The 241,334-nt window shown below is 42.4% G+C and overlaps 11 protein-coding genes, 2 long non-coding RNA genes and 2 other non-coding genes across 24 annotated transcripts; 8 read left to right on the plus strand and 7 right to left on the minus strand.

Annotated features, from left to right (window-relative positions):
• Nucleotides 1-16,197: 16,197 nt before the first annotated feature.
• Nucleotides 16,198-23,997, minus strand: SOD2 (superoxide dismutase 2). The gene is made up of 5 exons (XM_069010695.1): nt 23,893-23,997; nt 22,534-22,736; nt 18,839-18,955; nt 18,056-18,235; nt 16,198-16,718 (listed from the first exon to the last, which is right to left on the minus strand). The coding sequence occupies exons 1-5, from the start codon at nt 23,919-23,921 to the stop codon at nt 16,573-16,575; spliced, it is 675 nt and encodes a 224-aa protein (XP_068866796.1). The 5' UTR covers nt 23,922-23,997; the 3' UTR covers nt 16,198-16,572.
• Nucleotides 23,998-27,044: 3,047 nt separating this feature from the next.
• WTAP (WT1 associated protein) lies at nt 27,045-61,979 on the minus strand. The gene is made up of 8 exons (XM_069010697.1): nt 61,808-61,979; nt 57,694-57,731; nt 57,555-57,610; nt 43,297-43,355; nt 41,463-41,590; nt 34,980-35,158; nt 30,072-30,226; nt 27,045-28,270 (listed from the first exon to the last, which is right to left on the minus strand). Exons 2-8 carry the CDS (start codon nt 57,721-57,723, stop codon nt 27,687-27,689), a joined length of 1,191 nt encoding a protein of 396 aa, XP_068866798.1. The 5' UTR covers nt 57,724-57,731; nt 61,808-61,979; the 3' UTR covers nt 27,045-27,686.
• LOC138108276 (uncharacterized) lies at nt 43,495-47,931 on the plus strand. The gene has a single exon (XM_069010696.1). The coding sequence runs from the start codon at nt 46,264-46,266 to the stop codon at nt 47,842-47,844; it is 1,581 nt and encodes a 526-aa protein (XP_068866797.1). The 5' UTR covers nt 43,495-46,263; the 3' UTR covers nt 47,845-47,931.
• A 7,462-nt stretch (nt 61,980-69,441) lies between the features above and the next one.
• Nucleotides 69,442-78,135, plus strand: ACAT2 (acetyl-CoA acetyltransferase 2). The gene is made up of 9 exons (XM_069010699.1): nt 69,442-69,609; nt 69,708-69,842; nt 71,014-71,195; nt 72,032-72,149; nt 72,918-73,061; nt 74,113-74,235; nt 74,909-75,063; nt 77,211-77,321; nt 77,887-78,135. Exons 1-9 carry the CDS (start codon nt 69,561-69,563, stop codon nt 78,052-78,054), a joined length of 1,185 nt encoding a protein of 394 aa, XP_068866800.1. The 5' UTR covers nt 69,442-69,560; the 3' UTR covers nt 78,055-78,135.
• Nucleotides 78,136-78,304: 169 nt separating this feature from the next.
• On the minus strand, nt 78,305-87,007 carry TCP1 (t-complex 1). Its single transcript, XM_069010698.1, has 12 exons — nt 86,829-87,007; nt 85,187-85,272; nt 84,299-84,427; nt 83,822-83,919; nt 83,388-83,498; nt 82,526-82,707; nt 81,813-81,939; nt 81,305-81,480; nt 80,453-80,576; nt 79,342-79,534; nt 78,862-79,025; nt 78,305-78,609 (listed from the first exon to the last, which is right to left on the minus strand). Exons 1-12 carry the CDS (start codon nt 86,899-86,901, stop codon nt 78,393-78,395), a joined length of 1,680 nt encoding a protein of 559 aa, XP_068866799.1. The 5' UTR covers nt 86,902-87,007; the 3' UTR covers nt 78,305-78,392.
• On the minus strand, nt 85,869-86,004 carry LOC138108870 (small nucleolar RNA SNORA29). The gene has a single exon (XR_011150091.1). It is a non-coding gene; the product is annotated as a small nucleolar RNA SNORA29 (small nucleolar RNA).
• Nucleotides 87,008-87,574: 567 nt separating the features above from the next.
• On the plus strand, nt 87,575-87,734 carry LOC138108871 (small nucleolar RNA SNORA29). The gene has a single exon (XR_011150092.1). It is a non-coding gene; the product is annotated as a small nucleolar RNA SNORA29 (small nucleolar RNA).
• Nucleotides 87,735-88,256: 522 nt separating this feature from the next.
• Nucleotides 88,257-91,305, plus strand: MRPL18 (mitochondrial ribosomal protein L18). Its single transcript, XM_069010705.1, has 4 exons — nt 88,257-88,542; nt 88,993-89,173; nt 90,600-90,834; nt 91,098-91,305. The coding sequence occupies exons 1-4, from the start codon at nt 88,272-88,274 to the stop codon at nt 91,167-91,169; spliced, it is 759 nt and encodes a 252-aa protein (XP_068866806.1). The 5' UTR covers nt 88,257-88,271; the 3' UTR covers nt 91,170-91,305.
• A 94-nt stretch (nt 91,306-91,399) lies between these two features.
• On the plus strand, nt 91,400-104,470 carry PNLDC1 (PARN like ribonuclease domain containing exonuclease 1). Of its 4 annotated transcripts, none has more exons than XM_069010700.1 (19): nt 91,400-92,426; nt 92,936-92,993; nt 93,115-93,188; nt 94,128-94,161; nt 94,286-94,409; nt 95,026-95,114; nt 95,397-95,503; nt 96,856-96,935; nt 97,908-98,045; nt 98,644-98,713; nt 98,966-99,051; nt 99,273-99,328; nt 101,009-101,076; nt 101,895-101,948; nt 102,164-102,206; nt 102,735-102,834; nt 103,285-103,460; nt 103,627-103,725; nt 104,295-104,470. In XM_069010700.1, exons 1-19 carry the CDS (start codon nt 92,351-92,353, stop codon nt 104,359-104,361), a joined length of 1,599 nt encoding a protein of 532 aa, XP_068866801.1. In that variant the 5' UTR covers nt 91,400-92,350; the 3' UTR covers nt 104,362-104,470. The 4 variants fall into 4 exon arrangements, with proteins under 4 accessions (XP_068866801.1, XP_068866803.1, XP_068866804.1 ...); XM_069010702.1 differs by having other exon boundaries at nt 101,012-101,076; XM_069010703.1 differs by having other exon boundaries at nt 94,340-94,409.
• Nucleotides 104,471-108,130: 3,660 nt separating this feature from the next.
• LOC138107280 (uncharacterized) lies at nt 108,131-112,750 on the minus strand. Its single transcript, XR_011149372.1, has 3 exons — nt 112,515-112,750; nt 109,910-109,947; nt 108,131-108,853 (listed from the first exon to the last, which is right to left on the minus strand). It is a non-coding gene; the product is annotated as an uncharacterized lncRNA (long non-coding RNA).
• Nucleotides 112,751-113,518: 768 nt separating this feature from the next.
• Nucleotides 113,519-120,307, minus strand: LOC138107281 (uncharacterized). The gene is made up of 3 exons (XR_011149373.1): nt 120,250-120,307; nt 116,474-116,652; nt 113,519-114,968 (listed from the first exon to the last, which is right to left on the minus strand). It is a non-coding gene; the product is annotated as an uncharacterized lncRNA (long non-coding RNA).
• A 2,451-nt stretch (nt 120,308-122,758) lies between these two features.
• MAS1 (MAS1 proto-oncogene, G protein-coupled receptor) lies at nt 122,759-127,997 on the plus strand. Of its 6 annotated transcripts, XM_069008556.1 has the most exons (4): nt 122,759-122,824; nt 122,994-123,050; nt 124,530-124,926; nt 126,663-127,997. In XM_069008556.1, the coding sequence occupies exon 4, from the start codon at nt 126,700-126,702 to the stop codon at nt 127,687-127,689; it is 990 nt and encodes a 329-aa protein (XP_068864657.1). In that variant the 5' UTR covers nt 122,759-122,824; nt 122,994-123,050; nt 124,530-124,926; nt 126,663-126,699; the 3' UTR covers nt 127,690-127,997. The 6 variants fall into 6 exon arrangements, with proteins under 6 accessions (XP_068864657.1, XP_068864663.1, XP_068864660.1 ...); XM_069008562.1 differs by lacking the exon at nt 124,530-124,926; XM_069008559.1 differs by lacking the exons at nt 122,759-122,824; nt 122,994-123,050 and having other exon boundaries at nt 124,378-124,926.
• Nucleotides 127,998-140,258: 12,261 nt separating this feature from the next.
• IGF2R (insulin like growth factor 2 receptor) lies at nt 140,259-197,848 on the plus strand. Its single transcript, XM_069010706.1, has 48 exons — nt 140,259-140,376; nt 148,161-148,294; nt 153,558-153,682; nt 155,350-155,448; nt 155,848-155,977; nt 156,978-157,098; nt 159,084-159,201; nt 160,715-160,877; nt 161,033-161,213; nt 161,952-162,055; nt 162,443-162,607; nt 163,288-163,428; nt 163,781-163,927; nt 164,828-164,959; nt 165,343-165,490; nt 166,881-167,058; nt 167,635-167,750; nt 168,134-168,296; nt 168,908-169,087; nt 170,105-170,206; nt 171,050-171,151; nt 171,823-171,997; nt 173,295-173,462; nt 174,015-174,158; nt 175,412-175,590; nt 175,955-176,042; nt 177,522-177,746; nt 178,108-178,238; nt 178,927-179,024; nt 179,833-179,969; nt 180,568-180,758; nt 181,301-181,427; nt 181,792-181,914; nt 182,916-183,178; nt 184,799-185,011; nt 185,946-186,095; nt 187,130-187,291; nt 187,796-187,997; nt 188,408-188,554; nt 188,686-188,920; nt 189,896-190,032; nt 191,032-191,146; nt 192,504-192,650; nt 193,118-193,302; nt 193,683-193,869; nt 194,902-195,066; nt 195,681-195,750; nt 196,165-197,848. The coding sequence occupies exons 1-48, from the start codon at nt 140,273-140,275 to the stop codon at nt 196,564-196,566; spliced, it is 7,419 nt and encodes a 2,472-aa protein (XP_068866807.1). The 5' UTR covers nt 140,259-140,272; the 3' UTR covers nt 196,567-197,848.
• A 2,313-nt stretch (nt 197,849-200,161) lies between these two features.
• On the plus strand, nt 200,162-209,441 carry LOC138108283 (solute carrier family 22 member 2-like). Its single transcript, XM_069010707.1, has 11 exons — nt 200,162-200,716; nt 202,043-202,146; nt 202,750-202,904; nt 205,007-205,175; nt 206,154-206,268; nt 206,376-206,482; nt 206,598-206,812; nt 207,068-207,176; nt 207,554-207,666; nt 208,698-208,797; nt 209,291-209,441. The coding sequence occupies exons 1-11, from the start codon at nt 200,306-200,308 to the stop codon at nt 209,355-209,357; spliced, it is 1,665 nt and encodes a 554-aa protein (XP_068866808.1). The 5' UTR covers nt 200,162-200,305; the 3' UTR covers nt 209,358-209,441.
• Nucleotides 209,442-211,973: 2,532 nt separating this feature from the next.
• LOC138108284 (solute carrier family 22 member 2-like) lies at nt 211,974-225,259 on the minus strand. 2 transcript variants are annotated; one of them, XM_069010708.1, is made up of 12 exons: nt 224,660-225,256; nt 223,073-223,176; nt 220,222-220,376; nt 219,261-219,429; nt 218,322-218,436; nt 217,764-217,870; nt 217,378-217,592; nt 215,840-215,948; nt 215,044-215,156; nt 213,969-214,068; nt 212,947-213,009; nt 211,974-212,270 (listed from the first exon to the last, which is right to left on the minus strand). In XM_069010708.1, exons 1-12 carry the CDS (start codon nt 225,068-225,070, stop codon nt 212,240-212,242), a joined length of 1,692 nt encoding a protein of 563 aa, XP_068866809.1. In that variant the 5' UTR covers nt 225,071-225,256; the 3' UTR covers nt 211,974-212,239. The 2 variants fall into 2 exon arrangements, with proteins under 2 accessions (XP_068866809.1, XP_068866810.1); XM_069010709.1 differs by lacking the exons at nt 211,974-212,270; nt 212,947-213,009 and having other exon boundaries at nt 213,975-214,046; nt 224,660-225,259.
• Between the last annotated feature and the right edge of the window lie 16,075 nt (nt 225,260-241,334).

The raw sequence follows: 241,334 nt of genomic DNA on the forward strand, positions 1-241,334 counted from the left end.
AGTGTTAATTAATCCCTGGTATTTTGCATGGACATCAGGCCTTTCTTGCAGTTCCTTGGAGAGGCTCTCTTCAGCACCATGAAACCACAGCTGCAGCTGTGAACAAATTTTTGAGAGAGTATATAGAGGTGATACAATACTAGGGTCTAGCATGTCACTCTGCATGCCACAGGGTTCCAGCAAACCCCTCTCTGGTTGCTGGGGGTTGAAATACTGCAGCATTGACACTCAGCATTCGTGCCTCAGATTTGAGGAGGTGGAGAGATACCTTTTCCCTGGGAAGGCTGCTTGGAGTAATAGAATGCCTTCGAGGCATCCAGTCCCCATATGGGATGAGCACTTTGTTCCACTGCAGTCAGGAGAGCAAACCTAACTTGGATTTTGGACTGGTTTAGAATACAAGTATAAATAGGAATTATACCCAACACATACTTCACTCCTTGCAGTGACAGAATGTGCTTAAAATTGTTCTTTCCATTTGTTGGTCCCTGCTTCCAGTAAAATGATTCAGCCTTGCACACCATTCAGAACTTGAACCTTGCAGGGGTTATTTTACGTGCACAGGCTTGCAGAGATGAGAAACTCTTCTGGCCATAAGGCCATACTTGATGTTTAAAACAAAGTCATATGGAAAATATATTGCAAAGAACCATATTAGGAATCTTGAAGCTTCCAAAATGCAGTATTTAAAGCAGCTGGCTTCTACTGAAGGACAGTACAGAAGAAGTTGGTAAAGATTCATTGTATCCTAAACAAATCTCCAAACAGAAGACAACACCCTTCATAATCCCAGTCTGATGTTAACCAGGTTCCTAACACTACACGCAGTATATACCCTAAGGCCAAAGCAACCAGCTTTACCAGGTCAGTATGTTCAAGCTGCCCTTGTACTCAAGAAAAGAAAGCATTGAAAGCCTCCCGGGCTCATCACAAAGAGCAGGACTGTGCCAATCCGCATCATCAAAGGAGTGGAGCAACAGCACAGTTTTTGTTGGCACCACTTTGTGTAACTCACTGCTCAGTGCGTGCTGCTGCAGAGCACGAGCACAGCCTCTGTGGGCAGGCTGCTGGGGAGCCTGCTGGTGCCGAGGGATGGTGCTTTTGCCCATTGGCAAAACTGGGGTAGATCCATCCATGCCCTTGTCACCTGCAGGTGGGACGGCTGCCTTGGACTCCCCCGGGCTGCAGCTCAGAGCAGTGGGGGCAGAAGCCGGCAGAGGCACAGCCGTGTCCGTGCCCCGGGCACAGGGAGAGGGGAGCAAAGCCTGGAAGTCCCTTTCCCACAGGCTGGGTTTCCGGGAGTAGTGCGGTCCCCATACAGTGGCTCCTGCCAGCACCGCTGTTTTCTCTCTGGGGTTCTCTTGGCTTCATCCTGTGCAGCTGTGCTCTCCATATCAGAAGGGACTTTTCACAGAAAAGTGAAATTAGCAAAAATAAAGATAGTTGAATGCATTTTGTTTCACCAGAGAGACTGTTTGTGGTTAGCAAATAGACATGAAATGTTATAACATAATTTCTAACAGTACCCTATAGAGATGACTTGTCCGTTAAACATGAAATAAAACTGGCAGGAAACCACCATATTGACTTAATAAAGCATAACATTAACTGACACCAAAAAGTTAAGAAGCAGAAAACTTTACAACCTCAGTTATTTGAAAAATACAGAGGTAGCCCAGCAATTAAATCGAAAGTGATCATTAGGGTAATTTGCAGTATTCAGATCACTGCAATTAAATGTGATGCCATGAATGCATGGGGTTGGAATTTCTTTGACTCTATTATTCTCCTGACAACTCCTGATCAAAAGAATATTAAAATACTAACTGCCAGTTGAAAACCATACACTGTTTGGCAATATTCATTTAGAGAGATTTCTAGCTGAGCCAATTAAGGCTTCAGAGTTTATGGAGCATATATCTTCCCAGTGCATAATGGTACATACATTCTTGACATGCTCTGTGGCTCAAACTGGGTAACTAGAGGTACTGTCTGTGTCTAAGTGAGGCCCTGGAAGCAGGTATTATTAATCCTTTCTGGTTTTTAACAGGGATTTTGCAAGAACATCTGTGCACAAAAAAGGTGAAAAAGATAGGAAGCTGCTAAGCTGGAAGATAGTTTCTGGTTCATACCTATGTTTCTGTAGTGCGTTCACCCTGGTCCTGACTTAACCCCTTGTGCCATGGGGCCCAGAAGAGCCTCACAGTCTCTGCTGTTCTGCCTGTCCTGAGTAGCTTTGTGGAAAATCACAGGATGCTCAAATGGCTGGTGAGGTGGGATCAGTGTGAAAACCCAGAGAGATGAACATCACTTGTTCATGCTGTGAGCAAGCCCTTGTGGCAGTGCAGCTGTTATTATTTTAATTGCAATACCACAGTTCCAATTCCTGACTGTTTGTTTTGGGAATCCAGGGTACCAGATCATCTTCTGATGACTGTCAGCAAAGGCCTGGTATAACTTTACCTTGCATGATGTCAAAGCATGGCATAAGGGCCTATCCCCGAACTGGATGGGCCCTGACCCTATTCCTCTCTATTCTCCTCACTGTCTGAGGTGTCCCCTTTTTATCATATCTCATCTAATAGCACAGCTAGTAATTTGTTCACTTTTAGATGTACAGCTTCCCTGAGAGAGTCAGCAATTACCCCATTTCTCACTAAAGACAAGCACAGCCCATGTTGGGGTGTCAGGGTTGATTCCAGCTGCCTCTTTGCCAGGTTGACACAATACTTCAAACACCCCTGGTGTGCAACAAGAAATCCAGCTACTGTAAACATTTTCCCAGTACCTAGACAGCCACAGAAAGAGAGAAAGGTGGGAGTTTTTTGGTAGTGGTGTGTGTTTAAAAAGTGTCTAGTACCATGGATTATTGCAAGTATCTCAGTCTCCTGAGTGGTAAGATATTATAAGGAAATTAATTAGGAGAACAAAGTAATTATATGGAGTAAATGTATAAGAGCAGTTGATTCAGCCTTCCTCCTTAAACTCTAGAGTTGTGGTGCCATTTGTCTAAAGATAGAAGACTTCAAATGCCAACATGCAAAGTTTTAATACGCTTTTACCCTAAGGCTAAACTGAAGAAAAATTGGCTGCACTTTCCTGGAGTTAAAAGGTCACATTAATCGTGCTGCCACTTATGTTCAAGAACCAGCAATTTAACTGCTCCTAACTGGCTTGGTTTGGCCCTCCTGAAACTGGAGATGGGCTGTGGTTTTTATGCAATCTTATCTGCTAGAAGTGACTAATATTAGAATAACACAGGACTACAATCTTGGCATTCTGGAAAGCTGGTGAGATCCTATTCCCAAATTCTCCTCCTTAAATGCCTCTGGTAATTTCAGCAGTGTTTGTGTTATACTATGATTTATATGTATAGGTCCCAGATAAGTTAACCACGAAGGAAAAGATAATTGACAAATTCTCCACTACTCTTCTGAGTTGTTTTTTCCCCTCCTGGGATCAAAATTTCTTTAGAAAAAAGATGATTATTCTCTCCCCGCAGCTATAAATTCCTCAGCCAGCTCCTCTGTTACCACGCAGTCTGCTGGGCATATTCCAGAATTATTTCTGAAGTTTTCTCAAACTTCCATATAAGTCCAAAAATTCCATAGTCCTGCTCCGTGCCAGCATGACAGTCGACCCTTACTGCTTGGTATAAGTTCTTGAAACGCTCAGTTCCACTGCGGCTGAGCAGCCAGTTAAATTAAGGACACAAAATCCGCATAGTGCTTTGGGAAAGTGCTGCCACAATAATCACAACCATCTCTCCAGAAGCTTCAGTTCTTTGCAGCAAACCAATCTGCCCTAGGAACCACAGGGGCAGAAAGCACCCAGCCATCACCACATGGTCTAACACTGTTCACCACCAGAGGAAGAGGTGTTGGGGAGCAGTTATAAAAAAGAGGGGGGAAACCCCCCCAATATCTGTGCAAAAATACGTGAATGGTACTAAACAAAATAATGCTCCTCTATTGGAGGCAAATAAATCACTCCCAGGCTACAAGTCAAGCGTGACTTGAAGCACTTTATGAAAATAGGTGCAGCATCCTCAGCATGGTGGTGTCCACAGTGAGGGCTTCCTACCAGAGCCTGGTGTCCCAGGCATGGTGTGGCTCCCATGCCTACCATGGAAGTGCAAGGCCAGTGTCTGCTCATGGCCTGTGCATCCCTGTTCCCTGCTAAAAGAGCAAGTTAGCCAACAATAACAGTGTTTGTTTTGTTGCCATCTCAGTAGACGCTCTAATAGAGCTAATAGGAAAAAGAAACCTCACCAGAGAAGGGAAAGGTCAGAAGGCTAATAAAACAAATGTAGCTATTGTGTGATCACTTGGCAATTCATAAGGGAGTGTAATTTTCCCTTTTTTTTTCCTCAGCAGCATAAAAGTCTTCTAATGAATCCAAAATGAAATTTCAGCTTTCATGTAAAGTTTGTTACTGACAATCATGCCATTGCCGAATTAGGAATATTAGAAATTTAGGTTTACACTTATTAGATTCCCCCTCATTTCATCTCTCTGGGTTTTTCTGAGGTTTTCTTTCAATCAGCTTTGGCTATCAAAGAGAAGTAGTGTCATACATGAGAAAATGTTGGCCAAAAGGTAATTTTACATCAAGAGGCCTGTATTGTTCTTGAAGGGCATGGCTGGCCAACTGTTGCCCTTTTATAACATTGCCCATCTAGGTAATTCATGGTTGGTTGCTCTTTAAGCTAGTGAGTGTTCCTCTGTTTGTAATCAAATACCTGCTGAAGTGTTTGGCTGTTCTAGGGCTTTGAGTCAACAAAACATAGTTTGAGAAATGGTTTTCTTCCAAGCACACTCCTCTCCAGCTCTATGTTCATGCCATGGCACTGCTGGATTCAGAGACCGCCATTCCTGACTGTTTAAGTATACATACACACCTGTATCCTGTGTGCCTGGCAGTCACAAGGGACACACACAGCTGGAATTTGATCCTCATTGCAGTAGCAAAATCACTACAGTGCCATGGATAAGGGATTTAAATGCAGGTGCTGCTCCTTCTCTAGGAAAGATGACCCTGTGTTCCCCTGCCTTCCAGCAAGAGTCAGGGCTCTGAAGCAGCAAGAACAGCCTGGGGCTGTGGATGACTGGGCACCTCGGGAAGACCTAACTGGTACCCCAGGTAGGGCACACAACCAACACAATAAATCCTCCTGCGCTGCCAGCCTTTTGCTCTCCTCATACTCTGTGGAGAGGGACAGACGAGACTCCAAAGCAAGGCAGCTGTTGTAAGGGATCTGAACACAGGGCATGGTATTAGAAATAGCACAGCACAAACTCAGGGAGAAAGTAGCCTGAAGGGCTACAAAATAAGTTGCATGGCCTCACTTAAGGAGGTTTGTTCCCAGGAACCACAACAGGAGGCCACCTGCCACAATGAAACTCTCTCAGATCTGCAGAAGGATGCACTCAGGCTGGCCCTCTTCCCTGCTATGGACTCCTACAGAGCCATCAGCTGAATCAGCAACATCTGCAACTCCCCTAACAGCCCAAAGACATGGCCTAGTTTAATAACCTACCAAACACAGGAGAAGGCTACACCCTGACTTCTTATATGGCAGGCTAATGCAAGTGAACACCCAAGCAAGCCCTGTGCCCTAGGGTGGAAGAAGGGCAGTATTTTGGTGTCATACAATTCCCTTCCCAGCATACTGGAGAAGAAACTCACTGTACAAGAGAGGAAAACACATCTGTCATGCCAGCCATCCCTCTACAGCAGTTCTTTTTCCTAGGCAACGTTTGTTACTTTAAAGGGTCCACTCCGTGGCTTTTCACTTCAATCATTACTGAAGTTATGCCAAGATCACAAAAAAACTACTTTTGTAGTTTTGTCTGGTATATATGCTTCATGGGTAACAATATATCCTGCCTCAACTTAACTTTACTTCTTTTCTCTATGAAAACAACAGCCTGAGATTCTCCACAAAGTTAATGGGATGCTGTGATAAATTAGTTTTTCCTGAAAGTTTCCTATCCTATTCTGTGGAAAAAAATAAATTGTATTACATCAGTGCAATTGAGAGGGAGATTAGTTATTGCTGTCTCTAAAGCAAGAGATCATAATTTCTTTTTGAGGCTCTCTCGTATCACACAGAATTGGTTGGCTTTGGAAAACCTGGTTATTCCATACATTTTAGTGCAGAGGCTCAGACTAGCCACAGACATCCTACTCTACTGGGTTACACACATTAGAAAGAGGAAGGCAAGGATTTGATCAAAGCTTTCAGCTTCTGCAAGGAGAGAGGACTCAACTTCTCATCAAAGAGAAAGAAAGAGTAAAGCAGATTATGTGGGAAATGAGAAAGGAAAAAGATATTAAATTTACAGGCTTTAAAATACAAAGAGACACTGTGATCATCCATTTTCTACAAATTCCTGTGTAAGCCAGACCACAATATGATTGATTACCTCCAAATAAATAGGTGTTAGTTCCTCTACAGCTGTAATTACAGGTGTTTTCAGGAAAAAACCCATTTACTTGTATGCTAATATAGCAGTATTTTACCAGCATCACCCATTCACATTTCAGGAATATATTCCTATACGCTGTTCCAGATGCTGGATGTGAACTTGTGCAAAAATCCTCAGATATGGTCAATACATTCACTAGGGAACCTGAGAAGAATATGGGATTTCCCAAACCTCCTTGTAAGAGAACACATATTGCTATTCAAACTACTGTCTCAGATTTTTCTGCAAGCTCTCATTATTACAGCAATATTTATGACCACGCCTCAGGGGAGCAAGCAGACAGCCTCATCCATCCCCCACACAGTCAGCAGTTCCCGGACCCTACTTACACAGTGGGTTCTTTTAAGACTAATTTTATCTCAGGCCAAGGGTTCAGGCAATGACCTTCTAGACACCACCCCAGCCCCAGAAATAATTGCTCGGACTGTTATGCCACATTAAATTTCATAACCTTAATCTGCTACGTGGTACTGAAAGAAGAGTGAGCAAGGACTCTATCAGTTCCCAATGAAAAAATACAAAACACTTCTCAAGATACTCAGGCCTTCTCCAAATACATACAAATCTCATGTGTTTTCAGAAAGCAGCAGCATTTTTCTGGTCTCTGTTGCTTATGTTCCTTCTGAAATGTATTGATGTCCTATCTCTTGAGGAAATTGCAATTGAAATTTCCTGTAGAACTTGTTAAGAATGAAAGTTTTATGTGCAGAGGTTGCAGGACAAGACCAGCAGGCACAACCTCAAGGACTTCTGCAGAGCTCTGGAGACATGTTGAGACTTGCCTGATAGATAGATCTCTGAAATGCAGCAGGCTTTTTACTCCATGACACTCTTGGCTGTGAACACCACATGTGAACAATTTAACATAAATCAGAGATAAATGTATTTGTTCACAATTTAGACCTCTACATTATTGACGTTTGAGAGAGCACAAGAAGCAGATGGGCTTACCATTGCCTGTTCTGTCTTTTGCCACATGGCAAAGTGATATAAAATGGATTTTTTTGTTTCTGTGGAAATAAATACCATCTTCTGCTGGAAGTGCTCTTCCTGTGCCTTTGTAGATCATGGCTTAACATACAGCTGTCTGATGGATTCATCCAGCTGCCTGCTCTGCATGACTCATGAGGATCTGGACTGTGCAACTGCTGCCACTCAGGAAAGGTGGATGTTTGAACCTGGAATGGCAACACATCAGCTACAAGCAGCTACAGGCTCTTCTGGAAGCATTTCCTTTGGTGATAAGGAGCAGCTTACCTCTAAGAGAGCAGAGGGTCCATACATACATTAATGCTGCCTAGTTTCATGTTAGTCCAACTTGAGAGTGAAAACAATGCAGCAATAGGATATTGTCTGGTCTAACTCTCTGTTATTTGACATATTTTTCTTAAAGATTACTGCTAACGAGGCTGAAGCATGCTTGACAATCCTTGACTGCAACCTGAGAACTTGACAGATGACGGCAGTGGAGGTGATGGGTTGTTTTGAGTGGATGGTGGTGATACTACTAACTTCTGTGGGCAGCTTTTAGTCTTCACCAAAAATATCCTGCAACAGATAACCAACTAACTGGCTTTCTACAAGCAACCTTTTTTTTTGGTTTTGTTGTTTTCCAGTTATATTCTTTTTCTGATTCCTTCATTTGGGCTTTTTTTTCAGAAAACTTTTACAAATTTCTCACCATTGTCAAGAACAGTATGCAAATTAGCATGAAAGACAAAAACAGAGCCTTTCTCCTCTCCCTGTCTCTTCCACTGCATTTATTTTTCTGGTCAAGGTGAATGACAAAACCTGATTGTTTCTCCAACAGAAGGTGAGGTTATATGGCTTCAAAAAAGAAAATTATTATCCCAGTTTTCTGACTGTAATCTTTTTTCTTTCCTTGAAAAAAACCCCAAACTATAAAAAAAATAGTGCGGGGACTTTCCAATAATTCTCTCCCTTTGATCTGCAGTCTTACAGGTAGTTCTTTCATCTTTTTCATGTTGCTGGTTCCTACTTTGTGCTAAATTTAATTTTGCACTATATTTAATTTTGCTCTTGTTAACATAACCCAAATGTCACTGCCAACTGCCACCAAGACAGTCATTCTGACTAGAGATGAACAAATTCATTGTGAATTCCTTTGGAAAAAAGACATTCCACAGCCTGAATATCTGTGGAAGATGGAGCCTAAATTTGATCATGACGAAAATCAGTAAATCAGCGTTCTTGTTTAGCTGCTGTTACATGTTCTCTGACTCAGTCAACAAATTTGTTTCATTCCTGTTCCCCTTTCAAGCCAATAGAAAATAGTTTCATGCAACTGAAAAATGCTTTGGGCAAGACTGGGAGAAGCAAATAACTTACTTACTGAATATGAGGTGTTGACTGATTGAAAATGTCTCGCCAATTCATCTGAAGTCACCAAATGCTTGGAGCTGGAAAGAGGATGTGGGGCTCAGTTAGTGGAACGAGATCATGCTGAGGGCAGACAGCTCCCCTTGAGCAGTCAGGATACTGCCCATGGTATTTTTTTGATATCCAGACTCTCCTTATTAGGGGAGTACCTTGGGCACTGGTCTGGAGGGAGTCACCTTTGCCTGATTACCTCAACTAATGAGAATTTCAGTCATTTTGGCTGCAGGAACTCAAAATACATCACCTCTGAAATGCTCCTGCCATGGCAGACAGGGTACACCAGTGGGAGATACAGGTTCAAGTCCGTGTCAGCACAGGAAGAATTCCATGCTGCTCTCCTGAATTTTGGAGTGTCCGAAGTGTCCACACAGACAGCAGAGGCAACACTGCAGCACCCATGTCCTCCTTCTTTGCACAAACTGCACTGTTATCCTTTTCACTGAACCGTTTTCATTCATCCAGAAATAAATCAAAGAGGCAAGACACAAGGTCTCATTTCCTTGTGTGTGTGTGTGGCATGTAAGGAAAGCAAAGCGTATTTTTCCTGAATTTCAGTTCAGAGGCTAACAGGAAGCATTCGCTTTTATGACATTCATAGTGCAGGACAGATGTTTCACCTCTACAATATATCTGGGTAACTGCAAGCACAGTTCCAGCACAAGCAAGAGCTTTTTAAGGCCAAGGCTTTAGTGATGAAACACTTTAGACATATGCTGCCACTCGGATTACCCTGGCAACACTTCCATGTAAACGAAGTCTAATGGTGGACATCTTCTGTCCTTCCAACACGTTGTCAGATCACACTCTGCCACAAGGGATGAGTTCCTCTGCAGCACTCAGTCGTAGCGGGGAATCAAAGCATGGAAACCACATGAGCAGAGATTACACAGCCTCTCAAGTCTGGCAGCCAGATGCTGGCTTGCAAGAGTGAGTGTAACCAGATGGTTTTTCTGCCATTTTTTTTCTCCAAACATTCAGAAGAGGTTAACTGAATGACACACATAGAGATAAATTCATTATCATATTTGCATATTTAGACACATACACATATTAGCCCCTTCAAAACTGTAATCCCTAAGGATTACAGGCAGGGCTAAGATTTTCAGATGTCAGGTCCAGCTCAGACTCTGCAAGAAGCTCCAAGTGAGTAACAGCCAGACTAGGACTTCTCCATATTGCTGCCCTGATGTCAGGATCAGCCCAAGGGGGCAGTCCACAGAATCCCTTTACAGCCGACTTAAAAAACATGCTTCCTGGATGCAGTACCTGGGGACAGCTCATCAGCTGGCCATGGACATCTTTGCTCTTTTCTACCCATGAAGAACTGCCCTACAGTGAACAGCTTGGGATTTGGAATAAAAAAATACAGCAGCAAGATCACTGCACTGCTGTGCAAAATACTGGCTGCTGATGCAAAAGGCTCAGGCAAAGGAAAGAGAGCTTGGATGGGATAGTCCTATATCCCAACGTGATCTAGCTGCTTGGATACTTCTCTGAGGCCACAGAAACATGCTACTTTCTAATGTAGCTGACATCAGAGCCTGCTGGAGAGAAATCTGGGCAGGTCAGCTCAGAATCAGTAGGTGCAGATGTTACTCTCAAAGACCAGTTTCAAGGCTGAGCCCTCATCACTAGCCCACACCTCTGTCCATTCCACAGTGCCTGTGCCAGACAGCCACATCTGGAACAAAAACATTTAGTTCCATTTAATATCCTGCGCTTTCTTGTATACAAGGCATGGGTTTGCCACTCACACACTCCATGTGCACTGCACGGTCTCACACCAGATGGAGGGAATGCATTTAGGACAGCAAGGAATATCAGCAGATGGACAACAACCAACACTTAACTGCTACGACTTACATTCTAGATAAAATAAAATCCAGGAACAACTCTAATTTCCAGCTAGATAATACAGAAAAGAGCAATTCTGGCTCTGAGCTGCTTTTAACTGAGCTGGATCTCATGAAGGCGAGCAAAAACTCCCACCAGAGCTTTTGACCCTCAGACAGGCTAATTCCTGTTGATTGCTCCCATTTTATTTAGTTATGCAAACAAGCACCAAGCCCTACACTTAAGCTTTTATAAATAATATCCCTTCATCCCCAAAAAAACAGCTGAGAGTTTTAGGTTTTTGACCCTTATTCTTTCATAAGAATAATAAATAAGCAGAAATTAATGAATACATTTCCTTGTAAATACCAGTACAACTTATTGCAATTAAACCCAAGGAGAGGTGGAGGAGCCCAGATGGAAGAAAAAGTTAAAGTCCTTCTGACACAAGTTCCTCTCAGTGACTTGGGAAACGAACTCAAACACTCAAGGGAGCCAAGAGTCAAGCTCTTCTCCTGGCAGGCTGGCCAAGCTTGTGTGCATCTTTTATGGAAGGAAGAAATCGAAGACAGCTTGATGATGCATTCTTTGAAAGACTGCATTTCTCCTCCTCCCTACAGCCTCTTAACACAATTCTGCTAGAGGGAGAAGAGTGGCTGGAAATATCCCAGTGAAGCATTTAGTCAGAAGACAGATACATAGAGAGACAGAGAGCCTTCTTAAACAATACCTTTATGAGCCCAAAAGGTTTTGTTTGAAACAGCTCTGTGTGAATGACCTTTGGAGAAGCCTGAGGCTTGACGCCCACAAGAGCTGCCTTCACAGACAAGACACCAGACTTCCCTGACAGCTGTAGGGCCTGGGGAGCTCCTGGATTCCTGGAAACACTGACAAGTTGTCAATTGTATCCAGTTTTGACCACAGCCAAAGTTCAAAATTCCTGAAAACTGGAAGCCCTTGCTTTTAGCTACCTCAGGTCTGAATTTCTAGAGGCAAAACAAGGGTTGCAACATCACCATTTCCTGTCAAGTTCAAATATTGAAATAGTGCAAATTAGTCCTTCTCAGAATTGTGAGACTACCTTCAAATCATGACACTTAAATGAACAGATGTTCTTTTCTCTTGCCTTCTGATTTGCAGACCTCTGATGTGTCAGTGATATTTTTGGTAGTAACTGAGTAAAAACTTCCAATCTTCTCTTTTAAAAACAAGGCAAAACTGAAATTCCTGTGCAGTAATCTTCTGATACTGTGAGTGTTGCAAAGGTTATGGATAAAAGTAACTGAATTACCACGTTGCTTGCTTCTAGATCTGACCTTTTAGAGCTACAGTCCTAGTGCCAGTAGCATAAAGGACAAGCCCTTAAGATGCAGGCACTATGGAGCAGCTGGTGAGAAGCAACACAGCTGCAAGGAACAGAACTGCAGAGCTCACTCCAAAGGAAGTGGGCTCAGTAAGGGACCTCAGGAGAGGTAGGGAGAAGCCAGGGAAGTATAGACTTGGTTCCCTCTCAGAAAGAAGGTGATGAGAACAAGAAAGGACTAAGGAAACGTAGTCTAACTGAAGACAGACCTGGACTTTGCAAAGTTTTTACCTTTCCTACCGGAGCAAAACGCCCTCACAGAAAGTCAGATTCTGAAAGCCCCTGTCTGCAAATACCAAGTGCAATGACCAGCAACTTTTACATATTTCCGCAGAGGTCCACAGAAATTAATACTTTCAGAACACTGTAATTTTTTTCTTCAAATTTATATGCAACAGGAGCCCACAACTATGGGGACTGCTGGTCACTTCACAAAGCCCTAATGTCAAGACTGCCCAAGTGCTGTGCTGTAGGGAGTTCTCTGAGCTCCAGGGATTTGCCATAAATCCAGACATGCTTTTAAAACACTGTTACGGGACATATATCAAAGCTGCTTCAGTGGTGTCACAAGGCTGTGTGGGTCCACCACCAGCTCTGGCAGGTCCAGCAGCAGGTTTACCAATTTGTGCTAATTGGTCTATCCATCTCTTTAGGTGAGAAGATCCAGTGAAAAGCTGCTGCAGCAGCAGCCCTATAAAGCAGCACAGTTGTAACTGCAAAGCTCCATGCCTCAGGTTGTGTACTCCCTGCAGACTTGGCTTAATTACAGCAGTGTGACAGACTTCATCCCCTGCAGTTAAATCTGTGGTCTCTGGACTTGAAAGACCATTCAGGATGTCATGCACAGTGTGTCCCTACACAGACACGCTAAGAGCCTGATGAGGCAGATGGGAACCCTAGGAGCATCTTCGCTGTAGTTAGGACTACCTCCCTCTAGGCTCTGCCTGCCTGGCTCTAGTCACAGTAAATTCTTTATTTGACTGTATGTATTACCATAAACCACCTTCTCCACAGCAGCATTGTCTCCTCCCCACATACTGTTCACTGACGAGGGTCACCTTGATTATTTAGAAAGTGGAAATCCAAAGAGATCCCCTCCTGAGCAGTGAGAACGCCCAGCCAGGTTCGTAACCTGACTCTCGGAAATGCAACTTGGAAGCCCGAAGACAGCAGAGTAAGACAGACGGACACTCCCACCTAGTGGGGAAGGCACAGCTCTGGGTCTCCGGGACAGGAGCTGCTTCAGCTCTGCAGACTCACACACTCCTACCACAGAGCCTCTTGCTTTTTGAATCAACAAGAGTAATAGCAGCTATGACAAAACCTGAGAGTATGACTTTTAATTATTAAGCAGAAGAAAAAGGCAGGTTAAGCCTACCAAGTTACCAGTATTTTTATCTCCTCAGTATTAGACATGACTGCAAACACAACTCCTTCAGTTTATAGTAGCGTAATGATTAACTTCGGCAAGGTCAATGCAACAGGCATGTAAAATATTAGCAGAATGGCACAGTGGCATTTTAAACCTACTTTGCTACACTAGAGAGAACTAAAGTCTTGAATGCAAACTAAAGACAAGTTAAGTCCTCAGTAAATAAAGAGGCTTTAATGTCTATGAGAGCATACCAGCTCACAAGCTGAGTCAACTGTCCATATTTTCTGGAGACAGTTTAGGGGTTTACTACTTTGGGGGGGTTTTAATACATGCTGTAGATAAGGGTAAAATAAAAGTTTGGGAGTTGGAAATTAGAAGCTGGAGTGCAAAAGCATCTTCAATCTATTTCCATTTCTGCATGCTCAGTAAAGACACCCACAGACCCCTCCTGCTTCCGAGCAGGATGTAGGTGCCATCCTGAGGGCTCACTGCGGCTGTCATGGGGGGCAACAGAAAGGCTGCAAGAGCTCAGTTTGGCTGACCTCGAATTACTCCAATCTGTTCTGGTACAGAACAAGATATGCACACTGTGATTCACATTAGCCTTCAAATGTCTTTTTACAGGCCAGCAAAAAGTCACAAACATGCACTTGCATTTCCCAGCAGCGTATTGCCCTTTTGGACCCAACTGCACGTTTTTGAAAAACACTTTGGCCACCAAAACCTGTAATGTGCAAACCAAAGTCTCTGTGTGCAGCAGCTTTGCCACCTGCAAGTATTTATTATGGGATCACCCTGATGCACCCTGTTCTTTCAGGCCATGACACACTATCATTTCCCAGGTTTTGGGTTAGGTACTGTACTTTGTTTCCCTCTCGAAAATTATTCCAAGTTTTTATTTGAACATACTGTGGCCTACACACAAATTAACTGTTGTCTACAAACACAGCATCTTCATCAGCGACATGGCTAAGCCCTGGGGACTGTCAGGATGCAATTTTGCAACTCTTCTGTTTGGTCCAGGTCAAAGACCAATCCAGCACTGAAATTTGCAAACTCATTGCTCCTGTCATGCAGCTCAAGTCTACAAATAATTCCATGCTCATTGATGATACTCTGCACAGTTCAGGTTGGGGTTGACTTTACACATAAAGCTATTTTTACCACTAGGGTTAGGAAGCTCTAGGTAGAACAAACAGTTAACTTCATGTTTGAGTAATGGCTTTCAGATTTGTCCAGACAGGGCATTTGAGATCAGCTGTAAGGCTTTCCCTTCCTATTTCTCAATTCATGTAGGGAGACAGACCTGGCCACCACCACAGCAACCACTGTAACACCAAGTGCTAGTTCTCAGCAGCAATTCCAAGTTTACTGCCTAACATGGATTAGTAAGATGTTTATGCACTTTCACTGCCCAGTCAACATCTTTGCTAGCAGACTTGCTAAATTACAGGCACATACTCCAGCTCATAGTGCCACAAGAACCACTTCCTCCAGATTTCACAGCAGTATGGAATTAAGAGAGTTTAACGAAGCCCTTACTTCAAATGAACCACATAAGAAACCTTTGTCCTTTACAGCTGTCCACCAGGACAAGCATTAACTAATTTTCACTGCTTCACTGTCCCTAGTATTTACCTTCAACAGTAAGTAAGCTCTCATCTTCCTATCTCAGACATTCTCGTTTGTTTACAGCCAAGGACTTTCCACATTCAGACTGACACAGGACACAAGGTAGCAGGACTGACTCACCAGCTGACTGGAAGCAGGAGAGGAGCTGAACTTTTTCTTAACCTGATGCACAGCAGAAACTGAGCCTTACCAGCATGTGCTGGGTTTCACACTCCTGCCCTTAGAGCCTCAGCAAGTGCTGGCTATGCTTGAGGAGCTCTCCACGGTTTAAAGCCTCACCACCTGGAGCCAGCTCAGGCTTCCTCAACAGCTTAAGCACTCCTTTGCAGAGCACCAGTCTACAGGCGTACTTAGCTCCTGTTCCTCTGGAGTGTGCAGTACCAGGATGTCTGGCATACACATTACAGCACTCGCTAACAGAGCCCTGCCTCAGCAGTCACTCATTATGAGGAGCACTCCACCAGTTTGTTTTTCAATCTCTGCTATGTGGTACTTCACTGTATGTAATAAGGAACAGAAAAAACTCCAGTTTCCTTCACCTTCAAGCAGACACTGTGGGAAGTACAACATGCCAACCACTTTTTTCAAGACCACGGGCATGCTCTGTTACACCATGCACGTTAATTCATCCCTGCTTCAAGCATCAAGTTTCATTTGCTACTACTGCTTCAGGAACACGGCTGTGCAGAGACAACTCGTACTTGATTCCTCCACGGAATCAGTCTCTTTAGTTAAAGGACGTTCTAAGACATACCTGAACAGCTAGTATGAAATAAGTGTCACATGCTGTCACTGAGGCCCTATACGAACAATCTGCCTGAGCCAGTACTGTAATCTCTTGCCCAAGCTAATGCTTCCAACACTCGTGCATCAGTGTGACACACAAAGATCTCACTTAAGAGATGCAGGAAGGGGTAGGGATGACTGAAGACAGTCAATTCAGACAGGCACAGCAACACCTATTTCCCCTTTATCTTTTCAACCTTTATGAAAGCTCTGCAGCATGTAATACAACAAATTACAAAAGGCATTTTTCTCTTCCAATTGTTTTAAAATCAAGTAACTAGACCAGATATTACTAAAAATAAGTCTCTTGCAGACAGTTATAGAAGATTCTTCTTTTGAGTTTTATTTGTTTATAGCAACAGTAGTACATATCTCCACTTAGGTATTTTAGTGCAACAAGGAAATCCATTATCTTATTAAGCTTCAGCAAGGTGACCTATGTTTCTATATGCAATGAACAGATTAAAGTGTCTCCCTTTGTTGCACAACAGTTTAAAGCTTCAGAACTCTTAAGTAAATACCTCTCACAGAATTAAACAAGCAGACCCCTTGCTTGATTATGAAATGCTTTGTTGGATGAGTGAAGTGCTTACTGCAGTAGAACAATTCATTTGTAAGCCACAGGCACTACTACAAGAGTGGTATCAGAGTAGAACTGGTGACATTTTAGTAGTCTGTGCAAGAATTCCACTCTACTTTTTGCAATTTGCATATCTTGAAGATACATTCTCCCAGTTGATCACATTCCAGATGGCTTTCAAATAATCAGGTCGAACATTTTTATACTGAAGATAATAAGCATGTTCCCATACGTCAATGCCTAGCAAAGGAATGAGACCTGTGAAAAAAGAGGATGAATTTTTTAAATGCATGAAAACACACTTTACATGTAAAGTTTTATATTACATCCCCAAGTTGTTCCCAGTTTCTGAGTCTTACTCTGCAGGAAGACAAAGAGCTCTGCAGCACACGGGTCCTTATTGCAATATTTAACAAAACTGTGCTCACACACGCACACTCTGCATAAACTCAAAGAGCTGATTTGGGTAAACACATGTATAAATACTCTGGAACTGCCCTGAAGACATAACCAAAGCCAGATGAAGTAATTTTTGAAAGGTTTGTATCTTTCGCACAGTTATGCAAGCACTTTCATGAAAAATTACATTATAAAGGTTTCTTGCTATGCCAGCTCGCTTCCAATACTTTAATTACAGGCTATTCATTAAGTGCCTAATTACCTCCTTGCTTTTGTGCTAAAATACCCTTGTTACTGAACTTTTAATGGTAAATTTTCACAGGAGGGAGGGTGAAACTTACCCCCATTATGCTCTATGTCCCTATACTAAATCTGTAATTTCTTTTCCCCCTACTGATAGGCAATACACAAACTGCTGAAAATACATGCAATTCCTTGCCATTCTCTATGAATTCTGTGGAACATGTTTTAAAGGTATCTGCAAAATGATTTGGGCGAACGGACATTGCAGGCAGATTCTCACTGGCCATGACCTCTTCTCTCTGTAAAGGATGTCCAGCCTGCCATCACCACTTCCATGGTCTCTCTAAGGAAGTAAGAATATCTTGGATAGAGATTATTGCCAGTGCTGTACTGCTTGCCCACTGTTACATTTAATCACATCCTAGACTAGTTTGGTTGACACTCATTACTCTTTGTCAATATAAAGGAAGCATATTATAAGGCTCCATTTTAAACCCAGCCATTGGAACAGGAGTTACTATGTTCATCTTCCCCTTTCCTGCTGTCTGGCCTTCACTGACAGTGCTGTGAACAGCTCCTCTGCCAGAGAAAAAAAAATCCGAAGGCAAGAGGCTTAATTTAATCGTGCTTGATATGTGCAAGTTATTCCAGCTACTCAAAAATCCAAGGAAGCCGAATCTAAAATATTGGCCAAGTAAAAAGCACTTTCACAATATGGCCCATCTATTTTCCCTTGGACTAGAAAGACACCTAATCCTACTGCTCTTCAGAGTTTTTAAGTCCTGCTTTACAAATGCTGCTCTAAAAACTGCGTTTTCACTTCTGCTAGGAGAGACATTTGGTTTCCGGATCTATTATCGATCAATTTCTTCTCAGCATTGTCCATAAACCACTTTTCAGATCTCATACACTTGCCTATCAAACCTACAGAACCAGAAGGGAAGAAACCTGACCTGTTGTTCCTTGCAAAGGGTCTTGATTTGCACAAGCTGCTATCTGTAGGCGCCCCTGCTCCTTGTTATAGCCAAGCCAGCCCCAGCCTGATCCTTGAACACCGACTGATACAGCTGTCAGCTTCTCCTTGAAGTTTGCAAAGGAACCAAAGTCACGCTTGATGGCTTCCATCAGCTCTCCTTTAACAGAAGAAAAGCACAAAAAGACCACAGCCATATAAACCTCCATCAAAACCTCTGAAGTTTATCACAACAGCTTCTGTGAGATCTGTACTATAGGGCCTTTACCTTTAATTGCAGGTCACTTGTAGGTAATCAGTACTCTATTCTCCCCAAGGGGATTCTTTCCTTTAGGCTTTAACTGCTAAACTATCCCTATCCAAACTGGAGCAAAACTCCAGCCACTAGGCTGGGTGGGTCTGCAGCACATTTCTTCCCTTTCTGTGAACCTAATACACAGAGCAATTTAATTAGCACAGCTTTGTACAACTATTTTCTCTTATGAAGATGGAAAGGATATATATAGCACCAGCCAGGCATTTTGCAGTGTATACATAATCAGCTCTAGAAATTTAAAATACTTTGTACAGGACTTGCTTTTTATACTCTTGGCTTACATCCAAAACCCCCTCAAATACCTCGGAATGTTGGTAACTGTCACACAGAAAGGTGAACTAACTCTGAAAAATAAAGGTTCTCTAGACTTTTTCAAAGTGAGAAAAGATCATCAATTCTACCTGTTAATTAAAACTGATGCAATAAACCACTGTAACACGTACTAACCTTTAGGCTCCCCGCCTCCATTAGGAGAAAGGTTTGTCCAGAAGATGGTGTGATTGATATGACCCCCGCCATTGAACTTCAGTGCAGGCTGAAGTGACACCTGAGCTGTAACATCACCTAAGGATGCAGAAGATAAGAATACATAAATAAAAACATTATCACCACCACAACAGGCAGTAAGTTTCTACTAGGCCTCCACTGATCTCCAAAATCTTTCTACAAGCATATAACTTATCAATGGAAAACATAAGGTTTGTACTGTTACCCATATTTTAGACAGTCACAGACAAACTATAATAAAGATTTATTATCTTCAACCTTTTCTTATGCTGTAATAAGTGATCTGCAATATTGCAACTATTGGGCAGCCCATACTACATACATAAGACCTACTGCCATTCTACAGCAGAATGAAACAATGAGCACAGCCAGAACTCTTTTAACGACCCAGCACTTATAAATTCTTCAGTATCATCACTACAAGGCAACAATATTACTCACCCGTTAGCTCACTGATTTGCAAACTAAGAATTTTTAAACTTCTTAAAACAATTTACAGGGCAAACAGCTTGTGCTTGAGAAAGTCAGTGAGTACAGTGAGCACATGCACAAACAAAATGTTGTTCTTCTTCCTATCTTTTGTTTCATTTGGGGTTTTTTTGGAGGGAGATACTTTCGGAAAAGTGACCCAAATAATTTTACTCCACAACAGAATCCTGCATCTGAAATCAAGATTGAACAGCTCTGTACTTCCTCTCTCTCCACAAAACGCTGTATTCCTTGAAGAATTCACTGATGCCTTGTGTCTCTGAACAGTGCTGCACCACTTCAATACAAATGTTGTCATTATTTTTTTGGCTTTTAAAAGCATTGAAGCATTTCAAAGTTTTTTAAGGCTTTTTCCACCACTGCAATACATTCTTTAGTAAGGAATCAGTGGGGGCAGCTGTTTCCTCCACTCTCAGGACTGAGTGGTAAATTTTCCGAGTCACCTCAACAACACAGACATGAAGACAAGCCTCAGACCAGTAGCACAACTCAAAGCAGTAGTGTATCTGTTACTACGGTTTTAATTCAGGATTCCATGTTCTCAGCATTTCCTCACAACCTTCACAGATGGCTACAGCACTGAAACAAAGCATCCAATGCAGTCTGTAAAAACATTATTTGCTGGATTTAGGTATCAGGTTAAGGATAACAAGTCTCTCACAGCCACTCAGATGGCATCTTCGGGACATTTTCCCTGAATTTTGCATGGCTTAATGACACTTGCAAGTTCATCCAGAGTATACAACATATAGCAAGCCAGAAACTAAAAATTAACTCAGAATGTCTTTAATGTGTTCATCACTCTTTATTCCACCATCTTTTAGAAGAGCCCACTCCTCAGGACTACTAGGAACCAGACATGGCATTTGACCATTGTCCTTGTAAAACAGTATTTGTGCTGCTGAACTTTGCATTGGGGGAAAAAAAAACCACAAACAACTGAAAAGGGGTCACTTGCCCTTAAGTTACAGCAAAAGTATATTGGAATTTATTGGTATAGAGTCCATGGACAATTCAGTAAACCAGAAGAAGCTCAGAGGTGCTTGAGAGCAGTCAGCTCGGTTTCTCAGTCTAAGTCACGTAAGAGTACAATCACAGGTCACATCATGGCCAAAGAAGAGCAGGGAAAACTATGGAAGGAACAAGTTTTCACTGAAAATAAGTTTCAAGTTAATATCCTTCAATTAGCAAATCTGATACATTTTGATGGGCCAGTAGTCAGGACCAGTTGATGCTGAAACAAAGTCCTGCGCTGTCACAGAAGTGCACATGTATTTTCAAATGAACTGACAACATAAGCCAACAGGATGGCTTTTATTTCAGCTTTCTACGCAGATACAGATAGGTGGAGAACACGTTAAAGATAATCTGAAGAGAATACTTTACTTTCTGTAGCTGAACATGAGACATTGACAAGGTTCTGCTGTCTGGAAAAGAGACAGTGATCCGATGGTATATAATCCAACACTGATACACAGCCCAGAAAGATTTTTGCCTGTGCTCAGTTTTAAGTATGAAAAAATAACAACAATATCGACAGAATGAGGTAACAGTCCAGACTTTGCCCTGGTCTTAGAACATTTTCTAATCAGAGTCAAAATACTGCACACAGTATACTGGGGTACCAGTTGGGAAAAAACCAACCAAAGAAACTGCACAGTCATGAATATCCCGAGTAATTCTTTGTCTGCTTTGGTGTGCACGACCACAACCAATACATAACCCATTAGGAAAATAATCTCTGCAGAATCCTTAAGGAAAAATTAATCTCTACCTCTACGTAAAACATTCTAACAGCAAGTGATGAGATGCTATCAAAAGCTACGATTTTTTAAAAATAAAGGATCCACAACGCTGCAAATGCTTCTGATAACCAGAAATTCTGCCTCCACTAGTGGCTGAAGCCTTGGTCATTAAACAGCATCAGTAACAGCAGCAGGAGACACACTGCTTTCTTACAGTTCAGGTTCCATCCCCAGTTGTATTTGCACTAATTACATCTCCAGAATACAACTTTCCTGGATCTGCCACTGGCAGGGCAAGGCAGCAGTCAGTCTTGATCATTTGACTCTTAATCGAATCTCATTAGTTCATTAATTCAGACTGTACAAGTTATTTTTAGGCTTACTTAGGTACTTGAAAATCCACATTCTCTATTCAAATACACTGGCAATTAATTGTCAAGAGATACATGGTTCAGGTTTACTCAGATTTTGGCAATTCTCACTTTCCCCCAAGCCCAAGCAGATAAATTCCACTGTGAAGCTACCTGGCAAGCAGAGAAAACTGAGTCTATACAGTAGTAATTTATCTGAGGTAAACTGATACCTTTTAAGAAGATCAACACAACAGCAAAAAAACCCAGAAAATATTTCACCTTCTTAAAAAGATATACACATTATTTCACACACTTTCATCAGTTCAACTGAAATACTCAAAATTTAGAAAAAATGCGTCTTGTGTTTTAGGGTAGCTCTGCTACAACTGCAAAGTTTCACAGAAGGAAGCATATATCCAGTTTTGAGATTGTAACCAAAAATTCCATGATCACTTGCTGCATATTTTAGTGTCTCACATGGGCTTGTGACCTACATGACTCCTAAATCTGACCCAGTGACATAACTGGCACCCAAATTCCAGTCTCTCCACTGCTTGCTGTATACATTAACTGCACGTTTGTTTTACCTCCACTTGTAGGCAACTGAGATTATGTACCAAGAGTAAGCGGAGCATCTGATGTGAAAACTATCAAGGCCCACAAATTTCACTTTATCTAACTTTGCTATTAACCTTTTACTGCAAAGTACTTGTTCAGCAAAATGACTGCAATTTCCTACTGATTCAAGTCTTTGTTTGGTTCAAGTTACTAATGCAATATCGACTAAATCCACAACAATCAATAAATCTTCCTCTAGTTTTACAGTACTATAGAGAATAGAATTCATGCTTTTTACTCACATTTGATTTCCAATTATCAGCACCACTGAAGCTACAATGAAAGATTTTCTCCTAACAATACTGCAGTGGCATAATCCAAAACTTTTATAAGAAAATATTTCCCTCTTTTTTTTTTTCCTTTTGTAGTTCTCCTGCATCATCTATGCCAATAAGCTTCCATCTCACCTGTTGACTGTGGATATACAAACCTTTTGCCAGTGCCTCTTTGTATTTCTCCTCAGCAACGTTCAGGTTGTTCACATAGGTAGCATGATGCTTGCTGTGGTGCAGCTGCATGATCTCTGCATTAATATGAGGTTCCAGAGCAGCATAGTCATATGGCAAGTCAGGAAGAGTGTGCTTCTGCCTAGACACCAAGCACCCAAAGGGTGCTACCAACTTAGCACTGCTTCTGAAAGAGCAAAAAAGAAAACCAGAAGGAAGTAGTCTTATTCAGTAAAACTTGTGCTTTGCCAGTGAAATAGACTGAAACCACTACTGTTATGATCAGCTACTTTAAGTACCTGGGGTGATCTCCTAGCCAAAGAAATCCAATTTCCATTTCTCAAGAGCTCAAAGCAAGCATACTCTGCAGCTTGACTGCAAAGATGAATTCACGAAAAGGTCACAAATACAGGGCTTTGCAGAGTGATGCTGCTGCTTCTCAAACCGAGCTCCCAGGCCACTGCAAAGACTCGTGCACCCTCCCAAGCATGCAGGTGAGGGAAAAGCAGGGACAGCAATGAAAAGCCAGTAGTAACTTGAATGACATTCAAAGCTTCACCTAATCTTTACTGATTAAAAATAGAAGCAAAGACAATTGCCGAAGTGTCCTTTCCTCGCTATCCAAAAGGTCCCTATACTGGGAAATAAAAAGCATAAAAAAACTGCAGTCACCGGGTTCCCAGGACTGAATCTCTCCAGCATTTACAGGGACATATTTCCCTGTCCCCACAGCGGGCACCGGAAAACGACACGGGGCGTCACGGTCGCGATGCCCGGCACAGACACCACGCAGGTTGTGTCATCCTTCTCCATTTTAACACCTCGTGCTTGTAACGCGACATGACAAGGGCGACGACGAGAAGACAATCGCCGGCCCGGCAGGACGGTCACCTCTGAGGCCCGCCGCCGTATCGCTGGTGACCTTGACATAAGCCAGGGACACACAGCGAGCAACGCCCCCGGGACCCTGAAGAGAGGCCGAGTGTGGCGACCCCGGCCAGCAAAGACGAGAGGGTCTGGCAGCACCGTGTCAGGCGACCAGAGCTCCTCGGCGGAGGGCGCGGGCAGAACCTGGGAGCGCTCAAGGACGACCAGCAGCAGCCCCCGCGCGGGCCGGGGCCGACCCGGGGAGGCAGCCGGCAGCAGCGCGACCTCCGTGCGCCCGAAATGGCGGGGGGCAGACACCGAGGGGCGAGAAGACGACCCTCTCGCCGCCTCCTCCCCCGTTTCTGCCCTCCCGTCCCCGGGTCGGCGGCGGCCCGGGCGAGGGCTGTGCGGCCGCCGCCTCCCGGCGCGGGGCTCTGCCCAGCCCCGCGCTGCCCCCGGCGCGGCGCGGCTCTCACCTGCCCGCAGCGGCAAAGCGGCGCAACATGGCGGCAACTGCAGCCGGGCGCGACTCTCACGGCGCAGCCGCGGCCCGCCCGCCCTCCGCCCCGGCCGCGGGGGCTGAGCTCGACTGAGCCGCAGGTGACGCACCCCGCGGTCCCCCCCTTCCTTCGAATTTGTGCAAATACCATTTCTTAGCAGTGGGGGTAGCACGTCGTTACGACCAGAATCGCTCAGACAGTCGTTATCTTAAAACTCAGGCCATCAGTAGTTCCAGCCGAGGCGATAAAGTGCCGCCCGGTGCTTCTGCCACCGTGAGGATACGGCAGCACAGCACAGTTCGGCTTTGAAAACCTGCCTCGCAAACACACTGTTCTGGGGCAGTTTGGTGACGGCACCGGCACCACTAACACTACTGTTTCAGCTTTTTTGTCTACGACTTACTTCTGTTGGTTAACTTCTGTTCTTTTACCCCCTTTTTTTTGCATCTTTTTTCCCCAACACCTGCTTTTCTCCTGGTAGCAATTCAGGCCTCTGGTGCTCATGAAAATGCTTCACCCAATTACCTTAACCCACTCAGCTAAATCGGTACTTAGAGCAAGTGAGTCCAAAGATATATTAAAACTGGCTCTCCAGTGAGGTCAGGGAGGAGAAGCTCATCCCTCCGAGGTAGGAGGCACTTCGCAGACAAGATAAACATTAGGTAAAATTTAAATTGTATGGAATTCATCTCTACAACCACAAAACCTTCGATTTTTATATTTTGTCTTTTTAAATAAATACATATAGTCTTAAGATCTTACAGCACTCACATTTACCGGACTACAAAAACTCAAATTTACAAAATTGAATGGGGGCTAAGCATGAACAATTTTGTTGAGAATAAATAACCTCATCTTGCCAGTTGCCAAGAAATCCATCTGGAAAGACCCACACAGGGAATCCCAGCCCAGTGGAAGGCACAGTGGTTTCATCCCTCACTTCTAGAGGCAACACAGAAAAGGGCAATAATTCAGTTTCTCTGAGCAGCCAGCGGTGCTCGTGCGGGAATCTGAGCAGTGAAAATACCTGCTTTATCAGTAGCTACAATATAAGGCAAATTGTCCAAAATCAGCAAGTTGTTTCTTCCTCCCTGAATACTGAAAATACATACAGCAAGATATAGGCACTATCTAATTTTTTAAAGAGGAATATGTTGTATTTATTGGATCAATAAAATGGCATCTTTTGTTAAAATGAACCAACTACATTCAGGATTATTAAGTGTCATAATACAGGCACCAAGAGCCAGGCAAAATCATTAATATTTCAGGCTTTTGCATATGTACTATTCCACTGCAGTTCACTAATGCTTGTAAGCAAGTGTTCCATGAAAGCAAGTCAATTATGTAATTATATTATTCATTTTATTATTAACTGACAGTTGCTGGTTTGCTTTCATTTTGGAAAAAAAAAAAAAAATCATCACACAAATAAAGCACCCGAGCCTGCTTATTTAGAAGATACCTTCTAAGCAGAGGATGACAAGGGGAATGGCTTTTTTTTTTTTTTCCCAACAACTTGAAGTCTCATGGTATAATTTGTATTTTTTTTTTTTTTTTTTTTTTTTTTTTTTAACTATTTAAAAACATGCCAAGTCTTGAGAAAATAAAAACCTCATGTAAAGATGATTTTAAAGTCATGAATGTCTGGTAGTACCTGACAGATTTAAGTAAAAAGCCATCACCACCTGAGAGCTATGCCTTTTTTTAAGGACCACGGATTTCCTCACAAGGCTTTGCACCATATGATCACATAAAGCCTCATTACTGTGTTATGAGCATTTGAAGCTTCTTAAAAATACTGCATTTTACCACGTACAGGACCGAGGATGTACACAGACACATGCTACATAAGCAAGCAATATGATACTAAGATCAAATAAAAATCACCATCAGGGACTTCTGGGATCTAAAAATTCCTTTGGGTGCCAGATGCCAGTACCATTTTGTACAGGTATTTGTCACTGCCCTTTCATGCATTCAACTGCTATTTTTCAGGCAGTAAGGCCTGAAGCAACATGTGAAAAGCAACAAGGTATCACCAATGGAATTTACACTTTGAATCTTAGTGATTTGACCACTGTGAATCTTAGTCATCTTAGAACACTGATGTGAACCCAATGAAAACAGCAGTGGTGCTAGCCATGGACTAGCCTGTTTTTAATACAGACAACAGTAGCTGGTAGCATTTTAATTCCATCCATTTGTCTTTGACAGTATTACTGCAGACACTAATTTATGCCACTTAAAAACGCTACCAGAGAAGCCCTTCTATAATCTAAGAATTTACTGTAACTGTAAATTTAAACAAAGTCAAGTATGCTCCAGAACTTTGCAGAAATACTGCTTTCAAACAAGTCTCTTTCCACCGTGAATTGCAAAGCAGTAAGCTATTTTTGATTATTTTAGTGGCTACATATGCATTTATTTTATTAGTCATCTGGTAATTACAAGATTCACAGGTAGAAAAATGTTGAAATTGGACTTAAGTCCACCCTAAAGTACACCACTAAGTACTTTTGTCTTACCTTTCAACAGTGCTTTTTCATCTTCTTGCTCATTTGCTACCATCACTAAACTAGTAGACAAAAAATAAACACCAGAAATCCAGGTTCTGAAATTCATAGCTCATTGCTACTGCACAATAAAAGTATGTTTAATTAAAGGAAATTTTTCATTCTCTGCACGTTAAGAAATCAGTTTCCTCAGGCAGGCATTTAGAAACAAAGTTGTATCCAGTTTAGAAGGCTGAATTGCCAATCCCTTATGTTTTTGTAGTTTAAATTTGTGCATTTACCTGTTAGGTACTTCCAGCTTTTCGGTTTGGCTTGTTTTGGGGTTTTGTAATTGTTAATGAAACCAGGTTCAAACTCTAAGGTTTATTTTTATTAAGTTCTCCTTTCCACCTCCTCCCACCTCCATTTTCTGTCAGTAACAACAAAACCTGTGCAATAAGCACCATGAGGCTGTCCTGAAATTAGTACTAGTATACACCTATAACTTCAAGTGTTTGGCATATGCTGTATCAGATAGGATTGACACAGAAACAAATTCAATTCAAAAGCAAGTACTACAAATACACTGCATACAAATAAGCCATGTAAAGCCAATGCAGAACAATGAAGAAATTACATTATTAAAAGTTTTTATTTAGGTTTGGTCAGTACAGGTAAGATAATATTGGAGTCACAGAGCAATATGCATCAACAGGATACAACAGTTCTTAAAAACTGAGTAACTATGCACACAATTCATAAACATTCGGTCACCTAAGGAGAAAATGCACAGATGTATGGTGGGAAAAACTGTAATTAACACTGAAACTACTAGAGGACTCCCTCAGTAAGTCCATCTTTTTAGTGATAAAACTACTGTACTGGGCAAACTTGGCAGTCATAAACCCACAGCTATTATGACAAATCTTGAAGGTGGTGTTAAGTATAACAGTATGAGTAAGAATGCCCTTACACAGCACAGGTTCTAGATATACACAGATTTGTACAGACATCATTTATGTTATACTTTATGGAAATAATTTCCATTTCAACTTCACATTAACTCATATAAAAATAACTTGAGCTACACAAACGTCCTTTTAGCAACATTCAACGTAATTAACTGTTAAAATTTCCAAAGTGGCAGAGGTATTGAAGCAAAAAGAAACCCACAAAAAGGCAAAATTGTGACAAGTATGCACTAATTTAAACGGCTTCTGGACAGTATCCTCTCCCAATTTCAATGACACTGTATAAAAATTTTGCAGAAAAATGTTACAAAACTGAACCCTGCACATTTACACTGGAGTCCAAACCATTCTGGACATGACGAGAACCCACAGTTCTGTTACCTTTCATGCTCACTGTTTTCTCCTCTTGAGGATCATGATTGGAGTCTGTGTCATTTGAGTGGTGAGTGAGAGAGTTTTCACTGCCAGTGGGAGAGTCTACACTTTCATACCCAGTACTGAGCTGGTTTATGTAGCTACCACTTCCTCTACCAGTTCTATCTTCAGAGTGGTTGGACAGCTTATTACCATTCCCTGGAGAAGCTGGGAAGTCATCTTCTGTGCCGCTACCCTCCCTATAAAATCCAGGCCCAGACGTCCGCTGATGGGAGGAGCTGCCATTGCTTGGTCCGTTTGCCAGGCGGCTGCAGTCTTTGCCCACAGCCTCTCCCTGCTCTGTGGGCTCAGAGGATGGAGTCCTGCTGGTACCTGGGTTGGAGGCCTGGGACTGCTGCTGCTGGTACTGTGCCAACTGCTGGCGAGTCTCCTTCAATTGCTGCTGAAGAACTAGAATGGTACTCTGCATACCCTCTACCTCCTCATCAAGCTGGATGATGAAGTCATTCAATTCTATGTAAAGAAAACACATTTGTTGCAAACACTTAGTAGCCCATATATAGCTTGAATCTCAGACAAGAAATTAAAATCCCGTAACTCAATGTTTTATGCTGAAATTTTTCAGTGAACTATTTCTCAGCCATCAGGTATGCACTGGTTTTGGTACTCTGCCTCTGAAGGAGAAAACGCTTAAAAACTGTGGTATCTACCTGTTTTCTATATTGCTATTCAAAATATGTGAGAAAAATTTAATTGCTGGGCAAGAATGGAAGGTATTTAGAAAAAAAGCTCAACTACAATAATTAATATTTTCCAAGTAAATCCTAATGTGTCTTTTGCTCAAGTATAAATCTCTAGCAGAAATACTGTAAAAGTGACCATGAACCACATCCATACGTAACACATCTGAGTTACTATCAAACCCTATTCAGTAGCCAAAAAAAAGGTATTATTTTTTTTATCATATTTTGAGGAGGTTTCAATTCTTACTGTACTTAATCCTTTAAATCCTTCAAGAGAGGACACGAAAAGACCTTACCAACAAGAGTGTTAACGACCTTCACAGGGTGTTTTAATATTTATGTATCAGAAAAAGGTTTTTACAATTAGGACTGCATTCTGGAACAAAACAAATTTGATCTCAAAACAGTATAAGAAACACTGACTCAGTCTTCAACTGCACCATCAGTATGACAGAGCAAATAAAATGCAAACTGCTTAATATTGTAAAAATAAAAAAAGTGTTCTTGCTGCTATGGAAAACAATCATTAGGAAAACTGTTATCGCAGGAATATTGTTATCTTGATTCATATATGGGGAAGAAGCAATTCAGTGCTGGAAATTACTACATAAAAGCAGCAGTCTCTAAAGAATGTCTACACTTGCTTCAATTACGTACTTGGTGAATTCTGCTGAAGAGCATTACCAAAACAGTAGTTACTATTCCCACAAAATGACATTATACAGTCATCTACCTTGAGAGTTCTAGCTATTTTATACTGTTACTTTCTCAAAGAGATGAAAATATGATCTATCCTTAAAAATGCAGGACATGTCAGATGTGATGCCATATCAAGCTTCTGGTATCTTACAAACTTCACATGTAAAACAAACAAAAAGATATTCAGGTCTATGTGATGTCTAGATAGGTTATATCCCCAAACTTCAGATAACCTACCCTAACATTGTATGAATAGCCACTGACATTACACAGAATTTGAGACTGAAGACTTTTAAACTTGCATTTTCCCCTCCATTTGAATTATGCAAGAGGTCAGAGTTTTTAGACCAATTCAATTTAGGTTTAGAGTGTCACAAAATTCAGACTGTAAACATGAGACATTTTCATTCATCTGAGTTACCAAAGGAAAAAAAAAACCCAACAGTTTTTCATATTCTTAGGCGTTGTTAAAAGTTGCCAATTTTTTAAAATAAACTCCAAATGAGTCAGAGTTAACAAGAAGCTTTCTGTTCTCAGTGCATGCCTAGGCTTTATGTAATGTTAACAGCCTTCATCTTGCCAATTCACCAGTAATGCTTGGAGTCTAAACATTCCCTATTAAATAGCAAGACTTACAGTACAAAAATCTTGATTTCAAACACCACATTACTGGAGCTGCGAATCCCACCAGCTCCCCCAAAGTTAAGGATTCTATTTGTTTAACTAAGACTACCGGTTAATACTGTTGTCATATTTTCCTCAATATTACCCTTTCATACTGGCAAAGATGGTTTTGTATTATGTGTATCATCACAAAATTAAACTTGCAGAAGTGCAAGGCAATTTCTATTTTTGTTAAAAAAATCCCTTACCATCCTGACTGCTTTTAAGTTCCTCACTATATTTCTTCTGTAAAGCCAATTCTGCCTCAAGCTGTGCAATACGTCCTTGGGACAGCTGCCTTCCAAGCTCTTGATTCTCCTGGATAAGCATTCGACACTTCGCCATTAACTTTTTCCCTGTTTGGCTGCAAAGGAAAGAGCCATCTATCACAAAACAAATACAAAACCTTCAGTTATCTTCCTCAATCACAATTACAGACAAAAAGGAGATGCAATTTCTGCATGTCACAATTCAAGGAACATTATGCCTCAACATAATTGTCATAGCAGAAAGTCTCCCTATAGTTACCACATGCTGTTCCATCGCCAGTTGATCTTCAGTCGCTGTCCCACAAAGTGGAAGGCAAGTTTTGTTACTGAAAATATGAATAAGCATATTGTACTTTTTCTGATACCAACATCTGGATTATCAGTATGCACAACCTTGCATGTACTAATTCTTAAAGGAGTTAAATATTTGATTAAAGATGTGCTTTGCAATTCAAAAGATCAAGGACTGCACAGCAAATTAGAAGCGAAATCATTCCCCATTTGCTGTATTAGTGAAATATAATGATTGAATTTGAATGAAGAAAAGGAAGTTGCTTGGGGGAAATAATAAATCTCATGTTCATTTTTCATACTGACATCCATTTTTCTTTAAGAGGTTTAAACATTCATTTGAATGCTGTCCAGGTACTCTTGTTTAAAAAATGAGATGTCTGTTTTTCAACTCCACTTATATGTTTGACAGTCACATGCAGTGTCTGCTTCATGATTTCTATGGTCAGCATTTCTTAAGTACATCTTGTATGGTGAGGAGGAATGAAAATGTAGCTAAACGCTGGAAGGACATCAAGGAAGGGATATATTATCTATCTACTTTCCTTTAAAATTACGTATTTCAGATCACAAGTAATGATCATTAGGCTGTTCAGTTTCTGGAGGAAATGTGGAACAGGTAGGAAAACTTACTTTGAACTGATAGGATTTTCTTTACTAAATTGGTAACATTACACATCTTTAATCTTCATGATAAAAATCTCATTGTAAAGCATTATAGGAAGTAGTATGCAAATTAATATATAGGCAATACAGCTGACTCCACAAAAGAAAAATTGAAGTCCTCTAGGACTCTTAGTCTGCCAAGTCAGGATAGCATCCCCAAACAGTTCTCCTTTTAATAGGCTCAGCACCACAATGAAGCAGTCATCTTTTCTATAGAAGTGTAAGCTCTGCCAAAACCCCCAAACTTGAACAGTTTTATTGTGAATTCAATAGCAAGACTTGCATTACTTTTCAAGACCAAGACGGTCATTTAATTTTTTGTATGCTTTTAAACAAGTGACAAATACTGGAAAAAAAAAATTGAGGATTAAAAAAGTAGAACAGGACATTTCTGCTACAATCACAGCCACAGTTCTCTCCTGCAACCAAAATACCCAACCAGAAGAATCTAAACCAGCAATTTCCTTAACTACCTTCTGAGCACTCAAGCCTTAGACAACTTTTAAGTTCTGCCAACTCTGCCCCATTTAACATTTTTCAACTGACTTTCCCAAATCTTTCAGATGGGCTGCTCCAGAAGGAATCTGGCTGTGTAAAGTCCTGGAGGCCTGAAACTCTGCTAAAGGCAGCAGCCTGTTTTCTTTCTTGATGTGATGTCCAATGCCAGGTCCTTGAAGTTTAAATTGTGCTGACCTAATACAGTCCAAGTCGCACATTTAAGATGCAAGTTTCCTTAGAGATGTTCATTCTGTGTAAAGCAGGATCACTTTGGAGATAACCAATGTGACAGATCCCAAAAGTTATTAGGCAGACATGATTTTTAGCCATTTGCAAATTCCTGTTACTGTATTCATCATCACTACAAGTAGAAAAAGTTTACAATGCTTAAGTCATTTAATGCTTTTCTCTTCACAAACCAACATCAATTGCAGAATCAGCAAGTACCAGTTACCTTGGAATTGGGACAATTTTAGAATCCCATTAATATCTTCAAGTTAATTCCTGCCAAAATGTAAAATATTTATTACCTGTATAGAAATTTGCATAGTTACCTATAATGCTATTTCTTCCCATCAAAAATTTTCCAGATGTTCTGAGCTAGTAAGAGTAACCCTTACACTTTACAAAAAAGACAACACATTCAAGAACATCAAATCCAATAACTATTAAAATAATTCCTATTAACTGTAAAACTAAGTTCAGCATTGTTTTCACAAATCCTCTTGAACATACAGGCAACAAAACCTGTAAGAATGTAAGTGGTTAAATTTCAGAAGACTAGAGTTTGTTGTACTAGGCTTACTGCAAAATGACATTTTAACTAATTTTTATTCCAAGTTTATACTCTGCTTAATGATGGTTAAAATGGCTTAGCATAGCCATTCCTTTGATTACATGCCCTTTTATTTCCCCCTCCAGACATCAGCAATGTTTATGCTGCACAGCCTTATCTACATTAAGGTGCAGAACTAACTCTGCTTAGGGCTGCAGTTAACTTGTTATCCACCCCAAGAACTTCAGTTTAGGATGTGAATAGGACCACTGACTCTTTCAAAAACTAAGCCAGATGCCACGAAATGAGTAGTTGCATACAAGGATGGGCAATTAATGCTATTAAGAAGGGGGGTGCAAGATGCAAAGAATGAGAAAAAACTACAAATATTTTACATGAGCCAATTTCTTTACCTTTCAAGAAATAAAAACCAGTAAAATCTTAACCCAGTTAACAAAGACAGCCTCAATTATTTACCAGGCAATAACTCTAACTTTCTATATTCCAGCCACTGCATGTATGAATTATGCACATTCACACCACTGACTTAAAATTATATGATGCAAATTATGTACGATGCTACAGAAATAACGTTTTGACACTTGAGTTTGAAAGGAAGTCAGTCGCAAGTTACTTGTCTCTCCTCGGTTGCACACACATTTAGAGCCTGAGGACTTTAGAAAACAACCAACCTGTATCTAAACGTATTAAATAATTTTCTCAACTCCAAGTTAGAAACAAGCAATCTGCATGGCATGTCTCTTTCAACACATAGTGAGCTTTACAAATGGCTTGGTAACACATTGACAATTTATTAATGTAAGTCTTACCTCTGTTTTGATGCTAGATCATTAAAATCTTAGATACTGCTATAGCAAAATCATTCCGGATGTATCACTTTTAAAAAGGTAAAATTTTTCTGTGGATTTTTCTTTTGCTGTTAAGTCATTACTCATGCAAAAAAAAATAAACCTGCATAAGTATACTACTCTTTGATCCCATATTAATCATCTGAAGCACAAACAGTTAAAGATACTTCCAAGTCAAAATTATGTAATGGCATCTTAATAAAAGTCATCAAAACAGTTAGAATACATCACCTTCTGTGACAGCTGAATGTGTCTTTTTCAATTTAAAAATTAATTTTTTAGGGTCAGACTGAGTCATAAAACGTTGCCCAACTGTTTTGAAAAAATCAAAACCTCAGATTACTAAATAGAACTCTATTTGCTACGGGAAAAAACAAACACACAAATGCTACACCAAATCTACATTTTGCTTTACAGACCTCAGACGTGCACTCCCAACTGTCCCAGATTGCTACTCTTACAAGTAACTTGGGACAACAGAACAGAGGCATCAATAGAGTAGCAAAAACTCCTTCACTGATTCCACCAACAAAAACGCATGCATTTAAGGCTTTTTTGGTTTGTTAAAATACTGACTTTGTTTTCAGCGAACGAGACAATGCAGAAATGACAACCTGTTCAGTTCTCGTTCATCCCAGGAGTTTCACAATACAACAGTATAACCAGAAGTGTTCCTTGAACTATATATTACAACTATTTCAAGGCACATTTTATAAAGAAGCACAATACAAAAAAATCCAGGCATACAACGGAATAAAAAACACCCCACCAACACTGAAGACAGTTGCCATCATGTGCCTTCTGTATTGAGCATTTGAGATCAGTTCTTAGTATGAAGATCGAAAAATTCCCCTTTCTGCATGAAAACATGCAGTGAAATTCTTATCACAACCAGTTTTTCTTATACATGCTAGTTGTGATCAAATATATATTGCTTCAAACAATTTTAAACCTGCTTTTAGATGGAACGTACATTTTCGTACAGTCCTAATTTTGAGGCGTCCACAGTATTACCAACCATCCAGAAAACAGTTCATTATTTAGCAACAGTGACTTAAGGCTGCATCAAGTGCTAGAGAGCCCAAAGGCTAGACAGTCAAATGTGTACACTACCACTGTTGTGATACCAAATAGCACTCTCGTGGCTATTCAAAACTGGTTAGCAAGTAAACTCTTTAATGCAAAATTCACCTCATCAAGTTTTGACCCAGCAGTTCAGTGAACAAGCAGGAAGTCCACAGTCTTATTGGCAAAACTGACTTACAGTGTCTCTAAGTCACTAGGCTCAAGGTTAAGAGCGAAGCATATTCCACTTCTACATTTTACGGGAATTTTACATGTTCAATTCATGATTTATAAGCTCTAGGTTCTCTCTCCTCCAAACTGTCTGTAGACACAGTGTGCCACAGACTTAAGACTTCTGTTTCTCCCTCTATTTTCTTCAAATAGAACAATTTTGCAAATGTCTACATGTTCTAGAAAAGATTTTTTTTTCGAAGATGGCCATTTCTTCAGAATAGTCCGACGCTGTCAGGCCTCTGAAGCAAAGGGGGAGAAAAAAGCTGAAACACAAGGTTCATCTGGTAAGTTTTACATTAAGCATTACAAGCTGGACAGTATAAGAATGTGGCTTTTGCCTCAAAACGTCTGAGTCTTGGTGTGGAAACGAGTACTTGGCTGTCCCACCATAGCATTCTCGTAGTGGGACTGTCAGGGAAGTCTTGACTGGGGAGTATTTGTTTTGTTTACCTATCAGGCGTAAATTTCCAGGCACTCAGTTCATTTTGGGCTTGTTCCAGTTTGTCTTTAGTCTGTTCCAGTTCACCTTTCATTTTTAGGAAAAACAAGTTGATGGCTGGGTCCACCATTGTTGATCGCAGTTGGGCAACACTAGGCTGCTGAACTTGCTTGAGGTACTGAATCTGATTCTGCATAAAATAAGAAAAAAAGGCTGTTATTAATACAATATTAAAGAAAAATTGTAAGTAATTTTGATACAAATAAGAATAGTCACTCCAAAGTTAACATCAAGATAGCTTGCCTTCTTTCACACTGTAACCCCAAAAACACAGGACAAAAATCACTTGTGCACACCTTGCACCCCTGTTCATGTGCATGCTCACCCAAGCCCCCATCCTACCACCTGCCATGCTTAACCTTTCAAGGCAGATTCCTCTCCAGATCCCAGATCATTTTCTGCATGTCAATTTACATTTGTCAGAACAGTATCTAGAGCATTAGAATGCTCCCTTTCTTTTGTATCTTCCTGCACTCTTTTTGGGGAACAAAGAGCATATGGAAAGAATTATCTGCTTAAAACAGACAGTTAATTCCCACTTAAGTTCAGCGTAAGTTATTAATGAACATTACAGCTAAAACTGACAAGAAATATTTACAAACAAGTAATAAAAAGGTTTTTATAAACTTCTAAGGTCTTCTGCAACTGCAATAGTCACTTATGATGCAAAATCGTGTATTTTATAAACAACAAAATTTAGAAATATTGACAGCATTTAAAAGATTTTATTCTCTTTCAATAACCACAAGCCAAAGGAGTTACAATTTTATGTATTTAGAACCCAGACACTTGCAATAATCAAAATTTCAGAAGTAATAACTGAGAGGTTTTCTTTTAAATATAGTATTTATTAGTCAAAACTTGAATGTCTATAAATGGGATTAACTTTAGGTTTCTTAAATTCTCATCCCATCACAACAGACATTATCTTGAATTGTACTAGGCATACATGTTTAGAACCCTGCTAATCACCAATATCGCACCAGCCTGCACAGAATGTGTTAACTCCTAAATTCAATTTATTATGCTCCCCGTATCATACGCATTTCTTCATCCGTAAGAGGTGAACGGAGTTACCTGACATTAAAAGACATTAACTGACAGTCAGGAGGTTTGCTTCCTGGGCAGACAGTCATGCAACCAGACTTGAGAGCAACAGAGTTTCACTGACAAACCCTAAAGGGAAAGAGTCTCCCTGCACTCTTTGCTTTTACATGGGCCAACAGCATGGCCAGAAGCACTGACAGCTTAACTATGTTCCTGTACATGCAGTTACTCTGTTACGGAGTCTTTACATGACAGTGATGAAGAGAAAGTACAGAAGCCCTACATACCTTCAGTGTGCAGCAGCAACCTCAGTTACTTCTAAATTGAGTATAATGTGTTTTAATTTATATATTGTTAAGCAGCAAAAATTCCTGGACTTTATTTCAAGTAAATGGTTTCAAAGGTACTGGAAGAACTGAAATAATTCCTTTGACACGTTAATTTGGTATTATTGAAATAAAAATACTTAGCTACTTAAAAAACCTAAAATCATCATACTTTAGACTTTAAATAGACAAACTTTTATGTATCCAGAAAGAAATATAAAGGGAATAAAGGACTGCATATAAATATTTTCAAGAAATAAAGCACTCAAGAACCCACATACAAGCATTACCTAGAAACAAGAAGTCCAGATTAAGGTTATGCTAACATTTCTTGGAGGGCATTTTACCCCATGGGTCCTTTGCCTCACTGAATGCGCAATACGCTGCTCACCAAATAAAGATCAATTTTATTCATTGTTACTGATGTATATTTTCTAGCCACTCAACTTTTTGATTCTTCTGCTGCTGAAGTATTTCAGCAACCTGTCAATTCTTTGTGATGGCTACAGCTAATACAGTGAAATGGACAACTTCACTGGCAATATATTTCAGAAATATAATCACGATACAGCAACACTGTTCTCAATCCATTTTTAAACAGGCATCACAAGGTGGGGGGGGAGGGGAGGATAATGCCATGTTCCTTGTCTTACTAAGGCCCAGATTTCTCCCTCTTCCACTTTAGATCTAAAAGCTGTAACAGATTCCTTGAATCACTAGTACATAGAATTGCTGCCACTGCTCCTCAGTCATGCCAGAAACGCATTTAAACACTCCAGGGGACCTAACCAATGCTGTGCAATCCCAATCTCATTAGGATCTCTCCAGCTCACACTCCTGAGACCAGCAGATGGCACCTGCACAGGACTTCAGCTCAACCATCATTCCTAAAGCAGTCATGTAGAACAAATTTACTTAAGCTTAACAACCCTTGCTCATTCCATCCCCAAACTTAAAAGACCATTATTTCCCTCCACTTTTTCCAATTCCAATTTTCTCAATCCCTTCACAAGTGCTTTCTCCAGCTTTAACTCCATCTGTAAGGCTTTTCATCCATGAAGACCTAGCAACCTCCTCCCAATATGACCTTTTCCCAAAGCAAGCCCAAATGTCTTCCCTTTTCTGCCTATTTCCTGATTATGTTTGTCTTCCTGCTTAGCCAGTCCAAACCTCACATTTTTGCTCCCTCTAACCACTTTCTGGTATGAGTCACCTCCCACTGATATTCCAGGTGGTAAGGGCTAGGGAGCAGGAGAGTTTGCTCAGGAGTCAGGACCAACTTCAGGCTACAGCTGAACCTACAGGAATAGTCATGTCCAATGCCAGACCCCAGGGAATGCCCACTCCAGTACCTGAAACACCTACTGACTTCATATTCCCAAACATGAAAGCACACACAAGGTGGTATTTTTCAAAAGCCCATCAGATGGACAAGCAGGGCTAATTTTCATGAACAGAATAAAAACCTTGATATCAGCTTTCTCTCTGTTCCAACCCAAGGCAGGACAGCACTGAAAGCAGTCCATCTGGAGGACATCAGGCTGTGTGAAGTTTTATTTGTGTGGATTTTTATCTCTTTTTTTTAAGACAGACAGTAACATTTTCAATCCCCTAGTTCCCACATTCCTGGAAATAGTTGCAAGCTTTCAGCTGAAATCATCCGAAGATAGCTACAAGAAACAGACTCTAAACACGTAGAATTTACAAAACAGATCACAGGTGCCTGAGAAACAACGTAAGCAATTTAAGTGAGAACAACTGTATATCCTTCTTATAAAGAAGGAGTAGGAAGGAATAAAATGCACAACTCAGAAGAGAAGAAGCACAACAGAGCAGTAACCTAAACCACAAGAGTAATGACTATCTCGTGCTACAGTCCAATTGCACCCACAGAAAGTTCCACTCATTGTTATCTGTTTCATAAAAAACATATTTGAGCAACAAGTATTTCCAAATGTCTATCCACTTATTGACTTACAGTAACTGTGCAGTAGCCTGGGAGGGGGTTAAGGCCTTTCCCTGAATTAGCATTAACTTTATCACCACCTCTGCCAGAAATAAAGCTTTATGTAGAAACCATAGCCAATACCTTGCCCACACTTCCCTAAGAGCAGCAACCTCTTTTAGGTGGTTGTTCCTGCTGGAGGAAAGTAGCTCAAGGCTACTGCTGACAACAGGGCACACAAGACATTAAACACCTGAACTTCAAGGTAGCCCTCAGTCACCCTAAAACTGTGGAGTAACTTTGCAGCACCTGTCACAGACTTTTACTAAGCTGATGGCTCTGAAGAAATCCATATATTCTCCTGCTAGACTCAGCACAGAGCACAAGAGACAATGGAGCTATGCACTCCACTCCCATCTTGTTTCTTCAAGAACAGCACTGATACAGAATAAGGGCAATGATTCTGCTACTGCTACTCCAACATGCACACCTACACTTTCAAGATGACAACTGGCGATTTTCATAAGCTGAAAACACAACAAAAAAGCTACTATTTTTAAAAAGGGTGAAAATTAAAACACCAAGATAGAGCTCATCACACCTTATTTTAAAACAGAGCAGGTGTATTTTAACAAGTAAGGTGTTCTACACAAGTAATCAGAAAACTCAGTCTTTGCCAACTACTAGCAGTTGAATATGGTATGATATTAAGTTCTTAACCATTTAAATTTGATAGCAAGTTTGTAAGAATAAGATGTCCCAAAAATACATCTGTAGTTTTCATGAAACTAAACACCATAGATGCTCAGTCTTTCTAATTAAAATGTGACAGGAAACACTGAAGGCTTACATACAAGTGTTACTGGTATATTTTACGTGTAATATGGATTATAAAAAATTGTTAACTCTAATAAAAATATGAAAAAACTATTTTATGGGTTAAAATTAGGCATGTCAAACAACAGCCCATGGTAAATAGTTTTTATTAAATGATTTAGCAACCTATAGCTTAGCTTTGCATCTTATCCAATGTAATGTATTTTTCTACTGTTACTGTAGCGGAAAAAATACTCTAGCAATACGAAGCCAAGTAGTCCTTTAGACCTTCTTGAATCTATGTGCATTTTTAAACTTGAAAATACTTAACGGTGACAATTTCTCCGTTATAGCTTTTACACCTCTTCTTCAAGGATGCATCTTCCTATCTCCATATACTATGGAGATTACAACCTTGGTGTTATTCTTGTGTCAAGAGCAGGAAAGTATGAGCCACCCGAGTGTGTGGGCCTATGTCTGTTTTTTGTTTCTTTTTGGTACCCTTTTTTCTTTTTTAAAGTATACTGAAAATAAACGCTCTTCAGAAATTCTTCTACACAGATGTTCTGAAAAGAGTATGCAGCTATAAACATCTAACAAAGTGCAGTCAAAAACCCCTATAGTCTTCATACTGTCAAACTCAAAACATTAAATACTTAAAAGTTTATAACTTCAAGGGATGAAGAAAGGTAAATATCATACACACAAATTTGGTTTTGGTGAAAAACATACATTTCTTTTTATTTATTTTTAGTATTTATTGATTTAGCTATATGCTCAGGGAGGTGATCCTTCCACTCCACTTGGAACTGGTGAGATATGTGGAGTACTGGGTCCAGATCTGGACTCCCCAGTACAAGAGAGATGCAGACATTTCAGGGTGAGTCCAATGAAGGGCTGTGAAGATGATTAAGGGGCTGGAGCATGTGACACACAAGCAGAGACTGAGAGTGTTAGGGCTGCTCAACCTGGAGAAGAGAAGGCTCTGGGGATGTCATCAATGTGCATAAATACCTGACAGGGAGTAAAGGAGGCAAAGCCAGTGGCGCTCACTTGAAAGCACAGGTGATAGGCACAAACTGAAATACAGCAAGTTCCACTTAAACATAAGGAAACACATTCTGCTGTGCCAGTGGTTCAGCACTGGCACAGGTCTCCAAAGAATTCTGGAGTGTTCATTTTAGGAGATGCTTAAAAGCCAATAGTGCACAGCCCTGAGTAACCAGGTCCAACTAACCCTGTTGTGAACAGGCAGGCTGGACTAAAACTCCAAGTCTCTTCCAACCTCAGTGATTCTGGGCTTCATTTTTTTGCCACTGCAAAGCAAGCTTAATCCCCTCTTTTTTCTTTTTTTCCCCCCTGTTTAAAGCACTACTTACTGTGAACTAAAGTGATCTTATGGTCTTAAGAGCAATGAAAGCACTGTATACAGAGTTCAGTCACACTACTATACCTGACAGCTCAGAAAACCTTCAGGCAAAAAAGAAAGGAAGACTTAAAAAAGCAAAGGAAAGTTACAATACTAGTTATTAGTTTTGCACTGAGCTTGTATTTTTCTTAAGAGACACTCTAAAGAGTGTATTACTGAAACTAGCAATAAGCTTTTTACAATCCTCTCAGAAACTGCCAGGTTCAAGGAGAATGAAAATTATGTTAAGGTAATCCAAAAATGAGATAGCTTCAAGAAACCAAGGCTAAACACAAATGAAAAAGTCACAGAACATGGCCAGAAATAAAGGAGAGAGAAACAAATATCAACAAAAAATGTATTTAGAACATTAGAAATTAAGCAGAGCTGCCAAATTTCAAAAGAACTTTGAACAAGTCAGTAGCAACTTCACCTATCCAGCCAAGCAGAGGCTTACAAATACCTTGTTATCCAAAGGCAATATAAATATCAGCCTAAAACCCCCTAAATGAAACCAAATAAACTCAATCATATCCTTAAATTTTAATTTCTTCCTGACTCTAATGATACTCAGAAATAACATTTTTGTAGATATGCACAGTAGATAAATGCTAAAGGAGAGTAAGCACGGCACATGCAAGAATTAGCTTGAAGTAAAAGCCCTTCCAACCACAAATGTGCTGAAAATCAACATAAATAACTAAGATTAGAAAACCCCCACACTCTAAGAAGTGATCTTTACTAACTCGATGAAAGCTAAAGTACCCTGCCATTTCTTTAAACACAGAAAATGTGATGCTGTAGATCCACAAAAAACATAGCACATAGTACTGGCTCAAAAGCTGATACTCCTGCAACAGGAATATCACACTCATCCTTTCTAAATACTTACAGTACACTCTTGCATCTCCTGTTCCTTAGTTGCCAGCCTCATTACCAGAATGTTTTCTCTTCGGGCAGACTCTTGCTGTTGCTGTTTCAACTTCTCTTCAGATTCTCTCAACCCCGTCACATCATTAGCTAATACAAGCAACAACACAAAAAGCATGTTTTATAGTACCCTCTCAAAGAAGTTTTTAAAAGACAGCTAAAAGAATCTGAAGACCAAATTCATAAACAGAAGTCATAAACAGCTATGCTTTTTGCAGTCATGTTCATAACTAGCATAAACAAAAAACCAATACAACATTAAGTATCACAAAAACTTGACAACAGGTGGCTTTAAATCCATATTCCTGGTCCTTCTCTAAGACTTACTAGAATTTTGAAGATGCTTCCATGTTTGTATAGGAAATAACTTTTAAACTGCTAGCTTAACCAACTGTTATTACAATCTGCAGTCTGAAACCTGGGAAGGTGGAACTGCCCAGGTATGTGTAAGAAAAGTTGAGGCCAGGGTGTGGGAGGAGGAAAGTCTGTACTCTGGCAAAAACCAATCTGCAATCTGTAAAACAGTGCTGTTTATGGAAATCCTCAAACTGGTCTCAACACTCCATGAGCAAACAGCAAGACATTCAAGAACATTCTCTCACAGCTAGACTTCTGATCCATGAACATTTATGAAAACTTATATATGAAATATGAGAGAAGGCAGCACATTTCCAAATTACTCAAAAACATATGCAAGCAACCCAATACTAACTGTATATATTCACTCTGTTACTTGTCATGTATAAAACAATGAAAAATTTGAATAATTTAGATTTTCATTTTTTTCCAATTCCTTGAGAATAATCAGCTGCAAATATAACCTGAACATCACAAATTGCTTCAGGACAATGATTTCTAAATAATTCTTCGCAGATAATTCATTAACACTGACTACTATGGCCTGTGTTGTTTCCAAAATCAAGAAACTGGGAATGTTGAAACAACTTATTTATCTATGTTTAGACAGTCTGAAATGTGAATGGAATCACCTGCTTCTATTTGCTGTATTTCAGTCTCTCCAAAAATCAAAACACCATGAGACAGGACTACAAGGATGTAACAACAGCAAAAGAGAGGGTATCCATCCAGACTGACAAAAAAACACCCTTCAAACTCAGTGGTACTACAACTTTAAGTATTTAGACTGAAGAGGTGAGTGGAAAACAGGAAAACACTCCATCTCTAGCTGCCAACAAAGCTTTTAAAAGTGACTTAGGACTGGCTGTTCAGTCACTCCCAAAATGTATTCATATTTTCTCACTTCAGAGTAGGATGTTTTTCCCATATTATCTTCCAAAATACCAAGTTTTAATGACCATGTAAGAATGACAATCAGATCAAATATTACTTGCGGACACATTTTAGACATTTACTTCTAAACACTATTTCCCCTCCAAGTCTTACAATCCTGTAAGACTACTAAAGGCACAGACATTCTTGGGAGTATTTTGGTAGATAAAGTTTCCTTTTCTAACAGTAAAGTTCTGAAAATACACCTATTTATGGGGTTATGCTTTGAAGCTTTTCCCTGCCCAGCAGTATGAGTCCTACAGATGCAAAAATAAGACTTTTTAGATGGTGTGATAAATTTGCAACTGGAAAAGAAGTTGATAAGAAAGCTGGGAGAGGCTGAAAACCTACAGTAGAAAAAACAGGGGCTATTTTCCTGACAAGTAACTGACATAATACATTATTATCTCTTATTTCTAGCACTTTTAGAAAGCACAGATACTACTTGATCACTCTGTTTTATACATTCAGATAACTTGCATCATTTTGAAACCCAGCTAACTTACAATTAAGGTCTGTGTACTTGCCCTCCAGAGCTTGCACATATGCTTCATACTGTTTCCACCTGTTGCAGATGTAAAAAGAAAAAACAAGAATTTTCTGAAGCTCAGTTTATAAAATCAAGGCATCTCATTCCTAAGCTTTCAGAGTACACACTGATAATATAATCAGAAAATGTCAAGAGAGAATTACACAATTGCACAGAAGACAATTCTAGTTTTAAAAAAGGGGCTTTTAATCGTGGAAATAGTTAAATCTACTTTGTATCTCAAAAGAATAAAACAGTAGCTGTGCATTACAACACTTAAAACTCACATCTTAAAAATTAGTAATTTAGACAAACACTGGGATCAAACACTAATTACTTTGTTATTTTTGTAAAGTACCCTATATATATCCTATTCTCATAGCAGAACAATTCAAACAAAATTCTGTAATAAAGTGTGATACAAATACAACATTAAGTATGTTACCAAGTGAACAAGACAAGCAAAACTGTATTATAACACTAGAAATGGTAGTCTAGGTTAGGCAGTTGTATCAGCTCATTTAGGTTAAGACCATTCTCTGATTATATTCATCATCCATAAGCCGAACAGTTTAATAACTCTTTGAAAGCATGTTATTTAGGCAATTCATCTGCAGTCAAAAAACATCACTTAAAAACAGCACTTCATACAAACCATCAAATCAGTAGCAAATAAAGTCTGCCATAAAGTTTAGCATGGAATGCTTTATGAAAAAAGTTCACAGCATGGTGTTTTGGGATTTTTAAGTAGTACTCTGCACTTAACTATGTGTGCTCCTCTTGATGGTACAACTGCACATTATAAAGCAAATTCATCTACTAACTTACCACTACAGAAGAAGGTGTCTGTTCCCTCCTCCCCATCACCTTCTCTCCCTGACACGTATTTTATGCCAGACTCATCATAACTGCTCTATTTTAAGTCTCTAACCTACACCACTACCTCAACTGAAACTGTAAAATCTACCTCTAGGTAATTTTGACCATTTAGTGAATTCAAAAAGCTCATTAAAGGGTCTGAAAAGCATCAGAGATCTGTAACAGAAAGCAAGATCACACCACTGGGAAAAGGAAGCATGTGGTATCTTCCTTCAAGCAACAACAAAATTTTACATTTCTTCAGCTGAACATGAAAACAGCATGAATGAACTCTCAAGCTCTGTAAGAGAGAAGTATTCCTACTTAACCCTTAAATTAATCTCTCTGCTCTAAGAAGTTTCACCATTTGACCATTAAAAGTTCTGTTTGTTCGGGAGATTTCAATCTCCCAAAAGTAAAACTGAAATGGTCTACTAAACAGCAAACCTAGTAAGAAATAACCTAGTTTTAAATTAAAAAATTATATGCAATAAAACAATTGGTCTTCAAATACACAGGACTACTTGACTTTTAAGTTACACCTCCACAGCCCAAAACCAGTAATTCTACCAAAATTGTGACACCCCCACACTCCTGTAACATACAGAGCAAGGAAATGACAACCTGAAACACAAGTTAGGTAGACATGACAGACCTCTACCTGAAAAAAAAAGAACCCCCCAAATAACCACCCACAAACAAATCATGAAGCCTACGGTGGCCAAGAATGCTGGAGATAACACCTCTAAGTTACCTCTCAACAACTGCTAGTATTTAGGCAAGAACTAAACTCCTGGAAAAGAAAACCTAGATGGCACTAGGCCATGTCATGGATTTGAAGTCATATGCCCACCAACTCTTCCAGAAAACGTTAACTACTCAGATGTGGCATTTTGTCAAAAACCTGGTGAAGACTCTTGCAGTTCAAGCAACTTGTATCGGGTCTGGCTGAGTGTAAGAGACGGTCCAAAGATCCCTCATCTGCCTCACGATCATCGCCGAGAACAGAGACTGAGCACAGGAGTCCTGGCCCTGCTGAGGTGGGATGTCTGCCGAGTGTTGCCTAGGGGTGTGCCCGCTGGGAACTGGTACGCATTCCTGAGGAAAATTAGTGCAGGTCGCAATGGACTGCGCCGTTCTTGCTGCCCAGGCGGGAAGGACTGCGCCGAAGCGGAAAGGAACGACCTGCCCTGCACACCTGTCCTGCACACCGGTCTTGTGCGTCTGTCCTGTACCTGTTTCCCAAAGCAACAGACTCCACAACAATGGCTGTAAATTTCCCAACCTCTTGGCCAGTTGCCCCTCGCTTCTGAAAAGGACTATAAAGGGACTCTCTGAAATAACCAAGTCGGAGAGATCTCCCCCACGGAAAGAAGACGAATCTATTGGCGGAAGACCACGAGGACTTCGTCTCATCCGTTGGTAGCTATTGCCCCCCCCCCTCTTTTTCTTCCTCCCTACTTTGTCTCTCTCTCTCTCTCCCTTTCTCTCTTCTATTGCATTACTGTGTTGTGGGCACTTAATAAAGGTGCACTGTTTTGATTTAAACTGAAATTTCTTGTGTCCTTTTTACACTCTGAGATCTATAAACGAACCATCACGACCCCCGCTTGCATTAGCGGATCGTGACATTAAACTGGCGTCACGGACAGGATCTGACAGACAGAAGGGGTTGCAAGGTTGTGTGTAGTCTGTAATAGGGGAAGGACGTTTCACTCCAGCCGCACCTAGCCCGACACCCCAAAAGGGGTGAGCGGTGTCTAGAAAGCAAGGGGGGTGACTCGAATTTCCCGCAAACTGCACACGCCTGGGTGAAAAGCACCCCATACTCAGTTGAGGGCTCTGTCTTCAGATTTTTTGCAAAGGATCTCTTAGTGTAAAAGGAGGAACTGTGTTTTTTGGTGTATGAATTTGGACTGCTTGGTGTAGTGAAGAGACAACCATAAGTAACTTAAGGAGTACCTCCCAAGCAGATTTGGTCTCTTCACCCACCCAGGGAAGTGAAGGGAGACACAGCGAAGCTGTGTGTGTGTCGCAGTGTGTAATTAACTTTACCTCCTTGTGGTGGTTTTGATCCTGTCATAAAATGACTGAAAACCCCAGTGCAAAAGTTAAAGCTGCGTTTTATGCTCTGCTAGCAAAACATAATGCCCGGCCCTCTCCGGGAGGGGAAGAATGGGCTCAAAATAACTGGTTTAATTTAGATTATGTGACTGATAGAGTATATTCTTTACAACATGAGACTAGATTTAAATTTGGCCGAAATAAAACCATAATCTGCTCTGTTTTAGGGGCATGCCTTGCGGCAGCCATAGATCATCGCTTAAAGCGATGTACTGAAGAGAAAGCGATCATAGATTCCCTTCAAAGCCTAGTGGAAATTTTACAAAAACAATTAGATGAAGAAAAAAATAAAAATCACTTGCTAGAGGCTGCTTTAAAAGAGGAATATTTTAGAAATTCGAAAAATGCTGACTCACCAAAAGAGACAGAGGAAAAGGAAACTCCTCACATTGACCAAATATACCCCCAAAAAGAACTAATACTAGTAAAAAATTGTGGAGAAAACTGCTGCCCTCGTGTGAGACCTCTGATTAAAACTGAATATAATTATATCAATGATGAAGATTTTGAACCGCATATCACCACTAAACAAATACCATACAGTGCTGTTGAATTAGCTAGATTAAAAAAGGAGTATGGGCGGCTTCCCCACGAATCTGAGACAGAATATGTCTTCCGAGTGTCTCTCACCGGAGGAGACCAAATTCAATTAACTGAACAGGAGGCCAGTGGATACTGGGGACATGGAGTTTTCTTGACAACAGGAGACAAACGTGGCACGTGGTCCCTGACTCAGCGTGCAGCCTTCTGGGCCGGGGGACTTAATCCTTTAGAAAGGGGAGACCCTTTAGCTATAATTGGTACCCCCGAGCAACTCCTAGAAAGTGTCCACAAAGCTGCCTGTTTGCAAATGATCCATGAAAGAAAATTAACTCCTGGATATGAATCCCCCATGCAATTACCTGTTAAACCTGCACTGATGACCCCTTTAATTCGAGGCCTTCCAGAATCACTCAAACCTACAGCAATTGCCCTTCAAAAAACCATAGCGGCTGTAGGTCCCGTAGAAAGGCTAGATAGATTCCTTGGAAACCCAAGCGACCAAACTGGATCTACCGATCCTGGGTTTACTCCCTATTCAACCCCCTCTCAGCCGCCAGGTTCACAATCGAATTCACCTGCGGGTGATCGCAAAGTTTGGACATGGAGTGAAGTTGCAAAAGATCTGATTGATTACAGTAGAAAATATGGACCTATAAAAATTCCAGAAGAAAAATTAGACAAAACAAAAGGTGTCAGGTACATTCGGGCTCCTCATGGCGAAAAGCCAGAGAATGTAAAACAGATCTCTAACCGTCAGCATTGGTGGTTATTAGGCATCAAAAAGGGGGTCCCCAGAGATGTGATGGATGGCTTACCCCTTGATAAATTGAGTAAGGTAGTGTCTAACTGGCACTGCCGAAAACCCGTTCTACCAAATCCATCAGTTCAACCCAGTGCACCCCTCCTCCCTCAGAATCTGGGCAGTGAGTCAGACCAACCACTCCCTCAAAGTCTGTGCAGTGAGCCAAAACAACCTCTCCCTCAAAACCAGGGAAACTAGACCCTCCGTCTCTTGTCAGTGAGCGAAGAGATGGAGCATGGGTATACCTGAGAAGGCTCACTAAAAATAAAAAGGGAGATATAATGATCACAGCTATTACAGGCCCTAAACGGGCACCTGTAACTTTTCTAATTGACACTGGGGCACAAATTTCTGCGCTGACAAAGAAAGATGCCCAGAGATGTGGAATTGTCCCAACAAAGAACCGATATTGTGTTTTAAATGCCTTAGGAACGACAGAATCTATGAATGTAGCCCTAGTTAAGCTCATTTTACCTGGGGAAGAAAATCAACTCTCTATTAATATGGTGATTGGAGATATCCCAACCAATCTATTAGGGATGAATGCCCTCGTTGGGAGGCAGTGGGAGGACTCAGAGGGTCTCCTGTGGTCTTTTGGCACACCACGTTTTAACATCAGACTGCTCGAAGCCGCACCCTCCCTACCATTCAGCAAAGTAACTAATGTGAAACAATACCCCCTCCCCCTGGGTGCCAAAGAGGGCATCAAGCCAGTGATACAGGAGCTGCGAGAACAAGGAGTAATAGTTAATACTCATTCTCCTTTCAATTCTCCGGTGTGGCCAGTGCGAAAGCCTAATGGGAAGTGGAGGCTGACAATTGATTTTCGCAGGCTAAATGCCAACACAGACCCTCTCACAGCAGCTGTCCCAAATCTAGCAGAATTGATAACACTAATTCAAGAAAAAGCTCATTCAATTATGGCAACTATAGATGTCAAAGACATGTTTTTTATGATACCTTTACAGCCAGAAGACATGGACCGTTTTGCTTTCACATGGGAAGGACAGCAATACACTTTCACTAGGCTTCCCCAAGGGTACAAACATTCCCCCACCCTGGCTCATCACGCTTTAGCCCAGGAGTTAGAAAAAATACCCAAAGCTGACAATGTGACTGTTTATCAATACATTGATGATATCCTTGTGGGAGGAGATGAAATAGAAGAAGTGAGAGATACCCAACAAAGAATAATCTCCCACTTAGAAAGCCTTGATTTGCAAATTCCCTCAGAAAAAATCCAAAATCCTTCACATGAAGTGAAATTTTTGGGAATTTGGTGGAAAGGAGGTATGACATGTATCCCACCTGATACCCTAACCTCTTTAGATCAGATTAAAATGCCTGAATCCAAAAAAGATCTCCAACATGCTTTAGGATTATTAGTGTTCTGGAGAAAACACATCCCAGATTTTTCCATAATTGCCAGACCTCTTTATAACTTGTTAAGAAAAGGGATAAAATGGGAATGGAGTGCTTCTCAAGAAGAAGCATTGCAATTGTTGATTTTTGAAGCAACAGCTCACCAAGCCCTGGGCCCTATTCACCCTACAGATCCTTTCCAGGTGGAATGGGGATTTGCCTCTTCAGGGCTGTCAGTACACATATGGCAGCGGGGTCCTGAGGGTCCAACGAGGCCTGTAGGTTTTTACTCTCGTGGCTTTAAAGATGCTGAAAAAAGGTACACTACCTGGGAAAAAGGATTATTTGTGGTTAGCTTAGCTCTCATAGAAGTGGAGAAGATTGCACGACAACAACCAATTGTTTTGAGAGGCCCTTTCAAAGTTATTAAGGCAGTCTCTACTGGGACCCCCCCACCTGACGGGGTGGCCCAGAGGGCCTCAGTAAGGAAGTGGTATGCTCAGATTGAACATTATTGTAGCATCTTCTCAGTAACTGAAGGAGCTGTAAAAAATCTGGCAATCCAAGAGACTGAAAACTTGAGTAGCAGTCAGGACAAACCTGCCTCAGCCATCAAAGTAGCCCCTCCTTTTTCCCCCGAACAGTCAGCAAATTCTTGGTTTACAGATGCTTCTGCCAAGCGAGAAGGAAAGGTGTGGAAATACAAGGCTGTAGCCCTGCACACCTCCTCAGGTGAACGAATTATCACAGAGGGGGAAGGCAGCGCCCAAGTTGGCGAGCTGATAGCTGTTTGGAGTGTTTTCCAACATGAGGCACAGAATACTTCTCCTGTCTGTATCTACACCGATTCCTATGCTGTGTTTAAGGGATGTACTGAGTGGCTTCCTTTTTGGCAGCAAAATGACTGGGAAGTTAACAGAATCCCAGTATGGCAAAAGGAAAAGTGGCAAGAAATTCTAAATATTGCAAGTCAAGGGAATTTTGCCGTGGGGTGGGTAGCCTCTCACCAGACAGATGGAAATGCAGCAGGAGAGTGGAACAATAAAGCTGATGAATTAGCAAGACTAAGTCCTTTGAAAAAGGATCAGATTACAGAAGACTGGGAGCACTTATTAGAATGGTTGCATGTAAAAAGACAACACACAGGTGCAAAAGATTTGTACAAAGAAGCCCTTGCTCGTGGGTGGCCTGTTACCAGAGAAATGTGTAAAACATGCATATCAGCTTGTGAACAATGCCGCAAACGGCTGGAAAGACACCCTTTGGAAGATGACCCTCTGCATTTAAGAAAGGGTAAAGGCTTATGGGATGCGTGGCAGGTAGATTATATTGGCCCCTTTAAAAAGTCAGGAGGTAAACACTTTGTACTGGTAGGAGTAGAGATTATATCTGGGTTAGTCCAGGCCGATGCCTTTAAAAGAGCTACAGGAGATAACACTGTCAAAGCATTGCAAGGATGGTTTGGAACTTTCCCAAAACCACAAGAAATTCAATCTGACAATGGGTCTCACTTTACTGCCAAAGTTGTACAGGACTGGGCAAAAAGTGAAGGCATTAAATGGACTTTTCACACCCCTTACTACCCTCAAGCTAACGGCATTGTAGAAAGGACCAATGGTCTCCTGAAACGACTTCTGAAACCACAGGAGGGAAACTGGGATGTTCGGCTATGGGAAGCTGTGAAAGGTGTGAATGATAGATGGGGGGTAAACGGGTGTCCTAAAATCACTGCCTTTTGCCCAACAGCTCCAAGTATAATTCCTTCATTACAGGGACCTAATGATCCTAAGAATCCTGCACACTACCCTGGACAACCTGTTTTGGTAGACCTCCCTACTGTAGGAGAAGTACCATTAGTGCTGAAAAGCCCTCTAAATAAATATGCATGGGTAGCCTCTGATGCCCTAGGGAGAGAGCATCGGATACATACACGCTGGATAATTCCATCATTCTAATTTTTTCTGCCTTTAGTGGCAGACTCTGTTTGTGTTTGCTTTTCACAGAAGAACTCCGAGGGACATAAAAGACCACATAAACCATGATAAAACTGGTGATACTTTTCTGCATCCTACCACAACACCATGGCCAAAAAGCAGCTGAGTGGCCATGGTCTGGTACTACCATTAGGTACACTAGTGCTCTAAGATCCCATCCTAGAGATCGTCGCCCAAACCCAGACACTGCAGTACTGCACGACTCTAAGGTATACCATTCAAATGAATGGGGATGGGACTCAAAAGATTGGACTACAACCCTAAATGGAACAATTGGTGAGAAAATTGAGGTAAGATGCAGAAAAGTAGAAGGACCTTTCTCCGGGAAAGCTTCCACCATTACAATCACCGGGAATTTTCTAAAACCAAATGGGAAAAGTGACCTGCACCCCAACATTACGGCCGAACTCTGCCCTACAACAGAGTGGGCGTGTAACACACAAACCCTCTTCATCCTGTGTTGTCGTCAGAAGAATGTCGGTAACTACAGCCTAGACCCCAGTACCAACAATGTCCAAATCACGAAGCTTTGCAAAAATGAACCAACTGACTGCTGGTATAACTTTACTCTAACTAAATCAGCCTATGTAACATGCAATTGGCAAAATAACCAGACAGATCAGCCAGGTTTGAAAGGTTTAACTTATAAATTCAAAATAAATGCTGTAGCAAAGCCCATACTAAGTGTAGTAATTACGTACCATGGTATAAGTACCTCCCTCGTACTAGATGACAAGAACAACGTTTTTCCTCCCTTTATGGTAACCCAAGGTGATGATGTTTCAATACGATGTAGACTAATTGGTAGATCTTTTACTAAACCTATACACAGTTATAGCATTGGACCTCATGACCGCGTTTTGTTTTGTGAAATTCAAAACCAAGATTGTTGGCTAAACTTAACTGATGTGCAATTTTCCCATAAAGTCATGTGTGGTAAAAACGATACAAAACACTGGGGAAAACTCAATGTCAATGTTGTAATACCTACCACCCAACCACCGGTTATGCTGAGCCCAAGAATTTTTAAAGTTGGACCATATACAATCAGGAAAACAGGCCAACAACAAATACTATTTAATCCAGCATGGTCTCTTAAACAAGTCAAATTGCTCATGCAAAACAATGTCTCAGAAGTTCAGCCAGCTTGTTCACCCTTTCTGCAAACTTCCTTCGAGGGGTGGACAACCTGGTTGCGAAAGCGAAACCCTTCTAAGAAACGAACGCAAAGAGACATAACCGGTGTCATGGGAACAGGATTGGGAATCTTAAATAGTATTGATTCAGAAGTATTAATGAATAAATTAATTGCCACAACTACAGATTTGACTAAAATACAACAACCACTGCAGTCATCCCTATTAGCCTTGGGAAGCCATCAGTGGTTGTTATCAAACATATTACCAAATTGGGAAAAGGTAAATGTGAATGACCACAAATTGATAATTGACGCACTCGATGCTACACAAAATAACATTTCTTTAGCTCTCAGCTGCATCCAGGCTCAATTATGGATGCAGTCAGTTGCTGCCTCAATTATAAGAGAAGGCGAAGAAGGCACTTTTCCTACTGAAATTCGGAAAATAATCTGGGACAGTGCCACTGATTTTGAAAGAGAATTCCAATCCTGGTGGAACTTAGTAAACTTTACCTACGATCCCCTCACAAACACAGCCACAGCCTTTGTACTGACTATACGTAATGCTTCAGTGCATCTGATATTCCCTGTCATTGCATTAGGGCTGAACCATGATGGAGCTGTTCTCTATCCTTTCGAGCATAGAGAATGGGCCCGTCAAATTGGTGAGAAGTGGCAAACCGTTAATTTAGAAACTTGTATTGTCCAAGAACAACAAGGGTTCATCTGTGAAAGTAATGCAATTAGAGCTCAAGACATTTGTTTAGATACAGAACAAAATATCTGTCATTTTGAAATTCATCCTAACGAGACTCCTGAAACAGTGCTTGTCTATATAGGTAATGGATGTGCATGCTTAAGAACTGCTTGTGATGAAGTATTTGTAGAAAATTTAGTAGTAGATACAAAAAATCATTCAAATTTTTGTGTTTGTAACTTTACTAAAATCATAGGATGTGATTTTTCATATTTAGCCCCAGTTACTTCTTATCATCTTTTACAGTCCAATTACACACTGATCCACCAATTATTGCCTACCCCCATTGGGATGAACCTTACTTTGGTAAAGCAATTGTTGCTTCACCAAGATTTAATTGAAATTTTGGAAAAGATCAAGAAAAATGGACAGAAAACCTTAGTAACTGTTCATCACAATGTGAAAGAAATACATCGTGTTCTAGAAAGGGTAAAGAAAGATGTTGAACACAGGTGGTGGGATACTCTTTTTGGGTGGTCACCTACTGCTACAGGTGTCCTGAACAAATTGTGTCATCCCATCATTGTTCTCTTGATTTTGGTTTTGATTGGTTTTGCTTTATCAGCAGTCTTATACATCATGAATTGGAGAATGATGAAACGGCTAACACAGCTTACATCTATAATAGATGTCCACAATTTAGCCAATACCCCATCCGCTGTAGACACACCCAAGGTTATTGACATGAGACAAACTACACGAGTATTAAAATAAGATGTGATAAAAAATTAGAGGTATTTTAATTAAAAAATTATATGTGTATTCTGATTTAAAATTATTCATTTCCTTCTCTTTTGTTTCCTTCTTTTTCTTTTCTTCTCTTTCCCTTCCTCTCTTATGTTCTCTACCCCTTTTCCGGGATATGCTACCAACATTGACGAGTCCTGAAGACTTCACAACGACACTACAAAATCGTGCAGATAGAGCTCTCCTGACGACAATCGTGAGTCACGGGGTGGTGTAAGAGACGGTCCAAAGATCCCTCATCTGCCTCACGATCATCGCCGAGAACAGAGACTGAGCACAGGAGTCCTGGCCCTGCTGAGGTGGGATGTCTGCCGAGTGTTGCCTAGGGGTGTGCCCGCTGGGAACTGGTACGCATTCCTGAGGAAAATTAGTGCAGGTCGCAATGGACTGCGCCGTTCTTGCTGCCCAGGCGGGAAGGACTGCGCCGAAGCGGAAAGGAACGACCTGCCCTGCACACCTGTCCTGCACACCGGTCTTGTGCGTCTGTCCTGTACCTGTTTCCCAAAGCAACAGACTCCACAACAATGGCTGTAAATTTCCCAACCTCTTGGCCAGTTGCCCCTCGCTTCTGAAAAGGACTATAAAGGGACTCTCTGAAATAACCAAGTCGGAGAGATCTCCCCCACGGAAAGAAGACGAATCTATTGGCGGAAGACCACGAGGACTTCGTCTCATCCGTTGGTAGCTATTGCCCCCCCCCCTCTTTTTCTTCCTCCCTACTTTGTCTCTCTCTCTCTCTCCCTTTCTCTCTTCTATTGCATTACTGTGTTGTGGGCACTTAATAAAGGTGCACTGTTTTGATTTAAACTGAAATTTCTTGTGTCCTTTTTACACTCTGAGATCTATAAACGAACCATCACGACCCCCGCTTGCATTAGCGGATCGTGACACTGAGATGGAGTTAATTTTCCCCAGAGCAGCCTTCACTGTGCTGTGCTTTGCACTAGTAGCTGGAATGGTGTTGGTAACACATCAGTGTTTCACCCACTGCTAGGAAGTGCTCACACTTCATCAAGGCACATTCTCCAACATTCCCCCCTCACCAGTAGGCTGGGAATTAGCAAGATCTTGGGAGGGAACACAGCTAGACCCTTGACCTCCTTGTCCCAAATTATGCCTTCCAGTACACCTGTAGAAGACTAAGGCTCATCAGTGAATCTGAGTGGGGGAAGAATGACAAAGGCTAAAAGCCAGCTTTTTTTCTCCCATCAGTTTGCTTTCCACTCAATATGGTAGTTTCTGTCCATAATCTGATGGTTCAAAATTAATAACCTGAAGAGCTTCACTGAAGTGCTACTTGGAAAGACACTCAAGAACACAGACAGCAGAACTGGGAGGACACTCCTGAATCTGTTCTACATTCAAGGGATCACAGTCTCACAAGAACTGGAAGGTAACTGAGCAGCATTATGTCAGTTACTTAATTCCCTTCGTTCTCTAACAATATTAAGCAGACTTTATAAAGGTAATTTGAAGCTATGAAGTCCTAAATACTTTTTCTTGAAGCACCCATTTTTTATGCTGCGTTTTGGGGTTCACAGCAAACGACAAGTAGTTGGGAGTTGAGACACACACTGCACTCAGGCCATTGCAAAAAGGACTGGCTCTAGTCCCTGTGGACTGAAGTTCACGAAAAGCACCATATTTCCTCAGAAATGTTTGTGCCTATCTGAGTGCTTCAGTGTTTTACCAGCTAAACAATCAGGTCAATACTGATCAGATTTTTAGCTATGATCCACAGAGTATTTTTTTACTGCGTTCCTGGCTCTTCTTTCTCTCAGAAGCTCCTACAGTCAAGGTAAGTAACTACTGCATTAAAGAGGGGAAAGATTAAAATGAGTCCACAGCCATGAGACAAGCAGAAACTCAAGGTCAGATCTAAAGTCTCTGTGTTGGGTCCTACCCATGTTCAGTCAACAAAAGTTAAAATGAGCAGAACTAAATTATGTACTTCATAGAAAAGAACAGTAAAATTGGGACTCATGGCACAGAAACTGACCAAAAAAAAAAGATAATCTTCTCTACATATGTATTTCATCACTGCAATTGTACAGCAATGGTGACTTACTACCAAAAAGGCCAAAAGGTGATGACACACATCCATCTTAAAAAGCATTTGCCTCACCAAAGCATGGACCAGAAAAATACATTCCAAGTCTCAAGACAATCTAGCGATCAACACATGCTTTCCTAAGTCTCAAAGCAGTAGAAATGACATTGATTAAAATACATGTGTAATAATAGTATTTTATTCCAGCCTACAGATGAAGCCAGCAGTTAGTGTAATAATTGCTAGTTTTATGTGAAATCACAATTAGAGGTGAACTTACTAGAGATACATAATTCACCCCCCCCCCATACAAAAAAACCCCCAGTGTTTGAAAGACTGATCAATGCAAACTAATGAAATGGACAAGATCAAAACAGAATTTAAATTTCAATTTCTGGGTATATTGAACAGTCATTCTCCTTAAATTCATCAAGTGCCCTTTTTGAAAACATGTTAGTTTTTCCACACACTAAGAAGATGATTCAATAGCAACACTGCTGTCGTTAGCAAATTCCCTTCTGCCTCCTTGTTAACACAGGTGAGCTGCTGACATACTTTACCTCCTTGGGTGTATTCCATCACATTCTCTCTTGAATATATGTTGGAAATTCATCTCTTCTACAGCATCAACTAATCATTGCAGTTACAGAAACTGATTACAACTGGCAGCCTTTTTGTGTTTTCACACTATCAGTCAAAGAGCAAGTGGCACAGAATCTATGCTCTGGTACCTTTCACATGAATATTACTGCAGGAAGTAACAGCACGGCTTTGAAGACTTAGGAGTTTACTACTGCCAGAGAATCCTGAGGACAGAAATTTCTATAAAAAGGATCACAAGGCCAAAACCACTTATCAAAGAAGCATTTTTTTCTTACTGTTTAAATAAATTCTTCTTTACTACCCAAAAGATTGGATACTCAGAGGAAGACAGAAACCAGTTTAAGCATGTAGAGCCAGACTGTGTTTACTCCCTGGAAAAAACTGTCACCCCAAAAGTAGCTGGCAGGATAGTTTACCCAGAAGGGAGAGTAGCTGATCACCATGTACATTAAGTGTTGCATATGTAACCCTGTGTTTCTACACAATTTAGTCTTTGTTCTATGAAACAGCGAAATTTACCTTGAGACCCTCATAATGCTAATAACTCAGTGTACAAAAAGCCAAGAAATAATGTTTACCAAAATGCACAGACTACTCCAGCAGATGAAGAGATGCCCCACAGATGGTTAGTTTGGATAGCTACTGGTTTACAAATCAGAAAGTTCAGGCATAGAGAGACAAGCAGCTTGGGACAGTTTCTTTAAGCAGGTGGTCTGTGCAACAGGATTCCCTATCACTGTTTTTGTGGTGACATTTAAGCTTTCTAAAACGTGAAAAAGATGGCCAGGCTCTTCCTTATGAAAGTTCTAGGTGATGGAAACTCATTTTAACATTTTTCTGTTAATATCTGAACATGCTGAGAAGACAATTGAATGGACTGAGAAAGTCCATTCCAGTATGCAAAACATACTGGAAAAGTAGAGTTGACATTTTTCTGATGTTTAAAATAACTTGTGATCTAGCAAGGAATCTAAGCAATCATATCTTCTGTAGCTACAAGTAAGAAAAAAATCCCACTCCTACTCATGTTTTACAAAATGCTACTAAGGATTTTGCCTCTTGGGAAAAAGTGTTCTCCTCCAAACCGCAAATAAAAATACTTGAGGCAAGAGAACAACTTTACAAAAGAAATGTATCCTAAAACATGTAAAAGTTTTTCAGAACAGGATGCTAAAAGACAATAGAAGAGTAAATTCACACATCTTCCACTGGAAGTTCACTAAAATGTTGAGAAGGAAAAAACACTTCTTACGTTACCTTAGGATAAGCTCATCTCTAGGTAAAACCTTAAAATCTGCTTCACTAAGGCGAACCTATGAAGCAAGAACAAAAGCATAACTTATCAAGCTGTCATGATTACCTGGAAGGGTGAAGTCACAAGTAATTTTACACATACCTTCTTTGGGAGAGGTTCTTCATTCGTCATTGTGAACTCTGAAGGAAGAGGAAAAAGAAAAAGGAATTTTATTTAGTGTAGTTTCTAGTGTGCATGGAACACTGAAACAGAAACTTGTACTTCTAGCCTAAATTTTTTTAATTTGCAATATTACACCACTAGAATATTGATCCCACACAATGCAGCAGCAGACTACAAAACAACAAGTTTGCTCCTGTAATCTAGATATAGTCAGACACATTTTTTCTGAAAGTTAATTAAAACTTTCTATTTATGTCTAAAAAGCCAATCAGTAATCAATTCTTCCTATTTAACTAATCAAAACCTCCCAACTTTGTATCAAACTGACATGTAGCATAGGTCTACATCTACATAACATTGTATTTTACACAGCAGAGGATAATCAGGGTCTGAGGAAGACGATTTATACTACTACTCCTCCTCTTTGGAATAAGAGAGTAATTTGTGAACGTTACATGTTCTTGCAAGTACTTGTATGCTAAGATTCTAATAAGCAGGAAGTATTGTTATTTTAAAACCCATGTAAATATTTTCAGGAAAAGATGCAAAATAAATGGCTTAGACAGACCATCAAACTGAATTCTTCTAGTGCATACAGAGCACAACAGGACTGCATTCTGCTAGGTTAAATATCCACGCTGCCTTGAGTTACATGCCGCCTTATCTCAAAAAGCAATACACAGTATTTTCTAGAACTATGATTATGTAAAATACACTGACTTCATGTAAAATACACTGACTTCATGTAAAATACACTGACTTCAAAAATCTTACAGGCATTCAAGTAATAATGAATGCAAGGTTTCCTAGAGGCATGCATCTTTGCAATATGCTTTCCAGTGGAAAAGTTGCACATAATTTTAACAGCTGACAAGCACATAAAGCTGCACATGTAGCAGGGAAAGGATGTGTCAACTCCTTGGTTGTGAACACTTAGCTTCAAAGAAACAATGCTCTTAAGCAGGAGGTATTTTATTTTCTCAATGATTTTTATGGATTACCTTAGTATTTTCAGAAACTCAATGAACTAGTTTAACTTTTCCAAATCCTAACTGTTGGTCAGTAAGACGAGCAAATACATTCCAGTGAAGTAGAGCCTTTTCCATCTACACTAACTGACTCCACTGACAACTACACAGCACCCTACCAAACAAGGTCCTGGTTAACAACAAACAAAACAACCAACACTCACACTCCCTTCCTATAATAAATGCTGACATTAGAACCCACAGAAAGAAAACATTCAGTAGAAGCATCTCACTAATGAATGGCAGCTTCCTGTTGCTAGGTTTAGTAACGCAGGCACATAAATGCTTCCCTAAACTAGGAGGTCCCCCCCCCCCACTCCCACCCCCTTCCCTCCCACTCACAAGAAGTTACTCAAGCATTTTACTTGAACTTCTGCATGCAGCTCATTATTTGAGACTGTTTTACCAAAAACATACCTTAAATGTAAAATACAAATTTAACAGACTACTGACACAAATTGCCAATGCCCAACTCAGCCATCCAGAGTAACTTGAGAGTACAGAGGGAATGCTTGTGACCCCTGTATTTAGGTTGCCACCTCTCCCACAGTAATTTTCCTAAAGATTTGTAGAAATTTTAACTCCTTTGGAGTTTGGAAGTAGTCTTGAAGATCTCAGCTAGTGTTAAGTTTCTTATAGAGAGAAACATGCTCTTCAGATATCCCACACAACTACAGCTAGCACTGATTAAATGGTGCACACATCATATCAAGTCATTACTTGTGTGTTCCTCAAAAGTACCAGAAGCACACAAATACCAAAAAATGTGAATTTGCCCAAAGACTTAGCTTGTAAATCCTGCTGCAGCATACAGCAATTACAAACATATGACAGCTGTCATAATCATGACTACAAGAAATCAAAAGGTTGACGTTTTATCCAAAGGTAGTCAACCTTGCATCTCCAGACATGACACCAAAATTCCAGCACCAGACCAGGCTACTCTAACCTCTACACCCAGCACATCACCACTTACAAAACCATCTTTTGCTTTCAGATGAGAACACAAAAGTGAAGGCTGAAGTTATGGGCCACTGCATTAGAAGTTACTGTCTTACTGCCACCTGTTATTATGTGCCGTGATAGAACCACACACTAAAAAATAAACACACACTAGTGAAAAATGTTCTGTAGGTTATTCTGGAAAAGTTAGGTCGCTAGTATCTACAGATAAACACTTAGTACTCTTTCCACACATATGAATTTCAACTCACTACTGCCGTGCAAAAGCCTTTTGGGAACCTGGAGTAACTTACCAGAAGCTTAGACATTTACTACTGCTGTATCCTGCTATCGTTGTGCTCCATGTTTCTCAGAAACATTAGCAGCGCCAGGCTGGCTACAGCAACTGTCACGGTGATTTGCCTTAGCTTTCAGTTAACGAACAGGTGAATCTGTACGCTACAGACCACAACAGTGCAAATGAAATGTTCATTCTTTGAATTTAATACAGTAACTTCTCAAGCACTGTGCATCACACGGCTCTCCTCTAAAAGAGATCATCTCTCTCCTCCCTATATCAGAAATATCTTGCAAGAACATGATGAAGTTTTACTTTCCACAATAAAAAGAATCAACGTAACCAACATTCCTGCATAACTGACTGGAATTAACACGATTATATTTTGTGATTTATATTATGAACAGCTTAACTGTACTATCCTAACTAAGCACTTTCATGATTTTGCAGAGACAGTGGCTGCCACACACCACTCCTTCTGCATTTCTGCTCCTGGCAACAAGCAACAGAAAACCATACTCCATACTTAGAGCAACACTGTCACAGGCACTGAAAGAATTTTTATGAAATCTCAGTGTTTTAGGCTTTTATGGCAGTTTTAATTAAAAGAGATGTGAAATGGGGAAAGCGCATTAATTTTAGTAACTCAGGTATAAGCCCGCACACCTTTTCCTACAAGGTTTATAAAACACAGGATTTAAAAACTTCTTAAAAAACATCAGTGAACAAAAAAACTTAAATAATATCAGGTATGAGGCCTTACTAGTTATGCCCGAACGGAGTCATTTTAATGGTAAGAAAAAATAGTTTCATGGGGAAAACCCCAGCATGGGCTCCCAGCTCCCAAAGCACGTATGTGTGTGCATATATATTCACACACGTATAATTTACACAATCACAGAATCGTTAGGGTTGGAAGGGATCTGTGGGGATTACACAGTCCAACACCACCCCCTCTGCCAAGGCAAGATCACCTAGAGCAGGTGACGCAGGAACGTGTCCAGGTGGGTGCTGATTGTCTCCGGAGAGGGAGAATCCAAGACCTCCCCGGGCAGCCTGTTCCAGTGCCCTGCCACCCTCAACGTAAAGAAGTTCTTCCCCATGTTGAGGTGAAACTTCTTGTGTTTTAATCTATGGTCACTGCCCCTCGTCCTGTCACTGGGTACCACTGAAAAGAGTCTGGCACCATTCACCTGGCACCCATCTTTAAGATATTTGTATGTATTGATGAGACCCCCTCTCAGTCTTCTCTTTTCTAGAGAAAACAGGCCCAGCTACCGCAGTCTCTCTTCACAACACAAATGTTCCAGACCCTAAATCGTCTTTGTGGCCCTCCCCTAAACCCCCTCCAGCAGCTCCTTGTCTTTCTTGTACAGAGGAGCCTTTTGATGTCTAAAAAGAAAAGCTTCACAGCACCACCGTAACTGGTCAGCCCTCACACTCTCCTCAGCAACCGCGGGGGTGCCGCCCCCCCCCCCCCCCCTCCCGCGGGGCGCAGCCGCAGGTGTTTGACAGACCCAGCTGCTGTGGCCGCCCCCCAGCCCAAGCAGTGCCCGCCCCGCCGCCCTCGCTCCTCTCCAACAAGGGAAGCGACAAGCGCGGCTCCCGGAGGCGCGCCAGCAGCCCAAGGCAGGGGGAAGAAGATCCCGGTCGCGCAGCCAGGCCAGGCTTCGGGGCCTCGCACAAAATGGCTCTAAGTGCTTCCGCTCCTCCCCCCCGCGCCCGAGGTGAGGGATGGAAGCGCCGCTGGGGTTCGGCACCCCGAGACCGCGAGCTGCCCGGTCCGTACGTCCCGCCGGGGCGGAGCGCTCGCACGGCCACTCACCTCCCGCCCGCGGCGCGGAGGCCCCGCGCCCCTCGCACGCCGCTCGCCTGGGCCGCACTCCTCCTCACATCGAGCGGGGGCGAAACGCCGCCACCTCCGCGCCTGCCGCCACCAGCTCCGCGGGCGCCGCTGCTGCCGCCGCTGCCACCAGCTCCGCGGCCGAGACCGCCGCGCCCCCCCCCCCCCCGCCCGAGCTCCCCCGCGCGCCGCTCCCGCCCGCTCTTTATTTGCGGGTTCTCTGCGCTACAAAATGGCGCCCAGGGAGGAAATGAGCGCCCGCCCCGCCCCGCGGGCGATGGCTGCGCGCGCACGCAGCGCGGGGCGGCGGCAGGAGGCGCCGCAGCGGTGCCGGTCGCGGTGCGGGTACCTTGGGCTGTTTGTGGGGCGGCTGCCGCGGGGAGTCGTCGCTCTCCCCGCCGGGAAGTGGCGGCTCCTGCGGTTTATTAGAGCGCCGATTTAAAGACCGTGGGTCAAACGGGCCGCGCAGGGTCCGTATCCCTGGGGTGCCGCGCGGCCTCCTGCCGGCGGGGGGCGCTGCTGTCCGGCCGGAAGGGGCGAGTGGCGTCTGTCTCCCGCCAAACCGGCTGAGGGGAGCGGGAGCCCGGCGCCTCCTGGGAAAAGCGTTTGGCGCCTTCCCGGAAGGCTGGCGGAGAAGATGGGATATCTGGGAAGGAAAAGTGCGCGCAGCAGTAAATAAAGTGCAAGATGGGTGCCGGGCTTCTCGGCGTGGCTGTCGGAGCTGCCTGCCCCCCGGCCGCCGCTCGGCGGCGTCGGTGCGAGCCAGTATCGTCAGTGGCTAATGAAAGATAAAGGACTTAAATTTCAGCTGCCTCCAAAGAAACGAAACATCCGTTTCCTCGTTTGGGAATAAAACCTAATAAAGTACAGTTTGCCTTTCATTGCAGTCTAGCACTGAGCTGGTGCTTAAATAAAGTTCATCTTTCTTAATATCCGTAAGCTTCACATTCTGCAAGCTGTGCTATTGGGTAAATGCTTCTGCCTTTTGCCGGCAACGTCGTAAAGTTGCTGCAGGCTAAAATAATCTGTCAGCTGGGTTGCACAGATGAAACTGATTGTCACTATGTCAGTGCTGAAGGTGCTCCAGAAATCTCTCCTGACTGTTACTGGTAGGAGAAAGAATATAATCACTACAGAAGAGAACCCAATGCACGTGGTCCCATATCCACATGTATGCGTATACATGAATACACAGATTTTTTCGGTGAGAACTTAAAACGTTTCAAAACCACGCTACAAGTGATTTGATGTGGCTACCCAAGGTAGGGTGGTAAGGTGACCACAAGGAGAAAGGACCTGAATAAATTCCTTTGAAGTCTTACCTCATTTAAAAGTGAAAAGAGATACACTGTGATTATTGTACACTGTTTCCTGCTTCTGCTTTTCTTGCAGGTATTTGTTTTAAGCATTCAAGATACCAATTAACAGATGAAGCCATCGCTGGATATGGCAGCATGAGAGATGCACTGAAATATTAGAGTAGGCCTTAATAAGAACATTAATGTAGCAAATTGACTTGATTTCCTCGTGTGCAAATGTAAACATTACAGTACTAAAAATGCATATAAACCAAGCAGGATAAGAAATTGAAACTTTTTCTACATAAAAGAGATTCAGAGGTACACTCAGGGCTGCTTCTATTCTGTGTATAACATACCTAACATTTTCTATCAGTGGTGATTTAAACTCAAGATCTCCCAGTATTTTGTCTAGAGTTTGGCTACTTTTTGTTATGTTCAGAAGCCAGACCTCCTTTGTGTCTTCTTAGTAGTACAGATAAAGGGTCTAGCTCAGATACACTCTAAGGTGTGGGATGGTAAACCTTCCACCATTGTTTGTGTTCATGAGCACGTAGAAAGTATTCCTGCATTTTTTACCCCTTGTCAGCACCTAGTTATTTTTAATTTATCTCTACAAGTGTAGATTACATTTGTGGGAAATATGCTAGCTGAGCAAGAGGCAGGCAGCCAGGGACATGTAGAGATAAGTGGAATCATCCTGCAGAGCTTAATATTCTGGGATGTCTTCCTTCAGTATTTTCAAATTAGTAAGTGTATTATCAGGTTACACCTATAATTTTTGTTTAGGGAAATAAGGGCAAATTTGGTAACCAGTCCTCTGGTACCTTTGGGAAGAGGACATTTAACTGAAATACTCTTTTGTTCTGTTTGTTCATCACATTACACAGTGAGAACTAACCTGGGACTTTCTAATGCTGCTGGAACAAATGTGGACACCCACCTTGGGTTGTATTTAGAGTGTGGTAACTGGAGTAAATTAGCTTTTCAAGTAATAGGTGGTATCATAACCCCCAGCAGCAGCTTCGGTCCTTGCATGAGAGGGCACATCATGATCTGTCCAACACAAAAGCCAAACTCATATATTGATTCACCTATAATGATAAAATGGGATAGGAACCAGATTATGAATGTGTGGGCAGGACAGCTCACCACTGGATTTTAGGTTCCTTGAATGATGGTGTGTTACTCATTAACTTAATTATCCATTAACTGGATGGCTCCTCCTTGGTTTTACCTCCTCAGTTCTGGGTTTCTATTCCACCACTTGGTTTCACATGGAAGCCCTCTGGACCAACATAAGTACCATAATGTTTCCCAGCTCTGAGGGATGCTATTTGTCCCCAGGGAAGGCAGGCTCTGAGGGAAAACGCTTCCTACTGTAAAACACTCATAAAAATAATTAGTCTGCAGGTCAGGAAAGCGAGGAATTAGGGGGAAAATGAGATAAAGCCTTTCTCAAAAGTAAAAAGAAAAAATGCTTGGAGTACCGTATGTACATTTCTTGGCATTTTAAAGGACCTTGAAATATCAGGAACTAAAGAAAGGCCAGTCGGCTCCTGCAAAGGCTGTCCTTTACTTGCAAGGACAGGAAATGGAGCAAGGCAAACCCATGGTATATCTGCAGCAGAGAATGAGCTCTCAGGTGCACTGGAAAAGGCTGCTGCAGCCTACAGGTGTGGGAGAAAGATAAAATCTATGGATTGCTGCTCTGAGAGGAAAGTGATACAGAGAGGTCCATCAGGTAACTGCTTGTTAAAGATCTGGGCAGCAGAAAGCCCAACTTTGACATCAGTGAACTCTCTCTCTTTTAGAGAAGCTTCCTAAATACTAGGCTGCAGACTTAGTGCTGTCTTTATATCCCCTTAAAATATGCTTTTATGGCTCTTAGTGGAATTATCGTATATTTTCTTACATCTTTATAACAAGAAGTAACTGAACTTCTTCAGAAAGCTTTTACAAGGATTATTTTTAATTACCAGTAAATTTTAACAGTTTATATATGTGTGCGTGTATATCTATATATCTATATATCTATATATCTATATATCTATATATCTATATATCTATATATCTATATACCTATATATCTATATATCTATATCTATATCTAAACTCCTGGAAAGCATATAAAGTCAGCTGTATGATAATGTACAGCTACACAGACCCAATTTGATTTGCAGCTCTTGTCTCTGAGATGGCAGCACTTGCAGTGATCCCACACCCCTATGAATCTGTGTGTGCCTCAGAGTGGTCAGGTGTTTTTTCCTGTTAGGGACTGACCATGCCAGTGAGTGAACTCCAGAGCTTGTCCTGAAGACCTCCCCTGACTAATAATCCATCCAGATACAATTACAACCAAATGGTGACTCAAGTTAAATTAGTTTTGGGGATACTTGATAAATACTGCAAGCTTGCATTTGGAGTACAGCTGTGCACATAGTTGCTAAGGATATAAGCCCATGTATTTACTACACTTTTTTTTAAACCATAGAAAGGCTGAGATAGTTTTAATAGTGCAAAAGTTTTCCTGTCTGAGGGGAAGACAACATTTTTTAATTAAACACCAGTTACATTATGAATATTCTCTTACAAAGATGGATTCAAGGGAGACACAGATTGCTCTTTACACAGCCAAGGACATTTTATTGCCTTGATTTTTTCAAGGACCCTGTCAGTCAGGTTGGAGATTGAGAAATTTTAGAAAATGTTGCTCTTGTCCTCACTGGAAAAACTGTGTCCTTTGAAATATGCCTTATGTGCTGAACCTACCCATGGACAACTGAATGTCAGTCCACTGCTAAGAAAACCTGGAAGAAGAATGAATTGTCTTTCCACACACAAAAAAAGGCCTGAAGGTGCTAAAGGTGTCCAGGAAGCCTGAGTGCCCTAAGCAGATATTAGTACCAATATTTGTGTATAAGACTTTATAGACTGGAGAATTTGCTATTGCAGGAAAGTTGTGAAATCTATTTTTAAAAAAAATTAGAATAATCTCATATTAAGATTTATGAATTCAAAGTAATTGGGTTTTGTTTGGGGGTTTTTTCCTTTAAGAGGTGCAGCTTCGTTTTTATTACATTCACATTCCCAACAAACCTGTTTTTGCAAATATTCATTGACCAAGTGTCAGATTTAAGGAAAAAAAAGCAAGGGCTTCAAATTTTGATAACAATAGTGATCTTTTTAAAGGTCAGATTTAGAAAAAAGTTATTTAGCAGGAGAGTAAATCAGTGAACACTGAAATCCTCTTTTTGTCTATTTCTAATAAAACTGAGACACCATTAGCAAATGAAAATGCAAAAATCTTCACACCTTGAGTATTTCATGGAACGCACATGTCCATTTGATTGTGTTCATAGCAAAGTAGTAAATAAACTTTGTGCAACTGATAGCAAGTAAGCTTTCTGTTCTGAATTGATGACTTCATTTCCCAGAGTTTAGATTTCTAAGAAATGGCAAAATGTACCAGCGTAGGGCAGTAGTTTGCTACTGAGTATTATGCTGCTCATTAACTACATTGAATTTAAAAGCACAGCTGCCTACTCCCATTCAGTATGGTTTTTTCTGCATTTAAATAACTTAACTTTGATCTGTACCTTGCATGTTTCATAATTATTTGCCTTTGAGCAATTGCTACATTATTTTGCTACGTTACATGCCCCTTTTATCCATTTGGATCTCAATCCTGGACACCATCCAAGCAGAGTTAAATAGAATACTACAAACCTGATAGACATATCAAGAGAAAATTAATATCTGTGTGTTTTGGGTGCCCCACCATCACAGCCTGGTTTGTCACTAATGTTGAGCTGCAAAACAGTTCTGCTGATTAGGGCTGAGAGCAAAGGTGCTCACTGAGGTGAGCTGGCCTGAAGTCCCTAAGGTTGCTTCTTTGAACTTTTTCCATCTGCTAGTGAAGTGTGGGGAGGGAAGGGGCTGAAATCTTGCTTTATGTTCAATTCAATATTTGTGGTGATATTTGTCAAGTTTTAAATACAAGAGAATCCTGTTCATAAGGTGTACTTCAGGTGTACTGTCAGTTGTGGACTTTGAACACCTGCTGACATTTAATCTGAGCTCATCTCACATTATTGACTTTGTGTTTACATCGATGACCTTAAGTTGTAATCAGTCAAATGTTACATTAAGAATGACATATTGGTATATGGTACAGTTGATAAACAAGATTATTGGTGCTGCCCTCGTATGTCTGTGTTATTCACTCTCTACTGAATTTTGAAAAGGTGCAGGGACTACATTCAGTCATAAAAGGCTGCTCAGGAACCATACAATATTTTTCTAAAACAATCACTGTATTGCTTAAAATCCTATATTCCTGAGTTTTGCTTGTATGTTAGTTCTACTGGTTGCTCACTGATAGCCTTTTGAAAAGACACAAAACATGTTTTTCCCCTCCAGATTTAATCGGAGGTTTTTGTCAGTGTTATCAACTGCTCTGAGTGCACAGCATCATTAGAGAAAAGCAGTGGTGCATGCATGTTGCCAATTAATGCATTCTTTAATGCATCTCCTTAAGAGACTGGTACATCAATCCACCTAAGCATTTGGCTGCCTGCAGGGTTTTCCAGAGATTTCCTTTCCTGAAGATATCTGAGGGGATTGTTCTCTTGCTGAAAGTTGGAAACCACAAAGTAACTGAAGAAATCTTATGACACATGGTTTCCTGCTTTGGCCTTATCCTTCACAAAGACCAAAAAGGAGGAATGTATTTTGAGTGTTGGAGTCCTGCAGCATGGTTTAACAGAGTTATTGGTGAAATCTAGGCCAACACTCTTGCTCACCATAGCAGAAGCAGGATTTTTTCCCTATCTAGTAATGCTGTAGCTTTTAAAATTTTAAAGCAAGAATAGAGGCTGATAGGAGTCAGAAGAATCCGACTTAGGTATTATAGTGCTCCTGTTGCTCATTGTGCCCACACAGAAGGTTCAGATGCATTTTGTGGATGCAGATTCAATACTGCCAAATTCAGATTAGCCAACATGCAGGATGTGACCACAGGCGTACCAGTACATTCACTGCATATATAACCACATTTATGTTCGTTGGTGTTTGTCATCACATACTGTGTGCTTTTCTAGGATTTAATTTGTACTTCTGTTCTCCCTGCGAAATCCTACGGAATTTTACTACCTGGATAGAAAAAAAAAAGTCTCCCAACTTTGTAGCTAAGGTAGGAGCAACAGCACATTTTCCAACCATCTTCTTGGCCTTCAGATGCAAATTCAATGCAGTGCTTTGGCTGGCATGTCCCTTAGGCCAGGTATCTGAATGAGGAAGGAAGGAGTAAGGACCGAAGTTCTAGGCTTGCGACTAGAAGTTCTAGGCTCGCTAGACTGTGCGATAGACCAGTTATTTCAGCCCGTGTAATTTTTTTTTTAACTGTTGTTAGTTGCTCTGACTTACTTTCTTGGTTCCTCCCCTTATTCTGTCCCGTCTTCCTCCAGATATCTTAATATTGCTGCTCCCCACCTCGCATCTCTAGGCTTCCCACCTACATTTCCCCGCAGAGAAACATTCCTGCCTGCCTGCCCTGCTGTGGATTGAGGCCACAGGCTGTAGCCTCCTCTCCTTCCAGCTCCCTGGCTGCCAGGAACTCCTGCGGCCAGCGCCGCGTCTTTCCCGGCTACCTCGCCTTTCCCCTTGCAGCGTCGCTTCCCCTGGAAGCAGCCTGGGAACAGCCCCCTGCTTGCCTCTTTGGGCAGGTCAGACAGGAACAGCTTTTGGGCCAGCGGCGAAGCACTACCCATGCTAACATAAATATATTATATATATGTCAGGCTTCTGCTAAAATTGAGAAAAAGAAATAAAAAGGCCGAGTTGGGTGTTAGTAATCTCTAGGCATCAGTTGCTGAGCAGATCAAACTACCGATCGGCAGTTTTGTATCTTTTAATTCAAATTATTATTCTTTCTTCCTGCTCACGCAGATCCTATGAAATAAAAAAACTGTCCTTAAAGCCACAATATGACAAGAGAGCGCTTGACCCGCACGCTTTATTTTGTAAATAAGCAGACGGAGCCGGCAACCGGCGGTGCGCAGGCACCGGGTGTGCGAGCGGGGGCACAGGGAAGAGACCGACCCCGGCAGCCTCGGCCTGGCCGGCGGAGCCGCTCCTCCCTCCGCCCCCGGCTGGGAAGGGGCTGGGAAGGAGCCGGCCAAGGCCACCCTCGCCCCATCGATCGCCCCAGAGGGCGGCCCGGCCACGCCACCGCCGGGCCGGCCTCCTCGCTGTCCTCAGGTGTCCGGCTACGAATCCCCTGCTCGTGCTCCGTCCACCCGCCCCGCCCGGGGCGGGTGAGGGGCGGGACCGGCGCCGACTCCGCTTTCTCCCCGGCCGCGGCCGCCGCTCCGCTTTCGCCGCCTCCGCTCCGCTCCGCTCCGCTCCGTTCCGCTCCCACGGCCGCTGCTGCCGCCATGAGCGCGGACCCCGTCGTCTTCGTGTCCGCCGCCAGGACCGCCGTGGGTGAGAGGCAGCGGCGGGCGCGCCGGATGGCGGATGCTGCCGCCGGGGCCGGGCGGTGTCCGGGTGCTGAGCGCTCTCCCTCTGTGTTCCCCTCCCAGGGTCCTTCAACGGCGGGCTGTCCTCGCTCCCCGCGCACGAGCTGGGCGCCGCCGCCATCCGGGAGGTGCTGCGCCGGGCCGGGCTGGCCCCCGAGGAGGTGTCGGAGGTGATCCTGGGGCAGGTCCTCACCGCAGGTACGGGCCGGCGGCGGGACCCCTCCGCCCGTGGCCGGGCTCACCCTCTCCGGGGTTGTCCCACTGAAACAGCTCAGGTTTCACCTTCCAGGGACCTTATCCCTCGCCATTGGGAACGCGGTGCCTTAACAAAGGACTTGAGAGGCATCGTGGCTGCTTCTCCATACGCTCTGGGTGACTGAAAGGATGGGTTTTTGGAAAGGATCTTGTGGGGGTAGTTCGGTTTTTTTTTAAATCCCTGAAGTTGCCGACAGTGTATGTGTGAATGTCAGTTTCTTTTCTTTGTTACAACATCCTTCTCACCTTGGTCATCTCAGCTCCTAAATTTAACATCCTGAATAATGGTAACACTGAGATTTTAAGAGCTAGGCCTGCATTTGTGTTTATCTGCAGGACCGACCTGCAAGATCTATGATGCCACTTGTTTGGAGACAAATATTTTGATTTAATGAAAATGTAGCTGGCAGGGAATTGTTTGTTTTGAACTTGCTCCTGCTTTTTCTAGGGTAATGTTTAATCAGCGTAGTCATAGGCAGGTTTGTATTTTAAATGTGGAGGAAGGAAATACATATTTTTATCTTAAAGATGATTCAGATTCCTCTATATTTTTAGCTTGCGGAATGATGTGCTCTCCTTGTCCTTTTCTTTGTGTACAAAGAGCTTTGGCCTGGGGAGATGCAGATGAAGAGTGTTTTCTTTGAATATAGTGATCCTATTATCTCCATCAGGATCACAACAAAGACTGGAAGCTTTCAGGTCCACCTGTGCATAGTTGTGCTTTTGGTTTCCATATGAACTTTCAGGGAAAGTTAACTGCTGGTGATGTACAGAAGATGTCAAAAAGAAACTCTTCAGCAAGAAGCAATTTAAATGATTTCTCATCTTACGCATACAACAGGCTAGGGCTGATCTGAAGTAGTGTTTCATCTGACCTGGCATCAAAAGCAGAGTTGCAGATATAAAACTAGCAGTAGCTGGTATCAGTTGATCAGCAATATAAATGAAAGAGGTTTCTGTTTATAGATTATTGCTGGGCACTTCTCTACCCACCAGCTGAAAGCAGGAGCAAGCTCTAATTTTTGGTGGAATTGGGGTGTTGTTGTGAACAGTGAAAAGGCAGACATTTGTTTTTTAAGAATAGACAAAAGAAAAATGCTGTCTGTTCCCACAGGTGCTGGCCAGAACCCCGTCCGGCAGGCCAGTGTGGCTGCGGGAATCCCATACTCTGTGCCTGCCTGGAGCTGCCAGATGATCTGCGGGTCGGGCTTGAAGGCAGTGTGCCTGGCTGCTCAGTCCATACTGATGGGAGACTCCAGCATCGTGGTTGCGGGAGGCATGGAAAGCATGAGCAAGGTAAAGCATAGGATCATAGTCACATTGCACTAAGGTACTGGGAGCAAAGAGCCCGATGTTGAAACCCTGTGCTTCCAGGCTGGCGCCTGGGGGCCAATCGAAAGGGTTGCTGTGCTTACGAATGAATTTACACAAACAGCAGTTGACTTCAGTAGTGTGCTTTTAAAAAAAGGAAAAGACCTCATACTGTAGCTGCTGAAAAGGTGCACTGCAAACACACACTGCATTTAAAATTCCATTTTCATTTCCATCCAGCTCTGTTGTGGTGAATGATTTGCCTGTGACAGCTGGCAGTAGACAGGATTTTTGTATTGCAAGAAGCCCAGAGAAGGAATAACTGAAAATGTTATTGTTCACCAAGCAATTAGAGCCTGGAAAGAAAGCAAAGCAGTTTTATTTCAAGGTGTTCATCCCAAGGCTGTATTCAGGAATGGGTCTGAGATGGTCTGATGCCCAAGAAACAGATGGCCTCTTCTGCCCGGGCTCAGCTGCCTGTGCAGAGAGTGATGTTGACATTCCGTGGCAGCAGAGTGCAATTGGGAACTACCTGGAGCAGGCTAGTAGGATGGAGAGCCACAGCCCCAGGAATGATAGATTTGGTCTGTGGAGAGGAAACAACACTTGCAGTGTGGTGATCTGCTGCCAGGGGAATGCAGAGGCCAAATGGCACACCAGCTGGCAGGCTCTGGAGGGACAGGCAGAGCAGGCAGCTGGAGAGACTGCCAGGATTTGGGATGGGTACCTCCAGCCAGCAGGCAGGGATCTCTTCAATGGTCTGGCTGAATTGTGTACTGGAGATGTAAACATCTGACTCCTTTCAAAATACCCTCTTGCAGGCTCCTCATGTCATTCACATGCGAGCTGGGGTGAGAATGGGAGAGGCTTCCTTGCAGGACACTATAATCCTTGATGGCCTTACAGATGCTTTTTATCAGTACCATATGGGCATAACAGGTAAGTGGTGACAGTCCATAAAATGAGATGGTCAACTGAAAGAGTTCGCTGACAGGAAATTTCAGAAATCTAAAGTTACAAATAATGTGTTTCAAGCTCTCCTTATGTTGTAGTCATGAAAAAGAAAGAAAGAAGTACATAATATTGAAAGGCATTGAAGGCATTTTCCATTGTTTGTAAAGCTACTGTTTTGGGTTTTTCTTCTGTCTGAACTAATCTGTCTGCATCTCTTCTACATCTGAGAAATTTAATTTCAGAAAAAAAGAATAAACAGAATAATCCCTGTATGTAACTGGAGCATTCAGCAGCACAGATTCCCAGTGGGGGGGGAGTTACGTAAAGTGTCCTGTTGATATGCATGGGTCTGCAACTTCAGGTTATTGCACCCTGCTTGGGATGGTCAGCCAACTGCTTTTCCAGACCCTGCTTATGAGACAGAGTGACTTCAGAACTGTTAGCTTTTCTGAAGTGGCTGTAGAGAAATCTGAGCATAGTAATTCAGAGAAGCAATAAACTAGAAAAGCTTGTTGTATTTGATTTAATTTGATATATCATCTGGGAGGAGATTCCACACAGAAATTTTAAACCTCAAGTGAAAATGTAGTAGAGAATCATGAGTAAACAAAATGAGGAAATCTGAATGAAAACCATTCAGCATACTGAGCTGCTTGCTACAGCAAACATTAATGACTACATTTGTGCTTACAATTTTGCAACTTAAAATTTTGGCATTTCCTGATGGCAGTTGGCATTTTGTTCCTGTTTCAGCTGAAAATGTGGCCAATCAGTGGCAAGTCAGCAGAGGGGAACAAGACCAACTTGCTGTACAGTCACAAAACAGGGCAGAAGCAGCACAGAAAGCTGGCTATTTTACAAAAGAAATTGTTCCTGTTCTTGTACCTTCTAAAAAAGGTAAGTGTGAGTGGATGATGGGAGCTGACTTTAGGGAAAAAAATCTGTTTTCTGCTATGTCTCCTGTAATCAGTGGATGGTTTCCCACTTACACAGACTTTTTGTAAGCATGTAGCCTGTTGCTCTCTTTTTCAGCTTTCAGTAGTTATATTTTAAATAAGAGAGAAGCAACTCAAATGTGGAATATCTCAGTGTAGTTTTCTGCAAATACTACCACTGTGTTTTACTGGAGATAGAATAACAACCTAGATAAAGCACTGACTTAACATAGGCTTGGATATGGTACCAAAATCAGTAATTTTCATTTTGTTAAGACTCCTGCTGCACCAAACTTAAAACAGTCATGTTGATCTGGCAAGCCTTGCCCACCTAGTAAAATACACAGTGACAATAATTAGGGTTACTAGTTAATTATGTAGTCAGGTTACATATATTGGGTATGTTTCTCTTTAGGTGAGGGATATAAACAGACCTATTAAGATGCTTGAGCCAAAGGTCTGTTTCTAGAGCAGGGGAGTCCCCCAGCTCCTTGTGAGTTTGATGCAAAGACTAAATTTTCAAAAAAGCAGTCAAGAATCAGTTGTTCAATATTTCCATTGAATAGACCCTGCAGAAAAAGTCCTGGCATTAGGCAGGCTGCAAACTAGTGGAGGGATTTCATGATACCCATTTAGATGATAATATTTAATGACACTTGACAGCTCTTTGTTGCGAGATTACCAGAAGTATCGTTTGAAATACAACCTCCTGTGGAAAGAGAAGCTATTGGGTTAGGAAAAGCAAGAACAATACTGACTTTTGCACAACTAGACAGTATTTTAGCTGCTAGTGTTTGTCTTAGAAAACCTGAGCTGTCTGCCCTGCTAGAAGGAGCTGGAGGGTTACAGCAGTTAACTGCCTTGAGTTGGAAGCTGTCTCCAACATAAGAATGCCTTGTTGGTTGAAAGGAATATGGTGCATGCTCCTACTCAGCCTGTTGTTTTTGCTGTCATTCTGTTTGAGGTGTGTGTGTGATTAGACCCTCCTGTGAGCATAATGCTCTGTTTTGCAGGTCCTGTAGAAATTAAAACAGATGAACACCCTCGACATGGGAGCAACTTGGAAACAATGGCAAAGTTAAAGCCCTGTTTCCTAACAGATGGAACTGGGACAGTAACAGCAGCTAATGCTTCAGGTTGGTCCGTGTGGCTTCAATGAAATAGAAAAGAACAGTAGGTGCTTATGGCTCAAGGCAGGGTCTCTGTGAGAGGTGTGGCTGCTGTGTGTTTACTGCTTTGCAGGAAATGGAAACGTGTTTGACTACGTAGGTAGAACTCCATTTTAGATGTGGTGGAGGATTTCTTTTGTTTCCTTGTTTTCTATGAAACAATACAAGAGTTTGGACAATAACAGCAATATTTGATAGGCTGGAAAGAATATTTCCTTTTAAAACTAAGAGTTTCTGATACTGCAGATCTGGAGAATGGAAGACTTAATGATTCATGTTTGGAAATGTTACTCCTGTGGGACTGCCACAAGCAGCTTTTAAACATCTTCCTTTGTCTTTATGCTGCCCCTCCCAAAACCTGCCTAATAAATCTGATGTACTTCTTTTTCAGATTGTACTTTGATTCTTCCACCTGCTCATTTCCAAATAGAATCAACAATGTGTCACATTTACAGCAATATAGTTTGAAGTGTTTGTGGCAGAGAACAGACTTGGCTGATATGAACAATACTGACCTAAACCAGTAAATGATTTGTGATTTTTGTTCTGTCTAGATTGTGATCTTATGCAAGCAGGAGAAAGTGGTACAGTAAAAGCCAAAAGCCCAACAAATACATACAAATTGTTTGTTATTCCACAGGTTTAAATGATGGAGCTGCAGCTGTTCTTCTAATGAAGAAATCGGAAGCTGCTAGGAGAGGTCTTATGCCTTTGGCTCGGATTGTATCTTGGGCTCAGACAGGCATAGATCCATCTATTATGGGAGTAGGACCCATTTCAGCAATAAGGAATGCTGTAAGTAATCACTCATCTATGCATCTATTATGTTAAAACTCTTGCTTGTAATTGCTTTTTGTTTTCTAGCCATGTCTTGGTTTCACTCTGTTCTGAAGAAAACTTAGTAGGAAAAAAGTAAACTATTTGAAAAAAAATACTCAAAATGGTGTAGTATATAAGATTTGGAATCCTAGTGCTACTAGGGCAGTACTTACTTGTTGGAAAAAGAAAACCCAAATGTATAGGTGTATGAATGGACTTCAGAGCATAAACTAGTCAGGTTTGTGGAAGGGTACCTAGATAACCTAGGAGGCTGAAGATCAGATTTCAGGGATGCATATAATTAACCAAATTATGGGATAATTTGGTCCTGCTGTGATACGGTTCTGATGCTGTGTCTGCCCAGGTTAATTTTCAGATCATTGCCTGATTGTATTTGCAATAGTACAACACTGAGGGAAGGGCCACTGAGTGCCATCTGCATTACCAAATGGGATGGTGCCCTTTGTGTTTCAGTTTGGCCTGCAAAAAGCTTGGAGTTTACAAATTGGATTCCTCTCAGGTGTAACTGAACAGGAAGGTGCATTCCAAAACTGTATCTATCATGCTCAGACCATTACTGCACCCACCGATGTACTCAGTGCTCAATCCACAGGACAAGGTTCTCAATGCCCCAGTGAGCATCCCTGCTGGTACCACACTGCTTGCTAATACAGATGTAGCCCATGGCAGCCCCAGCTGATTATTTGCTAAAGCTTAGCTATGAAATTGAGCATGAGAAGAGCTCTTGTACAGCTAAGAACAGATTTGCTTTAATGTTCCTTATTTTTTTTAATACTGTGTAAAAGGCCTTATTTTGTTCACCTCTGAAATGTCCTGGCAGTGTGGAGCTCTGATTTGAACTCACCAAGTTCTGTGGCCTTTGACAAGAAAATCAGAACTGTAATGCTAAAGCTTTTTCTTATCAGATTTCAAACTGTTAGTTAAAATGAAAGGTGCAGTAACTGCATATACAATACAGAATTTTAGTTTAAACTGTGGAACAGGCAAGCTGTGCCTATAACTGTATAGATACTATGAAAAAGGGCACACTACTCCTTCATAGAGCATGGTCCTAGTAACACCAAGTTCAGGGCTTTGATCCCATATATATGGGCCTTTCACTTAGGAGTTGGACTTGATGATCCTCATGAGTCCCTTCCAGCTCAGAATATTCTGTGATTCTGTGATTAAACTTTGTAATGGGTGTTATCACATGTTCACACCCTCCATATATTATGCTTATCACCTCAAAACTTTAGAGTAGCACTTTATAGTGAGAGAATGAGTATGTTATAGGTTGAGTGTTACAATAACATAGTATATATCTTAAGCTTTTTCCAGAAGAATGGGATACTCCATACGGTCTTTATCTAGTAGAAAATGGCTCTCCTCCTTGACTGTAGCCTCAGAGGTGCACCAGTCTGGCTAGCCTATGTTGTGAAATGTCATTATGATTATTCTGCTGATAAAGTATTGCTGTTAGAAACAAAGTGAGTGGAAGTAAAACTGTACATATGTGAAACATGCCTAAGCCTGTACCAGAGTAGGCAATTGCATCACAAGTTTCTCAAGTGAAAACATGAGCCAAACCATCTTCCAAAATAGTCACCTATGAGAAGCTTGAAGTGGCAACTTTCACTGTAAAGGCAGGAGAGACTGGACAAATTAGATGTGGCACTGATCACTAATGGTTGACACCTCACTGTTTCCAGTGTAAAAGTCTCTAATAAGTAGAGACTCCCTAATGGAGTCAGACTATGTCCTAAAAAAATTGCTTTCAATCTGTTAAAGCCTGCTTTTGAATCCAGTGCTTGTTCTAGTAAGGGCACCACATACAGTTGGATTTTCACAATTGCACCACCACCACTACACGTGTAAAATTAGTCAAGATTTTTATGAGCAGCCAGCATTATTACAGCACATTGTACTGACTTGTCTGACACTGAAGTTTTGTCTGTAGTCTTCAAGGATTCTCTCATCAACACTGACTATAAAAACTGTTTTCCTTCAAATTTTTTGAAGTGGTAGCTTCAAATCACCCAATTTACATCTTAGGAGAAGCTTCTTCTGGTGCTAAGGAAGACCTAAAAGATAATAAGGTCCTATTTGTATTGTTTTCTCAGATTGACAAAGCTGGCTGGACTCTGGAACAAGTTGACCTGTTTGAAATTAATGAAGCCTTTGCATCACTCTCTGTTGCAATAGCAAAAGAACTGAAAGTAAATCCAGAAAAGGTAATGATTTGTAGGCTGCCATTTATTTGTAGGCTGGCATTAGTCTACCTCTTGTAACTCAAACTTAGCCCATTCTGTGCATCTGGATTGTAAGGGTGAGCACAGCTCTCTTGCATAAGCAAATAGGGTGGGAGCCCCAGCAGGCATTTTCTCACACTGCTCTGTCTGCTGGCTTTGCTAGCAGTTTCCCAGCTGAACAAGTTCTAACGTGTTTGCAGTGGATTTTTATGCAAATCTAGGCAACTGCTCAAGCATACTTAATTCAGAATTTGAAATTGCTGCTTCAAGTATATTTGCCACAGTATTCTTTTAGTGATGGCAAAAAGCATGGGTATTATTCTCCCCTCCCTAAATTTACCTGTTATCTTCAGAGTGAAGACAAAAGAAATACTGGTTATTACCAGCTGTTGCACTCATATGCACTTTCTTGTATGGAATGGTGTTTGTGGTTTCAAGCTCACACATAGTCAAGGGCTAGATCCCAGTGAAGTCATTTATGCTGAAAGTCAGCTAAGCTAGTTAAATGTTTTGACTGTCTATATTGGCTTTTTTTTTTCTGTTTTAGGTCAATATACAAGGTGGAGCTATTGCTCTTGGCCACCCTCTGGGCGCCTCTGGTTGTCGCATCCTTGTAACTCTTCTCTATGCACTGGAACGAACTGGTGGAAAACGTGGTGTTGCTGCTCTCTGTATAGGAGGAGGAATGGGAATAGCCATGTGCGTTGAAAGATAAATGTGAGGAAATGAATGAACAGCTAGTGTTAACTAGCTTTGAAACATTTTACTAATAAATGAATAAACTTCTAATAACAGAGCTCACTTTTTTTTTGTTTTGCCTAAAATTAAGTAAGTTTACACCATTACTTCTTGACAAAGAGGTTAGTGGTAATTGGAGGCACTCTAGTTGTTAACACACACTAGAGCTTAAATTCTCACTGCAAGGACCAAACTTGCTTTCAAAAATTAGTTTGTTCACAAGAAAATAGCAGCAACATTCAACCACTTGTTTTATTAACATTTTAGTTATAAGAGTGGGAAGTGTAAGTGAAACAAACATAAATAAAGCCTAAGTTATTCTTCAAGTGCTCCAGACTGAACTGCATCCTCATAGCACCCTCCTCTCTCTTCTTTAGTTTCAGGGTGCAGTTTGATAAGGTCATCAATTCGGAGAATAGTAATTGCAGCTTCTGTTGCAAACTTGAGGCTCTTGGTTTTGACCATGGTTGGTTCAAAGACACCAGCTTGCTTGTTATCACGAGGTTTTCCATTGATCAAGTCAAGACCAATCCTGCAAAGAAGGAATGCTGTCAGATGGAGAGGGAGAAACAGCAGAAATACAGCTGGGAGTATGCTGTGTAACTCCTGCTTCGTTACAGCAATACATACATACAACTGAAGGGCAGGGGCAAAGGAGTTCACTGAAAACATACATTCTTTTTTTACTATGCAAATCATGGTTCAGTGAACTGGGAGAACGATCTTCCATCTAGGTCACCAGCCCACATCTCTTTTACTAGCCTTCTAACAGGCAGATACTTGCCATTTCAGATTTTTGCGATCTGGGTTAACTTGAGCCTCGTTGTGGAATGCTCTCAACTTCGCAACAAGATCTGTGGCATCCTGAGCAGCATTTACTGCCAGTGTATTTGGAATTACTAAGAGGGATCTTGCAAATTCTGCTATTGCAAGTTGTTCACGTGATCCCTAGAAAGAGGAAAAAAATTTTAAACCAATAGTTACAACTGGAGAGGAAAAAAATACAGCCATGATCAAGAACAGCGCTAACCGGTAGGGGTTTTCACATGCAAAACCTGTGTTTCAGTCAAAGAACCATAGAGTCCAATTATCAGAGAAAGAATTAACTCATATCCTCCATTTTAAAGAACCATCTTAGATTCTATAAGATGATTAGGTTTTCATGAGCCACAGAAATTACTTCTAATAGATGAAAATAAAAGCTTGGAGATTAATTGTGCAAATCTAACGCATACACACCACTGATTCTCTGTGCAAGACTTACCATGCTGGTTGCATAATTTTCAAGATATATTGAAAGTGCTGCCTCTACAGCACCACCACCTGGGACAACAGACTTGGATTCCAAAACCCTTTTGACAACACAGAGAGCATCATGTATAGATCGTTCCATTTCGTCACACATGAAGTCATTGGCTCCTCGTAAGATAATTGATGCTGAAGTACGAGCCTTTGTACTAAGGATAAAAGGAATCAGAAGTCAGCTGTGTTGAACGGAATCTAAATTAAAATTATTCTTGGTAAATTTTTTCTTCTAAAGCCGAGTTCAGTTGAGCCTCATTCTTTCAACATTTATAAGAAAATCTTAACATTGTTATGCCCCCTTGCAGGATATGTACATTGTAACTTAGTAAGTCACTACTTTAATTTCTAACATGCAAGAACCTTGAAGTCTTTTAAAGAAAGTTACCTGTATGATGATGTTTTCCCATCAAAGAGGGGAAAGTGTACTTAGGTATTAAGAAAGACCCCTTTTGCACAGCCCTCAAAAAAGCTAATGACTGCCAACGTAATAAACCAGGCTGTCACCAGGTACCTGACACACAAGTGCCATGGGCAGAGCATTTCATTCACACACAAATGACACTACAGGAACATGAACACCCAGAAGGGATATTGAAGCAGTGGAAAAGTTATTATCCAAAGTATGTTCTCATGAAATGAACTGATACTCAAGTCTTCAGATACCAGACAGCAGTGACACCAGCACAAGTGAACACTGTCTTTCAAAACAAGTGGAAAGATTTAGGTCGCACCTCTTTATTCAGATGAAATTAATTAAGACGGTACCTATTTCCCTTCACTGTCTCTAAAGGGAAGCCAGTTTAGAAACATTTGCTTATAAACAAAAATTTAAGTAAATCTGTCTAGCAATCTGATTGTCTCATATGCTGGTTGACAAAGAGTGTCCAGCTCCAGCACAAGAGATCAAATACTGATACTCTCACCTCTAATTTGCACTGGATTTGTGTACCCTTTCCCATGTGTGTAACTATTCCAACCACTTAGATAGCATGAAGTAAATAAGTGGAATTTTATCTCAAACTTAGCAGAGAACACAGACAAAACTTGAGTATTTGTAGAAGGATCCTTACTTCTTGATTAAAATCAGCTCATCGTCGCAGATTCTCTCTTGAATCACCTCTTCTGCCTGTCCCAGCATTAATGCCTCAAAACTCTCCTCACCTTCAAGGTTTGCAAGGGTTGAACATATGGTTGCTTTAACAAAGAAACAACAAAGTGAAGTTAACATTCAATTTCTGCACATCGTCCTTTGCTCACTACCAAGAATAGGCGTACAGGATGAAAAACAGAAATAAAAGCTGTTTTAAGTAGATTTTTCTTAAACAGCACTTCTAGTTCTCAGGCAGCAATTCAGTATTTCAGTTTATAACTGATAAACTGGCTGCTTCTTTTGTTAACTTTTACAGCGCTTCCTCTTCCATGGCCAGTACAAGTTCCCATGCTTTACCACAATGAAAATATTTTCTTCCAAATTTAAGAACTGACAGATAAAAATCTGTACAGGACCAGATTTTTTTTGAAGTATGCATTTAGTGATTTAGGAGTTCTTCATTCATCTTGAACTATGTAAACAATGTACTTAACTGTCTAAACAGAGGCTTATGAATGCATGCATAATAAAAACTTCTAAATAAATATAGATTATGGCTCCCATTTCCACAAGAGGCCAGTCTTGACAGTGCAAGGCAGCTTCTTCTCCCTCCCCTGTAAATCTTCAGCAATCAAGTCTTACAGTAGTCATCTACTTTGACAAAGGTCACTTAAAATAGCAACAGTAAAGCTAAAAAGAAGTGGCTCAGCTTTACTCATCCTGACCTTGAATGTTAAGAAGCCATATTTTAAAAATCAGTAACAAATACCCTCACAACAGCTTCTACTTCGAAGAATAAATTTATAAACCAGTTATTCTTACACAGACATACCTCCCGATGCCTTAGCAATCCGCTTAAGGTCCTTTTTTACTACTCTTCGTACTGCCATAGCTCCAGCATCAACAAAGTATTTCAGACACATATCATCAATGCCTCCAGTGGTGAGAATAACATTGGCACCAGTGGCCAGAATCTTCTGGATTCTTTCTTTGGTAATATCTGACTCTCTGCAAAGATTAATGTCAAAGTTATAAAAAGGTATCCAAAAGTATACCATCACATCCTGTCAGCCCACTTCCTGAAACCTTAATGCAGAGCTCTGCAAGAATGGACCACTGCACAAACATACTTGCATCTCTTGAAAACTGACTTAATACTAGTTCTGCCTCCAGAAGTGAAGACTTCTTCCATTAGTATTTGGTATTGCTGGGAAATGCTAACATTCAAAACATTTTTTACCTCTTGCACTCAGCCAAATCTACATCGAGCCATCTCAACTGACGAGACCAAATCAAGCCTGTGAAACCCCACTGCCTCAGTTATTCAAGCTTCCACACACCTCTGCCTTATCTGGTCCAGCTTCTCAGGGTCTGAGATAACAACCTGAACACCAAGCTTCATTTTTGCTTTCTGCAGGCTGAAGTCAAGGCATGCAATCTTTGCATTAAGTATTCTCTTGGTCATACCTGATGAGGAAAAATAAGCAAGAAGAAGGATTTTGTCAAACAGTTAACATAACATCAAGTTAGCGTTAGAGATTAAAATTAACGTTACTTTCACATTTCAGATTTCTACTATTTACTTCTCCACCTCCAGTTCTGCCCTACTGCAGAAAAACGCTAATAAAGACTTTCCTGTGTTACCTTTTTATATATGGTCCCCAAAACACGAATGACCATGACAATGTGACCTATCAGTCTCACATCCTGTAAGTTACCTAATCACAGCAAGGCTCTGCTATATGGAACAGTCCCCCACAAACCTGGCACTGGCTCCCCGCAAGGGAAGTGCTCAAGTTCCACCAGAACACAGTGTTACCTTGCTGACACTGAGCTACAGCAACTTACCAACACTCTGTGCATCACTGCTAGCTGGCAGACTCTAGTCTAAGGAACACTGGTGAAGTGCAGTATTTTGTGTTCTTGTTTAATTGTTCTGGAACTGAAAACCCACATGGATTTCCAACGAATGCAGCCAGTTCAAAAAGCCACACAGAAAGACGAAGAGGACTGAGCTGACACCAAAGATTTCCGAAACACAGCCTGTTCTTACCCTGTGAGCCCACCACGCAGTTCAGAGCATAACCGTTCACAAGAATGCTCTCCTTCTGGCTGCGGCCATGGGCCTTCAGAACATTAACCGAGTTGATGGGGTACCGAGCCTGACCCTTCTGGTCTGTGTATTTAACTGCCAGTGCAGCATCCACCACCATGTTAGCAAAGAAATCACCATCACTGAAAGGCTGTTAAGGTTAAAACTGAAGAAGGAAACTAGTATTATGCTTAAGAAAAAAAAAACAAAACAAACCATGAACAGAAATAACTGAAAGTGCCCAAACTAAGTTTCCAAAAAAGAACTTCAGAAAGGCAAGAAAGTGCTAGCTCTCTTTACCACGGTCTTAAAGGAATGAGTCATTCTAAAAGCTGAAACACTGCTAGAAAAATTATGTCAGACTACTATGACGCCTGCATTTTATGTACCTTTTGTTCCTTAAGTAAAATACATATCTTATGTTTGGCCAGCACAGAAGCTAAAAATGCAGGGGTTTCTGTGCCCATGGAGTAAAATTCAACTTTCTTTCCTCCAGATTCACTTCCCAGGTACTTCTGTAACACATTCTTCCATTCACACAACTCTTTATCTAGCCTCCCTAACAAGCAATGCAATTGTTAGGAAACAATACCCTTTTAAAGCTATCCTGATCTGCCAACCCAGATTTAAATGAACTGGGAAGAGTTTGAACATGTTTTCCCATGCCAGATCACAGTTATCTGTAAAAGCCCTGTTACAAACACAACAGCTTCGCTACTGTGTCACGTTCATAAAAACTGCTGCAAAGGATACTCTGGCCTAGCTACTCAAGCTCTCTAAACAACCACTCTCACTTCACTCACTTGATCAAGTTAAAGGATACACTCCTATAATTTTCGAGGACATTGATGTTTTAGCAGCATTAATTAGGCACTCCCTGCCGAGCTCATCTGTGTTAATAACAAGATTTTCATTGATGTAGCGAACAGCTTCCCTGTAAAATAAAGACAAATACACTGGTCAAGAACCACCCCCAAAAAAAGACAAAATCTTACATGTTTTTAGCTCTTCTAAATGTTACCTCGAAGAACAAAGGGATAAAATCAATTAATCTCCAAGGACAGTAACATGACAGTCATTCCATTATGTGATTATAGAAATACAATTTAAAAAAAAACCCAAAACACATGAAAACCCAACCCAGACCAACAAAAACCCCACCACCCCTGCAACAAACCACCAAATTCCACTTGATGCCAAAAGGTCTGTATTAATGCAGTCACAAAATACAGAAATTCAACTGTATCAGTTTCTTACTTGCAGGCAAGTCGGTATCCACCAATAATGGAGGTAGGATGAATTTTCTGTTTCACCAGCTCATCTGCATTTTTGAGAAGTTCTGCAGCAATAATTACCTGTTTGAAATACAAACACTAAATACGTGCATCCCACACAAGCAAAGAAACTACCTTGTGCAATGCAGAACTAAAACCAGTTTCTGACATGAAGTGAGAGCCTACCCAATTCCAACCCCCACCAAGGTATCTAAAGTCTCAGGCAAGTTTTCAATGCTCAGTATCCTTCTTGGTACTTTACTTTTACTTCTCACAGTCATTAAAAATTAAAAAACTAAATTCGGCCTCTATCATCAACCTTTGAGACAGGAAAAGATCAATAATGAAACAGAAGTAAGCAAATTTCCTTCCAGAGCACCACTTTGCATATGGAAACTAGTATCTCTAGAGAATACCAAATCTAAACACTGACTTTTGATATGTCAAACTTGCTACATACCACTGAGGTGGTCCCGTCACCAACTTCTTTGTCTTGCAGGTCTGCCAGCTCACAAAGGACTTTTGCAGCAGGATGCTCCACTTCTAGCAGTTTCAGAATGGTTGCACCATCATTAGTAATGGTCACGTCCTGATTTTCAGGAATCAAACATGAATATGATGTACATTTCTATCACACTTTCACTGTTGTGTTTCAGAACAGTCATACAAATAGAAATTAATTAATCTTCACAATTGCCCATAAAATAACTACTTATACCAAAACTTTTTTGTGACTTTTTAACCAGGAGTCCCATTCTAACAACGGAAATGTTAGGAGTGCAGAATCTGCACTTTCTTTTGATCAGAAAAGCCTTTATGGTACAGGAACTCATCACACATTTTGCAAATATTGGATTAGTAGTCATGCAGTGACCTCCCTCTAACACAGTATTTTATTACAGCAGCCTGGAAAATGACAAACTTTCTACAATTGCTTGAAATATTTTGAAGTACAAACTATTGCTTAAAAATTTGTTATGAGATTACTAGATTTTTTTTTGTTATTTCTCCTAATGTGGAGATCGGGATATACAAGTCAGCACCTGTTAAACATGATTTAAATGATGAAACTCACTTCTTGCAATCTGACCAGTATTTTAAGTGGTTACAAGAACTTACCTATGGAAAAGAAATAACTGTACCACATAAATTACCACCATAATAGATGGAACTAAAATGATGCAACACACATAACCCAGTACTCAATTTTACCACAGTTCTCCTACCCCTCTCAGAACCATGGAAAAAACAGGCATGTGAACATTAGGCCTATGAAGCACACTAAGTAGAAGCACTTTTACAAAGGAATACAAATCCTCCTGACACTTCTTAAAGTAATATTACTTACCCCAATATCATCCACCAACATCTTATCCAGACCAACTGGCCCAAGAGAACTCTTCACAATATTGGCAATAGCAGATGCAGCAGTAACTGGATAAATGAAAGAAGTAAGAAAAAAAGAGTTTTATCTTCCTAACTTCAGGATGATTCTCACATTTATAAGAAACTGTGCCAAGAACCAACAAATCAGGAACTTGACAACAAGTGATCTCCTCTACGATTACATTGCAGCCTATCCAACCTGAAGCTTTGCCTTACTTTGCTAGGCTTGCTGCTACTAAAAAACTACAATCTGTGCCAAACTTCACTCTTCCCTCCTAGCTGGTTTAGCTAGCTAACCTGGTAAAACTGACTGACCAGAAGAAGAATGCCTCCTGTGCTGTCTGGGTAAGACGGTGTCTGAGGAGGACTGAGGTCAGAGGAGCAGTGGTGTTAGATTAGGAGGGGTTGGTAGCACTGCTGCTTTTGACTGCAGCAAGCCGTGCCATGAGACTTCACTCTCATTTAGTCCTCAGTTCTGCGCAGAAAGAACAATGGTATCACCACACATCAATTAGTAAAACATCTTTTGGTCCATATCAAGTCTGTGACTGCAATAAAACATTTACTTCTCCAACTAAGTCACCGAAAAGTGACCTTTGAGTCACTGCTAAAACAACACAAAGCTTCCAAAACACCAGCTTATTTAAAGGTTGTTCTGCCATCTTCATATAGGAAAAAGATACAATCAACCTTTTCCTTCAGACCATGGCAAGTTTTTCTCTATCCCACAAGCATAGCCACTTTATCTAGAAATTGAAAAAGTGGTAGTTAAATGGGAATAGTTATAACTCAGAGACCTTCAAACAACACAACAATTTCTTCTGCTTAGGATTAATGGCAGTATTCTGTAAGAAATAACGTTGTACCAAAGGTGCCATTATCACGCGGAATCTAACTCGTGAATTAAGGGAAGACTCATAAATTTTAAGTGGTCTGCCTAAAGTATCATCAGAGCTACATGAACCAATCTCAGTTTGATCAGGAAGCAAGTCTTCGGCTTCTTCCTTTGTCTTTTGGCTACTCAGAATCTGAGATCGGTCTCGGAATTTGCAGCCTTCCCCCAGGACTTGGGGTACAATCCTGAGCAATGGGTAGCGTGTTTGAGAATTACAGTTACAGACACACATCTCGAGGGCGGTCCCCATTTTCCGAAGCAGGTTATTTCCCCGTGCCGGTCAGCAGGGACCTTCCCCAGCTGCCCCTTCCCCTGCAGGACTCCCCGCAGGCCTTGCCGGCTCACGGCCTACGCGGTCGGGACGGGGCAAAGCGACCTCCGTGCAGCAGCCGCCCTGCCCCGCTGTCTGCTGCTACCAAGGGAAGGAGGGCGGGGGACGCGGGATCGCGTCGCCACTTAGACTCCTGCAAGCGGCGCGGGATGGCCTGTGCTCCACGTCCGCCTCCCTCCCTCCTTCCTTTCTTCCCTCCCTGCACGCAGCGGCGGCCCGTGACGGAAGGAATCTGTCGAGAGGAGCGGCTGTTCCCGGGCAGACCAGGGCGGGTGAGCACATGGCAGGGGTGACCATGGCCGCGCCATGTTCGCTCCTTCCTGCCCCTCCCTTCCCCCCCCCCCTCCCCCGGGTCTCGCCGGAGCGCGCCGCCGTTACCGTTCTGCGTGCGGACCGAGTCACCGCTGGTCCGCTCGCCGAACACGGCCAGGGGCCCCTCCATCGCCGACATCTTCCCGCCCGGGCGCGGCGCCACACGCACAGGGAAGGGACAGGAGGGCGCGGAGCGGCGGGACTGCCGGGGCGGCGCGAGGCACGCTGGGAACGCGCCCCCCGCCCGAGGGGGCGGTGGGACGGGGCCACGCCCCGCGGGGGGCGGGGCCTCACCCCGAGCCTGCCCAATCCTGGGGCGCGGCGCCGCCCGGCCTCGAGCCGCGATTGGCGGGCGCGCCTGAACAAAGCCGCCGCGCGACGGGGCGGGGCCGGGGCGCTTCCACGAGCTTCTAGAAAGTGTCGCGGGCCTGGGCGCGCAGGCGCGGGGCGGTCCGGGCCGCCGGTGGTGGGGAAGGGTCCCCACTGCTCAGCACTGGGAAATAAATAACCTGCTTCGGAAGGCGGGGACCTCGGCATGCGTGTCTGTAACTGCGGTCCTCAAACGCGCTACGCATTGCTCAGGATTGTACCCCGAATCCTGGGGGAAGGCTGCGAATTCCGAGACCTATCTCAGGTTCCGAGATTCCAAAAGATGGAGAAGCTGAAGACCTGCTTCCTGGATAAACTGATATTCAAGTAGCTCTGATGATGCTTTAGGCAAAACAATTTTAATGAGAATTCCTTAAGTCGTGGCTACGATTGCACTTGATAATGGCAGCATTGTATTGTTTGAAGGTTTCTGAGCTGTAACCGTTCCCATTCTCCTACGGCTTTTCAATGCCTAGGTTAAGTGGCTATGCTTATAGGATAGAAAAAACTTGCCACAGTCTGAGGGAAAAGTCTGAGGGAGCGGTGGGGAGATGGGGAAGGGGCAATGGTCAGTATGGGCATGTAATGGCCGCAGATTCATAGCACATGGTGTGAACAGGCTTCTCGTATTTGGACAAACAGGTGCCTTAAGGGGCCAGGCATGACCTCCACAGCCAGAGCTATGCCTGCCTCCTGCACCAGTGTCCAGAGTTCATCTGTCAGGTAGTGACAGGGTCTCTCGCCAGGCCTTCAGCCTCCTTTCAACACAATTTGCTCTTAGATGGGCCATTAAATGCATTTTCAGGACTACAGCAGTTAAATACAGCCCCAAAGTAGGGTTCCTGCATGGTCAGGCTTGCAGAAGGATGCTTTGAGAAGGCAGAGAAGCTCTGCTGTACCTGTGTGCTGCAGGAGTTGTTGGAAAGAAGCCTAAAACAGGATGATGGTAGTTCCCGAAACATCCACTGTTGCTCTCACCCACTCCCCTTTCCGCGCCTTGATCCCTCTTCCTTAGACCCGCTCCAGAAAACGCCGACCCAGTCTCTGGAGGCCGGCATTTCCTAAAGCCCTCTTTCCACGGGGAAAAGTTAGAAGATGATTCCCCGAGTCGGGGAAGTGTTTTCTGCTCTATTTTGTGAGATGCGAGTGACACACGGGCACCCTGCCCCGGGGAGCGGCCCCGCCGGCGCACCGGGAGCGGCCCCGCGCTCGGCGCTTCCGCCCGACTCCGCCGGCGGCGGAACTCCCGCGGCCGCTTCCGCGGGAAGCGCCGCCCCTCGCGCATGGCGGCGCTCGGGTGTCCCTGAGCGGAGGGAGGGGAGTGGCGGCCGCCCGGGGCTGTGGCCGGTCCGGCTCCCCATGGCGCTGAGCAGCCGCCTGCTGCTGGCGGCCGGTGGGCTCCGTGCAGCGGGTAAGTCCAGGGCTCGCCGTGCCGGCCTTTCCCGGCGGCGGCTCCGCGACCTCCGTGCTGCCGGGGCGATCCGGCGGCCGGGGGTCTTGGCGGTGCTGCTGTGCCAAGGATGAAGGGTTTATACCTTGTTATTTGGTATCTGGTTCCTTGTGTACTTCGCTTTCAGTGTTTTGTAAAGCCTTGGTCCTAGGGATCTCCTAGTCACGCGTGAGTTTGTATTTTATGTACGAGTTTAGAAACGGCGTTAGTATACTTGCAGTTCACCTCATAAATTGGGGAAACAGGTCGAGGTCTTGTCATCCATCTGTTAAGTGCTTAAAAAATAAAAGCAAGATGATTTTGCCCTGCTGACTTCTCTAAGCTGTGTCGTTCTGTACTGCATCCATTCTACTGTCTGCACTACATGTTTTTTTAATCTTTGGTGCTTTTTTATCTGCTGTCCCTCCCAAGGTCTTCGCTTTGCATCAACTACAGGCAGTCTGAAAACTGAGCCCGAAGTGGACACAAGTGAAAATGAGGTCGTTGCCCCAAACTTCATTAACAGAAATCCTCGGAACTTGGAGCAGATGGCCCTGGCTAGGAAGGAGCGTGGCTGGAAGACAACTTGGCCAAAGCGTGAGTTCTGGCACAGGTCAGTCAGGAAGTCACTGCCAGAAATGAAGACTCCAAAAGAAAAAAAACAAACCAAAACAAACCCCAGAAACCCACATACAAAATGTGTATTTTGGGTTGCTGAATCAGTTATCACATTAGTGTTTCCTAATCAGCAGGCGTCTTCTGTGTTCAGAGAACAGTGGACTAGTAGCATGTGAAAGTCAGCATATGTGGTCAAGATTTTTCCATCTGTTGTTAAGGCAACAGTAATGTTGCTTAAGCAACAGCTTTTTAACTCGGGATTCTCTTAATCCTGTGCTTACCGTGCTTCATTGTTTTATTTGAAGCACCATAATAGTCTGTCTGGGGTTGTTTTATGTTTGTGGGTTTTGGTTTGGTTTTTTTAAGTTCATTTTAAGCTGGCATTTCAAAGTCTTTATTTTGTTCTTGTGCAGAGAACCCCATCCAGTTTGTTCATACCAGGAAAGCCGATACTGTACAGTACAATAAGAAATAGTTGCTCCTAATAAATAATCTATTGTTATGTGTGGAAGCTTATGAGGTACTTTCTGCCACTTGCAGAAGTTATCTGCTGTGTCAGCACAAGCCTTAAAGGAACTACATAGTGACCTTAAAGTTCCACTTCTGCTGGAGCAGTTCTCCTCATCATAGATCTGTTCCACACTGTGCAGGTGTACAGTGCTTAGTTTGGAGTGGTGCTGGTCTGAGGCAATGTAGGACTGTGGCCCTCAGTAACTGATGAAAAGCTGCTCTTGGAATTTCACTCTTCTGAGCTAGTAACAGGAGTTGTGTGAGTCAACACAGGCAGGCAGTGGGAACAACCACAAAACTACAGCTGAAATGCAAAGAGTACATTTATTTCACTGCCTCTCTAACTGGAGGATCCCAAGGCAACACCCAGGCAGAGACACACAGGTGGGAATGCAGGCATTGTTAGGCCTAATCTGTGCAGGTGGTGGGCCTGCTGTTGGCACCCATTTATTAAGAGCATTTAGGTTTACCATCGTGCTGTGCTCTCCCCTGTGCTTTTTATGATCTCGGAGCTTTGATCTTCTGCCTATCAAAACAGGGAGCTCAAGCACATCCATGAGAGTGCCTCCAAGTCTCTTCAAACACCTATGTTACGTCCACACAGAGATTCTAATTCTCAAAACAGACATAGGATAAACATCAGCTGGCATAATACATGGGGTTTCCCACAATGTTATTCAACAGGCCTTGGCATTCCCAGCTACAAGGTCACTTGAGTGAATCTTCCTCACCATTCTTCTGCTTTTAACTCTTTGCTCCCAACATGAGTCCTATTGTATGTCTTAATAAGTAAAACTACAATATCATATAATACACCAGTACATTCAATTTTATTTAATAAAATGTAAGCATTTGACTGTATTCTCTGGAAAAGACATTATAATCCCATGTTATTTCTTTCCTGCACTCAGATTACGGCTTGAGCGGACGCAGCATTACGTAGAAGCCTTTGTTGAGCGCTCCAACGGGGATGTTGTGGTATCTGCCTCTACCCGAGAGTGGGCCATAAAGAGACACTTATACAGTCCCAAGGGAGTAGCCGCATGCAAAAACCTTGGCCGTGTAATGGCACAGCGCTGTTTGGAAGCAGGAATCAACTTTGTGAACTTTAAAGCCATTATCCCCTGGGAACACCATTGTGACTCGGCAAGTACCCATCTCCTTATTCCTTTGGCCCTTTTTTCCTTTTTAGGTATTAATTTTACTTCTCTTCACCATTAATTTTCTTATGTGGCTTGACAATCCCTCCTTGCAACATTCAGCAGGGTAGCTTTGACAAGCTGCAGTTCCTGGCATTATGCTTCCGTGAGGCCATTAACCTCTGCCCCTCGATGTAACGTGTCCCCACCGATATTTCAGTGCTGCTGGCTTTTAAATTTCTTTTTATTTGTGTTTATCTTTTAAACAAGATTCAGGAATTCGAGAAAGCTATGGAGGAGGGTGGTGTTGTTCTGCGTGAGCCCCGAAGACTCTATCAGTAAAATGGAGATTGTTGGGAAGACTTTTGAAGGAATGAGGATCACTTCTTTAGGTTTGTGTACTGGCAGAGGGAATGTCCAGAGCTGGAAAAAGTTGGAATGTATCATCTTATAATAAAATATTTCCAAATGGGTATAAGCATTTCATATTCTTTATTCTAAAATGATCAACACCTTTAGGGCTAGAATAAACTTACCATAGTTCAGCCTGACAGAATTTATTAATAATTCAACATTTTAAAAATATATTTTATTTTTAAGATTTTACTTTCTCTGTTCTAACCCGAGCTCTGGAAATGCTTTGATATTTGATACCTGTACACTGCCAGTCTAATCTAGCAAAATGTAGTCATTATATGAATGTTGAGAACTGTGATGAAGTAATGTGCTAATCTTGGTGAAAAGATTAAATTCCTCTAACTCATCTTTGCACCTTTCTTGCAATCTGAGATTCTAACTGCTTAACCACATGGATAGGTCTAGGAGGGAAGCTGCACAAATGCCTGCTGTAGGGAGTAAGAAGCGCCATTATCTCCCTGTGTTGGCTGCGTGCCGCAGGCTGCTGCTGTCAGCGTCTCTGCCTGATGGCTCGGCAGAGCTCCCGAGCGTGACCAGGCTGTGAAATCCCCACACTAAGTATGTCTGCACCCCTCTGACAGGCAAGTTCAGGGAGGCCAGCCTGGTCAGTGCAACGCGTGTAGCTGTGTCCCGGTGCTGTACCTGCTGCCTCGTGTTTGCGGGCTCGGGCAGGAGAAGGGAACGCCTCGGTTGTGTGCCGGGCTTCAGCAGCCTGCGGGGTAAGCCCGGCCCGGTTCTGGCATCCGTACTAAATCTTCAGCGTTCAACTGACATAACGAAAAAAACACCGCTGTTTGACTGGATTCTTACCTAGTAGTTGGCTCATAGTAACAACAACTCTCAGCCAATGACGGCCTCTGTGCGATCTGTATTGCCGGCAGACGCGCAGCCGGAGCTGTCTCTGCGCTCCCTGTGAGCGCGGGCTGTGCGGGGCGCCGCCGCAGCCTCTCCAATTTCCAGCCTAAACCTCCCCGTCTTTTGCTCCCGCCGCTCAGGTCACGCTGGAAGCTCCCGCGGTGCTGCCTTTCCCATCCCTTACTGTGGATCGCGCCCGCCCCTCGGACAGCGCCGGGCACGCAGGCGCGCCGGGCTGCGGGCGGGCGGTGATGGAGGTGGGCGCCGAGGGCTTCGCCCGGCGCTTGCCGCGGCTCAGGCGGCGTATCCTGCGCGCCGCCTTCGTGGGTGAGCGTTCGGGGCGTCTCGTCCGGCCCCAGTGCTGCCCTCGGCCCCCGCCCGGCCGCGCAGGGGTGCGGCTGGCCTCTGCCCGACGCAGGGACCCGGGCGCTGAGGGGTGTTGCAGCCGATAATGGCGCTGCTGCGCCCAGAACAGCGAGCGCTGAGGCGCGGGCATTCAAACAGGCAGCAGAGGCTGGAAAGGGAGCCCTGGCTGCGGTGCTGGCCTCGGCTCGGCGGGCTGGGGGCTTGGGGTGTTACGGGGTTCGGGAAAGGGGCACGAACACAGCCCAGGGTGAGGCAGCCTCTTCCTGAGGGGCGTGGGGCAGGTGTCCCTGCCTCATCCTGCCGCAGGAGTGAGGTAGCTGGAGGTGTAAGCCCCACAACCTTTTCTCTTGAGCTTGCTGCCGGTGATTTGACAAAGGTTACGGTGAAGTGTTTGAGAGAGCCCTTTCCTCGTGCTGGTGAAGCACATGCCTCAAATTTCAGATTCTCTTGTGTTCTTTCCATTTCAACAGCCCTTGATATGGAGTTTACTGGCTTGCATTCAACTTCCCTACAAAACAACGAGCCCAGGTAAAGCTGTTGGACTTGAAATGTGAGGGAGGCTTGTTGCTCTAGCCCTGTGAGAACAACCTGTGCATAGCAAACTTTCGTGTGTCCGCTCTCCTTTCCCCAACTCTGGTTTTGTTCCTAGCCTGTTTGACTCCCCTGCCGAGCGGTATGTGAAGGCCAGGCAGAGTGTTCAGCGCTTCACTCTTGTTCAGCTTGGTAAGTGCTGCTTTGACATGGAAAGTGATTTCCCGAGGTCTTACAGGTAACTGGTCTTCTGCTAACAGGTGGGTCTGGCAGGTGGCTCTGGCCTGAAATCATTCATTCCAGAGACATTTGCTTGTTGGGGTTTTTTTTCCCCATTGATGTTTAACACTATCAACTTTTTAATCAATAATGTAAATTCAGGTGGGCTATATACTTTTCACTGGTCTAAGGTTGACCATATTTAAGGGTTGCAGTTAAAAATGCAAGGCTTTTAAATCAGAGGATGCAAGCAAGAAGCATATGACAGCAGCTCCTGTTCAAAGCTGTGTCATTTGATAATACAGTGCATGATGAGGAAGGGGACTACGAGGAAAATGAAGGCTCCTATTTCTGTTGTTCCTAAAATAACAAATCAACACGAGAAAGGGCCTGTGGAGGAGGGCTACTGACAATTAAGAACCAGTAAGGAGTCAAGAAGCCAGCTCGAAAACAGTTTGAAATATTGCTTAAAGTCTTGGGGTATGTAAGATCTTAGTGTGCCTTTTAGGGATTTACAGAAGAAAAAAAGAACCTGAGAAGTAAACCCCATGTTTCAGTCCTCTCTGGTGCCCAGCTTGTTCCAAACATTTTTGTAATGTAGTTGGACCCACAAACTCAGCTGTGTATGCACAGTCAGAGACTCATCACCAGCTCACCTCTTGCCCATTGCTCTATTTGTTGTTTAATTCAGATTTGACTCCTTTTCCCACATAGCAGTAAAAGCTTGTCCTGTTCAGCTCTCAGGGATCTGGGGAGTGGCGCAGCAGCTGGTGCTAAGATTGGCACAGTGACATTCATGAATGGAAAACATGTACTTCTTGAGGGGTTCCCCACATCCCTTATCTAATTTGCACACTATCTGTAGACATCCAGCTAAACACTGCCATCTCAACAGAGGTTTCTTTCTTGTAGGGCTGGCAATATTCTCAAAAGAAAATTCAAGCAAGTAAGTAAAAAAGCAGTTTTCCATTACAATGAGGATAGTGCAGTAGAGATTTTATACATAATTGCCTTTGGGTGGAGTTATTTCTTGTCATTATCTTCTAGAGATATTTTTCTTTTCATTTTAGGTATGTGGTGCATTCATACAACTTTTTTCTCTTTCCCTCAACACTGGGAATAAGGGATGTCGAATTCACCCTCTCTGCATCTAGTATTCAGTTCCTGTCTCATTATGGCTTTGACTACAACAAGGTATGTAATCTCTCTGCCAGAATTGCAGAACAGAGGAAATCTGTGCAACTGCAGAAGAAATCAGGATTAATATCCCTAAATGTTAGGTTTCTGGAGTAAATAGCATCTTCCTAAACTATGAATGCATCATGCAGTTCGTTATCAACAGAGGGGTATTGAGTGCTGTTTTTTCTGAACTAATGTAAAGGCAATAACCACAGCCTTGGCAGCCTCAGACAGATTCTCCTGCCTCAAAAAACCCCCAAAAACCTATCTGTGGTGAGCCAAGACCCTGGTGGGTGTCTTTACATTCTATGAAGGTGCAGAAGTATCAGTTTACCTACATCCTGTGTATTGCCACATTTCCCATTAAATTCAGATTCTGCCATCACATAAGAGTACCGTTTTGCAATTTTGGGCAGGAAGCATCTGATATCTTGACACTTTGAATTATCTTATGAAAGGAAAGGTAAAAGCAGAGCAAAAGAATTGATTACAGCTGACAAATATCCTTTTCTTTTCTCCATACCTGTTGGATTGCTACAGTTTGATTGTCCTGACTAACCTGGTAATTCTCTAATGTGCTGTGAGAAAATCCAGGGGAATGTAATCAACCTGGCATTTTCTTTCCCCTCAGTTCCTCAAAGATGGAATCCCATACATGAATGAGGTACAGGAGGAGATCCTTAGGCAGCGCCTCTTAGCAGGTACCTGGAAAGTATGCAGGTGAGCACTTTTCAGATAAGTGTCTCCTCAGTACTGACTGTGTTCATGGCTCAGCTTCACTCAGATCACATTTTGTAGAAATGCTGAAACCTGTTGGTCTGAACGCCTCGCTGCCAGCTGTTCCAGCATGCCATGGTCTCTGAAGGAAGGTCAATGTCACAGGATACAATGTAGAGAACTGGGTGCATGTCGGGAAATGAAGCTTTTGCATTCCTGCAACAAGGCTGTACAGGCTTCACCTGTAAAGAGCATTTCTCACACTGCCTCTTTCCTCTCATCCAGCACTAGCAATGCAGACAGGGATGTCCTGAAGAAAGCTATTGACGAAGTGACCTCTTGGATAGCTGTAGCGAAAGAAGAGGATACTATGATTCTGCAGGATCTGAATGGTATGAAACAGTGCCTCCCTTAGGCACCTGTGGGCTCTGAGTGGCTTCATCACTTCTCGTGAATCTCTGGGGCTGCTACTGTCCTTTCTTCTGTTAAATTGCTCTGTTGAGAGGAAAAGCACCAGTGCCATCCTGCCTTTACAGCTCTTTACACCAGTTTACACCTCAGCTCCTGTCAGGAGTTCGTCTCTGGGCTCTGCTTTTCTGCTCTGTTGGGGCGGTGGGTCTTTCTGAAGCCTAAGTGGATGTCTGGATGCTTGGAGCATTGACTTATGTTTTGTGCTTCTGAGCAGCAACTGGAGAATTTGCTAGAGTAGTTGCTCTGAATCAGAATAATCTTTTATGTGTTTTAAATCCTGGGTGATCTGTTTTTTTGTTTATTTTCTTTCCCTCCTTTCAGAGTTTAGTGCCTCTCACGTGGAGCAACAGGGAATCCCATAGAGACACATACATCCCATAGAGACACATACGTGGGGATAAACAGGCCCCTTACCCCCTGTGTTAGGTTTTGGGAGTGCTATAGCAGAGCTGAGGAACTTCTGTGCTGACTTGAAAGACAGGGAATTTTTGCAGGGAATAATTTGGGTTTACTCATACAACCCAAAACTTAATCTTCTAGGTCAGGGAATAAAATATAGAAAAGTTTAGGAAGAGCAGAGTATTCAAGGCTTTGTCTGTTGATGTTTATTTGCAGAGTATGCAATAGGAGGGGTGGAGACTGTGCTGTGCTTTTTATCTGCTTTGTCAGCTAGATAGGATACTGATATTTTAATAGAGTCTGGCAATGGTGAGCACCTGTGATAAGAAAGACATTTATTTAAGTAAGCAAGAAGACTGATTCAGGTGTCTCTTTTAATGCTATTCAGAAAAGGACTGGGTTAGTTCCTTTTCAGCTGTGAGGGAGAATGCATTGGTACCCCTTGTGTGCTTGGCTTCTGGGTTTGTTTCTCTGAAACTGTCCAAAACCAGACAGTGTCTTTTTCAGAGTAGGAGCCTTCCTCCCTCTTCTCTTCAGCTGGTCTTTTCCTTTCCTCCACATACTTACAAAAGCTCATTTGCCTGAAATTTTCACTGTAATTTTTAGGGGATTTTTTTGTGTTTTGTTTTTTTTCTCTGGGTGTTTGGTTTGGTTTTTTGTGTGTGTGTCTATGTTGGTTTTTGTTAGTTTTGTTTTCTTTCTGTCATGGTGTATGGCAATATACCAGGATCATATGCTGAGAAATATTTTTCTATACATTGGGGGAGAAACATGTGGTCAGTCCATCTGTCCAGAAGAATGATGTGTTTTCCTTAATAGGCTTGCCTGCACCTCTGAAGCTTTTACTGGCTTTTTTTATTTTTTTGTGTCATAGGTGATCATGTGCTTGAAGTTCAGCTGGTTCTGAGGCAGGCTCTCGAAAACGTTTGGACAGAGCCTCTTGGAGACAAGAAGGTGAGACGGAAATGTGGACCTTTTAAAAAGAGGATTTCTCTCTGGACAGATAGGACTGGCATTCTTGCAGGGAGTCTGAAATGTTGCTTGTACTTTTAATGATAGGGTCAAGGAGGAGAAGACAATGACGAAGGAAATGTTGATTTTGGGATCCTAAGAAAAGGGATACAGAAAACTGAGCAACTCTGGTTTCTGTTTGTCCTGTAGTCACAAAATCCCTTTAAGTGGAAATGCTTGGAGCACTTCTGGAGGCACCCTCTCTGTGTCTTCAGACTTAAAATTAGGTCCCTCCTTCAATACCTCCACAAGAATGTACAGTTTTAGCCTTTTTTGTGGTTTTCCTTTGTTTACTTCTGCTCTGAAGTTGCTTTGAAGACTTTTACGCTGTGATTTGCTGTTTTGCTATTAACTACTGGTATTTTACATTTGGTGCAATATTTTATGTATTAAAACTATGGCTGTGGACTTCTCAAACCATGGTTTTGAGTACAATGTCAGTCAGTTGCTTAGAATTAGCTTACAGAAATCTTTTTTTTTTTTTTGATTAGTCCTACTTTGGTCTGATAGCCAATGTCCCCAGAATGTCAGATCTACCCAGCCTTCTCATCTGAAGCATTGCCTTTGGGGACTCAGCTTGTATGACTGCTGTTTGTTTCTGGGTTTTTGGTAGCATGAACTTGCCATATTGGTATCAAGTTAAATGGAATTAGGTTCATTTGTGCGCAGAAAAACCCTTTGGTAGGAATCATCCTCTTAAGTAGAGAAGCACTAATAAGACTCACTCTGAGGAGGCCTGTTTAGTTACTGGAGCATTGATCTCCATACAGAAGTGAGACAGTCCCAAGGTCCCAGGGGATGCGGTTTTTCTGTCCTCCAATGCCTTGAAGCTGAACTTGACCTCAGCATTACTGAAGTCCAATAAGTAATGAACTAACGTGGGAGGCTGAGATAGTCAGTGACTGTTCTTTTTAGGTAATGGTAAAAAAAGTGAGTCCAGAACATCGTCAGCTTCTGGAGAACTCTTCTTATGACCACTGTCAGAAAAAGCTCATTCTTCTGTCTGCCCGGGGCTTCACCAACCTCTTCCAGATACTGGTTAAAGCCAATAAGGTAAAATGCCTTAACCCTACTCTCATTTTTCAGCTCTTTTTAATTAGCTGTGTTAAGTGCAATATTAAAAATCCTGATGTTACGGTTTGAGCCACCATCTAAGAAAGCTGAGCAGATTCTTGCCTTTTGGGCAAGCTGTGCTTTTCAGCATGAGACAGACCAGGTATTGGACCATGTGGACCATTGGTCTGACTTTGTGTGGAAATTCTTATGTTCTGTATGCAGCCTATCAAATACTTTTCAGCTTTAGAAGACTGTGGGTGATGTGCAGCAAAGACTGTCCCTGCCCTTGTGAGTGAGCATATAAATCTGAAAGCTGGAACATTGTTCAGCTGAACTGAGAATCCACCTAGCTCCTTAGATCTACTGAAAATAGAATGCTGCTGAGACAATACCCTCTCAGAGAGTCCACAAGTCTGATTTCCTGCAGGCAGTAGTCCTGTGAGCCTTGCAGCCTGAATGACCCCTGTGCGAGTGTGTGTGGATGCTGTCTGCTGGAGGAAAGGGTTACTGCTGTTGAGTGTGCCTGTGTTGTTTATCTCTGAGTTCTTTTCAGAAATATACTCCAATGGCTGTTATGTTTACATTCCTCCTGTAGCCCCTGGTGGGACACAACATGTTTATGGACCTTATGCATCTTCACGACAAGTTCTACAGACCCCTGCCAGGTACTGCTGTGCATAGCTGCTGTCCCGGGCTGCTGCCTTTGCACTGGGGGTGGAACAGGAGGTGCCGTGGCCACTTGTCACCACAGACACCTGCAGGGCTTAGCAAGCAGCAGGGCTGGTTGCCTCTTCTGAGCTCCAAGTGCTGGAGAGTGTATCGTTGCCTGCTGTCACTTCTCTTTCTGATTACTTTGCAATACCACTGGCTTTTCCCCAGTTTTGTGATCCCCTTTTCCACATGTGCTTTGCTTACAGAAAGCTATGAGGAGTTTAAAAGGAACATTCACAATCTGTTTCCTGTCATCATAGACACCAAGACTGTAACAAAATCTGTGCAGAAGGTGAGATGCACAGGTCTTTTTGTTTGAAGTTCAAATGTGTTTCGCCCAAGAGAGGGGATATTTTTCCTCAGTGCCCTGTGGTTACAGAACTGCAACCAGTTCTCAGTGTTGCCTTGGGCTGTTCTAATTTTAGATTTCATTTAACAAATTGGCCATGCAAGTAATTGAACTCACCATAAGGTCTGTCTTGGTCAGTTTTCTCATACAGTCTTCTTTTATAGAAATGTCTGTTTCCTCGAGTATCTAGTCTTTTGGAGGTGTATGCAGTTCTGTGCAGGTAAGTGGTGGGCAATAGAGTTTCAGCAATCCCTGTGTCTTCCTTGGAAAGATATTTCATAGCCATTTCCCTCCTCTCAAATGTTTTTCAATTGGACTCTTGCCTTTCTAATTTTAAGAGCAAAGGATTTGCACATCTTATAAAGTAATTGTGTAGTAAATTATTTGTTCTGAGTCACTTCTTACATTGAATCACTGTTATTTCCTTGGTCACAAATACAGTTTGCAGACAGCCGTACACACAGCTTGAGAATTATGTTGCTTATGTTATGTTCTGAAATGAGTAAGATTCAGTTCTTGGTGAAAATACATCCTAATTTCAAATGCCTGTCCTAAGAGAGAGCTGCACTGAGCCCAAAGCAGTAGCTAAATACGATGTTCAAATGGAGCACGAGTAGATACTGTATCTTGTGAGCTTAGTCATGATGTGGTGGGAGACTTATTTCACACTTCTTCTGTGAATTAATTTTTTCCATGTCAATTTTGCTAAGGAAAGGAAAATTTTGTCTGTTTCCCATTACCCCCTACTCCCAAGAAGGAGATGCAAAATTGCCACTGAACCATGCCATAAATCAAATCCCTCCTGATGGGAGAGAATTTTCTAAAAGTCCTTGCAAGGAGTTTCAAAGATAAACTGAGACTTTTCCTGGAGTTTCAGTGCTGCTGGATAGTTGTTTATTAAGTCTTATCAGAGGAACAGAGCCACTAGCATGACCCAGGCATAACATAGAACATAGAAAGCAGGAGAGAAGTCTTAATTATCAAGATTTACACAGCCTTTTAAAGATAATTTAACCAATGGTTACTAGAAACATGTATTGTTTTCACTTTCCTACCAATTATTCAGTAACACAAGCAGGAACTGTGGAATTCTCTATCCAATCATTCCAAATTACTTTTACTGCAGAACATGGAGTAGTAGAAGAAGGAAAAGAAGTTTTAGAGAACAACAACAATCCTCCATTTTGACATGTTTTACTCTTATCTATTTACTACAAAGAGAAGCCCAAAACCTCTAAATTTTTCACCCTGTGACAATCTTACATAGTAGTCTATCACCTAATTCACACCACTGTATTTTCTAGTTCTTGTCTGATCATTGGTAATTTTTTCCAAGGTTGGAGGTTAAAACAGTGTTGCTCAGGGGGGTAAAAACCCTTAAAAACAGGCAGAGAAATATTCTCGGCACTCTGGGTTCCTACACAAAATTAATTTTTTTTTTTTTTAAAACAGTACTGGGATTCTGAGGTTTTGTTTGTTTGTTTATTAGCAATTTCAGACTGCATATTCTTGTTGTTTGTTCTTTTATTTCAGTCATTCCAGGAGTATCTGTTTATCCTCCAGAGTTCCCCATTCAAATAGAACCATCTGGTCAATCCCTTTCCCTGCAGTTTTAGTTCTGCTTACATTGTTTTTTGTATGCAATTAGACCAGATTTGCTGCTTGCAAGTTTTGAGTGAGGCAAGAGACAATGGAAGTATTTAGGTGTTAGTTTTCAGGAAGAAAACTGGTAGATACTACACAAGTAAGTATTTTGGCCTTTTCACAGAGGCCTACCAAAGTTCCTTTTAAAGTCTCCAGTAGCTTTTTCTGAAATGAAGGTACAGGTCACTAGAGAACAGTAACTTTTCTCTGACATACTGAGGAAAGACCAAAATCTTACATGTCTACTTGTCATCAGCAGCAACCTAAATCCCAAAGGTCCACCGTGCCCTGTGATAGCTCTCGCAAGTGGCTGCTCAAGATACGGTATGTTCTTAAGCACATCTTCAAGGTCAGATAGATCAAAGGAGGTTTGTTTGACTCTGTGGATGCCCACATACAAAGCATGGGTGAATGGCAATGGGTCTGCTGAATTTGCCCAGAGCTACTGACACACATTTTAGTCCAGACCCAAAGCCTGGGCTCCTGAAACGCGTGTTCTGCATGTCCCTGGTAGCTGCTGAGGGTAACGCAGGGCAGGTTTGCATCATGCTGCTGGCACAGACAGCATTTACACTATGTTGGGCTGAACTGAACCTGATGTGGCTGTGAAGAGCCAGCAGCCCTTGGAAGGGGCAAGGGGAGGTGGGAAACAGCTGTCTTAGAAGGGAAAGTAGCAGGAGCTCGATGGCTGGTGTGCAGGGCTAGGGAAGCCTGTGTGGGAGCTTGTGTCCAGGACATGGTGTGATACTGGCTATGAGGCAGATGTTTTCTGGCTTCTCCTGGCAGCATCGTGTCCTACACCACAGGGCCTCCTGTGTTTTGAAATGGTTCCCATACCATTAATGACACAGATGACACAGTTTGGTTTGGACTTTCATAAAAGTTGCAATTTTTTAATGTGCTAAGCTTTTTGGACATTCATGTAACTGCTGCCTTTTTTTTTTTTTGGTGGTGTTTTAAAATGCATGCTAGAAGCACAGACTTTTTACTGAGTGTAAAGTTTTCAGGGTGGGGAAGGAAACAGAGGGGGGGGGAAGAACCTCCAGAATAGTGGATCTTATGAATTAGGATTCTGCAGTGCAGCAGTTTTCACAGCATGCTAAATGTGTTTACTTCTTCTTGATTTTGTTGAACACTTACAGCTGAGAAGAAATCTCCTCATGAGGCAGGCTATGATGCATTTCTCTGTGGTTCAGGTAAAATGCTTCTTAAAAACTCCTTCAGAGTTTGTGTTGGGATTTGGCAATCCTTTCCTTCTCTGTACATCTATTTGATGTTAAGAAATACTTGTTTATATACAGTCTGTTGCTCTTAGTAACTTAACTGCACTTCAGTGCATTTTTGCTTTCTATGTATTTAGCTCTGTTTCTCTAGCTTTGTTTTAATGCCGTCTCATTATTCCTTTTTCTAGTTCTTCTGATGTCAGCTCATTTGCTACTGTGCAGATCCACAGAGTGAGTAATGTTTAAGTGTTGACTGAAAATTGCATTACGTGGATGGGTCCCATGGAAAAACAGTCTTCCTTTTGCTCTGGCTGACTTTTTGTATCACAGGCTGGCCTTCCTTTTGGACAAAAGAAAGTGTTACTGGAAATGTCATGTTCTAATTAGATTTTTATTTTATAAATCTGAAAGTAGTAGTTTTATGTCAAAGCTGACATTTTAAAAATGAAATCAGGGGCCATGTGATGGCTCAGAGGTTGGGAAATGACGTTGTGACTTCTTTATTCTTGAACAAGCTCTCTCAAGTTCAGTTCACTTGGGTAAGGGTCAAATAATTTTCCATTAGTTTCCATTTTTGAAATCTCTGTGAATCGGTGCCTTCAGTTAAGTTCCCTTCCCTTTTCTTGCAGCTTTTTGACTTCTGTAGGAAGATACTAAGATCTGAAATACCTATTCTGTCGCTAGTTGAAGAGCTTGACACTGTGGAGCAGTGCAGCACTGGAGAAACAAAACTTTGTTCTCTTTTGTTTTTTGATTTAGTGATGCAGTGGAGGCTGATCCTTCTTTCTCGCAGTATCTCACCGTGTTAGCTGAGCATGTGAACAAAGTGAATTTCATCCGAGGTGGTGTTTCAAGCATTGTGCGTATGAATTGCAGGTCTGTGACCTGTTTGTGGGGTGCATAGGTCAGTAGCCTACTCGATGGCTTCATTAGAGGAGAGGAATCCACTGGTGCTGGGGCCTGCCTTGGAAGAAATTGTCATCATACAAGTGACACAGTGAACCTTTTAAAACGTCCAATGAGTTGAATTTCTGCTTTGTGAAATGCATTCATACTTTTATTCTGTAAGAGGGCATTAGTCAGTTTACATTGCTGTTTCTCAGTTAGTTTCTCCATGGCAGTCATGACAGTTTGCTTTTATGACCATATTTAGATGAATCTTGGGGCAAAAAAAAAAAAATTTACACCAACAGCTGTATTATACAACCTGTCATTTGTTTGTCATGTTTTGTATATTTTCTGATTATATTAGTAGTGCCTCTGTAGTACTTCCAAATTCAGATAGGTCTCAATGTTGTCCATTTTCCAGAATTTTTCTGGGGAAGATGTTCCCTGCCGTCATCCCCCTGCCTTGATTGTTCATGTCCAAGGCTGGCCAGGGCTGACTGAGAGACAGATTTACCAAGAGTTTAAAGCTCGTTGTCGCTTTGATGTCAGACGGCTTTCAAAGAACCAGTTCATTCTGCTCTCCAGTCAATACAAGCAGTAAGTGATCAGAAAGTCTTGATTTTCAGTCCTTTGTTCCCCTGATCCAGGCCTTCGTCCCACCCTCTCTCTGCTGTGACAGCTCTGGGACAGAAATTCCTGCCCTGAGCTGTGGGGTGCTGCAAGCAGCCTGCGGGCTGAGGCTCACGCCGTGCTTTCATTGCAGCGTCAGGCTCGTCCTGCGGGATTACCGGCACCACCCTCACCTGCAGGTCTCCGTCTATCGCCACTGGAGGCACTCGCCGAGCGTGAACTGCCTGCTGCAGTGAGTTGCGGGAGCACGGGGATGGGGAGAGGGGGAGCATTCCTTTCAAGTCCGACGCCCTGGCACAGCAGCAGCCTGCCACGCGTTTGCAGTGTCCTCCTGCCAGCCCCTCGGGGGAGAACGGGGCTCAGAAGCAGGTTTGCTTGCTAACTGCTGGGTGGCTGCTCATGAGCTTTCAGCCCTGGGCAACTGGACTTCAATCTTGATCATGGTTAACCTGGGAGTGTTACACCGTGGATAGCACAAAACCACCTACGTGCTGTAGTAACAGACAGGTGGTAATCTGAATGAACTGTAAGCCAGCTCTACTAGGCTTGATGAGAGGGAGGCAGAATCTCAGGTGTGGGATGGATGTGGGGTTTTTTTCTACAGCTGAGTTGAAAGCTTGGTAGTGGGAGACAATTCCAGGTTCAAAGTGCATCCCTGTTGTGAGATGGTGACAGCGATGCTCATGAAGGGTGAATTCCTGGCCTGACATGGTTTGGAAAATAATCTAAGGGCTTAATAAACACAAAATTAAGCCATAAATATAAGTAGCCTAACAGCATTTTATTATTCTTGTCCCTTAGAATCTCTGGTATTGTGGCACTGTGGTCTGTCTTGGCCTTTGCACTTGGAGGAACTTCTAGCTGTTGACTCCAAAGGACTGCTGTAGAGATGAGACATGAGGAACACTGATCTTATTTCTTGTGTTTTTGTTTTGTTTCATTCAATAAAATATGAAAAAAAATGAACAAAAACCCCACCAAAACTATGAATACTGTTTGAATTGTTTTCTTGGAAATGTGTTTTTTAAAGGGGGTGTGTTGGTTTGCAATTTGTGGTATTTTGTAATCTGCTCAAAGCATCACCTCCTTCTGAAGAGGGAGATGATTGTTTCAATGCCTAATTTGCTTTGGTCCTGTGTTGGCTCTTCACAGCTATTCATACCCTCAGCTTGTTCCCAGTGCTGGTGCTTGCTGCATAAAACACATTGCTGATAAAATTCAGGAAGTTATGAAATGAAAGATGCTACTTTTAGCTACAGTTGTAAAGCAGGGGAAATGTCACTGTTTACCAAATGAAAATGGGCAGAGTTGATGGAGAAACCACTCTTGGGGCTCATGACAGATTCTGGGGAATAGTAAATAATTTGCAGTGCTGTCGGTGCAGTATCAGATGGTGGTATTTTCAGTGGCAGTGTGGCTGAGGTTTGACACAGATAAGTGGAATTTATCAGGTTCCAATTTGTGGAGTGTAGAGAGGTCATGTGAGTCAGCACACATTTCTGTTTGCTTCTAGTGCACAGCACGTGAGCAGTCCTTCATCCAAAGTAGCATGAGACGTGCTTTGTGGATCAGTTTCTCTTAATACAGCTGGAGTATTTGTCAGTCCAGGGACTTTGGTCTACAGAGATTTTTCTTATTAATCTCCTTCTCTTCTTAAAAATAACCTGTTGATCCAGAGTTTCCATAAAATAGTTCCTCGATGCCATTAGTCACACTTAATTGGATGGGGCCCATGATCACCTGATAGGCAGAATCTGCCTATAATTGACTGTAACGTGGGAGTTGCTGCTGGGGCTCTTAAGGCAGCAGCAGGGCACTGCGGTGTGCCTGAAGATGATGTGCTTTCTGCTGCTGAGGGCCTCCTGCTCTGCTGCTCTTGAGGGGAAAAGGGCAGCACATCTTCAGATGTGGTTCTCAATTTCTGCATAGCTTGTGGTTTACAGCTCTTGTTTCATAAACAAGTTCCTACAAGACAAGTAACTGACTTCTTGATTACCTTTTCTATAGCCCTTCAGTGATGGGGTTCTCTGTCACAGTGTTCCTTCAGGTACCAGTGTGCTCCCTGTTTATTCTGTAATGTTAGTTTGTCTTTTAGCATCATTAGACACACCCCTTGTGTCAAGGAGAGCACAGGCTATTTGTGTTGTGTAGGTTTAGGAAGATTTTCACTGGGTGTGAGATACAGTAGCATGTGTTTTCCCATAAAAACTCTCTTCTTGGCTTATGATCTGGGAAATGTAATACCCTTGTTCTCTGGGGTCTGGATTCAGCTAGCTATTTAAATGTGGGGAGACAAAGCCTCACTTGCATCTAGTCTTTACAGTCTAGGGATCATGAAGATAAAGATGCTGTGTGAGAAGCCCAGCAGTTTTTAAGGGACCATGCACTTTGAAGGAACAAAGGAATGGTTCTGTCTTTAAATTCTGTTCCCTTCCTCCCATTTTCTTCTCAGAGTGGCACACAAATAATGAATCAGTTCCCTGCAGTGCTGTTCTCCCTCTTGCTTCACCCTCTAGAGAAGCACACTTCCCCATGAACAAAAGTAGAGACCCTCTCACCCTTTTTTGGAGAAAAAGCCTATGGGTCTGACCGTGTTTTCCGTTTGAAAGAGACAGACACACCTCGTGGCAACGTGGTGCAGTGAATCAAGAGCCCTGGCTTTCCTGCTTTACAGCTGGGAGAAATAAGTAACAATTGCTGTAGAGCTACTAGATATTCCTAGTATAAATCAGTTAAGTTTACATGCAGAGTAAAAACATGAAGAAACCGGAGTGAGTTGAGTATGTTCTGATCTTCCAAGGAAAGACTTCACAGAAACAAGTTGCCTGTCTCTAATAATCAAGGGTCACTCGCTGCTCAGAGCCTCTTAAAGAGCTCACTGAGATGTAGTGGCAGTCAATTCCAATGAAATGTGTTCGCTGGGGGCTAGTCAAACAAATCAGAGGAGAAACATTTGGCTGTGGGAACAGAACTGCAAGTTTTTCTGAGCAGCTGTTGATCACAACACAATTTTCCTGAACATGTCAATCTGGCCATTCTGACTTCAGCCGTTGCTTTGGCTCCAGACTAGGGAATTCTTACTAATTGAAGTTGGAAGTATCCAAAGTATTTCAGGTTATGTCTGTTCCTGCAAGGAGTAGGAGATAATTCAGATTCTTGTGAGGCCAACTCATGATGGTGCAACCTGACTTCTAACTCTGGCCCTGAAGAGGTGCATGTCAGAGCCCTGCTGAGGGCTGGCAGCTCAGAAAATCAAACCTGTCTCCCTTAGACAGTGGTAAAACCCCAGCAGAGTCTGGAGCAGCAGTTGCAGCACACCTGCCTCTTGGCACTGTGAGAAAGTTGTGCTTTAGCTGCAAGGCTTGAAAGGGTAATTCCTACCCTCAACGAAAAAAATGTTAAAATTCAAGTTGTGAAGGTGTACACTAAAAATATAGCCCTGCAGATGGAACACTGCAGATCAGAGTATATTTAGTTACAAGAACAATTTGATTTTTGATAGATTGACTTTTTCTCATGTGTTCAAGATTAAATATGTGGGTTTTTACATAACATCTCTACTCCAATGAGAAGGCATGGAAAAGGCAGAACTATCTCTAAATATTCCTCTGTTCTTGCTGCTGCTCATGGCTTCAGTGGTGATATGCCAGATTCCCACTGGCACTGGAGGACAGGAGAGCAGGATATACCTCTCTGAGAAGACATTTCTTTCATATAGAAGAAAATTTTATATAGTTCTATGTTTTCAAATGGTGTGAATCAACAATTCTTCTTGACAATATGCTTTCATTCAAAAGACATCATAGCAGAAAACCTTGGAATGGCAAGGTTGCTGATGTCTTGCTTGATGAATGAAGTGCAACAGCCTGGTGCCAAGTGCCAGCACTGCTCAGCCCCTTGGTGGGAGGTTCCCTCATGAGCCAGAGCAGCTTTGGCTGTGTTGCAGCACCACAGTTGGGTCAAAAGTTTGTGTGCTGATGAAGCGACTGACAATGTTTCCATATGCCTTAGACATGGAAAAACCCTGCTGTGCAACTGCTCTGTTAACACATGTTTGTGGTGTTCTTTTATATGCAGCAGCAAATCTGACTTTTATTTTCTGATTTTATCTCCCTTTTTCCCATGGCTTTTCCCAACAGCTCCTCTCCACTGGTTGCTGTAGTCTCCAGCACTGGAGAACCCTCCCAGGAAGGCTAAGTGAAGGGGCAGTGCCTGAAATGCCATGGGTGTATTTCAACAACCCTTATGCTCAAGGAAAAGGGGGTGATTGTACCCACAAAGGACCTTTGGAAGGGGAATGTTGCATCAGCCCAGTGCCCTCTGAAAGGCATCTCTGTAAGGGCCATACAGACCAGCGATGCTGGGGAGAGCCCAAATCTCTGATCCCTTGGTTTGCTGGAGGTGTGGCATGGCTGACACTCTGTCCTGCAGAGCTGTCACCACTCATCCCTGGGAGCTCTGGTAGGAGAGCGACCCACACAAGTATGTGTCAGTGCTGTGTTATAAAAGCTGTGGCTGAGCAGTGGGGAGGGAAGCAGGACCTGTGCCTCAGAGACAGGTGGAGCTCATGGCACAGAAGATGGCCAAGGATTGCTGCGGTGCACGGACTGGAAGGAGAACATATGCAGGCAGACGTGATGGAAAGATTTATTTTCCAGAGCTCCCGAGGAGCTGTGAGTTTGTTGCAAGGCAGGAGGCCATGAAAAGTGGAGGGGAGTTGTAGTTGTCAGGATGGACAGGGGACGAGGGAGAGTTTATAACCAATGTCTCACCTCATGCTTTCTCTTTCTGCAGAAACTACCTTGTTCAAGCTTGTGGTTTTAACTGGTTTTAACAAAAACAGTGCTTAAGTATTATGGGAGTGCCTTTGGGCTTTCCTTCTGGGAAGGAGCTTGGCACAGTCCCAGCTCTGAAAGGTACCTGGGCTGGGGTTGCTCCCATTTAAACACAGACACAATATGCAGAAACACTCCCACATTCAGACCCCTGCCCCCAGCTTGGGCAGAGGAATGAGACCCATATCCTCAGAGAAGGTGGATTCAAATACCGTCAGTGTCCTAACAAGCAGGTGAGTAGTTGAATCCTCTTGGAATTTCTCCTCAGTCAGATGAGCACATAGGCAGATGTTTCACCAAAGGAAAGCTGAAGATGGGACCCCTGCAGTGCTTCCTCCCTGTATAGGACAACCAAGGACCCCCTCCAGACACAGAAGTGATTGACACTCATTCTCCTATTTCTGGAGATGGGTGTGTTAATCCATCGACCTTCCACAGCCAAGCTTTAAAAGACAATGGCAACAGCAAGTGTGTTGGCAAAGAGCCTCATGTCAGTGCTGTAGGTTAGGCTGGCTTTTAAAATACCTGTGGGATGGAAATGGGTGAAAGGTAATAGTTACTATGCAGGAGAAACACATGGTGCCCTGGCAGAAACACATCCAGTTAAAAAGGAAAATAAAAAAGAGTACTATTTAAAACTTAAAGACAGCTTATTAAACATCACCCAGGCACACACAAATTGAGAAAGTCTTAAAGTACTTCTACGTTTGGACCTGGTCCACCCACTAACACTCCTGGAGTTTACCTGGGTTTATAAGCAGTGGAAGAGTAATCTGCAATCCTCATTTTTAATTTTGAAGTAATACAAACTATTTTACTTGCTCTGTAAGACTTGGCACTAGTGTTTGGACAGATCTATCACATGTTCTGACCTTGCTTGAAAAGGTGCTGCTAGAAATTCATGCTTTGCCTCCAGCTTCTGGTTAACAAAGGCTCAGCTGTCTTAATTTCTTGCCGTTTAGCAAGATGCTTGCTTACAAGTGCAGCCAGCCTAACCAAAACAGGCAGTCATTCGCTCACCCTCTGGAACTCATCTGTCCTGTGCATGAAACATGTACAACTGACTTTGCCATTCCTACATAAATGTGAGGATTTGCAAACCCACAGGCTCCCACAGCTGCCTGCAGTGCTCAAAATTTGCCCCCTCCCCTGGGATGCAGGACAGAAGCAGCTTGATGTAATTGTTCCACAGGGCCACTGGGTCATGGGAAGCAATGCCACAGGAGACGTGCTGGGCTCCTGGGCCTCCCTTGGGGTCCTACAGCCTCCAGAAGCTGGGCAGTCTCCAGGGGATGGACTGGGTCTGGCTGCTCAGTGAGGGGTGTCTGGGGGCTCTCTGCAGCCAGAGGCACCCCTGTGAGGGAGGATGCTCTTGCTCCATGGCTTGCATTGATGAATGTTCTAAATGTACCATAACTTAACACAAGCATAGTGCATGGTGACGGGGGAACAGAACTGCAACCAGAGCTCTTCCCAATTCCACAGGCACCTGTCACCATCTTTAGACTCCCAAGTACTTGTACAGTCTGGCTGGCCCCTCTGGTTTCACACCTGTTCCCTGCTGAGCTTATCTTCCTTTACCTGCATGCTTCCAGAGGTGTCACTGCTGGAGGCGGCACCTGGAGGAACAAATAGCATCTGTCAGTGGCTGCTGGCTTGTGGTGGGCTTACATCGAGCAGGAGGCAGGGCTGTGGCTTCACAAAGCACTGCCCCATCCCCTTGCTGCCGGCAGTTCCCAATGAAGATGTGCTTGCCTGTCAGCCATTTCTACAAGTATTTGTGCTAGAGCAGTGGCCACGAGCTCCTGGCACACATGCCAGGATTAGCAGCCTCATTGCTGGCAGGGCAAGAGAACCCTGACCCTGAGACTGGCTCAGCTGGCCAGAGCGTGGTGCTGATAACACCCAGGCTGTGGGTTCAATCCCTGTACGGGACATTTACTTGAGAGTGGGACTCGATGATCCTTGTGGGTCCCTTCCAAATCAGGATATTCTGTGAACCTGTGAGCCCGTGAACCTTGGTCCCACCCTTTCTTCCCAGTTGTTGGCCCCCACCACATCCCAGGAGCAGCAAGCACAGGAGAGAGATGGGCTTTGCTCCTCAGCAAGGAAGAGGGACTGGGAGAAAAAGTTGGATTTGGAGAGACTGGGCAGGAATAGGTGACTGGGAACTGGAGGTGATGTGGAAGGGTTTGCTGATAATGATCTGCAGGGGGAAAGCAGTCTTTAGACAGGAGATTTTGGCACTTCAGCTGCACATGAGTTTCTCCTGGCTGAAGGTTACCACTTCTCTCAGGGTTTTGCACATTCACCCTGTAATCTGCCACATTCACCACAAATCCCACCAGACATGGGCAAGAGGGCTGGAGCAGCGGACATGTGGACCTGGCAACCTACAGTAAGGGTCAGTGTTTCTTTCCTGCTACTCTCCTCCTGCAACTCTGAGGTTTAGGAATGAATGCAGCTTCCTCTGTAAGTATGGATTTCCCCAACACCAGCACTTTTTCTGGTGTGGGGATGGTGCTGGCTCTGTGTTCACAGGTCTTATTGTCAGGCAGGTGTCCCAGGAAGCTGAATACAGCCATGGTTGCCCTACTCTGCACCCAGCTTGCCACAGGTGCAGGAACCAGCCCGGACTGGTGCCAGTACCCTCTGTGCTGCAGCTGGCTCCTCCGCCCCTTTAATCTGCTCAGCTGGCTTGTTCAGCTGGGGCAGAGACTGGGAGGAAATTTTCCTTGAATCACTCTGGCAGGGACCCTATGGGATTTTAGTTTTCTAGCCAGGGGCAGGGTGCCTACCTGGTAGGGTGGATTGAGCATTCCTCCCTTCACTCCTTATTCCTGCAATACCCAAGCATCAGCTTCCTGTTCTGTAGCCACTTGCACTCCATTTTTTGAGATATGAAATGCTGTATCTCATTAAAGTTTTGAAGATTTAGTGGATTTTGGTGTTTTTCAAAGAAATCAAATGGAGTTTTCTCCACAAAAACTGGGACAATTTTTGAAAACAAAAAAAAGAGTAAAGTTTACCTTTTTTTCCCTCAAAAACTGCTTTGCCTTGCCAATGGCAAAATGCTTTGGTTCTGTCACACTGCAAATCCAACACCAGCACCTGTCACTGATTTCACCTCCCCCTCAAATCCACTTGTGTTGAAGACAGTGACTCTTAGGTGAACTAATGTAGCAATTTGCTATCTTTCTAGTCTTCAAAAATCCGAAAAACTCATCCACCTGCAGAGTGTGTAACCAAACTTCTGGGTTTCCAACCCATCCTGGCTCTGTTTCTGCTCTCACCTTGCCCCCCATGTCCCATCCATTAAGGCTTTCTGGAGCGCTCTCTGAATGGTTTCTCCAAGTCTCATCTTTTCATCCTCTGACACAGAATGAGACCAGGGGGTTTGCACTGCTGGTGGTGATGTTGAGTGAAGCAGAAATGTACACCAGCCTGAGTGGCAGCCATGCAAGAAGCCTGCATTTCGCAGTGTTTGTGAGTCTGACAGCACAGCAAAGATGAGGAATGCCATGGCACTGACCACCATGACAAGGTCAAGCCTCGTTTGGAGGCCTCTTTTAGACAGTGATGAACAAGATCAAACTGGAGAGAACTATGAGTGGGTTAAAAATTAGGTAATTAACGACTGAAGTGAAGATAATTATTGCATTGTTGCTCCCAGAGCCCGTAGCAAGCAGTTTGAGAGATCTTAATTTCTTGAAATCCTCCATCCCACTGAAACCAAAGCAATGAAAGATGCTTCTCCTCTTTTGATAAAGGCCCAGGAAATATAATCATGTTGGCAAATCACCTGGATTATAACGTGCTTCATCAGCTACTAAGTACTTAACATGGAAACCAATCTGATAAAATCGTAACTACCATCAAAGAAAAAAATCAACATCTGGATAAAGTCTTGTTTGTGTAACTGAACAGTTTGTAATTTTTTCAGAGAACACAAAGTCATTGATCAGTGATCTGTGTCTGTGTTAAAATGGCAATTAATGCACTCTGTTAATAGATAAAGAATGTAAAGATAACTCACAGTATCATTCGATCTTGTGCCATTTGCTATCTAGTGTAGTTTGCTCATATTTACATAGACTTGGAAAAGGGCAAAGTACCAAGCATCTTTTACCCTATTTATGGTAATAGCAGCTGATAGTGTTCAAAGTTTGGGGAGAATAGGTCCTACCTTTTCCACAAGTCATGAACTTTGTTGTAATTTGCCTCCAAGGACCCAGCTGGGGTGCAGCACTGATCCCTCCAGCTCTGCTCTGTTGATTTCAATCAGTCCTCTATATCCATCAGAAGAGGGGAGAGCTTGGTTTTGTCCTAGGCTTGTGCTCCCTGAGGCTGTGTCTCAAGACAAGGAGACACAGCCTCAATGCCTCTGTCGTGAGGAAGGGCTGAGTACTCGGCTCTGCTACTGTGACCTTCCCCAGTGTGTCCCGGGTTATCTCCTGTCAACAAAGGCGAAGCACCACTTTATCAGTCTGCTTTTAGACAGCTAACAGGGAATGTGCAAGGGCATTTTTAGAGTATATAAATAAGAATAAAACCCTACCATTGCTCTTTATAATGAGACTATTAAGAAATGAAGTTTGTGATGGAGTCTTTATTTTTGTGCATTTGATCTCTGAGTTTTGAATGAGATGGCAGAAACCCCTTAGGCTGTTTAAATACTTATTTGTGTACTCTATTAATTAAAAAAGACTCAGGAAAAAAAACTGACTACTAGGTGGCATTGATTTAAAACAATAAGCCAACCAGTATTATAATTCAAATTATTTCTCTTCTCTCATAAACAAAGTAGCTCAGAAGCATTTGCTAAGACTCTTGCTTTATGCTTGCGGCGCCCATCCCCTTGTCATTCTTGCTGGGGCTGAATGTGAACCCTGTGGCAGCCTCACGTGTTGTTTTGTTTCCTGTGATGGAGGAACTGTGGGCACAAGGGTGTACTCTTGCTGTTACAGTTGTCTAAGGTTGCTCTGGTCTCTAGGGAGAGAGGAGGAAGGACGTGGAGGAGACAGGAGACAGCCACCTTCTTTCTCAGACAACTCTTGCCTGCAAGACCTGAAAAGCGAAGCAAATGGGACGCTGAAGGCTCCACTGGTCGTGCAGGAATGGAAAGTCACAGACATACTCATGAACTAGATTAAAGCCAAATAAGCAGACTTTATTAGTACCACTCCTGCACACAAAGCACTTGAATCCAGAATTCGCAAGGGCAGAACACATGCAAAGGAGAATATACCGACTTTTTTTTTTTGCACTACACCAAAGTAAGATCATTAATGTGCTAGAGAGGGAATGCAGGACTAGAAGGGAGTTCTTACTTTGCAAAGCTGAATTTCTTGTTATTGCAATTAAAAAAATCCCTTCTTTAAGCTGATCATATTCTTTCCTGAAAGTATTCAGGATTTTCTGCCTGTTGTCCTTCCAGGCCATCCAGAAGCCATGGTCCTCTGGTACCAGATCAGTTTCCAGCCTGGATGTACTGTCATGCTAGAGGTGATACAATCTTGTCAGCCAGGCCAAGGCACTCTGACACTTTCAGATAATGTCCAACAGAAGTAATCATATAATTTCCTAACTGGAGGGGAAAAGTGTGCTTCACAGGCAGTTTCCTCAGTTTTTCAGAACAAAAAGTGTAAGTCAACATTCAAGCAAGTGTCATGCTGGGTCCCGTTCCCAGTAAAGCCAAGGGGTGAGCTTTGCTGAAGGTTTCAGGGGGAGCTGCTGTGGTAATTAAAATGTTTAAGATATGTGTTAGACGTAAGTATCTCAAATAAAGTCAGCACACTACTTTTTGCAGATAATAGGTAGTTGTGCATGTGAAGAACTGCACACATTCAGTGGCAGCCACCGTGTTCATGGTGAGGGGACCCCCAGCTAATCCACTTCATTACGTTTTTGCCAAGCATGTTAGTGGTGTTCCAAGTCTGTGGATGAGCCATGAGGGAGGAAAGTGGAAGACAAAGCTGATGCAGGTCACTACATGCACTCGAACAAGCTCTGGGGTTGATGTTGTAACGGGAGGGACAGCATAACACCTCCAAAAAAGTAACATTTCTTCAAAGCTCAGTGTATCTAAAGGGTTAAGGTGACAGAGAAGGTTTTCTTTTCTGCCTAAATTAGGAAGGAGAAGAAAATTCTGAGGTTCCCTGATTTGTGTGTATGTCTGTGTCCTGGAAGACCTCTACCAAATAAAGACTTTACATAAACAATTGGACAAAAATAGATTTTCTCCCTGAGGTAGACAGAGGGGGTGAAGGCAGCCCCCTGGAGCCAGCGGGTGAGTTTGAAATGAGCATGTAGACAGAGAAGAACTTTTACTGCTGGTGGTGTGACAGGAGAAGGGTCTGAAGCAGGTTATGATCAGACTAGTGGCTTGCTGGGTAGAAATGCAAAGAGGACGTGGCAGGGAGATACTGAAGATGGCTGCACTCTTCACACTGTCATGTTGGTTTTACTCATGCTTTGACAGCTCTGCACTGAAGTAAAGGAAAAAGTCCCATGCCTCTTTGCCTTAGAGTTTTTGTCCTTTGCATCATTCTTCTTTCCATTTTCCCAATCTCTCAAGTCTTGTCTGGCACTTCAGGTGTTCAGAAGAAGAAAGTGAACATCTCAAGGGAGAGCTGCAGAACTGATGAAAGGACAGAAAAAAGAAAAAAAAAAAGAGCATAAAGAAGGAAGGGAGAAATAGAAACACCCAAAGCTGTGGACATTGGAGTAATATGGTAGACAAAGTAGGCAGAAGAGTCATTTCAGCACTGCTTATTTTGTTCCTTTTGCTTGGTCCAATTCAACACAGGGCTGAAAGTTTGCAGCCAATGCAATGGCAGAAATACTATTTAAAGGTCTGTTTGTTTTCAAATCAGCTGTCAAACAGACTACAGCAGCCCAGGCCTTTGCCTAGCCCCAGGAGGGGGCTATCTGAGAGGACACCTCTGACTTCTACAGCCATCAGATTGTGCAGCTAACCAAGAGCAGAAAAGACCAGGGCAGAAGGCCAAAAAGGAAATGCTTCCCCTCCTTTCCCCAGAAGTGTTTCCAAATCCTCATCTGAGCTTGGCTTCTCCATATGAGAAAAAAATGACCCTAGAAGGGAGGGGCCACCTGTGCCTATTCCAAAATAATTTTGACTCTTATGCAATACTTTCTATGGAAAGAAAGGCTTTGAAGTGCACAAACACATAATTTGCCTTGTGGTGCTACAACAGCCACGTCCAAGAGTGATACAAGGGGGTGATGTGCCTGTGATATAATGGTGTATTTGAGATGTGTGAGGAACAATCGAGAATGTGAGTATTGCCAGTTACAGATCATGCCAGTTACTGCAGTGGGGAAGTGCTTTTGGCTGTGAATTAGGGCAGAGACTGTATCTCCTCTTGCATTAACATAAAGCCTGTTCTTGGAAGCCAGAAGGCATAATTAGGCTTAATCAATCACATGTTTCCCCACCAGGGAAGTCTGTTTCACCACTGACACAAGGAGACGAATGCTTGAAAAGCCTGGCCTTGTTTTGCCTGGCACAATGTTCCTTCAGGAATCACGCACCTACAGTTTAATTATCATCACGAGAAAGATTTACATTTGCAATCATGGAACAGGCAGTACCACCCCTCAGCTGTTTCTTCCCAGCTGATGAAAATGTGAAGACTGAAGAATTTGAGCCTTGATTGAATAAAGTGCCTGAACACAAGCTAAAATTTAGGTAGTATTTAGGCCACGTTCTCATGCCATCCTGACTTGACCTCACCTTTCAGGAGAGTTTGTGGTTTATATACCATACAAAGCCTTTGTATTCAGAGCCTGCACCCTGATCCCATCCTGAGGTGCACATGGAAGCTTTCTTAAGCAGCTGAGAGGATGCAAGAAACCCCTGTAAAACTAGTTAGCTGGGATCAGGATGCACCTTACAGCCTGGGGCTCATTCCCCGGTTTTGGGCTCACATATTCCATACTGTATTTTAACTCTGCCAAAACAGAATTAGTAGATGCCCACTGAGACTATCACAGGTCACAGGAACAAAAAACCCCACATGTTTACAGATTCTGGCCAGCATCTACTCATATTGCCTCCTGTGTCCCAGCAGAGTCATCACACCTACAGCTGTGGTGCAAGAGACACGGACTCCAGTGACTCACCTGCCACGTGAGAGATGAACCCCAGTGCCGTGCCATCCTGACACGGAGCTGCATGTGGCTTTGCTTCAGGACTGTCACTGGAGTTACCTTCCAGCTCTGAATGCTGGCACTCCATCTCTGTGCAGTGTCAAAAGACAGCTCTGATTTTGGTCTTCAGCTATCACAATGTCTCCAAAACCCTCCAGTGAAAAAAAGAGATACAGTTCATCAGGTTATTTTACTCTTAATCCTTTAATCTACTTTTTTTGCTCTGACTCGTATGGCTTCTACACCACTAACTGTATTCTAGTCTCTTGCTGATTGTTCCTTCCCCCATCCCTGTCCCTCAAAAAAATACCCCAGCATCAGAAACCAAGCCTTTCTTCACCTGGGAGAGTACTAAGTTTAATTTTGGCAAGATATGTGTATAAATATTATGCATATTGTATACTATACAGTCATCTGGGTGATTGGTACACTCGGCCTGATGAGGAGGAGCTGTATAGCTCTGTGACTGACACCTCTCTATCTCCTTCCATCAATCTATAGTTGGAGGAGGACTAGGAAATAGCTTTCATGAGAATATGTCTCAGATTAGAGTCTGATTTCTTTGTACCACAGCAGAACAATCCACATAACAACGTAGTTGCAGAAAACTTATTAAGTGTATTTAAGTGTGCCCTGAGTCATGCTTGTAAACTCTGCTCCTCAATCTCACTGAAAATGTATATTTGTCAGTGGGAATGTGGGTGCATGTAAACCACAACAATGTATTAAAAGATTAAGCCAGGATCAGAGAGAGAGAAAAAAAATAAGATAATGAGAAACAGGATAGATGACACAGAGCTGCCAACCTTCAGTCTTTTGCATGTAGGTGCCTTGTGAGCAGTGAAAGTGCTTCGTTGCCAGGGCTACATCCTGTGGGTTTTACTGGGACTGTGTTGGCCTGGGGGGTGGTGGTAACCTGAGCGTTTCTACTCTGCACAGCCGGCTCAGGCCCGCTCCATGCCACCATGGGTGCACGACTGCAGACACGACTGCCCACCTGGGACATGCCCTGGAGCCCTCCCTGCCTCTGGCTCCACTGTGATCAACAACACGTGTTGATGGCCAAGAGCCACACCAGAGATGGTGGTGTGTTGCTCATAGGGCAAGGAAAAGTATGTGTCCTTGTCATCAAAAGATAAAGGCAAAGTATGACAAGGAATGAAAAATGTAGTCCTGGGAAATGTGTTCAGCAGGAAATAGAGGCAGCAGTAGTCCCTGGAACACCTGAATTCTAAGGAAAATATTTTATATTAACTAAATACTGAGACTTCAATTGACTCTGAGCATATTTTAGTTGTTGGAAGTCCCTTTTAAGGGGAGGGAAAAAGCAGTGATGTCTTTAACACCTCCAACTCAGCGGAAGAAGGAAACTTAAGTTTTGATGCAGGAAGAAGTGGAATTCCTAAAAAATGCAGAACTTCCGGCTCTTTATCTCCAGCTGCAATTTGGTTGGTTGTTGTCCACTACACAGCTTATTTAGTGTTACCTCAACTCTGCAAGGCAAATACTTTGTTACCAAATCAAACTGTGAATAGAAGAGAACAGATCAATACTGCTTCTGAGAGTAAACTGATGACACAGCCACTACAGATGTTTATGCTGGAACTTTGGCAAGATGCACCACTACATCACTGTAGGAGCTAAAAATCCTGAACCTGGAGTCCTCAAAAGCAGCCTTTGCTCACATGCAGGGCCTGAATTATTTAGCTGGTTAAATGACACGGATTTCCATGTGATGACTACCACAGCTTAACATCTTGTCCCATTTCTGTTGAAGGTATAAAGGAGAAAGTTGAAAAAGGTGGAAATATATAAATAAAAAGCCAAGACCCCTTGTTTTTACTGTAATAGAATCAAACTAATTTCTTATTGTGTTTGTGAGGTTGAAGTAGTAGGTAAATTTCTTATATTTTTAGTATTTATATTACTATATTAGATAAGTGTCTCACAGATTTGAAGTTGGCCTCCCAGTGCTCCCATGCTACTCCCATTTTGCAGAGGAGGAATTTTGATGATGTTGAGGCAGTCTGAAACAGAGTAAACTCAGGCCTCATGATTTCTACCCTCAGAGTCATTGTTCTGTACTCTTGCTACACTTTAACAATTTCCTTTTTCAGAAAATATCATGGCCTTTTTTACATTTTAGGACTCTAGATCTACTCCATATATAAATGTTTGATAGAAGAGACAGTTCAGTGGTTTCACTCAGTGACCTTCTGACTTCATGCAGTAAACCTACTGCATGAGCTTGTTTTGCACTTGTGTTCAAGCTGGGTCACCTTGAAAGATAAAAATTATCTCTGAGTCTATGTTTTGTCTTTGGAAAGAGATGGGTATTAGAAGCAATTAAAAATAATAGAAGAACTTTTCTCAAAGGAAACAGTTTAGCTACTTGAGAGTCTTCATTTTAAAAATTCTGCATTTGGGAAAAATCCTAAAGCAGGAGGAAATACTTCCCTTCTGCAATGATGTTTTGATGCACTGTGCTCTGGTTCATCTCTATTAGTCATGCTCCCAGCTGGACGCCAAGAGAAAAGAGGATTGTAATACAAAGTCATATTCCATGGTGCACTGTGAGAGGTTCAGTTCAAAAAGGAGAAATGAGACATGAGAAAACTGGGCTACAGTTTCCCTGCAGAACCACAATGTGATACACACACTGAAATTTTGATTTTTGAAATACTGAATTAATTCATGACTTTTAGACCACTTTTACAGTTCTGATGGAAATTCCTTCTTTAAACCCTGGCATCACACAGTAATACACACCTCATTCAGACATGTCATTATAAAGCTCTTGTTGTTTACTGCTTATTATCTAACTACAGTCATACACAGTAGTTACATTTTCAGCATGTCATTAGATTACTTGTAAAGATGTTGCCCTAAGGAGTCACAGACCTGTCCTGGCTGAGTCCAAAGAGTGTCCAAAAAGGGCTGTTAACAATTCCCGTGTCATCTATATCTATTTTTTTTTTTTTAGCTACTGGTGCCTCTGTACAGCAATTATCATCCTTTTAAATAATTTAAATAATAATAATTGAAAAATTATTTCACTGCAAGGAATCCTCAGCAGTGTAGCTTTTTCTCTTGTGCAGAGGACAGGGAGACAGGTGAACCACCAGACTTCAGGTGAAAAATCCTGAGTGTTCAGTAAGCCCAACCAAAGAGATTCAGGTTTCACAGTAACGTGCATCAAGCATCTTATTTAACCACCTATTCCTGCAGTTCAGAGGGAAAATAAAGAATAATGGCTAATTTCTGTGATAGGTTGGAAATGCATTCAAATGATGAATATGTGATACAGAATAAAAGTAAACAGGGGTAAAAGAAAGAAGACAGATTAGTACAATCAAGAGTAAAGATTATTTCAGGGCAATCTTTCTGACTAGGGCAGGCACTTGACAGACATAACTTAGTCTGACAAGCAACTCTGTTTCAAGAAGGATTTGGATATCTGTTGATGGGAACATCAGAAACAATGCAGGTTGAGAGAGAAAGCAGCATGGTATCAGACCCTTCTTTCAGTAACTATCAGTAATACAAAATGTCTTACTCTGTGTGCATTACTGGATAATTGCCATTCAGAGCTTTTCTTCCAACATTTTATCATGGGGAACTCTGACTCATCTCTATCATGCCTCAGTCACATTTTCTAATGTGTAACTTCTGCTTTGCACAACTAAAGCTAGAGTGGTTTAAACTGCCTATTCTAATCATATACGCCAAGTTATTACTGCCATTCTTACCCTATTGTCTCTCCAGTGGTTTCCCATATTGTTTTACATACACGAAAAGAAAATGTAGAAAGAAAAGACTGTTTCCTGTATTGTCTTACACTACATAGCAGTGGTGGCCCTAACACCTGGTTGCTGTTGGGGCTGCCAGCAGACAGGTGCAGTGTATTTTCTCTTTTGATGCGTGATGATGCTGGGCTTGGTGCAGCCATTTGTGCCATCAGTGAGCCGACTGAGAGGGAAATAAGACTCAGAATGATTTTAGCAAGGGTAGATTTCCACTGGGGACAGACCCCACTGTCTTCAAGGTAAGAACAACCACCTGCTACGCATGTTCTGACTGATGGTAGGTCTGCAGACAGCTGAGGAGCCTCTGAAAGCCAAGGATACAGGGGATAAAGATGGGCATTAGGAAACCTTGTTATTTTATATTAGTTTTCCCAAGCTCACAGCAACACTAAGAGCTCCTTACTTACTGATACTCACTCTGATTTGGGAAACTCCCTGCAATTTACTCTGGCTGCTTCCTCACCAGCTGTGACACACACAGAGGTATGAGCTCAGATCCAGAACACCACGTGTGCTGAGCCCAGGTGGGCAAACACGGCCAGCTGGTATTGTGTGAATATGTCTGTACAGCTTCTGCAGCCAAACTGGCCGACTCCCCCTCTGGCTGTGGGGAGTGGAGCCAGCTGTGACCCCCTGCAGCCCGGCAGACACGCGGGTGAGCAGCACACGCCTCGCCCCGGGGCTGCCGAGCTGGAGCTCTGCTCCGGCTGCTGCTGGCATCACCCCAGAGTGCTGAGCTCTGGCTTGCCACCCAGAGCCGTGCAGGTCAGAAAAAAGAAGGTGCGGCTCAAGTCAGAGTAGGAACATCTCCAAATCTTCCCTTGCTCACGCGACAGTCAGTCCATGAAGTTAACACGTAAACAAGTCCTCTAACCTTCCACCAGCCTGGGCAACACCACCAGAGTAATGGACCAGACACCTTGCCTTGCTTCCAGAGATCTGCACACCAGCTTGGGGCTCACCTGCCCCTACCTTTCTGTCCGCTATTAATTATGCTTTTCTCATCAGCATTTTCAGAGCAGAACCAAAAATCCATGAATCATTCAAAAACATCTCTGACAAAGAACAGAAAAGTAATCTGAAAACAGCCATACCAAACTATTTTAGGGGCCTGTATTGTCCCAACACCAACTATAAACTGCCCCATCTCTCATTGCCTGCCTTATTCTTTCCTCAGGTAAAGTTCTTCCCTGTTCCCCACAGTACACTTGGCTTTCAGGCCCTAAATCCATTTTCATCAGCAAAATGTGGTGGGTCTTAACCACCCACAAAATAATACAATTAATTCACCTCTACCAACTTTAGTTGTCGAAGTTTCTCAGTAGGATTGCAGGATTAAGCAGTAATCCTTGACTTAGAGCCTGCTATTCCATACTGTTCTCATGAAAACACAATCCCATGATTGCCATTAATAGGATTTTACAACTGGCCTCACAACTGAGCAGCCACCAAGGAGTCTGCAGCCTTACGCCAATTCTGGACTTAGTCGTCTTTGTCTGATGTCTTCTAGAATTTTAACTCCTACCATAACCTTACTTTTAGCTATGAACAGATGAGCCCTGTTGGTTTCAAAACTTGCTGGTGACATGTATTTTCACCTTGCTTTGCAGAAACCAACAATAAATTCAGCTCTCACGCCTGTTGCCTATAAAACACAATCCATCAGTTACCACCCTTCTGGGAACTGACATATGCTGGGATCATGGCTGGTACGAGTAGGGTAAAAGATGTCCAGCAAGTTCTGTGGTGGGTTTTGGGTTAGGGTAACCTTAACTCTTAAGTTTACCCCATGCCTAACCCCTACTTTAATGACACTCTCATATCACCTGCTGAGGGGTATCTGTAAGTCATCATGGCTCTTCCACTCTCTGTGAGTCTTAAGGGGTCTTAAGACCCTTAGGATCCATACATTTTGTAGAATAGAATGGTTTGTGTTGGAAGGGACCTTAAAGATCATACAGTTCCAACCTCCCTGCCATGGGCAGGGACACCTTCCACTAGATAAGATTTCTCAGAGCCCCAACCAACTTGGCCTGGTACACTTCCAGGCATGGCGCATCCACAGCGTCTCTGGGAAACTCATTCCACTGCCTCACCACCCCCACAATAAAGAATTTTTTCCTAGTATCTGATCTAAATCTACTCTCAGTTAAAAGCCATTTCCCTTTGTCTTATCGCTACATGCCCTTGTAAGAAGTCCCTCTCCAGCTTGTTCTCAGTGTGCCCCATAGTCCTCTCTTTGCTCTCCACAGTACCCTAAAGCCTCCTGTTTAGTCTTTGCCCCTCTTACAAACCCTGTTTTTCAGTGTGCCCTTTAGCTCTCTGTTAGTGGTTTGCACTCAGATGTCCAATCCACACTCTGAAACTTAAGCCCAACTCCAAACCTTTGTTAGAGCTGAGTAATCAAGGAATGAATTACAGCTGGAAAGTGGTAATGACTGAGTGACCATCAGGAAAAATTGCCCTTCCTGAAAGTGCTACCAAAGCTCATCCCTGAGGGGTTTTTGTTATGGCTCATGTAAGTATGTAGTGGGAGATCTGACTCCTGGGTACACAGAAGCTTTTTTATATCCTGGCACCTGTACCAACCACATAAATCCCTCTAATCTGGTTTACAAATCCTAGGTTGTTGGGTGGTGTTTAATGAATGAATTTCAAGTTCTTTACAGGTTGCCTTCTGCTTCCAGGAATTGGAGATAGAAGAACATGAAATTATTCAAAGACTCAAAGAAAAATGATAAAAGGTAACACTACTAGTTTCCTACATACAGGATATTTGCAGGTGTTATTCCTTTCAGTTTACTTGTACTGCAAATCTGCTCTGTCCCACCAAGTTAGTGTCAAAGTTTCAGGATAAATTATCATTCACGTGACATCTTGCTGTATATTCCATTTAGATCAAAATTAAAAGAGTTTCCATATTGCCCATCGTGTCTTTACTGTTAGTACCAATTTCTAGTCCCAAGGTCTATTCAAATTCCACGTTTTGCTATTGTAGCCCCCTTGCTCATATCTGAATAGTTAAACTGATTCAGAAGTAGCTGCTCCAACTCTTGGCAGCATCTGATATAAACACCACTGTTCAACCTTCCTCTTACTCCCAAAACCACCAAGGACAAGGTGTATTTGTGACCTATTCCCCTCAAGACCAGGTTTCACTCTGGTGTCCTGGCTGTGTAGATGGTGAGTGATGGTGCTACAGGGATCAGTCATGAAGGAGGTGCTGTGTGCATGAGGGAGGTCTCACAAACCAACTGCCTCTTGGGGACAGGGAAGCCAGGGCATCCCTGATTTTGGATTGCAGTGGGCTGCAAATACGAGTTCCTGGTCAATCCTGACATATTAACAGATTCCTACAATGATTCTTCTCATTACTTGTATGCATATTTCCTTTTTGGGGAAAGGAACAGGTTTTTTCCTTTTTCAGAAGTAGCTTGAAATTTTTGGTCCCATCGGTGTTGAACGTAAGGTAGATTACAACTTAAGACAACAAAAACCATTTAGAAGTTGTTTTATTTCACTCTGTTTCTTTCCTAACTTTATTCTGACCCTCCCTTTGGGGTCATTTATTTCTCACATTAGTTAGTTGCTCTTCCCGTTTGGGGATTTGGTAGTTTTAGTGAAACATTTAAAGGAGAAGACCAAGCAAATTCTCTCCTTATTTGGCTAAGAATGTTTGTTCTGCTAATATCTGAATATAAAAACAACCTAATACTTGGGGCAAAAGCAGGGGGCATCCTCAGGGGACTTTTCAAGTTCTTGGTCTTGTTTGAACTTTTCAGGGGAGACTGTTTAAATCTCATGAAAAGATTTCTGGGTTTGAGTTGGTTTTTTTTGTTGGTTTTTTTTTTTTTGTAGATTAATCTCAAGATACAGATTTTACCTAGAGGAATGAATGTATGAGACTAACACAATGATGGGCTATTTTCTTTGCTCTGTGGTTTCTTTCCTTCTTTCCTTTTTTCTTTATTTTTCTTCCCTTCTCTTTCTTTTTTCCTTCATCTCCTATCATTTTTCTATTTCTTTCCTTCTTTTTCATTCTCCCTCTGTCCTTCTCACTTTCTTGTTTTCTCATATAAAGAAATATAAAACAAATTTGTGAATCAACTTTTATTTTTTTAGATGGCATGTGGTGGCACAGTTCTAAATTGAGATTTTTTCTTTGGATCTTAACATCCCCAAATAGATTTTCTACTCCCTTCATGTTTGTTTGTTTAAACTAGGTCTCTTGGTATTGTAGCAGCTCAGGACAACTTTCCATATACTGCCATTCAGTTCCCACAAGAGTTAAATCCCAGGCTTTCAGCTAGATGAGTTGCCAGTTACTGAGTGATGCCATTTGAAGCTCAGCCTCAGATGATGAGCCTGGAACCCTTTATTTGGCATGCCTCAGACTTTTGGAGCAATGGGAGGACTGCACACTTCTTTTTGAGTCATGGTCAGAGTCACTATTTGCTCCCCCTTTTACCAAACGCACATGGTTGGAGAAGGTAACCTTCAGCTTCTTCAAGGAAGTTCTTCAACAGCTTCAAGGAAATCTGAACAAACCATGGATGTATCTGGAAGGAGAGGATTCTTTCCATCCTCATCTCTGAATGCTGTCATGTGGGAATGACCTTAGTAAGTCGAGAACTTTTTCCTCCTTGTTTTACTCTCCAGAGAGAAAACTCCTTTTCTACAGTGATACAAACTTGCTTGAATATTTTCATACTCCAAGTCTTTTTTTTCCACACTTGAGTATTTTCATTCTCCTTTTCCTTTCCTATTTGTTTTAACTCTTGAAGTAGTTTCTCCTCTCCTTTTTTCTGTGAAACTTTACTATGCTTCCAGCAGCACACTGTTTGAGCACCTTCCCTCTGCAGTTTTTGCAGAACACTGCTTGGGAGGCTCGCCACTCATTCTGGTCACTGCATTCACTTGTTGCACTCACTCTCACTTCTCTACCACATCTCCAGCTATGTTGTTTGTTGCCTTCAACTGTCTCAGGTGGTGGCATGGTCAGCATACAGGTGGCATCATCATTAACATTTTTGCACAGGTTTAAATGCCAGCAAACCCTGAGGCTTCCCAGGTTCTTTACATAATGCTCATTCTTAAGACTGTGATTTCCTGTCTTAAGGAGCTGTTTTGAAACCAGGAAATGCAAGGCTTATGAGAGAACAACTATGACTGGGGTGAATGGCTCTCTTCAAATAATCATTGCAAAAGCTGCCCCAGTAAAACTTCTTTACCTTGCATTTGATGTTCTTAACTACTTGAGGGTGTGGGTAAATTCTCATTATGGCATGTTAATGAACAAGGTAGGTTATATGGATGAACCAACTCAGCTAGGTAAGCTTATTGTCAACAATTAGTTCCTACAAACATCAGTAAATCCAAAATGTCCTGAATGTGACTGTGTATCATCACAGGGCAGCTGGGAAGTTAACAGGGAATGGGGTATGAAATACTTGTATGAAAATCAGCTGAAGCCAATGCTACTAACTCTCTGTTATGAGATAAAAGGAGACATACAAAAGGAGAATTTACCCCATAACTCAGAAAAACAACAGTTAAAACCATTATAACAATGACAGGGAACCTAAACAGCTTCTGATGTTGATGATGATGATGAACATTATGTGATGAACATCTCCTTGTGATGGGTTAGATTTGTAATGTTTGCAAGATACCTACCATCGTGCTATGTGTAAACATGGTTAAATTATGTTATGCTGTGATAAATGACACCTAAAGCAGGTAAGAAATTGTTTTCTCAAAACAGTGGCATTTTGCCTTCCCTCCACCTCTGTACTTGGAGGGAATACAATGCTGAGAAACTACATATTATTTTTACTTACTTAATTAAATCCCTTTCTGGAAAACCGATGTTGGTATCATTTTTTTTTTTTAAACCAAAAAACCTATGAGACAAATTCACTTGAAATGCATATGTTTAACTTAAAATTAATGCCATTAGCTTCAATAGGAACTGAAGAGTCCTGTCTGGGAACAATCTAGGGCTCTAACAAAAACCACCAATGCCATTTGTCATGACTATGACTACATCATGAAACTGCAATGATTGTCCAAGAGCTCTTTAAGAGCATCTCTTTAGCTGTGGTGTAGCACTCACAGGCTGAGCCCCTTAGAGAAGGTGGCTCAGGATTTCTGCTAGCATGATGGACTCAGTGATCTTTAACATTGCCAAGAGTAGCTCCAACTGGGTTTTAGCTAGCATCAGTATATCAAAGCTGGTGTTCCTTTTGCCAAGGCCTTCATGTATGACCAGAAATTGAGGGTCCACAAAACAGAAGGAAAAAGGGGGAGGGGAGGAGCACACAATGCTCACAGTATATTTTTATACATATTTGCAGAAGGAAGAGCTGTGCTATCCAAACTTGAGCTTTCCCCATGGATGAGTCAAACATAACGTTTCATCCCAGCGAAGGCACAGAGAACATCTCAATGCACAGAAACATTTCTACACAGGAAAGGGTCTGGGAGATATTGACCCCACTTTGGGTAATTATGATCATCTCCTTCCTGGGTTTTTGTGAAAATGGAATTGTCCTCTGGTGCCTCTGCTTCCAGATCAAAAGAAACCCATTCACTGCGTACATCACACATTTGTCCATTGCTGATATCTCCTTACTGCTTTGTACATTTATTCTGTCAATTGAGTACATCGCTGGTTTTGGATTCGCATATGGGTTTTACTATTATGTAACCACCACACTATCAATTGTCTTCCTTCTTGGCTATAATACTGGTCTCTATCTCCTGACAGCCATCAGTATTGAGAGGTGTCTGTCTATTGTTTACCCCATCTGGTACCGATGCCACCGGTCACAGCATCAATCGGCAATTGTGTGTGCAATTCTGTGGACTCTGTCTTTTTTCATGACAGTAGCCGAATATTTAACATGCAAAGATGATTCAACCAAGGAACAATTCAACGATGGCAACCATTGCCACGCACTGCTCATCTTCACATGGATCCTGACTTTCATGATCTTCATTCCTCTAATGATTCTATCCAGCCTGATCCTGGTTATCAGGATTCACCGTAACTCCCTGAGACCTCATTCGTCAAAGCTCTACATCATCATTGTGGCCACAGTCATTGTGTTCCTCATCTTTGCCATGCCTATGAGGCTGTTGTATCTTCTGAATTACCACCACTGGTCATCTTTGCTCAGCCAGCAGAACCACGTCACCGTTGTTCTCTCCACCGTTAACAGTAGCATCAACCCCCTGGTTTACTTCTTTGTAGGAAGCAGCAAGAAGAAGAGGTTCAAGGAGAGCCTCAAAGTGGTCCTTAGCAGAGCACTCACTGACGGGTTGCGGCCAAGAAGCCAGGAAGTTGGCATGAGTTTGGATATAGCCGAAACAATTTTCTAAAGCTTAGGGGGGAAACTCTAGGGGCAAATAATTGGACTTAAAACATTTAATAAACCACTGCAAAACCAAAGTATTTTTCTTCCACAGAATGTAAAAAGCAGTGGTGAAGTGGTATTGTTATCTTTGGTGGGTGAGCAGTGGAAAAATATGGACTAGAATAAAGATAACTTTTATTTGTTTTTTTTTTTTTAATTTTTATTTGTATTTTCTTAATTATTCAAACACATGCTACATCCTGATGTGACTATGCCAATCAAAGACACCACAGTGGAAAAGAGCTAGGCCAACAGAGAATATAAAAAAAGAACACAGAAATATTTTATAAATAGTGTGACATTTATAAAAGCACCGAGCACCCATAAATGCTATTGAAGTCATCAGGGCCTGTGTGCATTCGCATTTTTAAAAGTCAAACCCACTAAACGCAGGATTCACGTTACATACTGGGATTTAGTTTCAACTGTTTCCAGCTTGTTTAAGTGCCCAAAAGAGCTGGTCCCTGGGGGAAACAGAGGAAGAAATCCACATATGAGAGTAAGTCCCCATGCATAGCCAAGCACATACGGCCTAACTTTGATCTAGCAAGACATTTAAGTATATATTAAATGGCCTAATTCATCTGTCATTAAGGGGCTACTTCAGAGTTTGTTTTCAAAGTATATGTTGCATAATTTCCACTGACATCAACTTGTCTCTGGGTCCTTGGATAATTCAGTACTTAACACATAGGAGTATCTGGCAACACAGGGGTGTTGTCAACTCACAGAGGGCTTTTGCCCTAATTATGAAGGGTGGGGCTGGCTTATCCCCAAAATGTCAGCATTCCTGTAGGTTTAGATATTCAAGGAGTCTATGAGAAAGTCAGTCCCAACATTTGCTGTCCCAGCCACTTACTATTTATCTCTTCTCTGGAGAATACATTCCCTATGTGACCTCTCTGTTTTATAACAATCAGTTTTGGAAAAACAGAAAAAAGAAAGGTGCCTCACACAATGAATGACTGGAGCTACACACCAGCCACACTGTTCCAGCTGCCTGCCTCCCTCTGTTGTATGCCAGGGTACTGGGCCTGGTATTTTGTGGAGTTTAATTCCCAGGGCCACTTGCCCAATCTGCAGAGGACAACAGCAGAGAGGATGAGGCCAGATCAGCTTTATCACACTCAACATGGGAGATCTCGGCAGTCAGAGCACTGTGGCACTTTCAAAGAGACAGACATTTGCTTCTGGCCCTCATGGAGCTCCAAATTCAGCAGGAACTGAGACCTCCCCTCACAAGCAAAAGCAGCATCTTCAGCTTCCCGCCAAGTTTCCATCGGAACACTTAATAGCTAACTGGGGAAAGAAAAATACAACCCACCCCTCCTTTGTTGAAAGACTGCCAGTCCTGGAATAAGGAAGATTGTAGGTTTAGACAGATGGGAATTCATGTAGAGCAGAGATCTCAGAAGGATAAATATTCTTTTTACGCATGTGCCCCTTTCTCCTTACATTGAAGTGTTACAATGCGTCTTGTAGAAAGACTTGGGAGAAGGAAGAGGTTACCCTTATGTCTTCCTGAGTCCCTCACTCCATCAAAACCTTTATCTATGACAGTCCCTCTCTATGACTCGTTCCAGTTTTTGTCTTTGAAAATCTAGTCCCAGGCTTGTCACCTCTACTAGTTCGGGTGGTAGATGAGTGGAGTCTGCTTCTCTCTCAGCGCAGAGATCTACTGTGCTGCTGGAATGACACATCAGCTGAGCAGTGCCCCACTGCCGATGGGGAGGGCAGAATAGGGCAAGCAGGTCTGTGGACACCTTGTGAGGGAGGGCCAGGGGGAAAGCATGAGTGTGATGTCCACATACATGTGTCATGTGTGTACATGCAGCTGCTGGGGGCTGGGGGACTGTGGGGAAATTTGTCAACACTGATAAATGCCATAAAATTCAATAGCAGGGTAGATCTAGCCCCCACCAAAAAAACCCCAGACTTTCCTTTAAAGCCATTCCCTACCCTTACCTCCAGACCCTTTACAATAACTACATGGAGAACCAGAGAGAGGGGCAACTTTGCAGGAAGTATCTTCAAAACATGCTTCTGCTGTAACCCCACATGTAACCCAGTTCTCTCAGAGTGATGCAGGTGAGGCAAGGCATATGATTTACAGTGCTTAAACATATCCAGATTATTATGACAGGCTTGGGTTAAGGATCACTATGCATGCAGCCAGGGCAGTAGATCTGAAGAAGCAATAATATGCAGCAGGGAAATCTGGGTGCTTGTGAGCTGAATAGGTGCTCTAGGACTTTTAGCTTCTTACCCCTTTCCACCTTGCCATGCCTCCAAATGTTTCAGATTTTGGACAACTGTCCATAGATCAGTTCACAGAGCAAAGAAGATTAACACTCAGCATGAGATGAACATCCAGAAGGACAAATGAGAATGAACACCTAGCAGTTGAAAAATTATTAGAATTTCCCAGTCAATAGATAAAAATAACTTAGGGATATTCTTTCTTCTTTATCATAGCACCTGGTGACTGTTCTCTGTGCATACAGGCTGCATTACAAGGGAAACGAATAAGCACATGATTCCATGATTAAAAAAAAAAAAAGACAGGGAAAATGTGACAATTTGTTGCACAACAAGGATGTGATTCTCCACCAGCTTGCATTTTTAAAAATTATTTGCAACTGTGGGAGATATTGAAATACCATTGCGCAGATCAGATGGTGTAAGCACTCTGTAGTGGTGTAGAACAGGAAAGATCATCTAGTGGGTCAAGTACTAGCCATGGAGCTTAGAGATGTGGGTTCTGTTTTAATGCAGTATTAGCATCTAATTTTTCTGTGCCACTCTTTCCTGCCTATAAAATGAGGGTTATAATATTTTGCTTCCAGTGTTGTACTTTCATATTTGCACTATAGACACTTCAGAACAGCAATTATCTCTTGGTTATCTCTTGTAATGTCTGTGGTAATAAGGACTTAATTTTGCTGTGCAGTCAGGACAAGGAATTATTCAGGAAAGTAATGCCCAGTATAGAGCTTACTTTGTTAAAGCTCTCTTTACCAGGCTTCTGATCAACTTGATACTAATGAATGTTGTAGGATGTAAAAATATGACTAGAAATACATGGAGGGAAGTCACTTCCCTAGGCACAGAAAAGTTTTTGCTCTTGTAGCTACTGACTGGGTGGAGAGGATGATATGGGGCAGGCTGCTGTGCAGTTTCAGGCCCAAAATGATGCGACGAGTTTATGCAGCAGCTTTCCTCTATAACTCACAGACTTTCTGAATGATCCTTGTGACCACAAGGCCAGAGAGGTGAGGAAGAAGATATTGCCCAGTTAAATTCTAGCCTGGAGTATAACATGGGAAATCCTCTAAGGGAAGCTGAAATGCTGCTCAGTTGTACTGTTGCCTGTACACAACAAGCCTCCCTTTCCTAGCGTGAGAAGAATCCACGAGTCCACAGCATTCCCTGGTAAAATGCCTCAGGTCACTTCATCGGGTGAGTGTAGGTAAGAGGGACAGTTCATTTGCAGGGTCCTCCAAAAAACCCTAGACAGATTGTCTGGCTCCTTATGCACCTCAGAAAGACTCCTTCTCAAGCCCTCCCACTGTGCCAGTCTCAGGGAGAGCATGATCCACACACTGGGTTTTATGAGCAGACATTGCAGTGATGATACTGGCCAGCAGAAGATACTCTCAGATGGTACCAGGTCAAGGGAAAGCAGAAAAACAGTGTGAGCTTGTTTGTAGCTCACACCATATGCTGCCTGCCATTTGTGTACCTGCTGCTTCTCTTCCCAACTCCATGCAGAAATAATTCATCAAAATCCACTACACATGGTTTCTAGCTACCCATCCAAGAAGAAATCCAGTTTGCTTTCTATTTGGTTGCCCAGGCACTTGTGTGATGTCCACATGGAATTGTTTTCTTTTCCAGTTGACTCACACAAGCCTAAAAGACGAAGCACCAGGATCCACATTCAGACAAAGTATTGTAGGTGCAAAACTTTGAATTCAAAGAAGAGGTATTGAGATAGTCTGCATGACTCTAATACTTCTCCCTTGCATATAACCATTCCATTTTTAATTATATGATTGCAACCTATTTTTTTCTCCAAACTGGACTCTTGCCTCATTAAATACACAAGACTGGACCTGCTGTTGGTTTAGTTAAGTATTTCTAGAGTCCTTGCTTCAGTTGTTTCAGAAATACAAAGGGTAGGAAAGGGGAGAGAGCGGCTGTCGCTGTATCCATCCGGCCTCAAATCCTGTCTCCAGCAGTGTTCAGAAGCGGATGCCTACAGAGGAGAAGGAACAGAGCAACCAAGTATCACGCTTCTTTCTCATCCTCTCCAAGCCTTCAACAGTTATGAGCTCAGAAAGACTTTGGTCTAGAAATCTTTATACTTGGTAACTTTCAGTGGATTTCTCTTCAACAAAAATGTCTGACCTCCATGGAAGCCACATGGGTTTTTTAAGTTCTCAACACTTTCACAGTAGTATTTCATGGTTATCATGAATGATTGTCTTCAGGAACAGGAGAACGAAATTCTTACTTGGATTCCATCATTCTAACACCACTAAGCAAGATGCAACACAAAGCAACTAATTTTTTTCTCTCAGAGCTGGGCAAAAAGTATCTCTAGAATTGGAGTAACTTCTAACTATTTATTTCTTCTGTTAAGAATTTGCTTTTTAAAACATGAGTCTTGAAAATTGGACATTATAGCAAATAAACAGCAATTTTAATTATAAAAGTTAACAGACTTTTGAGGTAACAAATAAATTAAAATATTTATAGAATCAGTATTTTTAGGTATAGTCTACAAACAGATGTAAAACTTTTAACAGCTAAGTGCAGGAGAGGGAGTGAACACTTCGGCATCATTGTTCTATCTTAGAACAAAAACCCCATTTGCTTAAATGCATTAGGGGAGGGTGTTTTACATTTTATGTTGTCTTTGGTCTATCTGGATTTATTTTTTAACTCAAAGAGTGACATGTGTTTCAGATACAACTTTTTTTATATTATTTATAGGAAAAAAGTTCTCTTTGTTACAAGTGAAGTATTTCAGATGAACACATATGCTAAGCTCAATGACGATACTACAGTTACATACTACAGCAAAATGTACTTATTTTGTGAAAATAAATATATACAACCAGTACTTTTTGTTTTGGCTAATTTTGATTATTTTTCTTTCCCTGGGCTTGGCCTGGAATGGACCTGTCCTTAGCCAAGGGACAGGCTGAGCCTGTCAGACCAGTGTCTGAAGAGTAAACAACATCTCTCTTGCTAACCTTGGCCTGGCTGAGGTCCTCTGTAAATATAGCTCTGCTTACTAACTATATTCTCTATATTATCACCTCTCTTTTGGTTCATTTATCTGTTAGCATATATAGCATTTCAGTATAACACTGGCCTCTGTTTCTTAGCAGCATTCAGTGTGGAGACACTTTTCTCTGTACTTTTCTCTGTCCAGATTTGATGCCACCTCCCAAAGCATCATTCAGCCACTGCATGTGCCATCCTGTGGGTTCTCCCTTGTTTATTCCCTGTGGCAGAAGACTTCAAGCCTACAGCACAGCTGCTTTAACTCCTTGGGCAGACAGAGTGAAATATATGCCATGCATCTCTCAGCTTTCTATCCGAGTTTCCTACTGTGTACTCCACTCCCCTTCAGTTTCATCATTCGCATGAGGCCCATAAAATTTTGCAGAGATTTGATGCCTCCTACCCTGTCTATTCAGAGTCACTGCAGCCATCATGTTCTTCTCTTGGCCATGCTCATGACATCATGTCCCTCCTGTAGCACTAAAAAAATGCTGCCAAAAGGACTGAACAAGCTTTCAGCATCACTGCCCATCATCAAACAGCATCAGTCTCCTCATTATCGCTTTGTGTGGAGCAGCAAGAAAGAAAAGACACAGAAAATCCCTCCAAGTAGTTTTATTGAGCACTTCAAAGACAAATTACTGCTAGCTCATGAGAAAGCTCTAACACCCGTTTCAGAGAGCAGGCTCTGAGGCTTGAGCACATATTAAACATTGAGAAGGTAAAAGTTAAGACAAATAATATACAGAGAATACTATTATCTCTCTTGTGTGGGGCAAACCATCCTATTTTGGATGAGAACATACATGGTATTTCCTAATATTACTTTATTTCAGCTGCTAAGGCAATAACTGTCTGATAATATCAATATTTATTACTAGCAATTTTTCCACCATGGTGTTTATTCACTTCAGTAAGGGTGAACTGTAAGATTTCCTTCCCCATTATAATAACAGCTATCATATCTTTAAATGTCACATCAATACATGAAGAAATGCCAGAAAACTCTTCAAGACAGTTGTCATTCCATGTCTATCTGATGCATGTTTCTTAGCACATTCACTATCATATTTATACATGTTCTGTTCATTTTACTCTGGCTCTGACTGAAAAAAGGCAAGGAAAATCTGGATTACTGCACTGATTCAGATGGCAATATTACAGATCCAAAACTGTGCAGTATGGAGATCTCCTTCTGGTCCTGTGATCCACGTGTGCAACCTGTTTTTATGATCTAATGTGAATCTCTAATTGAACCATTTATTCAATACTGTAATGGCTTACCTGGGCCTTCATGTATACACTGAACTTATTTTTCTCTACCCTATCTCCTTCAGCAACTTGTGAATATAAAACATCCAGGGCAATGTGGTATCTATTACGGAAAAAAAAGATTGTTACTTTTCTTCTAAGTAAGTTAATATGTAACCTTCTTTCTCCTACTTCAGATATCTTAAAATATTTTACTGACAAATGCAATGGAAATAAAATGCATGTCTAGAAGAAGTTTAATACTGGCCTAAACATATTTATGAAGGAGGCTATAAAAACAAATATATATGCATGGACAGAATATATAAATATATAATCAGAATACATCAATAAATTCTAGCAAGGCAGGGTGATAGAAGAACCACCTGAATAAAGTATACCACATATTTTAGTTCTCCACAAATAGTGCATTATGCAAGAAATTTCTTGCTCAGTTCTTTTCCCTTGAGAGGACAATGAAGAAAAAAAATGTAGGTTGAGCAAAACCAATTTGGTAATTTCTCTGCTGTGTATGAAGTTTGTTAATTTTTAAGTGTGATCCTGAAAACAGCATTTTGGTTTTAGTGCCCTTCGGCTACATGGGAAAGAAGTCCCATTACAAAGAAGCAGGAAAAATACAGCAAACCAGAAATTTATCAGCTACCTTGTAACAATCAAGAAGGAACAGATGACAACTTATTTCCTTACATAATACTACTGAATTAGGTGAAATAACTACTGAATTAGAAAAAGAAATGTTGCCCATTGTCTTAGAATAAAAATACAACACGGTAGAGCAGTAAGACTTCCAGATGATTCATTTATTCACTTCCACACAAGATACCTGCAGGTGTTTGCCATGGTGATAAAGTGGTCTTTACATATCTTGTACCAGCTTGCACTTCTTCCAGCCAAGGACCCACAGTTGTTTTCAGCTACTCTAGGCTAGTGTTGTGGTTTAGACCCAGCTGGCAACCAAGCCCCATGAGCCACTTGCTCACTCCCCTCCAGTGGGATGTAGGAGAGAACTGGAAAGGTAAAAGTAAGAAAACCTGTGGGCTGAGATAAAGACAATTTAATACAGAAAGCAAAAGCCACACCACAAGCAAAGCAAACAAGGCATACATTCACTGCTGCCCATAGGCAGGCAGGTGTTCAGCCATCCCCAGGAAAGCTGGGCTTCATCATGTGTAACAGTGACTTGGGAAGACAAACATTGACACTCCAAACGTCCCCCCTTCCTTCCCCCAGCCCTATGTGCTGAGCGTGATGCTGTATGGTGTGGGATACCCCTGTTGTCAGTTGGGGCTGGCTGTCCTGGCTGTGCCCCCTCCCAACACCCTGTGCACCCCCAGCCCTCTGGCTGGTGGGGTGGGGTGGGGTGAGAGGCAGAAAAGACCTTGATGCTGTGTAAGCCCTGCTCAGCAATAACCAAAACATCTCTAGATTATCAACACTAATCTTCTAAGCCACAGCACGAAACGGTGCCCTTTTCAGTGCAAACACCAAGTATGAGTACAGCACATAAGGACTTTCCCAACAAGACAAAGATTTCACATAACGTCAAAGTGTTCAGACAAAGCTGATGTTCTTTTACAGTATCATTGAACAGTACCAGCTAGATTAGGAAATGTCATTAATTATCTCTCTAACTGCACTGGGAAGCCTAAACCTAAGTCCGCAAAACAAGGTCATCAGGGACAGTTTTCCTCAACAGGCTTATTTTAAATTCTTATATAGCAGGATAACTCCTCACAACAAACCAGAAGGTAACTCTTATCAAGAGCTTGCCTTTAAAAATGCTAAGGACAGTAGACATAGAACAGAAAGAAGTAGAAAGCTTTGGAGAAAGGGTGAAAGACTGAACAAACAGCAAAAAGAATAAGGATCATTCAGAAGTAATGGCAAGGGGCGTAATATTAGGAAGACTTAACTATAGTATAGCAAGCAAGAGAACAGGAAAGAAAAAGTAACTACCCAGTGAGTGGCACATCTGTGTTTTTGGAAAACTGCGCAGCTCCACGGAAGAGCCTTATGAAGTTTTCATGAAGCATAAAAGCAATTACTTTAACATAATGTAGCTTACAGATAGATAGAAATAAACTGTCCAGACCTCACTGGAGAAGGAACTTCCCACAATCAAATTTAAAACAGCTCTGGATGCTGAAAACTTTTTTGTTCCTATTATTGAAAAAAATAGAGATCACATATGAGTGTTAAAGGGAACTGAGACAGTAACAGTAAAAGTGTGCTGCCTCTCAGCCAGCCTGAACTGCACAGCTGATAGTGACCACATGAAGCAAGACTGTGAGTCAGAAGAAGAAGAAATGATGCAACATTTGACACCTGGCAAGATGAAAAGAAGAATCCTAGAGGACCTATGTATCCATCACTTATTCATGACACTGTGCCTACTGAAAACCATCCATAACATGGATATTGCAGCATTACTTTCAGGTGTACTGGGATTTACTCCACATAACTAGCAGCCATCGTGCTGAGCTTCTCCTGAGGGAAAGGAAAAGGTAAGATTAAGAAATTTACATAATTTCAGAATATTTTAACACTGTGCCATGGTACATGGTTAGCTGAGATGCCAGTATTATTAAGCATGGGAGGTAAATATTTACGTTATTATTTATAAATTATATTCAGAATGGCATATTTCTATGGGCTATTTGCAAAACATAGTTTAGGATACAAAAATGACTGACACATAGCTCCTGCCCATTTCTATCCATGTAGCTAGTTTTAAACATGGGAGAAATTCCATGAATCTTGAGAGAACTGCTGCATCCACCAGATTATAAAAGCTAAGGAAAATACGTAGTAAATGGAAGTAGTCACGATTGGAATATGCAAACTTTTACTTCATATTTTTATTTTAAAGGTATTTGCACTTACACTGTGTATTTCAGTATTTCTGCAGCATCCTTGCTGTGTTGCAACATTGGTTCATTGTTAGGTTGATGCTTATGTACTAGCACAGCAGATGGAAGGAGAATTTCTGGTTTGTTTCTTTTCCTTTCTAACTGGGATTTTTTCCCAAGTACTTCAATTTCTTTCCTTCTTGCTAGGTAGCTGTTCACTTATACAAACTTTTCTCTGTATGCAAAGAAACTGCTCTGAAGTCTTGTGCAAATACAGAGGCCTACGCACACATAGCAGTACAAAGAGTGAAGAATGCCACTCTAAACTTCTTCATTCTTTTGCCAGTAAACAACTTTGAGTTAGCTCTTACCAGGTAACTGAAATTAACTGTTTCTACACTGCCAGGCCCTGACACAGCAATATTTATATGTATTCTTAAAGTTACCAAGGTGAGCTGTCACATTGTCTTCAGTGGAGTCACTCATCTACTTAAATCTACACAAAGAAAATTTCACGGATAAAGCCCTAGTTGCAGAAACCCGGGCAGCTAAAAAGATCAGCAGCTACAGCCTGTCTGCCTGCTCTGCTGTCTGCAGTGAATTTCCTGGCTGATAAATTTTTAATTCAAGTTGGTAAGCAGAGACACAATTTCCACCGAGTCTTTTCTATTTGCACTGCTCTGTGTAGAGTGATACCAGTCCTGCCAGCAGAGCAGCAAAGTTTAAGAAACATAACCACAGAAATGGTATTCTTTTTGTCAACTGCTTTTGTCTTTTTGAGCCTTTGAGTTGGTGTAATCAAGCTTGTCTTTAAACTATACAGACTAGAGTCTTAAAAGCAGACAACAGGGATTCTTGGGTAATCAGATTTGGAGCTTTCAGGAATCCACGGAAGGTTAAAACAAAAGAGGAAGAATTGACAATAATCCATTATATTGTAGTAGAAAACTGTAGAGGACAATATCATTTACTCAGTCCCTTTCATTATTTCTTTTTCTTAGTTCCTCTCCCCCATCTGAAGCTGCTGGTGGTGTTTGTGCAGATATGCAGTGAGCCAAGTAAGTCAGGTGACAGGTACAGCTGCAAAAAACATAGCTTGCACAAAACAATCAGAATAATATGTTAACTTTCAGCCACAGCAGCATCTTTAGCCAGCTGACTGCCCTGCTGCAGAACTAATGCTACCATAAAGGTGGGTCATATCTGAGGAAAAAAGAGAGGAAAAGGAGATCACAGCAGTCTGGAATCAGGCTGAACTGCCAGAGAGGCAAATCTTCAGCGCTGTCTTAGTCTCATGGATGCCAGGGAATGGGGCAAGAAAAACTATTTCAGTTGTAGGCCTTTTTTGCTTTTTTATGCAAATGGCTTTTGGAAAGTGTTCATAATTAGAGAATAGGATTTCTTCACACAAGACAGCTGTCTGTTTAATGAGTGTAAGTTTTAGTTTTCTTTCACTCTCTCATCCTTATGCCTCTTACCACTCTCAAAGATACTTTTCTTCTTAACTGCCCTTTCACAAAAATTTACTGCTAATTAATTATCTCTTTTAAATCTTAATGTTGCAGTTATAATTTGCTAAGTCCTGGAAATAACTATGCAAGCTCCAGGCTGGATCGCTTTTCTCTGTAGTCCAGGAGGCAGTGGAGGTAGGACAGTGTGTGCTCCACTTCCTCCTGACAAAGCTGCTGCCTTGTGCAAGCCTCCCCTCCTGCCCTCTGTTTGAAATGGGGATAATTTCTATACCACACCAGCTTCCCTGCTGCAGCAATAACTCTTATAGCCAGAACCAACCACATCACTGTCTTTGCCTCCTCAGTCTTCATCCCTAATGGGTTTAGTTTCCTGATTTCACTGCACATTTCGAATAACTTTTTTAAAGCCCCATTTAACTTTTTCCAAACAGTATTTCTTTGACCCAACCACCACACCCCAGAATCACAGAATGGGTCAGGTCAGAAGGGAACACAGTGGGTCATCTGGTCCAACCTCCCTGCTCCAACAGGGTTGTCCCAGAACACATGGCACAGGATTGTGTCCAGATCATTCCTGAGTGTCTCCAGTGAGGGAGGCTCCACAGCCTTTCTGGACAACATGTTCCAGTGCGTGGTCACCCGCACAGTAAAGAAGTTCTTCCTTATGTTCAGGTGATGCCATGATGATTTTTTGCCTTTTCTTTTAAACCCCTTTTATACCTTTTTACAACTTCTGTATTCTTTAGTGCTTTTTGCCTACATTCTTGGGCTTGTTTGTCAAGCGAGGAGACTAAACATTTTAGAAGCTTCGTAGTTAGGGATCAGTGTGCCCCAGACCCCAAGGTCCTCTCCAGAACACATTCTGTAAACTAAGATAGAACCATCCAGGGGAAAGCTCCTCGGGGAGGGGAGCTCACTCGAGCCTCTCATTGGGGAATCTTTGATAGATATGCTAATTAGTAAAACCTATAGTGTTATACCAGATCTTTTGGGGGTGTGCATTGAGGTGCATTTGACCTGGATGTGTGCACCTAAGGATCCTTAAAATAAATACCAAGGTAAAATCCCTTTTCCTTCTTCTAATCGTGTCTGACTCTTGATTTTAAGACCAGGAAAAGGCATCACAGGTGGAACTTCCTGTGCATCAGTTTCTGCCCATTGCCTCCTGTCCTATTGCTGGGCACCACCAGAAGAGCCTGGAAACATCCTCTCGGCACTCGCCCTTAAGATACTTAAAGACACCGATGAGGTCTCTTCTCGTGGCTGACCAGGCCCAGCTCCCTCAGCCTGTCCTTGTTAAGAGTTGCTCCGGCCCCTTAATCTTTGTTGCCCTCCGCAGGACACGCTCCGGGACACTCCAACCCACTGGCAGTGCGTCCCACGGGCCGAGCCGCCACGGGCCGAGCCGCCGCGCCCCTCAGCCGGCGGGGCAGCAGCCACAGGCGCAGCCCGGGGCCCGCGGGTGTCCCGTGCGCGGGTGGCGGTGCGGCGGTGTCACCGCACGGGCTGCGGGGGACGCGGAGCGGCCCTGCCGGGGGGGCGGCGCGGCACCGCAGCGCCCTGCCCGCACATGGCGGCGGTCACATGACCGGGGCGGGGGCGCGCGACAGTCACATGACGCGCCGCCGGCGCCGCCTGACGTCCCGGGGCAGCCCGGCCCATGGCGCCCATGGCCTCGCTGCTCCTCGGCGCCCTCCTGGCGCTGCTCCCGCTGTCCGGGGCGGCCGCCGAGGCACTCCCCGGCTCCTACCAGGACTTGTGCAGGTGGACGGCCGCTGGGACGCGATGGGGCGTCTGGAGAAGGGCTGTACCTGGGGGGGGCGGGGGGGGGGGGGGTGGGTGTCTCTTGGTGTCCGTGCCGCTCCTGCCGTCCGCGGGAGCGCAGCACCGGGACTCCGCAGCGCGGGCCCGGTCGCTCCGGCTATTGGTCGCCCCTTCCGGGAAGGGTCAGGCCGGGGATCTCCGGGGGAAGCGGTGGCCGTGTTCCCGGGCGTGAGGCCGAGGCTGGTCCATGGCGAACGCGCAGTAGGACTGGGAGCCTGAGGGGCGGCTGAGGGGCCGGTCCCCTCCGGGACCTCTCTGCGTGGATCTCTGCAAATACAGGAAATCTGCGGGTGAGAGGATGAGTAGACTTGCTCTGTGTAAGTCGCCTGTGGTCAGGACTGCGCCTGTGTTCAGGGTAGTCTGAAAAACACGAAGTGTTGTTGGTTTGGAAGGGATGTCACTTGAGAGTTGGCTTCTTGCTGAGGACATCACCATGTGCCATTCAGTTATTTACAGGCGAGGTAGGAAAGCTTTCAGAAACTGCCACGTGGAGGTGTCACCATTATTCATGTCTTGACATTTTTCTGGTCTAACTTCAGCCGTGAATTTAGTCTAGCACCAATATCTTGCTGGTCTTAATTTCTAAATTATTTAGCCGGAATATGCAGGGTACATACACATTATTTCATTCAGTGTCATGTGAAGGCACCAATGTAGCAGACTGAATGTAACACTAAGGGCAGAGGTTGGATCTCTGGAGGGAATAGGCTGTCCACCTGGTAGAATCTGGGATATGATATTGTTAAATGTTGAAAAAGGGGGAAAAAAAGTAGGTTGGCTTGCAAGAATGACCCATGAGGGTGGCAAAAATTGGTTTTGTGGTTTTGTCAGATGACCACCCTAATTGCAGAATTGAGACAGAAATGAGAAACTATCATGTAGCTTCTGGAGGGAATTTAGCTACCCTGATGAGTGATTTTTGTTGTTAGTTTGTTTTTTGGTTTGTTTTTTTTAAACTCACCCTAAATTATTTGATTGTCAAGCAGTTCCTACTCTGAGAGTAGTGTTAAGTCCTGTCAATGTCTGTCTTTGCTTTGTTGTGGGTCTGTGACAAGAGGAATATTTGAGAGTGCTATGGAGCGACATGCAGTCTCATTTTGGATGCAAATTACTTAAGCTAGTTTCATTTTGTTGCGTGCAAGTGAAAATAATTTGCACAATCCGCAGGTTTCCTTTTAAGATGAACTGCTTCAAAAACATGCATTTGCTGTTGTGCCATGGCAGGGTAAAAACTGCTTGGAAGGACTTATGTCCAGTAATCTCTAATGGGTAAGAGAAGAAACAAGAACTTGTTGTCTGTTAGGTGGAAAGTCCCCAAGGAGTTCAGTGGTGAAGTGTCTTCTTGGGTATAGTTGCCAAAAAACTATACCAAGTGAGGAATGATGCAGGCAATGCAAACACTCTACTGGTGGAATTTTCAGCCAGAAGTTACAATGTTGGTGTGCAGGAGAAGTCCCTGACCGACCTATTTTTGTACTGGCTTAAGACAAGGTTTTTATTTGTTTTACAGCCGTTAAGAAAACAGTGTCCTGGGTTTTGTGTGCTGTGATAGGGCTGGTGAAACTGCAGCAGCTTCTGTGTCTGGTGTGTGAATGTCAAAAGGTGGGCAAAGAAGGAAACTGCTGGGGATTAGAAGAGGCACTGGCTTTCCTTTAAGTAAGAATAGGAAAGCTGTTTTGCCAGAAGGAGGAAAGGTGTCAAAACTGCTTTGCGCAAGAACTGTGGCATGAGGCTACTTAAACTTGAGTTGGAGGTTTTCATTGTTTTGTGTAGCCTTACTGCTGGTATGCTTGGATGGTCTGGGGAAGGAAGAAAAGCTTTCATTCTCTGAAACTTTGTCTAATGACATGGCTTCAGTCTCTGATTTTGTTATGCACTGTTCTTGTGTGCTCCGACAGCTGACTGTGCTGTCATGTGACTTGCAGTTGGAATTCTTTTTTTATCTTCTGTGTAGAGGTTTCTTCAGGATTGGTGCAATATGAGCACCTGGGAAAGAACACAGGGAACTGGTTGGATATAAGAAGTTACTAGCCAGTTTGGTCTCTGAGTTTTTCTTCTTCCCCTTATGTCTTTTGTGTTACAATGCAGGAAAAATTCTGGAATTAATTTTGTGACCTGTCATTCAAGTCCATCTACTTCAAAAGAAATCTTGAGAGTTTGGGTTCACTTTCCACATAACAATGCAGAAGTTGCTATGTAACTTTTCTTTATTTCTTAAAAAAAAAAAAGCAGAATACGTTTCGAGTGTGATGGTAGAGCAGCAGATACAAACTGCCTCCTCTGTGGGCTGTTTTGCCTGAAAATCTGTACTGGATGAGAGGTGATGTAATGACAGGTGATGTTTTTGCCCCCTTGCAAGGATAGGAACTGGTGCATAACTTCAATGATTTTTAGACTTGTGGATGTAAGGGAATCTCAAGCTGCTGTACAACACAGGATTGCTATTATGCAGACTTCAAATTTTGGGGTTGTAAGTCAATTCTGTTTTATGTTAAATGCATAGTTTTTAATAACACAACTCCTGCAGCTAACTGTACCTACACTTCTGTTCATTCAAACACTGTCTTTTCAGCCCTTGTTGTGAAACCACAACTGTGCTCATCTGTGCTGCTTGAAAACCGTGCAGTTAGCATTCAGCTTGGCCTTGGTAAAGAAGCACATGCTGAGTACAGAGAGGTGACCTTTAGGTGCACTCATTCAGCTCTGTTAAGTGCTTTGACATATTTAAGTGGGAGATGTCATAAATAAGACATTACTGGACCTATATACCGATGTGAGGTTGTGTCATGTCCCTAGGAAGCTGCCATTGTAGTGTCTGAATGTGATTTCTCAGCACATGAGCTGCCTTCTGTAGCTTTTGTGTACTTAAACTTCAAATTGCTACCCCTTTTCTTAAACGCTCTGTAAAATGGTGTAGTAGGTGGGGTTTAGAGTGCAGCATGAAAGACCAAATGTCTTCTGGATGCAAAAAGCTGAAGAGCTTGTGGTGTAGCTGTAAGTCTGTCATGCATGATGCACACGCAAGAAAACTTGCCTGAAGACACACAGTGTGCGTGGTAGTTGGAAAAGGGGACGGGTGAGCTAGAGCAGAATTAAGCATGGGTAGGGATGCATTAAAAAGCTCTTGAGGCATAGTGATGGCTGTACTTTGTGCCATTCAAGCTTGCATTTTCTGTAAGGAGAGTTTGCTTTGACATAGAGATTTCTTTACCATACATATTTATGTGAAAATAGTAGTCACATCTAATAGTGATTTCTGTGGCAAGTGAGCTGCAAGCGTCAAATTTGCAGTGGCCATCCTGGAAATTGTTCCTGAGCTTGTCTGCCTGAGATTGTGGTGGTTGAAACTGCTCATAAAGAGCTTTGGATACTCGTTTAATCTCTGCAATGTTCTGATAGCTGAGAAGCATCTGGGCACAAAATTGTGTGGATGCATAATCACATGTGGATCTGCTTTCCAACTCTGTGGTTGTAGGTTGCCTTGTCTCTCTGCCAGGTCATCTGTGTAACACCCCCTCAGCAGAATGAGCTATTTCAGTGCATTCCCCAGAGAGAAAATGCATGATTCTTTGCATCTATGCTTTACAGCTGTTTGGAGCAGGGTGTACTGTTCTTGCCAGCAGTCATTCCTCGGGTAACAGTTTGAGAACCAAAAAGTTTGAACTATTGTTAGGAGAATGGTGGCAGTAGTCTCTCTGGTGCTCTGCTGATTTGAAGTGGTTCACTAGTGCTCAGACTTCAAAGTGGCTCTGGCATTGGGATGCACATGCTATGACAAGTGTTAGCCTTCTGAACCTTGCTTGACTTCGGTGCCTCAACTTCTGATCACAAAGTAAACTAGGCTTGCTTTTCCCTTTCTTATGTTATTTTTTTCATATTCTCCTTTGATTAGTTAAAAAAAAAAAAAGCAGAGCTCTCACTCATTTGATGTTGCAGCTTGCTGAAAAGTAGATTAATTTACTTTTTTATGCGATTGCTTCGGTGTCTCAAAAACAAAGCTAGGTAACTGGAAAGGCTGACCTGCAGGCAAGGTTATTCTCAGTAACTCGTTTGGACCTTGCTTGCGCAACTGCTTTTGACAGTGGCCTGAGCTGGCACTGCCTCCTGTGCCTCCCACTGCTGGTGCATGGCCAGAGGGGGAACTGGCCAGGCTCAGTCCCCCCTCCACGCACATGCACCTGTTGTTTTTGCTAGTTAATTTTGAGAGAGGACAGTCCCTGGGCCCAGCTTGTGTCAGGTGCTTGGGCCAGCAACGCTGGCAGGAGACAGGAGCGCCTGCCCGGGGGTGGGGGGTGGTTGATGTGGGTGTATGTCTCATCCCTCTAATTGTGGGATAGCTCACAGTTGGGTTTATCAGAAAACAAGCGTCATGCTGTGGTTTCAGCAAAAATAACTGTTTGACAGTTTTAAACAGGGCAGATATTGTGTTTGAGCCCCAACCTTGAATTGCTCCAGAAATGGCCGTTTGAATGGTTTAATCTGTGAGGTATCATTTTACTGAGCTCCGTTTATCAGAGAATGCAACACGCCCCACCCTGTGATCATGGCTGTTGCTTTTAAAAGCTGTTGGTATAACAGCTCCCTAAACTAGCTCAACTGCATTGAACCAGGATAGCTTAAGCCCTTCAAACAAGATAACTTCGTCTGGCCCTGGCAAGGAGGTAATTACATCAGGCTTCACCACTGGTGGAGGTGAATGCTGAGCTAGCTGGAGGAAGCCAGTCCATGTGACTCACATGGTCAGGATGGGCAATGTGATTGCCAACAGATTGTTTCCCTTATGGATTGCAGTGGAGAGGTCAGCTTGTATCTTATTGGAAAGTAGAGCACATGCAACTTGAAACTGTTCCCAGGTACTGATTTAGTGCCAGGAATCTTACTTGTGTGAGAAATAATTCTTGCTTTTACTGCGAAAGTATTTTTCATCTCTCTGAGAACAGCTGCTTAGGCTACATCCAGGGTGCTGTTACTTGAATGAATAAATCCCACCTTGCTCCTCCCACACATAAAAAAAAAAAAAAAAAGAAGTCTCTGTAACATCCATGAAAGTAATACTACTCTGAAACTGCACTAGATTTTCACTTCTATGGGCCCCTGAAGTTGTAGTTTGGAACATGATTGAACATTGGATTTCCTACTCCTTTTGTGTGGACTGTTTTGAAGAGTTCCTCAACATTCCCTGTCCAGGGGCCTGTGACAGGGCAGAGGGAAGATCTGGCTTCAGTGGCTGCTTTGCTTCTGTTCTGTAAGCTGCTTGTCTTGTTTCTCTTTTGCTTCTGGCCTGTGGGTGAACTGACTTGAAGATGCTGATTTCCTCTGTTTCATAACATGTTAACATGGACTGGGGAAGCAAAACCTTAATCTTTGAATGATAATTAGTTGTGTGAAGGACTTAAATTCTTGTTCCATTCACAAACAGATTTTAACTTGCAAGTTCTCTATAAAAACCAACAACACACTGAAGAACACCCCAGCTTGATTAAAAACTTTGTGCCTTAATATTATATGTTACCTTTTTGTCATCTTCAAAGACCAGTCAAAAAAAAGAGTACCAGAGCCCTTGAGAAATTTTCAGTTCTCAATTTGAGAAATGCCAATTTTCTGGGGCTTCATTGTGAAGAAATTGGGTTTGGATTGAAATGCATTTTCTCCTGGATGTAAAACCAGTTTTGGTCTTTTGATGTTTTCAGAGCCATTGAAGATAGTCAGGTTCTTCTAACTTCTTCTTTTGTGTGTTGAAAAGCTTTATTTCACTGCTGAACTTTGGTTATTCTGTAGTGTAGCTAAATTCTCATCATCCTCCTGTATCGATACTGCCTTTCTTCACTTCAGAAATGCAACAGACTAGCTGAGAGAGCTCATCAGTATGATTGTAAAAGGTCAGGTCTGCCTGCTTATGAGGAAAGAATAATGGCAGGTATTTGTCTAGGATTGAGACACAGTCCTTGAATATGTAATTTTATTGGTGTTTTGGGTATGACTCAATACCTGGCAAGTTATTTTTGACCCTTATATTAGGATATAAAGCCTCAAATATAATAATACACTAATATATAAAGATTTTCTTTGTTTTTTCAGTTCACAGAGAATTCTCTTGTATTTGTACCTAACTTGTTCCAGCCATTAGCAGCCTGAAATGAACATGGCTGCTGTAGTACAGGGAATCCAAGAGCCCCATAGTCAATAACTAAAATGGAAAAGTATGTGATATCTTACTGCTGGCTCTTTGATTAGATCTGGGATGCACTGGGTTTGAGAGGAGTTCTCAGAAGATTTAAAATTTAAAATAAAGTAGCTGAACTGTTGTTGCCCCTTTCTCATCCAAAAACTGGACTTCAGAGCTGAACAGGAATGGTTTCTCCTCCTGGGGGGATCTGGAGTATGATAATGCTGAGTGGTGCAACACATATGACCTAGAGATTAAGACAAACAAACCTGATGCATGAAGCTTCTTATCAACTGAGATTTGTACATTAAGACAAATGCTTCTGTGGGTCAGATAGGTGCACTAAATTTTGTGAGAGTTGTAAATAACAGGAATGTCTAATAAGTCACTGTGCTGTCCTCAGTTTTCTGATGTGATGATGAGTCTTTATTAATCTTACTGAGGTTTCCACTTGGGATAGAAGGGAAGCTGCGGAATCTGTTATCTTGCAAAAATCAAGTGTCCAGAGGATGCAGGCTGCTGCCAGTGCCAGAAGAGGGGTAGCTGAGCCCAGGTGACGGCAGATGTTTATTGAGCTGTGCTTTTTTAACAGAGTTTGGCCAGAGTGCCCTGATAGTAAGCCAGGCTGTCTAAAGAGCTCCTAGGTGACCTGGGGCTGCCTCAAAACTGAGCAGTACTGTGTCATGTGACTGACCACATTTTGCTGCAGTCCTAGTGCCTGCTGTGAGGGGAAGGAATCCTTGCTCTGCCTCTGAACTGTGCTGCATTTGATATTTTTCTGCTGTTGCTTGGATTTATTCCCAGTTATATTTAACCTGAGCTTCATGTTCCTTTCCCAGTTTTTAGACAGCTGGCTTTCTGATATGTCTGTAGCTAGGTAGTGTGATCTTTCACTGAGTGTCTTGTGAATAGCTTTGCTTGGTTTGCAGCTTTTTACATCACCCTTCAGAAACTGTTCTATTGAGATATTGAGATACTGAGGTGTACTTATATATATATATATATATATAATACCTTAAGGTGCAGCTGGGCCCTAATATGTACTGTTAGTGTCTTTTGGTCTGAATACCGTAAGACTCTCAACCGCAATTTTGACCCTGAAGCTGGGTGGCTCCACTGCAGGATGAGACTGGCTGCTCTATTCCACTTAGACTTAGCACTTCTGCCACTGTTGTTGGGCAGAATACTAAGGTGCAATAGTGTCCAGCCTGCCAAAGACATCAGAAATGTATCAGGTTGTCAAGGATAATATATCACAGGTGATGATCCTTAGTCAGAGCGGCCTTCACAGAGGTTTGATGGGGAAGAATGGATGATTGGATGTTCAAGAAAGGGAAAAATGGATTTGATATTACGTTCCACAAGTGGTTAAATCTGTTTTGCTCTTAGTCCCAACAAAATAGCAATTATTTCTGGTATTTACAAATATAGAACAGAATGGGAATTTAAGTTAGTGGTGCTCTTAGCCTTCAACTTGGCTATTTCAGGGACTGGTATCTAGGTGATATGCAATTCAGACAACTTCAATACCAATTGACAGGCATTTTTGTCTTTTCAGTTACACTTGGGAAGCAATTGATGCAGACAAAGAGGTGCTTTATAAAATAAATTTCTGTTCTGGTGTTGAAGAGTGTGGAAGGACAAGTGCAGTCTGTGCATATGACATCAAAAAGAAGACCTATCTGTCTGTAGGTAAGTAAACAAGTGTCTTGTAGGTAGTTTAGAGCAATGTTAATGGATGGTCTTATAACTATTACAAACTTTGATGTGTTAGCAAAGATTTCTTTCTTTTCCCCATCTTGGAACAGTGTAAAACTTTGTTTTGTTGCAGATTTACTGGGGAGATTTGGTGAAACATGATCTGATTGTAGATAATCGCTTTATGGAACTGTGAAATCTTATGGTCTAGTTAACTGTAATCTAGTGTGAAAGTATGCAAGGCTATCTCAAGTAGCATGAGTGCATCTACCTGTGGCAGGATATGGACTGTGTACAACTTTGTAACACAGGATAGAGCTTAAGTTACAGCTCTAAAGTATACTCAGCCTGGCCTGATGTAATATCAGGTCTTTGTTCAGAGGCAGGTTACTCTCTGTAATGCAGTCTTGGGAGTACTGCTAAGTGTCCTGGGTGTCGTCTTCAAGTTGTTCCACACAGAAAGGAAGTTAATTACATGCAGTTCTCTGGTTTTGGTTACACTAGTCAAATCTGGTCACGACTTCGGTAGTTCACAGCTGTTCTTGGTATTTTGAGGAGAGGTGGACTTGTGCATACTGATCTAAATATGAAACTGGCATATTCCTATACACATGCACTTGATTTCATCAGTCAGAAGCACCTTGTGTTCTGAACAGTATTTTTTCATGAGTTCATGTTACTTATTTTCATGGATGTTTCTCGCTTTCAAGGTGGCTTTTGTGTTTTGGCTAACAATAATATATGAGTACTGTTCAAGAGGCGGCTGATAGTTGACTGTTACTTCTAATATAATAAAGCAGTAGCTTTCTGAAGAGCAATATATCTTCAGACTGCTTCATAGTATCTGCAGATCTGAAGTCTGATTTAACATGTTTGCCAGTCTTGTCAGCCATTAGCAGATAGCTCTTACAAGAAGCTGTGAGTCTTCATTGAATTGCTTGAGCTTGAACTGCTGGAATATGGTGAGGACGAAGGTGTTTCTCATCTGTCAAATGTCATTTGTCACTGTCAAATGCCAATGTACAGCAGCTGGTCAGCTTCTATTCTCCCCACACCTCTCTATTAACAGTAGAGATACTTTGGTTTCAGTCTGTGCTTAATTGGTGCTTTTCAAACAAACTGTTAACGTTGGGACCCAGGCTTACAGAATCACTGAGTGCATGAATAAAGGTATATTGAGGCTCCAGAGTTTTCTGGGATGACTGGTTATATTGCATTTATATTGAAACTGCAACTGCATGTAGTGTAGCATCTACTCTGAGGAGCGTGGCATCTTAGAGCACTGGATGCTGTTATTCTTGTTGTATGTTTTAGGAATGAAACACATTTTTATTTCCTGCTGATGGGGGTCTCAGCTCATATGCCATTGAGGCTTCAGTTGCCTGTGGATTAGAAAAGAAAACAGCATCTAAGCGTCTGTTTTAACATGCTGCTTTGGGTGAGACTGGAATGTGGCAGGTGGAGTGAGATGGAGGAAGTCTGTTCTCGCCAGGGAAGTGTGAGAACTAGAGGCTTGTGTAGGTTTTGTTCCACACTTCTTGTGGAAAAAGGAAGGGAGAACAGAGCTGGGTGATGACTGAGCAGTATCAAATATTCCTCTGTATGCAAACCTTGAGTTCCTGAGTGCCTCAGTGGTACTGAGTGGAAGAGGATTTAGCAGTAGATGTACTGTGGTCTTGCTGAGGCAGTTTGAAGTGACTTTCAAGGGCTAAGCCACAAATCTTGTTCAAGTAGGATAGGTTTTTAACTACCCTGCAATAAAGTGAGAAATCAAGGCAGTGCAGTTAACATTGTCATTGAATTTTGCTTTGTTCTATTGGTCAGATTGTCCAGGTTTTGTTCTTGCTCATGCCTCTAGATGCCTTGGAGCTTCATTAGCATCACACTGAGTTTAGATCATGCTAATGGGTTTTCAGGCTTGTTTGTTAAAAAATAAAAAAATCACTCCTAGTGAGAAGAGAGGAATCTCTTTGATCCAGGTCTAGGCAGGTATAGATTCCCAGTTACCTAAACCAGCTAAACCACATACTTGTCTTCAAGCAATCCAGATGACATGAAGTTACCTGTATGCCAAAGATGAGGGCAGCTGAAGGACCTTTATATGGGGGAAGAAGGGCAATTTGTCAGCTGATAAATTTTGTTGAGTTGTAAGCTTTCTTCAAATATGGGCTTAGTCAGTTCTCTTTGTTCTTTCAGAAAAAAAAAATCAGTGTAAACAATTGATTTGTTTTTTAAATACCAGCTGTGCAAGGGATGGCAGCTGTAGGACTGTTTGTTGCTCCCAGCTTTAAGAGGTGTTAAGGCCATATGCTCCATGGCAGTAATCAGTCTGTGTCCCAGGGAAGCCTTGTGGATAATGTTAATTGTGTGTCAGTGTGATGTACCAGGGTTTTCTCCTCTGCACTTCTATTAATCCTAGAAGTTTTCAAGGGTAGGCAAACATTTAGTTCATGAACATCAGTGAGGATGGAAATAACATGGTAGTTATTTAACTTTTTAACTTACCATGACACCTAGTGACTCTTGTGCCACGTAGTTGGACTACTCCTAGAAAATGGAGATACTACTTTAAGTGTTTGTTAACCTGATGGTGAAATGTGCACTTTGTCCAGCTGCAGTAGGATGAGTGGACATGAAATGATAGCTGCCACCTAAATGCTCCTTTCTTCTGGACAACTGATTGGATGTCTTCCATGATCGCTTTTTTTCCTGATAAGTAGCTAAACAGATGGAGTCAGTGAGCAGGAGGTGTTGTGAACAGTGCCTTTGATACTGATTTAGCACAACTGTGCTATATGAAGTAGTTGCTGCTAAATTTTGTGAACAGTACTAGCTGATTTGTAGTGTGTTGCTTTGTGGAAGGAACACATCTCTGAAGTCATGAAGAAAGATGAGTGATTGTTGTAGAGGGAGCTTAATGTTGCAGTAAAGGTGGTTGCAGCTCTGGAAGGAAGCTGATCATTTGAGGGGTTGATATCCCTTGCTCTGTGAGCAAGGGTGTGATGAGGCATGTGCCACTGAAGAGACTCTTGTTAAAACATTTAGCAAGTTCCCAAACTAATCATAAGCATGCAAGGGGGAAGAGAGCGTGCCTATTGGCTTGTAGCAAACAAGATATGCTGGCTAAACTTTTTTCTTGAATATTACTTTAACTGAGAAAATTGGAATCAGCTCACAAGTGCCTTTAAAGCCATGTACTGTGTTTTTAGCACTGAGAGAAACTAGTGCTTACAGAGTGCTACGTCCTCAGATTGTGCTGCCATAAGTTCCCTGCTAAATGGAGGCTTGTAGCTGTGTACACTTATAACTGGAGAGGTTTTAAGTCATGTGCATATGGTTACTATATACATCTCTTGCCTAGAAAGTTGTGTTGGCTTCCTTCTGCTAATCTGTGGAAGTAAAGAGGATACCTTGACAGTATCTTCTAAGCAATGATGTGATAAGTAAAACTCTTGCTCTCAAAGCAGTATGTAGCTCTTAGGTTTGTGAGAGCTGCATGGCAACTTGGCTAGCGTCAGTTCTGGAAGCTGTAAAACCTGAAGATGGCCTTTTGATAACACAGGAAATATGAAAGGCACAAACCACATGTATCATCTTTCTGCCCAGTTTTTTTGACTTCTGCTCCTCTTGGTCTCTAGACTGTATTACTTGGGTGCAGTGTAGTTTTGCTCGCCTTGAGTGCGGAGATAACAGGCTGGGCAAAGTTCCAACAAGTTTTTAAAATGAAGCAACATTTGGTGTAGGTGCAAAGCTAGCTATCTGCAATGATTACAGATTTGACTTGCTTTCTCCCTAGTGTAGACATGAACTAAAATGGAAAGGGGGAAGCTGATCAATACTCACACTTTATAGCTTTTTCTATAGTTCAAACCAAACTTGTTGCAGAATTAAAATCTACTTACCAAAAATAAAAAAAAAAGAACAAGCTGAAGTCAGCATGTAAGATCTAAAAGGGGTTGGTGTTTAATATTAACCAAAATGGGCTTTAGCAGGAACATTTCAGTGACCTGAACTGGTGCTCATCATGACTTGAAATGTGCTCCACCTTTCCCCTTCATGTCAAGTGCTGGGAAGGAGAGCAATGTGCAGTGACAAAGCACTGACCTTACTCTTCATGCAGCATGTGACCTGTGTTAAAGGAGATGGGAGATGTGGAGGATTTGCACTGAGGCAGTGGATCTATGCTGGGTTTGTCTGCAGACAGTGCCAGGTGCACAGGCACCAGTGTGTTCTTCATTAAGTAGATTAAAGATTAAGTGGAGCCAGCAATGTGCACCTGCAGCCCAGAAAGCCAGCTGTATCAAAAGCAATGTGGCCAGCAGGTCGAGGGAAGTGATTTTGCCCTTCCTTTCTCTCTGGTGAGACCCCACCTGGGCTACTGGATCCAGTTCTGGAGTCCTCAGCACAGGAAGTCCATGGACCTGTTGGAGCAGGTCCAGAAGAGGGTCACAAAAATGCTCACAGGGCTGGAGCGCCTCTCCTGTGAAGACAGAGTGAGAGAGTTGAGGTTGGTTAGCTTGGAGAAGAGAAGACTCCAGGGAGACCTTATTGCAGCAGTCCAGTGCTTATAGGAGGCTTATAAAAAAAAGAGGATGGACTTAGAGGGCCTATAGTTACAGGACAAGAGGTAATAATTTTAAACCAAAGGGGAGTAGATTCAGACCAGATATAAGGAATAAATTTCTTTATGATGCAGTTGGTGAGACACTGGAACAAGTTGTCCAGAGAGGTTGCAGATGCCTCACCCTAAAAATGTCCAAGGTCAGGCTGAACAGGGCTCTGAGCAACTAATCTAGTTGATTATGTCCCTTCTAAACAAAACCATTCTATGATAGACTCTCTCATCTTGTGCTGATGCTATTATTATAAATGGTATAGAGGCTGAGAAACTGATAAATAGAGGCCGGTAGGAAGAAGGAGTGAATTGTGATTGAAACTAGTTGGTAGCAGCTTTCCTTGTTCCTAAGGAGGCGACTAGTTTGTAGTAGCACCTGCTGTTGTACTTTTATTTTAAAAAGTGTTTGCTAAAAACCTTTAAGAAATTAGAAGTGTGATTAGAGATGTCAAACACTATCTTAACTTGGATCTGGTCTTCCAAATCAGAAGATCCACAAAGATCTTCAGTTGCACTGTCTTCAAGTGGACTGGTGTGTCTTGTGCTGCTCAGTGGTTGAAACTAGACCCTGTCTGTTGAGCTTCTGTGAAGGCGTTGTGTTATAACACCCTTTTTTCCCCCCCTCTCATTTTTAAACCTTAGGTGACTTAGCCTTGCTAAAAGTTTCTGAAAGTCTTCTGGAGCTCAACACTACACATAGCTGCTTGCAGCAAGGCAGTGAACACCAAATTCAAAGCAATATTAACTTCCTGTGTGGGAAAACACTGGTAAGTCTAAATAATGTGCTCTTATCTTCAGTGGAAATGGCAAGTAGTTCTGACTTACTTTTTAAGGAGACTTGCTGTACTTTTGGATGCACTGATTACTGAACTTCATAGCTTAAAGAATAGCCAGTTATGTTTTACTGTTGAGGTCATGATTTATTGTGGCTTTCAAAATTCAGTCCCAGTAGAAAATAGTTGCAGGTCTGCAGCTTAGCTCTGGTTATGGGCTCTTCTTTGTCTCTAATGATTTTACGTGGTTTGCACTGTAGTATTTTATTAGTTTAATATGGAGGAATGAGTCAACATTGTACAGGGTGCCATAACAATGCAAGCTGTTGTTTAATTGTTGGCTGTGCCTGAGCTGTGGACCTGGCATGACTGTTTAATAGAACAGTATTGAAGAAAATGACTGACCTCTGTTGTGGGGCAGCATAGTTGACAACAGTAAGCCTTAGGCTTGGTCTGCACATTGTTGAACTAACAGTGCTCATACAGCCGGCTGGGCTTCTGAGGAAAATAGTTGTTTTTGAGGCTGAAGTGTGATTGGAGATCTCTGAAAAGTTTCTGGGGGCTTGTGTGCATGCAGTTCACTCCAAAGTGCTTTTGGAGTTACACCCTCCACACACTGAATAGATACAACAGATTGTACAGACTGTGATCAGGTCACATATTTGTGTATCTGGGAGAAGTATTTATTGGTGCTCCTGTTGGCACTGACACTGCTATGCACAAGCCCTCTTGGAAATCCACCCAGCTCAAACAAAGTGCCAGTGCAGCAGAGACTTAAATGCTTCTTGTTCTGTTTCAGCAGATGACTCATTAAACTAAATTAAAAATTATTGCTCAACTTCAACTGTAACAGCAGATCATACTGATCTTCAGACTTCTTCTAGTTAGCTCAGTTCTGATACCTGTTCATCACATGACATAGTAAAAGGATTTTGTAATAGTGTCTGGAAAAACTTGTTTCCTCCCCTTTTATGGCAGGGTTAAATGAGAGAGGGAATCAGTTTATGTATGCTAAAGTGCTTCTAGCTCAGGTGATGGAGGGCAAAGTGAAAAACTGTTGTCTTTTCACTGAGAGCCATTCAGTTGAACACCCAGTTCTGAACCATGGTAGAACCCCCATCTTGAAATATATACAAATGTGTATAACATGAGCCTATAAAAATGCACAGCTAATGTCAGGGATATTCTTTCTGTGTAGCAGAAGAGGCTGCTAATCAGTTGTTATTAAAGGGTAAAAGACAGGGAACTGATACACCATGCATTGCCTCACTGTGTTAGCCTATTTATATGCATTTCTATTGGTGTCTTCCTTTCTAGTAAGCAGATATGGCTGGTGCTTCTGTCATTTTCAGTTGGCACAGAGAGCACTTTTAAAGGATGGAATACAGTTACTGTGTATTAGGACTGGCACATGATAATTGGAGTATTGGTGCACATGCAGACTAAGGATTTGGCATCCTGCATCTTCCTGAGTTGCCCAATAAAGCTGTTACGTAACAATCTTGCCGTTAACAAGTGCCATTAAGAAGCTGTATGCCCTTGTTCTGTGATGTGCTGTATTGGTTTTTTTTTTAATCTCTTGAATAAACTTCTTAATGTCTACAGGTGTAAAATAAAACCAGTCTGTTTTTCAAAGAATAATTTTTTTTCCATTTAAATAGGGTACCCCTGAATTTGTAACAGCAACAGAGTGTGTGCACTATTTTGAATGGAGGACCTTTATGGCTTGCAAGAAGGACTTGTTTAAACCTGTGAAAGAGGTAATCTATGTACTATCCATGCAGAAGTTACTCTTCACATACATGACAATTTTACTCTAATTACCTGCCCCCACCCCAAATTAATCTGAACAACCTCCATGAACCTATGTTTTCCATAGGTGTGTAAAGCTTATATGTTGGAAGTTGGTGGAGATGAGAATTTTAAATAACTTTTCAACCTTTTCTGTGCATTGGATGGATATTTATAGTAAAACTCTTCTAAAAGCTGGAGCAGAAGAGTCTGACTTTGAATGCCTCCTTTTAATCAGCACGTCTAACTTTGAGCTTCCAGAAGTAAAAAAACTTTTCCACATATTAACTGGGCTTCATATATGCCTGTTCGTAACTTCCTCCTACTTGTGCATGGTTTGCATGTAATTTTTTTTTGTGTTGTTCTAGGTCCCTTGCTATGTGTTTGATGAAGATTTCAAGAAACATGACTTGAATCCTCTCATCCAAGTTTCAGGATACTATTTGGTGGATGATTCTGATGACGATTCCTTGTTCATAAATGTCTGCAGGGACTTAGGTTTGAATGGTTGCTTATGTCACCTGTCAGTGTGTAAATTTCTTGTTGTGTGATTCTTTTCTATTGTCTCCATTAAGGTTGTCCTATGTCCAAAGATCAGTATTTCAAGACTTAGATAATTATTTCAAGCTCCCTAGCCTCCAAGTATTGAGGTGTTCAGAGTTATGCCCCTTCTGCAGGGGCAAGTACTGTTAGTACAGTTTAAGTCGCTTTTTCTCAGTGGGAGGGTGCAGTTTGTCTTGTATCTGCATTTGTTTGCTGCCAAATAGGACGAATATTTTTCATAGGGCTTCATGTGCTCTAAATTTATTCCTTTGGACACCAGGTTGTTGCCTAGTTCCTGATGAATGTCCTGAGGTACATCTAAAAAACTGTTAGGTGCTTGCCTAAGTACTGGTGCACCTTCTTCTCAGTTGAGAGCTATATGCATAAGGAATTAAACCAGCAAAATCACACATTTGAAACTTGCTGAAAAGCTTAGTTTAGCTATATATTCCTACTGTGTTTTTTACTCTGCAGTTAAATATGTGTTTTGTGCCCCTGTTAAGGATTTAATACTTCCAATTCTAGTGAGAGGTCTATTCTTTTAAACATCCCACTAGTGTGAAACTTTTGCTGACAGCTTTGAATCAGATGGTTAATAAGAAACAAGGGGGTAAAACCTTCCCTGTAAGGAGGGGTTACCCTTTACTTGGTTATGGGAAGAAAAAGAAATACTTGGCACAATATTAGAAGTTTTCAAAGCCCTGTGTATTCAGCAGCTGTACTAGCAACAAGCTGCATCTACTTTGGCAGGAAAGATGAATTAGCTGTCCCCAGCCAGGGCAGCATGAATTACCACAAGCACTCCAGGTTTTGTCTTGTCAGTTTCACATTCTAATGTAGCCCGTTTTTTAGAAGTATTTCTAGAAGAACCCACAGATAAAATGGCAAGATACTTCAGGTAGAGCAGGGCCTAGAAACGGAGTCCTATAACTTCTTTTCTATGTGCTATAACCAGGAACTTCAAGTGGAGAGACCAGAAAGTGCCCCACTGGCAGTGCTGCTTGCTTGTTACATGAAGGTGTGGCATATGATGTTGGCCATCCAGAGGAGCAGCTGAAGCTTCAAGGCAAAGACAGGTATGTAATTCTTGTGGGAATACTTCTGTGGACACTTCAGTCGTCTGGCCTGGAAACAGCACTCTTGGTAACAGATGAGTCTCCTAAAATTTAACATTAATACCTCTTCAGTGTTGAAGCATTAGCAGAAAAAATATTCAAATACTGTCAGAGCAGTCTGTCAGGCATTCTGTGGTACCACCATAACAGATCAAATTTTCTCCTTTTTGTGAGAGACTCCTTTTTACAGTTGCAGAACTCTCAGAAGCAAGGGGTGATTGGTACTCTCTGCCCATAAGCAGTAGGGTAAGATTTAGTCCTGTCTGCCTACTGTCTGAGGGCCCACAGGGTAAATGCATTTGGCTCACTGTGGATTTATGCACTGTATTTGGCTCACTCTACTCTTCAGAAGTACTTTAAAAGTTGAGAATAGGACCAGATGTTGCCTTTCTGTTTTTTTGGGGTTTTTTTTGCCTTAATGAATTCTTAACAGAAGAAGTAGATAAGCAATGCAAGACTTAGTGTTCCTTGTGGTGGTAGAGCTGGAATTACAAGAAACTTTTCTTGATGATGCTTCTATTTACTGCCTTTTATACTGTAAGTATAGGTTGAAGTAAAAAAAAACCTAAACCAACAAAACAACAAAAAACACTCTAAACAAATAAAAAAAAGAATGAACCAACCAAAAAGACCCCCAAAAGCCACCCCACCACAAAAAACTCCACCACCAGCAGAAGCAAACCATAATCAAACAAAAAAACATGTTAAAACGCCACCCAAACAATCTAATGGGGCTTAGGGAGCTTACTTAACATGCTGATGTTTCTGAGCTTCAGGTCATCTGAGCCTGCTTGCCTTGTCTGTAGGGTCAATAGTACCCCTGTTGACTTCTGCAGTACTCTTTGTTTCAGATGCCAGCTGAAGAAAACAAGCAGAATAAATTAGTAATAGGGAGGTTCTGACCTATCTGTGGTACAGCTGAGGGTTTTATTTTAGTTTACAAATGAAATTGTTAGTTCTTTGTTGCAGGGCTTTTTCCCCCAGCATGAAACAAGTGACTGAGCTGTTCTTTGCCAAGGCAGTAGCTTACATCTGAGGAAGCACAAGCTTGTTTTCATACTGAAGTGCAACTAGTAGTGCTCTAGAAAAGTGCTAGGCAAGCAAGCTTACCCCTGCTAGGGTTGGAGAGCTCTTCATTGCTTCAGGAATATTCACTGTATGTGTTCTATCAGACTAGGGTGGCCTGGGAAGGAGTAAGGTGATTGGATATCTGTGTCCTGAGGTACAGAAGGGTCAGCTAGAGGTGTGGCTTATCTGAAGCCAGAATGTCTCTGCTCTGGGAGCTGTTGTCTTCTGCCTGTTAAACTGCATAGAATAATAACGCATAGCTGGGAAGTTGTGGTGATCTTCCTGTTCTCTCATCCAAGTCATCTTGCTATTTGTCCCTCCCTGTCAGATAATTACCATGTCTTATTCTCCTACTCTCACCTGATCTGACCCAGTTGCCTTGCTCCTGTCAGTTTCCTGATGAGTTCATTTTGCTGTTAATTCTGGGGGCAGAATGGGAAGAGTTTATACATAGAGAAATGGTAAAGTATAGGAATCTGGCAAAACCTGAGTGGGTATTACTTCCAAAACTCACAAGAACTTTTGCCACAGCTGCTCTCCAGCAGCAGTTTTGAGAGCAAAACTGCGAGTGTTCCTGTGACTATAGCTTAAATTCTTGGTATAATATGGGTTACAAGGCAATCAGCATAGTCTTGAGTAGGGTACCAGAAGACACTGTATTAAGTCATTTTGCTGGGACTGTTTTAATCTTTATTTTTAATTAATTTTAAGATTAAAGGAATGAGTACCTTATAAAAGTTAAGTTGCTTTCAGGAGCAGGGCTACATTGGTATATTCTGCCTGAGAGTCTAGCAAATATTGAGTGTTTCAAGAATATCCTTCTTCTGTACGGTGCAGCGTCTTAATTGTCTTTTTGGTTTGTTATTTTCTATTTCTAGGCTTGTATTGAGTTATGAGAGACAATACAAGCACGATGAAGAAAGTCCAGCCTTCTGCCTAGGCCATAATCCAGCAGTCACAATCACTTTTGTTTGCCCATCAAAGAGGGGAGAAGAGGTAACTTCAGTGTTTTACTCTGTGTTAACTGGTTGGTTCTAACTTTTTTGTGCCTTATCTTTAATTTTTATTCAGGCCTGAAGAAAGCATAAATATTCTTGGCTTGTAGCTTGTGAAGAGTGTGAGATTCTAGATATGGTCTTTAAAGTCTTCTAGAACTTAAGAAGTAACAAGAACTTGAAAAAAATTTCCCCAGGAGTGTGTTGTCTCTTGTATTGGTGAATTTGGTTGTCCCTTTAAAGGTTCAAGGCTTTTTTCTAAGCATAGGATGGGCTTGGTGTAGAGTTAATCCTTGGCATAGAGCTTTGCTTACTAATGAGCACTCTTCCTCTTCAGTCAGGATGGCCGTGCTTAGAGCTGTTGTGTGGTACTTGGTCTCTATTAATCTGTTCTTCCTCAGGGGAAAAATAGTAGCTAGTAAGTGTCATTGAATGGCAAGAGTCTGTCTTTTACTAAGCAGGCTCCTGAATTATTTTTAACTTCAAATAAAAGTTAAGTGTAGTGTTAAGCAACAGCTCAGTCTATGTAGGACACTGTCTTAGCCTAACTTGAATGCAGTGTGATGGTCACTTCGATGTGATGCTGGGTAATTTCAGCAACCTACACTCCTTGAATTGGGCTGAAGTGACAAATGCTAATGCTCTACCATTTCAAATAATGATGCTTTTCATTGCAGGTTAATGAGGAGGGAACTCTTGTCTGGGTAATTCTTGGTTTAATGTTTAGTCCATCATCTGTCCTAGATAGGTACCATACTTAACTCTCATTGCTGCAGAAACAAACCCGACTCTTGTCTACTGTCACTTTGTACTACCTTGCTATAGCTATGCACTCTTGTAGTATGGGAAATAATTACTGGTGATACTTGTGCCTGTAACTGACCTGATACCTGTGTATCTGCCAGTTGTTCCAGTGGATGGCAGAAATGCAAATTTATGAAACAATTTGAATTTCTAACGTCTCACTTTGAAGTGAGGAAAACCAAGACTGCTGCTTCTCCTGGATGTGCAAAAGTATTTCACTACTGTCAGATGAAAACTCATCTGTTGAAGTGTTGGCTTAAAGAGTTCTCAAATGTCTGTGTCTTGATTTGGACCAAGGGAATCAAAGTTGCTAAAACACCAGTGCCTAAAAGTCTACTTTGCTTTCGGAGAACATTTGATCTCTATTCCCTGTGCTGAGAACTTCTCAGAGGCAAACACAATGCAAGCTTAGGCCATTTGGATTTTTGCATCTTTACTTTTCCCAACACATTAAGGAAAAGTACTTTTTAAAGTACTGTTGCTTCTCCTGTCCTGCTGCTAATGTCTGATGCTTTACTTCTGCATAGACTTGTAATAGTTTGCCACATCACTGTAACACCCGTTTCTGAAAGGCCAGAAACAATGTTTGCACATCTTATGTAATTTAGTGGTGAAGTAGTTGTTACTGATCTTAAAGGAATGTGATACTGTTGCTTGCATATTTCAAGTAACTCTACTTATAACTCAAATTCTGTTCACTTCTGTATCAGAGTGCAGGTCCCAAACTTACAGCAAAAACAAATTGTCGCTATGAAATTGAGTGGGTTACTGAATATGCCTGTCACAGGGATTACCTGGAGAGTAAGAGCTGTCTTCTGACTAATGAGCAACATGATATTTCCATTGATTTAAGTCCACTTAAACAATTTTCAGGTAAGCTCAATATTTTTCTTTTGTGTTTGTGGTTGTTACTAGCCAGTTTTGTATTTCCATATTTAGGGGCAGAAAAAATGTCCTCTGTAGATATATGGAGTTTCATGTCTGTCCTGATGTGTGTTAAAACACTTTTTTGTTTGTTATTCATTCAGAGTATGTCTCACCCTATTTTGCCAAAGATGACAAAGAGGAGTATTTCTATTACTTGAATGTATGTGGGAAAACCACTGCAGGTAACTGCAAGGACGGTACACAATATATTTCATCTTGCCAAGTAAAACGTTCAAATAACCAGAAAAAAGTGGCAGGAAGATTTGCGAACCAAACCCTAAGGTGTGTAAGTGCTCTTTAGCCCTGCTAACTGGTCTGACTGGTCTTTGTTTTCTGCTTTGATGCTTACTTGCTTATCATGTAACCAATAGTTGATACAAAATGCAAGCATTTTTGCTCACTTTTTTGTTAGAAAAACTGTAACAGTATACCAGGATAGCATTAGCAAACAGAGGCACTGGTGAGGTTGGCAGAGGCCATTGTGTAGAGAGGAAGACTTCCACTGACCTAGTTGTCCCAATTGCAGATTGTGCTGTACTGCCTATTGTCCTCCTTTTTTCATGTTTTACATGTAAAGTAGTATCAGAAGAAGCTGATTCCCAAGTGGTACATAGGGACAATAGTTTGCGTGAGATTGTAAAACAGAGATTAATTCATGTCGATACAATCTTCCATTTTGTCTGTGACAGATTTGTTGCAGTGATCTTCCAGGAAGTATGACTTCCTCCACTTGCAAAAACAGCCATGCAATAAACTAATGGGAAAAGATATTCCACCATATCTAGAGGAGCTTTAGAGCATTCTTTAAACTCTATAGAAATTAATGAAAAGTGATCAGAAAAATCAGGGGATGCAAGCCATCGTTGCTGTAGAAATGCCAGTATTGATGTTGAACTAGCATTTGTTTTCCCATGGAGTGAGACAATTAATAAATGAACAAGAATGTGACTTCTGTTATGTGAAGAGCACTGTGTGATTGTCTGACCCCACATTTCTATCTAAAACTGACTTCTTACCCAGATACTCCGATGGGGATCTCACTTTAATTTATCCGAACGGGGATACCTGTAGTTCCGGCTTTCAGAGAATGACTGTCATTAACTTCGAGTGCAATGAAACAGCAGGTGAGTTTACCAAGCTGTGACAGCTCTGCTCAGGGTTTGACTTTTGTGCTTGCTAGTAGACTTTATGCTCAAATGAATGCTTGCTTTGAGCCATAGCTAACACAAGAAATTAATATTGTTACAGTAAGCAGTAATTTCAATGTCTAGCAGGATGTGCTGTGTAGTAGCACTGCTAGTCTAAATTTACACTGATGATTGAGAAGATGGAAGTATAAAAGAGCCTTTTTTTTTTCCTTGCCAACGGTAAAAAAACCCCAGAAATGCAAGTCCTCTGCAGCAAAGGGATTTTTTGTCTTCCTTGCTCATTGCTAGTCCTCAAGTCTCCTTGCTTTTTTCCCCTTCCCCCACTAGAAACCTAATATCTGTTCATCTGCTTTCTGTGTTAAGGTAATGATGGTAAAGGAATGCCAGTATTCACCGGTGAAGTTGACTGCACCTATTTTTTTACTTGGGATACAAAATATGCATGTGTTAAAGAGAAAAAAGATCTCCTTTGCAGAGTTACTGATAAGAGAAAACACTATGACTTGTCACCTCTTATCCGCAGTTCAGGTATGGCAATGAAAACCAGTTTTCAGTTACTTTTGTCCTGAGTTTACATAACATCTCTAGTGCTATTCTTTAGCTGAATATTAGTCAGCTTTTGCTGTTCTTAGTGAATTTCTGGGATGCTGGTGTTTGCTTCCCTCATTCCAAACAGACTCGAGTGCCTTATGAAAGTAGCCATGTCAATGACTGCCTTGGTTGCTGCCATCTTAAGTGGTTTTAAGTCACAGAATCACAGTTTGGGCTGGAAGGGACCATTAACGATCATCTAGCCCAACACCTCTGTCATGGGCAGGCACACCTTCCACTAGACAGTTTGCTCAAAGCCCCATCCAACCTGACCTTGAACACTTCCAGGGATGGGGCATCTCTCTGGGCAACCAGTGCTAGTCAGAACCTACCATGGCTCAGCAGCTTCCACCCAGTGGTTTGTGCAAAGGGAATACCTTTGGACCCATCCAGAAATAGCAGGATTTGGCAGCTATGGCTTCATGGGACAGATGCAGGTATAATCTCAGCTGGTGGGGGAATGGAGCTGAGATTAGGGCTTCTGTGTGCTGGGGGATGCTCTGAAGGAGAGGTCATCACAGAAATGCGGGGTCCTCCATAATAAAAGGCATTTTGGCATGGAGATGCTGGAACAATTTAGCCAGATGACTTGTTCTTAACAACCCTCTGTATTTCAGAGTCAGCCCAGAACTGGGAAGCTGTGGACAGTAGCTTTTCAGAGCTAGAAAGGAAACATTACTACATCAATGTCTGCCATAAAGTGTGGAAGAGAGGAGGAGCTTCCAGCTGTTCAGATGGTGCTGCTATTTGCTCTGTAGGTGAGTCAGGGGTTTTTGTTCATGGTGTTTCTGGAGTTTTTTTGGTTCGTTGTTTTTTTAAGCCTCTGAAGGCTTGTCACTTTCTCTGCAAATGGGGTTGGTTGTCCTGAGTGCCTTCATTTATTCAAGGAAACAGAAGTTAGGAGCATGTTTCTCTTCTGATCTCAAAGAGGCCTGAAGAAATAATGCAAGTAGCTTTTTCTAACTAAAGAGCCATAGGCTTTGTAGCATGGTTTGGCAAGGTAAAAATCAATGTTTTCTCATTAACTAGACAAATGGAAAGTCTTAGTATCTAACAGAAGCTTCACTTCTTTTCAGAGAAAAAAATGTTCTGTATTTACTGTCTTTACAGATAAGCAAAACAACAGTAAGAATCTTGGAACATTTGTATCTTCTCCTAAAAAGGTTGGAGAAAATATTCAACTTATCTATTCAAATGGAGACAGCTGTGGTTCTAAAGAAAAAATCCAAACAGTACTCACTCTAATATGCAGACCAGGTGAGAACATCCACGCCCTGTTCATCGATCCAGTTAAAAACTGAAGGTCATCTAATAAGCCCAGACACAAGTGCTAAATATTAGCATGTGATTTTGTCTTTTATCTCTTTCTGTGAAAAAGCTTGAAGTATCGTGGTTTGTTTGAATGATGGCAATGTAATTGTAGGTATTTAGTTCTGTTTACCTGTTATTCAAGTACTCTTTAAAAACCCTTGAGTAGGTCTCTTGAAATAAGATTCTTCCAAACATGACTGAAGTATGTTTAAGTGTTTAAAACTCCACAAATATCTGGAAGCTATACGAAGCACTTTCTTTCCCTAGATTGTCTTGATGGGAAAGAGTCGTTCTGAACTGAGATCAGATACTTTAGCCTTCTTTTCCAATAAGTATGGTTTGTATCTAAACTGCTGGCAGTTTTATGAAAAGCAGAAACATTTGCAGAAGTTAATATTGTTCATGTTGATTGCGATAGTCTAATAGTTAACTGTCTCTCAAGGAAACAGAAAACCTGTGTTCTTCTACCCCAGCCTTAGGAAGTTGAAACTTCCAAGTGTGCTGGCTTTTAGGATCAGATTATGCACTATTTCCTAATACAGCTATTGCTTTGCTATAAACACACCAGTTTAGTGTGTCAAAGTAGACATTTTTTCAAATACTGTGATAGTTCTCAGGAGCAGATTGAGCCCTCCACCTTTACTTCTGGGTTAAAATTTTATTTTGGGGAGAAGAATGCAAAGACTTAATGAAAAATAATTTTGATTCCATTTTCAAAGAAGAGGTACTTTAACAGTTATCTTGGCCTGCTTTTCAGGGGAAATTAATGTTCTTAGGTGTAGATTCCTAGTTCCTGTTGGCAGCCTGGCTGTCTGTATGCATAACACGTTGCTCTTGTGATACCAGGTGATCTAGAAAGTGCTCCAATCTTGATGGCTGAGCGTGAGTGTTCGTATGCATTTGACTGGTATACTGCTGCTGCCTGTGTCCTGTCTAAAACTGAAGGAGATGACTGTCAAGTCTCTGATCCTCAGGCAGGTATGTATTTCTGTTCAGCAAATTGAAAGGTCATTAGGGATACAACTTGTGCCACAACCAGTAAGTCCTTTTGATGCTCAAGACTAACGTGAGTTCAGCCTAATGCTATAAGCACCCACAGTTTTAAGTACGTGCATATGGAAGATCAGAACAGCATGAGCTTAATACTCCGCTAGTGAATGCAGGAAAATAGATGAAATGCACATTTTACTGAAGTAAAGAAATCATGCTTTTAGTTTGTCCATTTTGTTTCTGGAACAGTAATTACATAGAAGGAGACTTACTCAAGGGGAGATGAACTAGCCATGTGACTGACTGAATCAAAACCTGTGAGAGACATCAGAACAAAATCGAACTGATAAAGTTTATTCCTTCCTGATTAGGCTTCTCTTTTGATTTATCACCTCTGGCCAAGGCAAAAAGTTACTATATGGTTGACACTGTGGAGTACTTGTTTTACATAAGCATCTGTGGCAGCCTGCCTGATGACCTGTGTCACACAAAATCAGCAGCTTGCCAAGTAACGCAAAGGTGAGTAACTAATTCTGTTGTCTGTAAGAGATCTCTCGTTGCGTGATGTGTTGTTGTCTGTGTGCAACAATGAACAATTTGCATGTAAAGTAATTACTGGGCTACCTGTAGTAGACTCAGGTAATTTGCATATAATTTGCAGTAATTACACTGCCAGCTGTTTCAAGCCAAATGCGCATACATGTGATCTTACTTACAGCTAACTTGTGAGATGGAATGTGCCCATTGCTCTCCCTTTTGTTATCCATAGGCACTGTAAACTCTAGATTAACTACTGCAGCTGTATTAAGGCAACCTACAAGCCAGAGATTGAGAGTCAGCTGTATTCCAGGAGCTGGCCTAAAGAATGTGAGCTTGCTGCCCTTGGCATGAGCAGTGGCTGCCTTAGGCAGAGGTGAAGCCCAGAGTTTGGGTGTTGCACCATATGGGCTCAGGTTGTGCCAGTGGAGGTTTCGACTAGATAGTAGGAAAAATTTCTTCATGGAAAGGGTTGTCAAGCATTGAAACAGGCTGCCCAAGGTAGTGGTGGAATTGCCATCCCTGGAAGTGTTCAAAAAATGTGTGGATATGGACTTGAGGACATGGTTTAGTGGTAAAGATTTGGTGGTGGTGCTAAGTTGATGGTGATTGGACTTGATGATCTGGGAGGTCTTTTCCAACCTTAACAATTTTATGATCTCCATTACTGAATGTGCTGCGCAGGCATGGTCCCAGTGTGTACTGCTACTCTGACAGCATCATTGCTTTTGCCTCCTACAAACTATGTCTGAGGTAGTATCTCTACATTTCAGGTTCCAGGTCAGAGATGGGGTACAGGACAAACACTTGCAGCTGTGTATGAGCTGGCTCTATCTGAGTTACTTCCAGCCAAGGAGAGTTCACTGCAGACCCTTAAAATGTTCTTCAGGGGAAGATGGTCAAGCTAGGTCTGATAGAGTCAATGTTAAGTCAGAGTGAAGAAACACTCCTGAACCAAAGCTGATACCTAGCGAAGAGCTGTTGTGCAGTGCTAGGTCTTCACTGCCCATATGTAATTGGATGAGGCCAGTTTGACCCCAAGTTGAGGGTGTCTGCAGTTTGACTTCTGCCTTGGAGAATGAGAACTTGATGGTATTGTCACTCTTTTTAGAGAAGGGAGTATTAAAGTTTTCCAGATACCTAAGCAATATGTAACTTCCTTTCCTTTTTCTGTTCATGTTTTAAGTTTCCTTTTGGCAGCATTCTTTTTATCCCAGCTCACTGAGGTCTAATCAACCTTATTTTATTATTACATCTTGCTGTAGTGTCTTGTATAAACCTACTTGTGTGGTTACTATTTGTAGGACTTCTCTTAGAGACAGAATTAATTTTGCATTCTGTTCACTCTCAAAACTCACTTTTTCTTTTCTAGTAAGGATCAGTCTTGGAGTCTTGGACTGCCCAGTTCCAAACTTTCATATTATGATGGCCTGATTCAGTTGACCTACAAAAATGGTACAGCATACAACAATGAGAATAAAATACAGCGATCTACCCTTATAACTTTCCTGTGTGACCATGATGCTGGAATAGGTCAGCCTGAATATCAGGTAAGAAGTTCTATATGAAGAAAGGAAAGATCTCCATCCTAAAATACTGACAAGAATAACTACTAGGTCAGTACAAGCAGAGTGTTATGTGTGGAAATATCCAGTACCTATAAAGCAGACTAAAAGAAATAGTTATTTCTCTTGGTATATTTACCTCTTGTTGCAGCCATAAAGCTTACCTTGGCCAGTGAACACTAAACTGTTTACCTGGATCCAGATTCTTACCTCACTCTCCTCTAGTCCCTGGGCCATGTAATTGTTAGTGCTTTTGATCATCTTTTATTTCTAGCTGGGAAAAAGCCAAACTGGCTGAGAAGTAACAAACGGTAGGACTGTGTGTCCTGTAACATAGCAGAGAGCAGTTTAACAGAACCAGAGCAGATTTTTTTGGCAAGAGCATTTTTGGTGACACAGGGAATGACAAGATCTATAACAGGACAGACCAACACAAATCAGTCTGAGAATGTATATTCCAAAACCAAGGGGAGATGGCAAGCTTGACATATAAAGGAGTAGCTATGAGTTGCAAAGTCGTCTGTGTGGAAACCCTCTCTGACCTATTCTGCTCATTTGTAGAAAGAAGATAGCTATACCTACAACTTCAGATGGTACACTGAACATGCTTGTCCAGAAATTCCACTGGAATGTGTTGTGACTGATCGCAACACCATGGACCAGTATGACTTGTCAAGGTAGGAAAGTGACACATGCAGTGTAACTTAGCTATTCTAGTTTGGTGTTCTGGCTGAAGTTGGTTTCCTGTGTAGACAGCACCAGAAGCTTCACCTGTTGTAACAGTCTTTACTGCAAGTGTGTTGAAATCCCTCTAGTACGTTGACTTGCCTCCTAGGATGTAAACTGACTTCTTGGGATGGTTTTGCTTATAAAAACTTATGACCTTGTCAACTGTGCTCTGTGTCCCAGGAGTATTCTTTCTAATTGTAGCACTTAAAAATGAGGGGGAAAAGTTACTCTGGAATGCCTTAAGGTTGCTCTGTTTCTTGAGACTGAGAGGGGTAGAGATAGTCTATGAGGAATGTGTGTTCTTAGAGTAGAACTTTCTCTTTCTGCTCAGATTAGCAAAATCTGAGAAGAGAGGTGAAAACTGGTATGCCATGGATAATTCAAGACCAGGTGAGCGCAAGAAGTACTACATAAATGTCTGTCGACCCCTGATTGCTGTCCGAGGATGTGACCGGCGAGCATCTGTCTGTCAGATGGAATACAGGCTTGTTTCTGTGAGTACCCTTTCCATCCCAGCTCAGAGCTGGTTTGCCACAAGTGAGATTGAAACACACGAGTGAGATTAAGACACCCTTGTGAATTCTGACTCTTTGTGCAAAGGAATATTCTGTGTACCCATACTGGTTGCATATCCATAGCAGAATGATAGAGCTCCTGTTCACCTCTTCAAAGACCAAAGCTTTAATTTTTACAAGTGTACCAATGTCATGTTTGACATTCATGATTTTTTGCCCTGTGTTTCAAAGGCAGACAAACTGCATCTCTTCTATATGAATTGGTGGAGTCTCAGAGACTGCTAGGAATACACATTTCTTTAGGAACAGGCTGTCCTCCTGGATATTTTGTCCTGCTTCTGGCTTGTTTTAGAATCAGCTGTGGAAAAAATTTGTTTAAAGATTCTTTGTTGCCCCCCCCCCCCCGGTTGTGGAGGTTGTCTGTTACATATGTGAAACAGAATGGGAGAGAAATGTAGAGGTATCTCTATACCTTTGTTATCTTCAAAACTCTCAAGATACCTACTACAATACTCTTGTATACAGGTTATTTTCTTTTTGGTTGTATCTATTTTTTTAAATGTTGCTGACATGCTTTTCTTTATTTCTAGGATTCTTATTCTGAAGTCACTTCTATTAGTAATCTTGGTGTTGCCAGCAAAGAACTAGTAATTGAAAGACCTGGACATGTTTCTCTGACCTATGCAAATGGCTCTGTGTGCATCAATGCTGATGGAAAGACAACTACTTATACCACCACCATCCACTTTGTCTGTTCCAGGGGCACTCTTGTAAGGACAAATGATCTTCCAGTTGTTATTTCATCATAGTAGGTTTCTCATCCTGTAACATGAAACCACATGAAGACGTGTAGTGTATAGCAGATTTGTGACAAGGGAGACTTCTTGAGGTGTTAAAACAGAGATATAAAAACAAAACTGATTTAAATGATAGAGAAGCACATGTCTCAGTATTTTACATAAATAAGAACTAGATAAAAACTAACAGCTTTGATGGACGATACTATTTCAGACTGGTCCAATTAGCATGAAAAATACATGAGGACTTAAAACTGCAAACATTATGGACCCTCTTAAGAGGAAGAATATTGTAAAGTGTATCTTCAGGCTTAGGTTCTGCATCCTCCGTAGATTATTAATTCTAGAATTCTTAAATCTGTAGAGTTTTCAGTGATAGAACTCCACATATTGAAGTTTAGACTGAGGGGATTGTTAGACTTAAGGTTGCTTGGTTTTGTGAATCTGCAGGTCTTACTCTCATCACCCACATGATCTTTAGCCTAAGAGGTGTGGTGAAAAATCTGTGACATGGAGCAGTTATGAACTGCTTTGCTTTTATCTGAAAACTGACATGAAGTGTATATAATTAATATTCCTGTTACCTTGGTACCTCGCCTAACAGGCTTATGTTGTTTTACTTTTGCTTTTTTTTTTCTTTTTAAATTATGGACTATGTATTATACCCCAAAACTCTTCAAAGTTTAGACTGAGATAAAATCTAGTTACACATGTCTAGATTAAATACTGAATTTAATCTGAGCATTTGGATGTGAGATTCAGTTCTTGGCTAATGCTTGGTGACATGGTAAGTGTTTATTAACTAGACAAAATTTTCAATGATGACCTTCAAGGTGTAAATCGGGGAGAGGGAATTTGGGTGGGAATTGTGTGCCTTTGCAGTGAAGTCTTTTAGAAGAACCTGACAGTTTCTTGCAAGGTGGAATCTCAAACATGAGAAAGTGGTAGCTATTACACTTACTCTGGTCTTCCTCTGCAATCTGTTTCCAGAGTAGCAGCCCACGGTTTATAGCTATTCTGGATTGTGTGGCCACTTTCTTATGGGAAACTGAGGCTGCTTGCCCAATCAAGGAAACAAAAGATGATTCTCAGGTGAGAGAGGAGAATGTAAATTGTATTGGTAGTTCCAAAGTACTATTTTTTTTTTCCTAGCACTCTTGGTTGCTGTGTTTAAATGGCTCTTGAAGATAACTAACTAAAGTGAAATCTTAAAGTTGATCATGATGGAGTCATGTGATATCTTACTGCTTTATTTTTGAAGTGTTTCTGAAATGTCTAATTTCTGACCAAAGTATTCAGGTGATTTCTCTTGAGAACAGTTTACTTGCTCTTGTAATTGAATGTTTCATTCCCTTGCTACGTTGCTTGTAAAACTGAGTTTATATGTAAGCATATGTATTGTCCTTGTTTTGTGCAGATCATCAAATGAGACTTTTCTTTTTTCACACTAAACCCTCAGATTAGCTCGGTTGGAGCACAGTGCTAATAACACCAAGGTTGAGGGTTTGATCCCTGTTTGATCCCCATACGAGCCATACATTAAAGAGTTGGACTTAGTGATCCTTGTGGGTCCCTTCAGTGCAGAATATTCTGTGAAATCTACTCAGTTGCTTCTACTTTACAGGTCTCAACACATAAGTGTGAAGACAGTCCTCAGTTAAAATTTCCTTGCTCTTACTAATATATGATGGATTCCATCTGTTAAATTCCACTTTGATATGTTGGTGTGGCTGATGTCAGTGGACAAAAATAATTGAATAAATGTACAAAAGAATTGAATGAAGCTACTGCCAGAGCTGTATTCTGGTGTTCTGGTATGCAGGCTAGGAATATGTCTAAATCGCTACTTCGGTTCTTGAAACAAGTTAGAGGTAAAACCTAAACAGAAGAAATGCAGGAGGAGAAAGTAATTCTGTTGTAATTTTTTTTTTCCAGTCCTGCTCTGTGCGAGATCCAAACACTGGCTTTCTGTTCAACCTGCAGCCATTAGCTTCTGAGGAGGGCTATACGGCTACTGGTAATGGGAGGAATTTCTCGGTAAGGATTTCGACTGTGCAGTCTGTTGTTTATGAGCGCTGTTGTTGCTTTTTTTTTGTCTTGCTTAATGATCTAGTGGAGCTTTCACTCAGTCCTCTTAGGAAATATGAGTTGGCAGGAAAGCACTGTGATTGAGAGAAGGAATGAAAGATAACTTCATTCATCTGAGATGGTCTTAAAAGCGTTAAACTTCTGGTTCTTGGTGAACATAAGGTTGCCACACTTTTGAGGCTACCTTTCTGAGATGATTTTTCCCTTATGGACTCGGTTGTGTACTACCAATTTACCTGCTGATTCTGAAGAAATTGACAGGGAAAGCCTAGAAAGGGATTAATCTGTCCATGTCATTGTTTTTAATGTAATCTGCATGTGTCAGTAGTCCTAGGCTGTCACAGATAAAACTGTAGTGGTATCTTAGGCCAAGAATGAACTTGCTGAACCACACCCTGTACCTCTAGTGGGGAGAATTTGTGGACCCTGTAATCCGAAGATTGAGGATACTGTTACTGTATTATAGTTGAAATGTCTGTCGTTTCCAGACTGTAAGACAGCCATGTTGTTTGAAATAATTCTTGACAAGGGAGTTTTACTGATGTAGAAATGGCTACGTGGACCTTGTTTTTCTGATGCAGTTAATATTCTGTATATCTACATGTTTTCAAACCTTCTAGCTAAACATTTGTGGACACTTGCCATATTGTGGTAAAATCAATGGCAAAACAGCTGCTGGGTGTGAAAGAGAAAATCTGACACCTGTGAGGCGGGTGGAATTGGACAAAACACTCTCTCTATCCAGTGAAGGGTTTCTCACTCTTACCTACAGAGGTCCTCTTCATGTGGAATCAGGTGAGTTCCAGAAATACACAGTGGAAATGGATGCTTGTATTGTAAAAACTTAGTATGACTGGTCTTCATTCCTTCTTTTGTTCATGTACTGAAGTCTGTTTGGCTTGGTATTAATTACTTAAACAAACTGTTTCATATGGAAATTTCAGGAAGAAGAAGAGCTACACAGAATGGTAAAGGCTCAGTTTTCAGTAATACATGTGCATTTCAAAACTCTAGGAAAGTGACTCAATCAGTATAGGGTTTTTTCCTTAGCAGATGAAAAACAGTGGTCCTTGCATAGAGAAATGGACAGTCAAATTGGGAAAACAAATAAAATTAATTCTGGCTCTTTTTCTAAGTGAAGTAATAGCTTTTATCTTCAGTTTCATGGATAGTGCTCTCTAAAGTTGTTTCATATCTGAAAGGTCAGTTTTCAGTAAGCTTATACTCTCCTGTATGCAATTTTTTGAATTAGGGCTCTAATACTTCATGTACACCTACTTCATGAATTTAAGTCTCTTTTGCAGATAAAACGAATAAAAAATGTGTATCTAGTTTTTGCTCTCCAATTATACTGAAACTGAGCTTCATAGAAAGGAATATGACATTTTAGCAATAAAAGACTTGGGGAAAACTGGGTTTTGAATTCAGGACCCTCAGATGCTTCTGTGTGCTTGTTCTCCGTACAAATTGCTGGGGTGATATCTCTTATTTTCTCAGTTGTGACATTTTTGTACATAATATGTAACAATGATTGAGCTCTTACGTATTTTGCTTTGAGAGGTTCTACAGTTTTTATAACACTACTAAGCATTTTGATGACACATAATACTCCCTTACATAATTCTGTCACCTCTTGAGAACTAAACAGAGCTTAAAATATAGTGCTTTGATAGGATCAGTATTATTTGTTCTGCAGTCATTACGCTGAACTTCTTACAAACGAACAAAACCCCCAAACCCAGAACTTTGTGTGATGTAATTTAAAAGCAGTAATTTAAAGCTTTTGTGTTTCTTCACATATGTCAAAGAACATAGGGAACACAGGTCAGTGAAGGTAATTATGTCCTTGAAATGTGTCAAGGCATTTTGGTCTCTTATTTGTAGAGGTAGTTGGGGCTCCTAGGCAATTTTTATAGCTTTCTAAAGAACGTTTGCATATTTATAGTTAAGACCCATAAGGAGTAAGGTAGTGTTATCCTTGAAGCAGTTAGTAATAAGAAACTGTTAGAAAATTGTGACGTCAAGTATTGGCTCGAATTTAAATTCAGATGTTCCAAACAGAACCATCAGCAGATAAATGTTTGTTTTACAGGAACATCAGACATGTTCAGAGTGACTTTCATTTGTAATGATTCATATCCTGGAGAGCTTAAGTTTGTGCGTGAGGAGATAAACACAGTGCTGGATGTCCATGATACTTTTTTTGAGTTTCACACAGCTCTTGCTTGTGCTCCTGCTCCTGTAGATTGTCAGGTTACAGGTAAGTACCTGGAGTTTGAGTGGGCTCTGTCCTGTGTTGGAAGGACTAACTGAACAGCAAACTTCTGGTCAGTGGAGGGCTTTAAATATACCTATTGTGAAGACATTTGTAAGACTTAAAATCTTTATAGAAGTTGTAGGGTAGGAGAGGAGGCAAACTGAAGCAGGTTTAACTTACACAAACAGGGAAAGAAGCTAATTTAAAACGTTGTGGTATATACAAGAAAGCTGATAATTACTTTGAAAACGAAATAATCCGTATTGTGACTGATGCTGCTTCAGCCCAACTCTGAAGCAAATGAGTTAATTTAGTATTGACATCTGTAAAAATGCACCTGTGAATTGTGGAGAAGTTACATTTGGGAAGTAACTGTCAGGGGAACTATGATCTGCATTTGGCATAGTGATGTTCTGGTGGCAACAGTACGTTCTCATAATACGTATCTAATGGGATTCTGAAAATTATTTTGAATTGTATATTTGTCAGTGAAACTGGTATCATTTCAAACCCAGTTCTGCTGTAAGTTCTCTCAGTTTACTGCATTTCTTCCAGATGCTGCTGGCAATGAGTATGACTTAAGTGACTTGAGCAAAGAGGGTGAGCCATGGGTTGCTATAGACACTTCAAAGGAAGCAAAAAAGCGAACGTTTTTCTTGAATGTCTGCAAGCCCTTGCCCTATGTGACTGGATGTCCTGGTAAGCCAAATGGCAAGCACTTCTTCACTTGTGGCTTCTGATGCAAGACCTTATAGTCAGAATGATGTTCCTGGGTATTTTAGTAGAGTTTATTGACTCTGTCTATTTAATCACGGAAATAGCTTAGACCTGGGTGACATGTCTCAGGAGTATTAATAAACAAACTTTTGCAAACTGAGAGCAGTCTTAATGCTTATCAGGATTCTCGCGTTGAGATGTATGTGAATGCATTTGGGAAAATTGCATGGAGGGCAGTATTGCTGGGTTCTGTGATTTTATTATTATTTTTTAAAGAAGATAGGAAAGTGTCATAGTTTAACCCCAGCCAGCAATCAAGTCCCATGCAGCTGCTTGCTCACTTCCTCACTCGTAGGATCGGGGAGAAAATCAGAAGGGTGAAGGTGAGCAGTTTCAGGTGAAGACAGTTTAATGGGCAAAACATAAGCTGTGCGTACAAGCAAAGCAAAACAAGGCGTTAATTCCCTGCTTCCCATGGGCAGGCAGGTGTTCAGCCATGTCCAGGAGGGCAGGGCTGCATCATGTGTAACAGTGACTTGGGAAGACAAATGCCATCACTCCAAATGGTCCCCCCTTCCTTTTTCTTCCCCCCAGTCTATATACTGAGCATGATGTCATATGGTCTGGAATATCCCTTTGGTCAGTTTGGGTCACCTGTCCCGTCTGTGTCTCCTCCCAGCCTCCTGTGCACCCCCACCCCCTTGCCAGTGTGGCAGTATGAAAGCAGAAAAGGCCTTGGCTCTGTGTAAGCCCTGCTCAGCAAAACATCTGTTATCAGCCCTGTGTTCAGCACAAATCCAAAACACAGCCCCATACTCACCACTGTGAAGAAAATTAACTCTACCCAGCTGAAACTAATACAGAAAGTCAACTGTTGTTGAAGCCTCCTAACTGAATGAGGCCAGAATGAGAAGCTTATACCCTGTCTTACTGCATTTCTAGCAAGTTTAATGTATTTAACACTACTGTAGTCTTTTACAAGTCTGTGGAACCAGATAAATCAGTGGAGTTTGAAAGATTTCAGTGTTTGCAGGACAGTAACTTGTTCTATTCCTCAAAGGCTTTAGGTACACAATGTCTCTATCTGTATTTATGAATATGTGTGTGTTGTGTTCTGCTTCACGAGTTTGAACAGTTTACTTCAAAGCTCTCTTAAGCTACCGTTATATTATTTTACAATAAATTTAACTCTAGTTGTCAAAGCTTTGAGCTAAAACCCAGTTCTTTTCCTGTAGGTGGTGCCATAGGATCTTGTGTGAAATACGCTGATAAAAGCAAGAACCTTGGAGTCATTCAGATAAACCCCCAGGCTGCTACCGATGGGTCATTAAGCATTATCTACTTGAATGGTGACACATGCAAAGATAATCAGCGTTACTCTACACGTATAATCTTCCAGTGTGATCAAACCACGGTAATTTTCTGTTCTACTTGTTGTTAATGAGAATTTTAGTGCTGGTAACAGAATAGACCGTGCTTACTCCTCTTAAAATTGAGAGACTGGTTCTAAAAAGTAAAAACTTACATACCAGGTTTTTCCTTATCTCTTCTTAATAAAGCTCTGTCTGCCTTACTGAACCTGTAGAACACAACAGTGAACTACCGGAATCCTGTGAGCCACCAAAAGCAGCTCTTTGCTGAACATGAGTACTGGAATTTGATAGTGGAGATCTTAGACTGTGAAACTGCAGTAAAAAAAAAAAGCCATGCATGTTTGTTTTGCAGTGTAAGTAAGGCTTACTTGTAGTAAGCCTCCTTCATATGGCTCTTTTCTGCAGGGATCACCAGTGTTGGAGCAAGAGACTGACTGTGAATTTGTCTTTGTTTGGAGGACCTTGGCAGCATGTCCTGTTCACAAAGCAGAAGGTAAGTGTAGTTAGTTGAGCTTTAAATTCTCAATCAAACTCTACAAGTAGTAAATACTTATGAAGCTATGTTGGTTTCTTGCCCTGTGAATCTTTCTGTAAAAAGTGTTGGCTTGTGGAGGGATGCCTACTCTGAGCTTTAAACTAACTACAAATCCTATCTAACGTTAAAAGTGCAAGTTAGGATGACAGGCAATTGTACTTGCCTATCTAGGGGAAGAAGATAGTGTAATAATGCTGGTTTGAGAAAGCATTGTACTACCTTGTTAAATCACAGACAGACTTGCTAGTAAATATTAAAGCATCAGGTTTCATGAGAACAGAGTTGATTCTATGCCTGGCAAGTCATTCCCTTATCCCTCACTGAAGACTGGAAGCAAGGCTTTAAACTTGGCCCTTGTTAAACAATGGGGGAGAGACCAGTGGGAGAATCTTGGTTTGCATTTGACTCCAGGATGTGCAACAAGGAATCACAAGTTCTAGTTCTGGTAGTTGATTATCATCTCTTAGATGGAAGGTTAAGTGTGTAGGCATCTTCTTTTGCCTTTGCAGGCTTTTTTTGTAGATAATTGTATCTTGTAGATAATTCCTTATAAAACATCTGGACTTCCTGTAAAGGATCTATCCCAACAGTCCTAGACCTTATTGAAACTGCCAGTGATCTCACATGGCATGAGGAATGTTCACAAACTGCTCTGTAACACATAATTACTGTGCAGGACACTGGTGACTGAATTGTGGTTTTGAAGGGAGGAAAACTGATGTCTTTAGCTTGTTACCAACTTGTATGATTGAGAAGAGCATAATGTTCATGTGATACAATCTGACGATTTTTTTTTAAAAGCTTCAGAATATTTAGTAAAGAGTCACTTTAAAACTGAGGAGTTGATCAACAGCAAAGTCACTGACATATATCAGCTAATGAGACTCATGAAACAAGAATTTTCCTAAATCTTCTTTTACATACATCTTTGTAGATTTGTTAGCTGGAGTAAATATTTCCTATGACCAATTATTTTCTTAAATCAGCAAACTTCAGAGCTGTTAAAAGAAGATACAAGACTGACATCTTGGACACCTTTTGCTTTGGTTTTGTGACCTTGCTGTTCTTTCTAGATAATTAAGCAAGTTCTGGACTTAGTCTCTCTGATTCTGTACTTAACCTTCAGCACAGCTGAAGGAAGCACTTGAGACCACTCTGAGGTAGTTTTTGAACTACAGTGTGACTTTTGCATCTTGCTTTAGTGACAGTTACAAAAGAAATGTGCCATTTACACATGGTCACATAGTTCTAGATATTGGTGACTTCACGAAATGAGTTCCTTAGCTGAATTAAGATGGTTCTTCAGTGTTAAGGCCCTAAAGTAGCTACTCATTTTTGTGGCCTTATTTGTCTTAGTAAGCCTTAATTATCCCCACTGTATTTGGCAAGGCTAGTAGATCTTAAGTTGTATTTTAAATTCTTAACTTCTCTTTAAAGGAAAGGATTGCCAGGTGAAAGATCCAAGGTATGGTCACGTTTTTAACCTGAAGCCACTTTCCAATGAAGACATAAAAGTGAGCACAGATGAGTATGACTACTACTTCAGAGTTTGTGGAGAAATAACAGAACCTTGCAGTGCGGAGGGTCACAGTGTTGCAGAGGGTCACAGTGTTGCATCCTGTCAAGTAAAGAAGACGGACAGTACTTTCAGGAAAGTAGCAGGTACTGCACTTACCAAAACAAACCTAGGGAATGGGAAGATTAGCCAGGGTGTAATAGAAGAAGGGTTCTTGCTAATCTTGTACATCTAATGAGATAAAAGCACCTCACTGCTGCTGCTCAATGTGCAGATAAAATGTCGTACATGTAGTTACCTTGACACTCAGTCATGAATGAGCTCAACTTTACTGTACTGGAGTAGTCACTCAATAACTAGATTGCAAGTTTAGAGGAAGATTGAGGTCTGTCTATCAGTAGTTTAATTGTGCATGTTAATGCTGTTTGTGTGACCCTGTTGCCAGAGGCATTACTGCAGTTGTGTGTTTACTGTAACTGTTGACTTTTCTCAACTCTTTGCTTCTAGGCTTACGTACAGACAAACTGACTTTCAAAAATGGTTTAATAATGATTAATTACACCAGTGGAGAAAAATGTCATAAAATATATGAACGATCAACTGCCATATTATTCTATTGTGACAAGACTACATCTGAGGTTAGTTTAAAAACATGCTTCCTGTACATACTGTCTTCCAGAGCTGCCCTCTTTTTTTAAAGTATGGAAGGGTAGGGTGAAGAACGTGAGCATGCCTGATAATTTACAGGTTAGACAGGCAGTTCAATGGTCCTGGTAGGGGACAAAAAAAAGAAGAATGTTTTGAATTTCCTATTTATGGATGGTACCTTTATCATTGCCCAGGAAAATCAGGGCATGTTGTTCCTTTAAGGGACGTCTATCATTACCAAAGCTCTTGAAAAAGTTAGGAAGGGATGTTCTTCCATAAATAACAGCTGTTTCTTTGTAAGAAATAAAAGCTAGAAGGCTTAATGTGCAGCAAAGCAGGTATTTCATGGCCAGACTGAAATAAGCTGGTTAATTGCTTTTAGTATCTGTCTGTATTTGTGCATCTCTTCCTGTTCTTAAACAATGGTGTCTAGAAGTACTTTTCCTCTTCTTATTTCATGGGGGAGGCAACAATTCCTAATGGCTGCCCTTTTATCAGAAGTGTGCATGTGGATAAACTCAGGTTTGGGAGAAGCCATGCTTTTCAGCTGGTCAGAGGCATAGTGTGGCTCTAAGATAATATATATGTTCCTGGATCTTCCTGTAGCACGACTGAGACATTTTGGTTTCAATGTGTCTAATTGAGAAAGCAAATTACTTTTGTCTTGTGTTCTTTCAGCCTGTATTTTTGAAGGAAACTCCAGACTGCACCTACATGTTTGAGTGGCATACTCAGTATGCTTGCCCACCTCTTAAATCTACTGAGTGCTCCTACAAGTAAGTTGTTTCCACAAAACTAAAATGGAGCTGTATGTTGAGAGAGACAAATACAGCCTTCTTGTAATTCAGTGCACCACTGCTCCTTTAGCTGTTGTGTTTTGACCAGCTAATGTAGCATTCCATGCCAATGCATAATATTTTGAATAACGTTTGCAACCTGTGCTTCTGAAAACTAATTTAATTGGAAAAAAAATACTTTGACGTTCTTCTGGAGAATAATAAAAGGGAACTGTTTGGTATGTATTTATTGATGGTTGAACGCTGAGTATGTTAGGTTGTTGGAAGTGTCTAGTTATTATTTAACCATATCTAATTTGAGCAAGACTACAACTGTCGGTTTGAAACTTCCACCAAAGAATGCTTCAGGAAAAATGTCATTTAAATCTGTCACAACCAAGTATTAGCTCATTAAGATTGGGTTAGTGGGGTCAAATGTGGCTAATAATTGGCCCAGAGTTTGAACATCTGGCCTCATTATCAGTCACTACCCTAAGGTGAAACAGTGCACTGTAACTGTGTGTGTGCATGCCATGCACTGAAAGCCAGCATGCTTGAATTAAAAGTTGGAATTACTCTTGCATTGGCTGAGAGCTGTTTGCATATGGACAGTTTCTGTGGGGATAGCTGGTGCAGTGATATATCTCTACTGGATTTGAAGTTTCTGGGGATCACTGAGTCCAATGCAGACGACTTTTCCCAGCGTAATACCCTGCTTAGAGTTATCAGGTTAAAATTACTGTAGTAACTTAAGAATTGCAACTTTAAAATACTTAATTATTTTACGTGCCTTTAATCTTTTGTACAGGGATGACGAAGGAAACTTCTATGACTTTTCATCCCTGACGCGACATAGAGAGAACTGGGAGGCAATTGCCGTATCTGCTACTACCCAGAAATACTATATTAATGTCTGCAAGCCCTTAGTACCATATAGTCCTACACGTAAGTGCAAAATAAAGATATGTTCTTCCTCTAGCTAGGGAAGGCAAGTGTTAGACAGTACTGCTGGTGGCTGTTCTGGGTGAGAAAAATCACAAAGCAAAGTATGTGGAGACAGTGGTGTGATTTCAGCACCAGAGGGAAAGGTAGATTGTGGGCCTGATTTCCATCTTAGTGGGTGAGATTCACTAGCAGCTCTTACCTTCTCTTGATAACTTTGTCACTCTGGCTCTTCTGTTCTTATCCAAAGTATGCTGTAGCTCTTAAAGATTAAAATAATCAGTTCAGAATTTCTGTATGGCATCTTCTGATTGACTGTGTTTTGTGCAATGCAAGGCCAGACTGTAGCTTTCCACTCTGTAGTAGTCTACTTCCACTGTGGTAGCTGCCACTACTTTTTGCATGACCTTAAGTGAAGTGAGACAATTGCTGCTAGTTGTGGTTTTTGGGGAAAATACTCCCCAATGAGTATGGTTTGGACAATGGCCTGGAGATAGATCAGCCATAATATACCTGAAAGTAGAGTAGTGGAGTTTTATTCCAGGCAAGTACACCTTATTAACATTTGGAGTGATAATGCAGTTTTTGTTTATTTGTATAGGTTCCTGCCCTTCTGATGCTGCTGCCTCCCTCATTGAGGGTACAAAATGTACCAGTCTTGGGGAAGTTGCTGATGGTCCTCGTTGGGAAAATGTCACTTTTGTCCTGAAATACATTAATGGAGATCAGTGTCCAGATAAAATTCGGAAGAAAACAACAGTATTGCGCCTGAAGTGTGATGAAAGCAAAATTGTAAGTGGGTTCCTTCTACTGGGATTTTGTGTTCATGTATTTTAGATGCTGAGCAATTTTTAAGAGATCATTTTGTAGTCCGTTGGCACAAATTTTGTCATCTGTAATAGTGTCAGATCATCTGCTTCCATCTTGAAGATTAATGTAGTGCAGGTTGGGAAGTGTTTCAATTAGTAAATAATGCTATTGGCTGTGTAGTTCTTAATGCCTGCACATCTGTATGCCTTGCCATTAAGTACTCTTCCATTTGATGAGATTTGAATCGCCTTTTGGATTTTCTGTTGGCCTAGGCTACCTTTAGCTCTCCTCTCATTAATTTTATTTCTCCTGATAGTGATTCTTTACTGTTGTGTATTTGAAATAATCACAGTAAAATACTCGGACTTTGGATAAATTCACTGGACCATGATGATGTGTTGGTTTCTAGGACTGGTGTGCTTGAATTGAGCTCAGCTACAGGCTGCAGGGATAAACCTGTTGGCATGGAATCTTAACACTATCACTCTATAGAGATGTCACTCTCTCCACTGTTTTGTGTTTAGGAATCAAAGCCAGAACTTATAACTGCCATTGAAGATTGTGAATATACCTTCTTATGGTTCACTGCTGCTGCATGTCCTCTTAAAAGCAATGTGCAAAATGACTGTCGGGTAACCAATCCTGCAACAGGTAAGGAGGAGGCCTCAGGATTTTGTATCTGGAAGAGGCTGCTGGAAGCAGCACTACTGTGTTTGTGTTCTTGAGGGACTTCGTTAGAAAAGGGCAGTGTGACACATCCTCTGGAGAGTGACTGACAAGCTTACTGACAGCAGAAATACCTTGTGCTGCAATATCCCTTGGAACATAAATAGTCTATAGTTCAAAACTAGTTTTTCCTCTGTTAATGTGAATTGTTTTCCTTTCTAAGCTAGCAGGCAAAAAGGGTCTGGTTCACTTTTCTACTAAATTAAGTTCCCGAAAGCTTATAATACAAAGAAATGTCTTGATTTTGAATCTGGAAAAGAGATTAAGTTGTTCCCTGATCTCTCTATAGGCCACCTCTTTGATTTGACGTCATTAAAGCGAGAGTCTGGCTATACAATCAGTGATTCACACAACAGAATAATTGAGTTGAATGTTTGTGCTGAAGCTAAAAGTTCATGTGCTAATGGAGCTGGTAAGCATCTTATCCTCTCTGGTACTGTAATCATTGACTATAGGGTAACCAAAAGAAATGCTCAAGTTTATGGTAAAATGTGATGTTGTACTTCAAATGCAGAAGGCGTGAAGGGAACAGCTGTGTGGCTGTAATGACTAGCAAAAGAACCTAAAACTGTTTTAGGAAATGAGGCCATATATTTCTACCAAACACCATTTGCATGGACTCACTTCAAGTCCCTGTCCCTTTAGTTCCTAATGAATGGGTATTTTTTTGGACACGAGGGCAGGAATGTAGGTGCTTCTACTGCACGTCTTTAATCCTCTGAAAATGGAGCCACTACAAGCTTCCAGCTAGAGTGAGCTCTGTGGTGGTGCATTACTGTAATGCATCCACACTGGGCTTTGTGTCTGCACTTCAAACCTTTGCCAGTCCTTTTTCTAGCTTTGTGTTCTGATGTGGGTGCTTCTGAAACATCAGTAGAAGTCAACTTTCTGCTTAATTAACTGGTTTTTAAGCTGCTTAATTGCAGGTTGAATTAATAGCTATTCTGTCAAAGTGAATATGAAATAATACTTAAGCATCTTAGATGCTAAAATAGGAATATTGCTTGTTGTGAAAATTATTTTTGTGTAGTTAGAAGAAAATATTGGATTGATTTGGTTTTTAAGAGGCATCTTAATAAAATTACATATAAGCTGTCTGACATTTTGTGATAATTGCTTGGTTTTCAGAGAAGCAATAACCAAACACTGCTCTGTGGTTGCTTAAGCATGTATAGATGCAGTACATTCAGCTGGTTGATGAAGTATTAAAGGCAGCATTTGGTCTTTGTATCAGTGCAGTTCAGCTCAGTTTAATGGCAACTCTGGATAGTATGGCAAAACCTATTCTTCTTAGGAAAATTAAAGTGACCTTAAAATCTTAAGTTTCCTGCTGCCTATGTTGTATGGTGCAATTTTTCAGGGCAGTTGCATCAGACTTGATCTGTTTTCTTTATTTTTCTCTCTTTACTTTAGCTGTCTGCATCACAGGTGGCCGAAAACCAGTTAATGCTGGAAAACAGAGTAAAACTTTAAGTTATGAAGATCAAGTGTTAAAGCTTGTCTATGAAAATGGAGATCCTTGTCCTGCAGACCCTGTGCTGAGGCATAAAAGCTATTTTAGCTTTGTATGCAAGTCTGAAGCTGGAGATGAGAGCCGGCCTGTTCTTGTGTCTTTTGATGAGCAGACATGCACTAGTTACTTCTCTTGGCATACTTCCTTGGCTTGTGAAGAAGAGGTGAGAATCACTTTTTCAGAAAACACTTGTGGGACTTAAAATTTCTGGGAGGGATTAGATATAATAGCAGTATATTTTAAATTCTTTGGGGGAAAGGTTTCTTCCTGTAGTACAGAAGCCAAATTCATACAGGAGTTCTTGTATGCTTTCCATACTGACATTTTCAACAGGGATGAGCAGTACTTGACAAACTCCTGGTTTCTGTGTTGAGCCAAGTTAAAACTTCTAACACTTGAGAGTAACCCCTTTGTGGAACCTACTTAGCTGCTTTTCTGTACAGTTCAAATAGAAGCCATAGAGTGTCATGTTGGGAAGTGATGGTTAAGATACTTCAGTGCTTGAGGACGGATAGCATCTCTGTGCAGGGGGATAGTCTTTGTTTCTAGGCAGGTGACTAGAGGCCAGGCAAGTACATGATCAGTTTGCTCAGTGCAAAACCTGATAAACTTTGATAGCATGAATTTAGAATCTGCTTCTGATGTACAACACATGCTGTAACACCATCATTTGGTCAGTTTAGTTGGTGGTCTGGTGGTCCAGACAATGCTCTGAGATAGTCTGTAGTTAATTTTAGCTAATTAAAAATGACCAGTAGTGGTGGGTGCATGGAGTAAAAGGCAGCACTAGGAATAGAAGGCTAAATGAGCTATTGGATGAATTTAGATACTTTCTTAATACCTGAATATTTCTTTTTGTGAATCTGCCTAATCATTCTTTTTGCTGTTTTGGTTACCTCTAGTGTGACCATCATTCCCTGCAATAAATTGGTTTTCCTCCTCATCACTGTTTCTGTACTACAGTAGCTCTGGCTTCCATTTAGGAAAACACCTTCCAGTTTTTCTTTACCCAGCAGGAACTTTCACATGTCCCCTCTTTCAGCTGCACACAGTTCTGGTTTCCCCTTCAGTAATATGTACCATGCTGCAATAGAAATCAACAGTACCCAACCCCACTGTGTTTTCTAGCCTGTTAGTTCCATGTGGTGATCCTTAGTGCACTTCTGATCACTTTTTTGACAGTGACCCAAGCTATTTCAGTATGATGATATCTGGGTAGCAACAGTGATTATTTGTTCTTAAATTAAATGGTAATTTTGTTAGTTGCTCCTTATCCAATATCTAAACAAGAATAGATTTCTCAAATTCCACATAGACTGTCGGTAGGTTTATGCACGTTAAGAGTGTGTGAAATTGGTTCTGAGGAAATGTAGTACTCAAGCCATCAACTTGCAATACACTAACTTTACACTGCTATAACCAAGCTTGTTTGTTGGAGGTGGTCCAATGATGTGTGGGTGATGAGGAGAGGAAGGGACGGGGCCCGATCTTAAAAACTCATAGTGACTATGTTTGCTGGAGTACGTGTGCCAGAGCTTTGTCTTGGTATTGTTCTGACAGGGACTTCATTCCATAAGAATGTTTAAATTATCAAGGTTTTTCATATGCTGCTTGTAGGTGTTTAGTATCTGTAGACAAGCAAAAATTGTAATAGATGCTGCTTTACTTATATTTGAAACTTTTGAATGTAGTCATGCTTCTGGCCCCAAGAAGGATAAGATGTTTGTCAATTAATCAAAGCAAGTAGTAAAAGAATAAGAGCAATAAATGTACCTTCTTGTAGGTGAAGTGCTCAGTAATGAATGGCAGTTCCCTTATTGACCTGTCTCCTCTGATCCATCGCACTGGGTATTATGAGGCATTTGTGGATGAAGATACTACAGATGTTTCTCCAGACTTCTACATCAACATTTGTGAGCCTCTCAATCCTATCAAAGATGTCAGCTGCCCACCTGGAGCAGCTGTTTGCATGGTTCCTGTTAATGGATTGCCAATAGTAAGTACCATGCCAGGAATCACTGAGATGTGCATTTCTCTAATAGCTTAATATAGTATCCCTGTGTAGAGACCCTATTTGAGCCATAGGCTTGACAATGGATTAAAGAAATGGAATGCAGAATTAAAATCTCCTCTGCAAAGTTCCCTTTTATTGTTTTTCCCTATGAAGAAGTATTTTTCTATTCTGAACCCCATTGATTTTTTTTTTTGGATGTCAGAAGATTCAATACAGTGATAAATATGAAAAATTGCTACAGGGATTTTTTTTTGGAAGTGAAAAATAAATTCTGTGTCCCAAAGTGCTGTGTGCCAAATATGGACACTGGGAAGCAGAATGTCTTAGCCATTCTGTGGTTTAATTGATACTGTGATAGCCTGTTGCAATTGGAGCAGTCTAGACCCTAGCATGCTTCAAAATGCACTTAGGTCTTTCATGGAAGAACTTGACAGCTGCATAAATAGTGAGCCTGTTACAGAGGATTGATTAACTTGTGTGTGTTACTACCTTGAGAGATCTAGGCTTTTGATTCTGAGGACTTGTTTGCAAGCTCTAGAAGATAGACATAAAAAGCTGAGATTGTTTTCCATGAATTTCCATATTAATCTAGGGACCTTCATTCTTAATGCTATTTTTAAATGATGTGCTGGTAATTTGGCACATTGATGTAAAGAAGAATCTACCTCTAAGATGCAGAACCTCCCTGGCTTTTGTCAAGTTTAGTCAAAATCTGTTTTTGAGTCGCTCAACTTGTGTTTTGTTAGGATTGAAATGTAATGGCTGTTCTTTGAGTATAGAATGCAGCTTTCAAAAAAGCAATAGTAGTGCTCCTGTGTAAACCAAACAGATGAATCCGAGCTGATCTGAATCTCTGGGCTGATCTGGAATCTAGGTGTGTCCTGTACTTCTAATAATAATATTTTTGCTTGTGTAGGATATTGGTCGTGTTACTGAACCCCCCCAGTTCAATAAGGCAGCAAATGAAGTTTACATCACTTACAACAGCACTACTCCTTGTCAGATAAGCAACAGATTGAACTATACTTCTGTTATTGTATTTCACTGCAGCCAAGGAACTAGTCTGGTAAGATATCCATTAAAGTTATGTTGATATTGGAGTGTAATGGAAAGTGGGTAGTAACTGGTGTTAGCTGTGTTTAAAACTAAGTCGAGGATTTGTTTCTAGAATGTATGGATGGACTTGTTTCAAGAAGAAGTATCATATTTGTATTCTTAACTGGCCAAAATTTTATTGACTGCCTGGACTTTAAGCTTGAGAGTAACAGGTTCTAAGGATTTCAAGGATCAGAGTCCATGGAAGTAATGTAATGATAACTTATCGCTGACATTAAACTTTAAGCTGTATTGCACCTTGTTTAGATCCTAAAGTTTGTACTTGTACCTCAAGCTAACACAAGAACCAGTGTAACTGTACAGGTATTACTGTGAAGTGTTCTCCCTATGCTGCTGTAACGTTTTCCATAATCACACACAACTTTAAAAATGTGCATTTAGTTGCTTATGTTTTTATTTCGTGTCAACACCTGAACACTAAATTGAGTTTGCATGGTGATGTGAATCTAGTACTTCTTGAATTTTTTTAATACTTCAACAAACTGTAGAGAAGCACTTAGATACGATGTTTGTCAAACTAGAGCTTGCTGAAGATCATGAAACCATTTTCCACCAACATAGGGCATGAGCTGAAACTTGAGGCAGCTCTGAATATTACACAGACCATGCTAATACTTCAGTTTAAAACATGATAAAGTGAACAATATTCTCTTTAAACCCTAACTCAGTGAAATTTCTTACTGCTCTCTGCCATCAAGAAGCACAGCTCTCACACTTGTGCTGCTTGCAACTGAGCTAAACATCAAAATCTCAACCGTAATTAAGAAGAAAGCTTGTGTACCTTGATTGTTTTCTGGAGCTAGGTAGAATGCACTTCCCTTTTAAGTTTTTTAGGTACTGATTATAATATGGTGTTTGTCCTACAATCAGTGAAGTCTAGCCATGGTAGTAACTGAGGTTAACTATTGGGGAAGGGGGGAAAGGCAGAGACAACAACAAATTCTCCAAAAATTAAATGTGTCTTCCTATGTTCTTTGGTAACAGGGTAAGCCAAAGATGATAAGGAAAGTTGACTGCACTTTTGTGTTTGAGTGGGAAACTCCAGTTGTGTGTCCTGATAAAGTGAAAACTTTAGGCTGCTCTGTGATTGATGAACAGCTACACTATACTTTTAACCTGACCAGCCTTTCTGGAAGATCATTCGAGGTAATGCCTTCGGGTGGTGTGACATTTATTTGTTTGTTTTTTTATTTACTTATTTATTTATAATTTCCTATTGCTATCAACACTTTAAAACTGCAGGAAGGGTTTCTTTTAAGCATTCTGGGGTGTGAGAAAAGGCTGAAATGTGCTGTGGTCAGTATCAATACTTGTTTGGCTTCTGGCAGAGGAAATAATATTAGAGGGTATAACATTTTAATATTTTTGAGAGTAAATTTAATGGACACAGTGATGGGTAAAGGAATAAGAAATCTTCACCTTTGATAGAGTCTTGAATGAGAGAGCAGGTCTGCTGAGCAGATTTTATCTGTGGTCCTGTGTGCTTTATCTGCAGTTTTGTCATATTAAGAAAGGCCAGACTTGCAAAATTAGTTATCTTCTCCTCCTGCATTATTCAAGTGCTGCCTGAGACTTGTTTTATGAAGCACTTGTGTGATTTTGTAAGTATTAACTCTAGACTTGCTGTGATGCTTCTGATTTTCTACACAGGTATTTTCTGGATCCAACAATTACCATGTTGGTGTGTGCAGTGTAGGCTTGCCCCAGGGAAAATGCAGAGATGGGGCAGTGTGTCTGACATCTAAAAGTGGCGTGTCATCTTTTGGAAACATAAAGGAAATGAGAATGGACTACAGCCACCAGGATGAAAAAGTCATCTTGCAATATACAGGAGGTGATCGGTGCCCTCCAGGTGAGATCGGAGCAGACCCATTCTTTATGTTCAAAACTTGTCAGGATATTTTTCCCTTAACACATGAGGTTTTGTTGTGACAGGAGGAAGCAACATAGATTTTACATATAGCAATAGAAACATGTAGTTTTGCTAAATCACAAGCATCATACTAATCTGCAAGATCAACGTGTATCTCCCTAGAAGAGACAGTGCAACTTTTCTGCAGGGATGATTGTAACTAACTGTGTACTACATCTAGTTCTCCAACTGGGTTTAAATTCAATGTTTCAGTATTTCTGTTGTCTGTCACTGACCTTACTTTAAGAAGAAATATTATATTGAAGTACAGGCTTTGAATAAGGTTCCAAATGTGGATACGCCTCCTGTTCTACTGTGTGTAGTTAAGAGATTATATCTTTCCTTCTCAGTGACTGAAAAGGGAGAGCTCTGTGTGTTCCCCTTCAAGTACAAAGGGAAGACCTATGAGGAATGTATTACAGAAGGGAAGAACAGGCCGTGGTGTGCTACAACTGAAAACTACCAGGGAGATGAAAAGTGGGGATTCTGTAGTAGCAGTAAGTACTTCCTATACTTCATGTACAAGGGTCTTAGCTAACACAGAGATTTAGCTGCACTAAAATCCGTACATGCCTGAAAGCCTCATGTAAAATACACTTTTTCTTTCTTCCAACCTTTGCCCTTATAGCAACTGCAAGAAAGGAATCTACCATTATCTTTACATGTGATGAAAATGCTGGTGTTGGGAGCCCATACCTTCTCAGTGAGACTCTTGGTTGTGCTGTGACATTTGAATGGAAGACTCAGGCTGTTTGTCCTCCCAAGAAAATGGAGTGCAAGTTTGTCCAAAAACACAGAACTTACGATTTGAGAATGCTCTCTTCCCTGACAGGATCATGGATCTTTTTCCACAATGGGAACTCGTGAGTAATGAGCAACTCACAGGGAGCAGCTTGCTTATCAGTACAGTTGTAATGTGGCATAGTATTTCTGTTTGGTCCCTGCTCAGTGTCTTAAAGCTGTCAATGCTTAACACTTCATATAAATAAAAAAAACTCAGAAAGGAACCCATTTTATCTGAAGGGACTGAGTAATCACATTCTTCATTCTCACCCTTTCTCTCTATTGGTAACCCTTTTAAAAGGATGAATACATCTAAGCTAAAAGCTATTTAAAAGCTTTATATTTAAACTGCTATCCTAAAAATGTAATTTTGTTGTTTAAATGCTGGTTTTTTTGATTCTTAATAGTGTTGAAGAAAAATCTTAATTACTTGGTTGCTTTCTTTTGACTCAAATGTATAAGTTGTTGTCTAAAGTTTAACCAGGACTTTTTACCCATATTTCTTGATGTGTTAGCATAGTGGAAAATATGGATGTCAGGAAGTCATCGACCTCTCCAGCCTCCCTCCTCCAGTTAGGAAATAGAAATGAACTGGCAAGGATGACAGCATCTAATTCTAAACTATGATAGACTGTGGGGTAACAAAACACTTCATCCACCACCTTGCTAGCAGTTCTCTGCTCTAGCATGTCTGAGCTTGTATAGCTCCGAGGAGATGCTGAATTTAGGGTAGTACTATAATCTTTATAAATGAAAAAACTTTTGGATATTTCTTGACTCTGTTCCAATTTCTAGTTTGGACCTCGGTTAAAATTAACTAGTGACCTAATCTGGTAAATGATCAATTTGTTTTTTTTGCATAGTCTTTTACTTGAAAATGACAGTTAGAAGTAATTTGCCAAACCTCAGTATGTGCTTTATTCTGTCGGCTAATTGGAGATTTAGTTTCTTGCAACCTGTCTAGCTTCCTATGAAGATTCTAAAGTTTGCATATCACTTCTTCAGTTTAGCCTAAATGAATTTTAAAGAAGTTTTGTCTACCATGTTCTGTATAGGTACTATGTGAACCTCTGTCAGAGGGTACACGAGGGACCCACAGGCTGCCCTGAAAGAGCCAGTATTTGCAGGAAAAGCTACAATGGAGATGTTCAAGTTCTTGGACTTGTTCATACACAGAAGCTGAATGTGACAGGTAGAGTTCTGTTTTGTTCCTGTGGAGAGCTAGAGATTAAAGGATTAAATCTTATGTCCTGGCTATAGTAGTTCTTAAATTATGCTGAAGCCTTTATTTTGAAATATTTTTATCAGTGAATCTTCTGTTTAAAAGTGAAAACAGAATGTGATGCTTAAGCCATGAGAAAATATTGAAGCAAATAAACAGTGTTGTCATTAAAGCTGTAAGAAATGAATTACCTATCTGAACATCAAGAAACCCTTTAATTACAGTGAGGATATCCAAACACTGGCACAGGTTGTCTAAAGAGGTTGTGGAGTTTCCTGCCTTGGAGGTATTTGGAGACTGTCTGGAGACATAGTCCTGGACAGCTGGCTTCAAGTGACCCCACTTGAGCAGGGAGTTTGGACCAGACGACCTCCAGGGGTCCCTTCCAGCCTCAGCCAGTCTGTGATTCTATAATTGTGAGAGGGGAAGTAATTTTTGTTCATCCAGTTTGAAAAGACTTACTCTGCATCTACTAACTTCTTCAATTAAAGCAGCATGTGAAGGATGATTAATTGGCTTCACTCTTAGGAAAACAAATACAAACCAATAATGTCAACTTTATTCAAGCTTCTAGTTTAAGGAATGTTTTTCAAATTGGTGCTCAGGGAAATTTTCCATCCATTTACAAAAGCAGTGACATGTATTGCCTGTGTTTATTGCCTGAGTTCCTTTATAAAGGGATATCTTCATTTACTTGTATGTTTTAAAAAAATGATATTTTAAATGTAAACTTTTGTTATGGCCATACTGGGGACCTGAACACAGGGTACAATGTAAAGACAAAGGTGTTTGAGGAGTGATTTTTAAATGATCAGAAGTGTGAATGCCTCGAATTACTGAAGTACTGTAATTGATATATGGTCTATGCAGGGGAAAAGAATGCTAGAAGTAAGGAAGTCTAGGGAATGAGCAGAGGAAATTTCTCACAGCTGCTTACAAAAACCTTTTATCACCATTTTTTTCTTCTAGGTGATACAGTGTATATTAGCTATTCCAGTGGGCAAGAATGTAGGAAAAATAAGAAAGTAACAACAATTATAGAACTGAAATGTGCAAGAACAGTTGGCATGCCCATGCTGCAGAGGTGAGTAATAGATTTACACACCACTGATCTTCATGGCCGATTCCTTTGTACCTGTCTAGTGAACCCTTAAATCTCAGGACAGGGACTGTCTGCTCTGTTGGACAGTCCCTAAAATGATCCATGGTCTACTTGGGAGGCATGGGGTCTTCTGGAGTTTGTGCAATTGTTCATTTCCATAAACATTGTATTTTGTATTTATCTTAAAATTTCTGGGAAAAAGTTTAAACATTCTGATTCCAAATTAGATCTGACAATGGCTTGGATGCTGTTGTTTCAATGTGTGTAGCCAATGTCATTGTACAACCACTCTTAACTCTGTTCAAAATCTGTTTATTGAAGGACATTTACTGTAGGTAAGTGAGCTACTAAAGCATGGTTTATTTCTGCCTCAATACAGTGTATTTAAACAGAATCTGTCTAAAGTGAGGTATATATGCATGATCACAAATACTTAGAAAGCTTGAGGACTTTTTTCTTAGTCTCAATATTAACTCCGTGTTGCTTGTAGAATTGGAAAACTGAACAAAATGCTCTGTGTGAGTCAAAGAACTAGGCAGCAAAGTCTGACTAGCTGTCAGGGTTTAGGAATGATATTCTCTAATTTAGTGCTCCCACTGAAACTACATCCTGCTTGTTCCCCCTTTCCCTTCCAAGGGCTGGAGAGGAGAAGTGGAGGCACAAAAGACAAATATCATGGGTTAAGACCAATTTACTGAAACAGAAATAAGAAAAGAAACAGTAACAACATTAATACCAATGACAGAGGATACAAGAAGGAGCAAAATGATTCAAATGAGACAACAATACATGACTGGGGTCCCTCTGCCGTGCTGTGCTGGCCCAGGAGGGACCCCTTCTCCCTAGAGAAGATGTCCTTCCCCCTGTTCCTAGCAGTGATGTGAGGTGGTATAGAATAACCTCTGGGTCCTGGCCATGGGCTTTCCTGGCTACTGCAAAAATTAACGCTGTCCTGGCCAGAACCAGGACACTAGCTTATACCTATTGTCCTGCTTAAATAAAAGGCAGGTTTAGCATGCTGCAAAAAAGCAGCCTGATATGTTCACTAGCTAAAATATATCAATAAAACCCTTTGATACACTATGGGAATTCTGGAATTTTCAGTAGGAAGCTGAGGTACAGCCAGGTTTTCTAAAATCACGAAAGTGCAGAAAAATCCAGTGCAATTCTTCAGGTAGCTTTTTTTCAGTGCTACTTGACTATTTTAGCTTACTCTCAGTGTGATGCTTAGGCAGGATGTTGTCACACGTGGGTTAGCAGTTGTCTTTTCCTTTTGTCAAGATGCTAAAAACTTGTTACTCTTTCCTGATATCATCAGCTCTGTCTTTCATTTTGATAGGTTTGATGAAGAAAACTGTGCCTACTACATCACATGGGATACACGTGCAGCTTGTGCTGTGAAGCAGCAGGAGGTAGAGGTGGTGAATGGAACAGTCATTAATCCTGCAACTGGGAAAAACTTTTCTTTAGGGGATGTTTATTACAAGTGAGTAAAAAAACCCCAAACAAACCCCAAAACAACAGAATGGTAGAACTAGTTACCTTTCTGGGGAAGATTGCTAAGCTGTGCCATTTATCATAGCTGCAGATCACACCATGTGGTTCTCACAGTCAGGAGTGTGTATGAGCCACTGAATCATGCTTTTGTCTTCAGTTTATCTTAAACTTTTGGAGGTATTTACATGTTCACTCACACACTGAGGGCAGTATAGCTGGAAAAGTTTGCTTTCTGTGCTTGCTAAGGATTATACTTATGTTAAATATAATCCTTACTTCTACTGTTCAGGGAGGAAGCCACAGTTCTGCATCTTTTCTGGTTGCTGAATTGGTCACTCAGCTTGCTCTGGTATCAGCCAGTGATATCATATACCACTGTTGCCAGTTTTACGTCTTAGGAATAACCCCAGCCTGTGTGTTTAGACTTAAGAACAGACTTGTCCTCTGTTTCCTCAGGTTGTACACAGCTTCTGGTGATGAACGGACAAATGGTGATAAATATGTATATCAAATTCAACTTTCTGGTATAATAAACTCAAGTTTCCCAGAATGCTTTGGAGCAAACATCTGCCAGGTGAAAACTAATGAACAGCGTCTTCGGAGAGTTGGTTCTGCCAGAAATGCCAAATATTACGTTGATGGTAAGTACCTGCTCACCAGAGAGAATTGCTTGATATTCTGTGAATTGCTTCATCAGAAAATGGTTCTTGATTAACAGCATCTGTGCTCATCTGTTTCTGTAAAGGTATCCAAAGTCTGTCTAGCATAATTTAGATTGGTTTTTTTTGCTGTGTAAGCTCAGTTGCAAATACAGCCTTAATATGGGTTAGGGCTGGACACTTGAAGACTGAAAGACTTTGTTAGAAACAATGCGAGATAGAAGACTTTGGTCTCCTGTTTTCCTCTGTGCTGCTGCATAAGCAATGATTTCCTTTAGCTAGCTACTTTTCTTTTCAGGGTCTAATGTTAACAGATTGTTCTCAAGGAAGTGGTAAACTACAAGGTTTTCTTCTCATTGTAGATGATGATTTGGATGTCATATTTTCATCTGACTCCAGATGTGGTAAAGATAAATCAAAGTTTGTGTCTTCAACCATTTTCTTCCACTGCAATCCGCAAGCAAAGGAAGGCATCCCTGAATTCCTTCATGAGACAGCAGATTGCCAGTATTTATTTACCTGGTACACATCTGCTGTGTGTCCATTAATGTGAGTAGTTAACCATTTTCTGAAAGCAGCTTTTGTCAGCACTTCTCAGCCAAAGGCTTCTTTGTATTTGTTCATCACAGTGATTGGTAAAAGGGGAAAAGCTAAAAAAGCAGTAGGCTCATAGATAAATTGATGATCGTGTATGCAGTGTTTGGCACATGACCACTAAATTAAAGCTTGCTAAACTGACCTGGACCTAAAGCTGGAGAGGCACAGTGGAATTAATATCATTGTTTTCACTAAGTAAAACCCACTGGAGCTGACAGAACATGCTGTTTTGTGTTACTGAGAGGAGCAAAAAGTTTGTGGGTGAGGTCTTTGGTCCCCCTTGTCTTACTGTCTGGAAAACTTTGAAGCTGTGACAAAGACTGTCCTTTCCCTCTATCTGCCCACTTCTTTAGCCTGGAATGGAAAATCATTACAGGTCTTAAAGGAATAATGAAGTATTTCTGCAATTAAATATGATCAGATAATCTCCTGATTAGTGAGGGGACAGTGTTAAAAGCAGAGTGTCTGTATCTAAGTGCTTACAGCATTCTTGACAGGTAGGCAGCCTCACTGTGAAAAATAGAGTGACTACTTCTGGGAGTATTTACTTTCTGGCTGCTAGCTTGAAAGCACAGGGAAACTCTTGATTCTGATTTAAACCCATTGAGGGAGTTTGGTCTGTGCCATAGTCAGATGAAAGATAATTTCTGTAGCTGTTGCAGCTTATGCAAGTGCAGATTTGGTTCTAAAACAGCAGCTTTGTGGACAACTGCTGCTGTATGAACTCTGGAGTGCTTAATTGTGCTCTGCAGTCTTGACTGTAGTTTCATGCACTGTTTGATAGCATACTGGGATGTAGGCACAGTACATCTATTTGTGTTTTTCAAGTTGTTTTTTACTTAGATGAAATCCCCTAAATCTGTTTGTGCATCTCTTAGGTTGGACTGACAGGATGGTGTGGCATATCATCTTTTAATCTGCTGTTTCTAATCCAGTTTAACAGAATTTATTAATAGATCTTATATTTTCAATTTACATTGCTAGATTAACCAATGATCCAGGAAACAATCAGCACCAGACAGATGAGGAGACCCAAATACATAAAGGTCTTTCAAGGAGAAGCCAGGCTGTTGGTGCTGTGCTGAGTGTCCTCCTGGTTGTTCTCACTGCGTGTCTCATAATCTTGCTGTTCTACAAAAAAGAGAGGAGGTAAGAAATTATTAAGAGGCTTTAGAAGTTTCTTTGTCAGGACTTGGTTTTCTGCCAAAAGTGAAAGGGAAATAGTAAACTTTAGAGATTTGAGTTCTGTTTTTTAGTTGGCAGCATCAACTGTCAAACTGCTGGTTCCTTCGAATTCTCCATTACTGTCTGAAGGCCCATATAAAAGAGGGCTGGGATGTACAACTGAGTTGGTCTAGCCTATGTTGTGGGCAACTGCTAATTAAGGAGCATAAAACAACATGACAATATTGTTAGCATTTGATATCCCTCTCCTTTCATGAAGTCAGGCTATATCCATACAGCAGTGTCAAGGAACAAGTGCAAGTCCTGCTGTTCCTCTGCTCTCCAGACAACTTTTGGGGTGTTTTTCCCTTAGACATGAAAGCCAGAAGGGTTTCAGAACAGTCAGCCTGAAGCTTTAGCAAGGGGGAAGATGTACATCTTCCCAGACTGAATTTTGTTAGAGTGGTTCAGGGTCAATGTGATAGTTTGCAGCTCATTTGTTGACATGCTTTATGTTGATGGTAGAAATCCAGTGAAGAAAAGTGAGGGCTAATAAGTGGATATAGTCTTTCTAATGTAGTATTCTTCCTTTTCTTTAGGGAAATTGTAATAAGCAAGATAACAAACTGCTGCAGAAGATCATCTGGTGTTTCCTACAAATACACAAAGGTAATACAGTGACAAAATCAAATTTATTTCTTGTAAAGTTTTTTTTAAATTAAACTTTTTTTTTAATAAATAAATAACCCCCTTAATTTCTAGTTCCTTTACTGCATGGATACCGTACTGTGTGGCATCAGAAAAGCCACATAGCTGAGATATGTATATATTTATACTGTGAAATGGGAAAGGAAGATAGAGTTAAAGAATTGGAGAGCGGTCTATAAATCACCAAGGAACGTGTAAACGTACAAGAAGAGAACAAAGTCTGTTTCAGCGCAGTGAAAAGTGATGCTCTTGCAGTGTTACTGTCACAGCTGCATTAAACCAAGGTCGTGTGTGCTGTGGGGTCTGACGATTGGGGAGGTCAGTGTGTGTCAGTCTGGAGTGACAGATACAGTCTGGTCTTTTCTTTTCTTGCAGATAAACAGCGAAGAAGAAGCTAATGAGAATGAGACAGAGTGGCTTATGGAGGAAGTCGCAGCACCAAATCCAAGAATGGCAAAAGGAGGGCAGGAGAATGGTCACATTGCTACCAAGTCTGTTACATCTGAAGCCCTTACCTCTCTCCGTGTGGATGACCTGGACAGTGAGGATGAAGTGTTAACCATTCCAGATGTAAAGATTCAAACAGGAAGAGGACTAGACAAGAGCAAGCACCCACAAAAGAAGCCACACAGTCTTGGCAGTGATAACAAGTCTTATTTACTGAATGGAGGAAAGGAAAGGAAAGCAATAGCCAAGCCAGGCCAGCAGAAGGCACAGAACTCTACAAATACAGTATCGTTTCATGATGATAGTGATGAGGACTTGTTGAATATTTAATAACCCCTCTTGTGCCTAATCAAATATATATAGAGAGATTATATATAACGGGACAACATTTCCAACCAAATACAAGGACTTCAGCCTGAAAGATTTTTCTGAATTTTGCCTTTAACAAGAAACCATTGAAAAGGGAAGAAGAGAAAGATTTTGTGATTGTTTACAATGATCTGTTCAGTAATGACTGGATTTCTGACATCCAGTTGGCTGAGTTAGTTGACTCTCTCTAGCCAGGACACTTTTTTTTTTTTTGAAGTCTCAGCATAGATGTTAAATGCTTGCTTAAAAAAGAGAAACCTTTGAAAGGAAAGGATTAAGGCTCAATGAAGCCCCTGGCTTCTGAGATTCAAGTTATCTGACTACTACCATTTTAACTCCTTGTATTTATTGATCCTCACTACTCAGGTTTGCTTGATAGTAACATGTTCTTCCTGCCGGCAGGGTATTATTCTATGGGTTCACCCATTGTGAGACAAGGAAAAGTATAACTTTTGTGTGTTGGGATGATTTGATGTAAATTTTGGAACTGGTCTAATTTATCCTGTAAATTTGAATATCCATTCTAATTTAAACAGATAATTGGTTCGAAGGTGTGGATGGAAAGGTACAATTCTGTATAGCTTTAGCCTGAAATGGTTGCTGTTCTTCGCATGGTATTTTTTTTTTGGTACTGGTCGTATGACTGACTTTATCAGTATTTGCCTAAGCAGCTGACAAGCACCCAAAGATTTTTTTTTTCCTTGATTATGGCTGGACTAGGCCAACTGCACAGACAACCAGAGTTTTCAAGGATGTAGAGGCAGAGTTCCTGTAATACAATCTGTGCTACCCAGTTTGTCATCACCAAGAAAAGCCCAAGGACTAGAGGAGCCCTAGTTTGCATAATGCCTCTCTCTGGTATTAATTTCAAGAAAATAAATTTGTGCCAATGTTTTCTGATAGCCTGATTTCTAGTCCATATGCTATGATCCTGGCCATGGTCATTGATTTGAAATGTTGCTGATAATGAATGCAAGTCAATTTTTCTCTAGCAGTCTTGCTCTTCTCCAGGTATTTCCTAAATAAAATTATGGACAATGATAGGGTTTCAAAGCATTGTACAAGAACATGCATTGATCAGAATTTTTTGAAACTTTTTGTTGTTCCTTTTGGCTGGCTTATTCAGTTTCAACAATGGTTTCTTTTTATAAAAACTCCATTTTGAATCAAAATAGTGTAATATAAAGTATTCAGCAATTTCAATAAAAGATATGAAGTGGGTATTCCAAATCCCACATCTCAAGTCTGGAATCCTTCTTACGCTATTCGTATGCTGCTCACCAGCCTCGCGGGACCCTTTCCTGCTGTGATGGTTTATACCTCAATTGTGTCACTCAAAATGAGAACCAGTGTTTGATGACAAAGATCAGAATAGATAGGTAGGCTCTGGTGGTATGTTCTTTCTTTTATCAGACTTGGGTTTTCTTCTTCTTGCATTGTTACCAGTGGAGCTGTAAATCAGTTTGGCTTAAGCTTCATCTTTTCAAACTTAAATCAGCATTTTTCATATTTAGAATTAGGTGAGCTGGGGGAAATCAGAGGCTTGATGGTGTATTTTTAATACTGTCAGTTATCATTACACAGTTCTCTCAATGCATGTTGGAGAGTTCTGTTTCCCTTCCTCAAGTCATCAAGGCTGGCATTTTGGAGTTGTTTGATCCATGAACCCACTGCATGAAATTATTTCTCCTGTGTGAAGTCACATGGTCTCTTTGTTTGGGCTATGCCTAACGAGGCTTAGGTAGAACAGAGCTACTCTGTCTGGGGGTGCTTATTTGAGCAATATCAATGATAGAATTTGCATCTTATAGCAGTGGGAGGTAGGTAGGCTGGCTGAATCTTACCTCATAGAGAGCTGGATGCAAACCAGCTTCACCAGACTATTTTTCCCAGAAGAATACTCACCTGTAGGGAGGGAAGGGTTATGAGGATAGCAGGGCCCAGATGAGTATTACAAATGGATGGGTCAGGAGGAGAAACTTTGCCAGTCAGCAACACGACTCCTTGGGAAGTGTCCCTTACAAACCCACCTGCCTGGCACACTCCCACCCAGCCTCCTCTGGGCTGGCTGCAGAGAGAATGGTGGGAGATGGGGAAAACTGGCCCAGTGTTCATTGAACTTTCATGGTTCAAGGGAAACTTTTACACACCGTTACCAACTGTTTAAATCATACTGCTTGGAAAAGATGTGAGGGTTTTTTGGGTGTGTTTTTAAGATGCAGCCTAATGCCTTAGCTTCACCCACTTCCCAGGCAAGCTTTGGCTTCAGTTCCCTTGGCCCCAGCTGACTGCACACATTCTCCTGCTGAGGAAGGCTTGCAGGGACTGCAAGGCTCTCAGCGTGGTGACTGCTGTGCACTTTTGCATCCGTCTTCCCCTTGCCAGCTCCACACGGAACACCTGCAGCCAGGGAGGCAAAGGTCTGTTGTGGGGTGGTGCTGTGCTAGGCTGAGGGTGACACAGCTCTGAGTGGCCGGGAGAGGAGTTCTTGTTAACTTGGTGTAGATGTTCCTGATGGAGAAGAGGATGAAGCAGGAGAGGAGAAACTACGTCTGTGTGATGTGGGGAATGATTTTGAAGTGTTGGCCTGCAAAGGAGCTTTCACAGCTGCTCAGGCCACTCTTGGTCTGTAGATGATGAGCAGCGAGACCAAGTTCTGGTTTTTTGGGGGGTTTTTTGAGTGTATTGTGTCTTTAAATATTTTTCATTGTTGCCTAAGCTATTCAAATTGCTTTCCGGGCAGTTTTTCACTTTTTAAATGTTTTTTAAATGTTACCTTCATTTACGCTTTTCTTTCTGATGGAAGGCTGCTGTTGTCAGCAAAAGATACAGGAGTAGTTGGTATCTATCCATAGGCAGGACAATGTACCACTAGAGCCTGATATAACTGCATTTATTTGGGGTGCCTGCAATGAAGTCTACCTAAAGTTTTCTAGGTCTTCTGTGGTTAAAAAAAAAATAGGTGTTTTGGCCATAGATACTGTATATTGTGGCTTCCCACAGCTATTCCCAGTGCATAATTCTGTAGTGAATGCTTTTTCTCTTTTGTATCACTACAAAAACATGGTCAGGTGAAAATTGTGTTCCCTGATACAGGTGGGGAGAGGTTTTCCATGGGAATGGAAAAGTGTGGAGGGTGAGGGATGAGACACACATGATACAGGAATTTTCAGGAAAGCTCTTCCTTTACTGCTATGTGGCTCAACGTAGAGACACTTCTTTTTCAGAGTGTACCCACCTATTTTTTACAGATTCTGGTTAAGAAGCTTTGCTCACGTGCAGTGCCCAGCCATTCTGCACTAAACCCATGTGTTGCTTGTATGTTGGTAGCATTTTCCATCTATGTTTGCTCTTTAAAAATGCCTATTATTTGAGGAGCTAGCTTGCCTAATTAAAAAAATAACCCCAAAACCCCCAACAAACCTGAAGGCGTGTGGCCCATAGGAGCTTTTCCAGAGAACAGGAACATATAAGTGCTCTGATTAGGGGTTAAATGCAAATTCTCCCTGGGTGAATTAAGGTCTGATTTCAGATGAAACCTAAAAAATAAAGCTTGCAACATGTAGTTTAATAATTTATAGAGTTAGTCTTGACTTTTGGTCAAATATCTTTGTTACTTAAGTAGCTTTGCTGCCAACTAAATATATCAGTGCTGCAGAGAGGACCTAGTTGAGGTTTTTGATGTGGTTTTGATGCCAAAATGCCAACCCTAGATGACATTTTAGAGCACATTGGAGAGTTTGACAGGTTCCAGAAGCAAACTTTTTTTGTCCTGTGTTTGTTATCTGCTTCCTTCACCCCAGTGTACGTGGGGGTCTTCTTCTTCGGGTTCATTCCTGAGCATCGCTGCTTCAGCCCCGGGGTGGCTGAGCTGAGCCAGCGGTGTGGCTGGAGCCTGGAGGAGCAGCTGAATCACACGGTTCCCGAGTGGGATGGCCACGGGGCCAGCTTTGACAGCCGCTGCAGGAGGTACGAGGTGGACTGGAACGCAACAGGCATCAGCTGCACTGACCCCCTCGGCAGCCTGGTGGGCAGTGGGAGCACCGCCCCGCTCGGTCCCTGCCGGGATGGCTGGGTCTACAACTCCCCAGGGAGCTCTCTCGTCACCGAGGTAAAAACAGCCCCCTTTGCCCTGTCCCCTCTGTTACAGACAAGGTGAGAGGTGTGGGAGAGGGTTGGTGGAGCCTTGGCTGTGTTAGAATATCGCCTACTTACCTGGAGAAGGGATTGTCTCTCACTGTGAACTTGCGCTGGGGGCTTTACAAGTCATCTTCCCTCTGTCCTTGCTGTGAAGTGTTGCTTTGGCTGCTGAGGAGGCTTATATCTCCAGCTGGGGAGCAAAGCATGTTTCAGCAAATAAATCCCCAGGTAGATAAAGTCCAGTTCTGAATGAAATTCCTGTCACATGAGAGGTCCGATTTGTGAAGGTGTGTAAACAGTGCAGCTTGCAGGGCTGCAAACAAAACTGGCCAATGCAAAGATCTTTATTTCTTTCCCCCCACCCCCTTCTTTTTTTTTTTTCTTTTTTTTTTCCTTTTTTTTAAGGAATAAAGTCTTTCAAAGTTGGTTTCAAATAAAAATGAATGTCAGTCAGTGTGGGGGAAAGGTAAATATTTCCCACAATTAAACAGCATTAGTCAGGAATAAACTGTAGAAAAGCCAATGACTTTTGTGTTCTCAGGAGGAGTGAATAAACTGAAAATTGTACTTAAGCTACTTAGTGTACTTTAGCAGTTTAGGTGCTTTAAGAATAAACCAGTAACTGTGATGACAATCTTGATTTCATCATAGAAAGTTCCACCAAATGTTTCCACCAATGCTGCAGAGGTGGTGGTAGTCAGGATTCTTTCCCCTGTATGTATAACGAACACAGAAGCAAAAAAAAAAAAAAAAAAAATCTTTGCCTCAGGGCAGATGTAGATACTTCCACCCTCCTCCAGGAGACCAGTGCTCCATGGGAAGCTGGACAAGGCAGGCATCTGAAGGCATTTAGAATACTTTTAGTAAAGGCATCACACCCAGTCCTGAGTGGTCTGCGGGTACTTCTGTGCCATGCCAAGGTATGAGCCAACAAGAACTGCTTAGAAAGGTTCACCATCAGCCACAAAAAAAAAGCTGTTTGAAAAACTCAGGGTGATGATGTTTATTTGATCAATGAGGGCCCACACAGGTTAGGGTGTCAGTTTTGACAGACAGTAACTCACGTTCTTTCCAGAAAAGAGAGATGAGACATGAATGGGAAATGCCAGTAAACTGCTTAAGGGCTTGTTCCAGTTTTTAATGTTGGACAATTAGTTAAGTTAGTAGGATTTCTGTGTGCTGACAAAACAGGCATTGACCCAGAAACAAGTTTAAATCTTTAACTGAAGTGAAGGAAACCTGTGGATGTGAGCCAGCTCCTCATTTCACTCTTTTGTCTCTGTGGTTGCTCCTTTAGTTTGACCTGGTGTGTGAGGACTCTTGGAAGTTGGATCTCTTTCAGTCATCTGTGAACGCTGGGTTTTTTATTGGCTCCATAAACATTGGCTACATTGCAGACAGGTATGTGTGGGCTGACAATAAAACTCTCTGACCTCCCTTATCCATGTTCAGCAGCAAAACTTAGGTAAAGGTTGTGCAACTGATACCATTTCTGCTCTTCTGAAAAGAAGGTCGTCCCTGTGGATATTCAGTTGCAGCACGAGCCAGTATCCTGCCTTTTAGATTATACCTGGTGCTGAGCACAGATCTGCTCAGCAAGTCCTGCAGAGCCCACGAGGACTGTTTTAGAACTGCACACCCCAAACTTCCACTGTGCCACATCAGAACCCTTAGGTGTTAACCAAAGCCAGGAAATGCTGGTTTGGAGCTCCTACTTTATATATATATAACCCATACTTAATTTTCATTCCCAATGTAATAGATGTAAATGTGGGACTATTCTTTTTTTCCTGAAAGTTTTTGTGGAATTGCAGAGCAGCTGGCACAGTAACTTTTCATTGAATAGAAAAGCAGAGTAATGAGTAGTGGGCGAGGAATAAAAAGCATGTCTCTATTTTGCATAGCAAAATTGGATTTTTTCCCCAAAGATACACAAAGCTCTTACTAGTTTAAAATGCTTCCATGACTAGTGGTTTGCTTCATGCTTATTATTTTCCAATCCAGGTTTGGCCGTAAATTTTGCCTTTTAACAACAATCCTTGCAAATATTGTGTGTGGAATCCTTCTGGTCTTCGTGCCCACCTACCTGTGGATAGTCATCATCCGGTTCTTACAAGGGCTGGTCAGCAAGGGCTGCTGGACTGCAGGCTACATCCTGGGTGAGTTCAGGACCTTCTCCCAGGAGCAAGACTAGCTGCAGAAGATGAAGGAAAGAAATAAACTCAACTCCAAAACACTTGAAAAAAAGCCATTAAAAAAAAGGCCTCCCACAGTGTTTTATTAAGGAGTTTTCTCCCTCTTTGGCTTCTCAGGATGTTTTCAAGCACTGCCATTAGGGAGAAACAGTAGTAGCCTTCAAAGCTGGAGCAAGTAGTGGTATATTAGGGCTCTTACATAGAGATAGGCTTTCTCCTGTGGCACAGCTCACCTTTGCAGATCTATCTGGGCCCCGTGGCTCCTCTTCCTCTCCTCAGGCTCTGGCTGGGGAAGGTGACTTGGCAGACCACAGCCCCTCCAGCCCGGGCAGCGACAGGATGGTGACAGAGCAGGCCATTAAAGAAGCAGGCAGAGGGTGGGGAAAACTTGCGGCATTTTTATGACATGAAGAGCATTAAAGGGCAAACAGAGGCTTCAGAATCTAAAAATAGCTGAAGAACAGCATGTACTTGCTGATAAAAAGACAAGGTGTTTGTGTACCTGTGTGTATCCACTGGTCTGAGTGGAGGCCAAGCAGTGGAAAACCCAGCCTGTGTGGGTGCCTCTCCCAGAGTCCTGCACCAGCTGTGTCTGCTGGTGAGGCATGGCTGGGTGGCCATCTCAGGACAATTTTCTGGTGCAGGGTAGAGCTTCCTGGGACTTCTCTAATTTTTCTGGAGTGATGTTCAGTCTTCTGTCCAAAATACCCAACTACAAGCAATCACTGAAGCAGCAGATTAAGTATTTTAAAAGCTGACTGATAGAACCTTAACTGGGTTAGGATGTCAGATGGCTCTACCAAATGTCTCTGAGAGATGCAGTTCACTGTGATAGTGGTAAAAATGTAAAAGTCAGCACCCTAAACTTCCATTAAGTCTTTCAGTGGGGGCATCTTGCTAATGCAGTTATCCAGATGTCTGATATGACTAAAATAAAAATACCTATCCCACAGTCCAGACTGTCTTCTGCTAGGACACGATTATTCCTTCCTGTGCATTTCTGGATGCTTGCTTGGCCTCTTAAATCTTTTCCTGGCACATACGAAATCTTCATCCCCTCTTCTGGGGAACTTTAAGCCATTTTAGAGCACAAAGTCCTTTTCAGGACAATGATTTGCCCTATCCTGATATTTTCTCTGTTATATCTTGTTACTCTTGAGTTCTCTTGAAACTCTCTCCTGAAAAAATGCTATCCACAAGCAGCCCCAAAGCTCTGTTAAACTTTCATCTTTTCCCTAAGGGTGGTCAATACTGAATGTCCAGGGAAGGATACAAGGACAGAACAACCTTGTTGTCCTGCTCTGCTGGGGCACTTGTTTGCCCTTCAACTGCTTCTGGCTCAGTTCTACTGAGCCTGAGGAGATGTCTTTGTGCATCATTTGGCTGAGCAGCATTAGCTAATCTGTGGTTCCAAAACTCAGCAGTTCCTTTGGCTGATAATTATTTCCTTACTGTTCTTTTTCTAATGAGTTTCCTTTCTTGGAATCACACAACTGCACGCAAAATGTTGAGTGTGCTTGTGCCTGCTGGCTGGAATAGTTACTTTTAAGTCTTGTTAATACAGAGTTAATGTGTGATGTGATACTGTGATGCTGACTTGCAAAGTGCAAATGCATTGTGATGCCACCCTGGCCCGGGAGCTCTGTGCCATCCTGTGAAACAGGTTTTCCTTATGTCCTTGGAGTGAAATGCAGGCCAAAACGCTGCACTTAGGAAACCAAATGTTCAGCTTTGTTGTTGGGTTGGAGACATTATGTATGTTGGCATTTCACAACAAAATCCATCTGTACGAATGCTTGATTTACTCAGAGATCTCCACAGCAGATGTTCCAGGATGTCTTAGGCCAATGTACTACCAGCAGCAGTGTTTTCTTCCCTACTGGACTTTGGGTGCCAGAAAAGCAAACCAGGGGATTTTTGTCTGGAAGGATTATGCTGGGATGCCCATGATTACCAAGGTTTCTCCAAGGTGTTACTGTAGTGCTGGTCTTCCAGCGTCCCCTCAAAGCAGGTTTCTCCTGCGTGGAGCAGCCACGGCGCTCACCTGTCCGTGTGTGCCTTTGCAGTGACGGAAGTGGTGGGCCCGCAGTACCGGAGGACGGTGGGGATCCTCTACCAGGCGGCCTTCTCTGTCGGGCTCCTGGTCTTCGATGCCATCGCTTACGCCGTCCCTCACTGGCGCTGGCTGCAGCTCACCGTCACCCTGCCGACCTGCTTCTTCCTGCTCTACTACTGGTAAGGGCCCTTTTGTTGTAGCTCTGCCCACGACCCAAAAAACCCCAGCTTCTCCTGCTTCCCAAGGCTTGATACTGAGAGAGACTGGGCGCTCCTTTTTGGTTGTGCGCATCTCTTGGTGCAAAGGGGAGGTTCACGGCAAAAAGGAGAGGGAAATAGAACCCCTCAGCAGCTGAGATCTTGTTGAATCCTAGCCTGTGCACCTCACCTGACATTGTGTTTAAAAAGCAGACCACTTTGAAAAAACACTGGAGGAAAAGTGGATTAATATAATTTATTATTTTCTTTAAGCATTTCATAAAAGAAAATAGGTGCCTTGGCATAATTTAGTTGGCCTTACATTGAAAATACGGTTACTGAGAGATCATCTAATGCTAGCATAACTCTAACAGGTTGTTAGCATGTTCTTTTAAGGAAAAAAGTTGCGGATTTTTGCCATCCAACCAAAAAAAAAGCACTTAGGTACTCCTTCATCCTAGTTTCTCTCCTCTCTTCTTAATTGATATTTTTTGGTTTGAGTGCTTTGGATTTGAGAAATTGTCTGGATGGGTTAGGACTAGTAGAAAGAAATTTGTTGCCTTCCTTCTTCCATATTTTTGAATTGGTAAGCCAGTTCTATCTTGTTTACTACTTCTTAACCCATAATAGCAGAAGTGAAAAATGGCTCCCTAAGAGGAGCTGGTTTGTGGTGAATGGGCTGCATAAGATGAGAGCACCACTCTCACTCAAAGCCCCTCCCTGACTTATCTTTAATAAACTCCTCTTTGACCAAAGCCACTATCTCAACTGTTCCTCTTCCAGTCTCAGCCATGGGATATTGTACTTTTCCCCATACTGCGGGAGTGGGAAGTAGCTCATGAAACCCATCCAACCAAAAAACAAAAATCCATCTGCCTCTATTTAATCCTTCCAAAGTCTCCAAGCATGGGAGAATAGGTTTTATGTTTTTTCATATAATGGCATCTACTCGCATTGTAGGTGCCTCCCAGAGTCTCCCAGGTGGCTGATATCTCAAGGAAAAAATGACAAAGCTATGAAAATTGTCAGTGATATGGCTAAAAAAAACGGGAAAAAGATGCCTTCCCATTTTAAGGTGAGATCAGGGTTTGCTTGTGCATGTAAGTAAACAGCATGTGATAGTACCTTCCATCTGTTCCTCCCAGAAGAAATTTAATGTACTATGTACTGGCTCTTCCATAGGATATTCAATTTGAAGAAGAAGATTGTGGAAAGCAGAATCCCTCACTGATGGACCTTTTCAGGACACCACAGATAAGAAAAAACACACTCATTTTGATGTACAACTGGTAAGAATATAACGCTAGAGAGCTGGTTTTGGAGTTCTGGATTGCAAACTCCATCAGGACGCAGACCTCTGTTCTCTGACCGACTAACAAATCCAGGATGCTCTTCTCTGCCCAGGTTCACAAGCTCTGTCCTCTACCAGGGGCTCATCATGCACATGGGAATGGATGCTGAGAACATGTATCTGGATTTCCTCTATTCTGCACTTGTTGAATTCCCAGCTGCCTTCATCATCATTGTCACTATTGACCGTCTTGGGCGGCGCTACCCCTGGGCCGTGTCAAACGCGGTGGCTGGGGCTGCCTGCCTTGCCACAGCCCTCATCCCAGAGGGTAAGTCCCCTGAGTGAAGCCCTCTGGGGGCTTCCCACCCTGTCATCTGGAACCCCCATGCTGCTTTGTGAGGGTCCCTGTGCCACTGCTCGTGTGGTGCTGACTGTTCCCTCACTCACACGGGTGAAACAAAGTCCCTTGAGAAGATCAACTGACATGGGATCAGAGGTCCCACAAAATAACACTGCTGTATTAATTGACACCTGCTAAATCACTGGGATGCTTTTAAATGTGTTGAATGTATTTTCTCTGCAGACATGCATTCGTTAAAAGTGGTTGCTGCTTGCATTGGGAGAATGGGAATTACAATGGCTTTTGAAATGGTTTGCTTCGTAAGCACTGAACTGTATCCAACTTATATCAGGTAGGTGCATCCTCTTCCCAGCTGGCATTTGGCCTGGAAACAAATAATTGAGGCTGATGTGTATGTTATGTTTTATGCTAAATTTAGTTATCCTCAAATGTGTCAGAACTACACAGGTACTGTTGAACGTAAAGTAGGTGAAGCCCAGCTAAAATGCTTTAAAAACGTAGCTTAATAAAGAAAAGAAATGTACATTTACACAAGGGGAAACTCACATGAACAAAATAAAAGGAAACCTCGGGAGAACTAGGGTGGGTGAGGGATCTGAAGTCCCACAGAGTGCCTGGATCTTTCCTGTGCATGGGTGAGAGTTATGATCCATCCCTTTCCAGCTGCACTACTCTGACACTAACATGATCCCTTTGCTGCCAAACCAGGAATCTTGGGGTGATGGTTTGCTCCTCTTTGTGTGATATTGGTGGAGTCCTCGTCCCCTTCATTGTCTACAGACTGGTGGAAGTCTGGCACGATCTGCCACTGATTGTCTTCAGTAAGTGCCACCACACCTCCTTGCCCAGGGTGCAGCAGGGGGACCCAAGTTCCAAAGGGAGGGAAAAGCCACCAAGGCAGCTGCTGTAAATTCAGCAGAAGCCCATTGCTCTCTACAAGGCCTTAGCCTTCAGTTTATGACAAGCTGGAACTTGTTTATGCATTCATGTCTTCCTTGCCCCTATGATTTCTCCTTGTATTTTAAAGGAAGTTAGAGCCAAATACATATTTGACAGATGGCTCAGAAAAATTTTGATGAGATGAATATTTGATGGCTTCAATGCTGATTTACTGCTCTTCTGTGCATTATATTGTCTGTCCAGCAGTGAACCCCTGGAATTTCACATAATTGCCTATTTAATGGAGTACAAGTACAGCTTTAATGCTTCAGCTTTTCTGACACTTTAACTGGCTCTTCTCCAGCTATTTGGAAAGCAGCTGGTAAATAAATGCAAGATGAGTTTTGCAGACTAGTGACCTGAACTCTCAGGTCAGGGCCTGCAACATTTTTATGAATCTTAGGTCAGCACATTATTTATAGAAAAATACCTTGAATGGCAATATGCAGATTTTAACAGACAGGACATCTAGAAGGGTGCTTAGTAGATTAAAAATATTTATACTGAACATGTACGAACTGGATAAAAGAAATTATCAGTGGAGAAGTTGATAATATATTCTGTATACATTTTCTAATCTTATGTGAATAGCATAAAAATGGAATATGTTTCCTGGCATGCTTTAGCACTAAAAATAAAAATAAAAATTCTTTCCTCTACAAAGGAAGGATTGTCTGCCCTGTTTGAGGTGTCCTAGTTCAGTGCATAACACACAAGAGGACTTGGCTTGGCGCTGTCTTCACAGGGCAGCCACAGCTTCCATTTTTGTACCAGCACAGCAGTTCTGCATATAGAGGCTTGAGGTGCACATCTTGCATGAGGAACAGAATAAAGTGCCATTGACGAGTCCTTTCTGTCTGGCAGTAGAAAGTGCTTAATAAATGCTTACAAGCTTTGTGCCTCTGTTTTGAAGCTGTTCTTGGTTTGATTGCGGGTGGATTGGTGCTGCTTCTGCCTGAAACTAAAGGAAGAGTTTTGCCTGAGACTGTGGAGGATGTTGAGAACTTTCACAGGTAAGTCATGATGATGAACTTTTAGCAGCTTTCACTTGAAATTGATCAAAATCCCTGTCCAGAGAGAAGCCCAGGGATTACTTGGCTGTCTTCTTTGATTCCAAGAAGTTGCTGAGTAATTTCCAGACTCTAACTGGACAGATTCTGGACTCCTTTTGCCACACATTTACCTAGGCATCTTGAAAACAAGTAGCCTAGGCCTTTACTGGCCTGTGAATAGCTGCACTTGCCTCTCCAACATGCTGCAACACCATTATAAATGGCATTTGTGTTAAAAAAAACCCTTAACAATTGAAAAGAAAAAGGATAGTCTTGATAGCAGCTTTACACGTGGTGCGTGGAGCACCAGTATCTGCTGAGGAGCCAGAGCAAACTTGAAGGAATATACGATCATTTTTCTGGGGCCAAGGCAGAGCAGGTAAAGAACTTGAAGTTAGGTGCTCACTGAACACTTTCATTCCTGGCTGATGTTCATGTCTTGTTACTCTTGCAGGCGAAGTGCTCCAAAGGCCAAAAAAATCTATCTCCATGTCCAAGGATCAGAAGTAACACGTGGCTGAAGAAGGTGTAACTCTTGCTGGGTAGTCTGCTTTAGGGCAGTAGCACAGAAATGCCACTTAGAATAAATACCCCCTCAAAAGTTTTGCCTGTCTTATTTCAATTTCTCTGCATATCCTTTATTTACAATGTTTAGGGTTTTCTGATGGGAGTGTCCCTATTGCTGCATAGCTGTACACCAAGAGAAACATATTTTAGGGCTCGGGAATTTTTGTATCAGCTTTGTGGACTTCAACGTGGACTTCAAGAGATCTTAACTTGAATGTGGTGGGATCCATCCCGACAAAACTTTGTAAGCCTCCATGAAGTCTGACTTGGTTTTCCTTATGAAGGGGCAGCACAATATAACAGAGATCTATCTCCATTGTAGAATCAAGGTAACTACAAGCCTTGGTCAGTTGTGTGACAACTTGCACAGAGTTTTTTAAAAACTGATTTTATATTCTCCTATTTTATTGGCTACTCACAAGGGTGGGCATGTGGCAACTCCAGAGCACAAAAAAGAATGCACAGAAGAAAGACTAATTTCCTTCGTAAAGTAATATCATTATATGTGTGTCCTGTTGGGGCATTCTTTGGAATGAGCTGGGATCAGGCTTGGGGACTTGCAGGACCCTGACCAAGGGTGCCTCAGGGAGCACCAGGGGCAGCACTGGGGCTTCCAGGAAATATCCAGCACCTTCACAAATTTCCTAGTCCATCCGATTGAGTGGCTGTAACAGACCTGTGGTTGCAGAGCAAAACAGAAAAAATTATTCTGCGGCTCCCCTTCCCTGTTAGTGTTGCTGGTCCCTATCACTGCTGGGAAACACTGGTTTTCCATAAGGATACTGTGAGCAGGGTACAAGATACCTCTGCCCATTGATAATCAGCTACAGGGAGAGAACTCCCAGCTGAGCAAGGCATTGCTAGACTCTAGCAGGCAGGGTGAAATTCCCCCAGGATTGCATCCCAGTGATCTTGCGCCAGCTTTCAGCTGACCTGAGCCTCAGTTAATGTTCAGTGTTGCTGTGAGGGCCTCCAAGGCAGGGAAGCACGTTGTTCAGCGAGGCAGGGCCATGGCAAGGTTGCCCTGAGAAGGGTACAGACAGATCAGGAATGACATGACTTTGGCCTGGGCAGTTGCAAAACTAGTATTTGCTTTGGGATCAGGGGGGAACAAGCTTGTGCTGAGAGGGCAAGAGGGATAGAGCAGGTGCAATTAGCTGTCTGGGAGAGCCAGGGGTCCTGCTGTAGTTGCAGACATGTCTCTGCTCTGCACTAATAGAAATCTGTCAGAACTTCTGACTTACAGTTCTTTGATATAAAACCTGTTGAAAACTCTGCAGATAGAAAAGGGGGGAGGTAGCAACAAGTCAAGCAAAGCAAATACTGAGATGAATAAATGAGTAACTAAAAAAGCTGAGTCCCAAGAGCCTTACCCATCACACTGGTATTTATTTCCATAAGCACTGCTACTGCCACAGCAGGAGCTACAGAGGTGGCAGGCTCTGGTGTGCCTTTGCTTTGCAGTCACCTACAAGTGATAGTGGCATCTGCTTCTGGTGGCAGCTTAATAAACACAAGGGCAAATGTCCTTCACTGATTTCCTTGCTGGTGACCTTTGTCCATTCATGGATTGCTTCTTGGAGTTGGGAAGTCAGAGAGATGTAAAAGCTGGTCCAGCTGCAAATGGCTGCTCTCAAAATGTGGAGCAGCAGCATTGTGTCCTGGTGGGGTGGCAGGAGTGTGTCTCCCCCAGACTGTGACTGAAGCTCACATCCTGCCTTAAGTCACACGGTTTGAGAGCTTCCCTTCCCCTTAAGAGCAGCTGAAGACTGTCTGCTCCTGCTGGAGCATAACCAGCCCAGTGGCAGGGCTGTCCTTGGAGCTTGGGAAGGAGCGCTTCAGGACCAAGCACCATCTGACTCTGGCAAGGAGCCTGGGAGCATGTAAACAGGGCCAGGTAAATGAAAGTGGGACTGGCCCCTTAAGAAGACCCTGCCCCTCACCTAATTACTTAAATCTGGACTTTATATCAACTGTGCCCAAAGAGAACATAAAAGCTCCGTGTTTTGGGTACCCACCCACCAGCTGGGTTTTGGGAAGAATTGCTCTTTACTTTTACAAAGTTTCTGGTGTTCTCCATGGCATCATCTGATGGGCAGACAATCTTGTGGCTGAGGGCTGCACCTTTCTAAGCACTGTTCTTTTCCTCTGCTGTTGCTGTCAGCACCTAAATCCAAACGCCAACACGCAAGCATAGCTGTTGTTCAGACACTTCGGTGCTCCTATCCCATCCCTACCCTACACTGCTGTGTTTCTTAATATTTTAAAATATTAAGAAATTGGGCCTTTTCCCATAACTAGAACTGGTCAGGAAGCAAACTCAGATCCAAAGAATGTATACAAGTTGATGACTATGCTGTGAATCACAGCTTCCCAAAAGCTGTGGAGAGGACTCTTCAACCTTCAAAGGCACTAGAGCAGTGATTCTCCAGCATGGTACAGAGGGAGATCAACTTTAAAAGCCATATCCTTTTTTTGACTTATCTTTCCCCCTGCCTCAGTCCTTTTTTCTGACAGATGTTTGGGAGTTTGGCCATGTAAATAATCAAGCTCCGAGCATTAGGAAAACGTTCATGCATAAACACAAACTTTAATATGTTTTAATATGCAGGGCACAGTGTCCTGTTACTGTTTGTGCTGGTCCCAGGGGGTGACGGTGGTGGGGCTTCCTGCCCCTTCCCTGTCGCTGATCCCGAATGTTTTTGCAGTTGTACGCAGCCCACCGCATCCTGAGGCTTCACTGCCTCCAATTCCTCATTTTCTTCCTTTTAATTTTCCAGCTTGCCTAATATCCAGTCAAATTATGGAATACCAAATCTTAAAAGTCAGCTTGGACTTAGAAGTGCTTATTTTTTGTACTTATTTCTCTGGAAGAAGAAGAGCAAAATTAGGAAGGAAAAGGAGCTTGTGGATGCCTGAGGCTCCCACAGTGGTCTCTACAGTGGCAGTGCTCACTGCCTGGGTGGCAGGAGCTGAATCACAGAGCTGATCTGGGAAGCAGGAGCCATAGACCAACCAACAGCACCAAGATTTTAAGGGATGTAGAGGGAATTGTGACAGTAAATCAGATACTGCCTATGTGGTACTTTTGTGCAGAGTCAGGTGTAGCTTGAAGGAAGTGAACTGGGCTCATGACTGCACTCCTGCTTGCTATAGAAAGGAGCTGTGAGTGAGCAGCCCAAAGAGATTTTTAGTTTTATAAGAAGCAGAAGAAAGTGTTCCTTTATGAATTTCCCACTCATGCCATATGAGGTGCTGCTGCCAGATGGCCTGGGACACCAGAGACATGAAAGTGTTCAGGAGGCAAATAGAAAAAATTTGCAACATGGTCCATGAGGGAGTGAAGCAGAAATGCTTCTGGCTCCAAAAGTCCCCAAGTGTCAGAGTGCTGGCAGCTGGGGGAGTGCAACTGGGAAAGATCATCACAGTGGGATGGTTCATCCTCTGGATGTGGGATGAGGTCTGGGCTTGTGGCTGCTCTGCTGGCCCTCTTCTGCCTCCCTGCCCCAACAAAGGCAGATCCAGGGTAAAATGTGCCCTTACTTTGGGGCAACTTCGGAAGTCAGAACGTGGAGATAAATGGTTTTTTCTTTACTTTTCTCCTGCCTGTGGAAGGAAAGGGGAAAAACCAGATGATGTTCCTGGTGTTTAACAGCATGATCTGCCACATAATCCATATTCTTGCATTCATTCAACAAAACTAGGTTTAACTGTTATCTTGGCAGGCAATTGCTCAAACGAGGTTAGGCTATTTTGAAGAGCAGCAGAATAAGGAGTAAATTTGAGAGTTTCTGTGGCCTCATTGCAACTGTGCTGCTGTCTGGAAATCATATCCCAACGGTACCTTTAGAAACTTCTACTCTGACATTTCCTACTGTAAAAACTCTTATTCTAAGTGGATTCTAAAGTAACATCTGGGTGTGTGGCTGCATGTATGATTTTCCTAATGTTTCCTAGAGGCATGTTCTCCCTGCTCTATGCTGTGCTACATTGCCATCTCCTTCTGGCCACGTTAGGTCCTTTTTTCCCACACCCAGTTTTTTACCAGGCCAAGTATTTTTTGGCTTCACAGGAGCTTCAGTAAACTTAAGCAACCCTTCCAGTGTTTGTGGAGCTCCACCCCCACCCTGGGAGGTGCTCCAGAAGCTGCAGGTTGAGCCAAAAGGCAAGAGCACTGAAACCACAGGACATTGACTGAATTGCTTCCCAGATTTAAAACCACATCTCAGCCAGCTTTTGTCCTTGCTGTGAGAGCATCTTTGGGGATATCAACAGTTCCCTCACTGATCAATGCTTTTCAGGTGGCCCATGGCACTACCTTCCACACCTTTTCCCAATGTCTGGCTCATATGTAAGGTGTTTATGGATTCCAGTCAGATCATACAGGAGAGCCCAGAGCCTGATATTGCAATCAGGGATGTGTCACCCACCAGCCACCACCTGTATTTATATGGGTACAACAAAACCCAACAAATCTCCAGATATGTACAATAAATGGAGATTCTAAAGCAGATTTTGCAGATGTGAAGGTGAGTTGCTTTAGAGGACATTGTTTAACACCATACCTGTGCAGATTTTCAGCGTCTTCAATGGTCTCAGGCAGAGCTTTTCCCTTCATTTCAGGTAGGAGCAAAACTAAGCCACTGTTGATTAGAACAATCACAGCTGCAAGCACAGAACAAGGATCACAAAGGCAGTGCAATTGTCATGCCTATGTTTAATTCCAAGTCACTAATTAATGCCCCAGTGGACAGACAATGTCTGCCCCAATGGCAGAATAAGGGTGCCTCAAAGAATTAATAACACTTGGATTTTTATCTGCATGATTCTTATTTGCAGAGTAATTGCTGACATTTCTGAGGTGCATCTGGGCCCTGGAAAGCTGTCCTGAGGCACAGACCCTGAGGGAGCCTGGCTTCCTTGCTTCAGGCACACGGTGCAAAGAAAGCAGGTTTTGCCTATGATTGTCCAGTTGGCATGGGATTGAGGTGATACTGGCTAGCTGTCATCTCTACTTTTGGCTAGATTAGGACATGCATGAAAGGTTACTACCAGTCCACCTGGCCAGTTTCACCTTCTGATTAGTTTTAGACCCTCTGTGACCCTACTGAGGGCAGATGGTTCACGCAGGCACACAGGTTTGATTATGTGCAGCAGCTGACATTCAAGGCAGCCCCTTTTTTGGGATAGAAACCTTAACATTAGGGCTGACATGCTCCTTTGCCATCCTAAATTGCCAAGGCATCCTTGATAGACTGGCCACCCTGAGATGGAGTACAACTTTTCTGCAGGGAGACAAGGCCATGTTGCTGGGACCTCAGTTCAGGTAACCATGCTGCCAGTGAGAGGGACAGAACCCAAAGTTTTTCCTCCTTTGGAAAGGGCTCAGCAGGAGAAAGTCAAAGCTTGAAAGGGCTATCCCAAAAGCATGGGGTCCCCTTTAGTGCAGAAGGGGCTAAGGGGTGACTTTGCTACCACTTCCAAACACCCAGATGAACAGACTCACCAAGCTGTATCTTACACATGTACACACGTTTATGCATCTCTCCATGTTTTTTTTTTTTTTTTTTAAGACAGAAAATAAATCACCAAACTAATTCATCTCACCTTTGGCCAACCAACCCCTCTTGCAGCTCTTACCAAAGATGACCAGGGGCAGTTCATGCCAGAGGTCTGCCAGTCTGTACACAAGGAAGGGCGTTATGATCCCACCGAGGTCACACAGGGAGGAGCAGACGAGGACTCCCAGGTTCCTGCAGTGCACATGCAAATACACACACACATAAACACACACATCACCAGCTCTGCCTGGGGCTGCTCTGCACCCCACAGGACACACAAAGGGTCACCCAGCCCTGCTGCCAGATGAGCAGGCCAGCACCCTGTCCAGGATTTGCAGCTGATGGGAAAAGAGATGGGCCATGAGCCCTGGAAGGAGAAGAGAGTTAACACCCTGGGGCTTAGGAAGAGACTTGGAAAGACCTGGCCCCTGTAGCGGTGAATATAATCAGAAGAGAGCACAGGCAGAGCATTCTCCCAGGGAGACATACCACGAGACGAATTGGGTGAGGGGAGGAGGGCTAGACAAGGTAAGACATTAAGACTAGCCCTGTATTGGAGAGGTCAATGAGCTCTTGACTTCTGCTGGTACACTGAGGTGCACTGGATAGGGAGCATGAAGGGTGTCTGGGAAGGTTTCTTACACATTCCCCCAGAAAAATGCCCAGTGCTGGGCTCGGAAGTGGGGAAGGGGCTTTGGCCAAGGAAGGAGGTGGGTTTCTGCTATATCACTCAGTATCCCTCCTCCCCCATTTCAAGGTGTGCTTTATACAAGCAAATTCCTCTTCTACGACATCTTTAGCTGCAAGCCAGTCTCTTGGTCTATCACAGAGAAACACCCAGTGCTTTTACTGCTGACAGAAGGTGGTGCACTTACCTAAGAAATGTTGGATACAGCTCAGGATTTGCCACACATATAATTTCATAGCACATGGTAATTCCCATCCTGCCCAAGCAAGCTGCAGTCATTTTAAGCCAATAAAGACCTGGAAAGACATTGTGCACATTGAGGTTTGAATACAAAACTATGGCTTTCTTCTGCTCTTGACATAAAACAGCATTAAATATTTAATTTAATGAAACAGTAAAGCATGATGCTGTTGTTTCACTCAACAAAGAATTTAGAATGCAATTGTCTTTTGAGTCAAGCAAATAACCAAGACATGAGACTTTGCTAGGCTGCTGTCACAGAGAGGAGAAATTCATGACACAAAGTAGTTTGGGTTATCTAGTGTGTTAAACAAAAGCTTACACAGGACACCACTTGTAGCTTGCAATAAAACTTCACAGAGGGCATTGTTTGTTAGTTGAAATCTGCTTAGCAGGAAGGTACTCTGTACCTTTGCACAGAGGCTTGTGATGGCTTTCAAGCTGGGACAAGTTTGTGTTTGCCTCCCCACGTCAGAGGGTGATCTATAAATGCTTTCACACCTGCAGATGTCTGCTGCAAATAAACGAATGTCCTAGCCCTACACAGAGAGTCAGCCCAGGACACCTCTGTCTGCCACGTGGGGTTTTAGGTCCCAAGTCATCCACACCTCTGTCCCCAGAGTGAGGTGTTCTCTCAGGCACTACTGTGCCCCATGCCCTGGCACAGGCAGCAGCTGTGGGGCCACAGGACTCCCACTCCTGCACTCCCTCAGCAGGGCCCTTGCACCTTGCACAGCCACTGCGCTCCCCAGTCGCTTCCTAAAATGTTTTTTCATTGTCTGGGTGCTCTGGGGTTTATGCATATAACATTTTACTATAACATTTTGTGTGTTTGTTCTTGTCCCCCTGATGAACTCACAGTTGTGTGGCGCTGTAATGGCTGTAGTTTCAGTCTACTTATATTCCATAAAACAAAAGGAAAGGAATTTCATTTGGTGGCCCTTAAGTGATGCACTGCTTTGATACAATGATCTTGGAGCAGGCGCTCAGCTAAACCAAAGCCAAGTGTTGGTCACTGTGATTGTTTGACATCCTACATTCATGGCAGCAGCACTGATGGCAGAAAGCACTTACACTACCCAGACATTGTTTAAGTGTGTGCATGTGCCTATACATTTTTCCATTTTAGGAACAGAAAAGGTGGGGATTTTTGGATTAAACCCTGAATTGTACATTAAAATACAAACTTCTGGTCAGATAAAAATTGTGGACATGTGAACACGGCATTCTTCATGGCCTAGCACCTGCAGACTTACGATCTGATTTGATGCCATTTTGGAAATCTGATTCGCCCCGTTTCTCCAGCCCCTCATTAGCAGGTATAAATGCTGCTGCTGGAACATAAATTAGCTTTTATGGTATTTGACTGCACTGGATCACAGTACTGACATGGGCCAGGTTATCAAGGATCTTTTTCTATTTTCCAGGGCAACAACCAAGAGATGGGGAGAGAATTCCTTGACAGAGGAGGTTTGCAGAACTCACTGTCTGGCAGGAATGCTGCAATGAGGCAAGCAGCCCCTGTCATCACACTGGCTGCAGCCCAGGTGTGGCGACGGCCGATTCGATCCAGCGTCAGCAGGAGGATGAAGGCGGCTGGGAACTCGACAAGAGCAGAATATAGGAAATCCAGATACATGTTGCCAGCAGCTATTCCCATGTGCATGATGAGCCCCTGGTAGAGGACAGAGCTTGTGAACCTGGGCAGAGAAGAGGGTGCAAATGAAGCCGATCCCCCTGGGAGACAGTTTATGCAAAGAACTGAGATTTGCAGCTGGTCAGGAGCAAAACAGGCTTAAATCAATTACAATGATTTAATGGCCCCAAATCACACACCTCCATTTGGGCTGCAAAAGCCTTCCCATCCTTACCAACTGTACATCAAAATGAACGTGTATTTTCTGATCTGAGGTGTCCTGACCAGGTCTAAGAACGAAGGTTTCAACTTTTCTCCGTCTTCCTCTTCAGAGCTGAGATTCTGGGAACATTAGTGACAGGACAAGAGGTTACAGTGGGAGGGGGAGAAGGTGGTGAGCACTACGGTGAATATTTTCCTTTAGGCTGATGGGAGGATGAGGGTTTTCATTTGCCAGTTAAGTAACTGAGGGCAAAATGACTTCTCCAGAGTACTTTGGGTAAAGGAAATATGAAAATTTATATAGACAATCTTCATATCTGTTGTAGTTGTGTATGGCATGAAGCAACATTTTAAAAAAGTAATGAATAAGGATGTTGTGGAATTTAAAGTCATGAAATCTCCCAAATATGCTCTGTGAGGCTCCTAGGCAGTAAACGGGAACTCACTTGCCTTTGCTTTTGGAAACTGCAATGATTTTGACTGCTCCTTGCTCTAAACCCAACACAATCCTAAACTCATAACATTATTTGTCTTGAAGTAGGCACACATGCAGCAAATGCAGTGCAGTCACCTGGAAAGAAAGAGGTGGCTTCTTCCTGTTTCCCTTGGCGATGCGCTTAATAACTTCCATAGCTTCATCATTCTGCTTTTGAGCTATGAGCCACCTGGGAGACTCAGGCAGACACCTGCAACACACATAAGCACGACAGCTACACGGAAGGAAAATGCACATTACTGGTACCTGGAAAATGAACATGGAACTGAGTTGCTCAGGCTAGGATCCTACAGTGCTTTGAGGATTCACAGGGGGAATTGAACTCAGTGGTAGCTGTGGCTGCCAGTGATTGCACTCTGATTTGTGCTCCATTCGAGTGGCAAGGTAGCCTGATTCTTTTTTTTTTAAATCTAAACCCAGTTTATTATAGTTTGGAAACATTAGTCTGAGATAAATTCTCTTGACAAGTTTTAGAAATAGCTAATAGTCTATGGATATAAAAAAATAGCTCAAAATCTGATCCTTAATTTCTACCATGTTAAAAATAACCTTTCAAAGAAAAAGATCACATCCCAATTCTTTTCCCTGATCTAGTTATATTCTAAGAAGCATTTTTAATCAATTAAAAAAGCCACAAACAACCCTGTGCCGATTGTATTAAAAAACCCAAACAACCAAAACCAATTATGATAGATGATTAGAAAACTCCCTTTCCACAGTAGCTCAAGGACTGGTTAAGAAATAATGACATATTATTTTGTGATGTGTGGCAACGACTCCAAACACAGAAGCATTACACCATGTTGCAGATAGCCCCTTGCTCTTAGGTGAGTCAGAGTAAACTCTTGGGCAGAGGGAACAGAAAAAGGCCAAATCTCTTCTAATATAATCTTGGAAATCCTATGTGTAGCACTGCAGCTGTTCTCTAAGGAGAACCTTCAGCTCTCAGCCACTGTCCCCTGATCCTGTCAGTGGGGTGTGGCATTACTGGGAGCTGCAAGAGCAGGCACTTACCAATAGTAGAGGAGGAGAAAGAAAGTGGGCAGCGTGACCGCAAGCTGGAGCCACCTCCAGTGCGGAAGTGCATAAGCCAGGGCGGTGAGGATGAGGAGTCCCAGGGTGAAGGCAAGCTGGTAAATGATGCCTGTTGCCCTCCGGTAGTCTGAACCAACAAATTCTGCAACTGCAAAGACATGTCATATGAGCAAACATATGGGTTTGGAGAGCCAGGGGAGCATAACTCCTGCCAGCTGAGACCACGTGTAGCCCCTGTGCTGAGCTGTGTCCTTGGGTCATGGCACACAGCCATGGGTTTGGGTGGGAGAGCAGAGCTGGTCTCGGTCACAGGGCAAGCCCCAGCCCTGGTCAGCTGCAGACTTTGCCCCCTCCTTTGAGTGTCAGGCCCTCACCCATCAACACAGGGCAAAGGCTGCTCTCTTTAACCCACTCCTTCAAGCTAAGAAATACATGGCAAAATAAAATAGACTGATGTGACTTGTTTGCCTCCATCTCCCTCCTCCCATATGGCTTGGGAACAGAACCTCCCTACCCACCAAGCAGCTGAATCAGCACAGCAAAAGTCATTTTGGCACCAAGGCTGTGAAACATGAGTGTTGTCTTACATCACTGCTTGTTGCCGTTCCCAGAAAGGTGCTACACATCTTCACAGTATTTTCAATTTGTTTGTGCCTCTAGACCTTGCCCATCATTTTGGCATGTGCTCTCCAGGTATGAATGTTTCTTAGTTTTCAGAGCTGCCTCCTAATTATTCCATTTATGTCTATGAGCTGGTGCAAGCTCGGGTCACAAGCACCTGCATTTAAGCAAAGAGGTGCAGTTTGGCAGCAAGTAGCACAGTGTCACTGTCTGCTCTCGTTACACACAGGGCTCAGGAAATCAGATGGTGCCAGTGGGGGTCAGCCCTGCTGCTAAACAAGGGTCCCAGCCCAGAAGGTGCAACTGCAAACTGTGTAACTGAGGACGTAGCCTGTGAGCCAGCCTCCCTTGCTGACCAGTCCCTGGATCAGGCGGAACGTCACCGTCCAGGTGTAGCTTGGTGCAAAGGCCATCAGAACCCCTGAAACCGCGTTGATGAGGACTGTGACCAGAAGGCAGAGTTTGCGCCCAAACCTGTAGAGGGAAAAAACGAAAACAAAGAGGCTCATCTCCTGGGAGGGTAGGGTGGCAAACCAAAGCTTATGAAGAAGCTGGAGAGGGTTTCTGCTCATTTTGAATAGGAGCCTATATCTGTTATTCCCCTTGCCACATTTGCAATCCCAATGGAGGTTCAGGAAACTCCCCTGGTTTTGTGTTTTCAGGTCATTGCTCACTTTTGGTTAATGACTAAGGCAATTAATTCAGATTGCTTTGATTATGACTCTGATTGCTCTGATATGGCTCCCCAACCCATCTTTCAAAGCTGCCAGAGCTTTTTAATGGGGATTTGTTTGCTAACTGTGACCTTTACATGTTTTATCAACCTTGGCTGACTACTGAGCTCTTCTTGAATAGGGTTTTGTACATCCCTGTTATTTGTCATTCCCTCCATTGCTGTGACTCCCTGATGGTCAGAAGTAGAGGGTTTCCAAAAGAAACAAGTGGACTGGAACACTGGAAAAGCATTTGTTTTCTAGCTGACAAGAGATGCATATTCAGTTAGAAGTATGAACTATAAAAACCATTGAATTAGTCAATATCCACTAACAAAAATAGCACAATAATAAGTGCCAGCCAAAATACATGTCTTTTGTTCTCCACAGTAACATCAGTAGATCCCATCACTCAAATTTCCTCCTCTCATGAGCCTGACAAACAGATATTTTTTACTTGCCTGAAAGTTCTACCCAAGAAAGCCCCATCAGACCACATTTGAGAGTTCTGGTTTTGTTTTTACCCTGAGCACAATACATTCTGGTTATGGTATTTTGTGTTGCTCTCAGGTGCTCGCAGTGCAGGAGCAGCAGTGAGCTGGGACAGGGTGGTGTGAGCAGAGTGAAGACCCCTTAACACTCTGACATGTATGTGTTTTATCTTAGGAGGAATTATATCCTACGTCCTCATGTCTTTTCATACTTCTGTTTCAAAAAAAGCCTTTGTAAAAAGATCCTTCAGTATTTTGACACAGAGGGAGAGCATTTCGGATATAAATGGCTATGAATTTGGAAGCTCTGGCTTTTGTTGGCTCTCAGCATCATATGGTGGCAAGAAATGCCTTTGCTAGTAAACATGATGGCATGGAAAGGTGATCTGAAATGTGGTGCTTCTGATGCTCATGGAATCTGCTCACTGCTATTTCATGTCCTGTTATGCCTGTAGGAGTGTGCATCACCATCCAAGCCTCAGTTCTGGGAAAAAGGAGGGAATGCTTTCAAATTTACTAGGAGATTAGCCAGAAAACAAGAACTTGGATTTAAGGGAAAAAGAGGATGAGGGGGGTGACAAACGTTTCTGATTAAAAAGAAGAAAAAAGAAACAAAGATCTTCCAAAATGCATGCAAAGAAAAGCAGAAATTGTCATAAATTTGTCCACTTTTGTTCTTGAAATCAGAGAGAGGACTCCACCCCAGGACTGAAGACTGGATGTAGTATTTTTGTAGTACTGCTGTAACCATTTGATGTCTTTCACCTGAGAATCTCTTTTGCCAGAGGCGTAGCCACACACAAGATGTGGCCACAAAAGGTTACTTTAGTAAATCACTATCAACTGATGAAAAATCCATTTAAGCAGAAAGCTTATAAAAAAGCTGGTCTGGCTCACTGGCAGCGAGGTAATGGTTTAATGAAGATGGGAAAGCAGTCTGTCCAATCTGTTCATAGATGGGCTTCTTCACAAGCAGATTTGTCTGCACAACCTAACTGATGGTGTGTTTGCCTGCACTAAAACTAGGGAGCAGGGACAAACACAAGCCTATCCTAATTTTGTGACACTGCAGAACTACTACAGGGGATGGCTGTGGCCCTTCCCCCTTGAAGTGGGACAGTGAAAAGAAGGGAACAATAGCAATATCTGTTCAACAGAGACAATCTTGGAAGGAAAAGGCTATTGAGAATACAAAGTTAAAAAAAAAAAAAAATTCAGGACAGACTGGATTTCCAGAAGGATTGTTCACTCCCTGTTACCTCAATTTCTTCAAGTTCCAGTCCCATTCTCTCTTGTTATTTTACTGAAAAATTTGGTAAATATGCAGAAGAAGATCAGCTACAAACACTAAATTTTTTCAGTCTAACCTAAAAAAAAAAATCCACTGGGCAGATATACAGCACAATGATAATTGTGATGAAAAAGAGGAAATGAGGGACAATAAGGTCTAGAACTGGCTAAACACAGACTCAGCTGAGAAAAAGGAGAATCAAATAAAATTTAGGAAGAAACAACTACTTCTATTTCTGTATCTGAGAAAAACTCCTATTTTGAAACTGATTTATGGCCATCTGGATACTGTTAAACTTAATGTGAAACAAAATTATCGCCAAGATGAGCAAATAGTTCTTGGTGCAAGAGTCAAAATTTCATCTTGGACTCTGAGCTTGCATTGCAGTTTGTACCTGTGAGAGAAAACAAAATCTCTTCACTTGTGTGAATTCCTCAGGGCTGTTAAAGTGGAGGGATACCTTGGCATTTCTGTGGATTCTTGGGGCAAAACAGCCTTTGAAAGCAGGACCTTAGAAACCACCACCCACCTCCCTTTTATGTGACAGACAGACCTTCTCAATCAGGTTTTGGTTGCATTCATTTTCTTTCTAAATTGTGAATGCTGTTCAACAACATCAGAAAGCAAATAACCAGAGTAAAGAGTTCATCCCATACCTGTCTATACACCACCCACCTGTCTGCTATGTAGCCAATGCTCATGGAGCCAATGAAAAACCCAGCATTCACACACGACTGGAAGAGGTCTAGCTTCCAGGAGTCCTCACACACCAGATTAAACTGTAAGAGCAAACACAGTTAGAAGCACAGGGACATTCCCTACAAACCATGCCTGTTTGAGAAGGAAGGAAACCAATGGCATCAACTAGAAAATAGACTCCGGGAAAGAAACCCTCTAACCTCTTAAGCTGATATCTGCAATGCATCTTGTTTGGATTTTCCCAAACCTTGTGAAAAAGTTACATCCCGGAAAATTATTGCATAATGACACATATGGAGAGTGAGAAAGGAAGAAAAACTCTGAAAGAACAAATAAAAAAGTTCAGAAAAATCTCATCCTCTTGTCCCCACCCATTTGTTTGAAATTTGGAGGACACTTGGAGCATTGTCACCTCCCCAAATGCCAAGACCTATTTCAAACCATGTGTTTCCTTGCTGCATGAAAGCAGTGCTAGGTGAGAGAGATGGAGGTGCTGCCATGAGCCCTGCTGGGGTGGAGCCAGGCGCTGGGGTATCCCTCACCTCATTAGTACTGGCAAAAGGCCCAGGATTGGGCTGACGTTTTTCTGCAGGGAAGGGGCACTTGCTTTTGATTTACAATTAATAGGTTGTCAGGGCACACCCAACAAAGGGAGGAGGGCAAATTGGTAATAACTTTTCTACAGCTGGAAATAGTCACTAAAGTGTAATTAGCCTTCAGCCTAGAAAGAAGCATGAATGTATTTGGCTGCTTATTTAATCTTTTTCTAACCCAGACAAGTTTGCTGGGGCCATGCCAAACAGCTCAGCTCGGTTTTCCGGGTGTGGAGGACAGCTGGAGTGCTCTTCTCTGCCCCAGCCCATCTGTCCCAAGGGAAAATGGGGTGGACTTGCTTTGTAACAGTGATGATAGTGAAGCAAGGAAATATGAATGCCCTGCTCACGGAAGCTGTGAAGCATCCAGCGATGCACTGTTTTAAGATCGAGTTACACAAACATCTGCTAGGCATGTTTTAGGTATAGCTAATACAGATTTGGCAGTGGAGGGGAAGAGATCTCTTTGGAGGTCATTCCTATACTTCAGGTCTCTACGTGGCTTTAAGAGTATTAGTACTGGTTTGCATAGTTTTTATATTCTAGATTATCTGGTTTAGATACTGTAAATTGAGATAAAGGAGCACTGCTGTTGCTAAAGCATTATGTGAGAAATGTAGACCTGTCCTCTGCTTCTTGTTCATTATGGATGAGTGTCTGCATTATCACTCAATCATATCCTCAGTCTGGGCTAAGGGGGTGCTACCTTCAGTTTGGTAATGGAAATAATTGTGAGAACAGCCACTGATGACAAGATTGCAGTATTATGCTGCCAGGAAAAGCAATCATTTTCCCTTGTTATGTGCATGAATCTTTGATCTAAGTGCCTAGCAGGTTCTGATATTGAGTGTTTATTAGCAGTCAGACTCAGACAGTACACCAAAAGCAAACTTTATTAATCTAGCATATTGTATCTTTAAGCTGTGCAGACAAGAGTGATTTCTCACTGTGAAGACAAGCTGTGTCTTACCTCGGTGACGAGAGAGCTCCCTGGGGAGTTGTAGACCCAGCCATCCCGGCAGGGACCGAGCGGGGCGGTGCTCCCACTGCCCACCAGGCTGCCGAGGGGGTCAGTGCAGCTGATGCCTGTTGCGTTCCAGTCCACCTCGTACCTCCTGCAGCGGCTGTCAAAGCTGGCCCCGTGGCCATCCCACTCGGGAACCGTGTGATTCAGCTGCTCCTCCAGGCTCCAGCCACACCGCTGGCTCAGCTCAGCCACCCCGGGGCTGAAGCAGCGATGCTCAGGGGTGAATCCCAGGAAAAAAATCCCCACATAAATGGGAGCAAAAGTAGCAGAAAGCAGGCATAAGACAAAGAGGGCTTTCTTCTGAAAGAAGTCGAATTCTCCGACCTGCTCTAAAATGTCATCCAAGGCTGGCATCTTTGTGTGTCACAGATCATGAAAGTATCTAACTCAGTCACTTCCAGGGCTTTGGACTTCACTGCATGCTTAAATAATAGCTGAAGTGTTTGCTTAAAACTCACAAACAAATAATTAACTTTGTCAATTGTCAAGCCATGCATCTCAACCTTTGTTTCCTAAATGCCGTTTCTAAACACACTTTGGCTCTTCTTTTTGACTTCTGTGGTTAATTTGTTTTATATATGACATACTTGAAATGCAGGTTCTGGAGTCTTAGCTTATGGCCATTTCAGTCTGTCACTGAGAATCTGTCAGTGCAGTGTTGGGCAGGTGTTAATTCCTCTGTCCAGTATTTTCAGAGGCCTTAAGTACTATGAAAGCAATATGATCCTCTTCCTCATATACATATAAACTGAAGAACCTTAAAATTACAAGGGACATAGATGACTGCTTGTATGCTCTGTTGAGGGAATAGAAGAAAATAGTACAGCAAAAACACAACAAGAGGGCAGATTTCTTTTAGGCACTTAGTGGTTAAAGAATAGTGTTGTGCCTCAAATGGGAGGCAGACCAGTCACTGCAGTGTGAGTTGGGACTTCTGAGTCAGAGGTGATCAAATGGAACTTGGAAGGGTTCACCTGCAGCTGCCTCACACTCAGGGAACTGAGAGTGGCCCTGAGACCGGTCACCAGCCCTTGCATGCCCATCCTGCCCTCTGCCTCCTGACCTGCCTTGCACCCTGGGGAGGCAGATGGCAGAAGCTGCTGCAAGCTGCAGCTCCATCTCATTAACGCTTAACAGCTATTAAATGAGAATTTATTAGACAATGCTAACATGTAAACGTGTGATTAAGCAATGGAGACATCCTCAGCCTTCTTTACTTGAGGGGGTGATTAATGCTGTGTTCCCATGGCCATGGTTGCATAAGGTCCTTGCATGTCGTTCCCCATTTCCTTCAGTGATGGAGGACTGGAAGAATGATGCAGCTGAACATGAAAAGTGTGGATGTGGACAAAAAACATCTATGGGCAATGATTTCTGCCTGAATATGTTCTGCCATCTTTCTGTCATCTGCAAATCTTTCTAAGCCAGACAAAGACTCTGTAGCTTGGTTAGTGCTTCTGAAGGGAACCTCTGAGCAGGCTGCTGTCCCTGGGTTAATTTTCCCCTGAGGAGCACTCAGGGAGCTCTCTGAGTTTTATGAAGCACAAAACTAAATAATGAGGAAAACAGAGGTGATAAGTAATGTAATATTTTAAAGGACTATTAAAAACAAGTGCTCTTGAGTTACAATGACCAGCATTCCTAGCAAATTTCATGAATCACAAACGAGACTGCTCCTTTGCAGTAAATATCTTTTGCAGCTAAGAAAAGACCAGCCCTTTGACTGTGTACAACTGAAGAGTTTACGTATCTCTGTTCAGTCTGGTTTCATTAGAAGCAAGAACAGACTATTCCCCCTGTTAATGCTCAAGGAGCTCACTGCACCAGCAGTTTTTAAACCTTGCACCCTTCTGCACACAGACTACTCAGCAGTGCACATAACTAATGCAGTGGTTACCAGCTAAAGCCTCTCTCAGCCAAAACTGAATTAAGTGCAACAAGAAGTGCAGGAACTCTAGAAATCTGCTTTACTCCCTTTCCTGATTCTGCCTACTGTAGTTTCATGCTGGCGAAAGCAAGAAGAAAGCAGCCAGTATGGGGTTCACATGCTAGTTATGCTGGCAGAAGGTTGTATCTCTGATTATGATAAATGTTATTTCTTCTGGAAAACCTCCACTGTCACTTGAATATCCTCTTTTATCGCCAGGAAGGAAAGTGTTGTCCTACAGTGGGAGTGACCACTAGTAGCTTTACATATGGCATGAAGTCCAGAGGTTTTCCCTACTGTCATCCAAGCTGCCCTCAAATAATCCTGACCAGACTCTCTCCTGTGTATGGTCTCACCAGTCTTCGAGGAACTGAGTGGTCCATCCCACCAATATAAAGGCAGGTGACTCTTGTCACCTCGACACACCTGAGTAAGACGTCTTTAAGATGTTTTTAGCATGGTTTTTTCCACTTTTTGGGGGACAGAGCAAGCAGTGAGTATGTATGCAGTTCTTCTGGTGGATCTGACTGCATGTGAATGGAAGCAGCATGAGAGCTTGCCAGGGTGACCCCTGTACTGAAAAACTGAACATGACTGTGTATGGGCTCAAGCATTGTCCCATGCCCATGGTGCTTAATCTTTACCACCCTCCCCAGTACTGTTTTGCCTGATTCCTGTTAGCACCACACAGCACCCAGGCAGGTTTGGGGAGGTGATGTCAGGCAGGCTGTTTCTGGTAGTCAGGAGGGAAAAGATCACCTTCACTGGGGATGGTGTATACAGATGTGAGCCATTGCCTCCAGCCTACCCATTTATCAGCACAGATGCAGCACAGCATCAATCATCCTCATCCATATAACAGGTAATTCAGCCAGACAAGCAAAGTGAAAAAAGCCAGATCAGCTCTGTTAGCAGAGGGCATCTGTGCCCCTGACAGAAGACCCCTATCACTCTGCAGTGGCAGGTTCATGCAACAGTGTCAAGTGTGACAGGTTTGCTGGATATAATCAGTAATCCCTTCACCTGCAGTGGTGAAGCATTACCACGACTCCTTTAAACCACATCAGCGTTCAAAAGCTAAATGTTCCTGTACTCTGACCTTCCTGAGCTTTAGATGTAGGCTCGAAGGGTTGGTGAAATGTGAACAAAGCCAAACCTACTCCTGTAAAAAAATTACAGATAAAAGGCATACTGATAATGATTGTATAAATAGCTGTTGGCTGCCAAACAACAGCCCCAATGCAAAGATCTGAAAGCATCTTCTCATTAAATCACTCATGAAGACTGAGAAACTGAGGCAGAGAGATCTAGCAGGTTAGATCTTCAGAGAAAATGGTTTTCAGATCTTTGAGAATTTAGGCTAAAACAGTTAGCTAGAGGTGCCTTAGATGAACTTTTCCATTCAGGTGCTTCCTGACACGTTGTCCTACAAACCTTCTTGCACAACTAAACACTTCTGCATCGATTTCCTTCTAGTGAGTCATTCTTTCACCCTTGCCATTTAGTGATTATTTTGGTTCAGTACTTAGCTGTGATTTGGACCTTTTCTTAACTCTGTTTCCTGTGAATGTATTAAGCACACAGATTTTTAACAGGGAGTTCTGAACATACTGTCTGTCATAATCCCATGCTACCATGTACCTGAGCAGGACATGCTTGATTCGGAGGAATGTGATGGAGAGTCACTGGTCACATCCATAAAAACAGCAAATCATGCACCACTGAGATGCACTGCCTGTTCAGTGGGGTGCAGGTATTTCAGCCAGGCTTAGCCAGTCTGGTTTCTTGGTGCAAGGGCCTCATCCCCTTTCCTACAGCCTGTCGTGGCACTTGTTGGTCCTGTACATCCATGAATGAGTCAACTTGCTAAGTAGACAGAGGCTGATCCTGTCTGCAGTAGTCAGTTGCAGGGGCTCAGTGAAGGGCTGTGGAAAATTCAGCACAAAGGAAGGCACAGGACCACATGGCTCAAGCTGCTGGGAGAGGGAAGCTGGAAAGAAGAAGGAAGAAGCAGGATGTCCCTGTGGTGATGGAAAGATTATCTGCCTTGTAGTTTTGCGCACTGTTTCACCTGGGCTGATGTCAGCCATGTAAAAGCTGAACATGTAACATCTAGTTACCTCTGGATATATATCCACCTGTGGAGCAGGAGCCTACAGCGCTGCTTAATGGCAGATCTGTACACCCAGAGCTGCTAATAGCAGCTGGAGCTTGGGTCAGCACTGAGACCTGGATCTCTAAGAACTGACTGTAGAGGGAGCCTATGCACCTTGTTTTTAGGCTGCTCAAGTTATTTCAAAAAGTTCATGTTTGCACCTGATATTTATTTGCCCCATGAGAACTTATTTTATAACTGAGAGAAACAAAGTGTACTTTATGGTTGGCTCACGTACTACTAACACATTTTTCTTACATGATAACCACACTATATTTGGCAAAGCCCTCTAGTTTAAGATTATTTTTGCATCTAGATCCAAAAGTCACAGCTTGAACTCATTTCTTCCTTGAACATTAATTATCACCTAGTATTGTGCAACCTAGGAATATCACCCTTGGTGACAAAGACAGCTCAGTCCACAGTTCTTACTCCTCAGCTTTTGCCATGGCACAGGGCATGACGTGTTTCTGGAGTTTGTCCTCTGAAGGTTTCACTTCTGCAGTCATGAGGTGGCATGGCTTTTGCCAAGAGCAGGAACATGCCGAGCTCCTGTACCACTGGCATTTGGCCTCATGGGCTGCTCGGGTGCTGTGTGAGCACTGTTTGGGCCAGGATGAGGATGCTTGAGCTACCCAGGGAGAGGGAACTGGTCCTTGGGCAGCTTGGCTTGTTGTGAACCTGTGCCTGTTACTTTGATCTGACTTCCCAAGGAGATGGCAAGGTCACCCCACAGTGTGCTTGGGGTTTGTAGAGCCGCTCTTATCAAAGGGTGCACTGATAACAGGTTACCGAAGTGAGCAAAGGAGTCCAGGCAGCCCTGTAATTGCTGGCACAGAGCCTGGAGGGTGTGCTAGGCACTTCAGGAAAAACACACAGGTTTTCTTAAATGCTGATCAGAGAATTTTCCTGAGCCCACCCACCCAGCCACTTTACAAAATTCCTCCAAGAGGTGTCTGGAAGGATAACTACATCTATCAGCAGAGCCAGGGATGGAGCTGGCCAGACCAGCCTTCCCAGCTCTGGGATGTCACAGCACAGGTACAGCACACGCCATCTGCAGTTATCCCTGTGTCTCTACCCAGCATGACACCTCAGTCACCCAGACTGGGAAGCCCATGGCTCCCAGGGCTTCAGCTTCCTGTTGAGCAGCCCTGTGTGACTGCAAAGAGCAAGCCCCATCCCCAAAGGGCTTGCAGCCTAAGCCTTAGGTTTGTTACTTCTTTTGCATAGTTGAACTACTGATACCTGCTGTAAAGGTAGCAGGACCTACCTGAGACAAGCTGTGCAAACAGTATGGGTATTACAAGGCTAGATCCCACTCAGAGGACTTGATAAACAACCGAGGATGGGGTGAACTGGGGACTGAGGCTGCATCATAACATGCATTTCTGCTGGTGGTGAAGGTAGGCTTTGCTGTCACAACATACTGGGTAACTGCACCCAAAGCTACCTGTCAGGGGCTGAGGAGGTACCTATTTCACTGTTCTCAGCCTGGGCATGGCCAGTTCTGAGTTGGTTTAAACACACTGGCTCCTTCTGTCCCACGTGTAGAAGCTTTTTTTGGACCAGCAGCTCTTCAGGAGTGGAAGCTGCTTCATGCCTGGCTAAGAAGGAAGGGGCAAGTTAAATAGGTTTCATGTGAAGTACAGCTCAAAGAAAGCTTGTGAATTCGAAAGGGAAGAAAGAAAAAAAACATAAGAGAAAGCAAACTGGCAAGTAGCAAGCAGGTTTGCAGTTTGGAACTGGCCCTGTTTCAAGACTTTAATACGTAGTTAATTACAAGCATTTAATTTTGCATTAGTCTTAGGAGTGTGATTGCTTAATAAGTTCCTAGATTACACATATCAATCACGTACTTACTGCTGTGCTCAGACAGGGTATCACAGCTGCACAGCATGGCGTGGGGCATGGGGCCATCCCATGAACCTCACCAAGCTCAGTGAAGGAGCAAAAGAGGTGGCAGGGGCAGAGGCTGTCCTGCCTGCAGGGATCAGAGCAGGGATGTCCCCTTCCCACCCCCATAGGTCTCTGTCCTGGTGCTGCTGCTGTGAGCAGCCTGGGAGGAGAGTGAAGGTGACAAGGGAGCAGCACATCTCATAACTATTTCCATCATCAGGGGGCTCCAGATTCCTGCTTTCTGGAGCTCTGTCCTGGCCCATGCCTTTCTCCACCTCCACAGTGGGAATGGCAGCTACCCAGAGGTGTCCCAATGGGAGAGGGAGAAAGGGATGCTTCCCTGAGGGGTGGATGGTTGTGTGAAGAAGATGGTCACCCTGTGTCTCATCAGACAAGGCTGCTCTGGGACAAAGTGCTATGGACACGGGAAGATGGACAGGAACAGGAGGGCATGAGGAGAGTTTGCTCTTGTCCTTTGAGACCAGTTGCTCTCCGTCGAAGTTCCCTAACTCACCTCTCTGCCCTGACTCAATCCCCTGTGACAGTCCCCTGTGACTCCTCCTGCTACCCCTGTTTTTGGCCCAACCCCTTCAGAAATCCTGTTTGATCCTTGAGGCAGTAAAATGTCATTACCCAGAGGACTGGGTTTTCTAAACCCAGCCCTAATAGAGTAACAGGTGGTATAACATTATGAGAACTGCTTTTTCTGAATTTCTGACAGCCTTGCTCCTTGCATATCATCATGCAGCTGTTAGGATCACTGGTGTGACTGTGGTCTAACGAGAGACAGGCAATTACAGAATTCCCCCAGCTACACCATGCCAGAAGTCTTCAACTTCAGAGTCATTATGAACAATACTCTTGGATTTTCCATATGGTCCTCAGCTAAAGCATCATTCTAGCACTTCTGTGAAATAAGTAAACACACCTATATCTCCTGGCATCATAAATTGCTTTTTAAATGACAGAAGGCTTGGAATCAAACACACAATACTTATTAAAAAGAACACTAAAGCAGTTAATACTGACCTAGGAAAATTGTAATTGGGGATCAACCCAAATTAAGCAATAGATTTAAGGAAAGGCTTATTGACTCTGGGTTTGAATATTTTTTTTCCGAATGCAAAAGGAGTTCAAATATATTTCGCAAGCTTGAATGTTTGGGGAGTTAAGTATCATAAACACACAGCTGTGATGCAGTTCGTCAGTGTTTGTTTACACAATTGTTATTAGTCTGCACATTTATGTTTCTAAAAGAGCTTTCTGCTCAGCATGAAATGAAGCTATTTCTTCTGCTCAAATTGCTTGAAAAAACAGTCCTTTTGTAGCTGAGAAATGGCACACTGGTCTGTGAGATTTCATGTTCAAGCCTGCTGCCTCTGACATCCCAGGTGCTTGGAAGTAGAGGAGCTCCCAGTAGAGGAGCAGGTATCCAACACTTCTTGTTATGGCAGGTGGTCCAAAGTTTTCCCTTCAGGACAAGCTAAGAGTTCCCGCTCTCTAGTTTTATTTCCATTTCTTAGCTTGTGTTGTAAATGTTTGGGTTTTGATATCTTGTAAGTTGGTTTTGTGAACATTTAGGCATCTCTCTACACTTCTGAGAGACAATGAAATATACTGATGACACAAATCCACTTGCAGGTGCAAATGAGATAATACAATAAACACAGTTTCTCAGGGTCTGCAAGAGTAAAGAAAACCATCAAGAAGCGATGGCAAGAAGGCGTCAGTAGTTTAAGTCCAGAGGGAACATACAGACCCAACATTCATAGACAGGCCGTCAGCCTTTGGTAGGGAATTCAGACTGAACTCCACCAATCCAACATGAATGCAGACAGCCCTGCTTCACTTTAGCCCCAGGACTGCTGAAATTTCAGTGGGACTAGCTAGAAGTACACTAAAAGAGGCTGGTCAGAGAAGTGGGGGGAGTCAAGGATAAGGACATTAGCTAGCATGCAAATTTGAAGCCAAATGCATACCACATGAAATAGGAAATAGAGAGCAATGTTTTCTGGTTGAGTCTTCCCATGCTAATTGTCCATCTGTGCTGCCCAGTGGGCTTCAGTGCTCCCTTCCCTGCTGCCATAAGTGCCTTCATAACGGCCTCCAGGGTAAGAAATGAGGCAGTAGGTGGACATTGGTGGTGGAAGAAGCAACGAGACAGTGATAGGCACCATCAGATATCCTGTTTGGGGAGGTGGTAGGTGAGTCACATGCTTCAGTGAAATGTGACCCTTGAGCACCATAGGATTGGTTGGCTCTTCAACAAGTATCTTTTGAAGTGAAATATCCATGGGAAAACCGAGCCACTTTACAGCTAAGGGAGTGGGTGGAATGAGATCATTGAACTTGGCACTTTGTACGGGTGAAAGATAAACCCAGCACGGGGACGCTGCTCAGCCAGAGCAGGTCCACTTTTGATTTGGGAGGAATTGGCTAAGTGAAGGCAGGGGAGCTCCCTGTGAAAGAGCCACTCTCAGTGGACTGAAACTAAGACACGAATTCAAGCAAGTTAAGTGACTGCTGAAGCTCACCTTGTTAATCAAATCAAGACAAAAGCAAAGACAAAGTGTAGGAAGCATTCACAGAAGGAGCCACAGATTCAAACAGTGGAACAGCAGCTTGTCCCTGTGTGTGTGCACATGGGGGCAGTGTGTGTGCAGGCGGGGTCTTGCACTACCCAGCAGGTGATGGCGAGACAGACCGCCCATGCCCTGCATGGCCAGCCACGCCGACACCACTGGTCCCACTCTGCTTTCCCGAGACTGAGGCAGCAGAGCCGGCAGCACTGGCAGTTTTACAATGCACAGGCAGCTCTCAAGGGAGGTATTTTGGGCTGAGTGACCTTGTAAAATGCATGTCCTTACTCTCCTATAGAGCAAGCTGCTCATTCAGTACAAGAGATTACTGATAACTTCTGAATTATTGGGCTGCTCCCATAAATACAAGAGTAAGTGGCCTATGAGTATACCAGGAAATTGTGAGCCTAACTTGTCATTAAATTATCTCCAAGTCCCTAAGGTTGGAAGTGGGTGGGAGGGGTGGTTAGTCATACCTGTGGAGATAGCCAGGTGAGTGGCTATTCTCAGACACACATTCAACAAAGTATGTAATACACAATGTATGTAATACTGTTGGGCCAGGTCACAGCTATATCACAGAGATGTTAATATTTAACTGCATCTGCCCCTTGGTAAGAGCAGAAGATACTGTGATCTCAGCTTTCCCTCCTAATTTCAGGGTATGTTTCCTCTGCGACCTGCAGCCAAATTGTCCCACACTGGTGACACCAGTGCTGGTTCCTGATTCAGGCAGCATTCAAAACTGGCCCAGAGCCCAGCTCATGTTCCTGTGAAATGAGTGCACGTGACATAGGATCTATGCCAGCTCTGCTTTTACATTAGTTTCAAGGCCAGCCCTGGCATGACAGTTCATACCCAACCTGCAGATAGGGAGGGACCTCAGCCAGCACAGATACTGTTATGTCTCTTCAATACTTTCTGGCTAAACCATAATCAGCTGAGCACGTTTATGCATCATCTTTACCCAGCACTAGCAGCCTTACAGCCACGCTGACCAGAGACTCTGTGCCTGACGTTGCTCCTGGTAGCGCATGGACACTCCTGTGCATCAGGCACTTTTGGTGTGTGGGATATGTGTGGCTTCACTTCTTTTTTTCTTGAATGCCACAGGCCAAAGGGAGTAGCAGATAGAAATACAGCCATCAAGGACAACACCCAGCAGGAGTTTCAGTCAGTTTGGGAAGGTAGAGCTCAGCAGAGACTCCTTTCCCAGGGTGGATGTACTTTGTGGTGGTTCACACACAGGTGCTCTGTTAGGCTGATCTGTGCTTCCAACAGGCCGCAGAGCCATGCCCAATGAAACATAAATCTGACAGATACTGAGCAGGGAGAAATACACTGCAGACTTCCAAACTCTGACGTTATCAAGAACATCCTGTAATACTTGTGTGTGCTCTGAGATAATTACAGGTGGCAATGTTTAAGAGGAAAGCTTTCCAGTGAGTCATATGATAGCACACAACAACTTTGTTTAAACTTCAGTTTGCACTGTGATTTTCTTGGAGTTCCCAGAAACAGTGAAATCTATGAAAAAATAATCTCAAAAAAATAATCTTAAGAAATAGCCCCTTGGTCTGCTAAATGAAACTGCTGCATAGGAAGTGAGAAGTTAAAACCTGTCTGAAAATTTTCAGAAGCTCCAAAGGAATGACCCAAGGTTTTCTAAGCAGGCACCAGGAGTGATCAGAGACACAGGCTGAATGAGAGGGTACAGGAATACCATGTCCCTACAGATGACATATGAAAGTGGTGGCTGTATTAATTCTGCTCTAACAGTCAACAATGCTGAGTTTCAACATTATTTATCTGTACTTGAAAGTGACAGCCACTGGATGAGCAATTGTGCTTCCCCTTACTTCTGCAACCTCATTAGTCCCCTCCTGGGGACAAGACTTCCCTGCTCCCATGCATGGCAGCTGGCCAGGAGCCTGTGCTCAGGTGGTTCCCACCACACCATGGCGACACCTGGTGATGCAAACCCCTGCTCTGACCCTCAGAGCTTCTTGAGTTCAGTGTGACATGGTGAAGGTTTTGCTGTTAGAAAGATGCGACTCTGTACCAGTCTGGCTGATGCCTGTGTGTACATGAACTCTTACAGGGTTTTCTCTCCATCCCTGCACCTCCTCATTTTTCTCCTTGGTCCCAGGGTCACACTGCTCACATGTTGTGTCCCCATAAAGGCTCACTGCATTCCTGCTTCTTCTGCAAACACTCCTCACAATCGAGTTTTTCTAGCCAGGGGCCTTTGCCTCAGGTCTTGTCTTTCATCAGGTCTCCACAAACAAGCCATCACCTCAGTGATGTGCCACCTTGTCTGTCTGCTGTCACAGTCTGCTACCACTGCCAGCCAACAGTGTGGCACCACTGAACCATAACAAGCCTCAGCCAAAGGTGGGCACACCCAGGCACACACACGCACGTGTGTGTGTGCATGCATACAGTGTTTGTTCTTTCCTCTGAGAAAAATGAGTGGTAAAGGGAAGGCCACTTCTGCCAGGAGAGCACCAGCTGCATGCCTGACCTCACCACTGTGTCATGGGCACCACAGCACCAGATGTGGTGTAAGGAGGGCACAGTACAGCAGCTTCCCTGTCACGCCTCTGATATAATTTTCTTCTGCCCAGGAGAACAACTTCTGAAATACCGCCCTCAGGGACAGTCCTGGAGAGACCTCGTGGGCACTCATGGCTTTCGTGAAGACAGGTTTTTTCTACCCCTAGGCTGTGGCTTGGCATCACAATGATGACAGTCAGAGCTGCCTCCTGAGCTGTTCACAGGGAGGACCAAGGAAGAAGGACACCTCCTTTCTCCTTAGCCCATCAGGAAGCCCTTCTCCTCTCATGCCCTTTGGTGAGGGTCTTGCCCAGGCTCTTCTTCTGCTAGGAGCCTTCAGAGGTGGCTGCAAACCTCACTCAGTTTCTCTGTAATTACTCTATGGCTGCAAAGCATGGGAGGAGTTGAAGGCTGCATCAGTGGGGAAAAGGATGCCTGGATGCCAGAGTGAGCTGTGGCGGTGAGGACGGAGCCGTCTGCGGCTGCCAGGGTTCTGGGGAAGGTGGCACAGTGGAGCCTCTGCCCTCAGGAGGAGGTGGAAGCGATCAATGCTGAGCCAGGCATGACCAGCATCCCAAGGAGATGATCACTTTCTCCTCTGCCCCCTGACCTGTCCCATCTCTTCCACAGCTCCTCAGGGTCTGCACCAGAGGAGCTCAGCAGCTCTCCCATGGAGAGCTGGCCCTGCACTGTCATTGTGCCAGCTAAGCTGTTCCCTCTGTGCCTGCTGCCTGCTTTGCACATCTTTCCCTTTGACCCGCTCACATGGGTGCACAGAGTTTTAAGCAAGTCTTTGTTCCACGAGCTGCTCTTTGCTCTCAGCAAGGCCAAACCCACCTTCAGGCAGGGAGGGAAGCAGAGGCAGCAGCAAATACCAGCCTGGGACAAGAAGAAACCAAGGAGTCCTGGTGAGAGTGAGCAGAGACTGCCAGCCACCTTGCATCAGAGCAAACTGGCAGCAGGCAACACTGTGTCCTCCCATGCCCTTCTCCTTAACCATCTTCATCCCTTTCCAAACAGGCTGTCCTGTTTGCTCTTAATCCCCAACCCCAGTTCTGCTGGTTTTACAGTGGTATGTGGTATCTGTGGTATGACGGCACAGAGTATAACCTCTGCATTTTCTACCTGGGTCATCAATTCCTTTAAACTACTGCTTCCCTTTCACCATATACTTAATCCTCCTCTTTTATGCCATTTCTCATGTTGCTATTTCACAATTTCTTGTGCAGTTATTTTGTTTGTGTAGGTTCGGGTCAGAGCTGCCCTTTTGCCAAGGTGCCCCAACAGAGTAAGCTGTGATGGCTTAGCAAGGCCAGGCAGGATGGGGCTCTGAGCAACCTGGTGACACCCCACCCATGGCAGGGAGGCTGGAACTAGATGACCTTTAGAGTCCCTTCCAACCCAAGCCATTCTGTGATTCAATGGTTCTGGGACAGCCTGGAGGTGAGTGAAGGTTTGTCCATCTCAGGTATGAGCGTGACAATCTCTGTGGGCACCATGGGGGTTGGATCCACTGCCTGGTGAACAAAACTGGTGTGGCACCTCCATGGCATGCAGACAACAGGAATAATTTTGCTATTTGGCACTCCCATATCTTTTTTTGCACACACAGAGAATTTTTTGACAAAAGCATAAGAAAGCAGAGCAGAAGTCAGGCAAACCCAACTTGCATTTCCAGGGGAATGAGTAAGTACACGTGACACAGACTACTGTTGCTTGGAGCTTTACAGGGAAAAAGAAACACAGAATCATCACAGATTGTTTAAAGCTGGAAGGCACTTCTCAAGATCACCTGCTCCAGCAGGTTCACCTAGAACAGGTTGCCCAGGATCACTCCCAGATGGCTTTTTAGTACCTCCAAGGGTGGAGACTCCACAACCTCTCTGGGCCGCTTGTTCCAGTGCTCAGTCATCCTCACGCTAGAACGATGTATCCTCGTGTTCAAAGGGAACATCCTGTGGTTCAGCCTGTGCCCATTGCCTCTTAAAACATGCTTCTCAAGAATGTGCTTTAATCCCCTCCTGGCAAAAACTCTGCAGCCTCTGTACACAGAAGTCTGGACACAGCCCGAGTCAATGAACCTCTAGAAAATCTTGGCACAGTATGAACTATCAGGGATCACAGCTGGGACTGCGGTTGCAAGGCCTGAGGCCTCTTTATATTGGTCACAAGGCTAGAGTTTCCTCCTGCACTGCTGGATTTATGGAACAGGAGAGCAGTGGGAGCAGGGATTTCTCATATTGTACGCAGAGGTTTTCAAGTTTCTGGTTTTGTCCAGAAGAAAACAGGGCTTTCCTGAAAGATTCATTCTCAGAGGAAGGAAAACTGAAGTGGAGCAGAATATTAGAACAAAGCATCATGTGATGGGAAAACCAAGAGAGAAACTTCCTTGGATATAGAAAAATCAGTGAAGGATTAGCTGGGAACACCTTAGACTTCCAGAAGATAAACAAGGGGAGAAAAGCTGACATATTGCTTACCAGTGCCACCTGTCTGAGCAAAGGCTGTTACCAGGAGGAATTTGAATGAGGCATTCCTGGTTCTTTCGTACAAATTGCCATTTTAATCATACTGCTGAAAGGAAAGAAGAAGAATGATTTTGAAGCAGAAAGAGTTTGGTGAAGTTGCCTTTAAACATCCCCCAAGCTGGGATGAAGGCTGGGAGAGTGATAGCCAGGGCTTGTCAAGCATGAGGTGTGTGACAGACAGCCTTCCTCGGCTGCACAAACTGCTCCAACGGGTGTAACACCTTGCACCCCTGCTCCACCAGCCTGTGCTGGATGGGCAGCGAGTCTGGGGTAGGCTCTGCTCCCCCTCACCCCATGGGAAGGTAGTGAGGTCTGCAGTCCTACTGCAGATGAGGAGAGGATAAGGTCCATGCTGGTGCCCGCTTGCTATGCAGAAACATAAATGTCTCCTTGGCTCCGCTGGCCCAGGAGCAGTTTGCTGGACTGGAGGAGGATAGTAATTTGAGGTGTCAGGATGGTGCCAACTGCTGTACTGATGTGTATATGGAAAGTATATGGTAACATTGCTCTTTTCATTTATTAAACAAACCCAAAGTAAGCCCTTTTTGCTTTCCTTCAGCTATCATTTTGCTAAAAATACCATATGAACTAATCCTCTAAATAATCTTTTCATAAAGTTCATCTCTGAATAAGTCTCCTAAATCTAAGTTTCAAGCAGCTGGAAGTTTGTCCAGGAACTTCTTGTTTACTGAAATTGGTCCGTTCCCCATGTCCTCATCTCAGTGCAGAACAGCAGATATGTGGGACTGGCTCCCCTGAAGGATGGATGGTGGGCCTGCACCCAAGGAATGGTACCCACCCTGGCAGCAAATGGCACAATCCCAGACTTCACAAGACCTCCCAGAGTCCCCACTCCACTGCAGCTGGCCAGCATGGAGCTGGGGGAGCAGTGGTGCCATCCCTTCTTTGTGGTTGACAATGTCCCTTCATCCTCCAGCAGCCCCAGCTCTTGGCTATGGCATGGCTGCAAGCACTGAGTCAAAGGCTGCACTTCTGCTGAGACCAGCTGCCAAGGGGAACAACCTTGCAGCAGGAAGAACAGTCTTTTGCAGATGATGCCTTCCAGTTCCTGGTGCCCAGGGCTTTCAATCTGCTGCATTGTGGTCACACTGCCAGGGACCACCTCTCCAAGTTTCCTGGTCACCGTACTCCCCTTACACAGGGTCCTCTGTTAAGGCCTGGGTTTGATGACTGAAAGCTCAGCCTACAAATACAGAATTAATCTCAGGGACTTCCTTTGCCACCTACCTGGGCCATTTTACCTGGGCCAGCTCCCCACAATAGAGGTGTTATGTTTTCCATCCAGTCACTGCAGAATTGTTTCATGGGAAAATGGATACAACTGCTGCATCCTTTTCAGATATACTCAGCTTGAATGGCCTTTGTTTCAGTTCATCTATTCGCTTGGGATCTGGGGATCTTAGACCAATGTAAACAATTCCTTCATTTTTGAATTTGTTGAATCATCCTTGCTTTGCGTCTCCACATCAGATATTTACATCGTTATTTTTTTTGCTTAAATACACTCAAATGCACCCAGGAACATTCCCTACGGAAGGGAAAATATAATAAATCCTGTGTAATAAATATACTGACATTTAAAATTAAATAAACATTAAAACAACTGAGTAACTGAAGTACTCTGTGGAAGGGCCACATACCCAAAAATGCCCATTTTAAGTAGTGTGCTAAGAGCTGGATCATGAACAGAGAGCATGTTCATCCAGCTAAGCGGCCTGATGAGAGTAGTCTGATCCCTCTTCCTATTAATAAAGCATGCTAATAAAGCAGGAGGTGAGAACCCAGCCGTGAAGAATTCCTTTGGGTTGGTATTGTGCAGTCAGGACAAAGGACACGATGTTATAGCAGAGATAAACTACAAAAACAGAGTGAACTATAAATAGATTGTAACTGCTGAGGGTTTCCAAAAACGACAGGGAGAATAGAGAAAGGCACTGAGGAATTACTAGCTCTCATCCATACTTCCAGGATGACTTGAACTTTCCCTGGTCCATTTGGAGCGTGCTGTGTCTCTGCTGCTGCTCTGAACTCACCCTGATCCTGTAGCTTTTTTTTAGTTTCTGCAGAGCTGTTTCTCAGTTCTTTTTCAGTGGCATTAAAAATAACTTGCAATTGTCTTGGAAAGACAGAAACAAGAAATCTATTGAGATTAGATAATTTTTCACATAAATATGAAACATATATTTGTTCTCCCATGTGGACTTGATCAACTGAATGTTAAGGCTTGTGGGGTATTTTGAACCTGAATTCTCTTCTACAGCAGATCATACTGCTTCTACCCAAAGCTGCCCATAAGATGGACAGCAGTGGTCTAGGGGGATTTCTCAGTTACTTTTTTCTCATATGTATGAATGCTGGCATTTTTGTTACACTGGCCACCTTAGTGGTCTTTTGCATTCTCAAGAGTTCTCAGCAAAAAAAATGCAATAGAAAGGCCACAAATAAAGGCTTGTTTGGAATACTGAATATAAAAGTAAAACTGAGAAACAGTCTGAAAGTAGATATTAAAGTCTAATATTAAAAACCTGTGGTTTTAAAATGTGGGGTTTCCCCCCCCTTTTTAAAATAGAATTCCCCCTTCAGAAATAGCTAGGCAAGTAGATAGCTAGAGAGGGGCACTCTCAGAACTCTTCATTGCACTGACACCATCCTTGATAAGATTTAAAAGTTTCATCTTTCTTCTCATGAAATCGACCTAGAAACTTTAAAGGAAAGTCCTTTTCTTATTATTTAGAAATGTTGGCTTCCAAGCTTAATGGAAACTGAGTCATAGCGGAGGGATGTGCAACAATGAGGAATCACAGACAAAACTGAGGTGATTTTTACTGACTTTCCAAGCAGAACTTGAGGCACGTGCAGCTGAGAGAGGAAGCAACCTTGTGATTTACACCTGTCTGATAACATGAGAGGGAACATTTTCATTTTATTAGGCCTTTACAGCCATCTCTGGAAA

Source organism: Aphelocoma coerulescens, chromosome 3, assembly GCF_041296385.1.
Source record: "Aphelocoma coerulescens isolate FSJ_1873_10779 chromosome 3, UR_Acoe_1.0, whole genome shotgun sequence".
Taxonomy (NCBI): Eukaryota; Metazoa; Chordata; class Aves; order Passeriformes; family Corvidae; genus Aphelocoma; species Aphelocoma coerulescens.

Coding starts and splice junctions, on each gene's coding strand:
- SOD2 (XM_069010695.1), bottom strand. CDS start 23,921: ATGTTGCGCCGCTTTGCCGCTGCGGGCAG. Junction 18,956..22,533: donor CAAAGAGGCACTGGCAAAAG/GTTTGTATATCC, acceptor CTGCATCCTTAG/GTGATGTTACAGCTCAGGTG. Junction 18,236..18,838: donor TGGAGGCGGGGAGCCTAAAG/GTTAGTACGTGT, acceptor CTTCTGTTAAAG/GAGAGCTGATGGAAGCCATC.
- LOC138108276 (XM_069010696.1), top strand. CDS start 46,264: ATGACTGAAAACCCCAGTGCAAAAGTTAAAGCTGCGTTTTATGCTCTG.
- WTAP (XM_069010697.1), bottom strand. CDS start 57,723: ATGACGAATGAAGAACCTCTCCCAAAGAAG. Junction 57,611..57,693: donor AAGAACCTCTCCCAAAGAAG/GTATGTGTAAAA, acceptor CTTGCTTCATAG/GTTCGCCTTAGTGAAGCAGA. Junction 41,591..43,296: donor CAAGTACACAGACCTTAATT/GTAAGTTAGCTG, acceptor TGCTTGTATTAG/CTAATGATGTGACGGGGTTG.
- ACAT2 (XM_069010699.1), top strand. CDS start 69,561: ATGAGCGCGGACCCCGTCGTCTTCGTGTCCGCCGCCAGGACCGCCGTG. Junction 71,196..72,031: donor GCATGGAAAGCATGAGCAAG/GTAAAGCATAGG, acceptor ACCCTCTTGCAG/GCTCCTCATGTCATTCACAT. Junction 72,150..72,917: donor GTACCATATGGGCATAACAG/GTAAGTGGTGAC, acceptor TTCCTGTTTCAG/CTGAAAATGTGGCCAATCAG.
- TCP1 (XM_069010698.1), bottom strand. CDS start 86,901: ATGTCGGCGATGGAGGGGCCCCTGGCCGTGTTCGGCGAGCGGACCAGC. Junction 83,499..83,821: donor GGATACCGACTTGCCTGCAA/GTAAGAAACTGA, acceptor TTTATTTTACAG/GGAAGCTGTTCGCTACATCA. Junction 79,026..79,341: donor AAAATTATGCAACCAGCATG/GTAAGTCTTGCA, acceptor TCCTCTTTCTAG/GGATCACGTGAACAACTTGC.
- MRPL18 (XM_069010705.1), top strand. CDS start 88,272: ATGCGAGTGACACACGGGCACCCTGCCCCGGGGAGCGGCCCCGCCGGC. Junction 88,543..88,992: donor CGGTGGGCTCCGTGCAGCGG/GTAAGTCCAGGG, acceptor GTCCCTCCCAAG/GTCTTCGCTTTGCATCAACT. Junction 90,835..91,097: donor GGGAACACCATTGTGACTCG/GCAAGTACCCAT, acceptor CTTTTAAACAAG/ATTCAGGAATTCGAGAAAGC.
- PNLDC1 (XM_069010700.1), top strand. CDS start 92,351: ATGGAGGTGGGCGCCGAGGGCTTCGCCCGGCGCTTGCCGCGGCTCAGG. Junction 95,115..95,396: donor GGTACCTGGAAAGTATGCAG/GTGAGCACTTTT, acceptor CCTCTCATCCAG/CACTAGCAATGCAGACAGGG. Junction 99,052..99,272: donor TAACAAAATCTGTGCAGAAG/GTGAGATGCACA, acceptor CTTCTTTTATAG/AAATGTCTGTTTCCTCGAGT.
- MAS1 (XM_069008556.1), top strand. CDS start 126,700: ATGGATGAGTCAAACATAACGTTTCATCCCAGCGAAGGCACAGAGAAC.
- IGF2R (XM_069010706.1), top strand. CDS start 140,273: ATGGCGCCCATGGCCTCGCTGCTCCTCGGCGCCCTCCTGGCGCTGCTC. Junction 155,978..156,977: donor AAATGTCTGCAGGGACTTAG/GTTTGAATGGTT, acceptor TGCTATAACCAG/GAACTTCAAGTGGAGAGACC. Junction 185,012..185,945: donor CTGTTAATGGATTGCCAATA/GTAAGTACCATG, acceptor TTGCTTGTGTAG/GATATTGGTCGTGTTACTGA.
- LOC138108283 (XM_069010707.1), top strand. CDS start 200,306: ATGCCAACCCTAGATGACATTTTAGAGCACATTGGAGAGTTTGACAGG. Junction 202,905..205,006: donor GACTGCAGGCTACATCCTGG/GTGAGTTCAGGA, acceptor GTGCCTTTGCAG/TGACGGAAGTGGTGGGCCCG. Junction 207,177..207,553: donor CTGTATCCAACTTATATCAG/GTAGGTGCATCC, acceptor CTGCCAAACCAG/GAATCTTGGGGTGATGGTTT.
- LOC138108284 (XM_069010708.1), bottom strand. CDS start 225,070: ATGCCAGCCTTGGATGACATTTTAGAGCAGGTCGGAGAATTCGACTTC. Junction 215,949..217,377: donor TGCAGCATTCCTGCCAGACA/GTGAGTTCTGCA, acceptor ATGTCTTTCCAG/GTCTTTATTGGCTTAAAATG. Junction 215,157..215,839: donor CTGTATCCAACATTTCTTAG/GTAAGTGCACCA, acceptor TGTGCACTGCAG/GAACCTGGGAGTCCTCGTCT.